Here is a 288,358-nt window from a genome sequence, read left to right as displayed (position 1 = left end):
CTAAGCCACTTGTTAACTATAGCTGCCGACCTGTTTTTTATGGTATTCCCTCCTGCAACTAAGGGTATTGATGAAAAAATTATTTGTGCACCTGACCCCTCAACCAGGTCTCCCAGGGCCCTGAAGTGAACTGTATTTCTGCAGCAGAGGAAAAATAAAATCATTACACATTCTGTTGTGTCTCATCCAAGAAGAAGTTTCTCCTCAGGTGATGATCACTTGAACTTTGGTATATAACCAAGCCTTATCAATAAACTACCAAAGAAGGACTTTCTGTACCCTCTGACTCACTGGACTGTCCCTGACTGTCCCCAGATGTAGCTTATCTCTGATGCTTCTGAAGAAGTAATGAAAAGATCGAGAATACCTTCAGCTTTTTGTACCAAGCTGGTCATGTTTCTGACTGGTGGTTGCAGCTGGTACCAGCTGAAGTATGGAATTCAATAGTACTCAGGGTCTTGAGGTGAAGTATAGATCTTATAATTAACTTGAGGGCAATGGTTATAGTCTAGTCGTCCTCAGAGCACATGAAGAAAGGGACTAAGCAGAAGTCACAGGGATCTGGAGCTTTGGAGACAGACAGGACCAACATGACCATAGAGTGCAACCCCTACACACATTGGCAGCTGTAGAGCTCTGCCTGACATGACATTTGTTACTGTGCTGTAGTTATGGACAGTAAAGACATGCTGCTTCTTCCTGACACTTGTTTATTATCTTCATAAGTGATCTGGATGATGGGATCAAGTGTACCCTAATGAAGTTTGGTAATGACACCAAACTGAATGGGCGAGTGGTCACTTCAAAAGGCAGAGCCACCTTGCAGGAAGACCTGGATAGATTGGAAGAATGAGCTAACAAGAGCCTTATGAAGTTCAACAAGGATAAGTATAGGGTCTTTCACCTTGGAAAACATAATCCAGGAGTGCAATACAGACTGGAATCTACCTGGATAGAAAGCAGTTCTGTAGAAAGGGATGCAGGGGTGCTGGGTCCTGGTGGACAGCAAGCTCAATATGAGTGACCAGTACTCTTGCAGCAAGGAAAGGCAACAGGATGCTGGGTTACATTAACAAAGGTGTCACCATCAGAGATAAAGACATCATTATCTCAGTCTGCTCAGCACTTGTGAGGACACAGCTGGAATATTATGTCCAGTTTTGGTCTCTGCCATATAAAAAAAAGATGTGGACAGGCTGGAAAGGGTCCATAGAAGGGCCATAAGGATGATCTAAGGGCTGGGTAGCTGCTATATGAGGAAAGACTCAGAGAACTGGATTTGTTCAGTCTTGAGAAAAGAAGGCTTAGGGGAGACCTTATTACCATGTTCCAGTATGTAAAGAATGTCAATAAAGAAAATGGATCCTCCCTTTTAATAAGGAGTGACATGGAAAAGATGAGAGGTAAGGGGTACAAGTTACTCCTAGGGAGATTCTTGTGGATACTGGAGGAAAAGTCTTAGCAATGAGAATAATGAGTCATTGGAATAATCTCCCCAGAGAAATGGTGAGGTTCCCAACACCGGATGCTTTTTTTCCCCTCTCTATTGGGAAAGAGGAAGGGGGATTGGGGGAGAGATTCTCAGTCTTGCCCCTGATCTGAGTTCTTAAATCCTAGTTAAGGCTCAAACCATCACAAAGATTCAGCTGGACAGGGTGCTAGACCAGCTAATCTTGTCTAGACTGTGCTTTTGTTAAGAAAGGTTGAACCAGATGATCCTTGAGATATCTTCCAACCTGGTATTGTACGATTTTATTGCAGCTGTCTGATGAAGGAAAGAGAGATTCTAATTTGCATCTGCTGGAGTTGAAATAGATAAGCGATCATTTTGAAAGATGAGTGTGCACACATGTAAGCATCCACGCATGTAGTTAAACCTTCCATCTAAGGAGAGATAAGCCTAATGGTGATTGTTTTTCTTCATGCAGTAAAATTTCTATTAAATTGTTTTTCTTGGATAAAAAACAGAAACAACCACATCAACTCACTTAATTTTAATATCCATTTTGTTGTAATTATCTTGCCATTCTCTAAGCTTTCAGCATCTTGTTTTGGCATTATAAACACCTCTGCTTGCAAACCCTAGGCAACACAAATAAAAATAACATCTTGTTACAATAATATCTATAGGAAATTAGATTGATACAGAGCCTTCAGCTGCCTTGTATGCATATACAAACCAGTAACATATAAAGGCTACTCAATCAAAGTGTTAAATTTTCTAATTTTCATTATTATTGTTCACATGTCACAGGTGCACAGACAGAAAAGATGGCCTGCATGATAAGGTGCTGACTGGACCTTGGCAGAAACAGTCACATTTTCCATGCATTTCCCATGTGACTTCTTCTTCTTCTCATCATGTATATTATACCACACCCATAATATCAAACTATCAATAACTCCTGTTCCTCAAGACTTGTGTGCAGAAAAAAACAACCTTGCTTGTACTCAGGTGTGCAAGGATAAAAACTACGTTTACGGCACCACGTTGGCCAGCTTCCAGTCCTCTGGGACCTCGCCAGTGAGCCAGGACTGCTGAAAAATGATGGAGAGCGGCTTGGCCAGCTCCTCTGACAGCTCCCTCAGCACCCTAGGATGGATCCCATCTGGTCCCATGGACATGTGGGGATCCAGGCGGCTGAGCAGATCACCAACTACCCCATTTTGGAACAGTGGAAAACTATGCTGCTCCCTGGCTCCTTCTGCCAGCTCTGGAGGCCAGCTGTCTGGAAGACATTCTGTCCTGCTAGTAAAAATTGAGGCAAAGAAGGTGTTAAGTATCTCTGCCTTTTCCTCATCCCTTATCACAACGTTCCCCTCCGTGTCCACCAAGGAGTGGAGGTTGTCTCTGCCCTTCCTCTTACTATTAATGTATTTATAGAAGGACTTTTTGTTGTCCTTCACAGTAGAGGCCAGACTAAGCTCCAAATGTGCTTTTGCCTCCCTAATTTTCTTCCTGCAAGACCTAGCAATATCCTTAAATTTTTCACGGGTTGCCTCCCCTCTCTTCCAAAGGTGATACACCCTCTTTTTTTCCCTTAGTTCCATTAAAAGTTCTTTAACCATCCAGGCTGGCCGTCTGCCCCGGCGGCTCATCTTCCGGCACATTGGCACAGCCTGTCCCTGAGCCTTCAACAGTTCTTCCTTGAAGTAGGACCAGCTCTCCTGGACCCCTTTGTTTTTAAGGGCTTTATCCCAAGGAACCCTCTGAATTATTAGAATAAAATAATAACCTTTATTAGAATAAACCAAACCAGGTTGGAAGAGACCTTCAAGATCATCGTGTCCAACCCATCAACCAATCCAACCCACCCAAACAGCTAACCCATGGCACCAAGCACCCCATCAAGTCTCCTTCTGAACACCTTCAATGACGGCGACTCCACCACCTCCCCGGGCAACCCATTCCATAGCGCAATCACTCTTTCTGTATAGAACTTCTTCCTAACATCCAACCTGAACCTCCCCTGGCGCAGCCTGAGACTGTGTCCTCTTGTTCTGGTACTGGGTGCCTGGGAGAAGAGACCATCATCAGCCTGTCTACAACCTCCCTTCAGGTAGTTGTAGAGAGTGATAAGGTCACCCCTGAGTCTCCTCTTCTCCAGGCTGAGCAGCCCCAGCTCCCTCAGCCTCTCCTCATAGGGCTTGTGTTCCAAACCCCTCACCAACTTTGTTGCTCTTCTCTGGACTTGTTCCAGCAAGTCAACATCCTTCCTAAACTGAGGGGCCCAGAACTGGACACAGTACTCGAGGTGTGGCCTAACCAGTGCAGTGTACAGGGGCAGAATGACCTCCCTGCTCCTGCTGGCCACACTGTTCTTGATGCAGGCCAGGATGCCATTGGCCCTCTTGGCTGCCTGGGCACACTGCAGGCTCATGTTAAGCCTACCATCAACCAGCACCCCCAGGTCCCTCTCTGCCTGGCTGCTCTCTAGCCACTCTGACCCCAGCCTGTAGCACTGCATGGGGTTGTTGTGGCCAATGTGCAGAACCCGGCATTTGGATGTGTTAAATCTCATGCCGTTGGACTCTGCCCATCTGTCCAGCCTGTCGAGATCTCTCTGCAGAGCCTCTCTACCCTCCAGCAGATCAACTCTTGCCCCCACCTTGGTGTCGTCAGCAAATTTACTGATGATGGACTCAATGCCCTCATCCAGATCATCAATAAAGATGTTAAAGAGCACAGGGCCCAGCACTGATCCCTGGGGCACACCACTGGTGACTAGCTGCCAGCTGGATGTGACGCCATTCACCACCACTCTCTGGGCTCGGCCCTCCAGCCAGTTCCTGACCCATCGCAGTGTGCTCCCGTCCAAGCCATGGGCTGACAGCTTGGCCAGCAGTTTGCTATGGTGGACGGTGTCAAAGGCCTTGCTGAGGTCCAGGTAAACTACATCAACAGGCCTCCCCACATCCACCAGGCGGGTCACCTGATCATAGAAGGAGATCAGGTTAGTCAGGCAGGACCTGCCCTTCCTAAATCCATGCTGGCTAGGCCTGATCCCTTGGCCATCCTCTAAGTGTTGTGTTATTGAACTCAGGATGACCTGTTCCATGATCTTGCCTGGCACTGAGGTCAGGCTGACAGGCCTGTAATTCCCTGGCTCATCCAACCGGCCCTTCTTATGGATGGGCACCACATTGGCCAGCTTCCAGTCCTCTGGGACCTCGCCACTGAGCCAGGACTGCTGGAAAATGATGGAGAGTGGCTTGGCCAGCTCATCTGCCAGCTCTCTCAGCACCCTAGGATGAATCCCATCTGGTCCCATGGACTTGTGGGGATCCAAGCTGCTAAGGAGAGTTCCAACCACCGCCTCATGGAACATAGGGAAACTGTGCAACTCCCTGGCTCCTTCTGCTAGCTCTGCAGGCCAGCTGTCAGGAAGACGTTCTGCCCTTCTAGTAAAAATTGAGGCAAAGAAGGTGTTAAGTATCTCTGCCTTTTCCTTATCCTTGGTTACAATGTTCCCCTCCGTATCCACCAAGGAGTGGAGGTTTTCCTTCCCCTTCCTCTTCCTATTAATGTATTTATAGAAGGACTTTTTGTTGTCCTTCACAGTAGAGGCCAGTTTAAGCTCCAAGTGTGCTTTTGCCTCCCTAATCCTCTTCCTACAAGACCTAGCAACATCCTTAAACATTCTGTGGGTTGCCTCCCCTCTCTTCCAAAGGTGATACACCCTCTTTTTTTCCCTCAGTTCCATTAAAAGTTCATGAACCATCCAGGCTGGCCGTCTGCCCTGGCGGCTCATCTTCTGGCACATTGGCACAGCCTGTCCCTGAGCCTTCAACAATTCTTCATTGAAGTAGGTCTAGCTCTCCTGGACCCCTTTGTTTTTAAGGGCTTTATCCCAAGGAACCCTCTGAATTAGTTCCTTGAGTAACCCAAAGTCTGCCCTCCGGAAGTCCAGAGTGGAGGTCTTCTTGCCGCCCCTCTTGGCTTGACCAAAAACCGAGAATTCAATTATCTCGTGGTCACTGGACCCCAAACACCCTCCAACCACCACATCGCCCACCAGTCCTTCCCTGTTGGTGAAGAGGAGGTCAAGCATAGCCTTGCCCCTGGTAGGCTCTCGCAGCACCTGGGATAAGAAGCTGTCCTCCATGCATCCTAAAAACCTTCTAGACTGTCTCCTCTCTGCCGTGTTGAGTTCCCAGCAGATGTCAGGCAGGTTGAAGTCGCCCATGAGAACAAGGTCCGGAGATCTTGAGACAGCCTTAAGCTGCCTATAGAATGCTTCGTCAACATCTTCCTCCTGGTTGGGTGGTCTATAACAGACTCCAACCAGGGTGTCTGCCCTGCTGGTCTTCCCTCTAATTCTTATCCACAAGCATTCAACCCGATCGTCCCTAGTCTCCATCTCAATGGCATCTAGTGCCTTCCTGATGTAAAGGGCCACCCCTCCACCCCTTCTTCCTCGCCTGTCTCTCCTGAAGAGCTTGTAACCGTCAATTGCAGCGCTCCAGTCATGTGAGTCGTCCCACCACGTCTCTGTGATGGCAACTATATCATAATTTTCCTGCTGCATCAAGGCTTCCAGCTCCTCCTGTTTGTTACCCATGCTTCGTGCATTAGTGTACATGCACTTCAGCTGGGCTGCTGGTGTCACCTCCGACTCTAGCTTGTCACCCCGAGACTCTTGTCTGAGAGGACTCTTTTCAGCCCCTTCCCCCTTCGAAACTAGTTTAAAGCCCTGTCGATGAGACCCGCCAATTCCCTACCCAGGATCTTTTTATCTTTGGGGGACAGTCCGTTCTCATATACAGTGATCTTTCCCCTTCTCTGGGACAGATGTACTCTCTCTGTTGCCAGCTGGCCTGGTGCAGTGGAAAGTTTCCCAATATCAAAAAACCCAAAATTCTTTTGCCTGCACCAGCCTCTAAGCCACTTGTTGACTTCAGCTGCTGACCTGTTCCTTATGGTATTCCCACCTGCCACTAAGGGTATAGACGAAAAAATTATTTGTGCCCCTGATCCCTCAACCAGATCTCCCAGGGCCCTGAAGTCATCTTTGATAGCCCTGGGAGTTCTGGTTGCAACATCATCATTCCCTAACTGCATAACTATCAAGGGATAATAGTCAGAGGGCTGCACCATACCAGGCAGTCTTCTGGTAACATCTCCAACCATGGCTCCTGGAAGGCAACAAACCTCCCTGAGAGTAGGGTCTGCCCGACATATGGGGCCCTCTGTTCCCCTCAGGAGGGAATCGCCAATAACAATTACCCTCCTCTTTTTTTTAAGGGAGCAAGTCCTGATGCCAGGGGAAGGCTGTTTAAGCTTAGGCTGTTTCACCTTAGGTCGTTTCACCTTAGGCTGTTTTGCCACAGGGAAAACCTCAGATGGCGTGCCCTCCGATATCAGAATCACCTCACCCTCAACCTCCAATGCCCCGTACTTGTTTTCCAAGGGCAGTGGGGGGGGTGAGGGGGGGCAAGGAGGTTTAACCTTGCATCTTTTGATAGGAACCTGCATCCATTCCCCTCTTCTTTTTGGATAACTGGCCTCTGCTGGGGGGGCCTGCAGAGCCTGGTTTCTCAGGTTCGTCACCCTTCTGCAATTGCATACATCTCTAAATCTAGCAACCTTATCCTTCAGTCCAGCCACCAGGCTAAGCAGACAGTCAATCTGCTCACACCTAAAGCAGGTGCCGTCCCCACTACCCTGCATCTCAAGTGCCAGGTTCCAGCACTGTCTGCAGCTAGATACCTGGACACCTACCTCTTGCTTATGACACCTACCTATCTGCTTATATTCCCCCTCAGTCTGAGTCGAGACTGACTTTTTAAAGGAGTTATTGCGGCGAGTTACCACCATGGCTAGCCCTGCCCACCGGACCTACTGGAGAATGTTTTTTTTTTTAAAAAAAGCGTGGCGGCGCGCGCGTCCAAGCGAGAAGTCGGGCTGAAATGGAAGCTGCCGCGAGCTGCCGCGGGCTTTGAAACTGCCGCGGCACGCAGGGACCTGAACGATCCCGAACACGTGGAGAATTGGTGAAAGCCGATTCCTGCCGAGCGCAGAGGCTGTGTGCGGGTCCTTCAGGTCAAAAACAGCAGCAGTCCGTGCCTTTCCGAGGCTTCTGGTCTCGATGTGTGTCCCCGATGGAGCTCACCGCTGAAATGGAAGCTGCCGCGAGCTGCCGCGGGCTTTGAAACTGCCGCGGCACGCAGGGACCTGAACGATCCCGAACACGTGGAGAATCGGTGAAAGCCGATTCCTGCCGAGCGCAGAGGCTGTGTGCGGGTCCTTCAGGTCAAAACCAGCAGCAGTCCGTGCCTTTCCGAGGCTTCTGGTCTCGATGTGTGTCCCCGATGGAGCTCACCGCTGAAATGGAAGCTGCCGCGAGCTGCCGCGGGCTTTGAAACTGCCGCGGCACACAGGGACCCGAACGATCCCGAACACGTGGAGAATCGGTGAAAGCCGATTCCTGCCGAGCGCAGAGGCTGTGTGCGGGTCCTTCAGGTCAAAAACAGCAGCAGTCCGTGCTTTTCCGAGGCTTCTGGTCTCGATGTGTGTCCCCGATGGAGCTCACCGCTGAAATGGAAGCTGCCGCGAGCTGCCGCGGGCTTTGAAACTGCCGCGGCACACAGGGACCCGAACGATCCCGAACACGTGGAGAATCGGTGAAAGCCGATTCCTGCCGAGCGCAGAGGCTGTGTGCGGGTCCTTCAGGTCAAAAACAGCAGCAGTCCATGCCTTTCCAAGGCTTCTGGTCTCGATGTGTGTCCCCGATGGAGCTCACCGCTGAAATGGAAGCTGCCGCGAGCTGCCGCGGGCTTTGAAACTGCCGCGGCACGCAGGGACCTGAACGATCCCGAACACGTGGAGAATCGGTGAAAGCCGATTCCTGCCGAGCGCAGAGGCTGTGTGCGGGTCCTTCAGGTAAAAAACAGCAGCAGTCCGTGCCTTTCCGAGGCTTCTGGTCTCGATGTGTGTCCCCGATGGAGCTCACCGCTGAAATGGAAGCTGCCGCGAGCTGCCGCGGGCTTTGAAACTGCCGCGGCACGCAGGGACCCGAACGCACCCGAACACGTGGAGAATCGGTGAAAGCCGATTCCTGCCGAGCGCAGAGGCTGTGTGCGGGTCCTTCAGGTCAAAACCAGCAGCAGTCCGTGCTTTTCCGAGGCTTCTGGTCTCGATGTGTGTCCCCGATGGAGCTCACCGCTGAAATGGAAGCTGCCGCGAGCTGCCGCGGGCTTTGAAACTGCCGCGGCACACAGGGACCCGAACGATCCCGAACACGTGGAGAATCGGTGAAAGCCGATTCCTGCCGAGCGCAGAGGCTGTGTGCGGGTCCTTCAGGTCAAAAACAGCAGCAGTCCATGCCTTTCCAAGGCTTCTGGTCTCGATGTGTGTCCCCGATGGAGCTCACCGCTGAAATGGAAGCTGCCGCGAGCTGCCGCGGGCTTTGAAACTGCCGCGGCACGCAGGGACCCGAACGATCCCGAACATGTGGAGAATCGGTGAAAGCCGATTCCTGCCGAGCGCAGAGGCTGTGTGCGGGTCCTTCAGGTCAAAAACAGCAGCAGTCCGTGCCTTTCCGAGGCTTCTGGTCTCGATGTGTGTCCCCGATGGAGCTCACCGCTGAAATGGAAGCTGCCGCGAGCTGCCGCGGGCTTTGAAACTGCCGCGGCACGCAGGGACCCGAACGATCCCGAACACGTGGAGAATCGGTGAAAGCCGATTCCTGCCGAGCGCAGAGGCTGTGTGCGGGTCCTTCAGGTCAAAAACAGCAGCAGTCCGTGCCTTTCCGAGGCTTCTGGTCTCGATGTGTGTCCACGATGGAGCTCACCGCTGAAATGGAAGCTGCCGCGAGCTGCCGCGGGCTTTGAAACTGCCGCGGCATGCAGGGACCCGAACGATCCCGAACACGTGGAGAATCGGTGAAAGTAACAATGCTCAAGTACCATCTGACAAGTAAATTCTCAGCTGAGTAAACCAACAGCGCTTTGAAGTATTTCTCGTCTTATATCAGACGTTTTCCTACGGGCAATATAGGATGATTCCTGAGACAATGGGCTTGTGACTCTGTATCTGGGACTGGAAGGAGCAATGGAAAATTATGGTCCCAGGGTGAATACCTCAGTAGAAAAGGGTTTGGTTTTTTATTGTGACCATGGCATGCCCATGATTTATTTACTTGAGAAGCTCGGTGGCCATAGCGGGTGGAATTGGGTGCAAATAATTAAAGGCATTGACAGGAATGGCTTAGGGTCATAGCCTGCTATAGGAGTAATATTTCATTTTCAGGCTTTTGTTGCCTATGGCCTTGAAATATAAGACCTAAAGTTTTTGCAAACAGCTCTTCTTGGGATGGAAAATGCAAAAGCACATACTCCTTTGGAATCTGTATGTAATCTGCCAAGGCAGAGCTGAAAATGAGGAAAACGTCCTCAGAACATTAAGAAAACATGAGGAGTCATGGGCTCTAGTCCCTTTCAGCTAGGCATTTTAGTGATAGTTTCATTCTACTCATTCTCCCTTGCAGAAAAATATTTTCTGAGCCTTGAAAACCAAGGTATTGGCATAAACTATGAGAGGCAGGCAGCTGTAGGCCAGGAGGATGTTATCTCAATTTGCTTCCCTGGTGGTCAGAGCAACTTCCAGGAACAGCTGAAGATGTAAAGTTAGTCTCTGTAGAAAGTGAGGATGCCACTTGAAGCGAACCAGTGGGAAATAAAGAATGACACCACTGAAAATGAACAGGACAATGTAGAGGATCTCCATTTGTGGTTGATCAATGATGGGAGCAAACACCAGGTACACAGCTGCCATCAGCACAATTATTGGGATGATAATTGGGACCTGTGAAAACAAAATATCAGTGTAAAGACTCACATAATCCTGGGCAACTATGGGCTTGGACAACCCTAAAACTTCTGCAGAAGGCTTTTTAGATGAAAACCTGCTGCAACCTGGCATATTATCTAAAAATCCCAATTAATCTAGACATCCTGTTTCCCAACCCACTCCCACTACAAGGCTGAACATCCATGCAAGAGCTACACTACTGTCACATATACCCCTGGTCTCCCCTATCCTCCTAGACCTGAAGACACAAACTACTACTTTTAGTGCCAAGTATGTTCTTGCTATCCTTGTTGCCTTTGGTCTAAAAGCTGAGCTCTAGGTAAAACACACAGCAATGAATGAGTTGACATAACTGAACCTTAGCACCCTTGGGCCAAAACCTTCATTCATGTGTTGACAGGCAATCTTGGAGTCTATTCCTGTAAGCTCGGTCAGCCAGCATTTTATTTTAAATTTGAAGCCATTCTCCCTCAAAGGCTAGTGATTGCACAAGACAAAAGATTTCACAACAAGGTGAAAGTCACTGTCATGCGTTCTCATAGGTCTGCTGTTCCCAGAATCTTTTCCATAAAAATAGTTCCCTCACACATTGAGGAAATGCTGCAGCTCATCTGGTTCATGGCACTGGGAGAAGAACAGGTAATTCCCGGTTTTCTTCCATTCATCTGTTTTGTGGGGAACAAAGCGTTCCCTTAGTGATCTCAAAGGACATGGCATATCCTGGCTGTGCTTTTTGTCCTCTGAAAGGCTCTTCACGGTATCACAGTATCACACTATTACTTAGGTTGGAAAGGACCTTGAGGATCATTGAGTCCAACCTATCAACACAGACCCCATGACTAGACCATGGCACCAAGTGCCACGTCCAATCTCCTCTTGAATGCCTCCAGGGACGATGACTCAACCACCTCCCTGGGCAACCCGTTCCAATGATGAATAACTCGCTCGGTGAAGAACTTCTTCCTCACCTTGAGTCTAAACCTCCCCTGGCACAGCTTGAGACTGTGTCCCCTTGTTCTGGTGCTGGTTGCCTGGGAGAAGAGACCAACCCCTTCCCGGCCACAACCACCCCTCAGGTAGTTGTAGAGGGCAAGGAGGTCACCCCTGAGCCTCCTCTTCTCCAGGCTAAACAATCCCAGCTCCCTCAGCCTCTCCTCATAGGGCTTGTGTTCAAGGCCTCTCACCAGCCTTGCTGCCCCTCTCTGCACACGTTCAAGTGTTTCAATGTCCTTCTCACTTCATTCAGGGCTCGGTAGTCGACCGTCAGACGCCAGTCTCCATTCTGCTTTCGCACAGGCCACACTGGACTGTTGAAAGGTGAATGAGTTTTGCTGACGACTTTCTGACTCTCCAACTGACGAATCAGATTCTGAATGGGCAACAAAGAGTCACGGTTGGTTCTGTATTGTCTGTGATGCACAGTCTGAGAAGCAACCGGCAATTTAATGTCCTGAATTTTATGTTGTCCCATAACTGCAGATTCATCAGAAAGCTCAGGTCTAGCAGACAGCTTCAATTTTTGTCCATCAATTTCTACAGAAGCTACTCCAAAAGCCCATTTGTAACCTCTAGGGTCTTTGAAACGCCCTTCTCTCAGAAAATCGATTCCCAAAATACAAGGTGCATCAGGTCCGGTCACAACTGTACGCTTCCTCCACTGTTTACCAGTTAGACTTATATTAACCTCCACCTTACTTAACTCTTGAGATCCACCAGTGACTCCCAGAATAGTTATAGACTCTGATCCCTGATAATTTGATGGCATTATGGTGCACTGAGCTCCTGTGTCAACCAAGGCCCTGTACTTCCGAAAGTTGTGAAGTGCCAGGCCACTGGATGTACACATCCCAATAGATTCTATTATCTCTGTTATCCCTCTCCTCCCCCTGGCGGGAGGCAGGGCACCCCTAGTTATGGGGAACATGCCCACATGTGCATTGTGCACAGTGTGCAGTGTTATAACTTTGCATGTTACAACTGGAGCCACTGTTGGAGCTACTAGAGTTGTTCTGGGGAACTGTGGAAGTAACAGCTACCCTTCTGGTATTGCTACCTCGGGTTCTGCCACTTTGCAGTTCTCTCAGTCTCCTCAAAAGATTAGAAGTTGGTTGGCCATCCCAGCGGTTCATGTTCTCACCAAACTGATCACGCAGAGTTATCCAAATAGTTCTACGTGATTGCCCTGGTGGTCTGTTTTGATTTGATCTGTTTTGGAATGACCTCCTTGGAGGACGTGCATTCCTCACAGATGAAACTTGTATCCACCTGGAGGAAGAATTGAAATTATCCCTTTGTGCCAATTGGGATATGGAATTTTTAAATTCATCCTTTAACTCTCTCATGCAATTCTGTATATCACCAGACATAGTTTTAATGGCCGAAACCAAAGAACCACGTGTCATGCTATCCTCCAATTGTCTCATTTGATCACTGAATTGGCCAACCGTGGGAGAAGCTCCACCATAATTTCTTGACACAATTCTGCTTGCCAGAATGTTTGCATAATTAGAAGGAGCAAGTTTGATGATCTTTTTAGCGAGACAAATACCCACAGGAATGTCATCAGGATTCAGAGTTTCATGTTCACCATAGAGTAGCTCTCTAACAGCAAATTCTCTCAAGCGCTTAATTCCCTCATCTATGGTAGTCCAGGGTTTAGGATTCCATGGAAGATCATCTCGGGAAGGGTATCTCAGGGCAACCGCTATTAAAAGGCGTATCCACAGATTAACCTTACCGAGAGCCCTGCCTAGATGTCTATCTATTCCATTATCCCTCGAGAGAGTTCCTAACTGAGCTGCTGACTTGTCTCCAACTGTTAGAGCTGGAGCACCTGTATCATAACACCTACTAAGCCAAGCTAGAACTGGCTCCTTATCTGCCCTGGTGTAGTCTTTACGGACATTTCTTATCTCTTCCCTCAGAGAAGAACAGTCAGTTATGTCATCTTGTAGCCCCCCCCCCCCCCTCAACTGGTTTCCCTAATAATCCTCCTGCCATTCTCTCAAGGATCTCTTTAAGCTGAGAACCACCTTTGCCAGCTCCTTTCCTACCTTCATCTCTATCCTGCTTTGATCTCACTAGGTTAGCTAGATCTTTAAAACAAATCTTCTCTTCCTCCTCAGCAGGATTTCTTAGAGTAGAGGGCCCCTCACCAGGATCAGTCTCCAGCTCTTCTTCTCCATCATCTTTGGTCTTTCCACTTCTAGTCTTTAAAACAGCCACCTTAACTGGAGCTGTGTTTGAATTTACAGTCACCTTAATAGAAGCTGACAGGTCCTGAGATAAATCAGCTGCTGGGGCAGTGACTTCTGGTCCCACCGAGAGAGTGGGCGGAAATGACGTTGCTCCATTCATGGCTGATGGAGAAGAAGGAGGAGGAGAAGGAGTAGGCGCCATGTTGATACCAGCCGCCGCCCTTGGCAGCTTGCCAGAATCAGCAGCAAAGTCATTTAGAGCAGCCTTTCCAATTAACTTCTTAGCTTTCTTTTTAACTGACACAGATTCTCCACACTCCTTATCACTAGATGTCTCTGGGACTGACCCAGAACCATGGCGTTTTCTCTTTGATCTAGTTATAATAACAAAACACGGTCTGGAAACATTCTTCTCCCGATGCCAGGAATACAGAGAATACACATTAGTTATCACCAGCAGCAGAATTATACACATGAAATAAATCACCTTTGGATCCCAGGCATCACCTAAAGTTACTCTCTCCTCCGGCGGAATCTTAAAACCCTTTATCTCAATTGGGAGAGTGGTGGAGGTAACATTTCTGTTTCTTGCTGGCCATAATAAATCAATACATTTTCCATACCATAATCTAACTTTATACATAACCCACATATAAATTGTACGCACCAAATATTTACCTAGGTAATTCAAAATCAAACCCAAACAATATCTGTAAACCAGAGCCCCAAAAATTGAAAAGAATAATCGCTCTACAAACCACAACACCCTCATGCTTACTAATTCAGCTAGAAAACACTAAATCAATCAAGTAATAAATTAAGCTAATTATCTGCCGCACGTTGGGTAAGCCAAGAAAGAATGTCGTAGGGTTGGGGGAAAGGCCGGGCCTTTCCCCCCCACACTGTGAGTAGAGGGAAGAAAATTGAAGGGAAAGAAGAAAAAACTCACAGCTGAATTAGCAAAGCAATGGGAGCTGTATATTTACAAATTTACAATATTTACAAAGCAATATAGGATATACAGGGGAATATATATACAGAATTTACAGTATTTACAATATATACAGAAATATACAACAAAGTAGCACAGAAATAAGAGTTCCCCCCTCTGCTGAGGGGGTTCCCCACCTCTGCTCTCCCTTCTCTCCCCCTTTCCCCAGAGAGGGTTAGAAAGAGAGAAAAGAGAGAAAAAAATTAGAAGCAGTTATGTGTTAATTGGAAAGCAGTTAATACAGGCCTTGCAGTTTATCAGTTTCAAGGTCAAGCCTTGGCCGAAAGCCCAGAACGCTGTGAGCTGCAAAGCCACCGAAGGAGGGAAGACAGATTGACCAGAAAAGTGCAGGAATGCCCAGGATACCCTGCTGCACTCCCAGTTCAGAAGGTGCTTCCTCCCAATCTACCAATTAAATTAGTTTAGATCCGTCTTTTCGTGTACAAACATCCGACTACAATATTCCCTTTCTTAAAAGGACAGCCTCAAACGGTCACACCTTCTTAAACTGAGGGGCCCAGAACTGGACACAGTACTCAAGGTGCAGCCTAACCAATGCAGAGTACAGGAGCACAATGACTTCCCTGCTCCTGCTGGCCACACTCTTCCTAATGCAGGCCAGGAGGCCATTGGCCCTCTTGGCCACCTGGGCACACTGCTGGCTCATATTCAGGCGGCTGTCGATCAGCACCCCCAGGTCCCTCTCTGTTTGGGAGCTCTCCAGCCACTCCGACCCCAGCCTGTAGCTCTGCATGGGATTGCCGTAGCCAAAGTGCAGCACTCGGCACTTGGACTTGTTGAATGCCATCCCATTGGACTCTGCCCATCTGTCCAGTCTGTCGAGGTCCCTCTGCAGAGCCTTTCTACCCTCTAACTGACTAACATCTGCCCCTAACTTGGTGTCATCTGCAAACTTGCTGATGACTGACTCAACCCCCTCATCCAGATCATCAATGAAGATGTTGAAGAGGACGGGGCCCAGCACTGATCCCTGGGGGACTCCGCTACTGACTGGCCGCCAGCTGGATGTGCCACCATTCACTACCACTCTCTGGGCCCGGCCCTCCAGCCAATTCCTAACCCAGCACAAAGTGTTGCAGCCCAAGCCACGAGCTGACAGCTTAGCCAGCAGTTTGCTGTGGGGGACGGTGTCAAAGGCCTTGCTGAAGTCCAGGTAGACCACATCCACAGGCCTCCCCACATCCACCAGACGGGTCACCTGATCATAGAAGGAGATCAGGTTGGAGAGGCAGGACCTGCCCTTCCTAAATCCATGCTGGCTGGACCTGAGCCCTTGGCCATCCTTCAGGTGCGCAGTTATTGCTGCAGGGATAATCTGCTCCATCACTTTCCCTGGCACTGAGGTCAGGCTGACTGGCCTGTAGTTTCCAGGTTACTCCATCTGACCTTTCTTATGGATGGGCACCACATTGGCCAGTTTCCAGTCATCTGGGACCTCACCGGTGAGCCAGGACTGGAGGAAAATGATGGAGAGCGGCCTGGCCAGCACATCTGCCAGCTCTCTCAGCACCCTAGGATGGATCCCATCCGGTCCCATGGACTTGTGAGTGTCCAAGTGGCTCAGCAGGTCCCGAACTAATTCCTCATGGATTACCGGGGCACCACACTGCTCCCCAACCCCATCGCCCAGCTCTGGAGGCCACTCGTCCTGAACTCCTGCCTTGCTGTTAAACATTGAGGCAAAGAAGGCATTCAGGACCTCAGCCTTTTCCTCATCTTCGGTCACCATGTTCCCCTCCAGGTCCAATAGGGAGTGCAGGTTCTTCCTGCCCTTCTTCTTATTGTTAATATATTCATAAAAATGCTTTTTATTATCTTTGACTGAGGTGGCCAGCTTCAGTTCCAGCTGGGCCTATGCCTCCCTAATTTTATTCCTACATAATCTAACAGCTTCCTTGAACATACCTCGAGAAGCCTTCCCCTCCTTCCAAAGATGATACAGCCTCTTCTTCCCCCTTAAATCCTCCAGGAGCTGCTTGCTCATCCAGGCCGGTCGCCTTCCCCGCCGGCTTGCCTTTCGGCACGTGGGAACCGCCAGATCCTGTGCCTTCATGAGCTCCTGTTTGAAGTAGGTCCAACTCTCCTGAACCCCTTGGTTCATGAGGGCTGGTACCCAGGGGACTTTGCAGACAAGTTTCTTAAATAGGCTGAAGTTCGCCCTTCGGAAGTCCAAGGTGAAGGTTCTGTTGGTGCTCCTCCCTATCTCCCTGCATATTGAAAACTTCACTATCTCATGGTCACTACACCCTGGGCAGCCTCCCACGATCACGTCTCCCACCAGCCCTTCCCTATTGGAGAACAGCAGGTCAAGCAGAGCCTGTCCCCTGGTAGGCTCGCTTAACAGCTGTGTCAGGAAGCAGTCCTCCATTCACTCCAGGAATCTTCTGGACTGCCTCCTCCCTGCTGAATTAAGTTCCCAGCAGATATCTGGCAGGTTGAAGTCGCCAACAGGGACAAGATCTGATGATCTTGAGATGGCCTCCAGCTGTTTGTAGCACAATTCATCAGCCTCCTCATTCTGGTTGGGTGGTCTGTAACAGATTCCAATCAGGATGTCAGATGTGTTAGGCTGCCCTCTGATTTTAACCCACAGGCTCTCAACTACCTCATCTTCCACCTCAAGTTCTGTGGCAGAGAGCGACTCCCTAATATACAGAGCCACCCCTCCTCCTCTTCTCCCTCGCCTGTCTCTCCTAAAGAGCCTATAGCTCCCAAGTGTAGCATTCCAATCGTGGGTGCTGTCCCACCAAGTTTCTGAGGTGGCGACTACATCATAGTCGCCCTGATGGATCAGGACCTCCAGCTCCTCTTGCTTATTGCCCAGGCTGCGTGCATTGGTATACATGCATCGCAGCTGGGATCCTGACTTCTCAATTAACCCTACCATGTGCCCTACTCTTTCCTCTGCAGAGGGACCGATTGCCTCACCCACCCCCTTCAGACCTAGTTTAAAGCCCTCCTAATGAGCCCTGCCAACTCCAGTGACAGGACTCTCTTACCCCTTCTAGATAGATGCACCCCATCAGGACCCAGCAGGTCAGGTGCAGTGAAAGTTGCCCCATGGTCAAAGAACCCAACGTTCTGCCTCTGGCACCATCCCCTGAGCCAATTGTTGATGGTGTGGGTTCTCCCATTCCTCTCAGTGTACATACCTGCCACTGAGGGAACTGAGCAGAACACCACTTGAGCTCCTGCCCCATCAATCAATTGTCCAAGGGCCCTGAATTCCTTCTTAATTGCCCTGGTGCCCCTCCTGTCAATCTCATCACTCCCAGCCTGTATCACCAGCAGAGGGTAATAGTCAGTGGGCTGGATTAATTTAGGGAGTCTCTTTGCAATGTGCCTAAGCCGTGCCCCTGGTAGGGAGCAGACCTCCCTGTGGGATGGGTCAGGACGACATATGGGTCCCTCTGTACCCCCCAGGAGAGAGTCCCCAACAACTATAACCCTTCTCCTTTTCTTTGTGGAGCTGGTCGTTATAGTTGGTGGGGACCGCTTGGCCTTAGCCTCCCCTCTGGATGCCTGCTCCTCAGCCTCAGCCCTCCCATCCTTACTGCCCTCAGCTTGCAGGGCCTCATACTTATTATGCAAGGGCAGCGGAGGAGGAGGAGAGGGTCGGGGTGGATTTCTCTTGCCACCCCTGGCAGGGACCTGGATCCATCCCTCTCCGTTTCCAGGGACCCTTCCCTCAGCAGGGGAGATCTGCAGAGCCTTCTCCCACAAAGCTGAAGTGCTTCTATGCGAATGCGCGCAGCTTGGGCAACAAACAGGATGAGTTAAGGGCCACTGTGCTGCTGGGATGCCACAACATAGTGGCTGTTACTGAAACTTGGTGGGATGAATCCCATGACTGGAATGTAGGCATAGATGGGTATAAACTCTTTAGGAAGGATAGGCAGGGAAGGAGAGGAGGAGGTGTTGCCCTCTATGTCAATAGCCAGTTGGAATCAGTGGAGCTCCAACTGGGGAGGGATGATGAGCTAGTTGAGACCATATGGATTAAAATTAAAGGCAGGACAGGGGAAGGAGATATTACTGTGGGGGTCTCCTACAGGCCACCTGACCAGCAGATCCAAGCAGATGAGGCCCTCCACAGGCAAATAGAAGCAGCTTCCAGGTCACAAGCCCTGGTCCTCATGGGTGATTTCAACCACCCGGACATCTGCTGGAGGGACAACACAGCAAGGCACCAGCAATCCAGGATGTTGCTGGACTGCATAGAAGACAACTTCCTCCTCCAAATGGTAGAGGAACCAACAAGAAAAGGTGCTATGCTGGACCTTGTTCTGACCAACAGGGAAGGGCTGGTAAGCAATGTGAGGCTCAGAGACGGCCTTGGCTGCAGTGACCATGAAGCAGTTGAATTTAATATCCTCAGGGCAATCAGGAGGAAGTATTCCAAGCTCATGACCCTAGACTTTAGGCGTGCAGATTTTGATCACTTCAGGGATCTGCTAGCCAAAGTGTCGTGGGACAAAGCCCTGGAGGGAAGAGGGACCCAGGACAGCTGGTCAGTATTCAAGGACCACCTCCTCTGTGTCCAGGAGCTCTGTATACCAACAAAGAGAAAAGCAGGTAAGAATGCTAGGAGGCCTGCCTGGATGGGCAAGGAGCTACTGGACACATTATTACTTAAAAGGAAACTCTACAGGAAGTGGAGAGAAGGACAGGTAGAACAGGGGGAATATAAGGAAGCTGCCCGAGCAGCAAGAGTCCTGGTTAGGAAAGCCAAAGCAGAGTTTGAATTGAATCTAGCCAGGGAGATTAAAGGAAACACTACGAATTTTTACAGGTATATTAATGGGAAGAAGACGACTAGGGAAGGTGTGGGCCCCCTCAGAAAGGAAAATGGTGACATGGTCACAAGTGATGAGGAAAAGGCTGAGGTACTCAATAACTTCTTTACCTCAGTCTTCACTGCAAGGGCCTCTAGCCACACTCCAGGGACGGGGAGGAAGAACTGCCCATTGTAAGTGCAGATCAGGTTCGTGATCATCTGAAGAACCTGAAAGTGTTCAAGTCCATGGGACCCGACGGGATACACCCACGGGTACTGAGAGAACTGGCAGATGAGGTTGCTAAACCCCTCTCTATTATATTTCAAAAGTCATGGCAGTCTGGGGAAGTCCCCACAGACTGGAAAAGGGGAAACATTGCCCCCATCTTCAAAAAGGGTAAGAAGGAGGAACCAGGGAACTACAGGCCAGTCAGTCTCACCTCTGTGCCTGGAAAGATCATGGAGCAGATCCTCCTGGAGTCACTACTCGCTCAAAAAAATAGTGAAGAGGTGATTGGGAGCAGTCAGCATGGCTTTGCCAAGGGCAAATCCTGCCTGACCAACCTGGTGGCCTTCTATGAGCAGGTGACAAAATTAATAGATGAGGGGCAAGCAACTGATGTCGTTTACCTGGACCTGAGCAAAGCCTTCGACACTGTCCCGCACCACATCCTGGTCTCCAAACTGGTGACACATGGGTTTGATGGGTGGACCACTAGATGGATAAGGAACTGGCTTGATGGCCGCACCCAAAGAGTGGCTGTCAATGGCTCCATGTCCCAGTGGAGGCCAGTGACAAGCGGAGTCCCTCAGGGATCAGTCCTGGGACCTGTCTTATTCAACATCTTTGTGGGGGACATGGACAGTGGCATTGAGTGCACCCTCAGCAAGTTTGCTGATGACACCAAGCTGTGTGGTGCAGCAGACACGCTGGAGGGAAGGGAGGCCATCCAGAGGGACCTGGACAGGCTGGAGAGGTGGGCACAAGCCAACCTCATGAAGTTCAATAAGAGCAAGTGCAGGGTCCTGCATCTGGGTCGAGGCAATCCCAGGCACAAATACAGGCTGGGCAGTGACTGGCTGGAAAGTAGCCCTGAGGAGAGAGACTTGGGGGTGCTGGTGGACAAAAAGCTCAACATGAGCTCTCAGTGTGCACTTGCAGCCCGCAAAGCCAATCAGATCCTGGGCTGCATCAGGAGAAGTGTGGCTAGCAGGTCGAGGGAGGTGATCCTCCCCCTCTACTCAGCCCTGGTGAGACCCCACCTGGAGTACTGTGTCCAGTTCTGGAGCCCCTATTACAAGAGGGATGTGGAGGTGCTGGAACGTGTCCAGAGAAGGGCCACAAGGATGATTAGAGGGCTGGAGCACCTCTCCTATGAGGACAGACTGAAGGAGTTGGGACTGTTCAGTCTGCAGAAGAGAACGCTCCGAGGTGACCTAATTGTGGCCTACCAGTATCTGAAGGGGGCCTACAGGAAGGCTGGGGAAGGACTTCTCAAGATCTCAGGTAGTGATAGGACTAGGGGGAATGGAATGAAGCTGGAGGTGGGGAGATTCAGGCTGGATGTGAGGAGGAGGTTCTTCACCATGAGAGTGGTGAAACCCTGGAATGTGTTGTCCAGGGAGGTGGTCGAGGCCCCGTCCCTGGGGGTGTTTAAGGGCAGGCTGGATGAGGCTCTGTCCAGCCTGATCTAGTGTGGGGTGTCCCTGCCCGTGGCAGGGGGGTTGGAACTAGATGATCCTTGTGGTCCCTTCCAACCCTGAATTAAACTATGAAACTATGTAATCTAACTCCCTTTCACTTTCCCTTATTGTCCTTAGCCTAGCTACCTCCTCCTTCAGCTCGGCCACTTCGTCCTTTGGCTCTGCCACCAGGCTGAGGAGAAAATTCACCTGGTCACACCTGACACAGGTGTCCTCTCCCTCCCCGTGTATTCCAAGTGCCAGGCTGAAGCACTCTCTGCAGCTGGCAGCCTGGACTCCAGCATGCTGGTAAAACAGCTCTGTCTGGGCAGATGCTGCTTTTCTACCCTTCATCCGAGTGACGACCATGGTGAAACGTTTGAGGTTTTTTTGTTTGTTTTTTTTTTGTCAACCAGCTGATAGGCTAGCTATTGAACCAAAATGGCACCGCACGCACAGCCCGGGCGGTATTTAAAAGTGTCGTGGCTGACGTCAGGCTCCCGTACCCGTGCAGGCTCGCGTGAGCCCGATCCTGCCGGCTCCTCCCCTTACCAGGAGTCCTCCCTACCCGCGAAACCCCGTAAGGAAGGCAAAAACACCCCGATAGAAACTCACAGTTCAAGCAGAGCGGTTCCGAACGAGTGGTCCCGATCGGCTAGCTAACCAGGGCTACCCTCTGAGGAGTGTGACCAAGCTCTGAGAGCGTAAACATGTGATTGTATTGTTGATCAGAATCATTTTCCTCTTAGATCTCTCTGAAAGAATGAAGGTGTGGTAGATATATTTTCCACAGTGAGGGGGCAGTGCATTATTAGCTTATGAAGACGGAGAATTCAGCCTTGACTTATGCCTATATATTCACACTATCTTGCCTCTTGTTGACTTTGCCGAAACACAACATGAAATTAAAAAAGGATGGACAACCACACTAAATCTGTCAGCAGCCAGCCCCAGTGCTCTCTTTCCTCATAATAGTCTCTTGGTCATTTAGGCAATACAGAAAATTTATTTAAGGGATTAATGATATTACTTCACCTTGTAAGATCTTGGAAGTTCTGGTTTCTTGATTTTTAAATACAGGAGACCAGAAATAGTCATGCCATAGAAAAGCCATGCTGTAAAACTGGAAGAAAACAACAGGAAGGTGTGGTGGGGTGGAAGGGTAAGGCCAAGAAGCCTCCTCCCTTCCCCCTTGTAAGGTAAAGGGAAAGAAAATTGAAGGGAAAGGGAAAAAAAACTCACAAGCTGAATTAGCAAAGTAGTGGAGCTTTATATTTCCAAAGCAATGTAGGGTATGCAGGGGAATATTTACAAATTTACAATATCTACAATATATACAAAGATATACAATAAAGTAACACAGAAATGAGAGTAACCCCCCTTGCCGAGGGGTTCCCCACCTCCGCTCTCCCCTCTTTCCCCCCCCTTTCCCCAGAGTAGGTCAGAAAAGGGAGAAAGAAAGAAGTTAAAAGCAGTTTTGTGTTAATTGGAAGCAGTTAATACAGGCCTTATCAGGTTTGTCAGTTTGAAGGCCGGAGCCTTGGCAGAAAGCCCAGCACAGAAAGCTGCTGCCTGAAGAAGAGGCGGAAGCAAGACTGACAGAGAAATGCTGGAATGCCCAGTTCACTCCCAGTTCAGAAGGTGCTTCCTCCCACTTCACCAATGAAATAGTTTAGATTATTCTTTCCGTTTACCAACTTGCGTCCACCATATTCACTTTCTTAAGGGGACAACGTCAACGGGTCACATTCCACCCCTTCTAAACAATTTCATTGGCTATTCACACTGTCCATCCAATCCACAACGACATTTACAGTTCGTGAGTAAAGTTCATAGTCCATTCCGGCTATGCTCAGATGTAGATGATTCAAAAGTCCAAGAAAATCAGAAAATGAGAAAAATGGAAAAGAGTTCATTTCTTCGCCGATGAAGCAAAAAACAAAAAGGAAACAGGGATTCTCAGGGTGTCTTAGTTGACTCAGGGCTCTCAGGGATCTCAGGGTTCGTGCACCGTAGATTCCTCGTTGATTCTTCCTTTGGACGCGATGTAGCTGTACAACAGTTTGAAATTAACCTCTTTCAGCTAAAGTTAAATTTCTTTGTGGTATACACTGAATTTCACCATTCTCTTGCATTACCCAATAAGCGTGACCTGGACCTTCAGCTGAAACCACCCCTCGGACAGGCTTAGCCTCCCCTGAGGGGGAAAATACCCAAACAGTTTTACCTAAAAGATTCTTTTCTCTAACAACAGGAACTCTTATCACCTTCTACTTTCCGTAGCAAATCTGAATGTGCAGGTCCAGCTCGGTTCACTGAACCTCTACTATTTACCAGCCAGGTTGCTTGTGCTAAACGTTTTTCCCAGTTTTTCAAAGATCCACCTCCCATGGCTTTAAGAGTGGTCTTCAACAAACCGTTGTAGCGTTCAATCTTCCCTGAAGCTGGTGCATAGTAGGGAATGTGGAATATCCACTCAATACCGTGCACTTTTGCCCAGTTCTTTACAAGGTTGTTCTTGAAATGAGTTCCGTTGTCTGACTCAATCCTCTCTGGAGTTCCATGTCTCCACAGGATCTGTCTCTCCAGACCGAGAATGGTGTTGCGTGCAGTTGCATGTGGAACTGGATAAGTTTCCAACCATCCAGTGTTTGCCTCTACCATAGTAAGCACGTATTGCTTACCAGAACGAGAACGTGGTAGAGTGATGTAGTCAATCTGCCAAGCTTCACCATACTTGTACTTGGACCATCTGTCACCATACCACAAGGGCTTAAGTCGTTTTGCCTGCTTAATAGCAGCACAAATGTCACAGTCATGGATGACTTGTGTGATAGCATCCATGGAAATGTCTATGGATCTGTCACGAGCCCATTGGTATGTTGCATCTCTGCCTTGATGTCCTGACGAATCATGAGCCCACCGAGCTAAGAATATCTCACCTCAGTGTTTCCAGTCGAGATCAAGATTAGAGTCCATGTCTACTTGAGAAACTCTTGCAGCTAGATCTGCCTGATGGTTGTGTTGCTGTTCCTCAGTAGCTTTGCTCTTAGGAATGTGAGCATCGATGTGTCTCACTCTCACTGGAATTCTCTCGATTCGATCAGCAATGTCCTGCCATAGGTTGGCTGCCCAAATGGGTTTTCCTTTCCTCTGCCAACCACTCTTCTTCCAGTTCTTTAGCCAACCCCATAGAGCATTGGCTACCATCCATGAGTTGGTGTAGAGATAAAGCTTTGGCCATCTCTCACGTTCAGCCACGTCGAGAGCTAGCTGGACAGCTTTTACCTCTGCGAACTGACTGGATTCCCCTTCTCCATCTTTCGCCTCTGCAACTCGGCGTGTTGGACTCCACACTGCAGACTTCCACCTTCGCTTGTTCCCAACAAGACGACAGGAAGCGTCTGTGAACAAAGCATATTTCTTTTCATCATCAGAAAGGTCATTGCAAGGAGGAGCTTCCTCAGCACGAGTTACTTTCTCCTCTGGAGGTTTAGCACAGTTGATACCTTCAGGCCAACTTGAGATTACCTCCACTAGACCAGGTCTTTCAAGATTTCCCATTCGAGCTCTCTGTGTTATCAGAGCCATCCACTTAGACCATGTTCAGTCTGTAGCATGATGTGGTGTGGAGCCTTTGCCTTTGAACATCCAATTCAAAACTGGTAATCTGGGAGCTAAGAGAAGTTGTGATTCAGTTCCAATCACTTCAGAAGATGCTTTTACTCCTTCATAGGCAGCTAAAATTTCTTTCTCTGTTGGAGTATAATTAGCCTCTGAACCTCAGTAACCTCGACTCCAGAAACCAAGAGGTCGTCCACGTGTCTCACCTGGAGCTTTTTGCCACAAGCACCAGGTTGGACCATTGTCACTTGCAGCCGTGTACAAAATGTTCTTAATGTCTGGACCATCTCGGACAGGTCCCAGACCCATTGCTTGAACTACCTCTTGCTTTATCTGGTCAAAGGCTGCTTGTTGCTCAGGTCCCCAGTGGAAACTGTTTCTCTTTCGAGTCACATCATACAGAGGTTTCACAATCTGACTGTATCCAGGAATGTGCAGTCTCCAAAATCCCACTATCCCCAAGAAATAGAGGAGACTCTATTTACCACATCCACTGGAATGTGTCGGCGTCCATCCTGCCACCGCAGTCTCAGAAACTGAATCTCTGTGGTAGGTCCTTTCACTTTGTCTCGCTTGATGGCAAAACCTGCATTCAGAAGAATGTCAATGATTTTGTTACCTTTCTCGAAGACTTCCTCAGCAGTTTTACCCCAGACGATGATATCATCGATGAACTGGATGTGTTCTGGAGCACCGCCTTTCTCCAGAGCATCGTGGATCACTGCATGACAGATGCTTGAGCTGTGGATCCAGACATTGGCAGTCTGTTGAAAGTGTACTGGATTCCTCTCCAGGTGAAAGCAAACTGAGGCCTGCATTCCTCTGCTATGGGAATAGAGAAAAATGCATTAGCAATGTCTATGGTAGCATATCATTTGGCCTCTTTGGATTCCAGCTCATACTGTAGCTCCATCATGTCTGGTACTGCTGCACTCATAGGTGGTGTCACTTCGTTCAGGGCTCGGTAGTCTACTGTCAGACGCCAGTCTCCATTCTGCTTTCGCACAGGCCACACTGGACTGTTGAAAGGTGAATGAGTTTTGCTGACGACTTTCTGACTCTCCAACTGACGAATCAGATTCTGAATGGGCAACAAAGAGTCACGGTTGGTTCTGTATTGTCTGTGATGCACAGTCTGAGAAGCAACCGGCAATTTAATGTCCTGTATCTTATGTTGTCCCACAACTGCAGATTCATCAGAAAGCTCAGGTCTAGCAGACAGCTTCAATTTTTGTCCATCAATTTCTATTGAAGCTACTCCAAAAGCCCATTTGTAACCTCTAGGGTCCTTGAAACGCCCTTCTCTCAGAAAATCAATTCCCAAAATACAAGGTGCCTCAGATCCGGTCACAACGGTATGCTTCCTCCATTGTTTACCAGTCAAACTTATATTAACCTCTACCTTACTTAACTCTTGAGATCCACCAGTGACTCCCAGAATAGTTATAGACTCTGATCCCTGATAATTTGATGGCATTATGGTGCACTGAGCTCCTGTGTCAACCAAGGCCCTGTACTTCCGAAATTGTGAAGTGCCAGGCCACTGGATGTACACATCCCAATAGATTCTATTATCTCTGTTATCCCTCTCCACCCCCTGGCGGGAGGCAGGGCCCACCTAGTTATGGGGAACATGCGCACATGTGCATTGCACATAGTTTGCAGGGTTATAACTTTGCATGTTATAACTGGAGCCACTGTTGTAGCCATAAGAGTCGTTCTGGGGAACTGTGGAAGTAACAGCTACCCTTCTGGTATTGCTACCTCGGGTTCTGCCACTTTGCAATTCCCTCAGTCTCCTGAAAAGATTAGCAGTTGGTTGGCCATCCCAGCGGTTCATGTTCTCACCAAACTGATCACGCAGAGTTATCCAAATAGTTCTACGTGATTGCCTTGGTGGTCTGTTTTGGAATGACCTGTTTTGGAATGTCCTGTTTTGGAATGACCTCCTTGGAGGACGTGTATTCCTCACAGATGAAACTTGTATCCACCTGGAGGAAGAATTGAAATTATCCCTTTGTGCCAATTGGGATATGGAATCTTTTAACTCTCTTATGCAATTCTGAATATCACCAGACATAGTTTTAATGGCCGAAACCAAAGAACCACGTGTCATGCTATCCTCCAATTGTCTCATTTGATCACTGAATTGGCCAACCGTAGGAGAAGCTCCACCATAATTTCTTGACGCAATTCTGCTTGCCAGAATGTTTGCATAATTAGAAGGAGCAAGTTTGATGATCTTTTTAGCAAGACCAATACCCACAGGAATGTCATCAGGATTCAGAGTTTCATGTTCACCATAGAGTAGCTCTCTAACAGCAAATCCTCTCAAGAGCTTAATTCCCTCATCTATGGTAGCCCAGGGTTTAGGGTTCCATGGAAGATCATCTCGGGAAGGGTATCTCAGGGCAACCGCCATTAAAAGGCGTATCCACAGATTAACCTTACCGAGAGCCCTGCCTAGATGTCTATCTATTCCATTGTCCCTTGAGAGAGTTCCTAACTGAGCTGCTGACTTGTCTCCAACTGTTAGAGCCAGAGCACCTGTATCATAACACCTACTAAGCCAAGCTAGAACTGGCTCCTTATCTGCCCTGGTGAAATCTTTACGGACATTTCACAATTCCTCGCCGGGAGGAGAACACTCTGAAATATCATCTTCGTCTTCTTCTCCATGAATTCTTTGCCCATATAATCCTGCTGTCATTCTCCTAAGGATCTCTTTAAGCTGAGAACCACCTTTGCCAGCTGCTTTCCTAACTTCATCTCTATCCTGCTTTGATCTCACTAGGTTAGCTAGATCTTTAAAACAAACCTTCTCTTCCTCCTCAGCAGGATCTTTTAGAGCAGAGGACCCCTCACCAGGATCAGCCTCCAGCTCTTCTTCTCCATCTTTGGCCTTTCCACTTGTAGTCTTTAAAGGAGCCACCTTAACTGGAGCTGTGTTTGAATTTACAGCCACCTTAATGGAAGCTGACAGGTCCTGAGATAAATCAGCTGCTGGGGCAGTGACTTCCGGTCCCACCGAGGGAGTGGGTGGAAGTGACGTTGCTCCGTTAATGGCCGATGGAGAAGAAGAAAGAGGAGAAGGAGTAGGAGAAGGAGTAGGCGCCATGTTGCTACCAGCCGACGCCCTTGGCAGCTTGCCAGAACCAGCAGAGTCATTTAGAGCTGCTTTACCAATTAACTTTTTAGCCTTCTTTTTAGCTGACACAGATTCTGCACATTCCTCATCACTTGATGACTCTGGGACTGATCCAGAACCATGGCGTTTTCTTTTTGATCTAGTTTTAATAACAAAACAAGCTCTGGACACCTTTCTCTCTCGTGGCAAAGAAATCAGGAGATACACATTAATTACCACCGAGAGCAGGATTATACACACCAAATAAATCACCTTTGGATCCCAGGCATCACCTAAAGTTACTCTCTCCTCAGGCAGAATCTTAAAACCCTTTATCTCAATTGGGAGAGTGGTGGAGGTAACATTCCTGTATCTCACTGGCCATAAGAAATTAATACATTTTCCATACCATAGTCTAACTCTATACATAACCCACATATAAATTGTCAGCTCCAAATATTTACCCAGGTAATCCAAAATCAAACCCAAACAATATCTGTAAACCAGAGCCCCAAAAGTTGAAAAGAATAATCGCTCCACAAACCACAATACCTTCATATTTGCTAATTCAGCTAGAAAACACTAAATCAATCAAGTAATAAATTAAACTAATTATCTGCTGCACGTTGGGTACGCCAAGAAAAAAAAATGTGGTGGGGTGGAAGGGTAAGGCCAAGAAGCCTCCTCCCTTCCCCCTTGTAAGGTAAAGGGAAAGAAAATTGAAGGGAAAGGGAAAAAAAACTCACAAGCTGAATTAGCAAAGTAGTGGAGCTTTATATTTACAAAGCAATGTAGGGTATGCAGGGGAATATTTACAAATTTACAATATCTACAATATATACAAAGATATACAATAAAGTAACACAGAAATGAGAGTAACCCCCCTTGCCGAGGGGTTCCCCACCTCCGCTCTCCCCTCTCTCCCCCCCCTTTCCGCAGAGTAAGTCAGAAAAGGGAGAAAGAAGAAAGAAAGAAGTTAAAAGCAGTTTTGTGTTAATTGGAAGCAGTTAATACAGGTCTTATCAGGTTTGTCAGTTTGAAGGCCGGAGCCTTGGCAGAAAGCCCAGCACAGAAAGCTGCTGCCTGAAGAAGAGGTGGAAGCAAGACTGACAGAGAAGTGCTGGAATGCCCAGTTCACTCCCAGTTCAGAAGGTGCTTCCTCCCACTTCACCAATGAAATAGTTTAGATTATTCTTTCCGTTTTCCAACTTCCATCCACCATATTCCCTTTCTTAAGGGGACAACGTCAACCGGTCACAGAAGGGAAAAAAAAAAAGACAGCATTACATTTGCATTACATTTGGGGTGAGATCACCAAAGAATGTCAGGCCTGCCTTCAAGATCCCAGATGTTCAAATCTCCAATTAAAAAGGAGAGTATTGATACAAATTTAGTATTTCTTCTATTTGTTTCCTTTACAGCACAAACAATGAGAACTTCACAATCATCTGAATATTATAGATTCCCCTCAATACGAGGATTAAGTATATAGTGACAGAAGCATTCATACATTGCAAAGATGATGGTTTTCTGAGCTCTTTCTTTCCCCCACCTTCTCCCCTCCACAATATTGGTTAGAAAGCAATGGCCCAGGCTCAAAAAAAAAAAAAAAATTAGATGAAAATACTTTTAAAAGAATATACTTCTAAAACAATGTCAAAAGCCAGGAGCACAGGGGATGCAAACAGAAACACTATACAGAAATGCTGTGCATATGTACCTGAAAAAGTTCACGATACTGGTGAAGGTTCCTGATATTATCATAATTAAAGACATAGCAGATGTAAACAGCAGTGTAGGGGAGGGCATGAGACATCGCACATGAGCCATAGACAGAATGTCTGGCTGAAAGCCAAAGCAAAACAACATACTGTCATATCATGTACTCAGACATCCTTACTCGGCAGGGGGGTTGGAACTAGATGATCCTTGTGGTCCCTTCCAACCCTGAATGATACTATGATACTATGATACTCGTCCACCTTAGCTGCTGGTGGTATCTCTGCCTGCAGCCAGAGACACATTTTTAATCATCAAACAAGTATAGAATAAAAGCGGTTCAGCTCTGAGGATTGTAAACCTCCCTCAAGGATATTTTTATTTTGTCTCACTGATTTCCTATCAAATATGCTCAGTTTAGGCAGGCAAGATGAGATTTTCAAAGCACTAGTGCAACAGTCTAAGGAAGTCTGAGGCAAATTAGCATTCCTGATCATCATCAGGACCTTGTGCCCTCTGTCATGTCTCTCTGGGACTTGACTTCTCTTGGGCTCTCTGGAAAATGAGACAAGGACTAGTCCTGAAACATTTATGCAACTAACCACAAAGCAAACCAGAAGACAGAAAGAACTATTATCTTCTTTATTGCTTGGTTCATTGGGAAAATTTAATGAGAAAGGTTTCTTTTTTTTTTTTCCCTTTTGTTCTTTCTTTTTCTTTTCTCTCCCAACCGAAATATGATACAAAGATTTCTGCAACAACTGAGTGTTTGAGAAGTGTCATAAACGTTCAGCTTTTAGTCTGGTATGGTCAAATTCAGACCATCTGTGAACTGCTTAGAGCTTGCCACAATACAGCAGATACTGTCATCAGCAAGAGGAGATGTGGAGCCAGTAACCATCAAAACCAGTAACCACCAACCCAGTCATCTCCACCAGCCTGATCATTCATACACATAAAAGATTCCCTCCTATGTACAAGGAGTTGAGCTGGTGCAGAATGTAGTCCTTCACACCTGAGATCAGAAATACCAGATGGCATGGGGAGGAAGGACCAAGAAGTAACAAAGGTCCAGAAGGAATACAACCTGCCTGCTCAAAACAAAGGAGGGCAAATGCAGCTCAGCCCAATCACTAACAGGGAGAACAAGTGTGGGTAGATGTGGAGGTATGTGCCTTTGAGTGAGGAGGTCTGCACCAGCACTTGGAGTGGAGCAGTGACCTCGGGAACTTGTATGCCCAGATACCAGCAACTGGGATGACTGTCTGAGCTCAGCTGCTGGAGGGACCCACACCACACATATCTTTATATACATTTCCCACTAACAGCCCCCTGATCAGCCAGAGAGGGAACAAGATGAGGCCCTCAGTGGTCTTTGTGTGAGCACTGAGTGTGTCTGTATGTGCAGATCTGTGTAGCCTACTGCCTGTATCTGTACATATAAATATGTATGTGTCTGTGCGCATACATACATGTGTTTGTATTTTGGGAATACATGATGAACTTCGCAGCTGGCCCAGGGAGCACAGGGCTACAGCAGCCTGACCTCTGCGTGTCTACCAGTTTTGGCCCCATCTAACAAAACCAGCTGGGGAAGGTGTAAAGCTTGGTGTCAACTTGCAATTGCTATGAATCTTGAAGAGCAGAGATATCCTATGCTATATTTGAACTGGACTACCCCACAGGAAGGCTGGAACACCTCTGAGACCAGCTTGCATAGGCAGAATTGCAAGCAAAGGCAGCACACCAGTGCTGGGGTAACTTCCCTGTGTGAGCAAGGTGCCTTATAGTATGCAAGCATGGCCAGGTTTACCCCCTCTGGCAGGTTTATTGGCTAGGTCACCCCAGACCCTGTGTCAGGTGCTCTGACACAGCAGTATTTCAGTTGTTCATTTCAAAGCTGGTCTTAAAATTTGAGCTAAATGTAATTCTGTGTCTTCCCAAAATTACACAACAGAAGAAGAAATTAATGAGACAAGATAGACACTCCATTTAAAAAAGATGGGGACAAAAGTCTTTGGGCACGAAACAAAGTGGCACTTAAGAGCTGTCACTGTACTAGTGGTTGAACAAACAGAGTGTTTTCCTCTCTGTTTTAGTGTCACAAGAAGATAAAGTTGCTCAAGACACCTTTTTTTATGTCCTTACCATATGGCCTTCCCTTGCAGCAATGTAGCACACGCGACCTCCGCTAAAGAATGTGCCGTTTGATGAACCAAACGTAGACAGTGCCACCGACAGGGAGATGAGCCATGCCCAACTGCCCAGGACTTTGTCTCTGAGGTAGGAAAGAGTTCACAGTATAACATCCAAGCATGGCTGAACAAAGGAGATTTGCTTTAGGAAGGAATTCTTTTATTTATTTTTTTTAATGACAGAATGCTATCTTGGAACACCACAGATCACATCAAGGCTCAGACAAATCAACAAATACTACTAGCTGAAAGATGGGGAAAAAACAACTGGCACAGTAATCATAGAATCATAGAATTGTTTAGGCTGGAAAAGACCTTTAATATCATTGAGGTCAACCATTATCCTAACACTACTAAGTCTGCTGCTAAACCATGTCCCTAAGCACCATGACTACAAGTCTTTTAAACAGTTCCAGGGATGATGGTTCAACCACTTCCCTGAGCAGCCTGTTCCAGTTCTTGACAACCCATTCAGTGAAGAAATTTTTCCAGAAGTCTGAATAAATTTTTCCTAATATCCAAAATAGAAAGACTGCATATATCTACAGGTCTGAAATATGAGTCTTTATATTCCCCATTCCCACCACAGGACAAGATACAGCAATTCATTTATGCTGTGGCCATTCAGGTTAATATTTAACTGTGTGTTTTCATTTTATCTGTAAAATCTTGTGTGCTGTACTGGTAGAAATCATACTCTATAGACTCTGCACTTGCACATCTCTGACAAGGGATGTTTGCTGCTGTAGCATCTGATCTGTGAAAAGAAGCAATAGGACACAGAGAGGGCTGATGTGAGATGCAAGTGAGATACTTTGGTGCATATAGAACAATGCCTAAAAAGTAGACATTTAAAGATAAGGGTCATTCAGAGAGTTAGATTCCTTCCCCAGTGTGGTTTGGTTTGCTCTGAAGTTCTCCCTTCATGCAGTGAGGGAAGGTTAGTGGGGTTTTGATGCATGCATGGTTCAAGTCTTTTAGGGAATATATGGTGTTAAGAAACATTTATGGATTATAGAAGTGAGGTTTTTTCTGCATAAATGTAGGTGGCTACAGTGAGATCCTCTAAACACTAAGACAAAACTTAATCCCAAAATAAACCAAGTGCTGCCTAATAGCTTTTTTTCCTAGTCAATGGGGTACTTCAGTGCTTTCTTGTAGATTGGCTGTTATTTTGCTTCAGCATTCATTTTTATGCTCTCTGGTCACATCCACAGGTTGTCTTGCCCCAGAAGACAGAAAAAAATCAGAAGGATATCTCAGTAGTCATTCCTGAATGCTCCAGTTCTTTGATTACCCATCTTAACTGTCACAGATAGAATCAAACATATTAGCAGCAGAATTAAGTAAGTAAAACCTAGCTCACTCACCTCAGGCTTCTTCAGTTCCTCAGTTACATAGTTCAGATTGTTCCACCCATTGTAGGACCAGAGCCTCTGGTAAAATGTCACTCTAACTGCCCCAATACCTGGAGTCGTGTTTTGAAAAGCATTTTGAAAATTCTGAGTTTGTCCTTTGGCAAGTAGCACCAATCCACCCACCACAATCACCAACAAAGCCAAGAGTTTGGCAGCTGTAAAAATGTTCATAATAGACGTTGTCAGCCTCACGTTGAGACAGTTGATGATAGTTAAAAGCAAGATGCAGGCAGCAGCCGTACATTTAATGACAACCTGTGGAGATGAGCATCCTGGGTAGAACGGTGCAACAGCATATTCGGCAAAGCTCAGACAGCTGCCAAACTAGTTGGTCTCACCAGGATATCAGAAGTGTAGGCAAAAAAGAAAGCAGGAAAAGAACCAAAAATCCTCAAGATGTAAATATATTCTCCTCCAGACTCTTTGATTATGGTTCCAAGCTCAGCATATGACAAAGCTCCAAACATGGCCAGGACACCACAAGCTGCCCAGATAAGCAGGCTGCTGGCAGGGCTCCCCATATGATATAGTACGCACTCAGGGGACATAAAGATCCCTGAGCCTATCATGGTGCCTGCAATTAATGACACTCCACTAATCAGGCCAACCTCTTGCTTCAGTCTTAATTTCTCCTTTCCTTCACTCAGATCTGTGGATGAATGAGGTGAATTTGTTGTCTGTCTTCTCTTCATTGTGGAAATGTTTGGAGATGATGTTGTTAGGAGATCATGTGGAACAGGACTGAGGCATTTGAATAAGGACTCTCTCAGGCTTTTAGGGTTGAGTTAATAATTACAATAGTCACACTGAACACTGTCAAGAAATATAAACCTACCCCCAGCGTTTTATATTTTCATTACCTGTCTTATCTTGAGAATTTATTGTGTTTCACATTCTCCCAAGGCTGACATCTTTGAGCCTCCCTTCAAGCAACTGTAATGGAAAACATGCATCCCCACCTCAGAATTACTCAGCACCTTACTGGAATGTGTCCCCACTTACCTGACATTTAAATTGTTCTTCAAATGGCACCTGAAATAAGGATCAGGGAAGCAAAATTCCCATGCAAATCCATACTTTATTTATTGATTAAAAAGCAATGTTCAAACACGTGCTTTAGCACTCAATCATTTTTGTCATTCCCCACTATAAAGTGAACAAACAAACCTGTCACCCAGTATGTTATGGCTTTGCTTGACAAGAAACTTTTCCAGTGTCTTAAACAAAGAAACTGTTTTTTCTGTACAATAGTAAGGGACAATTCTGGCTTTTTCAAATTTCAGAAAATGGAGGAGGAGAATAATAAAAAGGCTATACTTGCTTTTTTTACAGCTCCTTTTTCACAATGTACATGAGGCATACACATTTTCACCAGGCTGTGATCTTCAGAGGACTTTGTCACTGCTCATCCTGTACATATCATGCAAAGGCAAGATATCACAAGCTTTTGGAATGGCAATGACCACTACATAGATATCTAACACCTAAAATTTCAGATTTTGGGGAGGGTTCTGCTATAAATCTGAGCAAAAGGGAATTTCCATATGGATTCCTTTGAACTTTAAATAAACTTTACTGTCTGCAGCTGTAAAGAAGGAGACTTACTGCAGTCATTTGTAGACTGCTGTTGTGATAGCTACCCAGAAATATGAGTAATACTTTCTTCGGCTCTTTATGGAAACAGCAGACCTTGAATCTTCAAAACTATCTCTCCTCCTCAACTGAAAAAAAGCATGAGTACAAACAGAGAAGTATTTTTATTGTTTGTCCAAAAATTCATTCTCTTCTCAATAATTTTTATTTATCTTTACTTCTAAAAACAAAACAGAACAAAACAAAACAAAATCTCACCAGTTTTGCAGGTCACTGTAGCAGACCAAGAGTTATCTTTGCAAAACCCATGGACCCATAAAAATAAACAAACCCATCTTTAATAGTAACATAATCTCTTATGCTAAAGCAAATGAGGCTTTGCACATTTTAGCATATGGTTGGAAGTCTTTAATTTCTTCAAAGAAACAAAAAATAAATAAACAATTCAAATCTCACTAAAGAGGAAGTTTTTTACAGTATAAATCTTATTATAAGATGAATGATGAGTTGGACTAGACGGCCTCTAAACATCCCTTCCACCAATGTTTTCTATAATTCTATGGAAGAAATAATAAAAAGGGTTTGGGTTTTGCTGTTTTGGTGAGGTGTGTTGTTCTCCGGGGGGGGGGGGGGGTGTAAGAGATCTTAGAAGCTGTCCCTAATACCAACTCCTAATACTCCCTAGGAAATTGATCCCAGCCGGATTTCTCCTACTTTCAAAGTAATTTATAAACATTCAGAATTGATCAAGCTGTAGCTTTAACATAAGCAAAAGGTTACTTTATCTGTATCAGGTAGGTTCTTAAGCCTTCCTAGCAGAGACGTGAGTTTTGAGATTAAACGTGCACCTTGTACTGCAAGGGCACAAGTTAATGCATTTCAAGTTAATGGTTTGCAAAGTACTTGAGAACTTGCAGGGAGGCATCCCAGTAATGCAGAGTATTTCTTTTCACTTGTGCTAAGTGATAGTCCTCTCCTTGTTAGCTGGTTTAGCTATTCGTAGCAAATTGTCTTTAAAATTCCTAATCACAGTGTTAGGTATCACAGTATCACAGTATCGCTTAGGTTGGAAAGGACCTCGAGGATCATCGAGTCCAACCTATCAACACAGACCCCATGACTAGACCACGGCACCAAGTGCCACGTCCAATCTCCCCTTGAACGCCTCCAGGGTCGATGACTCAACCACCTCCCAGGGCAACCCCTTCCAATGACTAACAACTCGCTCGGTGAAGAGCTTCCTCCTCACCTCGAGTCTAAACCTCCCCTGGCGCAGCTTGAGACTGTGTCCCCTTGTTCTGGTGCTGGTTGCTTGGGAGAAGAGGCCAACCCCTTCCTGGCTACAACCACCCCTCAGGTAGTTGTAGAGGGCAATGAGGTCACCCCTGAGCCTCCTCTTCTCCAGGCTAAACAATCCCAGCTCCCTCAGCCTCTCCTCATAGGGCTTGTGTTCAAGGCCTCTCACCAGCCTTGTTGCCCTTCTCTGGACACGTTCAAGTGTTTTGATGTCTTTCTTAAACTGAGGGGCCCAGACCTGGACACAGTACTCAAGGTGCGGCCTAACCAAAGCAGAGTACAGGGGCGCTATGACCTCCCTGCTCCTGCTGGCCACACTATTCCTAATGCAGGCCAGGATGCTATTGGCCCTCCTGGCCACCTGGGCACACTGCTGGCTCATATTCAGGCGGCTGTCGATCAGCACACCCAGGTCCCTCTCTGTTTGGGAGCTCTCCAGCCACTCCGACCCCAGCCTATAGCTCTGCATGGGATTGCTGTAGCCAAAGTGCAGCACTCGGCACTTGGACTTGTTGAATGCCATCCCATTGGACTCTGCCCATCTGTCCAGTCGGTCGAGGTCCCTCTGCAGAGCCTTTCTACCCTCTAACTGACTAACATCTGCCCCCAACTTTGTGTCATCTGCAAACTTGCTGATGACTGACTCTACCCCTTCATCCAGATCATCAATGAATATGTTGAAGAGGACAGGACCCAGCACTGATCCCTGGGGGACACCACTAGTGACTGGCCGCCACCTGGGTGTGGCACCGTTCACTACCACTCTCTGGGCCCGGCCCTCCAGCCAGTTCCTGACCCAGCACAGAGTGTAATGGTCCAATCCACGGGCTGACAGCTTAGCCAGCAGTTTGCTGTGGGGGACGGTGTCAAAGGCCTTGCTGAAGTCCAGGTAGACTACATCCACAGGCCTCCCCACATCCACCAGGCGGGTCACCTGATCATAGAAAGAGATCAGGTTGGAGAGGCAGGATCTGCCCTTCCTACATCCATGCTGGCTGGACCTGAGCCCTTGGCCATCCTTCAGGTGCGCAGTGATTGCCTCCAGGATAATCTGCTCCATCACTTTCCCTGGCACTGAGGTCAGGCTGACCGGCCTGTAGTTTCCAGGTTCCTCCATCCGACCCTTCTTGTGGATGGGGACTACGTTGGCCAGTTTCCAGTCATCTGGGTGATGCTGGAATCCTTCAGAAGCCTAAAGGTCTGACTTCTTGTGGCCGGTTGACGCTGTCCCCTTCCACCCCACCACGCTTCTTCTGCACTGTAGACACTCTACTACTGTGTGCATCCATGCATGTATTATGTATACCAAAACCAATTGGCAATGCATTCTCTTGATATGGTTAATCTTAAAGAAAACTTAATCTGACTGCAGGCGTTAATTATCCTTCCAGTACGGTTGCAAATATACATCCATAAGTGCCCTCCATTAGGAGGAGCTTCTTTTCTAAAGTGCAAATGCAAAGTTCGTGGAGGGATTGAGAGGATCTTTTAAAACCTTTACAGTTCTTACTCGTAGAAATGAGGAACTTTTAATGTAATGTTGTAGAAACAATCAGAACTTCTTTAAATTTGATCATGTAAAAAAAAATATTCTGTAGGACAGCTCAGATCACCAGGATTAATTAACTGGTGAAACAGTAGTCTCAGTTAGTTCCTAAAGGGAGATTTATTTGCCAATCCAGGATCATTGTTACTCAGTTCTATCTGCTTCTACATAAAATAATAATGACTAATTAGTCATGATAAGAACTTGAGGCAATTCGTGTGGAAGCTAAGACAGTCTGATTGCTTTGGATTTTCTTGACTTGTTCTGTTTTTTTGGTGTTTGGTGTTTGGTTTTGGTTTTGGTTTTGGTTGGTTGGTTGGTGTGGGGGTGTGGTGGTTTTGGAGAGAAGGGCCTAGCCTTCTCTCCCCCACAAAGAGGAAGAAAAAAACACAGCTAGCCAGTTGGAAAAGCAAAGGGAAAATGCTATATTTTACAAGCAATTTTGGAAAATGCAGGATATGTACACAATTTACACTATTTACTACATATACATAGAAATATACAGCAAAGTAAAAAACCCCAATAATACAGGAATGAAATCCCCTCCTCCAGAGGAGGGTTCCCCCCCTGTACCCCCTTCTCTCTGCTTTTTCCCCAAAGAGGGTTAGAAAGAGAGAAAAAGAGCAGTTATTAATTAAAGCAGAGTGTTAGTAGGCCTTATCTGTTCAGAGTCAGTCTGGCAGGGAGCCCAGAAGCAGACGAGCTGGAAAGGGAGAAGGAAAGTGTGGTGGGGTGGAAGGGTAAGGCCAAGAAGCCTCCTCCCTTCCCCCTTGTAAAGTAAAGGGAAAGAAAAATTGAAGGGAAAGGAAAAAAAACTCACAAGCTGAATTAGCAAGGCAGTGGAGCTATATTTACAAAGCAGTGTAGGATTTGCAGGGGAATAGTTGCAAATTTACAATATCTACAATATATACAAAGATATACAACAGAGTAACACAGAAATGAGAGTAACCCCCCTCTGCCGAGGGGGTTCCCCACCTCCGCTCTCCCCTCTTTCCCCCCCTTTCCCCAGAATGGGATAGAAAGAGAAAGAAAAGAGAGGAAAAAAAAATGTTAGAAGCAGTTTGTGTTAATTGGAAAGGAGTTAATACAGGCCTTTATCGGTTCTCAAGGCCAAAGCCTTGGCAGAAAGCCCCGCACAGAGATAGCTGCTGCACTGTGGAGAGGCGGAAGCAAGACTAAAGATAGAGTGCCAGAGTGCCCAGTTCACTCCCAGCTCACTCCCAGTTCAGAAGGTGCTTCCTCCCACTCTTCCAATGATATTAGTTTAGATTATTCTTTCCGTTTACCAACTTCCATCCACCATATTCCCTTTCTTAAGGGGGCAACGTCAACCGGTCACAGAAAGGAGCGAACTGAGGAAAGTTCCAACTGCACCTAAACTTAAAACTGCATCCTACCAATCCACCAATGAAATTAGTTTAGCATATCTGATTGTTTTCGTTAATATTCCAAACCATTCAGCCAGAGTGTCCCAGCACTGTCTCTTTCTTAAAGGCACAGCCTCAAACGGTCACAGGGGGTTTGGTTGATTGGTGTTTTTTTGACTGATATTAGCATTAAGGAGCAGCCATAAGATATTTTAGTTAAACAGGATGTCACCATTTATAACTTGTCAAAACTGGGTATGTAAAAGGGAATCTCACTGATTCAATTCAAAGGATGAGTATAAGCAGGTGTAAAAATTAGAGTACTGTTTTCTCCTTATAGGAGTAGCAGAGCTTTATTCTTCAGGCTGTCACATAATAAATCCACTAAACAGCTCTCACTTTTCATTTACCTTTGCAATTGGTGGTTGCCATCTGCTGGTGTCTGAAGAATAAGGCAGCCTTGTCCAGTGAAATGCAGCTCAGCCTGCGTTTGGCTTTGATATTTTGCATTGCTGATTAAAAAGAAACCCTACAATAATCATTACTTCTTTAATAAGGCAACACAAATAGATTATACTCGAGTCACAAATGCCAATTCTCCTTCATGTCCTTAGGACTATTTTTATCTCAGCGGTAGCTCCAAAGGACTAAAGAAAACTAATTAAAGGTAAAGGTCAATGTCAGAGGTAAGAACTCAAGATCGCCTGACCTTGTTCTCATGGGTGACTTCAACTTGCCTGATATCTGCTGGGATCTTAACATAGCAGAGAAGTAGCAATCTAGGAGGTTCTTAGAATGCATGGAGGACAGCTTCTTATCCCAGGTGCTGCGAGAGCCTACCAGGGGCAAGGCTATGCTTGACCTCCTCTTCACCCATAGGGAAGGGTTGGTGGGTGATGTGGTGGTCGGAGGGTGCTTAGGGGCCAGTGACCACGAGATAATTGAATTCTCATTATTTGGTCAAGCTAAGAAGGGTAGCAAGAAGACCTCCACTCTGGATTTCCGGAGGGCGGACTTCAGGCTACTCAAGGAACTAATTCAGAGGGTTCCTTGGGATAAAGCCCTTAAAAACAAAGGGGTCCAGGAGAGCTGGTCCTACTTCAAGGAAGAACTGTTGAAGGCTCAGGGACAGGCTGTGCCAATGTGCCGGAAGATGAGCCGCCGGGGCAGACGGCCAGCCTGGATGGTTAAAGAACTTTTAATGGAACTAAGGGAAAAAAAGAGGGTGTATCACCTTAGGAAGAGAGGGGAGGCAACCCATGAAAAATTTAAGGATGTTGCTAGGTCTTGCAGGAAGAAAATTAGGGAGGCAAAAGCGCATTTGGAGCTTAGTTTAGCCTCTGCTGTGAAGGACAACAAAAAGTCCTTCTATAAATACATTAATAGCAAGAGGAAGGGCAGAGACAACCTCCATTCCTTGGTGGACACGGAGGGGAACGTTGTGATAAGGGATGAGGAAAAGGCAGAGATACTTAACACCTTCTTTGCCTCAATTTTTAGTAGCAGGACAGAATGTCTTCCAGACAGGTGGCCTCCAGAGCTGGCAGAAGGAACCAGGGAGCAGCATAGTTTTCCACTGTTCCAAAATGGGGTAGTTGGTGATCTGCTCAGCCGCCTGGATCCCCACAAGTCCATGGGACCAGATGGGATCCATCCTAGGGTGCTGAGGGAGCTGTCAGAAGAGCTGGCCAAGCCGCTCTCCATCATTTTTCAGCAGTCCTGGCTCACTGCAGAGGTCCCAGAGGACTGGAAGCTGGCCAACGTGGTGCCCATCCACAAGAAGGGCCGGTTGGATGAGCCAGGGAATTATAGGCCTGTCAGCCTGACCTCAGTGCCAGGCAAGATCATGGAACAGGTCATCCTGAGTGCAATAACACAATACTTACAGGATGGCCAAGGGATCAGGCTCAGCCAACATGGATTTAGGAAGGGCAGGTCCTGCCTGACCAACCTGATCTCCTTCTATGATCATGTGACCTGCCTGGTGGATGTGGGGAGGCCTGTGGATGTAGTTTACCTGGACCTCAGCAAGGCCTTTGACACCGTCCCCCATAGCAAACTGCTGGCCAAGCTGTCAGCCCATGGCTTGGACAGCAGCACTCTGAGCTGGGTTAGGAACTGGCTGGATGGCCGAACCCAGAGAGTGGTGGTGAATGGTGTCACATCCAGCTGGCAGCCAGTCAGTAGTGGAGTCCCCCAGGGATCAGTGCTGGGCCCCATGCTCTTTAACATCTTTATTGATGATCTGGATGAGGGCATTGAGTCTATCATCAGTAAATTTGCTGATGACACCAAGCTGGGGACAGGAGTTGATCTGCTAGAGGGTAGAGAGGCTCTGCAGAGAGACCTCGACAGGCTGGGCAGATGGGCAGAGTCCAACGGCATGAGATTTAACGCATCCAAGTGCCGGGTTCTGCACATTGGCCACAACAACCCCATGCAGTGCTACAGGCTGGGGTCAGAGTGGCTGGAGAGCAGCCAGGCAGAGAGGGACCTGGGGGTGCTGGTTGATGGTAGGCTGAACATGAGCCTGCAGTGTGCCCAGGCGGCCAGGAGGGCCAATGGCATCCTGGCCTGCATTAAGAACAGTGTGGCCAGCAGGAGCAGGGAGGTCATTCTGCCCCTGTACACTGCACTGGTTAGGCCACACCTCGAGTACTGTGTCCAGTTCTGGGCCCCTCAGTTTAGGAAGGATGTTGACTTGCTGGAACGAGTCCAGAGAAGGGCAACGAAGTTAGTGAGGGGCTTGGAACACAAGCCCTATGGGGAGAGGCTGAGGGAGCTGGGGCTGCTTAGCCTGGAGAGGAGGAGACTCAGGGGTGACCTTATTGCTCTCTACAACTACCTGAAGGGGGGTTGTAAACAGGCAGAGGTTGGTCTCTTCTCCCAGGCAGCCAGCACCAGAACAAGAGGACACAGTCTGAGGCTGCGCCAGGGGAAGTTCAGGCTGGAGGTCAGGAGGCAGTTTTACACAGAGAGAGTGATTGCCCATTGGAATGGGCTGCCTGGGGAGGTGGTGGAGTCGCCGTCACTGGAGGTGTTCAGGAGGAGACTTGACAGGGTGCTTGGTTACATGGGTTAGTTGATTGGGTGGTGTTGGGTGATAGGTTGGACGTGATGATCTTGAAGGTCTCTTCCAACCTGGTTTATTCTATTCTATTCTAACTAGACAAAACATGTGGGCAAATATTTTGCAATATTTATTTTGGGTCCTAGGAGTTGTCTTTGGAAGACAGTTGTGGGCCTGGCTTCCCTACCTCGTGTTTGGGAAGGAGTTACAAATCGCAGAATGAGGATTAAAAATAACACACAATTTGAGGACGGGGTGACCAAAGCTGACCGGATTGGCCATAACTTTCTTTGAAGGTAGACATCAACATGATACTTACAAAATTGTGCAGGGATCAAGACTTTTTATTATTAAAAACAAACAAGCAAGCAGAACTACAAACAAACAAAAATGAAACAAAACAAAACAAGCAAACAAAAAAACTTACCAAACAAAACAACATCAAGAAGTTGTATGAGATGTTCTAATGGTTAGAGAACTAATCCAGGACATAAGATATGGATTTGATAGCCTTCTCTACTTGAGGACAGGGAAAAGAACAATTTCAAGTTGAATACCCTCACCTCCAAAAATGCAGGACTTGAACTGCAATTGTCGGCAGATTTGGAGCCTACACTCGTGATATAAGTAGAGATGCCTGCCTGAAAACCGGGAGGAAATAAAGGCTAGGAAAGTGGAGCTCTGGAATAAGTCTTGAACCCAGAAGAAAAACTGAGGCAGAGAGAAAACTCACCTCAGGTGCCCTGTGTGAAAACAGGAAGAAAAGAGGACTCATTAGAGGTATGTGTTGGTTTTGGCTGCATAGTAGCTGCTATGGGGCTATGTTTTGGATTTGTGTTGAAAAGTGTTGATAACACATGAATGTTTTTGTTACTGCTAAGCAGTGCCTACACAGAGTCAAGACGGCTTCTCCCAAGGGATAAACAGAGTACAGGCAAAGCTGGGAGGGGACACAGCTGAGACAGCTGACTTCAACTGACCAAAGGGACATTCTGTTTCATACGACATCATGATCAGCATATAAAGCTGGGGGAAGAAGCACATGATGAAGCCCTGCTATCCTGGAGACGGATGAACACCTGCGTGCTGATGAGAAGTTGTGAATTAATTCCTTGGTTTGCTTTGGGTTTTGTGTATGGCTTTTGCTGCACCTATAAATTGCCTTTATTTCAGTCCATGTGTGGTGGGTTTGGAAGGGTAAGGCCGAGAAGCCTCCTCCCTTCCCCCTTGTAAGGTAAAAGGGAAAAATAATTGAAGGGAAAGGAAAAAAAACTCACAAGCTGAATTAGCAAAGCAGTGGAGCTATATTTACAAAGCAATGTAGGGAATGCAGGGGAATATGTACAAATTTACAATATCTACAATATATACAAAGATATACAACAGAGCAACACAGAAATGAGAGTAACCCCCCTCGGCAGAGAGGGGGTTCCCCACCTCCGCTCTCCCCTCTCTCCCCCCCCTTTTCCCAGAGTGGGATAGAAAGAGAGAGAAAAGAGAGAAAAAAAAAATTGTTAGAAGCAGTTTGTGTTAATTGGAAAGGAGTTAATATACCGGCCTTTATCTGTCTTCAAGGCCGAGGCCTTGGCAGAAAGCCCAGCACAGACAGAGCTGCTGCACGAAGAAAAGGCGGAAGCAAGACTGACAGAGAAGTGCTGGAAATGTCCAGTTCACTCCCAGTTCCGAAGGTGCTTCCTCCCACTTCACCAATGAAATAGTTTAGATTATTCTTTCCGTTTACCAACTTGCGTCCACCATATTCACTTTCTTAAGGGGACAACGTCAACGGGTCACATTCCACCCCTTCTAAACAATTTCATTGGCTGTTCACACTGTCCATCCAATCCACAACGACATTTACAGTTCGTGAGTAAAGTTCATAGTCCATTCCGGCTATGCTCAGATGTAGATGATTCAAAAGTCCAAGAAAATCAGAAAATGAGAAAAATGGAAAAGAGTTCATTTCTTCGCCGGCGAAGCAAAGAAAAGGGAAACAGGGATTCTCAGGGTGTCTTAGTTGACTCAGGGCTCTCAGGGATCTCAGGGTTCGTGCACCGTAGATTCCTCGTTGATTCTTCCTTTGGACACGATGTAGCTGTACAACAGTTTGAAACTAACCTCTTTCAGCTAAAGTTAAATTTCTTTGTGGAATACACTGAATTTCACCATTCTCTTGCATTACCCAATAAGTGTGACCCGGACCTTCAGCTGAAACCACCCCTCGGACAGGTTTAGCCTCTCCTGAGGGCGAAAATATCCAAATAGTTTTACCTAACAGATTTTTTTCTTTAACAACAGGAACTCTATCACCTTCTACTCTCCGTAGCAAATCTGAATGTGCAGGTCCAGCTCGGTTCACTGAACCTCTACTATTTACCAGCCAGGTTGCTTGTGCTAAATGTTTTTCCCAGTTTTTCAAAGATCCACCTCCCATGGCTTTAAGAGTGGTCTTCAACAAACCGTTGTAGCGTTCAATCTTCCCTGAAGCTGGTGCATAGTAGGGAATGTGGAATATCCACTCAATACTGTGCTCTTTTGCCCAGTTCTTTACAAGGTTGTTCTTGAAATGAGTTCCATTGTCTGACTCAATCCTCTCTGGAGTTCCGTGTCTCCACAGGATCTGTCTCTCCAGACCGAGAATGGTGTTGCGTGCAGTTGCATGTGGAACTGGATAAGTTTCCAACCATCCAGTGTTTGCCTCTACCATAGTAAGCACGTATTGCTTACCAGAACGAGAACGCGGTAGAGTGATGTAGTCAATCTGCCAAGCTTCACCATACTTGTACTTGCACCATCTGTCACCATACCACAAGGGCTTAAGTCGTTTTGCCTGCTTAATAGCAGCACAAATGTCACAGTCATGGATGACTTGAGCGATAGCATCCATGGAAATGTCTATGGATCTGTCACGAGCCCATTGGTATGTTGCATCTCTGCCTTGATGTCCTGACGAATCGTGAGCCCACCGAGCTAAGAATATCTCACCTCGGTGTTTCCAGTCGAGATCAAGATTAGAGTCCATGTCTACTTGAGAAACTCTTGCAGCTAGATCTGCCTGATGGTTGTGTTGCTGTTCCTCAGTAGCTTTGCTCTTAGGAATGTGAGCATCGATGTGTCTCACTCTCACTGGAATTCTCTCGATTCGATCAGCAATGTCCTGCCATAGGTTGGCTGCCCAAATGGGTTTTCCTTTCCTCTGCCAACCACTCTTCTTCCAGTTCTTTAGCCAACCCCATAGAGCATTGGCTACCATCCACGAGTCGGTGTAGAGATAAAGCTTTGGCCATCTCTCACGTTCAGCCACGTCGAGAGCTAGCTGGACAGCTTTTACCTCTGCGAACTGACTGGATTCACCTTCTCCATCTTTTGCTTCTGCAACTCGGCGTGTTGGACTCCACACTGCAGACTTCCACCTTCGCTTGTTTCCAACAAGACGACAGGAACCGTCTGTGAACAAAGCATATTTCTTTCCATCATCAGAAAGGTCATTGTAAGGAGGAGCTTCCTCAGCACGAGTTACTTTCTCCTCTGGAGGTTTGGCACAGTTGATACCTTCAGGCCAACTTGAGATCACCTCCACTAGACCAGGTCTTTCAAGATTTCCCATTCGAGCTCTCTGTGTTATCAGAGCCATCCACTTCGACCATGTTGAGTCTGTGGCATGATGTGGTGTGGATCCTTTGCCTTTGAACATCCAATTCAAAACTGGTAATCTGGGAGCTAAGAGAAGTTGTGATTCAGTTCCAATCACTTCAGAAGATGCTTTTACTCCTTCATAGGCAGCTAGAATTTCTTTCTCTGTTGGAGTATAATTAGCCTCTGAACCTCAGTAACCTCGACTCCAGAAACCAGAGGTCGTCCACGTGTCTCACCTGGAGCTTTTTGCCACAAGCACCAGGTTGGACCATTGTCACTTGCAGCCGTGTACAAAATGTTCTTAATGTCTGGACCATCTCGGACAGGTCCCAGACCCATTGCTTGAACTACCTCTTGCTTTATCTGGTCAAAGGCTGCTTGTTGTTCAGGTCCCCAGTGGAAATGGTTTCTCTTTCGAGTCACATCATACAGAGGTTTCACAATCTGACTGTATCCAGGAATGTGCAGTCTCCAAAATCCCACTATCCCTAAGAAACGTAGGGTCTCTTGCTTGTTTGTGGGATTTGCCATGGTAGAGACTCTATTTACCACATCCACTGGAATGTGTCGGCGTCCATCCTGCCACCGCCCTCCCAGAAACTGAATCTCTGTGGTAGGTCCTTTCACCTTGTCTCGTTTGATGGCAAAACCTGCATTCAGAAGAATGTCAATGATTTTGTTACCTTTCTTGAAGACTTCCTCAGCAGTTTTACCCCAGATGATGATATTATCGATGAACTGGATGTGTTCTGGAGCACCGCCTTTCTCCAGAGCATCGTGGGTCACCGCATGACAGATGCTTGAGCTGTGGATCCAGCCCACTGGCAGCCTGTTGAAAGTGTACTGGATTCCTCTCCAGGTGAAAGCAAACTGAGGCCTGCATTCCTCTGCTATGGGAATAGAGAAAAATGCATTAGCAATGTCTATGGTAGCATACCATTTGGCCTCTTTGGATTCCAGCTCATACTGTAGCTCCATCAAGTCTGGCACTGCTGCACTCATAGGTGGTGTCACTTCATTCAGGGCTCGGTAGTCTACCGTCAGACGCCAGTCTCCATTCTGCTTTCGCACAGGCCACACTGGACTGTTGAAAGGTGAATGAGTTTTGCTGACGACTTTCTGACTCTCCAACTGACGAATCAGATTCTGAATGGGCAACAAAGAGTCACGGTTGGTTCTGTATTGTCTGTGATGCACAGTCTGAGAAGCAACCGGCAATTTAATGTCCTGTATCTGATGTTGTCCCACAACTGCAGATTCATCAGAAAGCTCAGGTCTAGCAGACAGCTTCAATTTTTGTCCATCAATTTCTATTGAAGCTACTCCAAAAGCCCATTTGTAACCTCTAGGGTCCTGGAAACACCCTTCTCTCAGAAAATCAATTCCCAAAATACAAGGTGCGTCAGGTCCGGTCACAACTGTATGCTTCCTCCATTGTTTACCAGTTAAACTTATATTAACCTCTACCTTACTTAACTCTTGAGATCCACCAGTGACTCCCAGAATAGTTATAGACTCTGATCCCTGATAATTTGATGGCATTATGGTGCACTGAGCTCCTGTGTCAACCAAGGCCCTGTACTTCCGAAATTGTGAAGTGCCAGGCCACTGGATGTACGCATCCCAATAGATTCTATTATCTCTGTTATCCCTTTCCTCCCCCTGGCGGGAGGCAGGGCACCCCTAGTTATGGGGAACATGCGCACATGTGCATTGCACATAGTTTGCAGGGTTATAACTTTGCATGTTATAACTGGAGCCACTGTTGTAGCCATAAGAGTCGTTCTGGGGAACTGTGGAAGTAACAGCTACCCTTCTGGTATTGCTACCTCGGGTTCTGCCACTTTGCAATTCCCTCAGTCTCCTGAAAAGATTAGAAGTTGGTTGGCCATCCCAGCGGTTCATGTTCTCACCTAACTGATCACGCAGAGTTATCCAAATAGTTCTACGTGATTGCCTTGGCGGTCTGTTTTGGAATGACCTGTTTTGGAATGACCTGTTTTGGAATGACCTCCTTGGAGGACGTGTATTCCTCACAGATGAAACTTGTACCCACCTGGAGGAAGAATTGAAACTATCCCTTTGTGCCAATTGGGATATGGAATTTCTAAATTCATCTTTTAACTCTCTTATGCAATTTTGTGTATCACCAGACATAGTTTTAATGGCCGAAACCAAAGAACCACGTGTCATGCTATCCTCCAATTGTCTCATTTGATCACTGAATTGGCCAACCGTAGGAGAAGCTCCACCATAATTTCTTGACACAATTCTGCTTGCCAGAATGTTTGCATAATTAGAAGGAGCAAGTTTGATGATCTTTTTAGCAAGACCAATACCCACAGGAATGTCATCAGGATTCAGAGTTTCATGTTCACCATAGAGTAGCTCTCTAACAGCAAATTCTCTCAAGCGCCTAATTCCCTCATCTATGGTAGTCCAGGGTTTAGGGTTCCATGGAAGATCATCTCGGGAAGGGTATCTCAGGGCAACCGCCATCAAAAGGCGTATCCACAGATTAACCTTACCGAGAGCTTCGCCTAGATGTCTATCTATTCCATTGTCCCTTGAAAGAGTTCCTAACTGAGCTGCTGACTTGTCTCCAACTGTTAGAGCTGGAGCACCTGTATCATAACACCTACTAAGCCAAGCTAGAACTGACTCCTTATCTGCCCTGGTGAAATCTTTACGGACAGTTCGCAATTCCTCGCGGGGCGAAGAACAGTCTGAAATATCATCTTGTTCCTCGTCTCCCTGAATTCTTTGTCCATATAATCCTGCTGTCATTCGCCTAAGGATCTCTTTAAGCTGAGAACCACCTTTGCCAGCTGCTTTCCTAACTTCATCTCTATCCTGCTTTGATCTCACTAGGTTAGCTAGATCTTTAAAACAAACCTTCTCTTCCTCCTGAGCAGGATCTTTTAGAGCAGAGGGCCCCTCACCAGGATCAGTCTCCTCCTCTTCTTCTCCATCTTTGGCCTTTCCACCTCTAGTCTTTAAAGGAGCCACCTTAACTGGAGCTGTGTTTGAATTTACAGCCACCTTAATGGAAGCTGACAGGTCCTGAGATAAATCAGCTGCTGGGGCAGTGACTTCCGGTCCCACCGAGGGAGTGGGTGGAAGTGACGTTGCTCCGTTAATGGCCGATGGAGAAGAAGAAGGAGGAGAAGGAGTGGGAGAAGGAGTAGGCGCCATGTTGATACCAGCCGATGCCCTTGGCTGCTTGCCAGAATCAGCAAAGTCATTTAGAGCTGCCTTACCAATTAACTTTTTAGCCTTCTTTTTAACTGACACGGGCTCTCCACAGTCCTCGTCACTAGATGACTCTGGGACTGATCGAGAGCCACGGCGTTTTCTTTTTGATCTAGTTTTAATAACAAAACACGCCCTGGACACCTTTTTCTCTCGTCGTAAAGAGAACAGTAAATATGCGATTACCATCACCAGCAACAGATTTATACACATCACATAAATCACCTTTGGATCCCAGGCATCACCTAAAGTTACTGTCTCCTCAGGCGGAATCTTAAAACCCTTTATCTCAATTGGGAGAGTGGTGGAGGTAACATTCCTGTATCTCACTGGCCATAAGATATTAATACATTTTCCATACCATAATTTAACTCTATACATAACCCACATATAAATTGTCCGCACCAAATATTTACCCAGGTAATCCAAAATCAAACCCAAACAATATCTGTAAATCAGAGCCCCAAAAATTGAAAAGAATAATCGTTCCACAAACCACAATACCTTCATGTTTGCTAATTCAGCTATAAAACACTAAATCAATCAAATAATAAATTAAACTAATTATCTGCCCCACGTTGGGCGCCAATAAAAAAAAATGTGGTGGGTTTGGAAGGGTAAGGCCGAGAAGCGTCCTCCCTTCCCCCTTGTAAGGTAAAAGGGAAAAATAATTGAAGGGAAAGGAAAAAAAACTCACAAGCTGAATTAGCAAAGCAGTGGAGCTATATTTACAAAGCAATGTAGGGAATGCAGGGGAATATGTACAAATTTACAATATCTACAATATATACAAAGATATACAACAGAGCAACACAGAAATGAGAGTAACCCCCCTCGGCAGAGAGGGGGTTGCCCACCTCCGCTCTCCCCTCTCTCCCCCCCCTTTTCCCAGAGTGGGATAGAAAGAGAGAGAAAAGAGAGAAAAAAAAATTGTTAGAAGCAGTTTGTGTTAATTGGAAAGGAGTTAATATACCGGCCTTTATCTGTCTTCAAGGCCGAGGCCTTGGCAGAAAGCCCAGCACAGACAGAGCTGCTGCACGAAGAAAAGGCGGAAGCAAGACTGACAGAGAAGTGCTGGAAATGTCCAGTTCACTCCCAGTTCCGAAGGTGCTTCCTCCCACTCTCCCAATGAAATTAGTTTAGATTATTCCTTCCGTTTACCAACTTACGTCCACCATATTCCCTTTCTTAAGGGTACAGCCTCAAACGGTCACACCATGTTTTTTTCTCACTTCCACTCTCACTCTTCTGATTCTCACCCCCAGCCCACTGCAGAGGAATGAGCAAAGAGATGCATGAGGCTGACCTGCAGGCCAAGATTATGTCATGACAAAGAATCTGCCTGGGAAGTGGGTGCCCTACAGTGTCTGACTCTAAGCTTCTAACTTTCCAGTGCATTCTGGCTCTTCTCACATCTGAGCCCTGAATCCATGCAGCTTTGGGCCTTCATCCCATTGGAGATGACCTAAATCCAGAGGTCCCTTCCGACCCCTATCATTCCCTGATTCTGTGACCCACCAGTTCCACTTGTGGTGCTGTCAGTTCCTGTGCACCCAGGGGCCAGCAGTACTTGGTTGCCTGCAAGGGACCAGTGCCTCCAGCATTCCTTGCAGCACAGAGCTCTGGCTGGGATTGTGAAATTGCAAACGGGAGCTGCAGCTAGCAAAAAACCCAGCTTGGGCTACTGGGATTAGTTTAAACAGAGCTTGTTTAAGTTTGGACAGTAACTGCCTTTCCCTACCATGTTACAATCTGAACCCAGGGGATTAAGAGGGAATTTCAAAGCCAAGAATTTACCATCAACTGGATTAGTGCTTCCTGCCTGTGGATAACCTGCAGCAGAGTTGCAGAGGTGAGCTTGAGAATTCAAGGCTTGCTCAGTAAGGACTCAGCATGTTCTGGTTCTGCAACTATTAAACTTTGAAAGATTTGCTTTTGGTTTACAGATGTTCTGCATGAAAATGTATTTGGTATCCACAAGTTGCCAATCAGATACTGAAGATATTGTTTAGTTATCTTACTGTATTGTGACCGTTTGAGGCTGTCCCTTTAAGAAAGGGAATATTGTGATCGGATGTTTGTAAATGAAAGACGGATCTAAACTAATTTCATTGGTATATTGGGGGGAAGCACCTTTTGAACTGGGAGTACAGCAGTTTTCTGGTCAGTCTGTCTTCCCCTCTTTCGGTGGCTTGCAGCTCATAGCTTTCTGGGCTTTCAGCCAGGCTTGACCTTGAAACTGATAAACTGCAAGGCCTGTATTAACTGCTTTCCAATTAACAATTGCTTTTTCTTTTCCTCTCTTTCTAACCCTCTCTGGGGAAAAGGGGAGAGAAGGGGGAGCAGGGGTGGGGAACCCCCCTCAGCAGAGGAGGGAACCCTCATTTCTGTGTGACTTTGTTGTATATTTCTGTATATATTGTAAATACTGTAAATTCTGTACATAGACCTGCATTTTTCCCTAAACTGCTTTGTAAATATACAGCACCCACTCCTTTGCTAATCCGGCTGTGATTTGGTTTTTTTTTCCTTCACTTTACGGGGGGAGGAGAAGGCCCGGCCTTTCCCTTCCAACCCTCGACATGTATTCAGGAAGAAGGTACTGGTATTGTACTACATGTCCTCTGGGCTGCTCTACTGAGCTGGACATAGGGCAGTAATAGTCCCATTCATATATTGCATAGGTGGGTGCACACTTAAAATAAAAGTACTGTTACAGAAAATAGTGATGGAATAGTACAAAATAAGAACCACAGCTGAGAAGAAAATGACAGGTTTCATGAGTATTGATCCCACTGCTGCTTGCAAAGGTTCAGAGCTGTGACAAAGTTCAGTTTACAAAAATTTTATTTTTATTGGAAATTTAAAAAATAATTATTAGAAATGTTTATAATAAAACTAGAAAAGAAAATGTTGCTTCTGATATGATCAGAATAGCATCTTGAAGCTAAAGTAGCAAATGATTGCATTTTTACCACTAGACACTGAAAATGCCAGAAACTAATACAATCACAGATTGTGCCACCCATTGAGAGCCACAGGAGAGTATCTGTATGAGGGTTCATTCTCAAGGCTGTAGGAGCAGTGACTTTTGTTTCTGTAAAAACAAACCAAACAAAAAACTACAAAAATCTCTCAGATGGATCCTAGCTCCAGGATTCCTCAATTTGGTACGCCAGGCAATTATTGTATCAAGTGCCATTCCTATATTTTATTTCACCCACTGGGTGAATATTACACAAATTTCTTCCTTTGTTCATCCTTGTATCCACATTTCCTGGTTTTATTGAGATAGAAATATATACACATATATATGAACACTATATGGTCGAGGCCCCGTGGTCGAGGCCCCGTCCCTGGGGGTGTTTAAGAGCAGGCTGGATGAGGCTCTGGCCAGCCTGATCTAGTGTGGGGTGTCCCTGCCCATGGCAGGGGGGTTGGAACTAGATGATCCTTGTGGTCCCTTCCAACCCTGAATGAAACTATGAAACTATGAAACTATATATATAGAGAGAGAGTGTGTATGTATGTTTGTATATATATCACAGTATCGCAGTATCACAGTATAACTAAGGTTGGAAGAGACCTCGAGGATCATCGAGTCCAACCTATCAACACAGACCTCATGATTAGACCATGGCACCACGTGCCACGTCCAGTCTCCTCTTGAATGCCTCCAGGGACGGCGACTCCGCCACCTCCCTGGGCAGCCCATTCCAATGACGAACAACTCGCTCGGTGAAGAATTTTCTCCTCACCTCGAGTCTAAACCTCCCCTGGCGCAGCTTGAGACTGTGTCCCCTTGTTCTGGTGCTGGTTGCCTGGGAGAAGAGACCAACCCCTTCCTGGCTAAAACCACCTTTCAGGTAGTTGTAGAGGGCAATGAGGTCACTCCTGAGCCTCCTCTTCTCCAGGCTAAACAATCCCAGCTCCCTCAGCCACACTATTCTTAAAGCAGGCCAGGATGCCATTGGCCTTCTTGGCCACCTGGGCACACTGCTGGCTCGTGTTCAGGTGGCTGTCGATCAGCACCCCCAGGTCCCTCTCTGTTTGGGAGCTCTCCAGCCACTCCGACCCCAGCCTGTAGCTCTGCATGGGATTGCCATAGCCAAAGTGCAGCAGCCGGCACTTGGACTTGTTAAATGCTATTCCATTGGATTCTGCCCATCTGTCCAGTCGGTCGAGGTCCCTCTGCAGTGCCTTTCTACCCTCTAACTGACTAACATCTGCTCCTAACTTTGTGTCATATGCAAACTTGCTGATGACTGACTCAACCCCCTCATCCAGATCATCAATGAAGATGTTGAAGAGGACGGGGCCCAGCACTGATCCCTGGGGGACGCCACTGGTGACTGGCCGCCAGCTGGATGTGGCACCATTCACCACCACTCTCTGGGCTCGGCCATCTAGCCAGTTCCTAACCCAGCACAGAGTGTAGTGGTCCAAGCCACGAGCTGACAGCTTAGCCAGCAGTTTGCTGTGGGGGATGGTGTCAAAGGCCTTGCTGAAGTCCAGGTAGACCACATCCACAGGCCTCCCCACATCCACCAGACGGGTCACCTGATCATAAAAGGAGATCAGGTTGGAGAGGCAGGACCTGCCCTTCCTGAATCCATGCTGGCTGGACCTGAGCCCTTGGCCATCCTTCAGGTGCGCAGTTATTGCCGCCAGGATAATCTGCTCCATCACTTTCCCTGGCACTGAGGTCAGGCTGACTGGCCTGCAGTTTCCAGGTTCCTCCATCCGACCCTTCTTGTGGATGGGGACCACATTGGCCAGTTTCCAGTCATCTGGGACCTCTCCAGTGAGCCAGGACTGGAGGAAAATGATGGAGAGCAGCTTGGCCAGCTCATCTGCCAGCTCTCTCAGCACACTAGGATGGATCCCATCCAGTCCCATGGACTTGTGAGTGTCCAAGTGGCTCAGCAGGTCCCGAACTAATTCCTCATGGATTACCGGGGCATTACACTGCTCCCCGACCCCATCGCCCAGCTCAGGAAACCACTCGTCCTGAACTCCTCCTGCCTTGCTGTTAAACATTGAGGCAAAGAAGGTGTTCAGGACCTCAGCCTTTTCCTCATCTTCAGTCACTTTGTTCCCCTCCAGGTCCAATAAGGAGTGCAGGTTCTTCCTGCCCTTCTTTTTAGTGTTAATATATTTGTAAAAATGCTTTTTATTGTCTTTGACAGAGGTGGCCAGCTTCAGTTCCAGCTGGGCCTTTGCCTCCCAAATTTTATTTCTACATAATCTAACAACTTCCTTGAACACACCTCAAGAAGCTTTCCCCTTCTTCCAAAGGTGATACAGCCTCTTTTTTCCCCTTAAATCCTCCAGGAGCTGCTTGCTCATGCAGCCCGGTCACCTTCCCTGCTGGCTCATCTTTCGGCACATGGGAACTGCCAGTTCCTGTGCCTTCAAGAACTCCTGTTTGAAGTAGGTCCAACCCTCCTGGACCCCTTGGTTCATGAGGGCTGGTACCCAGGGAACTTTACAAATAAGTTTCTTAAACAGGCTGAAGTTTGCCCTCCGGAAGTCCAAGATGACAGTTCTGTTGGTGGTCCTCCCTATCTCCCTGCATACTGAAAACTTCACTATCTCGTGGTCACTGCACCCTAGGCAGCCTCCCACAACCACATCTCCCACCAGCCCTTCCCTATTGGAAAATGTAAGAGACTAAAAGTTTGTCTCTCTTGGTGTGACTCAACAAAGATAAAATCACTTGCTGCTTGCCCAGACAATTGCTGATATGTGTTGGGCAGAGCCACTGGAAGGAAGGTGCAAAGATCATGTAGGACCAATCCTGGATGCAAATCACCTTGTGATTGCATCGTGATAACACTGGACTGCAGCTGGCCTACAACAATGACCCAGCCATGCACGCCTTCAGGACAAGATAATCTCCACCCATCAAGTACCCTGGAAAGGGTAGACAATGGGTTCACCACCTGTTTCCTGATGTGTAATGAGTGTGGGGGCTTGTTTGGATGAGGATGGAGGAGGCGGAGCCCCCACCCCCCCCCATCCAAACACACAGAATTGCACAGAAAGATTTCCGGGGGAACGATACCTCGACATTTACCTAAGGATGATTTCCTGGCTCCTGAATTCCTGAGGGACAATACTTGGACACATACCTAAGGACTAAAAACTGTATAAAAGACTGGAGCCACTACTGGCTACTTTAGAAGAAAAACGCAGAAGGAAAATGTGGGGGACTGTGTCTCCCGGACTGGATGATTAAAGGAAGGAAAACCCAGGAGAAAAATGGAGATGAAGGAAAACACAGGAGAAGGACCATGCCGCTGAGAAGGAACAGCCCGGGACAATGCTGCTCCGGAGAAAAGACCTCATCTCTTCTCCAGCCAAAGCCTCAGCACCCTTTCTCTACAGACCCAGGCTGCCCAGAGGACCACAGCTCTTCTCCAGTCAGAGCCTCAGCACTGTTCCTGTACCAACCCAACATCTCCTGCAGCACCTTTCCTCCACATACTCAAACTGTCTTGGGGGGGTGAGGGGTGTGGTAATATAATTCCTTTCCTCTTCTATCTCTCTTCTCTCTCTCCCTCTCTATTTTCTCCCTCTCCCCTACTTATGTCCACTTTATTTATGTAATAAATAGTCTAGCTGTTGATATTTTGGCCTCGTTTGTGCCTCTAATTTCACAACACGGGAATATTCATAAGAACTGAGTCTCTTTCCCTCTCTGGACCGAGACAGAGAACAGCAGGTCAAGCAGAGCCTGTCCCCTGGTAGGCTCACTTAACAGCTGCATCAGGAAGCAGTCCTCCATTTGCTCCAGGAATCTTCTGGACTGCCTCCTCTCTGCTGAATTAACTTCCCAGCAGATATCTGGCAGGTTGAAGTCACCGACAAGGACAAGATCTGATGATCTTGAGACAGCCTCCAGTTGTTTGTAGAACAATTCATCAGCCTCCTCATCCTGGTTGGGTGGTCTGTAACAGACTCCAACCAGGATGTCAGATTTGTTAGGCTGCCCTCTGATTTTAACCCACAGGCTCTCAACTACCTCATCTTCCACCTCAAGTTCTGTGGCAGAAAGTGACTCCCTAATATACAGAGCCACCCCTCCTCCTCTTCTCCCTCACCTATCTCTCCTAAAGAGCCTGTAACCCCCCAGTGTAGCACTCCAATTGTGGGTGTTGTCCCACCAAGTTTCTGAGATGGTGACTATATCATAGCTGCCCTGATGGATCAGGACCTCCAGCTCCTCTTGCTTATTGCCCAGGCTGCGTGCATTGGTATACATGCATCGCAGCTGGGTTCCTGACTTCTCAATTAACCCTACCTTGTGCCCTACTCTTTCCTCTGCAGAGGGACCGATTGCCTCACCCACCCCCTTCAGACCTAGTTTAAAGCCCTCCTAATGAGCCTTTCCAACTCTAGTGCTAGGACTCTCTTACCCCTTCTAGATAAATGCACCCCATCAGGACCCAGCAGGTCGGGTGCAGTAAAAGTTGTCCCATGATCGAAGAAACCAAAGTTCCGCTGTTGCCACCATCCCCTGAGCCAATTGTTGATGGTGTGGGTTCTCCCATTCCTCTCAGTGTACACCCCTGACACTGAGGGAACTGATCAGAACACCACTTGAGCTCCTGCCCCATCAATCAATTGTCCAAGGGCCCTGAACTCCTCCTTAATCGCCCTGGTGCCCTCCTTGACAATCTCATCACTCCCAGCCCGTATTACCATCAGAGGGTAATAGTCAGTGGGCTGGATTAATTTAGGGAGTCTCCTTGCGATGTCCCTAACCCGTGCCCCTGGTAGGGAGCAGACCTCCCTGTGGGATGGGTCAGGACAACATATGGGTCCCTCAGTACCCCCCAGGAGAGAGTCCCCAACAACTATAACCCTTCTCCTTTTCTTTGTGGAGCTGGTCGTTACAGCTGGTGGGGACCGCTTGGCCTTAGGCTCCCCTCTGGATGGCTGCTCCTCAGCCTCAGCCCTCTCATCCCCACTGCCCTCAGCCTGCAGGGCCTCATACTTATTATGCAAGGGCAGCGGAGGAGGAGGAGAGGGCCAAGGTGGATTCCTCTTGCCACCCCTGGCAGGGACCTGGATCCATCCCTCTCTGTTTCCAGGGACCCTTCCCTCAGCAGGGGAGATCTGCAGAGCCTTCTCCCACAAATCTAACTCCCTTTCACTTTCCCTTATTGTCCTTAGCCTAGCTACCTCCTCCTTCAGCTCGGCCACTTCGTCCTTCAGCTCTGCCACCAGGCTGAGGAGAAAATTCACCTGGTCACACCTGACACAGGTGTCCTCTCCCTCCCTGTCTATTCCAAGTGCCAGGCTGAAGCACTCTCTGCAGCTGGCAGCCTGGACTCCAGCATGCTGGTGAAACAACTCTGTCTGGGTAGATGCTGCTTTTCTACCCTTCATCCGAGTGACAACCATGGTGTAACGTTTGAGTGAAAACAAACCAAAAAACCAAACCAAAACAAACCGAAACAAAATATTTTTTTTTTTTTTTTTTGCAACCAGCCGATAGGCTAGCTATTGAACCAAAATGGCACCGCGCGCAGAGCCCGGGCGGGATTTAAACCTGCCGCGGCTGACGTCTGGCTCCTGTTCCCGCGCATGCTTGTGAGAGCACAATCCTGCTGGCTCCCCCCTACCAGGAGTCCCCCCGACCCAAAAAACCCCGAAAGGAAGGCAAAAAAAAACCAAGCAGAAACTCACAGTTCAAGCATATATATATGTATGTATGTATGTATACACACAGAGTTCCCAACCCATCCTGTGTTCTTTTTCTTTTCCCAGCAGCACTTGAAATTAACTTCAACAAGTTCTTTCCATTTTTTTGGTGCTCCTAAGAACTACTTTTAAATTTTGGAATTAATTTTTCCTTTATTTATTAAGTTTAATTCAAGATTAGATTATCTTGTCCCCTGTATGAAGTCTGTTTTGCAGGGCTATTATCAAATGAATGCTGCCATTTAAAATACCAGAATATGAATAAATGTTTTCATTAAAACTTTCTACCAAGCAAGATTAAAAACAGAATTAAAACATGGCTATATCTTCAACTCCAAAACTGTTCAATAAGTGAAAGGCCTTCCTATACTTATGAGTATAGTAACACTTTCAGTAACACCAAATTATTTTATTGTTTTTAAACAAACGTTACAACACATGCTTAGAGCTTATTATACAACTTTACATTCACTGTTAAGTATTTTTCTGTAATAAAAATATCTTCTGTATGATTCTTGTCATAGACATCACATAGCAATACTGGCACAAATCGTTCCAGTTTTCCTTTGGCGAAGAGGGGCTGTAGTAACTGAAAATACGAAACTCAATGTCTTGAAGGATTTCACCAAAAATGATGCCTACTGTTTAATGAAACCCTGGACCAGAAGTGACATTTAAGGCCCACAGAAGGCAACTCCATTCCCCCACTTGTCCCACTGCTGCTGCAAAAGCACTTTCATCCTGAAACCCAAAAGACCAAAGGGCCGTTTGCATGCCTGCCTCTTTTCTTAATTGCTGGGGCAAAAAAGAGGGAACATCCAGCTTTGATAGGACAGCAGAGCTCTACAACAAGAACACTAGAAGAAGCATTCAGAGGACATTCACAGACTGGAAAAGGGGAAACATTGCCCCCATCTTCAAAAAGGGCAAGAAGGAGGAACCAGGGAACTACAGGCCAGTCAGTCTCACCTCTGTGCCTGGAAAGATCATGGAGCAGATCCTCCTGGAGTCACTACTTGCTCAAAAGAATAGTGAAGAGGTGATTTGGAACAGTCAGCATGGCTTTGCCAAGGGCAAATCCTGCCTGACCAACCTGGTGGCCTTCTATGAGCAGGTGACAAAATTAATAGATGAGGGGCGAGCAACTGATGTCGTTTACCTGGACCTGAGCAAAGCCTTCGACACTGTCCCGCACCACATCCTGGTCTCCAAACTGGTGACACATGGGTTTGATGGGTGGACCACTAGATGGATAAGGAACTGGCTTGATGGCCACACCCAAAGAGTGGCTGTCAATGGCTCCATGTCCCAGTGGAGGCCAGTGACAAGCGGAGTCCCTCAGGGATCAGTCCTGGGACCTGTCTTATTCAACATCTTTGTGGGGGACATGGACAGTGGCATTGAGTGCACCCTCAGCAAGTTTGCTGATGACACCAAGCTGTGTGGTGCAGCAGACACGCTGGAGGGAAGGGAGGCCATCCAGAGGGACCTTGACAGGCTGGAGAGGTGGGCACGAGCCAACCTCATGAAGTTCAATAAGAGCAAGTGCAGGGTCCTGCATCTGGGTCGAGGCAATCCCAGGCACAAATACAGGCTGGGCAGTGACTGACTGGAAAGTAGCCCTGAAGAGAGAGACTTGGGGGTGCTGGTGGACAAAAAGCTCAACATGAGCTCTCAGTGTGCACTTGCAGCCCGCAAAGCCAATCAGATCCTGGGCTGCATCAGGAGAAGCGTGGCTAGCAGGTCGAGGGAGGTGATCCTCCCCCTCTACTCAGCTCCGGTGAGACCCCACCTGGAGTACTGTGTCCAGTTCTGGAGCCCCTATTACAAGAGGGATGTGGAGGTGCTGGAACGTGTCCAGAGAAGGGCCACAAGGATGATCAGAGGGCTGGAGCACCTCTCCTATGAGGACAGACTGAAGGAGTTGGGGCTGTTCAGTCTGCAGAAGAGAAGACTCCGAGGTGACCTAATTGTGGCCTTCCAGTATCTGAAAGGGGCCTACAGGAAGGCTGGGGAGGGACTTCTCAGGATCTCAGGTAGTGATAGGACTAGGGGGAATGGAATGAAGCTGGACGTGGGGAGATTCAGGCTAGATGTGAGGAGGAGGTTCTTCACCATGAGAGTGGTGAAACCCTGGAATGTGTTGTCCAGGGAGGTGGTCGAGGCCCCGTCCCTGGGGGTGTTTAAGAGCAGGCTGGATGAGGCTCTGTCCAGCCTGCTCTAGTGTGGGGTGTCCCTGCCCATGGCAGGGGGGTTGGAACTAGATGATCCTTGTGGTCCCTTCCAACCCTGAATGAAACTATGATACTATGACAACATCCAGAAAGATGCATGCAGCACTGCATGAAAGTTTTGTAAGCTGCCTCTGCCTGCTTGCTTTGTCTGGGTTACAGTGTGGTGTGCAGGGTGGGGCTGGGTAAGCTTATCCTGCATTGAACTGACTGTTGTCAACATGCATATGGCAGATCACTCTTCCACTGCTCTTCCCCCACACTGAGGTAGGATGTGCTTCAGCAGGCAGACAGGTCCAGTAGGAGATCAGGCTTTGTCCCTACATGTCCAAAACATTTAATTTGTGGTGTAGGTATAGGGTGTACAATTGACTCTGGGACATACTTAGAGCACTGTTAAGTGGGTGTCCTGGGATAAGCTTAGCCAAGGTCAAGGGGGCTCAGCCTGTCCCTGTGCCAGTTACTGTCTAGCTTCTCAAGAAGGTAGGACAAGGGATTAATTTTAACAGTGTTTAATTGTAACCTCACTTTGAATCTGCCAAATATCAAGGAAAAAAAATCCTGGAAAAGTCACATATGTTATGACAGTCTTTCATATCTCTGGTTGGTGCTTTATGAAGTTGTAACAAATAAGTATTTTGAGGTTAATGCTTCATCTTGTACAATGTTAACAATGGGAAAACTAATCATCTTGGGAAGATAGTGATGTCTTGAGATTGTAACTACTCCCATCTGTATGCTTTGGTTAAAGTAATAAATAGGTAAGAATAAAAGGAAGGATGAAAGGGATTACACATCTTCTCTTTGCCTTACAGGGGAAGTATGTGTGGGGGCTGGGGACCAGGTTTTAATTCCATTTGGTAAATTTTGATTTGAGATTATTTGAATAAAAGAATTGTGCTTAAAGGCTTGGAGGGCTCTTTCTGGTCCCAAATCATAGTTTCTTAATTGGTCTTGTCAGTGCTGTAGTCAGCTGATAAATTCATGGCATAATGAGGATGCCCAAGAATCACTCTGAAGTAGTACTGTTCTCTCAAATGCAAATTGGATGAATCTACAGATGTTGCCTTCTAATTCTTAGCCTTTAGCCGAAATGAGTGGAAAGACTCTTATGTACACACACATACTTCCTGTTTTGCAGTCCACTAACAGGATGCATTATGAGGGAAGTTTCCAGATTAACTGGATTTCCATCTGGAGCCAGCCTAAGCCAGTAGGCAAAGCAAAGCCCCAGGCTGTGGGGTGTGGTCTGGTGTCTACTTTTCCTGTGCCGGGGTAATGGGAATTAATTATTCCCATTGGAGTTAATATGGCTGAGCTGCATTTTGCTATTCAGATTATGTGTCCACTCATGGACATATCTTGTTGCTTGTGGTTGGTCCCCTTGATACTGTGTAAGCAATTGATCATTCCTATTTGAACAGCTAATCTCTGCTTCCCACTTGCAAAGCTCTTTGTCCTAGTGTTACAAGAACAGGAAAGGTATAGCTAAGGGAGTAGTGGGTTCCTCCCCAATAGCTCCTGCAGAAAAATGAAGTGTTGCTCTTTATTCTCACCCTGCCTTTTTCATTTTCTACTACAGGCTTACCCTTGGGACCCCACCCAGCACTGGGGTGTGTGGATGCACAAACGGCTGTTTGGCCCTGATAGGAGATTAGCTGAAGACAGGGGTTCTGTATGGCAAAAAAGGGAGAATAGACTTAGAAAGACAACATTTAAAAACCATTACCTCAGCTCAATTAATTTGTCTGTTTGTTTGTTTTGCTGTGAGTTTGACTAACTGCCTAGCAAGAAGGATGCATTGGAAACTGAAGAGGTATTTCAGAAGTCTGTAAACCCTGCAGATATAATTAAAGGTAAGCCCACATATGTATCATTACACTGTCACTATTTATGTAATACTTTATGCAATACATGACACACTGAATTTAGGGAGTAGAACCTCAAGCAATGCTCAGCTGATAGAAGGAAATGTTTTAGCCCTTGTAGGCCACAGACCTTGGGAAGAACTGCAACTGTGCAGAGAGAAAAAAGCCTTTAGCTGATACCAATGCCATTGTGACTCAGGAAGCCACACAACGACCTGAGAATAAGAGCTGGTAAACATTGCAAGAGAGTCTTTTGTCTTCTCTCTGAACTTAGATAAGAGATGCTTGATCGTTTGCCTTTGGTCTAACACCTGTCTGAAGCCTTGCCCGGCGATGTGTGTTCCCTGGTATTTTCTCTGCAGCCAATCACGAATCTGTAACTGTCGGACGGACACATTTAATTACCAATCACGAGTTGCTTTTGATTATGTTAGCCTATATAAAGAAAAGACTTTGTACAATAAAGTAGACACTTTGCTTGCATCAAGCTTTGTCTCCATCTCTCAATCGTGGTAATACATGCATAACATTGACACCTATTTTTCAGTATGATGGTTCTCAACCATTTTGTTTATGCTCAGAAAGCAAGCTAGGATTTCCTTTCCCAAATATATCTCTGGCACTGTACATTCACTGTGCTATGCCTTGTTGCTCTGATGGGATGACTGCCACAGAATACAGCTTGGGTTCTCTATGTGGAAGCGGGGGTAGCAGGTATGTCTCCATGCTGTAATGAGGGTCTTAATCAGCTCTGAGCTAGAATAGAATAGAATAAACCAGGTTGGAAGAGACCTTCAAGATCATCACGTCCAACCTATCACCCAACACCACCTAATCAACTAACCCATGTAACCAAGCACCCTGTCAAGTCTCCTCCTGAACACCTCCAGTGACGGCGACTCCACCACCTCCCCGGGCAGTCCATTCCAATGGGCAATCACTCTCTCTGTGTAAAACTTCCTCCTGACCTCCAGCCTGAACTTCCCCTGGCGCAGCCTCAGACTGTGTCCTCTTGTTCTGGTGCTGGCTGCCTGGGAGAAGAGACCAACCTCTGCCTGTTTACAACCCCCCTTCAGGTAGTTGTAGAGAGCAATAAGGTCACCCCTGAGTCTCCTCCTCTCCAGGCTAAGCAGCCCCAGCTCCCTCAGCCTCTCCTCATAGGGCTTGTGTTCCAAGCCCCTCACTAACTTCGTTGCCCTTCTCTGGACTCGTTCCAGCAAGTCAACATCCTTCCTAAACTGAGGGGCCCAGAACTGGACACAGTACTCGAGGTGTGGCCTAACCAGTGCAGTGTACAGGGGCAGAATGACCTCCCTGCTCCTGCTGGCCACACTGTTCTTAATGCAGGCCAGGATGCCATTGGCCCTCTTGGCTGCCTGGGCACACTGCAGGCTCATGTTCATCCTACCATCAACCAGCAAATACAGCTAATACAGCTAATACAGCTGTGCTGCATTATGGTATTCAAATGATGTGTCTACTCATGTAGACATATCTTGTTGCTTGAGGTTGGTCTCCTTGATACTGTGTAAGAAATTCTGGGGAGCTTCAGGTATGGTTAAGACAAAAGAAAAACATGTAATCTAGTGATTACACTACAAGAGCAAAGATTACTTCAGATGATCAGCATTACCCTACATAAAGGCCACTTGGCACTGGGCTGCCTGTTCAGAGCTCTATGAGAAGAACCTACTGCAGCTGGATGGATTCTTTTTAGGAACAAGTTCTTTACTATGAGGGTAGTGGGACACTGGAACAGGTTGCCCAGGCAGTTGGTTGGGGTCCCATCCCTGGAGATATTCAAAGTGAGGCTTGACAAGGCTCTGGGCAACCTGATCTAAGTTGAGGATGCCCCTGCTTACTGCAGAGTGGTTTTGACTAGATGACCTTTGGAGGTCCCTTCCATCACAGACCATTCTATGATTCTATGATATGGCAATAGGTGGCAGGGCGTTGATGAAACAGAGCAAGACAAATTACATAAGCCAAAGTACTGTTGCAGATCTTTTTTATACTCCATAACTGTGTTAATGTAGTTTATCTGAAATGGCTGGAGTGTAAGCAGAGCCCATTCAGATGTTAGCACCTCCTTAAAAATAGGAGTAGCTAAGAAAAGCATTTTATAATGGAGTGCCACCAAGTTAAACTATCAGAAGTATTGTGTACTCTTAAACTTTCCACTCAGGACAAAGGTAAGAGAGAAAGACTTTTCTTGCACTATTTTAGCCTGAGCCAAAAACTGTAATACCATTATTAAATTGTGAGGCATGTGGTGGTAGATTTTTGTTTTTCTTGTTTTAGAAAAATACTTTAGAAAATAATTGTATTTCTCAGCTCAAATCCCAAACTGATTGCATTTCTCTTTCATAATGAGGGTGGTTTTTTTCAATACTGAGGAATAGGTTGATGTAGATGTCATTCAAGCTTATACTTATCAAATGCATGTTAAGCTCTTTCTGGACATGTAATGCTTCATACAGACACCAAGGAAAAACAGGGATCCCAAAAAGGTCTGAGCTGGAGAACTGGTCTAATGCAGACCAGCTGCTTGAAGTGTTCAGGATGCCAAGAGCATACCAGGGTTTTCTTCAATCCCAGACAGTTTTTGTGAAGGGAAGGGCTGACTTGGAGGTTGTGACATAAGACAGTCTCTGAAGGCCTTCTCTCCTCAAGTGAGCAAAGGAATTGGCTTTTCATCTGTGCAGCCTCCCTGGAGACAGCCCAAAGCTGGTAGTGGGGCAGGACACGGGATCACAGGGATTAGCCATGAGAGCAGCAGCAGACTGCAGACATCTGGGTACTTAGATGACTAGTATTAAACCAAAGAAATAATTTTCATTTCTTGAGAAAATGTTTCTATCTTTATCAAGAGCTGGGAACTTTCATGTTTTTAATCATGTCTATAAATACTGAAAACAGTGAGGGGTTTTTGCTTTGAGACATCTCTATTTTTAAGAACGCAGTTGGTAGTCACAGACATTTCACCCCCACAACTGCAGCCACCAGCAAGCAGTAGCACCAGCACACATGGTATTCCTGCACCCTAACTTGCCTGCTTTCACCCTGCTTTTATCCAGAATGAGTCACTGGCAGAGCCTCCTTTCTGCCTCCAGAAACATGGCCAGTAGCAGCATTCTGAACAGCCACTGCAGGACTGATAACCAGATTTCATTTGGAAGGTTTCATCTGTGGATGGCATCTGCATGCTGTTTCCTGAAATTGAGTATTCCCCAGCCAGACTTAAGAACTGGAAAAAAAGGAAAAATAGCAGATTTTCTTGTGAAACCCTTGTTTTAAAATGTCACTGACAGGCAGAGGTGTTTCTCTTTCTCAGGGGATACTAAGTAAGCAGAATTTCCACTCACACTGAGCCATCACTAGCAGTGTTTACTAGCATCCAATACAGTATTTACCAACAGCAGTCACACAGCTACATGGGATATCTTGCACTGAACTCTCTCCCCCTCTTTTTCTCTCTCAGGAAATCTCTTTCCCAAGATCACCACCCAGCAACTACCAGCACAGTAATTAATCAATAACCACGGCGATGTGTCCGTTTATTGTAAAAACACGGTATCCTGCCCTGAGGGCGGTGCTTGGAGCAAGGTCCTCAGGAGGCATCGGGCGCCCCTCAAAAAGGGCCTCGCCTTCTTTGTCTCCTAACCTCAGGCACTAGGGGCGGGCGCCGCCTCCAGCCGCCCACCTCTCCCCAAAAGCGAAAAATGAAAGTGAGAAAAAAAAACAAACAAACAACAAAACACCAACCAAAAAAACAGCACCCCACAAACGCCGTGTTTTGCCCGGGTTGTTTGATGGAATGGAAGGGGACGGTCCATTCTCGGCGCGCCCGGCCAGCACGGTAGCATTGAGGGACAGCGGGAGGAACGGAGGGGAGGGGACGCGGCGGCCGGCTGGTAGCGCATGCGCGGCGGAAGGAGCCGGGGGCCGCCGTTTCGCTCGTGCTCTCTGCCTCTCTCCCGTGCTAGGACGCGCATGCGCTGTGGCGGCGGCAGGGGCGAGCGGCAGCGGCGGCGGGAGGTTTGCCGCGCTCTCGCTGTCTTCCCTCCGTGCGCGCCGGGCTCGCCCTCCCGCCATGTTGTTGTGAGCCCCTCGCGGCCCAAGGGGGGGAGGGGAGGCAGGAAGGAGAGGCGCCGAGAGGGAGGAGGAGGAAAGAGAGGGGCGGCGGGCCAGCGGGTAGGCAGGGGTGTCCCAGGGCCCATTCCGGCTCCATCGCTGTGAGCAGCGCCGCCAGCCAGCCTGTGAGTATTCTGTGGGGCCGGGGCCATGCTGACTAGGCCGCGGGCGGGCCCCCCCCTTTCCTCCAGCCCCCCCCTTTTGTCTCAGGCCTCGGCTGCGCGCCGAGGGAGGGGAGGGAAGAGGGAGGGGAGAAGAAGGGCGGGAGGGGGCCATGTTGTGGCAGGTCACCGGGCGGCGCGGGGCCTGCTCGGCGGCTGCCCGCGCGTCGCTGCCTTTGTGTCCTCCCGGCTCACCGGGGAGCGGCGCCGAGGTGGGGAGGGAGCGCCGTGAGGGAAGGCGGCAGTTGTGTGAAGGAGGCGGGCGGTGGCAGTGCTGCGGGTGGGGGGCAGCATTGTGTTCTAGGCGAGCCGAGGAGAACGGGGGCATGGGGAGCAGTTTGCATCCCAGGGGGTTTAGGGGGCCAAGTTATTGCCTAAGAGAAGTCCGAGGTGGGTATGGGGACTTGAACCCTCGGACGCGGTCGAGGGTTCAAGTGGGAAGAGGATACTGGGGCGCGTACACGCGTGAGGGTGACGGGAGTTTGGGGCAGGCCCTGGGAGGCGGACACAGGGCGCCGGCTGTTACGATAGGTTTCGGTACGAAGTGTTGAGGCGCTGAAGGAGCCGTGAGACATGGGGCCGTCGTTTTGGCTGCGCCACCGACAATTGCGTGCGTACGGAATTTGGATTAAATGGTCTTTGTTTAAATGTACCGAAAACGTGAAAAAACTATACAAATATATACATATATATAATTTTTTTGGGGTGGTCTTAAGGATAATGACTGCTTTCTGAGGGTGGAGCAAGAAGGCTAAATGCTTTTGGTAGTTAATACCAAACAATGAAGTGTTAGGTTTTAATTTTTCTTTAAACGTGTCTGCACAGACTACAATAACAAGTTCAGAAGAATGCCAGCTGCCCTGCGTGGATCGTGCTTACAACTAACAGTTTGGGTTTTAGTCTCCTTGACAGTCATTGTGCAAAGATATAATTTTTTAATTGTTATTATTATTTTTATTATTATTTTATTGGCAGCGTTCTTTTGTATTTCATAACCTCATACTTTCATTCCTCGAGAGAAAAAATAATATACTCGAGAAACTCTTTAATTCTGATTTGCTGTTTTAAGCAAGCTTACTTAACACTAAAATGTATAGCAAGTTTCATATGTAATGTGATAAGGAGGTTATATCAGCTGATTTTTCTGAGTGATGTAGGCGTGTATGAGCTATATAGGTCATTGCAAATGAGAATCAGTTAAACTTACATCGCTTAATTGTTTGCCACATATATGCTACATGTTAACACGATACTTTCAGATTTATTTTAATTTCTCTTTTACTGGAATCTTTGTTGCATCTCAACTGAGAGTTCAGACCTTTTTAGTTACCTTGAAGTTGATGGTATAGCTCTTCAGGTATGTGGGATATGAATGAATTTGAAATAAAATTACTATTCCATGTTACCATTTTTTACATATGAAACATAGTCTTTTGTTATATTTAGTCATGTCTGGCTTTAAACCCAAATGTTAATAGCAGTTGCAGTTCTGTTGAGAAGCTGAGAGAATTACTGTCTACCTTTCTCAGGTCTACAATTCAGTTTGTGTCAGTGTGACTATAAATACGTTAGGTAGGTGGGAGAAGGAAACTGGAATAAAAAGGGAAATTATACAATTATCATAAAATTCTCAGTGTAGTTTGGGTTATATGCATAGAAATGACACTAAATCACCTAACAAGTTTTCTGAAGTGTTCAAAGTTAAAATCTGGATTTTTTTTTTTCCCATCAGAATGATTAATAGGCAAATGTCTGTGTGAAACTGCTTGGTAGTGAAGATTCTTCACTTTAACAAATATTGCATGTAGGAGAAGTCATTATTAATTGGTTTTTTGCATTCATAGAGAGTGGTTCTTTTCTTCTATAGCATCATTATATAGTACTTAATGTTTTTCTTTGATGTTGGGGATATTGGTACAGTGCTGAGGCATTTATAATCTTGTCTGGTGATTGAGCTAATAGTTCAAGAAGCAGTTGGCTGAAAAAGTCAGACTCGCTTGTCTTTTGATGAGAAGATCCCTATTATTATGACAGTATATATTAAGTCTTGTGTAGTAGTGCATGTTAAAAGTTTTATGTACGTGTTTTCCTCAAGATTTATGTTCCTAGGTGGTTCTTTGCAATATTCTCATTTGGCCAGGTATTGCAGATGTTTAGGTCAAGTATGTTAACAAGACATCATCTTGTTCAGTGTCTGTGAACTAGATCTGATTTTCAACAGCATTTTCTAGTTAATTTTTAGATATTTGCCCCACCACCTTCATTTAATGTGTGTGCATTTGAATAATCACACTTTTTTCTAAAAGTATTCACCTTGATAGCTTCCCCCCCCCCTTTGTACAGTGTTTTCTATAATCCCCAAATGATTAGACCAAGTTTTGATACACAGACAACTAATCTGGTAGATGGTTTGAGTTCCTCTTTCTGTGTCTTCATGCTTCTTTTTCAATGTGAAATTATTAAAGCATTCAGTCCATTTGCAGTAAAAGCAAACCAAAATTCTCTTGAATGTTAAATTCTTTGAAATTCATCTCCCTTGAAACAAGTGTTAGCACATTGTACTTTCCAAAATTTCTAATAGAAATCCTACAAAGGAAACAATGTAAAATTGTAGAGTAGCCATGCTTTGTAAGTACTTTTCATTGTGTGTATTGTATGTATAGATGAGAGAGTTATCAATCTTCCTTCTCTCCAGTAAATGTAGTTGAGAATGCTTACCTCATTTAATATGAGTTTTCCCCACCCATAACATAGCTCTTGTCTTGATTATCCCACACAATGAAGCCTTTCCAGTGTTGTTGCAAAGCCAGTGCCTGGGCTCTTGTCTCAGAAATGGGACTAGAAACCTTTCCTTTAAGCTTGCTTTCTGCCTTTAAAATGAAAAATGGCCTGTTATGTTGTGCTTCCAGTAATGAAGTTGGAGTCATACAGCGGAAAAGAGTTTTAAATTACATCAGAACATGTAAACTTACTCACTCAGTTGTAGTTACTTGGGTATAGTTTCAAACAAGTTGCATGAAATTTATTTTATAGTAACAGCTTGCATACCAAAACTTTATAGCAAGATGTAGTTTGAATCCCACTCAGAATACCAGCTGTGGCTTTTAGAATAGTAGGCAAGAGCTTTTCAAGATGGTATGTGAAATGTTTAGCATACAGATAAGGACCAGATGTCATCTCTAGTAATATCTTCAAAGATTATATTTCATTATTGGGCAACAGTTGTTTTTTTTTTTTTACTTTTTTTTTCCTAAACATGGCTTTTTAAGAACAGTTGTAGGAATGTAGAAGAAATATGTCTGAAGGGATTATGACTACCATCTTGGAAATTGAGAAAGAGATGTCGAATTCTGATATGTAGCAAATGTATCACATTAATTATATACACTTGACTTTTTTCCTAGCTACTCTGTATATGTATGTATTTCCAGTAAACTTCAGAGCGGTGATATGATCCTCTGCCCTCCACTGGCTGTGCCAAACATCCCATCTCAAGCCTTTCCAACAGGGAGGTGTTTACGTCATATATTTGTGTGCATTGTGCTAAGTAATCTGGTGTACATTTTGTCATTTAGATTCCTTTCAGTTTTAATTTTTCATACAGTTCTAAGATTATCTCTTGCTTCATCCATGCTACTGAGGTGTTGGCAAAACTCTCAGTTACAGATCATAGGTCTAGTGGCATACTTTTTTTTTTTTTACCTCTTTGTGTGGCTGAAGTTTCATACAGAATTTGTTCACAAATCATTTAAATGTTAATTTTTAAAATCTGGGCTGGTGTGTTTAGTTCCCTGAGTTCTTATGTGTTTACTGCTACACACTAGCTGAAGCTAGACTTCCTGGAGGCGACTTGGGGTTGTTGAGCTAAAAGTAGCAAGTCTGTTGGACACATTTTTCAAGTATCTTCCTGTTACCTCCAGTATGTTACATGTTGTTTAAACTTGAGTTTTGGGCATGCTACAATGTCAGTCACCTAATCTGAAGAAGTTGCAGAACTGATCCTAGTAGGATGTTTTGACAAAAAGTAAATATCTACTGTAACACTACTACTAAGACAAAGTAACTTTTAGAATGTTAGTCATAAACACAAGACTGTTCAAGGTTATAAAAAAATCCTCCTACCATATAGCTATCTATATATTGCATATCTCCCTAAGGATTGGACATTCAATAATTGGTAATACTAGATGGAGAAGGTGAAATTGTGTAGAGGGATTAGATGACTGTGGGTTTTGGTTTTTTTCTACATCTTCAGACCTAAGTGTTCTATTCTGATTGAATATCTTTCTATATCTGTTTTTATTGTTTGGACCTAACACTTTTGTTTAGAGTGAAGAGACATTTCTTGACTTAAAAATACTGGTTTTTTTTCTTCAGTACTTAGTTAAGATTGCAGGTAGTATTTGGGGGTTTATATATGTATGTTTGCATAACAATCTGATAATAAATTTACATAATATAACTGATAGTACATCAGTTAAAGTAGATTAAGAGTGTGTGGAGATAAAGTGTGTGTTGAGGGACAGGTATTTTTTTTCCTGCAAAGGATTTTGTCAGTATGAGAGAGAGGATTTTGCTGTTGTTGCTTCTACTTATTTCAAGCCAAGACTTGAATGTTTCAAGAATGAGTTGGCAAACTTCATTTTAATCTGGTCCTGAAGTCTTTGTTTTGTGAAAACCCCAAAATGTACTATCATGTGGGTTAGACAAGTTTGATGTTGGTTGCTATGTTGGAAATTTACATAGTTTAACACATTTGAAAGTAAAACTGAAGCTGTTGTGTAAGATGAGATGTATTTCAGACAGAGGACTTAGTTTTCTGTGCTACTTTCTATGATTGTATGAAATGTATAAAATCTGATGTAGAGTGTAACAGAATTAGTGGGTTTACACATCATGCTTAGTGATGATGTAAAAGAAATTAATCCTGTTACATTTAAAATTACCTTTTTTTTTTTCCTTCCCTCAAGTAAATATGTGGGCAAACATTTAAAATCTATGAGACTCTACCATATATTGCCTTGTTAAAAAAAAAAATAAATCTGCAGTATGTTATTTGTTTGTCTTAAAGGCCTAGTTTGGTAATGATGTTTAAATTTTAAAGTCGAAATCAATAAATATTTTGTGTAGAAGAATGGGCAAAGGAAAAAGGCCTGCAGGACTGTTTGGTCTTTTCTGATAAGGATATGGAACGCCACAGAACACAGTGGATTTAGCTGAATCATCAAGAAGTAACGCAAGGGCACTGTAACCTTGAGGGTCGTAAACAAGTAGGGGACTGCAAAAACAGGATGTTTGTGGCTAGCTGAAGCAGGATGTTAAAACCGCAAGAGGTGGGGTTGACATGTAACCTGTAACCAATAATATGTTGCCAAGTGGGCATAATTATAGTAAACTGTATATAAGATGTGTCTGATGCTCAATAAAGTTGGATTTCGCTGATCACATTGATCATATGTCGACCCCTTCTTGTGGCAAGTGGCGCCCGAACAGGGACCCCACAGAGTGGGTCCTGAACCCAAAAAGAGGGTTCTGCAAATCTCCGAAAGGAGTCACGGCGAAGAAGGAAGCCGTGCCGTTCCGAAGAGGACTATCAGGGTTCGAGAGCGCGAAAAGCAAGAAGTATCCCGCTCCAGGATAGCAGTACTGGTGCTGTGTTTACCGATCCACGAGAGGAGCGGAGGAAACAGCAGAGACCGAAGACGCCGTAAGCCAATACTGCTCTGAGTCTGTGTGCACAGGTACTAATGCATAATAGGCAATAATGGATAGGCAGGCAGCGTATGATTTATTTAAGTGCTTTTTAGAAAAGCGGCGTGTTAATTATATAGACCTTAGTAAGGAATTACCAGGATTGTTTACTTATGGTACTGCTAAAGGGTGTTTTCAGGACCCTAATAGTGTCTTTGAAGAAGGAGAATGGTGTAAGTTAGGAGATAAGTTTTTTGACAAACTGTGGGACTGGGTTACCATCAAGCTGCAAAAGCCGTGGCGAGAATGCATGAACTGTGTTAAAACCTATGAACTGGAACAGCGAATGGCTGCTGCAGCTAGAGCAACTTTGTCAGGACAAGATGCAGCGCCAGGTGTATCTGAGTTGCAGCTGAAAGATGTGTTTGAGAACTATCAACCGATCGACCGGGGCCGCCCCCAATACATCTTGCGGCGACCACACCGCGTTTACCAGCCGTCACCACTGCCGTTTGCACACAGCGGGGAAAAAGCCAAAAAAAGGCAGCTCAGTGTGTTCGACCCCTTTTATCAACACCTTCCTCTGACATCGCCAGCGAGGGCTCGGATTCGGAAGACAACACTGGCAGCGAGGAATTCAAACAGCGCCGACTTTGCTTTATGGCCCCTCTTAGAAAAAATGGAGCACTTGGAGGCTCGCAATTACAGCGTTCTTATGACCGCATCCCTCTCGCGAGCCCTGCCGTCCCCCGTGGATACCGACGGCTCCGACCAAGGTGGTACCGGCTGACGCAGCACCGACAGTAGCAGCGACCCAGCAGCGGCCATGGCAGCAGTCCCCACCCCTTTCCCCCGCAGCGGCTTCAGCTGCACTACTCTGCTCTGATTTAATGGAACAGTACTCATTTTGTCATTTCTGATTGTAATGTCTTTCACAGATTTGTTATTTATAGTTTTGTTAAGTTTTTCTAATAAGCATAATGAATAAGTAAGCATTTGGTACTTATAAGTATTTGGTACATAGTAATTGCAGTAAGGTGTAAGTACTTTGTAATGAGTTTACATTGTATGATTTTCTTTTGGTTCGAACCTTTTTAATTGTGTGCCTATAGGCATTTCAAAGGAGCTCCATGTAATATAGTTAAGGAATGTATAAACAGGTTTTAATTTTGGAAAGTGTTTTTTAGTTAATGTAACAATTTTATTTCTTTTTAGACACTGATTTGATGAATTAATTTTAACATAGTTCTTTAAGGTTTTAAGGATTTTTGGTATTAGCATAAGTTAAGGGTTTGTTATAGGTATATTATGGAATGAGTTTTTTGGTCTTATTCTGTGTTTGTAATAGCTTTAAGGATTATATATATATATGTATAAAAAAAAAAAAAAAAGAGGAAGGGAGAATACCCCATAGCAAAAAGAAAAAGAAGTTTTAATGGTATCAATAAGAGATTAGTATTACTAGGATGAGCAAGAATGCTATTGGGCAAAGCAATGAAGTTCTTTTGCTCTTGCTGTTTGCCTGCAAGTTTTCTGTCTGTGAAGCTAGAGCCTGGCCAGATCTACCTTTACAGATTAAAGAAATCTTGCTATTATTAAACAATTTATGATTTTTGACCATCCTAGAGAAAATAAAAATGCAACATACCCCTAAAGCAGATTGTAAAACAGTGTTAAGGATTGTATTTATGTTTTAATCTTTGCAATGTGTTCAGGCATAATCAAGTATTTTTTGTTAATAAGAGGAGTGAAATACAAAGATCGAAACTATAAAGATCTAAATTCCTTTTTTACAATGTCTGTTATCTTTGACCATGTATTATGCCAGCTCTGTTAAAACATTGTTACTAGTTCAACTTAAGCTTTGTACCTTGTTGGACAACAAACCACAGAAGATTTTAACTGATGTAAAAGGTTCCCATTCAGATTAATGGACAAATGGTTGGAGCACTTCTGATTGGATGTTCATCTGCCAGCATGTCAGGATTACAGATTCTCACAGGACTGATAGATGCAGATTATCATGGGGAAGTATTTGTAATGGTGCAAACTATGTTACCACCTATGATCATCTCTAAAGGACAGCGGCTAGCGCAGCTGATTCCCTTGCCACACTTGGCAGCAGGACTGCAACCATTTAACAGACAAGATAGAGGTGATGGGGGCTTCGGTTCCTCCATGGCACCTCTGACCTTGTTGACTGTGGGTATGAAGTCCCGCCCCCAGCAGTCTGTAACGATAACTTGGCAAGGCCAGCAGCAGTACCTTTGTGGGCTGTTGGACACCGGAGCCGATGTTACTGTCATTTCATCTTCATATTGGCCATCTGCATGGCCGCAAGTGACATCATCAGCTGCAATAGCTGGAGGAGGAGGCTTAAAGATCGCTCAGTCTACGCCACCGATAACTGTGTCACTGGATGGAAAAACAGTTTCTGCAGTCTTTTATCAATATCGGGTTGTTGATTTTACTGATTGCTTTTGCTATATTGTTAATTTTACCTTGCTTGTTTTCATGTGTGCAAAGGATGTTAGGTTAGAATGATATAGTTTTGTTGCCTTTTGATTTTACTTGTTATAGAGTTAAACTTTGTAGAAAAAGATAAACTTTATTATAACGTGCGTCAACAATTAACAATAACCAGTAGTTAACAAGAACTGTGGAAACAACTTACTTACAACAATTATTGAGATAACACAGAATGGCAGTAACAAAAACAAGGATAACAGCACAGATTGAGACACCGAACAGTGAATAAACTAACACTCTAAGCCGCCTTCGACCAACCACCTCCACATCTGGATGCAGCGTGGTGCGATGGGCGGTGCCAGCTCTCCTCCTGAGAAAAGAAGATATCAATCATAAAAAAGGGAATATCCTTGATTTCTTTTGAATCACCCAAAGCCTTAACAGAACTAACCTTTTTGGTTGTTGTGGAGGGCTAACAATTGCTACTCTAGGCCTCTCCTCCCTGGTGGGTGACAGTGGCCTAAACAGCCTAAGAGTGAGAAAACATTTCAGTGTTACATCCAAGTTAGGAAATATTGTCTGGGTTTTTATTAAAATACTGTAGAGAAACATTACCATTGGTGGGCTGTCATCTCAGAAAGCTCTGGAAACAGATCTGGGGTGGTCTCGTTCTCTCTGGCGGTGGCCATCGTTTCCACCTTGAGTGGCGACACCTCGTGATTCGGGTGTGGGAATGCGCAAGTCCAGCCCTGCGCATGCGCCATAACCCTCTATGGTTCAGCCATGATGCTGTGACGCATGTTGAAATCAAGGCCATAACTAGCAAAAGGGTTTATGTCCTATATGATTGTTTTAATTGTGTTGTATGAATCTGTTAGATCACTTAGTCTCAATGCATAAGCATGTTCAAGAACTGGAATAGAGAGTAACACAATTGCAGATTGATAATAATGGTTAGTTTAAAGAATTGTTTAACACTTAGGGCTGTATATCATAATTGCTTAATGATTGTATGTTTAGAGAAAATGTTTATATGGATTTAAATGTTAACTCACCAGTTTGTTGTAGTTTTAAATAGTTATAGGAAAAGTCAAAATCAATTATAGCACAAAATACATTTTAATGTTAGGTTATAAAAACAAAAGAGGGGAATTCAGGTATTATGTTATAAGAAAGAATAGTTAAAGCATACTACGTTCTCAAATTTTCATTTTATGTGTGATTTTAAATGTGATTTAACAAAATTTAGAGAGGATGTAAGAATTATGGAAGTTTTAGCTAGGAGAAATTTGAAATAAAAAGAAACAGCATTAGGCCAACGTTGAGCATCAATAGGACCCAGTATCTTTCCTTAGCAGAAACAAAACACCTTACGGGGGCCTTGACTCAAGCTTTAAAGAAAACGGGGGAAAGGGGTCAGGAGACTGTACAGACCCGAGTATTGGAATGGGTCTTTTTATCCTTACAACCACAACATACCATTTTTCAAATTTTTGCACTTGCTGATTTAATTAAGCGTTGCCGCTTATGGTTGTATCAGCTTACAGGTCTGCCTCCAGCAATAATATATCTCCCCATGCAGCAATCGGACCTGCAGTGGTATTTAGGCAACAGCATGGAATTTGCCGCTGCATTGTTAGAGGAAGGTGCTCTCATTAAGACTGCACCTTTGCAAGATAAGATCCTAGGCTGGATGTCGCAGCAATTGTGGATTGGTATACCAAATATAAGGAGCAACCAATTGTGGGTGCTCTGACAGTATTTACAGACGCAGGGAAGCGTTCCCGAAAAGCTGCAGTGACTTGGCAAGATAAGAGTATTAGCCAGTGGAGACATGTGATGTTAGAGGCAGAACCACAGGACTCACTTCAAACTTTGGAACTGTTGGCAGTGTTGTGGGAATTACAGCATTGGATGAGCCAAGCTCTTAATATAGTGTCAGATTCCATGTATGTTACAGGGCTTGTACAACGGATAGAGGATGCCCTGATTAAAGATGTAACAAATAAGAGATTATACGAGTTGATGTTGAGGTTACAACAAGCCATAAGATGTAGGTCAGCATCATATTGTATTTTGCATATTAGAAGTCATAAGTTTGATGTTGGCCTGGGAGAAGGAAACGCTCGAGCAGATAAGTTGGTATCCTTATCTGTACCAGTCTCAGCCTCAGTAAAGGCCCGAGAAGCACATATGACCTTTCATCAAAATGCGAAAGGATTGGCCAAGGAAGTTGGTTTAGTTGGTTAGCGCCATTGGCCAAGGAAGCATTGCGCCTTTTGTTTATTGTTATCATTATTATTATAGCTGCACGAATAATATTTAGATGTGTAATGAAACAGTTTGATCGTTTTACTGAATCTTTTGTAGTTGTTAAAGAAAACGGGGGAATTGTAGAAGAATGGGCAAAGGAAAAAGGCCTGCAGGACTGTTTGGTCTTTTCTGATAAGGATATGGAACGCCACAGAACACAGTGGATTTAGCTGAATCATCAAGAAGTAACGCAAGGGCACTGTAACCTTGAGGGTCGTAAACAAGTAGGGGACTGCAAAAACAGGATGTTTGTGGCTAGCTGAAGCAGGATGTTAAAACCGCAAGAGGTGGGGTTGACATGTAACCTGTAACCAATAATATGTTGCCAAGTGGGCATAATTATAGTAAACTGTATATAAGATGTGTCTGATGCTCAATAAAGTTGGATTTCGCTGATCACATTGATCATACGTCGACCCCTTCTTGCGGCAATTTTGACAATGAACGTTGTTCTTATATAGCTTGGACATATAGGAGCTGCAGATTTAAGAGATGCGGGAAAGCCTTTTATGTTATCAAGACTTAATTTTTTTAGGTTGCTAGGTGGAATGAACATTCCATGTGTGCTAGTTGTTAATGAAGTGGTGTTGCAGAAGACCAGAGGAATGATGTATGTTAACATTGGTCAGGAAGCCAGTGGTGTTGGAATAGGAATTACCCTAGCTGGAACAGTACCTTGATCAATATCAGGGCCAAGTTCATCTGGAAACACTCTTCTCACCATCTTTGCAACTTCAGTGTCAAGTCCTTCCAAAGTCCAAGTACACCTCAGTTTGCTCACAGTTGGGTATTCCTTCCAGAGGCAGGCCAGAGGGCAGTCGAGTGGCTACTCCAGCAAAAATTGCTGGCTAACACAATTAGATTCATATAGATCATTTGGTAGGTAGTTTATTTCTTTTTCATTGAGATGATTCTTGTCTTGTGTTGAATTCACATCTTTATGAAAGAGATGTATGATTTAAGCTATTTTTTCATAATCTGTGGTAACCTAAACTATAAAACTTCCACTTAATTTTCTTAAATCAGTTAAAAATATAAAATAATTTTGACTGTTCAGTTTGAACCATTCCTTTAACTTAGATAAATGGTTCAGATTTCAGTGAATACCTATTGGTTTTTTTTAACCAGGATTCCATCAAATCATTAGATTTGAATTTATGCAAAATAGTTTATTTAGTTTGAGAAAAGACTAGCTTCTGGTAGGCTTTATGTGAAAGTGGTATAGTTTAACACATTTTGTTATTCTTACAGGTAAAAAAAAATTGTTCAAGTAAAATAGGAGTAGTAGAGTTAAGCACAGAAAAAACTTTCTCCTTTTGCAGATAATACCCTAGGAGGGGAAAAAAAAATCCTATTTTAAGCTTTTCTAAAGTGTTTAATTGAAATAGCTTCCTAATTTTTCTCTTTAAAACTTTATTATGAATTTCAGAGGAATGGATTTTTTTTTTTTTTTTTGCCAGGACTCTTGCAGTGTGCCACACTTTAATCCACGAGGAACTTTTTCGACCTTCTCAAGGAATAAGGAATGTGTTCAAAAAATGTAGTAAATGCAGAATCAAATGTGAGTAAATGAAATTTGCTGACCTGAAACATGGGAATATTTGTTGTGTCTTTTGGGATTTTTTTAGGCATCTGCTTTTTCTCATTTCTTAGTCTTCTCCCCCACTGTTTTTACTGTTTTGTGGGGCTATTCTTCCTATTACATTGATCTGTATAGCAGGAAAAAAACATTGTTTTCCATGGCATTCTGCATTGTGCTGCATCACATTTTGCATTACACTTAGACAATGTAAAGAAGTTCTGTAAATATAAAATTATGTAATACTTGTCCACTTGAATACACTTTCTGAATATGAAAATGTTGAGTTTTTCCTTGCCGGTGCTCAGTCTGTTAAACAAGCACTGGTGCAAATTTTCACTAGCATATCCCAAGGCTGATGCATTGTATAGGTAGAATTATTCACAGATAAGTAAATGCTAAGTCACAGTTGTATCTCTCTTTTGCCACATGCTTTCCATCCCCAGTGGGAATCAGAGCCACATCTTAATTAGCAGCTTTTTAAAATTCAGTTAAGTCAGTCAAAATATTTATGCATTCCTCCAGCAGGTCAACATCATGAACGTCATATATGTTTTCTGGTAACTTCAATGGAGGGTGCAGGCAAAGTACTCCTGATTTTTTTTTTTTTTTTTTTTTTTAAGTGCTTTAATGTTATTACACATTACGAAGAGTTATTAAAGGGGAGGGTGCTCTGTGCTGTGCTTTGTTACCCATGTGAAAACAGTGTTTTCCAACTTATTGTAATCAGTACTGCCTTTATGTTCTGCCATTTTTCACTGTCCCATTTTTCCTTAGCAATGTGAACTAATGGAAATCAAGTACAGATCAGGAGACTTCTCCATTTCATTTATGTGATTTGAGTTTTGTGTACCTCTCTCTATTTTTGTCATTTTTATTAAGACAGAAATTGCTGTTCTGGTCTTTAAAGAGCAGGCAACTTTTGAGTTAGAGGTACTAAAGAAATGGGTTTTCTAAAAAATAAATTTATGCCAACTGTGGAAGGAGTTGTGACTCTGTTTTCTGTAGATTAATATATGAAAGAAATTTTGTATGCATTTAGAGGAAAGTTGAAAAATAATAGAAGCAGATATAGTAGATATGGTTGAGGTTGGAAGGATTCTCTGGAGGTTATCTAGTCCAACACCTCTGCTCAAGCAGTACGATATAAAGCCAATTGTCCAGATTGTTGTATACATAGATATAAGAAGACATGAAGGTGCTGAAAGCTTTGATGCACTGTATGTATGTACTTTTCATATATCCAAACTGGATTTTACATAAATTTTATCATCTCAAGATACAGTCAAAGAATGTTAAAACAGTACCAAAGCGCGCAAAAAAAAAAAAAGCGACATTTTTTTTATAACTATGGCAAGACAACCTTTTTGTGAAGACAATGAAGTGGGAATTTTCCATGCAAATATAATAGTAAAAAGAAGGTAATTTTCATGTATTGAAAATAAGGATGGCTTAAATTGCCTCAGGCAAACACTATTAATTTTCTGGCGATAAACTTGTTTAAGCCTGAGACCTTAACAGGTGGATTCAAGTAGAAATCTGAAACATGGAAAAAACTTTGTATTCACTTCCTTACCAGAAGATACCTGATACTTTTGGATGACTTTCCACTGTTCTGTGGAAGTGAGTTGGAAGAAGAGTTACTGTGAACTACTTTATTACACAATGAACAAATCAACTTGCCTGGTATCACTGATGGATTTTTTAAGAATTTTCAGATTAGTTGAAGTGCTAAAGAAGTTGAGTAACAGAATAAGTTAATAAATAATAATTTACTTGATTAATTCCAAGAAACGAATCCCTGGGAAGGTTGAGGAAGAGAGGGGAGGCAACCCGTGAATAATTTAAGGATGTTGCTAGGTCTTGCAGGAAGAAAATTAGGGAGGCAAAAGCGCATTTGGAGCTTAGTCTGGCCTCTGCTGTGAAGGACAACAAAAAGTCCTTCTATAAATACATTAATAGCAAGAGGAAGGGCAGAGACAACCTCCACTCCTTGGTGGACACGGAGGGGAACGTTGTGATAAGGGATGAGGAAAAGGCAGAGATACTTAACACCTTCTTTGCCTCAATTTTTAGTAGCAGGACAGAATGTCTTCCAGACAGGTGGCCTCCAGAGCTGGCAGAAGGAACCAGGGAGCAGCATAGTTTTCCACTGTTCCAAAATGGGGTAGTTGGTGATCTGCTCAGCCGCCTGGATCCCCACAAGTCCATGGGACCAGATGGGATCCATCCTAGGGTGCTGAGGGAGCTGTCAGAGGAGCTGGCCAAGCCGCTCTCCATCATTTTTCAGCAGTCCTGGCTCACTGGAGATGTCCCAGAGGACTGGAAGCTGGCCAACGTGGTGCCCATCCACAAGAAGGGCTGGTTGGATGAGCCAGGGAATTACAGGCCTGTCAGCCTGACCTCAGTGCCAGGCAAGATCATGGAACAGGTCATCCTGAGTGCATTAACACAGCACTTACAGGATGGCCAAGGGATCAGGCTCAGCCAACATGGATTTAGGAAGGGCAGGTCCTGCCTGACCAACCTGATCTCCTTCTATGATCAGGTGACCCGCCTGGTGGATGTGGGGAGGCCTGTGGATGTAGTTTACCTGAACCTCAGCAAGGCCTTTGACACTGTCCCCCATAGCAAACTCCTGACCAAGCTGTCAGCCCATGGCTTGGACAGCAGCACTCTGAGCTGGGTTAGGAACTGGCTGGATGGCCGAGCCCAGAGAGTGGTGGTGAATGGTGTCACATCCAGCTGGCGGCCAGTGAGTAGTGGAGTCCCCCAGGGATCAGTGCTGGGCCCCATCCTCTTTAACATCTTTATTGATGATCTGGATGAGGGCATTGAGTCTATCATCAGTAAATTTGCTGATGACACCAAGCTGGGGACAGGAGTTGATCTGCTAGAGGGTAGAGAGGCTTTGCAGAGAGACCTCGACAGGCTGGGCAGATGGGCAGAGTCCAACGGCATGAGATTTAACGCATCCAAGTGCCGGGTTCTGCACATTGGCCACAACAACCCCATGCAGTGCTACAGGCTGGGGTCAGAGTGGCTGGAGAGCAGCCAGGCAGAGAGGGACCTGGGGGTGCTGGTTGATGGTAGGCTGAACATGAGCCTGCAGTGTGCCCAGGCGGCCAGGAGGGCCAATGGCATCCTGGCCTGCATTAAGAACAGTGTGGCCAGCAGGAGCAGGGAGGTCATTCTGCCCCTGTACACTGCACTGGTTAGGCCACACCTCGAGTACTGTGTCCAGTTCTGGGCCCCTCAGTTTAGGAAGGATGTTGACTTGCTGGAACGAGTCCAGAGAAGGGCAACGAAGTTAGTGAGGGGCTTGGAACACAAGCCCTATGGGGAGAGGCTGAGGGAGCTGGGGCTGCTTAGCCTGGAGAGGAGGAGACTCAGGGGTGACCTTATTGCTCTCTACAACTACCTGAAGGGGGGTTGTAAACAGGCAGAGGTTGGTCTCTTCTCCCAGGCAGCCAGCACCAGAACAAGAGGACACAGTCTGAGGCTGCGCCAGGGGAAGTTCAGGCTGGAGGTCAGGAGGCAGTTTTACACAGAGAGAGTGATTGCCCATTGGAATGGGCTGCCTGGGGAGGTGGTGGAGTCGCCGTCACTGGAGGTGTTCAGGAGGAGACTTGACAGGGTGCTTGGTGCCATGGGTTAGTTGATTGGGTGGTGTTGGGTGATAGGTTGGACGTGATGATCTTGAAGGTCTCTTCCAACCTGGTTTATTCTATTCTAATATTACTACCTCTTCTGAAAGCCATCTGAAATGTCTTCAACATCTTACTAGGCATATGGCAAGGCAAGGTCTTCAGTAAAGATAATTTTTTTGTCTAGTAGGATATTTAATTTTTACTCTGTTGCTTAAAGGACTGAAGAATTGCCTGTGTGCCTCATAAGGGGTTATTGAGAAATGAACTATGGGAATTATCAGTGAAGTGTCAATATTTGGAAGGCAGTTCATGCTGTTAATAGCTTGGATTAACTTCTGTTCAGTCATGGAGTGCTCAGGCAGCTGGACTAGAAGGTCGCTTCAAACTGGAATATTCTATTCTACATTTATACACAGTGGCATTAGAGACCATTGAGAACACATTGAAAATCAAGTGGGTTATTCTGGAGTTTCATGGTGGCACTGATTTGGAAATTACTGAGACTTCAATGGAAAAACTTAAGATACCACACACATTTGAGGGAAGAATGGGAAGCTCAAACAGCATAGTTAAATGTGATTGAACACAATTGAGATGGAAAAACTTTTTTGGTAAGTGTACACGTGATGCTGGTGTCTAAATGAACTAGCCACTCTGACTCATGAGTAGTGTAATTGACCATTTCAGAGTGCAAGGCACAGAAATGTGTGATGTTGCTAAGTCACATTCTGTGGTGTTCTGTGGTTGCTTCAGCTGTAGTGACAAATTTCAAGTGATGGACAGCAGTTCATTATCTGGCAATAACTTTGGAAAGTTGAACTTCTTTCCTGGCAAAGACACTACAGAATAGGCACCATAAGGGAGGGCAGAGGCTACAGGAATACTCATTTGCATGGGAGATGATATTAAAAAAAAAAAATATCTTTGGACACTCCGCTCTAAGAAATGTGTGCACAGCTCCTCAGTATAAGACAGGAAATCCATAAGTCCAGAGACAGCCATTGTCGCCTTTCATGTTAAAATAGCAGCAAACCTCTAGTCACCGACTTTACAGGATTATGTGTAAACTTCTTCATCTAGAAGTAACTGTCCCTGAGTCTCATTCATCTTCTTTTAAAATATTTTATATTGGAAAGAGTTATAAAGGATAATGAACATAAGAATTATCTCACTTGCAGTTCTGACTTTTTTCAGGTTCTTTGGTAGCACAGTATCTGAGGAAGACCACTGTCTATTGTGGCATCATCCTTTTGTTAACATCCCCATGGGGCTGCAGATAGGCTAGTGATCTGTTTGTCGTTAATTCTCATTGGTTCTGTAATTAAGAATTGTCTAGAATACAAAGGCCTAGTGATCAGAAGTAACTCCATAATATGAGGCATTACAGAGATGAGGTTTTGGGGAAGCTCAGGATATATTTTCTTGAATGTCAGAATATTTGCAAATGTTCATCCCATGTGCTGAAGCAAAGAGCCCAAGCTATTTGTCCTCCTTTCTTCCCCTGTCTGCCCTATCTACTTCCCTTCCTTGTGACAAAGGTACTTAAGCACTTCAGCAGTTTAAGCTGAATACATCATGTTATTAATTTAAACATCTTTGCTGCTTCTGCTTTTTCTACCTGCAATAGAAGGGAAAAAGGTAGGAACTGACTGTAAAAACGTTGGAGTCCTGCAGCTAGGTCTACCAGAGCATTTGTCAGACTCTGAAGAAGCAAGAATTTTTAAGCAAAATAATGCCAGATTGTAGCAGTCTTGTCAAAGCATCCCAAGAATAGTTATGCTATAAACAAAAGAATATAGATTGTGACTTCGTGCAAAGCTTTGGTTGAGCTGCAGTGACTATAACTCATTTGTGTTAGAATGTACGAACTTCTGGAGAAGTTTTGTAGAATAGCTGTAACAAAGGAATTTTTTTTTTTTCTTGGGGTGGGATGTGTATGGAGAGAACAAAAAGAAAGGCTCTAACTGAGTTCAGGAGCTTTAGCACTTCTGTGATATGGTATGGAGAAGCTCAGCATGACTTCCATGGGGATTTATTAGAATATTAATCAGCCACAAGAAAATATGTAGATGTTCTTAAGGTATTAAAATGGGCAAATGTTTAACATTGTTACCTCCAAAATAAAATGTATAATTTATAGCAGAAATTTTGCCTTGATTTCAAACAATGAGATTTGGGTTGTTTGTTCAAATAAGATATGCTAATATGTTTGTGCATGGAAATTGGGAAGTTTCCCATATGAGATCTCACAGTCATGTAGCCATGCCTTGGAGCAATGAATATCATCTCAGCATTCAAACTGAGAACAGAGTAATCTCTCTCCTGACCATACAGTGGGAGATGCATTTCCTGAATCATTAATTCTTTCTTTTGTAGAGTCTCCTTTAAACAATCCCTAGAAGCTTGCAGTCCTTATTTTTCTAATTTGCTAACTTTGTTTTCAACTTTTACTTAAAGTTCACAATTTTTATTTTTAACCACTTCAACTTTCATATTCAGATACCTTTTTTCAAGTGCTAAGCAACTATGCAGCATGTAAATACTTCCCTTTTATTGTTAGTCTATCATAGTAAAGCCTCAAGTTTTGTCTTAGGTGATGGATGGCTCCTCCTCCCTGTAAAGTTAAATTCTATCTGAAGCTGTTCTGAAGATCATTTGTTTCTGCAATCAACAGGTTCTATAATTACTTTGTGTTGTCTTTCTGTGTTTCCTTGAAATGGTTTTATTTTTTTTTATTTTGTTATTTTCTTCAATTACATCAGCATTTAGCTTTGCCTAACTAAACCCCCAGATTATGAATGTCAAGTGTATGATTTAAGCAGCTTTTCAAACATACACTTTTCAAGCCTCACAAAGCAGGAAAAGAACTGTTAGACTGCAAAGATTTTTCCATTGTGTTTAGGGGAGGCATTTGATTACTGCTGGAAAATGTATGCCCTGTTAAAACAACCTTGTTTAATAAGTTGCTGGTGAGATTTTTCCATTATACTAGTATTGTGTGTTTTGGAGGAAGTATCATAAGATTTTTCAGGTGAATTTTAAGTTTGTGGCTTTCTGTGTGTTTAAAAAAATCTATCTTACAACCTGCATACTTTAGAGATCACCTTGTTACCTGCTTGTGACTATCACAATTCTGGCAGCAGGTGTAGCTGCCAGAGGTAACTTAACTTCCCTTTGTCCTTTCTCTGATATGAAATAGCTAAAAAGGAATATTTTGTGACATATTGCAAGGTGGTTTTGTGTAATTCAACTGAAAGAAAAGCATTGATAAATTTTCTGTGATGTACTTAAATCACTTCCCTGGCTGGAGAGAAGAAAATTACAGTATTAAGCTTTGCAGGGACTTGATTTGTGTATTTAGTAATTTCAAGCACGTGGTGTATGGAGTAAACATCTTAAAGTAAGTGTTGTTAGGACAAAGAGTAATTGTAGTCACCTGACTTGTGCAAACAATTTTATTCTATGTAACTTCTGTTCTTCAGAGAACCTAATCACCCCTTCCAGTCACATTAGCTGGTTTGATGCATCTGCATACTTTCTGACCTTTTCATCAGCATTTCGTAACTGCAGCTGAGAGTTCAGACTGGTGAGCTAATTGACTAGCTCCCATCCACTACATAGTATCATAGTATCATTCAGGGTTGGAAGGGACCACAAGGATCATCTAGTTCCAACCCCCCTGCCATAGGCAGGGACACCCCACACTAGATCAGGCTGGCCAGAGCCTCATCCAGCCTGGTCTTAAACACCTCCAGGGACGGGGCCTCGACCACCTCCCTGGACAACCCATTCCAGGGTTTCACCACTCTCATGGTGAAGAACCTCCTCCTCACATCTAGCCTGAATCTCCCCACCTCCAGCTTCATTCCATTCCCCCTAGTCCTGTCACTACCTGAGATCCTGAGAAGTCCCTCCCCAGCCTTCCTGTAGGTCCCCTTCAGATACTGGAAGGCCACAATTAGGTCACCTTGGAGCCTTCTCTTCTGCAGACTGAACAGCCCCAACTCCTTCAGTCTGTCCTCGTAGGAGAGGTGCTCCAGCCCTCTGATCATCCTTGTGGCCCTTCTCTGGACACGTTCCAGCACCTCCACATCCCTCTTGTAATAGGGGCTCCAGACCTGGACAAAGTACTCCAGTACATAGTGTTTATTGAGCTATCAATCTGTGAGCTGCTACCCCTTTGTGGATTGTAGCATTAGTTGTGTCTTTATTAAATGTGTACCCAAGTGGTTTTGCTTTCTTCAGCTTTTTTGTATTTTTGACACATTCCTTGAAATCTTTACATTTTCACATGCCTTAATGTCTCCAGATACCTGGTACTTGTGCATTGGTGAGTGTATTAATGTGAATGACTACTTTGTTCTTACTTTTCTGGTTCAGTTTCTCATTGTGTTAGTCTTTGTAATTTGTCTAACACTTAAAGTGAGAGCTCTTTGAAGTAGTCCTTCTGTAATGGGTTGGGGCAGACCCCCTCCCCACCACGCGCAAAAAAAATAATGACTCAGACAAACAGATTGCAAAAGTGATGGAAAGTTTAAATAGAACAGTGAGTGCGTGCAGAGAACTAGAGATACAGTGACGAGAGAAAAGAACCCAAAACAGACCCAGAGAAACCCATCCCTACCTGGGGGTACACCCGAGACCCCCAGGGCTCCCTCTTCCCCCTCCCATTGCTAGGCTAGTCTCAGCTGGCCAGATCTGAGACTGCCCATCCCCCCGTGGCCTTGGGCCTAGCAAGGCCCAAGGCCAGGAGATCTCTCCCCCATGTTACCAACTGACGGAGGAGGAAGAAAAGAGGAAGTGCCAGACCCCGCCACAAAACTTATAGTGGTGCAAGGGATCATGGTAGGAAATAACCTAATTTCCTGTGTCCACCCACTGGGCTGGACTTCTGGACACAGGAAGCACCCCGTAGCAGAGGGCACCCAGCCCAAACTACGACACCTTCATACTTAAGTGCTTATTCAGTAATTAGCATAAAGAGACTCTGGTGTGATACTACAGCAAAAGAAATAGCATGTGGTCTGCAGTGCATTATCTTTGATTTACATATAGAGAAATTATACCATATACTTGTGCAGCAGTAGCTCTGTGCTGAATCAGTTCAGATCTGTGAGGAATTATTTGCAGTAGTGTGGATGTGAATGGTAGCACTGCTTCTGAAAGTAACCTGGGCTGCAAGCAGCGAGTGCATATTTATGCACTTTAGAACCTGACATAATGGGAACCAGAGACCTGAGCTAGCTGTTTGTGGAGGCAGTTGAAGTTTCTTCACATTTTAGTCCCATAGGCTCCAGGTGAGATGGTGAGCATTCCAAACATGATTATTACGTAGTTCTGGAATTTTGTCCCAAAGCAAAAACTTGTTTTGGGATTCTAGGAGAGTTTTGTATAAACACAGGGTAAGGTGATGAGAGCCAGTAAACTTGGGGGAAAAATGACTCTGTATAGTAATTTTCTTCTATTATTCAAGGTGTCAAGAAAATCTGTAAAATTGGGTCAGTGTTATTTATTTTATTTAATCTAAATTCTAATTTGCAGATGTAGAATGTAGTTTGCTTTCTTTTTTCATGTGATTAAAATTTAGGCTTATGAAAATGGTGTCCACTGATTTCTTGCATGGGGGAGCTACATGTAGTTTTCTGAGCTACCTTGGTTTGGTACAGTTTACATTAAAGTCAGGGTGACAAGGTCCCTTATATATCTTTGTGAAGAGTTATGTGAAATCTTTTTAGTGAAAAGAATGGAGAGTAGAATTCACAGGGAGCAAAGTGAAGTGAGTGTTAAATATATGAAGATAAGCAGCTTGGGGCAGCACATAGTTGGATAAATAATTTGAGGGAATCCTTTATATTGGGTGTTCTGAAATTCATATATCTAATCAGAAATTTTGCTTGTAAGATGATATTTTTATATTTTGTTAGATGGTTATTCAAACGTGGGGTGGGGTGAGAGAGAGTGGGGGTGGGGTGTCCACAGTTACTCTCTCTGCCTATCCTGTGTTCTGGTGTTTATGTGCTGATAACTACTTTTACATATAAGTGCTGTTAAGTTTTTGGCTTTTTAAGTGAAAAGGTTGAAAAATTTGGCTTTAAATGCATCATTGTATTAATGCTAGTCTTTGAACTAATTTTTGTTACAAAGCTTTAATTCAATTTCATAGTTTCATAGTTTCATTCAGGGTTGGAAGGGACCACAAGGATCATCTAGTTCCAACCCCCCTGCCATGGGCAGGGACACCCCACACTAGACCAGGCTGGACAGAGCCTCATCCAGCCTGCTCTTAAACACCCCCAGGGACGGGGCCTCGACCACCTCCCTGGACAACACATTCCAGGGTTTCACCACTCTCATGGTGAAGAACCTCCTCCTCACATCTAGCCTGAATCTCCCTGTGGCCGGTTGACGTTGCCCCCTTAAGAAAGGGAATATGGTGGACGGAAGCTGGTAAACGGAAGGAATAGTCTAAACTAATTTCATTGGACGAGTGGGAGGAAGCACCTTCTGAGCTGGGACTATACTGGGCACTCCGGCACCTTATCTTCAGTCTTGCTTCCGCCTTTCCACGGTGCGGCCGCTCTCTGTCTCTGTGCTGGGCTTTCTGCCAAGGCCTCGGCCTTGAAGATAGATAAAGGCCGGTATATTAACTCCCTTCCAATTAACACGAACTGCTTCTAACTTTTTTTTCCTCTCTTTTCTTTCTCTTTCTATCCCACTCTGAGGAAAGGGGGGGGAGAGAGGGGAGAGCGGAGGTGGGGAACCCCTCTCTGCCGAGGGGGTCACTCTCATTTCTGTGTTACTCTGTTGTATATCTTTGTATATATTGTAGATATTGTAAATTTGTAAATAATCCCCTGCATTCCCTACGTTGCTTTGTAAATATAGCTCCACTGCTTTGCTAATTCAGCTTGTGAGGTTTTTTTTTCTTTCCCTTCAATTTTTTTTTCCCTTTTACTTTACAAGGGGGAAGGGAGGAGGCTTCTTGGTCTTACCCCTTCCAAACCCACCACATTTTTTTTATTGGCGTACCCAACGTGCGGCAGATAATTAGTTTAATTTATTACTTGATTAATTTAGTGTTTTCTAGCTGAATTAGCAAACATGAAGGTATTGTGGTTTGTGGAGCGATTATTCTTTTCAATTTTTGGGGCTCTGATTTACAGGTATTGTTTGGGTTTGATTTTGGATTACCTGGGTAAATATTTGGTGCGGACAATTTATATGTGGGTTATGTATAAAGTTAAATTATGGTATGGAAAATGTATTAATTTATTATGGCCAGTGAGATACAGGAATGTTACCTCCACCACTCTCCCAATTGAGATAAAGGGTTTTAAGATTCCGCCTGAGGAGAGAGTAACTTTAGGTGATGCCTGGGATCCAAAGGTGATTTATTTCATGTCTATAATTCTGCTGCTGGTGATAATTATCGTGTATCTCCTGATTTCTTTACGGCGAGAGAGAAAGGTGTCCAGAGCTTGTTTTGTTATTAAAACTAGATCAAAAAGAAAACGCCGTGGCTCTCGATCAGTCCCAGAGTCATCTAGTGATGAGGACTGTGGAGAACCCGTGTCAGTCAAAAAGAAGGCTAAAAAGTTAATTGGTAAGGCAGCTCTAAATGACTTTTCTGCTGATTCTAGCAAGCAGCCAAGGGCATCGGCTGGTATCAACATGGCACCTACTCTTTCTCCTACTCCTTCTCCTTCTTCTCCATCGGCCATTAACGGAGCAACGTCACTTCCACCCAATCCCTCAGTGGGACCGGAAGTCACTGCCCCAGCAGCTGATTTATCTCAGGACTTGTCAGCTTCTATTAAGGTGGCTGTAAATTCAAACACAGCTCCAGTTAAGGTGGCTCCTTTAAAGACTAGAGCTGGAAAGGCCAAAGATGGAGAAGAAGAGGAGGAGACTGATCCTGGTGAGGGGCCCTCTACTCTAAAAGATCCTGCTCAGGAGGAAGAGGTTTGTTTTAAAGATCTAGCTAACCTAGTGAGATCAAAGCAGGATAGAGATGAAGTTAGGAAGGCAGCTGGCAAAGGTGGTTCTCAGCTTAAAGAGATCCTTAGGAGAATGACAGCAGGATTTTACGGGCAAAGAATTCAGGGAGATGAAGATCAAGATGATATTACAGACTGTTCGTCACCACGGGAGGAATTGAGAAATGTCCATAAAGATTTCACCAGGGCAGATAAGGAGTCAGTTCTAGCTTGGCTTAGTAGGTGTTATGATACAGGTGCTCCAGCTCTAACAGTTGGAGACAAGTCAGCAGCTCAGTTAGGAACTCTCTCAAGGGACAATGGAATAGATAGACATCTAGGCGAAGCTCTCGGTAAGGTTAATCTGTGGATACGCCTTTTAATGGCGGTTGCCCTGAGATACCCTTCCTGAGATGATCTTCCCTGGAATCCTAAACCCTGGACTACCATAGATGAGGGAATTAAGCGCTTGAGAGAATTTGCTGTTAGAGAGCTACTCTATGGTGGACATGAAATTCTGAATCCTGATGACGTTCCTGTGGGTATTGGTCTTGCTAAAAAGATCATCAAACTTGCTCCTTCTAATTATGCAAACATTCTGGCAAGCAGAATTGTGTCAAGAAGTTATGGTGGAGCTTCTCCTACGGTTGGCCAATTCAGTGATCAAATGAGACAATTGGAGGATAGCATGACACGTGGTTCTTTGGTTTCAGCCATTAAAACTATGTCTGGTCATATTCAGAATTGCATAAGAGAGTTAAAAGATTCCATATACCAATTGGCACAAAGGGATAATTTCAATTCTTCCTCCAGGTGGGTACAAGTTTCATCTGTGAGGAATACACGTCCTCCACGGAGGTCATTCCAAAACAGGTCATTCCAAAACAGGTCATTCCAAAACAGACCACCAAGGCAATCACGTAGAACTATTTGGGTAACTGCGTGATCAGTTTGGTGAGAACATGAACCGCTGGGATGGCCAACCAACTTCTAATCTTTTCAGGAGACTGAGAGAACTGCAAAGTGGCAGAACCCGAGGTAGCAATACCAGAAGGGTAGCTGTTACTTCCACAGTTCCCCAGAACGACTCTTATGGCTACAACAGTGGCTCCAGTTATAACATGCAAAGTTATAACCCTGCAAACTATGTGCAATGCACATGTGCGCATGTTCCCCATAACTAGGGGTGCCCTGCCTCCCGCCAGGGGGAGGAGAGGGATAACAGAGATAATAGAATCTATTGGGATGTGTACATCCAGTGGCCTGGCACTTCACAATTTCAGAAGTACAGGGCCTTGGTTGACACAGGAGCTCAGTGCACCATAATACCATCAAATTATCAGGGATCAGAGTCTATAACTATTCTGGGAGTTACTGGTGGATCTCAAGAGTTAAGTAAGGTAGAGGTTAATATAAGTTTAACTGGTAAACAATGGAGGAAGCATACAGTTGTGACCGGACCTGATGCACCTTGTATTTTGGGAATTGATTTTCTGAGAGAAGGGCGTTTCAAAGACCCTAGAGGTTACAAATGGGCTTTTGGAGTGGCTTCAATAGAAATTGATGGACAAAAATTGAAGCTATCTGCCAGACCTGAGCTTTCTGATGAATCTGCAGTTGTGGGACAACATAAGATACAGGACATTAAATTGCCGGTTGCTTCTCAGACTGTGCATCACAGACAATACAGAACCAACCGTGACTCTTTGTTGCCCATTCAGAATCTGATTCGTCAGTTGGAGAGTCAGAAAGTCGTCAGCAAAACTCATTCACCTTTCAACAGTCCAGTGTGGCCTGTGCGGAAGCAGAATGGAGACTGGCGTCTGACGGTTGACTACCGAGCCCTGAATGAAGTGACACCACCTATGAGTGCAGCAGTGCCAGACATGATGGAGCTACAGTATGAGCTGGAATCCAAAGAGGCCAAATGGTATGCTACCATAGACATTGCTAATGCATTTTTCTCTATTCCCATAGCAGAGGAATGCAGGCCTCAGTTCGCTTTCACCTGGAGAGGAATCCAGTACACTTTCAACAGACTGCCAATGGGCTGGATCCACAGCTCAAGCATCTGTCATGCAGTGATCCACGATGCTCTGGAGAAAGGCGGTGCTCCAGAACACATCCAGTTCATCGATGATATCATCGTCTGGGGTAAAACTGCTGAGGAAGTCTTCAAGAAAGGTAACAAAATCATTGACATTCTTCTGAATGCAGGTTTTGCCATCAAACGAGACAAAGTGAAAGGACCTACCACAGAAATTCAGTTTCTGGGAGTGCGGTGGCAGGATGGACGCCGACACATTCCAGTGGATGTGGTAAATAGAGTCTCTACCATGGCAAGTCCCACAAACAAGCAAGAGACCCTACGTTTCTTGGGGACAGTGGGATTTTGGAGACTGCACATTCCTGGATACAGTCAGATTGTGAAACCTCTGTATGATGTGACTCGAAAGAGAAACCATTTCCACTGGGGACCTGAACAACAAGCAGCCTTTGACCAGATAAAGCAAGAGGTAGTTCAAGCAATGGGTCTGGGACCTGTCCGAGATGGTCCAGACATTAAGAACATTTTGTACACGGCTGCAAGTGACAATGGTCCAACCTGGTGCTTGTGGCAAAAAGCTCCAGGTGAGACACGTGGACGACCTCTTGGTTTCTGGAGTCGAGGTTACAGAGGTTCAGAGGCTAATTATACTCCAACAGAGAAAGAAATCTTAGCTGCCTATGAAGGAGTAAAAGCATCTTCTGAAGTGATTGGAACTGAATCACAACTTCTCTTAGCTCCCAGATTACCAGTTTTGAATTGGATGTTCAAAGGCAAAGGATCCACACCACATCATGCCACAGACTCAACCTGGTCTAAGTGGATGGCTCTGATAACACAGAGAGCTCGAATGGGAAATCTTGAAAGACCTGGTCTAGTGGAGGTGATCTCAAGTTGGCCTGAAGGTATCAACTGTGCCAAACCTCCAGAGGAGAAAGTAACTCGTGCTGAGGAAGCTCCTCCTTACAATGACCTCTCTGATGATGAAAAGAAATATGCTTTGTTCACAGACGGTTCCTGTCATCTTGTTGGAAAGAAGCGAAGGTGGAAGTCTGCAGTGTGGAGTCCAACACGCCGAGTTGCAGAGGCGAAAGATGGAGAAGGAGAATCCAGTCAGTTCGCAGAGGTAAAAGCTGTCCAGCTAGCTCTCGACGTGGCTGAACGTGAGAGATGGCCAAAGCTTTATCTCTACACCGACTCATGGATGGTAGCCAATGCTCTATGGGGTTGGCTAAAGAACTGGAAGAAAAGTGGTTGGCAGAGGAAAGGAAAACCCATTTGGGCAGCCAACCTGTGGCAGGACATTGCTGATCGAATCGAGAGAATTCCAGTGAAAGTGAGACACATCGATGCTCACATTCCTAAGAGCCAAGCTACTGAGGAACAGCAACACAACCATCAGGCAGATCTAGCTGCAAGAGTTTCTCAAGTAGACATGGACTCTAATCTTGATCTCGACTGGAAACACCGAGGTGAGATATTCTTAGCTCGGTGGGCTCATGATTCGTCAGGACATCAAGGCAGAGATGCAACATACCAATGGGCTCGTGACAGATCCATAGACATTTCCATGGATGCTATCACACAAGTCATCCATGACTGTGACATTTGTGCTGCTATTAAGCAGGCAAAACGACTTAAGCCCTTGTGGTATGGTGACAGATGGTCCAAGTACAAGTATGGTGAAGCTTGGCAGATTGACTACATCACTCTACCACGTTCTCGTTTTGGTAAGCAATACGTGCTTACTATGGTAGAGGCAAACACTGGATGGTTGGAAACTTATCCAGTTCCACATGCAACTGCACGCAACACCATTCTCGGTCTGGAGAGACAAATCCTGTGGAGACACGGAACTCCAGAGAGGATTGAGTCAGACAACGGGACTCATTTCAAGAACAACCTTGTAAAGAACTGGGCAAAAGAGCACGGTATTGAGTGGATATTCCACATTCCCTACTATGCACCAGCTTCAGGGAAGATTGAACGCTACAACGGTTTGTTGAAGACCACTCTCAAAGCCATGGGAGGTGGATCTCTAAAAAAATGGGAAAAACATTTAGCACAAGCAACCTGGCTGGTAAATAGTAGAGGTTCAGTGAACCGAGCTGGACCTGCACTTTCAGATTTGTTACGGAAAGTAGAAGGTGATAGAGTTCCTGTTGTTAGAGAAAAGAATCTGTTAGGTAAAACTGTTTGGGTATTTTCGCCCTCAGGAGAGGCTAAACCTGTCCGAGGGGTGGTTTCAGCTGAAGGTCCGGGTCACACTTATTGGGTAATGCAAGAGAATGGTGAAATTCAGTGTGTTCCACAAAGAAATTTAACTTTAGCTGAAAGAGGTTAATTTCAAACTGCTGTACAGCTACATCGCGTCCAAAGGAAGAATCAACGAGGAATCTACGGTGCACGAACCCTGAGAGCCCTGAGTCAACTAAGAGACCCTGAGATTCCCTGTTTCCCTTTTCTTCGCTTCGTCGGTGAAGAAATGAACTGTTTTCCATTTTTCTCATTTTCTGATTTTCTTGGACTTTTGAATCATCTACATCTGAGCATAGCCGGAATGGACTATGAACTTTACTCACGAACTGTAAATATCGTTTTGGATTGGATGGACAGTATGAACAGCCAATGAAATTGTTTAGTAGGGGTGGACTGTGGCCGGTTGACATTGCCCCCTTAAGAAAGGGAATATGGTGGACGGAAGCTGGTAAACGGAAGGAATAGTCTAAACTAATTTCATTGGACGAGTGGGAGGAAGCACCTTCTGAGCTGGGACTATACTGGGCACTCCGGCACCTTATCTTCAGTCTTGCTTCCGCCTTTCCACGGTGCGGCCGCTCTCTGTCTCTGTGCTGGGCTTTCTGCCAAGGCCTCGGCCTTGAAGATAGATAAAGGCCGGTATATTAACTCCCTTCCAATTAACACGAACTGCTTCTAACTTTTTTTTCCTCTCTTTTCTTTCTCTTTCTATCCCACTCTGGGGAAAGGGGGGGGAGAGAGGGGAGAGCGGAGGTGGGGAACCCCTCTCTGCCGAGGGGGTCACTCTCATTTCTGTGTTACTCTGTTGTATATCTTTGTATATATTGTAGATATTGTAAATTTGTAAATAATCCCCTGCATTCCCTACGTTGCTTTGTAAATATAGCTCCACTGCTTTGCTAATTCAGCTTGTGAGGTTTTTTTTTTCTTTCCCTTCAATTTTTTTTCCCTTTTACTTTACAAGGGGGAAGGGAGGAGGCTTCTTGGTCTTACCCCTTCCAAACCCACCACACTCCCCACCTCCAGCTTCATTCCATTCCCCCTAGTCCTATCACTACCTGAGATCCTGAGAAGTCCTTCCCCAGCCTTCCTGTAGGCCCCCTTCAGATACTGGAAGGCCACAATTAGGTCACCTCGGAGTCTTCTCTTCTGCAGACTGAACAGCCCCAACTCTTTCAGTCTGTCCTCATAGGAGAGGTGCTCCAGCCTCCTGATCATCCTTGTGGCCCTTCTCTGGACACGCTCCAGCACCTCCACATCCCTCTTGTAATAGGGGCTCCAGAACTGGACACAGTACTCCAGGTGGGGTCTCACCAGGGCTGAGTAGAGGGGGAGGATCACCTCCCTCGACCTGCTAGCCTCACTTCTCCTGATGCAGCCCAGGATCTGATTGGCTTTGCGGGCTGCAAGTGCACACTGAGAGCTCATGTTGAGCTTTTTGTCCACCAGCACCCCCAAGTCTCTCTCTTCAGGGCTACTTTCCAGCCAGTCACTGCCCAGCCTGTATTTGTGCCTGGGATTGCCTCGACCCAGATGCAGGACCCTGCACTTGCTCTTATTGAACTTCATGAGGTTGGCTCGTGCCCACCTCTCCAGCCTGTCAAGGTCCCTCTGGATGGCCTCCCTTCCCTCCAGCGTGTCTGCTGCACCACACAGCTTGGTGTCATCAGCAAACTTGCTGAGGGTGCACTCAATGCCACTGTCCATGTCCCCCACAAAGATGTTGAATAAGACAGGTCCCAGGACTGATCCCTGAGGGACTCCGCTTGTCACTGGCCTCCACTGGGACATGGAGCCATTGACAGCCACTCTTTGGGTGTGGCCATCAAGCCAGTTCCTTATCCATCTAGTGGTCCACCCATCAAACCCATGTGTCACCAGTTTGGAGACCAGGATGTGGTGCGGGACAGTGTCGAAGGCTTTGCTCAGGTCCAGGTAAACGACATCAGTTGCTCGCCCCTCATCTATTAATTTTGTCACCTTCTCATAGAAGGCCACCAGGTTGGTCAGGCAGGATTTGCCCTTGGCAAAGCCATGCTGACTGCTCCCAATCACCTCTTCACTATTCTTTTGAGCGAGTAGTGACTCCAGGAGGATCTGCTCCATGATCTTTCCAGGCACAGAGGTGAGACTGACTGGCCTGTAGTTCCCTGGTTCCTCCTTCTTGCCCTTTTTGAAGATGGGGGCAATGTTTCCCCTTTTCCAGTCTGTGGGGACTTCACCAGATTGCCATGACTTTTGAAATATAATAGTGAGGGGTTTAGCAACCTCATCTGCCAGTTCTCTGAGTACCCGTGGGTGTAACCCGTCGGGTCCCATGGACTTGAACACTTTCAGGTTCTTCAGATGATCACGAACCTGATCTGCACTTACAATGGGCAGTTCTTCCTCCCCGTCCCTGGCTTTGACTTCCATAACATCAGGAGTGTGGCTAGAGGCCCTTGCAGTGATGACTGAGGTAAAGAAGTTATTAAGAACCTCATCCTTTTCCTCATCACTTGTGGCCATGTCACCATTTTCCTTTCTGAGGGGGCCCACACCTTCCCTAGTCGTCTTCTTCCCATTAATATACCTGTAGAAGTTCTTAGTATTCCCTTTAATCTCCCTGGCTAGATTCAATTCAAACTCTGCTTTGGCTTTCCTAACCAGGACTCTAGCTGCTCGGGCAGCTTCCTTATATACCCCCTGTTCTACCTGTCCTTCCCTCCACTTCCTGTAGAGTTTCCTTTTAAGTAATAGTGTGTCCAGTAGCTCCTTGCCCATCCAGGCAGGCCTCCTAGCATTCTTACCTGCTTTTCTCTTTGTTGGTACACAGAGCTCCTGGACACAGAGGAGGTGGTCCTTGAATACTGACCAGCTGTCAGGCTGGATGTGAGGAGGAGGTTCTTCACCATGAGAGTGGTGAAACCCTGGAATGGGTTGTCCAGGGAGGTGGTCGAGGCCCCGTCCCTGGGGGTGTTTAAGAGCAGGCTGGATGAGGCTCTGTCCAGCCTGCTCTAGTGTGGGGTGTCCCTGCCCATGGCAGGGGGGTTGGAACTAGATGATCCTTGTGGTCCCTTCCAACCCTGAATGAAACTATGAAACTATGTCCTGGGTCCCTCTTCCCTCCAGGGCTTTGTCCCACGACACTTTGGCTATCAGATCCCTGAAGCGATCAAAATCTGCACGCCTGAAGTCTAGGGTCGTGAGCTTGGAATACTTCCTCCTGATTGCCCTGAGGATGTTAAATTCAACTGTTTCATGGTCACTGCAGCCAAGGCCGTCTAGGAGCCTCACATTGCTTACCAGCCCTTCCCTGTTGGTGAGAACAAGGTCCAGCATAGCACCATTTCTTGTTGGTTCCTCTACCATTTGGAGGAGGAAGTTGTCTTCTATGCGGTCCAGCAACATCCTGGATTGCTGGTGCCTTGCTGTGTTGTCCCTCCAGCAGATGTCCGGGTGGTTGAAATCACCCATGAGGACCAGGGCTTGTGACCTGGAAGCTGCTTCTATTTGCCTATGGAGGGCCTCATCTGCTTGGATCTGCTGGTCAGGTGGCCTGTAGGAGACCCCCACAGTAATATCTCCTTCCCCTGTCCTGCCTTTAATTTTGACCCATACGCTCTCAACTAGCTTATCATCCCTCCCCAGTTGGAGCTCCACTGATTCCAACTGGCTATTGACATAGAGGGCAACACCTCCTCCTCTCCTTCTTTGCCTATCCTTCCTAAAGAGTTTATACCCATCTATCCCTACATCCCAGTCATGGGATTCATCCCACCAAGTTTCAGTAACAGCCACTATGTCGTGGCATCCCAGCAGCACAGTGGCCCTTAACTCATCCTGTTTGTTGCCCAAGCTGCGCGCATTCGCATAGAAGCACTTCAGCTGGGCTGGCCCTGTCCTGCTCTTGTGCCAAATCCCCTCGGTTTCCACAGAATGTCCTGGTGGATCATTTGTGGCTTGCCTCAGGGTAGCAAGTTGAGAGCCCTTACCAGCTCTCCTTCTCTCTACTGCTGGTGAGCTGCCCCTCTGTTTGTCACCAGCCAGCAGGAGACTATTAACCGCTTCCCCCTTCAAATCTAGTTTAAAGCCCTATCAATGAGCCCTGCCAATTCCTGCCCCAGGATTCTTTTCCCCCTCTGGGACAAGTGTGTCCCATGAGTTGTTTTCAGCTCTGGTGCCTTGAAAACCAGTCCATGATTGTGGAACCCAAAGCCCTGTTGATGGCACCAGCCCCTGAGCCATGAATTGATCTGTCGGCGCATCCTCAGTGTGTCCTCATCCATTGCTGACGTTAGAGGGATGGCAGAGAACATGACTTGAGCCCCTGATCCCTTTAGCATTTGCCCTAAGGTTCTGAAGTCTTTTTTAATAGATTGTGAGCCTCTCATTGTTACATCGTCACTGCCCACCTGAAAGACCAGCAGTGGGTAGTAGTCTGAAGGACTCACGAGGTTGGGAATTCTATCTACAACGTCTTTTACTTGGGCACCAGGGAGGCAGCAGACCTCTCTATGAAATGGGTCTGGCCTGCATATTGGGCCCTCTGTTCCCTTCAGTAGGGAGTCTCCTATGACGATGACCCTGACTTGAATTTGAATTGTAAACAGCCAACTTTATTTCCAGTAGCTTAATTATCATCAGTATAAAGTCTTTAGTGTCATTTTAAACTTTTTTCAGTTCCTTTGAAGAATTGTGCTGGCCAACATTTAATGATATACTAATGTCCATGGCTAAGCTGCTGCTCTTACTGAATTAGAAATGAGCTTTATTGAATTAGAAGTAGTCTCTCTAGCTTGTTTTATAGTTTTCAGGGTTTTTTTTTCATCTTTTAGGCAATTGTGGAAATCTATGGTTAGTTTAAATACACATTATTCAAGGAGAATGTTTTTGGAAGACATTTGAAAAAATTGATAGCAGCAGTTTCTTTAAGTGTGCATTCCCCTGCTGTAGACAAAGTAGAAAACATACATGCTTCCCTATAGTAATTCTTCTAAAATATATTAAAAGAAGCACTCTCTACAGTTTTCTGGTTGTCCTTGAGGTTTTTCACTGTTTAAAGGTTCAAAGAATCAAGGCAGCTTTTGAGACAGACTGGCATATATTTGAAACTTTTTTTTGACTGGCATTTTGTGCTGGTGATACAGAGAAGTGGTGCCCTTTATCAGCAGCTTTCTTGGAACTACTAGTTATTTGTAGTGGAGTGAGACATCTAAAACTTCTGAATTTCTTTTTTGTACTTCTTGTGATTGAGTTCATTGCCTTAAGACTAGGTGGTTCCATGGCTTCATCTCTGATTTTAGCAACCAGTTCAATAAGGTCACACTGTTGGAGTTCCCTGGTTTTGCCTTGCCTGCTGGAGGAGAATTTTAAAAAGAAACCACAGCTAAACAACAGAGCTTGTTAGAAGTGTACTGGACTAGTAAGGGAGAAGTCATGATGCTAGAAACTTCTAGGCAGGAGAATGACTGGTGGAACTTCAGTTTTTGCATCTAGCATGCTTGGAAAATGAATGGCATGGTAAACACATCTACTACATTCAGGAATAAAGAAAAAGAAAGTAAATTGTCTGAGGAAGGGGTTTTCTATATATTTAGAATTGCTGGGGGTGGGAGGAACTTTAGTGATACCAGTTCTGTAATAACACAAAATAGTTTCCTAGAAATTGAGTGATTTTTGTAATTTCCTTTTAATGAGGGGGAGGTGTGGATGTACATATACATATGTGCAAAATGCCTTTCTTGGTATAACTTACATTGCTTAGAAATCAATTATGTTCCATGGGATTGCTTAAAGTTACATTCTTTTAAAGTAGTATAAACATACATAATTTTTGAAACAAAAAATAAAAGCTTGTTTTTTCACTTTTCAAGTGTGAAGGGGGAAAAGAAAAGTAAAAACAATTTAAGTATCTAGAGAAAACGCATCAGTAAAAACAGTCTTGATTGCAATGTGGAAAGTTAATTTATGGTGATTTTTACTTGATTCTAGGCCTGTACATTCCTATTGTTCAAAATTTTTTTATACACATTTAAGAAAGGCTTGTTGACTATTAGAATGAAAGTTAAATGTTGCATTAATCATTGCAGTATGCGTTGAGATAAATTGTTCCTAGTTCCTGTTTGTGAGTAGATAAATTTGGGGATTTTACAGACTTTCATATTCAGAAAAAGGCAAAGTTTTAAGCCTTTTTAAAAAATAGCATATTGCCTAGAAAGCACTCAAGTTTTCAAAGTTTTTAAACCTAGTAAGTAAAGGGGTTTGTTTTGGTTTTTTTTAATGAGAGGTAATGAAGTAGTGAAGGCTGGTGTCTCAAAACAGCTATGCAGCAAATTAGTGTCAAACTTCATTATAGAAGTAGCTGTGTGGTGTTACTGCTGACAAACCCTTTCACTACAGTGTGGAACAATGATGGTTAGAAATTTGTCTCATGAATTCCTTTTAACTTCTGTTATGTCACCAGTAGCACTGTTATAGGGAGGTGATGCTGACTGACAGGCTTAACTAGAAAAGTGCAGATACTTGAAATTAGAAGAGATTAGTTATGTGTATATATTAAGTAATTGACAGCAATTTTTAAAAAAGCGTGTTCAGACAAGAACTGCAATTCAGAGTTTTTCATAACTTTGTTTTCAAGCTTCTGAATATGTTAGCATCTTCTTTATTGTTTGTGATATATTTATGCAGGAATGTTGAGGTGAGAGATGCAGAATAATATACATACATGAGTAGAGTAGTGGGAAGATTAAGAGTCTCAACAGACTAGATGGGATTTACACCTAAACTATTTCACGTTGAAGATTAAACCTATAGATTTTCTTTTATGAAAGACTGTTCTTCAGCTTGATTTACAAACAGTAAATGAGCAGTCAACCCTTTTATAGAAAGGATTGCTCATTTAAATAATAAGCTAAATAGTGTGTGGGTAAATAGTCTTTTAATCAACTGTTTTAATTATTTTATTTTTTTTATAATTTCCTGTTTAAATAAACCTCTAATGGGGCAAGTTTTTAATGGGATTTTTCTTCTGTTTTGTATAATTATGTAGTCAGCTGTCTCTTCTAGACTTTTACTTTACTTCTGCAACATGTCACCCTGATTTCCTCTGTATTTCTTAGAAACTCTTGAGTGGATAATTTCTTACATTTGAATTTGAGAAGCCTGCTAAGTTTAAACTACATGCCCTACTTAGGTTGGAATATGTCAGTTGAGCTCTTGAAGTGGAGCAAACACAATACAGACACATTATTAGTAACTTATGTGAGGCTGATAGTTCTGCCAGTGTTGGATTTTAGGGATTAAAATCCTGAGCTTGAGGACACCTGACAGTAAGTATAGAAACACCTGCACTAACAGTTCTGGCCAGTCTTTAGGTAATGCTTGAACTTGTGGGAAGACATAAATTTCTAATGTGGTGTAAGAATTTGTGTTCTAGAGGAGTGAGTGCAATTACCTGTTTCCTAAAGCATGTTTTGTTCCATTATGGGAAACAGTATCCAAAATTTTGTTAGTCCATTGAACCATCATGTAGCTCTCAAATAAGCAGCAAGATGTGGCAAAGTTAATGCCGGGGGAAAACGTCAACACACCACAATTTTCCAGTGCTTTTCTTCGTGGGGAGGTTATGCCCTGTTGTGCTTGCTTTCTGTGGTCTGTTGCAAGTAGATCTGTAATTTCCAAACTTGGCAGTATTTGTGGGATGCTGTAATTTTTATATATTTATGTGTGTGTGTATATGTGTATATATAGATTTATTGTTTTTTCCCTTTCTCCTAAGTGCATGCTTCCAGATTACTGATACTCCATCTGGAAAGGCAGCAAGGAAAACATTGTGTTGTGTCAGCTTTTCTGATCACCTTGCTTCTTTTCAGCAGGTGTTTTTGCTGAGCATAGTTAGTAGTTGGGTTTTTTTTCCCTTAATAAATGCTGCAGAAACCTTACCTTGAAATCTTCTGTTTCTTTTTTTTCATTGTTGCACTGGTAGAATTCCTTCTCAAAAGTACAAAGTTCACAAGGAAATGGAACTAAATCATAAAGAGCCAGAGTGACTGGACAACTGAATTGACAAACTAAATTTGTGTTTTTTGTAGAACATTTGAATGTATTATGGGTCATATAGTGCAAAAGTGTAGCTTGATCTCAGAGTATGAGTTAAGAAGCCTAAAATACAGATTGAACTGCCCTTGCTTGCAGTTCAAGTTGGAAAAAACTTGAGTTGATTTTAAAACACTGTATTTTAATGCAATAAAAATTGCTATTTATTGAGGGGAAATTGTTATGCTTTTGAGACTATAGCCATGTAAATGTGTATTAAGACTTAAAGTTGGTTGCTTAACTGTTTTGTCAGAAATGCCTAACATCTTATTTGAATTGCCTAAGGAGCTTGGAATGCTCCAGTTTGGAATCCTTGGTTAAGTCTACAGTTGTGTTATTATCTGCTATGCTCAAAAAAAGTTACGTCTTTTAAAGAAAACTTCTGAATTACAAAAGTTGTAGAAGCCTTTGTGGGAAAGATGTATGGACTGTCCTGTTCATTCATTGGTAGCTGGTTAGATGTGCTTAACTGTCATGAACTCAGTTTATGGGTTAAACATTGCAGCATTCATGATTGACAATTGTCTTGTGGACATACTGTGCAGTAGTAGTGAAAGTACAGTAGAAGTGAGATTACTCTTACTAGGAGTATTGAGAAACAAAGGCTTTTGCATAGGCCTTTAGATTTAAAATTATTTTGTAAATTTTAGGGGGAGGAGAGGAAAAGAGTATAAAATCTAGGATGAAATAGTCTACTAAAAAAATACAATTTTTTTTTTCCTGAGTGTTAAAATGTCTTTCCTAATGCTTTGATGAAAAGCGGACTAACAAATGCTGGCATGTTGCATCCAGTTTCTGAATTATCTGTCATTATTTCTAAGAGGAAAAGTTCATGGGTACAATTAAGCTGTCCTATCTATTTAACGGTAGTGTGTGAGGAAACCATTGCCAGGCTTATTGGGGTTCAATGCCTGAAAACTAAGATTAACTCGAGCAACTAATCCCCAAAGCAGGTAGGTGGTAAATGGAGAAATAGGAGTCTTCAGAGTGATTCTGAGAAAACAAAATGAAAACCCAACCAAACAGAACAACAAGGAACTTCTTTAACCAGGAAAAAAGTGTAAATGTTGAGCACTGTATTTCATAGGCCTCTTTTTTATTTATGAGTTAGTCCCGATGACCGAATGACTAAAAATAGATTATTTTTTTTTTTTTTTTAAATGTAATGAATAATGTGGTATAAGAAAGGGGTAGATTGTTTATTTCTGGAGCTTATGAATTAGATGAATATTGGCATTGGGTTGGAGAAAATAAAACTTCCCAGAGATGCAGATGATCCTTACCAAAGGTTTTCCTTTTGGGAGGCCACTTTGTATGTAGGGCATGTAGTGTGATTGTTGCTCTGGATGTTTCCTTCTGTTGTAGCGATAGGGCTAGCACTGCAGAAAGCAGATCATCTGAAAACTTTAGTGCTGCTTGTATTTTCTCCAGTCCATAAAATGATCTATGAAAAATGTATTCATAGAATCAATAAGGTTGGAAAAGACCTCAAAGGTCATCGAGTCCAACCTGTCACCCAAGACCTCACGACTACTAAACCATGGCACCAAGTGCCATATCCTGTCTCCTCTTGAACATCTCCAGGGATGGTGACTCCACCACCTCCCTGGGCAGCCCATTCCAATGGCTAACAACTCCCTCTGTGAAGAACTTTCTCCTCACCTCAAGCCTAAACTTCCCCTGGTGCAGGTTGAGACTGTGTCCTCTCCCCAGCCTCATTGCCCTTCTCTTGACACGTTCAAGAGTCTCAATGTCCTTCTTAAATTGAGAGGCCCAGAACTGGACACATGATATATGGGACAGGATTTTGTGGGCTGCTGTTTGGGATGGGAACAGAAAAACAGGAGTAAGCTGTGCTGTTACTCTGATTCTTGGATTGTCTTTTCTTAGAATCTTGGAAGTGTGCATAGCCGTGGTTTTGAACTTTACTGGACTGGCGGGGGGGAGGGGGTGGCATGTGTGAAGCATTTGGAATTGGCACCAAAAAAAGCCAAACCACAAAACCACCACCAATACAAAACAATCCAAAAAACCCAAATTCCTCCAAACAAACACCACCCACCCACCCCTTCCAACCAACAGCCCCCACCCCCAAAAAGCAAAAATGACTAAACCCACAAAAGACATGGTGGATTCTTGCCACTGATTTGGGTAGTATTTATAATAAATATAGTTTGGTGTGCTTTATCTACAAGCTTTGTTTTAGAGAGTATCTAACTTATTATTTGGTTGTAATTGAAATAAAACTGCATGATTTCAGCATGGGCATTGCGTTAGGGTAAGGTAATAAACTCTCCGCCATCTCTAGAAGAAATTCTGTCTCCAGGAACTTCAATATCCACTTTCAGAAGTCTTCAATACTTAAATTTCTGATTTTTTTCCCCCCTAAATAATTCCTCTTCCGCAGTTGAATTTTAGTATGTGCATGCACAAAGGTATTAACCCTTGGAGCTGATAAAAAAAAACCCCTCGTATAAATTATAAATGTATTTTTTCATTAATTTGAAAGTTACTTTATCTTCTTTCAAGAATACATGAAAACTGCTTTCAGTTTTTAAAAGAATAAAATCAACCTAATTGACTTAAATGTCAGCATCACTAGAAAAAAAAAGGTCAGGGTTCTAATTTGCACACACAATCACCCCCCACCCCCATCGTTCACTGTAAAACAATTTATTTTTCAGTAGCTCACTGAAATTGTTTGGAATTGCTTTCAGAAGCCATCTAAATTAAAATATTCTTCTTTTTGAGGGACTATTTCATTGAGCTGTGAAATACCTTCCTTGAAAGTACAGTTACTCAACCTCAGAAGTTAATGTCTTAAAATGGCAGTAACAGTATTTTGAGAATAAAGCATCTCTTGACAGGTTATTAACACTTTTACAATGCTAAGAAAGAATTGGAAAAGTTGTTTGTGCCAGAATATTAAAAGCACAAGATTGTTTCTTTGCCAAGCATTTGAGTATTTCTTTATTCAGATGTGATCTTAATGTGTTGTCAGTTGCATGGTGTCACTTGGTTTTGTTTTATTTGTAATGTAAATGGAATGATTTACTAGATGAAATTAACTTCTCTGGCAGACTGGTATTGGGAGGGAAACTTTAACTTTGAACTGGAATGACTTAACCATTTTATCCTGCTGCACATCACTCTGAAGAGCAGGGAAGAATGCACCTGGTGCATTGGATCTGCATGCTGTAAAAAAGGAGGTGGTTTGTGACAGCAGCAACTTTCTTTAGTGATGCACTTTTTGTGTTTGTACCAAACAAAAAAAAGAGAACACAGAGAAGGAAGAGTGCTGTTTCCTGGGAGAAAGCATGGGAAATTATGATAATTCAGTCAGTTACTAGTTTTTAAAAGCAATGCATTGCTTGTAGCTATTGCAACATGTCTTCTGAGCTTTTATTTGCTGCTAAGTGTACTCAGCTATCTCGTGGGCAACAGCTCCTTTCCAAAGGACAACCTATGTTGATATCTTTAATTTGACTTTCCTTTACATTTGTTGAAAATGTTATATTGCTCAGTGTTTGCATTTCAAGTGATATCCATAAAGAGATGAAAAATTTTTAGTCTCTTTCCTTGCATGTTGTTATATTGGCATGGGTCATTACATTGGTTTATAACAAACTCAGCTTTTGAAAATACATTTGACCAATGAATCACTCTTTTTCCCCCCCTACAGGTTCGATCTGTGGATGAGATGAATCATGAGTTTCAAGCTCTTGCCCTAGAATCTCAGGGAATGGGAGAGGTAATTATACAGAGATATTTTGATACAATTTCAGGAGTCTTAAATTATATGATATAAAACAAAGAGCTTCTCTTAAAACCAAATTGATTTTTCTGACAGCTGAAGATTTTCTTGTAGGTGAAGATAAGCTAAGTACTTTGCAAGAACACTGGGATGGTTGTTGACTGGATCTGCTATGTTACTATGTCAGTCATTAGATGACTGCTAATCTTAGGGAAGTGATGGGATAATTTATTTGAAAGCTTGTGTAGCTGTATGAAATGAGATGTTTTCAGTGTTATTGTATCTGAGATAGTTAAACAATTGCTTACTACCTTTGAGAAGCAAGAGAAGACTGGGATCTGAAAATTATTTGGCTCCAGAAAAAATGAAATTGGCATACCCTAGCAGAAATGTGTGCTATTTTGCTGGTAATTACTCCTTAGAAGATTTTAAACAGGGTGAAGAGTTCTATTATATAATTCAGCTAAAGTGGGGGGAAAGGACTTCTTGGTTTGCTTTGTTTGGGATTTTTTTTTTAAGTCACAGTACTGTGGAGTTGGGGAAGTAAGATCTTGGAAGGTGACAGCTCCTTCAAGGCAGTTCCATGACCTGCATAGGGAGTTTAGAGAGTGCTGCCTAATGAGACACTCAGGATGACCTAGCAATAGAATAGAGTTGAATAGAATTAACCAGGTTGGAAAAGACCTTCGAGATCATCAAGTCCAACCTATCACCCAACACCATCTAATCAACTAAACTATGGCACCAAGTGCCTCATCCAGTCTCTTCCTAAACATCTCCAGTGATGGTGACTCCACCACCTCTTGGGCAGCACAATCCAATAGCAAATCACTCTTTCTGTGAAGAATTTCTTCCTGACATCCAGCCTAAACCTCCCCTGGCACAGCTTGAGACTGTGTCCTCTTGTTCTGGTGCTGGTTGCCTGGGAGAAGAGACCAACCCCCACCTGGCTACAACCTCCCTTCAGGTAGTTGCAGACAGCAATAAGGTCTCCCCTGAACCTTCTCTTCTCCAGGCTAAACAATCCCAGCTCCCTCAGCTTCTCCTCATAGGGCTTATGCTTCAAACCCCTCCCCAGCTTTGTTGCCCTTCTCTGGACACAGTCCAGCAAGTCAACATCCTTCCTAAACTGAGGGGCCCAGAACTGGACACAGGACTCGAGGTGTGGCCTAACCAGTGCAGTGTACAGGGGCAGAATGACCTCCCTGCTCCTGCTGGCCACACTGTTCTTAATGCAGGCCAGGATGCCATTGGCCTTCTTGGCCACCTGGGCACACTGCAGGCTCATGTTCATGTGGTGAAGAGGTTATAAAATTTATTAATAGGAAATATTAATTATGAAAATATTTTTATTAATTATAAAACTATTAATAACCGATGAATCACCAACTTATATACATGTTCTAGTGCACGTTCGTGAAATAGATTCCACAAGTGGCTTAGTGTTGTGATTATAACTTAATTGAACTAGTTACAGACTATCTCTATATTTATATAATGAAGGGTGCAGTTCTGCCGCTTGGCCACTAGATGGCGGGACGTGGGCGGCTTCTGGCTGTACACAGCAATATTACAATCTTTCTATGCATCAGCGCTTACTCTGCTAGACGCGGATACTTTGAACTGAGTGCTAGTGGATGGAAAGCACGTGGAAGATATTCGATTCCCTTCAGACAACAGGGATCGCTCCTGCTCGGGGTCGACCCGTGGGATTGGCCCTCAGAAGTCGGCAGGGTGGGACGACAGTGGCCGGTAGGTGGGCTCGGACGACGCGGCAGCAGGCAAAGCTATGGGGGTCGGCCCAACCACAGCGGTCCTCAGGGCTGATGCAAACAGCTTCGGGGAGAGAATGCGGCTGCGTTAGGCGGCGGATTCTCATTTACTGAGCTTAAAGGAGCAGCAGGACTCTCGTAGTGGTCCCGGGTTCGGTGCAGTATAGGCACGAACAATGCTTTAGTCTTCCCTGAGTTTCACAGGGCTCAGAGCGGCACTCGGCGGCTTCTCTCCCGCTACGGCGGGGCTAGGCATACGTGGACACGGTATCGATCAAGTCCCTTCTCCCCGGCAACTGGGCAAATCTTACCCTCGGGGGTCAGTCCAGTCCTCCGGTGGCACGGTGGGCTCTCCCGGTCGGTACGACTGGCTGTGGTGACGCTGGATTCCTCAGAAACAGCGAAGGTCCTCCCTCTGGGTGGCTTCACTATGCAGACGCTTCCAGTATGCGTGCATGTATAACAGAAGCTAATAACAATAAGCTCAATGGCAAAGGCTGCAGCTCGAGAGTTACTCTCTCGAGCAGGCACAGAGACAAAGTGAATGAGGGGGCAACTTGTTTACCAACTGGGGTGATACTTATAGGTTCTTCGAGGCTCGGCTTGACCAATGGGCATTCTCATAAACAACTGGCTTCAGCCTATAGAAAGTGTGAAGCAAGAGTTATGCCCATACTTGGTGTCAGCACGAGCACTGCATGCGCTGGGTGCGTGCAAGCCTGGCTAATGCCTTGGCTTTTGTCTTCCTCCTGGAGGAGGGGGAACTTGCCCATATGCTGGGACAAGATTCAGTATCTGGGCATAATGTGCCTTCACCACAGTTCAGCCAGCCGTCAACCAGTACCCCCAGGTCCCTCTGCCTGGCTGCTCTCCAGCCACTCTGACCCCAGCCTGTAGTGCCACATGGGGTTGTTGTGGCCAATGTGTAGAACCCGGCACCTGGATGTGTTAAATCTCATACCGTTGGACTCTGCCCATCTGTCCAGCCTGTCATGGTCCCTCTTCAGAGCTCTCCTACCCTCTTAACAGATCAACACCTGCTCCCAGCTTGGTGTCATCTGCCAATTCACTGATGATCAACTCAGTGCCCTCATCCAGATCATCAATAAAGATATTGAACAGGATGGGGCCCAGCACTGATCCCTGGGGGACACCACTAGTGACTGGCTGCCAGCTGGATGTGGCACCATTCACCACCACTCTCTGGGCTCAGCCCTCCAGCCAATTCCTAACCCAGTGCAGAGTGCACCTGTCCAAGCCACAGGCTGACAGCTTGGTCAGGAGTTTGCACTTGCAGCCCAGAATGCCAACTGTATCCAGGGCTGCATCAAAGCAGTATAGCCAGTGGATTGAGGGAGGGGATTCTCCCCCTTTGCTCTGGTGAATACCCCACCTAAAGTGCTGTGTCCAGATCTAGAGCCCTCAACACAAGAAGGACATGGGAGTGTTAGACTAGGTCCAGAGGAGCTCTATGAAGATCATCAGAGGACTGGAGCACCTCTCCTGTGAAGAGAGGCTGAGAGACTTGGGGGTTCTTCAGCCTGGAGAAGAGAAGGCTCCAGAGAGATCTTACAGCAGCCTTCCAGTATTTGAAGGGCACCTAGAACATAGATGGAGAGGGACTTTTTAAAAGATGAGGAGTAATGGCTTCAAACTGGAAGAATCTAAATTTAGACTAGATGTTAGGAAGAAACCATGAGTGTGGTGAGGCACTGGAACAGGTTACCCAAAGAAGCTGTGGAAGCTCCTGCCCTGGAAGTGTTCAAAGCCAAGCTGGATGGGGCCTTGGGCACCCAGGTCTAGTAGAAGTTGTTCCTGATCGTGGCAAGGGGATTGGAACTAGATGATCTTTATGTCCCTTCCAACTCAAATTATTCTATGATAATCAGTATGCATTTAGAGTTAATTGCTCTGACAGGACATAGTAATGAAATAAATTCATGTTGAAGAAAGATTTCAAATACTGATCCTTTTGTCTTGCTGTGTACTTAATTCAGTTACTAATTGAGCCAGTGACAGTATTTTGGTTTAACTTTCTTAAAATGATGATAGAACTGTGATCTTTACAGAAACCATGACTTAATGCTGAAAAAGAAATGCCATCTTCCAGTTGCTAAATGTTTCTGGGATGAGACATGGCTGTTATTACTTGCTTTTATTCTTTAATGAAGCATTTAACCAATCTGTTGGCTTGTCACAATTTTTGCTTTAGCCAGCGCTCCACGTTGACTTTCTTGAAGTGCATGAATAGATGAAGCTGTGTTCTCTAGAAAGCTGAGCAACTACATTGGTTATACTTGCTTCCTGCCACTATCCCCACCCTCCCCTAGGTCTTAAAATCCCTTTTGAAAAGTGTTAGTATGGTATCTGTGATTGTACCAATAGTCTTGATAGAGTAGACGGGTTTCAAATTATTTTGCTACCCATTAAGTACTCTGAAAGACTGAAATAGGTGAATTTGAAGGATGACAAAAGTGCTTGGAAATAAATTGAAAGATATGACTGCTCATACAGATCTTTGGTTTAGGTTATCTCAGATTGAGGGAGATATTTATGCATTGTTTTTTGTTTGTTTTCATGGTATTCTGTGGGCCTGTGAAAATCTTTTAAAAACCCAACCCAAAACAAAAAAAACCACACACAGACAAAAAATAAACCAACCAAACAACAAACCCCAAACACAACACCCCACACAAAGTCAAGAGTCCTGGGTCAGCAATATAGCATCAGAAATCAATACTGTATTGTGACCCTGTGTCTTCCAGTTTTCTTGAGGTAATGCTGGCTGGGTTGACTTATTCAGTAATTGTCTTAATGTATTGTATAAAAAGAAAGTAGTTTTGGAATAGATTCCATGGCTGTTGTGACCTTTTTGGTTATAACATTTGATAATATCAAAGGAAATGTTCTTATAAATAGCCTTGTAAGCTAGTAGTTGTGTCTTTTTCCATGCCATACTCATCCTAGTGTGAAAGGAAGGCTGTGTCAAGTGATCTTCTTCTAGCTGTTGGAAAGTTGCTTTATCCAGACAGAGAAAATGAAAAATATATTTTTCTCTGATCTGCAATTACTTTCCTTCTCATGATTCTGATCCATCTTGGTCTTCCCCCCTGCCCCATCTCTGAATCAATATTTGGCATTAGGAGGCTGTTCAGGTCTTACTTTTCACATCATTATTAAAATCAAGACTGCCTAAATCCTCAGGCAAGTCTTTCTTCCATGTGCTAATGTAAAGGAATATAGAATGAAATCTGTTTTCATTGTACCTGTGGTGGGGTGGAAGGGTAAGGCCAAGAAGCCTCCTCCCTTCCCCCTTGTAAGGGAAAGGGAAAGAAAATTGAAGGGAAAGGGAAAAAAAAACTCACAAGCTGAATTAGCAAAGCAGTGGAGCTTTATATTTACAAAGCAATGTAGGGTATGCAGGGGAATATATACAAATTTACAATATTTACAATATATACAAAGATATACAATAAAGTAACACAGAAATGAGAGTTCCCCCCTCTGCCGAGGGGGTTCCCCACCTCCTCTCTCCCCTCTCTCCCCCCTTTCCCCAGAGTAGGTCAGAAAAGGGAGAGAGAAAGAGAAAGAAAGAAGTTAAAAGCAGTTTTGTGTTAATTGGAAAGCAGTTAATACAGGCCTTCTATCTTATCGGTTTCAAGGCCGAAGTCTTGGCAGAAAGCCCAGCACAGAAAGCTGCTGCCCAAAGAAGAGGCGGAAGCAAGACTGAAGATAAAAGTGCTGGAGTGCCCAGTTCACTCCCAGTTCAGAAGGTGCTTCCTCCCACTTCACCAATGAAATTAGTTTAGATTATTCTTTCCGTTTACCAACTTCCGTCCACCATATTCCCTTTCTTAAGGGGACAACGTCAACCAGTCCCAGTACCATAGCACATTTTGGAATTATATATACTGCACATCCTTCTGTTAAGTCACCTGTCTGAGCTGCCTTCAGATGGAATGTGCTATCAATCAGTATTTGGAACAGGACAGCATAACATAAGCCAGATGTACAGACCTGTTGCTCTGTTTCTCCCTTGCAGTTCTTTGTTGTGTAAAAGAAACAGACCAAAGTTTTATTATCAAGAGATCTGCTGTATTCCAGGTGTCTTTGTCTAAAATTTTATCTGTCTCCTAAAGTTTTAGCTGTTAGATTGGTTAAACACAAATGATGCTTCTGGTTCCAGCTTCCAAAAGCTCTTATCAAGACTCTTAAGGTCGTGTTAATATTCTGAAGAACTGCTGACACATGGTGCTGTTTCTCTGCTCTAGGCATATGTTGTTCACTATTTCAGGGACAGCATAGTGGGTTTCAGGACTCTTTAGTATGACCTAATGTTGCAAGAAGGGGCCGCTATACGACCAATGTGATCAGCGGAATCCAACTTTATTGAGCATCAGACACATCTTATATACAGTTTGCTATAATTATACCCACTTGGCAACATACTGTTGGTTTCTCTCTAAAAGGTTACATCATTGTTTTCACGACTCTGTGGAATTCTTCTATCCGGCCTAATTGCTCTCTTTCCCAGATCTCGCCTCCTCCTTATCTTGCTTGCCTCCCTTCTCAGGGGCAGCTGGACTTCAGCATACCAAGCAATCAGCACTTTCTCACAGCTCCTACTCCACCACTATATTATCAACAGAGAATTTTTCAAGGCCTGAATTGCACAGGTGTTCCTGGGACCCAAGTCCCCTCTTGCTCAAAACAAACCCCAACAAATCCCCCGTTTTTCTTTTGTGCAAGTAAGGCCTTGGAGGTTGTCCTTTGAACGCTTTGCATAATACAATTATAAACAAGTTTAACAATAATCAAAATTAGTACAATAATACCTAAAAACCTTAAAACTTACTACTATAATTAACAAACATATTTGCATCAAATCTGGGTATCCCTATCAGACACATCTGAAAAGGTTCACTCACAGTCTGAAGGCTCAATCAAAATTCATTATTGCCTGTTATGTTGGGCTATGTTACCTATACAAGGCACAAAGCTTAAGTTGAATCTAGATAGAATGCTCTAACAGAGCTGGCATAATACATGGTCAAAGATAACAGACATTGTAAAGAAGAACTTAGATCTTAATAGTTCTGATCTTTACATTTCACTCCTCTTATTAACAAAAAATACGTGATTATGCCTGAACACGTTACAAAGATTAAAACATAAATGCAATCCTTAACACTGTTTTACAATCTACTTTAGGGATATGTTACATTTTTATTTTCTCTAGGATGGTCAAAAATCATAAATTGTTTAATAGTAACAAGATTTCTTTAATCTGTAAAGGTAGATCTGGCCAGGCTCTAGCTTCACAGACAGAAAACTTGCAGGCAATCAGCAAGAGCAAAAGAGCTTCATTGCTTTGCCCAATGTAAAATTACACATAATAATGTGTTTTTGCTCATCCTAGTAACACTGATCTCTTATTGGTACCATTAAAAAACCTTTTTATTTTTGCTATGGGGTATTCTGTCTTCCCCCCCCCCCCCCTTTTTTTTTTTTTTTTTGTTGATGTTTTCAACCGAAAATGCGTGTTGTGTTGTTATGAATTTTGATTTTCCCTCTAGGTGTGCAAAATTATAGCAAACTGGTGAGATAACATATAAGTCCCTATGAACATTTTCTCTAATCACACAACAATCAACCAACCATAATATTCAGTCCTAATTCACATGATGCTGTGTTACATTCTTCTGATTGATGCTTTTGACCCCACATTATCATAACAGTTATTGTGATCGATGTTCGACTTCATGGGAAATGCTGTTTCCTCTTAGTCTTGATTCTTCTGCACATTAGTGAAGAAATAGTTGTTAAAATTAATACCTATTTACTACAAACCTTAACTTATGCTAATACTAAAAATCCTTAAAACCTTAAAAGACTATGTTAAAATTAATCCATCAAATCAGTGTCTAAAAATAAATAAAATTGTTACATTAACTAAAAAACACTTTCCAAAATTAAAACCTGTTTATACATTCCTTAACTATATTACATGGAGCTCCTTTGAAATGCCTAGGCAGACAACTAAGAAGGTTCGAACCAAAAGAAAATCTTACAATTTGAACTCTTTACTAAGTACATACACCTTACTGCAATTACTATGTACTAAATACCTGTAAATAGCAAATGTTTACCATTCATTATGCTTACCAGGAAAACTTAGCAAAACTCTAAATAACAAATCTCTGAAAGCCATTACAATCAGAAATGACAAAATGAGTACTGTTGCTTTAAATCAGAACAGAGCCATGGTCGACAGTAGCCGTACCAGAAACCACTGGGGGGGGGGTGGTGTGGTGGTGGTGCTGAGGTTAAGACCACACCCAATTGCTGCATCACATCCCGGCCCACCAAAGCATTGATTCCATTAGGCAATGGCATAACTGTAACTGTAATTAAGGCCTGTTTTCCTTCAATTTTCACTACAATTTTGTGACTACTCTGCATTACTACTTGAGCTCCCCCAACACCTTCTACTTCTCCTATTGCTGGCTCTAAAGGCCAGTGTCTCGGCCAGTGTGCATTACTCATGATTGTGATGTCAGCACCAGTATCTAGCAGGCAAATTAATTTCACGTGCTGAGACCCATACCAAAATTCAACACCAGCGACTGGTCGTCTTCCCATTGGTATAGTTAAGAGAGCCAGTCCCCCTGTGGATCCAAAGCCTTTGTCACCTCGTACAGGCTGATCGCATGCCATTTCCACATCACAACACAAATAACACCACTGTAATCCGCATCAATTACCCCTGGCAATACCATTACCCCTTTAACACCCATAGCTGATCGACCCGTTAACAATGCTCCTACAGGCTGACCATTGATGTATATGCACCCCTTTACATTTGTTTCCACTTTAATGGGCCGATTATCTATTAAGGTAACATCTACTGCTGTTGCCACGTCCAAGCTGATGCTCCCTCTGGTTGCTGGTTGTAAGGCTGAGGTGTCGTTTTCATTTCTGCGTCCTGCTGGTAATAGACTGGAGCTGCCACTTGTGTCCCGGCGCGGCGGCTCTTCGCGCTGCTCTGGCCGTTTCCCGAACTTTGACATGCATTGGTGGAATGAGAATTACTTTTACAATTATCACACCATACAAATTTCACTCTACATTGTGATCGGATATGCCCTTCTTTACCACACATAACATCGTATCTTCCTTTGAAAAACATCCCCTTGTTGCCCACTTGTATTAGCCTTTAAAGGAGCTAAGGCTGCCAATATTTGGGTTTGTGACTCCGCAGCCTCTTCCAATTTCAGTGGTCGTTCAGCCAATTTGTGCATAGTATCTATGAGAAAAGCCTGTGGACCAGAAGGTATGTTAGCTGCTCTTTCCAGCATCTCCTCAATTGTAGTCCCCTGTGGTAAATTTACCAATATTGATTTTGGTTTTGTATTAGCTCCTTCAAAAGCTACATTTTTTAACATATAACCCTTTAAATAGTCAGGAATATCCAAATTACTCATTGCCTCACATACACGATCTACAAATTCTGCAAACGACTCTTCTGGCTTTTGTCTTAAAGACATATAGTGAGGCCTTTTAGGGTCTGCTTGTACTCTTTTTAATGCCTTTTGGGCACATTCCATTGATTCCTGAAAGACCGCAGGATCACTTCGAACTTGTCGTTCAACACCAAACCATTGTCCTGTTCCCATTAATTGTTGTGCTGTGACTCCAGCCAGGGGATCCCCCTGCTGCCGTTGTGTATTCTCTGAGAGCTGACAAAACTGACCCCAAAACTCATCAAACATGATCATTTGAGAAGGAGTCAAAATCATTCTCATCAGTGTCTTAATGTCCTCTGTCCAGTCCGAAACCTGATAGTGTCCTTGATTATGACCAATATCATGCGTTACAGGAAAACACAGTACCTTAGACAACTCAGCAGCCACATCGTAACATCCATTTTTCATAGCCTCCTGAGCAATCGCTTTCCAGTTAATTCGCACAACCGCTCCCGAGCTAGGTTTCTTCTCCGTTTTATTTTCTAAGAGCATTTCTTTTCCCTGGGAACTTTCTAAAATCAGTTTTTGACACATGTGCTCCACCAACTTTTCTAACTGAGCCGGAGAAATAGATAACGGTGTCTCCCTCTGATTTACTGTCTCAGTTTGTAATTCTATGCTGTCGTTCAGTTCAGCCGAAGCCCCCACTCCCTTAGCCAGGCAGGCTGCGCCTGGGGCTAGGTCATTAGGCGCCTCGCTGAATTCCGTCGGTGGGGGTGGAGGTGGAAATTCAGGTCTTGCAGGGCACGATAGTGGTATTGTGCTCTGTGCCGGAGGCGGCCCCGGGCGATATTTTTCAAACACCTCCTTCGGTCGCAATTCAGATACAACTGGCGCTGCATCCCGTTCTGACAAATTCGCAGAAACTGCAGCAGCCATTCGCTGTTCCAGTTCATAGGTTTTAACACGATTCATGCATACTCGCCATGACTTTTGCAGCTTTATAGCAGTTTTATCACCATCTATAACCAAGTCCCACAACTTGTTCCTGTATTCTCTCCAACAAGCTTCATCAAAATAACTGTCTCCGCTAGGGAAATGCCCTAAAGCGGATCCATGGGCCAAAAGTCCAGGCATTACTTTAGACGATATCTCCACCTTACGCTTTTCTAAAAAGCACTTAAATAAATCATACGCTGCCTGCCTATCCATTACTATCCATTATGCGTTAATACCTGTGCGCACAGTCTCAGAGCAGTATCGGCTTACGGCGTCTTCGGTCTTCTGCTGTTTCCTCCGCTTCTCTGTGAGTCGGTAACCACAGCACCAGTACTGCTATCCTGGACCGGAATACTTCTTGCTTTCCACGCTCTCGAACCCTGAATAGTCCTTTTCGGAACGGCACGGCTCCCTTCTTCGCCGTGACTCCTTTCAGAGATTTGCAGAACCCTCCTTTTTGGGTTCAGGACCCACTCTGTGGGGTCCCTGTTCAAGGCGCCGTTGCCCGCATTCTCCACCACTGTTGCAAGAAGGGGCCGCTATACGACCAATGTGATCAGCGGAATCCAACTTTATTGAGCATCAGACACATCTTATATACAGTTTGCTATAATTATGCCCACTTGGCAACATACTATTGGTTTCTCTCTAAAAGGTTACATCATTGTTTTCACGACTCTGTGGAATTCTTCTATCCGGCCTAATTGCTCTCCCAGATCTCGCCTCCTCCTTATCTTGCTTGCCTCCCTTCTCAGGGGCAGCTGGACTTCAGCATACCAAGCAATCAGCACTTTCTCACAGCTCCTACTCCACCACTATATTATCAACAGAGAATTCTTCAAGGCCTGAATTGCACAGGTGTTCCTGGGACCCAAGTCCCCTCTTGCTCAAAACAAACCCCAACAACCTAATACAGGCATACATAAAATTAATTGCCAAACACTAGAAAACTGAAACTTATTTTGATAATGACTATTCTTACAGGAAGTTACAAGATCGAAGCACACACAAATTGCATTGTAGAGACAATGTAATCATTTTTCTGGTCAACACTTCAGACAAATTGTAGAAGGCTCTCTAGTGAATAACTTCTGACATAAAAAAACCAGAAGAATCCTTAATTTAAGGGACAGTAATGGAGATGGTGCAGTTACTTATCAGAGCTGTTTAAGAGGCACCTTTAGCATGATTAGTTACCTATGCATAGAAAGTACTTTGTTCATCTGGGACAGACACACCGGAGATCAGTGCTGACACTGAAAAAAACACTTTTTAGCATACTGTTGTTATTAAGAAATATGACCATCTCCATTACTTTGAATTAAGATTGTATGAATTTTCAAAGTATCTTTTTTATTGGATTAAATGCAAGAAATACTGGGCAAAATGAATGTTACCAAAGGGTAAAGTATGATGAATTTAGCTACTTTAGCTGTTCAGCGGGAAGCCCTCTCGGGACAGCACCGGGACCAGCAGCTGGCGGGGACCAGCCGCTGCTCTCCTTTTTGGGCTACGGATATCGCCGGCACCGTGGAGATTCCTGCACACGCCGCGAGGCAAGAGGAGCCGTCTTTTCACGTAGTCAGACTCGTGATCCCAGCGGCGGGAGCGGCTTATTTTAAAACGGTTTGCCGCAGCTCGTGGGGGCTATGTTCAGCGGGCAGCCCGTATTCTCTTGTACTCTCTCGTGCCCTCACGCACCGCCGCACTTTTTCTGGTTTTGTGGGTTTTTTGGGTTTGTTTTTTTTTTTTTTTGTGGTGTGCAGTAGGTGCTATGGCCAGGGACAGGCATGGTTGTAACTTGCAGCAAAAACTCCCTAAAAAATTCAGTGTCGACCCAGACTGAGGTAGAACACAAGCAGGTAGCTGTCCAGGTATCTGGCTGTAGAGAGTGCTGGAGCCTGGCTCTTGAGATGCAGGGTAGTGGGGGCAACTCTTGCATAAGGTGTGAGCAGATTGACTATCTGCTTAATCTGGTGGCCAGACTGAAGGATGAGGTTGCTAGCCTTAGAAATGTAAGGGAATGTAGGAAAGCGATGAACCAGAGGAGGAAAGAGATGAATCTGGATAACCAGCCTCTGCTGGGTGAGCCTGTAGAGCCTGCTTACTCTAAAAGCAAAGGGCAATGGATGCAGGTTCCTCTCAAAAGACACAAACTAAAACCTCCTTGCCTCCCCTCACCTTCCCCGCTGCTCTTGGAAAACAGGTATGGGGCACTGGAGATCGAGGGTGAGGTGATCCTGATGCAGGAGGACACACCATCTGGGGTTTTCCCTGAGGCTAAACAGCCTAAGGTTAAACAGCCTTTCCCTGGCATCGGGACCTGCTCCCTCAAAAAAAAGAGGATGGTAATTGTTATTGGTGATTCCCTTCTGAGGGGAACGGAGGGCCCTATATGTCGGCCAGACCCATCTCATAGGGAACTCTGTTGTCTGCCAGGAGCCCAAGTTAATGATGTTACCAGAAGGCTGCCTAGCCTAGTGCAGCCGTCTGACTACTATCCCTTGTTAGTTATGCAGTTAGGGAATGATGATGTTGCAACCGGAACTCCCAGGGCTATCAAAAATTACTTCAGGGCCCTGGGAGACCTGGTTGTGGGGTCAGGTGCACAAATAATTTTTTCATCAATACTCTTAGTTGCAGGAGGGAATACTGTAAGAAACAGGTCAGCAGCTATAGTCAACAAGTGGCTTAGAGGCTGGTGCAGTCAAAAGAATTTTGGGTTTTTTGATCTTGGGAAACTTTCTACTGCACCAGGCCAGCTGGCAACAGATGGAGTACATCTGTCCCAGAGAAAGGGAAAGGTCACAGTATATGAGAATGGCCTGTGCCCCAAAGGTAAGAAGATCCTGGGAAGGGAATTGGCAGGTCTCATCGACAGGGCTTTAAACTAGTTTCGAAGGGGGAAGGGGCTGAAACTAGTCCCCTCAGACAAGAGTCTGGGGGCGAAAAGCTAGAGGCAGAGGTGAAACCAGCAGCCCAGCTGCAGTGTATGTACACTAATGCACAAAGCATGGGTAACAAACAAGAGGAGCTGGAAGCCTTGTTGCAGCAGGAAAGTTATGATGTAGTTGCCATCACAGAGACGTGGTGGGACGACTCACATGACTGGAGCACTGCAATTGATGGCTACAGGCTCTTCAGGAGAGACAGGCAAGGAAGAAGGGGTGGAGGGGTGGCCCTGTACATCAGGGAGGCACTAGATGCCATTGAGATGGAGATTAGGGACGATCGGGTAGAATGCTTGTGGATAAGAATTAGAGGGAAGACCAGCAGGGCAGACATCCTGGTTGGAGTTTGTTATAGACCACTCAACCAGAAAGAAGATCTTGATGAAACATTCTACAGGCAGCTTAAGGCTGTCTCAAGATCTCCTGACCTTGTTCTCATGGGTGACTTCAACCTGCCTGACATCTGCTGGGATCTCAGCATAGCAGAGAGGAGACAGTCCACGAGGTTCTTAGAGTGCATGGAGGACAGCTTCTTATCCCAGGTGCTGCGAGAGCCTACCAGGGGCAAGGCTATGCTTGACCTCCTCTTTACCAACAGGGAAGGGCTGGTGGGCGATGTAGTGGTCAGAGGGTGTTTAGGGGCCAGTGACCACGAGATAATTGAATTTACGGTATTTGGTCCAGCTAAGAGGGGCAGCAAGAAGACCTCCATTATGGACTTCCGGAGGGAGGACTTCAGGTTACTCAAGGAACTAATTCAGAGAGTTCCTTGGGATAAAGCCCTTAAAAATAAAGGCCTCCAGGAGAGCTGGACCTGCTTCAAGGAAGACTTGTTGAAGGCGCCGGAACAGGCTGTGCCAATGTGCCTGAAGATGAGCTGCTGGGGCAAAGAGCCAGCCTGGATGGTTAACGAACTTTTAATGGAACTAAGGGGAAAAAAAGAGGGTGTATCATCTTTGGAAGAAAGGTGAGGCAACCCGTGGAATGTTTAAGGATGTTGCCAAATCATGCAGGAAGAAAATTAGGGAGGCAAAAGCACATTTGGAGCTTAACCTGGCCTCTGCTGTGAAGGACCACAAAAAGTCCTTCTATAAATATATTAATAGCAAGAGGAAGGGCAAGGACAACCTCCACCCATTGGTGGATATGGAGGGAAATGTTGTATCAAAGGATGAGGAAGAGGCAGAGGTTTAGAATAAAATAAACCAGGTTGGAAGAGACCTTGAAGATCATCGCGTCCAACCTATCATCCAACACCACCTAATCAACTAACCCGTGCAACCCAGCACCCTGTCAAGTCTCCTCTTGAACACCTCCAGCGATGGCGACTCCACCACCTCCCCAGGCAGCCCATTCCAATGGGCAATCACTCTCTCTGTGTAAAACTGCCTCCTGACCTCCAGCCTGAACTTCCCCTGGCGCAGCCTGAGACTGTGTCCTCTTGTTCTGGTGCTGGCTGCCTGGGAAAAGAGACCAACCTCTGCCTGTCTACAATCCCCCTTCAGGTAGTTGCAGAGAGTGATAAGGTCACCCCTGAGCCTCCTCTTCTCCAGGCTAAGCAATCCCATCTCCCTCAGCCTCTCCTCATAGGGCTTGTGTTCCAAGCCCCTCACCAACTTCGTTGCCCTTCTCTGGACTCGTTCCAGCAAGTCGACACCCTTCCTAAACTGAGGGGCCCAGAACTGGACACAGGACTCGAGGTGTGGCCTAACCAGTTCTGTGTAGAGGGGCAGAATGACCTCCCTGCTCCTGCTGGCCACACTGTTCTTAATGCAGGCCAGGATGCCATTGGCCCTCCTGGCCGCCTGGGCACACTGCAGGCTCATGTTCAGCCTACCATCAACCAGCACCCCCAGGTCCCTCTCTGCCTGGCTGCTCTCCAGCCACTCTGACCCCAGCCTATAGCTCTGCATGGGGTTGTTGTGGCCGATGTGCAGAACCCGGCACTTGGATGTGTTAAATCTCATGCCGTTGGACTCTGCCCATCTGTCCAGCCTGTCGAGGTCTCTCTGCAGAGCCTCTCTACCCTCCAGCAGATCAACTCCTGCCCCCAGCTTGGTGTCGTCAGCAAATTAACTGATGATTGACTCAATGCCCTCATCCAGACCATCAATAAAGATGTTGAAGAGGATGGGGCCCAGCACTGATCCCTGGGGGACTCCACTACTGACTGGCTGCCAGCTGGATGTGGCACCATTCAACACCACTCGCTGGACACCTTCTTTGCTGTCATTGTAGGTTTTCAGTAGGTGACTTGATGGGGTGCTTGGTGCCATGGGTTAGTTGTTTAGGTGGGTTGGATTGTTTGATGGGTTGGACGCGATGATCTTGAAGGTCTCTTCCAACCTGGTTTATTCTATGTAATTCTATGTATTAATTTATGACTTTTTGATTAAGGCTTTCTCAGTAGAACGAATCAAGTCGGGTTAGTTTTCTTGTCTGTTAAAAAGGAAGACAGGTGTTTTATTTGTCTGAAGAATATGCTTATTTTTTTTAATTTCCGTAATGAAATAGGCCTCAGCTGCTAGGGCTACTCATTTATATGATAATCCAATAGCTAAAATATCTTTTTCAAAGAGCTTAGTGTATGTCATATCCATCATATGTCAAAAATAAATAATAATTCTAAATCATTTATCCTCGTGGAGGTGCAAAATTGTAACCTTTAATTGTATTTAAATATTTGAGAGATTACTTTGTGTAGAAGTTCTAATGATTTTTTTTTTTCTGTATATCTGTTTGATCTTGTCGAGGGTTGGAAGGGTAAGGCCCAAAAGCCTCCTCCCTCCCCCCTGTAAAGTAAAGGGAAAGAAAATTGAAGGGAAAGGGAAAAAAAACCTTACAGCTGAATTAGCAAAGCAGTGGAGCTGTATATTTACAAAGCAATATAGGCTATGCAGGGAAATATATACAAATTTACAATATATACAAAGATATACAATAAAGTAGCACAGAAATGAGAGTTCCCCCCTCTGCTGAGGGGGTTCCCCACCTCCGCTCTCCCCTCTCTCCCCCATCTGCCCAGAGCGGGTTAGAAAGAGAGAGAAAAGAGAAAAAAAAATTAGAAACAGTTATGTGTTAATTGGAAAGCAGTTAATACAGGCCTTATCAGTTTTCAAGGCCAAAGCCTTGGCCGAAAGCCCAGCACAGAGAGCTGCTGCCCTGCGGAGGAGCGGAAGAAGGACTGAAGATAAAGTGCCGGAATGCCCAGGATACCCTTCTGCACTCCCAGTTCAGAAGGTGCTTCCTCCCACTCTACCAATGAAATTAGTTTAGATCCTTCTTTTTGTTTATCAACTTCCGTCCACCATATTCCCTTTCTTAAGGGGACAACGTCAAACGGTCACAGTCCACCCCTTCTAAACAATTTCATTGGCCGTTCATACTGTCCATCCAATCCAAAACGATATTTACAGTTCATGAGCAAAGTTCATATTCCATTCCGGCTATGCTCAGATGTAGATGATTCAAAAGTCCAAGAAAATCGGAAAATGAGAAACATGGAAAACAGTTCATTTCTTCGCCGGTGAAGCAAAGAAAAGGGAAACAGGGATTCTCAGGGTCTCTTAGTTGATTCAGGGCTCTCGGGGATCTCAGGGTTCGTGCACCGTACATTCTTCGTTGATTCTTCCTTTGCACGCGAGGTAGCTGTACAGCAGTTTGACATTAACCTCTTTCAGCTAAGGTTAAATTTCTTTGTGGAATACACTGAATTTCACCATTCTCTTGCATTACCCTATAAGTGTGACCCGGACCTTCAGCTGAAACCACCCCTCGGACAGGTTTAGCCTCTCCTGAGGGTGAAAATACCCAAACAGTTTTACCTAACAGATTCTTTTCTCTAACAACAGGAACTCTTATCACCTTCTACTTTCCGTAGCAAATCTGAATGTGCAGGTCCAGCTCGGTTCACTGAACCTCTACTATTTACCAGCCAGGTTGCTTGTGCTAAATGTTTTTCCCAGTTTTTCAAAGATCCACCCCCCATGGATTTAAGAGTGGTCTTCAACAAACCGTTGTAGCGTTCAATCTTCCCTGAAGCTGGTGCATAGTAGGGAATATGGAATATCCACTCAATACCGTGCTCTTTTGCCCAGTTCTTCACACGGTTGTTCTTGAAATGAGTTCCGTTGTCTGACTCAATCCTCTCTGGAGTTCTGTGTCTTCACAGGATTTGTCTCTCCAGACCGAGAATGGTGTTGCGTGCAGTTGCATGTGGAACTGGATAAGTTTCCAACCATCCAGTGTTTGCCTCTACCATAGTAAGCACGTATTGCTTACCAGAACGAGAACGTGGTAGAGTGATGTAATCAATCTGCTAAGCTTCACTATACTTGTACTTGGACCATCTGTCACCATACCACAAGGCCTTAAGTTGTTTTGCCTGCTTAATAGCAGCACAAATGTCACAGTCATGGATGACTTGTGTGATAGCATCCATGGAAATGTCTATGGATCTGTCACGAGCCCACTGGTATGTTGCATCTCTGCCTTGATGTCCTCATGAATCTTGAGCCCACCGAGCTAAGAATATCTCACCTCGGTGTTTCCAGTCGAGATCAAGATTAGAGTCCATGTCTACTTGAGAAACTCTTGCAGCTAGATCTGCCTGATGGTTGTGTTGCGGTTCCTCAGTAGCTTTGCTCTTAGGAATGTGAGCATCGATGTGTCTCACTTTCACTGGAATTCTCTCGATTCGATCAGCAATGTCCTGCCACAGGTCGGCTGCCCAAATGGGTTTTCCTTTTCTCTGCCAACCACTCTTCTTCCAGTTCTTTAGCCAACCCCATAGAGCATTGGCTACCATCCATGAGTCGGTGTAGAGATAAAGCTTTGGCCATCTCTCACGTTCAGCTACGTCGAGAGCTAGCTGGACAGCTTTTACCTCTGCGAACTGACTGGATTCCCCTTCTCCATCCTTCGCTTCTGCAACTCGGCGTGTTGGACTCCACACTGCAGACTTCCACCTTCGCTTGTTTCCAACAAGACGACAGGAACAGTCTGTGAACAAAGTATATTTCTTTTCATCATCAGAAAGGTCATTGTAAGGAGGAGCTTCCTCAGCACGAGTTACTTTCTCCTCTGGAGGTTTAGCACAGTTGATACCTTCAGGCCAACTTGAGATCACCTCCACTAGACCAGGTCTTTCAAGATTTCCCATTCGAGCTCTCTGTGTTATCAGAGCCATTCACTTGGACCATGTGGCATCTGTGGCATGATGTGGTGTGGAGCCTTTACCTTTGAACATCCAATTCAAAACTGGTAATCTGGGAGCTAAGAGAAGTTGTGATTCAGTTCCAATCACTTCAGAAGATGCTTTTACTCCTTCATAGGCAGCTAAAATTTCTTTCTCTGTTGGAGTATAATTAGCCTCTGAACCTCTGTAACCTCGACTCCAGAAACCAAGAGGTCGTCCACGTGTCTCACCTGGAGCTTTTTGCCACAAGCACCAGGTTGGACCATTGTCACTTGCAGCCGTGTACAAAATGTTCTTAATGTCTGGACCATCTCAGACAGGTCCCAGACCCATTGCTTGAACTACCTCTTGTTTTATCTGGTCAAAGGCTGCTTGTTGTTCAGGTCCCCAGTGGAAATGGATTCTCTTTCGAGTCACATCATACAGAGGTTTCACAATCTGACTGTATCCAGGAATGTGCAGTCTCCAAAATCCCACTATCCCCAAGAAACGTAGTGTCTCTTGCTTGTTTGTGGGATTTGCCATGGTAGAGACTCTATTTACCACATCCACTGGAATGTGTTGGCGTCCATCCTGCCACCGCACTCCCAGAAACTGAATTTCTGTGCTAGGTCCTTTCACTTTGTCTCGTTTGATGGCAAAACCTGCATTCAGAAGAATGTCAATGATTTTGTTACCTTTCTTGAAGACTTCCTCAGCAGTTTTACCCCAGACGATGATATCATCGATGAACTGGATGTGTTCTGGAGCACTGCCTTTCTCCAGAGCATCGTGGATCACTGCATGACAGAATAAACCTTTATTAGAATAAACCAAACCAGGTTGGAAGAGCCCTTCAAGATCATCGTGTCCAACCCATCAACCAATCCAACCCACCGAAACAGCTAACCCATGGCACCAAGCACCCCATCAAGTCTCCTTCTGAACACCTTCAATGACGGCGACTCCACCACCTCCCCGGGCAACCCATTCCATAGCGCAATCACTCTTTCTGTATAGAACTTCTTCCTAACATCCAACCTGAACCTCCCCTGGCGCAGCCTGAGACTGTGTCCTCTTGTTCTGGTACTGGCTGCCTGGGAGAAGAGACCATCATCCGCCTGTCTATAACCTCCCTTCAGGTAGTTGTAGAGAGTGATAAGGTCACCCCTGAGTCTCCTCTTCTCCAGGCTGAGCAACCCCAGCTCCCTCAGCCTCTCCTTATAGGGCTTGTGTTCCAAACCCCTCACGAACTTTGTTGCTCTTCTCTGGACTCGTTCCAGCAAGTCAACATCCTTCCTAAACTGAGGGGCCCAGAACTGGACACAGTACTCGAGGTGTGGCCTAACCAGTGCAGTGTACAGGGGCAGAATGACCTCCCTGCTCCTGCTGGCCGCACTGTTCTTGATGCAGGCCAGGATGCCATTGGCCCTCTTGGCTGCCTGGGCACACTGCAGGCTCATGTTCAGCCTGCCATCGACCAGTACCCCCAGGTCCGTCTCTGCCTCACTGCTATCCAGCCACTCTGACCCCAGCCTGTAGCACTGCATGGGGTTGTTGTGGCCGATGTGCAGAACCCGGCACTTGGATGTGTTAAATCTCATGCCGTTGGACTCTGCCCATCTGTCCAGCCTGTCGAGGTCCCTCTGCAGAGCCTCTCTACCCTCCAGCAGATCAACTCTTGCCCCCAGCTTGGTGTCGTCAACAAATTTACTGATGATGGACTCAATGCCCTCATCCAGATCATCAATAAAGATGTTAAAGAGCACAGGGCCCAGCACTGATCCTTGGGGCACACCACTAGTGACTGGCTGCCAGCTGGATGTGATACCATTCACCACCACTCTCTGGGCTCGGCCATCCAGCCAGTTCCTAACCCATCGCAGTGTGCCCCCATCGAAGCCATGGGCTAACAGCTTGGCCAGCAGTTTGCTATGGGGGACGGTGTCAAAGGCCTTGCTGAGGTCCAGGTAGACTACATCCACAGGCCTCCCCACATCCACCAGGCGGGTCACCTGATCATAGAAGGAGATCAGGTTGGTCAGGCAGGACCTGCCCTTCCTAAATCCATGCTGGCTCGGCCAGATGCTTGAGCTGTGGATCCAGCCCATTGGCAGTCTGTTGAAAGTGTACTGGATTCCTCTCCAGGTGAAAGCAAACTGAGGCCTGCATTCCTCTGCTATGGGAATAGAGAAAAATGCATTAGCAATGTCTATGGTAGCATACCATTTGGCCTCCTTAGATTCCAGCTCATACTGTAGCTCCATCATGTGTGGTACTGCTGAACTCATAGGTGGCGTTACTTCATTTAGGGCTCGGTAGTCTACTGTCAGACGACAGTCTCCATTCTGCTTCCGCACAGGCCACACTGGAGTGTTGAAAGGTGAATAAGTTTTGCTGACGACTTTCTGACTCTCCAACTGACGAATCAGATTCTGAATGGGCAACAAAGAGTCACGGTTGGTTCTGTATTGTCTGTGATGCACAGTCTGAGAAGCAACCGGCAATTTAATGTCCTGTATCTTATGTTGTCCCACAACTGCAGATTCATCAGATAGCTCAGGTCTAGCAGACAGCTTCAACTTTTGTCCATCAATTTCTATAGAAGCTACTCCAAAAGCCCATTTGTAACCTCTAGGGTCTTTGAAACGCCCTTCTCTCAGAAAATCAATTCCCAAAATACAAGGTGCATCAGGTCTGGTCATAACTGTATGTTTCCTCCACTGTTTACCAGTTAAACTTATATTAACCTCTACCTTACTTAACTCTTGAGATCTACCAGTGACTCCCAGAATAGTTATAGACTCTGATCCCTGATAATTTGATGGCATTATGGTGCACTGAGCTCCTGTGTCAGCCAAGGCCCTGTACTTCCGAAATTGTGAAGTGCCAGGCCACTGTATGTACACATCCCAATAGATTCTGTTATCTCTGTTATCCCTTTCCTCTTCCTGGTGGGAGGCAGGGCACCCCTAGTTATGGGGAACATGCGCACATGTGCATTGCACATAGTGTGCAGGTTTATAACTTTGCATGTTATAACTGGAGCCACTGTTGGAGCTACTAGAGTTGTTCTGGGGAACTGTGGAAGTATAGCTACCCTTCTGGTTTTGCTACCTCGGGTTCTGCCACTTTGCAGTTCTCTCAGTCTCCTGAAAAGATTAGAAGTTGGTTGGCCATCCCAGCGGTTCATGTTCTCACCAAACTGATCACGCAGAGTTATCCAAATAGTTCTACGTGATTGCCTTGGTGGTCTGTTTTGGAATGACCTGTTTTGGAATGACCTCCTTGGATGACGTGTATTCCTCTCAGATGAAACTTGTATCCACCTGGAGGGAGAATTGAAATTATCCTTCTGTGCCAATTGGTATGTGGAATCTTTCAGATCCTTCATGCAACTCTCAATTTTCCCAGACAGTTTCAATGGCTGAAACCAAAGAACCACGTGTCATGCTATCCTCCAGTTGTCTCATTTGATCACTGAGTTGGCCAACCATAGGAGGAGCTCCACCATAATTTCTTGACACAATTCTGCTTGCCAGAATGTTTGTATAATTAGAAGGAGCAAGTTTGATGATCTTTTTAGGAAGACTAATACCCACAGGAATGTCATCAGGATTCAGAGTTTCATGTTCACCATAGAGTAGCTCTCTAACAGCAAATTCTCTCAGGCGCTTAATTCCCTCATCTATGGTAGTCCAGGGTTTAGGGTTCCATGGAAGATCATCTCGGGAAGGGTATCTCAGGGCAACCGCCATTAAAAGGCGTATCCACAGATTAACTTTACCGAGAGCTCTGCCTAGATGTCTATCTATTCCATTATCCCTCGAGAGAGTTCCTAACTGAGCTGCTGACTTGTCTCCAACTGTTAGAGCTGAAGCACCTGTATCATAACACCTACTAAGCCAAGCTAGAACTGGCTCCTTATCTGCCCTGGTGAAATCTTTACAGACATTTCGCTATTCCTCACGTGGTGACGAACAGTCTAAAATATCATCTTCTTCTTCCTCTCCCTGTACTTTTTGTCCAAATAATCCTGCTGTCATTTTCTCAAGGATCTCTTTAAGCTGAGAACCACCTTTGGCAGCTGCTTTCCTATCTTCATCTCTATCCTGCTTTGATCTCACTAGGTTAGCTAGATCTTTAAAACAAACCTTCTCTTCCTCCTCAGCAGGATTTCTTAGAGTAGAGGGCCCCTCACGAGGATCAGTCTCCAGCTCTTCTTCTCCATTTGTTATAGATGACTCCAGGTAAAAGTTTTTGGTAGCAGATTTATTGGCACTAAAAGATCGTAAAAAGGCAATAAAAGCAATCAAAGCAAGCAAAGCAACCGGTTGGGCATGTGAGGGTACAAAACTTCACCCAAAAAGCAACCTTACAATAGTTTTCTTCATCTTATATAGTTACATCATCTACATAATCAAACTTATGCTAAATAGAAGGCAGGCATATGATAATTAGTCTTAGAATAGATGGTCAAATCCCTTCTCCCTACATTCAGTGTGGTAAGGGTCAAAGTATCCACTTGCACGCATGCTCAATTGTGCAGGCTTCTTATCTGAAGAAAACAAATTCCCAGTTCTGAATGTTTATCTTTAAGACAGCTCCTTCTCAGCCGTGATGTCTCCAATTAACCAGACAGTGTCCTTGCAAGTCTGCAAGATAGGTTTTTTTCCCTTTACCCTCTAAAGAGGCCTCACAAGATCCTGACCCTTAATCCCAGTGCACTCTAAGTCTTACAATTTTAACACAAATCACCAGTATATTCATCACAATCCCCCATTTTCTTTTTGTCACCATTGATTTGTGTTAAAATTTCCAGATATTTCAGAACCTTCTTAATTGGATCATAATTAAGTTCCTCTATTTTGATCATCTTCAGATCATAACCATTTGCTTGTAACTTATTGGCATAAACAATTTTACCTAAAGGTCTTACCATTTTAAACCAACAATTACAATGAATTACACAGATCAGTATTACAATTATTCCAACAGGTATTACAAACAATTGTTTAAAGCAACTTATATTCGATAAGCAAGAAGTTAACTTATCCCATATCCACAAGAAGTATCATCCAAAGAAATCTGATGTAATATTTGATTGTGATGTACAATCACTTAACAAAACTACAGATTAACATAACTACAACAGCTTACATTTGTGACTACACATACAACATGTAAGAAATCCAAAGCTAACCTGTTTTGAGAGACTATTGACTTCAAGCTATTGAGCTTTTATTGCATCTATGCTTGCATTCATCATAATTTCAGCTGTAGCAGAAAAATTTACCATCGCTTTTTAAGGTTCACTAACCCCAAGCCAAGGTAGAAACCTCCTAGCAAAACTATGAAACTTGTTATGCCTGGTTGGTAGTGGATTTGCTCCTCTCTTGGTGGTTCTTGCAAAGCTCCTGAGTAATTCCTGTGGCTGATTTACTATAAAGATATGAGGATAGGCCAGTCCTATAGCACATCTTCCTTACCAGCTTAAGGGTAATACCTTATAAGCATTTTTATCACATATCCAATACCATCCTGACCCAATAGGTATCAGCCATCCTTTAGGTATGTGTCCTTTCTTTCTGGTCTGATCATGGCTCCCCATATTTCCTTCTTCCTAACTAATAAATTGTGAACACTTTGATTACTGTCCTATAAAAATTACATTCCCACATCCAGGGTCAGTCCTATTTCTCCTTTATTCCTGCCTATAGTTGTCTCCCAACATCGCTGAATACAAGGTACAGGCATATCTACAGCCAAGGGTTCTTCAAATTGTAATCTCCCCCTTAACTGAGATTGTGGAATGTCGGTACAATCCTCAAGTTGCTGGGCTTTTGGAATGCTTTTTGTATTTCTGTTACATCAGGAAAGACTGTCCCTGTGGTAGGGTTGGAAGGGTAAGGCCCAAAAGCCTCCTCCCTCCCCCCTGTTAAGTAAAGGGAAAAAAAAAATTGAAGGGAAAGGGAAAAACTCACAGCTGAATTAGCAAAGCAGTGGAGCTGTATATTTACAAAGCAATGTAGGATATGCAGGGGAATATATACAAATTTACAATATTTACAATATATACAAAGATATACAACAGAGTAGCACAGAAATGAGAGTTCCCCCCTCTGCTGAGGGGGTTCCCCACCTCCGCTGAGGGGGGTCCCCACCTCCGCTTCCCCCTCTCCCCCCTTTTCCCCAGAGCGGGTTAGAAAGAGAGAGAAAAGAGAAAAAAAGTTAGAAGCAGTTTTGTGTTAATTGTAAAGCAGTTAATACAGGCCTGGTAGCTTATCAGTTTCAAGGCCAAAGCCTTGGCTGAAAGCCCAGGAGCTGCAAGCTGCTGCCCGAAGGAGAAGCAGAAGAAAGACTAAAGATAAAAGTGCCGGAGTGCCCAGTATACCCTCCTGCACTCCCAGTTCAGAAGGTGCTTCCTCCCACTCTACCAATGAAATTAGTTTAGATCGTTCTTTTCATTTACCAACTTCCGTCCACCATATTCCCTTTCTTAAAGGCACAGCCTCAAATGGTGACAGTCCCTATCAAAGGAAACCTGTGTGCTGAATTCTCAGGTAGCTGGGAACATATCCAACAGTAAAAGGACACTACTGCCTGTCTGCTGCAGGCTTGAACCCATGACCCTGAGATTAAGAGTCTCATGCTCCACTGACTGAGCTGACTGTGCTCCGTTTCAACAAGTGCAGATAAGTGTTCTGTTCTCATACCTTTACTTCAGATGATGTTATAATCTTAGCTCCATAATGGCCTTTCAACCTACCTATCATTACTAGTATTAGAAGAGAATTTATCCACACATGGGAACATGGTCTTTGGTTTTGATTGCACTCCTTATACAAAAATAGGTTTAGGATCAAGATTAGGCTCCACCAGTATATGTTAACTCTGCCTCCTTAGCCTACTGGGTGCAACCAGCAGCCAGGTGTCATGTCTTCTTGGCAGTAGTTACATTCTTCAGGAGCCCCACAGATTCCTTAACCCACTTTAAGATTTCATTCGGAGTCTCTACTCTACTTCCTTGGTTAGCTTGTTTACCATTTCCCATTGTGCTTTTGTTATTTCAATTCATCTTCCCTCAAACTCCTCTACAATAATTTTTCTTATGTCTTCCTTACTTTTTTCCTTCTACTAACCCTTTCAATTTCAAAAACCTGATCTCCTTCTATGATCAGGTGACTGCCTGGTGGATGTGGGGAAGCCTGTGGATGTAGTCTACCTGGACCTCAGCAAGGCTTTTGACACTGTCCCCCACAGCAAACTCCTGGCCAAGCTGTCAGCCCCTGGCTTGGACAGCAGCACTCTGAGCTGGGTTAGGAACTGGCTGGAGGCAGAGCCCAGAGAGTGGTGGTGAATGGTGCCACATCCAGATGGTGGCCAGTCACTAGTGGTGTGCCCCAAGGATCAGTGCTGGGCCCCATGCTCTTTAACATCTTTATTGATGATCTGGATGAGGGCATTGAGTCCATCATCAGTAAATTTGCAAATGACACCAAGCTGGGGCAGAAGTTGATCTGCTGGAGGGTAGAGAGGCTTTGCAGAGGGACCTGGACAGATGGGCAGAATCCAACGGCATGAGATTTAACACACCCAAGTGCTGGGTTCTGCACATTGGTCACAGTAACCCCATGCAGTGCTACAGGCTGGGTTCAGAGTGGATGAAGAGTGGCCAGGCAGAGAGGGACCTGGGGGTGCTGGTTGATGGTAGGATGAACATGAGCCTGCAGTGTGCCCAGGCAGCCAAGAGGGCCAATGGCATCCTGGCCTGCATCAGGAATAGTGTAGCCAGCAGGAGCAGGAAGGTCATTCTGCCCCTGTACGCTGCACTGGTTGGACCACACCTCGAGTCCTGTGTCCAGTTCTGGGCCCCTCAGTTTAGGAAGGATGTTGACTTGCTGGAGCGTGTCCAGAGAAGGGCAACGAAGTTGGTGAGGGGTTTGGAACACAAGCCTTGTGAGGAGAGGCTGAGGGAGCTGGGGTTGCTTAGCTGGAGAAGGGGAGACTCAGGGAAGACCTCCTTGCTCTCTACAACTACCTAAAGGAAGGTTGTAGACAGGCAGAGGTTGGTCTCTTCTCCCAGGCAGCCAGCACCAGAACAAGAGGACACAGTCCCAGGCTGCACCAGGGGAGGTTCAGGCTGGATGCCAGGAAGAAGTTCTATACAGAGAGAGTGATTGCCCACTGGAATGGGCCGCCCAGGGAGGTGGTGGAGTCACCACCACTGGAGGTGCCCAGGAGGAGACCCGATAGGGTGCTTGGTGCTATGGCCCAGTTGATCAGGTGGGCTGGATTGGTCGATAGGCCGGACACGACGATCCCAAAGGTCTCCTCCAACCTGGCCTACTCCATTCCATTCTATTCTATTCTAATTGTTCTTGGTATCCCTAACTAAAAATTTCTCTAGCCTTCATTTCCCACTTATGTCAATCCCTTTCAAGAATTTTCCATGAGGATTTAAATCCTTTTTCATTTCCACAAAATAAGATCTCTATATTTATCAATCCAAACTGCCTATTTTTGGGCCTACTTTTACAGTTTTACAGTTACAGCATTCAGGACAAAATACTCCTCAATTATAAGAGATACAAGACCATTTCTTACAACATTTAAAACATTTACAAGTTACCCATCCCCCATGAGTTCTATGATGTTTTATACATAGAATGAAATGGGGATATTCCTCAATGTTCTCTTGCAACGCAGATTCAATATCACACGCTATTGCATATATTTCAGGAGGTGGGTCTGTCTTGTAAGTTCCGGAGCTTTCAGACTGAGATGTTACAGTATTGCATCGAGTACTTATCTGTCAGCACTAACTGCAGTCTCGGAGATGCTTCCAATCATCTGTATAAGTGGCGTGGAATTCATGCTGATGTCAGTTTTGCTTTGTCTGTAGAGTCACTCTAATCTCTCCAGGCTCAGAGGTTACTGTCCTTTTACTTGCGACACATGCGTCCACCCTTTTTCTGCAGTCCGGACAGCTGTAATCTGTTGTTGACAAAACAAAAAGAGATCTCTCCCAAGAGAGTGTATTCAGTCTCTGAAACAACTTACAAATCATTTAAACAAATCCTTTTCCAGATTCTATTTCTATATTTTCAAGCAGGGGCACCTTAAAAGGTTCCCCTTTAGCTTCAATTACTGTTGCTGGGGTTTTTCCTTCTCAACCCTCTTAGGAGTCTTAGGAGTCTTTTGTATAATCAATTTTCTGCTCCCATATCTACCAAAAAAATTACCTCCTCCTTCTGGGGACTCATTAGATATTCTTGTCCCCAGAAGATACAGCCCCTGACACCTTTATCCATGATCGATAGTACCCCAAAGGTCCGAGCAGCTGCCTGATTTCTGACTTTCCCTTACAGCAGTTACAAGCAGTTTAGCCTCTGCTTTTTGTTTCTCTTCATCCTTCCTTACATATACTTTCTGAGCTTCCCGTAGTAACTCCTCTAATCCCCTGTCTTGCCAATCCTCGATCTTTTCCAGTTTCTTTCTAATATCTCCCCATGATTTCACCACAAACTGTGTCCTGAGAAGTATCACTCCAACTGCAGGATTGGGGTCTATTCCAGAGTACATGTGCAAATCTTTCTTTAATTTTCCCATCCACTCTGCAGGAGATTCATCTTTCCTCTGTTGATCACTAAAAGCTTTATCAAAATTCTGTCCTCTAGGAACAGCTTCCCTAATTCCTTGTATTATTATAGTTCTCAGGTCACTCATATTCTGTCTCCCTTGGGGCTGCTGATGGTCCCACCCAGGGTCTTGATTAGGCCACTTTTGATCTCCTGGTGGCCCCCCCTGATTCTGCCTTTCCCATATTCTCATACCAGCCTGTCTAATCATGTTTCTTTCCTCTGCAGTGAATAGAATACTCAAAATAGACTGCATCTCTTTCCAAGTATATGTATTGGGACCCAAAAATTGGTCCAGTCTCTCAGCTACACCTAAGGGATCATCCAGCAAGGTACCCATCTCTTTCTTAAAACTGCGGACATCTGATGTACTGAGAGGTACAGTCACAAACCCTATTCCTCCTTGCTGCCCCCCCATAGGCACTTCCCTGAGTGGATGTAATCCTACACTGTCTCCTTCTTGTTCATTCCTGTTATTCCTCACTCTGCTTCTTGTTTGGGTGGGTGAAGGAGAAGTTGGTTGCAGGGCTATTTGATTTAGGGGACCTTGACCCCTGTTCTGGTAAAAAGGTGGTGGTAGGTTATCCAGGGGTTCCCATTTCTCCTTTTCCTTGTCTTTGTCCTTATCCTCAGCTCTTAATATTGGAACAGGAGAGGGACGTGAGACCCTAATCCAAATAGCAACATATTCAGCTTCTTCCTTACTAAAACACTTTTTAGAATTCACATGATGGTTCAAAGCTTGGCAAATCCAATCCTCAAAAGATCCAAAAATAGGCCAAAACACATGTGGTCTTAATGATTCTTTTGGCCATACCTCCATACAGTAGTGAATCATTCTTTCTTTTGATTTCCCTTTTCTCTGTCCATCATCCTCCCAGTATTGAATGAGCATTCCTAACGGACTCTCTGGAGGAATAGAAGGTAAAGCCTTCTCTCCACCCTGCTTTGATGACTTACTCTTCTTTTGTCCCATTTTCTCCTGACTACCACAAATATTACAAATAATAAACAAATAAAATAAAACTAAAATAAAAAACTAAAAAAAATCCAAAGAATTCCAAATACTCATGCGAGTGGAACAGTCTAAACAATTCCTACTCACGAATACAATTCCTGGCTACTACAAAAACTCATGCGAGTGGAACAGCCTAAACTATTCCTACTCACGAATACAATTCCTGGCTACCACAAATACTTAGGCAAGTGGAATAAACCACAAATACTCATTCAAGTGGAACAATACCACAAATAATCATGCAAGCGGAATAATCAAAATAATTCCTACTCACGAATACCCCTCTTCTTTACCAGCCAGAGCCACCGCGCCAGATCCACCGTACCTCCCCCCTTGCAGAACCTGAAACAGCGGACTCAAACACTCAAACTATGGTAGCCGAATACAAATGTAGCCGAATCCTTCCCCCCCCAAGCGGTATTCTCACCACCATGGTCGTCGTCGCTTGGATCTCGTATACGAAGTTTTACGGGGTCCACGTCCTCCAATTGGACGTCAAACAACAAAACAACACCAAAAAAAAGAAAAAAAAAAGGAAAATAAAATAAAAGAAAAAAAATTAAAAGAAAAAAAATTTAAAATTTCTTTGCTTGCCTTTATTGAGTTCTGATCATGCTGACCATTCTGTCTTTTGACTACAATGAAGCCACAGAAAATGCTGTGGGGCGCCCCTTCATTTGCAGTTCAAAAGATGTGAAGGTTCAGACGATTCCCGGCCAATGCACCATTTGTTATAGATGACTCCAGGTAAAAGTTTTTGGTAACAGATTTATTGGCACTAAAAGATCGTAAAAAGGCAATAAAAGCAAGCAAAGCAACCGGTTGGGCATGTGAGGGTACAAAACTTCACCCAAAAAGCAACCTCGCAATAGTTTTCTTCATCTTATATAGTTACATCATCTACATAATCAAACTTATGCTAAATAGAAGGCAGGCATATGATAATTAGTCTTAGAATAGATGGTCAAATCCCTTCTCCCTACATTCAGTGTGGTAAGGGTCAAAGTATCCACTTGCACGCATGCTCAATTGTGCAGGCTTCTTATCTGAAGAAAACAAATTCCCAGTTCTGAATGTTTATCTTTAAGACAGCTCCTTCTCAGCCGTGATGTCTCCAATTAACCAGACAGTGTCCTTGCAAGTCTGCAAGATAGGTTTCTTTCCCTTTACCCTCTAAAGAGGCCTCACAAGATCCTGACCCTTAATCCCAGTGCACTCTAAGTCTTACAATTTTAACACAAATCACCAGTATATTCATCACATCCATCATCTTTGGTCTTTGTACTTCTAGTCTTTAAAACAGCCACCTTAACTGGAGCTGTGTTTGAATTTACAGCCACCTTAATGGAAGCTGACAGGTCCTGAGATAAATCAGCTGCTGGGGCAGTGACCTCCGGTCCCACCGAGGGAGTGGGCGGAAATGACGTTGCTCCATTAATGGCCGACGGAGAAGAAGGAGTAGGAGCCATGTTGATACCAGCCATCGCCCTTGGCAGCTTGCCAGAATCAGCAGCAAAGTCATTTAGAGCTGCTTTACCAATTAACTTTTTAGCCCTCTTTTTAACTGACAAAGATTCTGCACATTCCTCATCACTAGATGACTCTGGGACTGATCCAGAGCCACGGCGTTTTCTTTTTGATCTAGTTTTAATAACAAAGCATGCCCTGGACACCTTCTTCTCTCGCCGCCAGGAATACAGAGAATACACATTAGTTATCACCAGCAGCAGAATTATACACATGAAATAAATCACCTTTGGATCCCAGGCATCACCTAAAGTTACTCTCTCCTCCCGTGGAATCTTAAAACCCTTTATCTCAATTCGGAGAGGGGTGGAGGTAACATTTCTGTATCTCGCTGGCCATAAGAAATCCACGCATTTTCCATACCATAATCTAACTCTTTACATAACCCACACATAAATTGTCCGCACCAAATATTTACCCAGGTAATCCAAAATCAAACCCAAACAATATCTGTAAACCAGAGCCCCAATAATTGAAAAGAATAATCGCTCCACAAACACAACACCTTCATGTTTGCTAATTCAGCTAGAAAACACTAAATCAATCAAGTAATAAATTAAACTAATTATCTGCCCCACGTTGGGCGCCAAGAAAAAAAAAATGTCGAGGGTTGGAAGGGTAAGGCCCCAAAGCCTCCTCCCTCCCCCCTGTAAAGTAAAGGGAAAGAAAATTGAAGGGAAAGGGAAAAAAAACAAACTCACAGCTGAATTAGCAAAGCAGTGGAGCTGTATATTTACAAACCAATATAGGATATGCAGGGGAATATATACAAATTTACAATATTTACAATATATACAAAGATATACAATAAAGTAGCACAGAAATGAGAGTTCCCCCCTCTGCTGAGGGGGTTCCCCACCTCCGCTCTCCCCTCTCTCCCCCCTTTGCCCAGAGCGGGTTAGAAAGAGAGAGAAAAGAGAAAAAAAAATTAGAAGCAGTTATGTGTTAATTGGAAAGCAGTTAATACAGGCCTTATCAGTTTTCAAGGCCAAAGCCTTGGCCGAAAGCCCAGCACAGAGAGCTGCTGCCCTGCGGAGGAGCGGAAGAAGGACTGAAGATAAAGTGCTGGAATGCCCAGGATACCCTTCTGCACTCCCAGTTCAGAAGGTGCTTCCTCCCACTCTACCAGTGAAATTAGTTTAGATCCTTCTTTTCGTTTATCAACTTCCGTCCACCATATTCCCTTTCTTAAGGGGACAACGTCAATCGGTCACAGATCTTTAATAGGATATAGTTTGAATTTAACCTGCTGAGGTGTAGATGATGCTTTATGTTCTGTGGTAAAAATATTCTCTGTTATTAGAATCATACAGCGCTTCAGGTTGGAAGGGACATTTAAAGGTCATATATTCCAACCCCAATTCTGTGTACCAGAGTACATGAAGACCATGAGTAAGTGAATATATCTTTGGAATTTGAGAGTATGAAGTTAAACAACAACAATCAAACATCTAAGCAAAGAAAACACCAAACAAAGCAAACCTACAGCCCTCCTCTGAACAACATCAGAAAACCTCACAAACAAGAATTGTAAAATCACGCCCAAACAACCTACACTTTTGCAGTGAGGATTATTGCTATTCTCTCCACTTGTGGGTATAGACGATGGAGATTGGAGTCAATACAACTGACCAATATGATCGAGTATTGTCCCTTTATTGTTCCAGTATTGCAGGCCTATGGTGCGAGTATAGCACAGTAAAGTAAAGCATAGAAGAATGAGGGAAAGGAAAGGCAGAAGTGCGTAGCAAGGGAACATCTACAACTTATATAAACTCGGAGTGCCTTGTTGGCATGGCTTCATTGGCTCCCTATGAGTGACCACACATCGCACTGTTACAGATTATTGGTCCAACTACTAATGACATGCAAGATTTGTTGATGCAGGTGCATGTCCTGTTGTCCCAAGATAACTTTCTGTGTTTATAGATACCAGTGCCTTGTTTTATTTACATGCTGCAGGCACAGCACTGTTTTTCTACACTGCTAGATGGCTCTGCACTTATGCTGAGCATGGCCTACCACCATGTCAGGCTCTAGGCCTACACTGCCAGATTGCTCACACTGCTCGTTGCTGGCATTGCCACAGGTGGGCAGTTGTTTTTTTATCTTGTGATGAAATCCTGAGAATGAGTTTTGAAATCAATCAGTATTACAGTGTCTTATGCTCTAAATTTGCATATCATTCTTAGCACTGTGTTGTCTGAAAACCTGTGCAGTAGCGGAATTTACTAAATTTTAGGATAAGCACCCTTTAAAGTGATGCTCATTTTATGACAGCCAAGGTATTACTTGCTCTTATTCTGATACAGCTGTGTTAGGTTGTGACACCTTCACTTTTCTGTTTCTCATAGCTCTCATTTAAGCTGGACATGTTTAAAGCTGTAATAAAATGTAAGTCTCTTTGCAAAACCAGGGTTTCACAGATACCACAAAATGATTGCTTTCTGTTCTACACTATCCTACAAAAGGAAAAGTAGTTAGTATTGCAAACTTGTTATAATATAAAGTTGGAAGGAGGCTGATCTGAAATCATAGAATCAACCAGGTTGGAAAAGATCTCAGAGATCATCAAGTCCGACGTATAACCTAACACCTCATGACTAACTAAACCATGGCTTCAAGTGCCATGTCCAATCCTTTTTTGAACACCTCGAGGGATGGTGACTCCACCACCTCCCTGGGCAGCACATTCAAATGGCCAATCACTCTTTCTGTGAAGAACTTCTTCCTAACATCCAGACTAAACCTCCCCTGGTGCAGCTTGAGACTGTGTCCTCTTCTGTTGGTGGTTGCCTGGGAGAAGAGACCAACCCCCACCTGACTACAACCTCCCTTCAGGTAGCTGTAGAGAGCAATAAGGTCTGCCCTGAGCCTTTGCTTCTCCAGATTAAACAACCCTTTAGTCTCTCCTTATAGGGCTTGTGCTCAAGACCTCTCCCCAGCCTTGTTGCCCTTCTTTGGACATGAAATATCTCAATATCCTTCTTCAACTGAGGGGCCCAGAACTGGACACAGTACTCAAGGTGTGGCCGAACCAGTACTGAGTACAGGGGCACAATGACTTCCCTGCTTCTGCTGGCCACACTATTCCTAACGCAGGCCAGGATGGCATTTGCCCTTCTGACCACCTGGGCACACTGCTGGCTCATGTTCAGCCAGCTGTCAACCAGTACTCCCAGCTCCCTTTCTGCCTGGTCACTCTCCAGCCACTCTGACCCCAGCCTGTAGCTCTGCATGGGGTTGTTGTGACCAAAGCGCAGCACCTGGCACTTGGACTTGTTAAATGCCATCATGTTGGACTCCACACATCTGTCCAGCCTGTCGAGGTCCCTCTGCAGAGTCCTTCTACCCTCTAAGAGATCGACTCCTGCCCTTAACTTGGTGTCATCTGCAACCTTACTAATGGTGGATTCAATCCCCTCATCCATATTATCAGTAAAGATATTGAATAGGATTGGGTCCAACACTGATCCCTGGGGGACACCACTAGTGACTGGCCTCCAGCTGGATGTGGCACCATTCACCACCACTCTCTGGGCTTGGCCTTCCAGCCAGTTCCTAACCCAGTGCAGAGTGCACCTGTCCAAGCCAGAGGCTGACAGCTTGGTCAGGAGTTTGCTGTGGGGGACAGTGTCAAAGGCCTTGCTGACGTCCATGTAGAGTACATCTATACTGTTTTAGGTGAATCACGGTTGTAAGATTCCATTAATTCTCCATCCTCTGATGGCTGACTTTATCCCTTAAATTCAGGGTAAAAGTAGTATCTTGGTGCACCCAAACTATGTTTGGGTGACATCTGGTAATGATTCTCCTATGCATTGAGAAAATGGGCTTCTCTGGAGGAGCAGGTCACAACAGTCTAAACACTCCTGCCAGCACAATACTCTCCTATAGTATCAACAATTCTTAAGTTACTTCTGAGGAGCTGTTGTCACCTCTACTTCAGTGGTCTGTGAATGGCAATCTTATCCTCTTTAAGCTATTTTCACAAGTTGTCTCAGTGTTACATTAAGAAATATCTAAGAATAGAATAGAATAAACTAGGTTGGAAGAGACCTTCAAAATCATCATGTCCAACCTATCATCCACCACCACCCAACCAACTAAACCATGCAACCAAGCACCCTGTCAGGTCTCCTCCTGAACATCTCCAGCGATGGCGACTCCACCACCTCCCCAAAACTCCCTCGTTGGTTTCATCAGGGCTCATACTAAGCAGCTGTGAAGTTCAGAAGGAATTTTTTAAGCCACTTATGAAAGAGGAGAATCAAACCCCCAAAACGTATTTGTTTATTTGAAGCAAAGCTTTATCAGATGACTTTTTTCCCTAATTCCCAGAATTTTAACTTGAATGTTACATGTTGCAATATGAGATGGACTGTGATCCTACTATTGGATCTTTTCAATGGCATTTGTTGCATGTTTTTTTCTTTGTGGTTTTCAGTTGATGGACATTGTAAAGTATGCAATATATAGTCTGGCAATACAGGGTTTTAATTATATGTTCAAGAGAGAATGTGATATGCAGAGTTTGGTGGAGTTTGGCCCAGCAGTTGTACTGCTACCAATGGGGAGAGTTAGGAATTAATTAAAAGTAGTAAAATAAAGATAGTAAGAATGCTGAAGGGGTATTCTTGTTTGTGCAGTATTTCTGTCATGTTGTGCTAAGTCTTCTGTCTTTGAAGTCAGTGAAAGTAATTATACTAAATGTACTGCTTTAGAAGTAGCAGTGAAAAAAATGAACTCATTGATGTGTGGAACTCAGATGTCAATGTCATGGATATGTAACTAACATGTATTTGCCACCATGTGTGTTAGTCCCTTTCTAAAGTTTGGAGCATGATCCAGTTCCAAGTGAATAGAACTTTACAGTGTGCTGTTGCTGCTGTTGATTATCGTGATCACAGAATGGTTCAGATTGGAAAGGACCTTAAAAATCATCTTGTTCCAAACCCCTGTTGGGGGCAAGGACACATCCTACTAGACCAGATTGCTCAAGGCCCCACCCATCCTGTCTTTGATAGTTAAAGGCTAAGCTTTTGAGCAAACGTGGGAAGAAGGCAGTGTTAAAGTTTATAAGAGGACTGACTTGTTTTGACACAGCTATTAATTTGATTAGCTGCTTTTACAGCTGGTTCTACTTTCTGTATCTCTTATAAATTCAGAATGTCAGTCTTGTCTGGGCAAGGAAGGGCAAGGACAACCTCCACTCCTTGGTGGACATGGAGGGGAACGTTGTAACAAAGGATGAGGAAAAGGTAGAGATACTTAACACCTTCTTTGCCTCAATTTTTACTAGCAGGACAGAATGTCTTCCAGACAGCTGGCCTGCAGAGCTGGCAGAAGGAGCCAGGGAGCAGCATAGTATTCCTCTGTTCCAGAATGGGGTAGTTGGTGATCTGCTCAGCCGCTTGGATGTCCGCAAGTCCATGGGACCAGATGGGATCCATCCTAGGGTGCTGAGAGAGCTGGCATAGGAGCTGGCCAAGCCGCTCTCCATCATTTTTCAGCAGTCCTGGCTCACTGCAGAGGTCCCAGAGGACTGGAAGCTGGCCAACATTGTGCTCATGCACAAGAAGGGCCGGTTGGAGGAGCCAGGGAATTATAGGCCTGTCAGCCTGACCTCAGTGCCAGGCAAGATTATGGAACAGGTCATCCTGAGTGCAAACACACAGCACTTAGACGATGGCCAAGGGATCAGGCCTAGCCAGCATGGATTTAGGAAGGGCAGGTGCTGCCTGACCAACCTGATCTCCTTCTATGATCAGGTGACCCGCCTGGTGGATGTGGGGAGGCCTGTGGATGTAGTCTACCTGGACTCCAGCAAGGCCTTTGACACTGTCCCTGTGCTGGGTTGAGGCAGCCCCCTTCCCCACCACTGGCAACAATAAACACTCAGACAAACGGATTGCAAAAGTGATGGAAAGTTTAAATCGAAAGCAGTGAACATTTACAGAAAGCCAAAAGCACAGTGACAAGAAATTCCCAAAACAGACCCAGAGAGATCCCATCCCCACCTGAGGGTACATCCAAGACCCCCAGGGCACCTTCTTCCCCCTCACACTGCTAGGCTAGTCTCAGCTGGCCAGATCTGAGACTGCCCATCCCCCCATGGCCTTGGGCCTAGCTTAAAGCCAGGAGACATCTCCCCCAGTTACCGGCTGACGGAGGAGGAAGAAAAGAGGAGGTGCTACACTGCACTGGATCTTATATTAGAGCAAAGAATTGTGGTAGGAAATACTACATAATTTCCTGTGTCCACCCCTCTGGGCTGGAATTCTGGACACAGGAAGTAAACATTGCAGAGGGGCACCCAGATCAAACTGCAACAGTCCCCCATAGCAAACTCCTGGCCAAGCTGTCAGCCCATGGCTTGGATGGGAGCACACTGCGATGGGTTAGGAACTGGCTGGAGGGCCGGGCCCAGAGAGTGGTGGTGAATGGTGCCACATCCAGCTGGCGGCCAGTCACTAGTGGCCCCCCCAAGGATAAGTGCTGGGCCCCATCCTCTTTAACATCTTTATTGATGATCTGGATGAGGGCATTGAGTCAATCATCAGTTAATTTGCGGACGACACCAAGCTGGGGGCAGGAGTTGATCTGCTGGAGGGTAGAGGGGCTCTGCAGAGGGACCTCGACAGGCTGGACAGATGGTCAGAGTCCAACAGCATGAGATTTAACACATCCAAGTGCCGGGTTATGCACATCGGCCACAACAACCCCATGCAGAGCTACAGGCTGGGGTCAGAGTGGCTGGAGAGCGGCCAGGCAGAGAGGGACCTGGGGGTGCTGGTTGATGGTAGGATGAACATGAGCCTGCAGTGTGCCCAGGCGGCCAGGAGGGCCAATGGCATCCTGGCCTGCATTAAGAACAGTGTGTCCAGCAGGAGCAGGGAGGTCATTCTGCCCCTCTACACAGAACTGGTTAGGCCACACCTCGAGTACTGTGTCCAGTTCTGGGCCCCTCAGTTTAGGAAGTATGTTGACTTGCTGGAACGAGTCCAGAGAAGGGCAACGAAGTTGGTGAGGGGCTTGGAACACAAGCCCTATGAGGAGAGGCTGAGGGAGATGGGATTGCTTAGCCTGGAGAAGAGGAGGCTCAGGGGTGACCTTATCACTCTCTGCAACTACCTGAAGGGGGATTGTAGACAGGCAGAGGTTGGTCTCTTCTCCCAGGCAGCCAGCACCAGGACAAGAGGACACAGTCTCAGGCTGCGCCAAGGGAGGTTCAGGATGGAGGTCAGGAGGAAGTTTTACACAGAGAAAGTGATTGCCCATTGGAATGGGCTGCCCGGGGAGGTGGTGGAGTCGCCATCGCTGGAGGTGTTCAAGAGGAGACTTGACAGGGTGCTGGGTTGCATGGGTTAGTTGATTAGGTGGTGTTGGATGATAGGTTGGACGCGATGATCTTGAAGGTCTCTTCCAACCTGGTTTGGTCTATTCTATTCTATTCTATTCTATTCTATTCTATTCTATTCTATTCTGTTCTGTTCTATTCTATTCTATTTATGCAGCATCATTTTCAGAAACAGAACATAACTTCTGAGTGTTTATAATTATTCCTTGGCAATGTGTGCTTCCTTGTGTAAAGCTGGCTTTAGACTCTAAAATTAATTACTTGCATATCATCTTAATACTATTGCTAATTTTTTCCCCAATTATAAGTATATTTTAAATAAAGCTGTTTTCTATTTTGAACAGCTTTTACCTGCCAAAAAGTTTTGGGAACCTGATGATTCCGCAAAAGATGGACAAAAAGGGATATTCCTTGGTGATGAGTGGAGAGAGACTGCATGGGGAACTCCTCGTAAGTGATTGATGTATATACATTGACAGATCAGTCATGTTTACTAAATGGTATTTCAAATTAAATTAATATAAACTGTGTATTAAATTACACTTTGCCTTAATGGTGGGAATGTATCTTGCACTGGTGGTTGTGCTAATAACCATACTTTTGAAAGCAGGACTTGGTATTTTTTTATTTAATATTGATCCTGTTTAATATTGCCTCTATAATGAAATGCAAAAATGCTACAAGTTGTATTTTTAAAAACCACAGTAGTTTCATTTATTTGTTTGTTTTTAACAGACCATTCTATGTCTCAACCTATTATGGTACAGAGAAAGCCTGGACAGGGTTTTCATGGAAACAGTGAAGTAAATGCTGTATTGTCTCCACGATCAGAAAGTGGTGGCCTTGGAGTGAGCATGGTAGAATATGTGTTAAGTTCCTCTCCAGCTGATAAATTGGATTCCCGGTTTAGGAAAGGAGCTTTTGTAAGTAATGCAGTGTGCTAAGCTTGCCTGGTTACCTGCTATGGTCATTCTGTCTTCCATGGTTGTGTTTTTTACTGTATTTGTCCATTATCCTTTTTTAATTCTTTGCTTTAGAAGGGAGTGTGTAGCTGCTATCACAGTATCACACACAGTATCACAGTATCACTTAGGTTGGAAAGGACCTCGGGGATCATCGAGTCCAACCTATCAACACAGACCCCATGACTAGACCATGGCAACAAGTGCCACGTCCAATCTCCCCTTGAACGCCTCCAGGGTCGATGACTCAACCACCTCCCTGGGCAACCGGTTCCAATGCCGAATGACTCGCTCGGTGAAGAACTTCCTCCTCACCTCAAGTCTGAACCTCCCCTGGCGCAGCTTGAGACTGTGTCCCCTTGTTCTGGTGCTGGTTGCCTGGGAGAAGAGACCAACCCCCTCCTGGCTACAACCACCCTTCAGGTAGTTGTAGAGGGCAATGAGGTCACCCCTGAGCCTCCTCTTCTCCAGGCTAAATAATCCCAGCTCCCTCAGCCTCTCCTCATAGGGCTTGTGTTCAAGGCCTCTCACCAGCCTTGTTGCCCTTCTCTGGACACGCTCAAGTGTTTCGATGTCCTTCTTAAACTGAGGGGCCCAGAACTGGACACAGTACTCAAGGTGCGGCCTAACCAGAGCAGAGTACAGGGGCACTATGACCTCCCTGCTCCTGCTGGCCACACTATTCCTAATGCAGGCCAGGATGCTATTGGCCCTCCTGGCCACCTGGGCACACTGCTGGCTCATATTCAGGTGGCTGTCGATCAGCACACCCAGGTCCCTCTCTGTTTGGGAGCTCTCCAGCCACTCCGACCCCAGCCTATAGCTCTGCATGGGATTGCCGTAGCCAAAGTGCAGCATTCGGCACTTGGACTTGTTGAAAGCCATCCCATTGGACTCTGCCCATCTGTCCAGTCAGTCGAGGTCCCTCTGCAGAGCCTTTCTACCCTCTAACTGACTAACATCTGCCCCTAACTTTGTGTCATCTGCAAACTTGCTGATGACTGACTCTACCCCTTCATCCAGATCATCAACGAATATGTTGAAGAGGACAGGGCCCAGCACTGATCCCTGGGGGACACCACTGGTGACTGGCCTCCAGCTGGATGTGGCACCGTTCACTACCACTCTCTGGGCCCGGCCCTCCAGCCAGTTCCTAACCCAGCACATAGTGTAATGGTCCAAGCCACGGGCTGACAGCTTAGTCAGCAGTTTTCTGTGGGGGACGGTGTCAAAGGCCTTGCTGAAGTCTAGGTAGACCACATCCACAGGCCTCCCCACATCCACCAGGCGGGTCACCTGATCATAGAAAGAGATCAGGTTGGAGAGGCAGGATCTGCCCTTCCTGAATCCATGTTGGCTGGATCTGAGCCCTTGGCCATCCTTCAGGTGCGCAGTTATTGCCTCCAGGATAATCTGCTCCATCACTTTCCTTGGCACTGAGGTCAGGCTGACCGGCCTGTAGTTTCCAGGTTCCTCCATCCGACCCTTCTTGTGGATGGTGACCACATTGGCCAGTTTCCAGTCATCTGGGACCTCACCTGTGAGCCAGGACTGGAGGAAAATGATGGAGAGTGGCCTAGCTAGCACATCTGCCAACTCTCTCAGCACCCTAGGATGGATCCCATCTGGTCCCATGGACTTGTGAGTATCCAAGTGGCTCAGCAGGTCCCGAACTAACTCCTCATGGATTTCCGGGGCATTACACTGCTCCCCGACCCCATCGCCCAGCTCAGGAGGCCACTCGTCCTGAACTCCTCCTGCCTTGCTGTTAAAAATTGAGGCAAAGAAGGTGTTCAGGACCTCAGCTTTCTCCTCATCCTCAGTCACCGCATTCCCCTCCAGGTCCACTAGGGAGTGCAGGTTCTTCCTGCCCCTCTTCTTATTGTTAATATATTTATAAAAATGCTTTTTATTGTCTTTGACTGAGGTGGCCAGCTTCAGTTCCAGCTGGGCCTTTGCCTCCCAAATTTTATTCCTACATAATCTAACAGCTTCCTTGAACATACCTCGAGAAGCCTTCCCCTCCTTCCAAAGGTGATACAGCCTCCTCTTCCCCCTTAAATCCTCCAGGAGCTGCTTGCTCATCCAGGCCGGTCGCCTTCCCCGCCGGCTTGCCTTCCGGCACGTGGGAACCGCCAATTCCTGTGCCTTCATGAGCTCCTGTTTGAAGTAGGTCCAACCCTCCTGAACCCCTTGGTTCATGAGGGCTGGTACCCAGGGGACTTTGCAGACAAGTTTTTTAAATAGGCTGAAGTTCGCCCTTCGGAAGTCCAAGGTGAAGGTTCTGTCTGTCTTCCTTGGGTGGAGGGGGCAGAAGGGGAAAGTGGTTTGGGAATCTTGACTAAATGGTTTTTAAAGTATCTAATACCTTTAAGTGAAGATAGGAAAAAGGTTGCAAATAGCTCAATATAAAATGTGATGGGCTTTATTCTAGTTCTTCCTATTCTGTCTTTCCATTTGGGTTTGTGTTGTGCTAGATGTATTTAAGTGTGAAAAATAAACTTACCTAATTCAGTGTTACTACTTTAACAGCACGGCTATAGTTAAGGTTGAGTTTGCTCTTCCATTATAAATCTTGGCATTCCTTTTCACATTTTGGCAGTTACTAATTGCATGTGGTTGAAACTGGATGACCAAGTTACCCACCAAATGCAATTTCATTGAAAGCAAACTGTTTGTATTGTTTACGTGCACTGTAGTGTAGAATTAGGTCACCTTGTTGTGCTCCTATTGTGTTCTGTTCAATATTCAGAATCAAACAGATTCTTTTTCCTCAGGGCACTAGAGATGCTGAAACAGATGGACCTGAGAAAGGAGATCAGAAAGGCAAGGCTTCTCCATTTGAGGAGGACAAAACCAGAGATCTTAAACAAGGAGATGATGAGGATGCTACTAAAATAAATGGCAGAGGTTTGCCAAATGGAATGGATGCCGATTGCAAAGATTTTAAGTAAGCTTTTAACTGTTTCTCAAGAAGACAAGCATGTCTCTTAAGGGCATTTTTTTTACAGTTCTGGTTTGTGTGTCAGCTTTAAACATTACCCAGCTGCAGACTGATTCTTCCTACCTCACGTCCTCCCTTTCTCACTGTGCCACGTCTTTCTTAGGATGTCATTAATGTGTCACTTTTCATGAGACAAATTCATCTTAATATAATAATTATTCAAAGTAAACGGGTACCTTCAAAATGTGGGGAATTAAGAGAGGGGTGAAAACTAACCCTTTGAATTTCAAACTAAATTGCTTTTTCTCTCTGCTTCTTTTTAATACTCTATGACTTTTGCATCTAATTGTAGAGAGTAAGTCCTACAGAATTTTTATTTTTTCCTTCTGATTTTGCCAGTGGACACCACAGCGTAACACAGCTATTTCCCCACAAAACTCTCTATAGAAATTATGTAAGGAGAAACAATGTATTTCCCAGTTCACACAGTTAAATGTCACCTCTTCACAGTTTAAAATGGTGTTATGGTTTGTTTGGTTTCTTAGGGGAAAATCTGACCAAGCTTGAGCTCTTGAAACATACATTCCTATGTGACAGCTCGACCAGCCTGTTTTTCCTAAACTGCATTTCAAATTGGGTATTTTTAAATTACTAATCTTTGTTTTTAAATGACTGTGGGGCATTTGTAACTGTCATTCAGAAGAATTAAAAGGATTAGAAAACTAGAGTGCTACTCATAATTTTGTATTAACATGATGAACATGACCTGATAGTTGTGGTTTCATTAGTTCATAATTGAACACATATATTAAAATGCATGTTTGAATCTATATGTAAGTAATTCATACCCTTAAAAAGAAATATATTTACATGAGGCCAAAGAGGGATTCTGTTTTTCAAGACATATTATAGAAAAGAATACCAAGCATGTTAGAGAGCTTCAACAAGTTCTTTTTGGATGCATGCTGCAATACCTACAATATTTAAAGATACCTTCAATATTGCATGTAGAAAATGCAGAATTAATTTTGTCCAGCTTTTCTTTACTAGTATCTATTTCAAATTTGAAAGTAGTCATTTGCAAAGTACATTTTGTATTATTTAAACAGAGAAGTTACTGAAAAAAACACAAATGCAAAAAAGCATCCAAACCCAGTAAACCTCAAAACAAAAAAAAGGAAAAAAACCAACCAAAAAAACTATCTAATTTAAATGGGCCATATAAAGTGGTGGTATAAACCTCCAGAGGTTTATAATTGAAGTTTTGACACAACTTTAACTATAGCAACAGAACAGCACCAATGTAAGGAGCAACCTATATTAGATAAACATAAGTATTAGTTAAAAAAATTTTGTCCTGTCCTTCTCCTTGTATTTTTATTGTAATTTTAAAAACCTGAAATATGTACAGAAATAACTGCCTTTTTTTCCTTTTGTTCTTCACTTTGTTGATACTGTATGTTACTTGGGAAGAATAAGGGATATTAAGTGGCTTCAAACTCATTTTGTATGTTGAGGGAAGTTGATTGCTACGTTAAAAAAAAAAGTCTAGTGTAAACTGCTTTATTTGAAGTATTTTGTCCAAAGTAGTGGACCATACAGTATTGTTGAGTCAACTCACTAAAAGAGTGCTTTCCAGCTGTACAGTCTTTAGACTGGATATCAGCAAACGTGTAAGTACTAGCATATTTCTTTGCATTAATCACAAGATCAGTGCTTCAGTAAGGAATATATAGTTCAGCTTTGGAGTCCTGAAGGAGGAGGAGAAAAAGTAGTACTAAGGCTGTGTCTCTATCCTAGAATTAGCAGTATACCATACTAGGCTGGCAGGGTACTGTTGGAATAAATGTAGGTTAATCCTTCAAGACAGCATTTGGTATTTGAGCCTAGTTTTAACAAATAAAGCAAATTTAACAGACATTGGAATGTTTCCTGTGAAACAGTATATAATTATTGAGTTCTGCAGGCACAATAATGCTGCTAAGGGATCATAGATTCTCTCACAAAACTCCTTTCTAGTGGTTGACTTAGATTTTTGTCTGTAAAAATTGGTGATCTAAAAAATGTGGCCTGACACAAAAGATAGCGTACCACTCCAAGTTAAGGTACCCTAGATCTAACCATATAGGCATCTGTTTAGGATGCGAATCTGGTGGCATCTCACTTCAGGTGTTTACCTGTGGGTCTTTATAGGTGTGCAGAAATTCCCCTGTAGTTAGTGGGGATGTAGTCAATGCATCTGGAGAAAATGAGAAAACAATTCAGCTTTTATCCTAAAGTAAATACTAGTGGCCAGCTGAGTTGCTTTCTAGGCTCTGTCAGTTGTATTGATTGGGGTTTTGTCCCCTCTGATGGGAATTTACTAGTGCACATAGTGATGTGTAAGTGTAGCTCTGTCTACATCTCAGTTGCCACTAGCCCTTCATATTTGCAAAACAAACTGTCAGATGTCTGGCATAATTAACAATTTCCAGCTCTATGATAGCTTTCTTGCTATCACCAGAAATCAAACACCTACATTTGGCTTCATCCTAAAGATTATCTTCTGGAACAACAGGCTATATTTATTATTAGGTAAACTGAAATGAAAGCAATGCAGTTGTATTATTAACATTTATTCCCTTGACCAATCATCTGAAGTAGTGTAGTCTATTAAATGAGTTGTGTAGGATAAGGTAGTTATTAGTCCATTATACTGAAGGTAAAAAAGAAATTGTTTACTTTCAAAATGTGAAATATACTTGCAATATTTTATGTTTGTCTTTTCCAGTTGAAGTTTTATTCTCTCCCCTTTGGCATGAGATGCACATACCTATTTCCTTTCCCCCCCCTAAGTTTCTCTTCAATATGTGTTCTAATAATTCCTGTTGCATTAAAGAGCTCTCCCAGAAGTTACAGGTGACCGCTGATCAGTCCATTCCAAACAGCCTGAAAGATGAGTTTGATTTTCCTCACAAGTGATTTGAAGAGCTGTATAGTGTTGACATTTTCATTTTAAAATAAAATAAAATTATGCTTTGAAATAAAATGCACCCTTTATGTTGAGCTATCAATGCATGCTGGTTAAAATTCTTAAGATCAGTCTGTCACTTCCCTTTGTAATGTCTAAGAATTCAGAGATCCTTTTGAAACAAAAATGCTGTGCTCTGTCCAGGGACAACTGTTTTTAGGCCTGAAGAGTCTGTCTTGAATTATTTCTGAACAGTCGTACCCCTGGAAGTCGACAAGCCTCCCCAACAGAAGTAGCTGAACGCTTGGGCCCCAATCCCAGCACCACAGAAGGATTAGGTCCACTTCCTAATCCTACATCCCACAAGCCTCTGGTAGAAGAATTTTCAAATCCAGAAAATCAGAATCTAGATGCCATGGAACAAGTTGGTCTTGATTCTCTACAGTTTGACTACCCTGGCAATCAGGTACAAATGGACTCTTCGGGAGCTACTGTAGGACTTTTTGACTACAATTCTCAGCAGCAGGTTAGTACTGGGCTTGAAAACACCAGATTGGTCCTTTAAATTGTGCATTATACTCTTTGATAGTCAGTCTATTAAGCATATAATGCATTTAATTTTGTTCCATTTATGACATAGTTGAGCAAATATTTAATCTTGAAGAATATTGGTGCAAAATTTCCTTCTTTAACTTCTGAGGATACGAGTTTGGTTTAAAATGTTTTTTTTATAAGCAAATCCCAATATATTATAGCCCTGACTATTAAAATGCATCCTTTTTTTCTTTCCCAACAGCTTTTCCAGAGGACTAATGCTCTAACTGTTCAGCAGTTAACTGCAGCCCAGCAGCAGCAATATGCACTGGCTGCAGCTCAGCAGCCACACATAGGTGAGGTTTTTGTGAAGTACAGCAGGTGCCCCTGGCAAAAGTCAATGTGTTGCTTTGCTATAATACTTCCAGTTTTCCCTAGAGTATTCTAAATTAAATAGATACTGATCAGTTGGCCCATTTTAGCAGTTCTGTAAACTGCTCAGAATGACTGTATAAAACTGTCCTGCCCTTAAGGTTTTCTTTGTAAATTTTCACCTACTTTAAACTGTTGTATACAAAGAAATAAAAGGTACTTGTGTAGTCATTGAATTTTTATGGGAGAAAAAGTTAAAACCCCCAACTTTTCTGCTTTTAAGTTGTGGTGGGTTGGAAGGGTAAGGCCAAGAAGCCTCCTCCCTTCCCCCTTGTAAGGTAAAGGGAAAGAAAATTGAAGGGAAAGGAAAAAAAACTCACAAGCTGAATTAGCAAAGCAGTGGAGCTTTATATTTACAAAGCAATGTAGGGTATGCAGGGGAATATTTACAAATTTACAATATCTACAATATATACAAAGATATACAACAGAGTAACACAGAAATGAGAGTAACCCCCCTCGGCAGAGGGGGTTCCCTACCTCCGCTCTCCCCTCTCTCCCCCCCCTTTCCCCAGAATGGGATAGAAAGAGAAAGAAAAGAGAGGAAAAAAAAGTTAGAAGCAGTTTGTGTTAATTGGAAAGGAGTTAATACAGGCCTTATCAGTTTTTCAAGGCCGGAGCCTTGGCAGAAAGCCCAGCACAGAAAGAGCTGCAGCACGAAGAAGAGGCGGAAGTAAGACTGACAGAGAAGTGCTGGAAATGCCCAGTTCACTCCCAGTTCAGAAGGTGCTTCCTCCCACTTCACCAATGAAATTAGTTTAGATTATTCTTTCCGTTTACCAACTTCCGTCCACCATATTCCCTTTCTTAAGGGGACAACGTCAACCGGCCACATAAGTAATGATAGAAACACTAGCTTTCTTTACTAAAATAACAGGCTATTCTGTTATTCTGTTGCTGTTTAGCATTCTTGACAATCCAGTCAAGCTATTGTGCAGTAGGATTTAGAAATGAAACTTTTGTGTTAATTCATTAGTTTTTGTTAACAACACCTTTTAAACACCTCTTTGTTCTTGTAGGTATCTTTCTTTATGCTGGAATTAATTCTTTGGCAGGTTATTTTGTTTGTTTTCTGTCTCTTAAATTCAGTAAATTAATTAAAAGCATAAAGTTCTTAGTGTGCTGGAAACTCAACAAGGAGGCTCTATTTCAGTGAGAAGGCTTATCTTCACAGTATCACAGTATCACTTAGGTTGGAAAGGACCTCGAGGATCATCGAGTCCAACCTGACACCGCAGACCCCATGACTAGACCATGGCACCAAGTGCCACGTCCAATCTCCCCTTGAACGCCTCCAGGGTCGATGACTCAACCACCTCCCTGGGCAACCCATTCCAATGCCGAATGACTCGCTCGGTGAAGAACTTCCTCCTCACCTCGAGTCTGAACCTCCCCTGGCGCAGCTTGAGACTGTGTCCCCTTGTTCTGGTGCTGGTTGCCTGGGAGAAGAGGCCAACTCCCTCCTGGCTACAACCACCCTTCAGGTAGTTGTAGAGGGCAATGAGGTCACCCCTGAGCCTCCTCTTCTCCAGGCTAAACAATCCCAGCTCCCTCAGCCTCTCCTCATAGGGCTTGTGTTCAAGGCCTCTCACCAGCCTTGTTGCCCTTCTCTGGACACGCTCAAGTGTCTCAATGTCCTTCTTAAACTGAGGAGCCCAGAACTGGACACAGTACTCAAGGTGCGGCCTAACCAGAGCAGAGTACAGGGGCACTATGACCTCCCTGCTCCTGCTGACCACACTATTCCTAATGCAGGCCAGAATGCTATTGGCCCTCCTGGCCACCTGAGCACACTGCTGGCTCATATTCAGGTGGCTGTCGATCAGCACACCCAGGTCCCTCTCTGTTTGGGAGCTCTCCAGCCACTCCGACCCCAGCCTATAGCTCTGCATGGGATTGCCATAGCCAAAGTGCAGCACTCGGCACTTGGACTTGTTGAAAGCCATCCCATTGGACTCTGCCCATCTTTCCAGTCGGTCGAGGTCCCTCTGCAGAGCCTTTCTGCCCTCTAATTGACTAACATCTGCCCCTAACTTTGTGTCATCTGCAAACTTGCTGATGACTGACTCTACCCCTTCATCCAGATCATCAACGAATATGTTGAAGAGGACAGGGCCCAGCACTGATCCCTGGGGGACACCACTGGTGACTGGCCTCCAGCTGGATGTGGCACCGTTCACGACCACTCTCTGGGCCCGGCCCTCCAGCCAGTTCCTAACCCAGCACAGAGTGTAGTGGTCCAATCCACAGGCTGACAGCTTAGTCAGCAGTTTGCTGTGGGGGACGGTGTCAAAGGCCTTGCTGAAGTCTAGGTAGACCACATCCACAGGCCTCCCCACATCCACCAGACGGGTCACCTGATCATAGAAAGAGATCAGGTTGGAGAGGCAGGATCTGCCCTTCCTGAATCCATGTTGGCTGGACCTGAGCCCTTGGCCATCCTTCAGGTGCGCAGTTATTGCTGCCAGGATAATCTGCTCCATCACTTTCCCTGGCACTGAGGTCAGGCTGACTGGCCTGTAGTTTCCAGGTTCCTCCATCCGACCCTTCTTGTGGATGGGGACCACGTTGGCCAGTTTCCAGTCATCTGGGACCTCACCAGTGAGCCAGGACTGGAGGAAAATGATGGAGAGTGGCCTAGCTAGCACATCCGCCAGCTCTCTTAGCACCCTAGGATGGATCCCATCTGGTCCCATGGACTTGTGGATATCCAAGTGGCTCAGCAGGTCCCGAACTAACTCCTCATGGATTTCCAGGGTATTACTCTGCTCCCCGACCCCAACGCCCAGCTCCGGAGACCACTCGTCCTGAACTCCTGCCTTGCTGTTAAACATTGAGGTAAAGAAGGTGTTCAGGACCTCAGCTTTATCCTCATCCTCAGTAACTGTGTTCCCCTCCAGGTCCACTAGGGAGTTCAGGTTCTTCCTGCCCTTCTTCTTATTGTTAATATATTTATAAAAATGCTTTTTATTATCTTTGACTGAGGTGGCCAGCTTCAGTTCCAGCTGGGCCTTAGCCTCCCTAATTTTATTCCTACATAATCTAACAGCTTCCTTGAACATACCTCGAGAAGCCTTCCCCTCCTTCCAAAGGTGATACAGCCTCCTCTTCCCCCTTAAATCCTCCAGGAGCTGCTTGCTCATCCAGGCTGGTCGCCTTCCCCGCCGGCTTGCCTTCCGGCACATGGGAACCGCCAATTCCTGTGCCTTCAAGAGCTCCTGTTTGAAGTAGGTCCAACCCTCCTGAACCCCTTGGTTCATGAGGGCTGGTACCCAGGGGACTTTGCAGACAAGTTTTTTAAATAGGCTGAAGTTCGCCCTTCGGAAGTCCAAGGTGGAGGTTCTGTTGGTGCTCCTCCCAATCTCCCTGCATATTGAAAACTTCACTATCTCGTGGTCACTGCACCCTAGGCAGCCTCCCACGATCACATCTCCCACCAGCCCTTCCCTATTGCAGAACAGCAGGTCAAGCAGAGCCTGTCCCCTGGTAGGCTTGCTTAACAGCTGTGTCAGGAAGCAGTCCTCCATTCGCTCCAGGAATCTTCTGGACAAAAAAATATGGAACGCTTCACGAATTTGCGTGTCATCCTTGCGCAGGGGCCATGCTAATCTTCTCTGTATCGTTCCAATTTTAGTATATGTGCTGCCGAAGCGAGCAGCTTCTGGCTTGTTCAGCTAGACTGTGATGGTCTATTTGGACTGGGATCAGCAGCCTAGAGCTAGGGTTTAAAAATAATTTTCTTTGTTTTGCGTAGCTGACTAACATAGTTGTAGAACTGAGAATATGGCAGATTGGGATGTTTGGACAAGTTTACTTCTGCCTGTCCTTGACTTGTAAAGTGCTGAGAAGCCCCTACTTTGTATGAAGTGCTGACTGAACAGTCAGCTGTATCTTTCCGCTTTGAAATGCAACCTTTTCTGATTTGCATATTAATAGAAATTTGTCAAAAAGCCTCCTGTTTGGAAGGAGGAACATACTTTGATGCACTGGACTAGTTGCTGCCATGGTATTGAAGAAAGTGTGTGAACCTGACTGAGAGGGGATATTCTTTTGTTTCATGACTGAGTTTCTTCAGTTGTCTCCTTCCATTACGATTCTTACATGAAATTTGAATTCTCACAAGTAAGATTAGCATATCATAACTGGCTGTTTAAAATCTATGTATCTGGTTGAAAATATCTGGTTAGGTATTTTTATTTTTTCCCCCTAATGTCAGGGAAAAGAGATTTGTAACACTAGCAGATGATTCTTTGGCTGGCTGATTCACTTCAGACACCAGATGATTTGTCCGATAAAGATTTAGTTATAAGACTAGTGTAACTTTTAGATAAAGTTGTTCAAGCTAAATTCCACTTTGAATAGTCCTTTCCATGTATATGAACTAAATTTCCTTAGAGTCTGTAGATCCAGCAAAACAAAGCTGTTAGGCCTTGGGATTAGTAAGAGAGCTGGTGAGAAGACACAGAAGTGTTTATTTCTCTAATGGTGTACCTGCTCTTCAAAATTCTAAAGTACAAGCAGTTCTGATTTTAGCAGATATGCCTTGCAATTTGATTGGTTTGAATGTGATGATGCTTGCTAAGTATGTTAGCTATAATTAAACTCTGTTTATTGCTGTAGCAGGCGTATTCTCAGCAGGCTTGGCTCCAGCTGCTTTTGTGCCAAACCCATACATTATCAGTGCTGCTCCTCCAGGTACTGACCCATACACTGCAGCTGGATTAGCTGCCGCAGCTACTCTAGCAGGTAACTAAACACTTTCTACTGTGTCTGACTTGATAATTTTACTGAATGAAATTAGAAAAAAGCTGACATCTATCATGCTTTGTCTCTGTAAATGTATTCCTAGGAAGGAAGGACTTGTAGGAAAATTAATATTGCTCTTTTGAAAGTGTTTACTAAAATCTAAAGGGATGCAGTTTCTGTGATATATGTACCTTAAGTGTTTATTTACACTGGATTTTTATATGAACAGTTAGGTATCTTCCATTCTGAGAATGCTTGTCTTTAAAGTTTCATCTGACATTAGTAGTAGTATTATTTTCAAAAGACAAGACAGCTAGACAGACCTTCCTTGTATGTTTTCACTTGGTGCATTAATTTTCTAATTTCAGATTTTCTCATTCCCAAGGGGCATGAGAATAAAGATGGTCTCCAGAGAAATAGATATCACTGTGAAGCAGCACTGCTGAGGATTCAAGTCTCAGCTAGTGTTCAGACCTGAGCATAACATTTGGAAAAAAAAACCCTCTATTTCCTCTTGATGGTTTCACAGGAAAGGCAGTAGAAAGAACTAAAGTATATGTATACATAATGCATTATGTGCACAGTAACAGTGGTTTAGAAAGCTCATTCTTCCTTTGGTTCATTACCAACAGACTGGAAAAGGTAAGTGTGCCCTCTCTAAAGGGTGTGATGTAGTAGGTGGGGGAGGCAGAGAAGCCAAAGAAGCAAACATAAAGGAAGAATAATACTGATATACTGAGACTTTGATCATCTATCAGGAGAATTAATTTGGTTCATTCTGTCATTTTCTGAAGTGATCTCTTTTTTTCCAAACATTGAAATGGATTTTGATGTTCTTTGGTATACAAGCTTTGATTACTTTAAGGCTTTTCTTTGTCACTGAATGTCACAAGGGTATTTGTGTTTTCATAGAGAAAGTCTGGTTTGATGTGAATCCTTTAATGCGTTTGTATTCATGTATCACTTTGGCTCATGTGGGAATTAATTTCTTTTTAATACTAATTTTTGTTTTGACATGTAGAAGATAGATCAATGAGAGATGCTACAAACAGTATGAACAGTTATTTTAACTATGAATTGAGTAATCATGTTTTCTGGTTTTAGGTCCTGCTGTGGTTCCACCTCAATATTATGGTGTTCCATGGGGAGTGTATCCAGCCAATTTATTTCAGCAGCAAGCTGCAGCAGCAAATACTACAGCAAATCAGCAAGCAGCTTCACAGGCACAACAGGGACAGCAACCGGTACGTTCTACACAAAAAGGAGTTGTGCATTCGAAGCCTTACTTTAACATTCCCGGTAGAATCAGCTTCTAAAAAACTTTTCCTGATTTAGATGTTGTGTTGTACCAAACAATGAATGAATAATAAAAATTCTCAACTTCCTCACAGTACTGATTATCATTATATTTAAAAATTCACTACATACTATGTATTCCACAGTCCAGATTTTTTAAAAGACAAACAAAAAAACCCAGCATTAAAAATAAGTGCTTTAATCCAGGTCACTGTGTTGTGGTGTTTTTCTAGATAATGCTGCCTGTATAACCTAATTAATCACACTTAATCACAAATTAATGTCTAGTTAAAAACTAATCTAGAAAGCTAACATAAGGATGTGAAAAGGGATGTTTTAGTAATTTTAGGAGGATCTTTTTTCTTTTATGTTTGGAAAAAGTTGATCTGTGTGTTTATGAATTAGCTGAGAAATGGAAGGAGGGAAACATTTTTGTTGGTTCATGAAGGAGGATTGCCAAGCGTATTTTTCTCTAACAATACTTGTATTGCATCATCAACATGTGCCATATGTTATTTTTGCCTTGATATATCAAAAATAATCAATTGCTACAAGAACTTGTTGACATTTCCATTTATTTGTAACTTCAAAAGAAGTGCTGATTTTCTGTTGTGGATCCAGATGCATTTATAAAACCATTACATGATCATTCATTATAAACAAATGGCATTTTTCCACAAAGGAAGAACTCAAATCTTACAGTGTATTGGGTTGAACTGAGGTGGAGTTAATTCTCCTCACAGCATCGTTTTAGTGCTGTGGTTTTTTGCAGCAGCAGTTGATAACACAGCAGTGTTTTGGCTACGGCTGAATTCGGTATCCGAGCTGTGTCCTTTCAACATTTCCCTGCCCCAGAAGTACATTGAGGGGTGGGCAGGATCTTGGGAGGGGACACAACTGAGCCAGCTGACTCAGACTGGCCAAAGAGGTATTCCATACCATATGACGTCAGCTCAGGTATAAGAAGGACGTGAAAGAAGGAAGTGTTGGGGATTCGTCCATGGCGTTCATCCTCCCAAGGAACCACCAAGCTTAGAGAGCTTAGTGGCGTGTTGCAGTTTGAGCTGGGTGCCCCCTGCAATGTTTACTTCCTGTGTCCAGAGGTCCAGCCCAGAGGGGTGGACACAGGAAATTATGTAGTATTTCATACCACAATCCTTTGCACCACTATAAGATCCAGTGCGGAGTCTAGCACTATCTCCTTTCTTCCTCCTCCGTCAGCCGGTAACTGGGGGAGATGTCTCCTGGCTTTGGACCTGGCTAGGCCCAAGGCCACGGGGGAATGGGCAGTCTCAGATCTGGCCAGCTGAGACTAGCCTAGCAGTGGGAGGGGGAAGAAGGAGCCCTGGGGGTCTTGGGTGTACCCTCAGGTGGGGATGGGATCTCTCTGGGTCTGCTTTGGGATTTTTCTTTATCACTGTGCTTTTGCTTTTCTGTAAAAGTTCACTGCTTTCTATTTAAACTTTCCATCACTTTTGCAATCCGTTTGTCTGAGTGTTTATTGTTGCCAGGGGTGGGGAAGGGGGCTGCCTCAACCCAGCACATACAGTAATCTTCTGCTTGAATGCTTGTAAATACTTTTTGTTTTTTTAATTAGTGGTGTGGTTAATTTCAATACCATTCTAATAAATGTAATATGAGAAGTGACTTTCAATTACCATGAAGTTCCAGAGTAGCTTTATCACTGCTTGGATATTCGGATGGCTCTTTCTTCCTACTGATTGTTAATTATTAGTGAACTGAGCATTTATCATATCTCCAGTGTATTGTCTATAAAATTTATATCCAATGTATGCAGATCACGTGTAAAATATGTTATGGGAATATATTGTAAATTGCTTCTCTCTTATTTTAGACCTGCTTTTCAATCAGATTCCTAGAGAAATACTGTCATAATGTGATAAAATAAGCCTGTGTGGCATGGTGATGCAGTGTTACATGAATTTTTAAACCTTAGTTGGGTGCATTTTTTACAGCAGTGTTGACAATGTGTTGTTAATTGTCTAGATTAGTTCCTACAGGCTCTGAAGTATTTAGACTTGCATCATTTGATTGCCTGAAAATGTAAACAAATACTTTTATCAGGGAAGGACAGTTGTTCAGTTAATAACTAATGCAGATCATAGATGTGTCACTCTTACTCATTTTCTTCCTTACTTTCTATTCATTGTCATTGATGGAATATACATAAGTTCTGCTGTCCAGAGCAGGGCAGATACTTTAATATCACATTTGTCAGTAAAATAGTTTATACCTTTTATTTGTTTTTCAATATCCTTGATAACCAATAGGTTGAGTACGCCCAAAGTAAAATTCAAAGTGGCTTCAGATATGCAAAACAACTGCTCTACACCTTTTTTAGCATATAATGGCTTGCTTTTTTACCCTTTAAGGAAAGGCTGTTGTATTGGTCATTTTCAGGTTCTGCGTGCTGGAGCAACTCAGCGCCCACTTACTCCCAATCAGGGTCAGCAAGGGCAGCAGGCAGAGTCACTTGCAGCAGCTGCAGCAGCAAATCCTGCTTTGGCTTTTGGTCAGGGCCTTGCTACAGGCATGCCAGGTATGTGTGTTATCAGTGGATTAACAAAATCATAGAAAGTAAAATCCTGTTAAGTTTATAATAAGCTGCTTTGAATTGAGTTGGGTTTTGTTGTTGTTGTTCTGTTGGATTGAAATACTGGCACGGGATTCTCAGGGCACAAGAAATTCCTCCTGCATTTTTCAACTTGGAGCATTTTCTCTATTGTTACAAATGTGTGCAAAAGGACTATCATAGATTTTTGCAGGATAATTTATCATATAATGAAGCACTAGTTGTATTAATTTGTCTTTCTGAAGCATTTTTTTTTTGCTTGTAGCGTATAATGAAGTCTAACATTCAGAATCCAGAATTAAGAAATCTAAAAGAAAATTTCTTCTTAATCATCTCTGAGGATCACAACATGCTTGGAAGCACTCCAAAGCTTGGAGCCTCAAATCTTTGTAGCATTCATAGCTTCTGACTTAGCCAGGGAGTTGTTATTCTGAGTCTCAGTACATGGCATAAACACAGTGTGTTAGCTTGAAGGTCAACATCACTTCTAAGTGGTACAATTGAAGAATTCTTGGCCATTCTTCAGCATGAAAGTTAAGATTTTACATAGTTAAATTAGATATTGTTGATGGTAGCTGTAAATGCATTTGTCTTGTACAGGCTCTCTGTGTCAGTGCTACTGTGAAATGCCTCACAGCCTGTAGAAGTCAAGGTAGAGCAGCCAGAATCAGTGGCTGGATGCTCCAGGACTGCAGTGTGTGCTTTGCCGCACATGATCAGATTTTACACCTCTAGCTGCAGAACAGACTGGCTCTTGTGTTTTCCTTGTGTGTTTTGGTTTATAAGGGCCATTTTTCTATTTCTCCTCATGCAGTAGTATCTTCATGTTTTAGCATCTTTCGACTAAAATGAGGAATCAGCAGTGTGCTGTCACAGCACCTGTCAAATGGTGTCTGCACCTCACCAGAGCAGTGGAGAAATGCCTCACTGTTTGCAGGCTATCAGAGGTGCTATAACTAACTATATTTGCAAGAGCCTCAGAGGCTTAGCTATATCTGGTTTTGTATGTTTTGAGGTGAATGGGTGTGTTTATTTATAGTTACTTATTAATTCTTGCTTTGGATATGGAGATCTTGAGACTGTGGAGTGGTCCATGCCTTTTAAAAAGCTTGTGACATTTATCTTGAATCAGATCAACATCTGAGTCCTTGACCCAGCCTAAATTTCCCACTTATGTCTTCCAGTTTGAAGGCATTACCCCTTGTCTTGTCACTGCATGCCTTTTTACAAAGTCCCTCTCCAGATATTCTGTATAGCACCTTTGAATATGGGAAGGCTGCTGTAAGGTCTTCCTGGAGACTTCTCCAGGCTGAACAACTCCAGCTCTCAGCCTATTTTCATGGAAGAGGTCCTCTGAGCGTTTGAGAGAGTGTTTCCCAGCTCATCCATACAGCTGTCTTTAAGGTGTTTCAGCTGCTTTTGTCTTGCAACAGCCTTCCTGTTGGATTAAATTAATGAGCTATCCCAATTAGGGGTTGCTTTACTTTTCAAATTTGATATTTCAAGTATTTCTGCATTAATTGTTTAGGGAGGTATATTCATGTAGCTCTTAAGGCTTCAGATCTAATTCTAAGTGCAAAGAGAAAGTCTCTGAAATCCAGGTTACTTTTCATGAAATGTTTGTTTTAAGTCTCTTTTTCAGAAAAATTCAGGTTCTTTTTTAAAAGCACCAGAAATGAAATATATTTTGCACTGTAGTTGTATAATTACTCTTCAAATTCTTCCTTTCCATAACAAAGATTCTTAAAACACTGACTATTTCTGATTGAATAAATGTGCAAGAGAAAGTCAGAGGGTACTCCCAGTTTCATCATAATATGATCAATATACATTCTTTTTTGAAGATAGAATCAGTTGTTCTCACAGACTACAGCGGGACCTGGCTTAGTCAGCCCAATTCAGGAATCTGCCCATGACCTCACTTGTCTCAAAGAGCTGTTGTGCTCAGTGGATGTCTCCCTGGTGCAGTGGCTGTAGAGAGGCTGCAGAGCTGCTCAGCTTGCTCTAAAATAAACATCCAGAAGTGGGTGAGCTAAGTCCCTCTGGAGGCCTCATTCACTGCACTGGCTAAACATGCAACTTACTTTTATTAAATTTATACAAGTGAAGCTGCTAGCACTGACTGTAATAGTGTCTAGTGTGCAGGTGGGTGTGTAAATTGAGTTTTCTGAAAAACATGTACAAAATATTAAAATCAACAATTTCCATCTTATTTGCATTGCCTTTTTTATTACCTAGAGGAATTAGAATTGTTATGTTGCAATGGGTTGTGCATTCTCTGCCTCCAGGTAGTACGAAATGAAAATCGAGTTTGTGGCATGCATACAGGGAGTTACAGCATTGCCACAGTTACAGTGCTTATAGAAAATATTAATGATTTAGTGATAGGATAACATGGAATATGATTTGTGGGAGAAGAACAATGATGCAGCTGTGCGTATCTTCATCAGAACAAACAAAAGGTTATAGTGGTTCAGGTTTTGGTGAGCTTGGGAGACAAGTGAATACAGCATCGTTAAAGGAAAGATGGAAGGTTAAGAGCTGAATAAATTTTCCAATCTGTATGCAGAGGAAAATAGTTGGATCTTGAGAATGTTGAAAAGGGAGAAGCTGTACACTTTCTACATAGGGAGAGAGTGCTCTACAGTGATTTGTAGGTTCTGCTCCTGAATGAGAGCTGTCAGTGTTAGTGTTAAAAGGGGCAGATAATTAAGTTGGCATCAATAAGTGTCACATCTGTTAACTTGAGTAGAGGGAAGTGACAAACTTTGACATCCGTTTAGGTGTCATCAGGAAGGGAACTTGCATAGAGGGAATGGAGTAGGAGATCTGGGCAGAGCTTTGTGCTGTTATATACAAAAATGAGAGAAGAGAGTGTGAAGTATCCAGTGAAAGACACTGAAGAAATTACTGGATTGATTAGAGCAACACTAAGAATAGGCTGCATGAGCCAAGAGAACAGATTTCCTTTCCTTCTTTATGAACATTTAAGGTTTGTGTGAAAAGAATCCAGAAAGTTTCCAGAACCTGTGATTTTGGAAACATTTAGAAAAATAATTTCAACAAAGCACAGTAGGGGCTCCCCACTGATCTGGACACACTAAATGTAGATAGAACAGTTCAATTCTACAATAAAAGGAATTGTTAGGAACTGATTAGGAAGCAGAAATTACAGTTTGGTTGGGTTTTTTAGGTTATAGTGAAAGACCAGAGTATCACAGTATCACTAAGGTTGGAAGAGACCTCGAGGATCATTGAGTCCAACCTATCCACACGGACCTCATGACTAGACTATGGCACCAAGTGCCATGTCCAATCTTCTCTTGAACGCTTCCAGGGACAGTGACTCCACCACCTCCCTGGGCAGCCCATTCCAATGACGAAAAACTTGCTCGGTTCTTCACCATGAGAGTGGTGAAACCCTGGAATGGGTTGTCCACGGAGGTGGTTGAGGCCCTGTCCCTGGAGGTGTTTAAGACCAGGCTGGATGAGGCTCTGGCCAGCCTGATCTAGTGTGGGGTGCCCCTGCCCATGGCAGGGGGGTTGGAAGTAGATGATCCTTGTGGTCCCTTCCAACACTGACAGATACTATGATACTATGAAGAACTTTCTCCTCACCTCGAGTCTAAACCTCCCCTGGCGCAGCTTGAGACTGTGTCCCCTTGTTCTGGTGCTGGTTGCCTGGGAGAAGAGACCAACCCCTTCCTGGCTGCAACCACATTTCAGGTAGTTGTAGAGGGCAATGAGATCACCCCTGAGCCTCCTCTTCTCCAGACTAAACAATCCCAGCTCCCTCAGCCTCTCCTCATAGGGCTTGTGTTCAAGGCCTCTCACCAGCCTTGTTGCCCTTCTCTGGACACGCTCAAGTGTCTCAATGTCCTTCTTAAACTGAGGGGCCCAGAACTGGACACAGTACTCAAGGTGCGGCCTAACCAAAGCAGAGTACAGGGGCACTATGACCTCCCTGCTCCTGCTGGCCACACTATTCTTAATGCAGGCCAGGATGCCATTGCCCTTCTTGGCCACCTGGGCACACTGCTGGCTCGTGTTTAGGCGGCTGTCAATCAGTACCTCCAGGTCCCTCTCTGTTTGGGAGCCCTCCAGCCACTCCGACCCCAGCCTGTAGCTCTGCATGGGATTGTCGTGGCCAAAGTGCAGCACTCGGCACTTGGACTTGTTAAATGCCATTCCATTGGATTCTGCCCATCTGTCTAGTTGGTCGAGGTCCCTCTGCAGAGCCTTTCTACCCTCTAACTGACTAACAGTATCACAGTATCACTTAGGTTGGAAAGGACCTTGAGGATCATGGAGTCCAACCTATCAACACAGACCCCATGCCTAGACCATGGCAACAAGTGCCACATCCAATCTCCTCTTGAACGCCTCCAGGGACGATGACTCAACCACCTCCCTGGGCAGCACATTCCAATGACGAATGACTCGCTCGGTGAAGAATTTCCTCCTCACCTCGATTCTAAACCTCCCCTGGCGCAGCTTGAGACTGTGTCCCCTTGTTCTGGTGCTGGTTGCCTGGGAGAAGAGGCCAACCCCTTCCTGGCTACAACCACCTTTCAGGTAGTTGTAGAGGGCAATGAGATCACCCCTGAGCCTCCTCTTCTCCAGGCTAAACAATCCCAGCTCCCTCAGCCTCTCCTCATAGGGCTTGTGTTCAAGGCCTCTCACCAGCCTTGTTGCCCTTCTCTGGACACATTGAAGTGTTTCGATGTCTTTCTTAAACTGAGGGGCCCAGAACTGGACACAGTACTCAAGGTGCGGCCTAACCAAAGCAGAGTACAGGGGCACTATGACCTCCCTGCTCCTGCTGGCCACACTATTCCTAATGCAGGCCAGGATGCTATTGGCCCTCCTGGCCACCTGGGCACACTGCTGGCTCATATTCAGGTGGCTGTCGATCAGCACACCCAGGTCCCTCTCTGTTTGGGAGCTCTCCAGCCACTCCGACCCCAGCCTGTAGCTCTGCATGGGATTGCCGTAGCCAAAGTGCAGCACTCGCACTTGGACTTGTTGAATGCCATCCCATTGGACTCTGCCCATCTGTCCAGTCGGTCGAGGTCCCTCTGCAGAGCCTTTCTACCTTCTAACTGACTAACATCTGCCCCTAACTTGGTGTCATCTGCAAATTTGCTGATGACTGACTCTACCCCCTCATCCAGATCATCGATGAATATGTTGAAGAGGATGGGGCCCAGCACTGAACCCTGGAGGACACCACTGGTGACTGGCCGCCAGCTGGATGTGGCACCGTTCACTACCACTCTCTGGGCCTGGCCCTCCAGCCAGTTCCTAACCCAGCACATAGTGTAATGGTCCAAGCCACGAGTTGACAGCTTAGCCAGCAGTTTTCTGTGGGGGACGGTGTCAAAGGCTTTGCTGAAGTCCAGGTAGACCACATCCACAGGCCTCCCCACGTCCACCAGACGGGTCACCTGATCATAGAAGGAGATCAGGTTGGAGAGGCAGGACCTGCCCTTCCTGAATCCATGTTGGCTGGACCTGAGCCCTTGGCCGTCCTTCAGGTGCGCAGTTATTGCCGCCAGGATAATCTGCTCCATCACTTTCCCTGGCACTGAGGTCAGGCTGACTGGCCTGTAGTTTCCAGGTTCCTCCATCCGACCCTTCTTGTGGATGGGGACCACATTGGCCAGTTTCCAGTCACCTGGGACCTCACCTGTGAGCCAGGACTGGAGGAAAATGATGGAGAGCAGCTTGGCCAGCTCATCTGCCAGCTCTCTCAGCACCCTAGGATGGATCCCATCCGGTCCCATGGACTTGTGAGTGTCCAAATGGCTCAGCAGGTCCCGAACTAATTCCTCATGGATTACCGGGGCATTACACTGCTCCCCGACCCCATCGCCCAGCTCAGGAGGCCACTCGTCCTGAACTCCTCCTGCCTTGCTGTTAAAAATTGAGGCAAAGAAGGTGTTCAGGACCTCAGCCTTTTCCTCGTCTTCAGTCACCGCATTCCCCTCCAGGTCCAATAAGGAGTGGAGGTTCTTCTTGCCCTTCTTTTTATTGTTAATATATTTGTAAAAATGCTTTTTATTGTCTTTGACAGAGGTATCCAGCTTCAGTTCCAACTAGGCCTTTGCCTCCCAAATTTTATTTCTACATAATCTAACAACTTCCTTGAATATACCTCGAGAAGCCTTCCCCTCCTTCCAAAGGTCATACAGCCTCTTTTTCCTCCTTAAATCCTCCAGGAGCTGCTTGCTCATCCAGGACGGTCGCCTTCCCCACTGGCTCGCCTTTCGGCACATGGGAACCGCCAGTTCCTGCGCCTTCAAGAGCTCCTGTTCGAGTAGGTCCAACCCTCCTGAACCCCTTGGTTCATGAGGGCTGGTACCCAGGGGACTTTACAAATAAGTTTTTTAAACAGGCTGAAGTTTGCCCTCCGGAAGTCCAAGGTGACAGTTCTGTTGGTGGTCCTCCCTATCTCCCTGCATATTGAAAACTTTACTATCTTGTGGTCACTGAACCCTAGGCAGCCTCCCAGGACTACATCTCCCACCAGCCCTTCCCTATTGGAGAACAGCAGGTCAAGCAGAGCCTGTCCCCTGGTAGGCTTGCTTAACAGCTGTGTCAGGAAGCAGTCCTCCATTCGCTCCAGGAATCTTCTGGACTGCCTCCTCCCTGCTGAATTAAGTTCCCAGCAGATATCTGGGAGGTTGAAGTCGCCAACAAGGACAAGATCTGATGATCTTGAGACAGCCTCCAGTTGTTTGTAGAACAATTCATCAGCCTCCTCATCCTGGTTGGGTGGTCTGTAACAAATTCCAACCAGGATGTCAGATTTGTTAGGCTGCCCTCTGATTTTAACCCACAGGCTCTCAACTACCTCATCTTCCACCTCAAGTTCTGTGGCAGAAAGTGACTCTCTAATATACAGAGCCACCCCTCCTCTTCTTCTCCCTCGCCTGTCTCTCCTAAATAGCCTGTAGCCCCCCAGCGTAGCACTCCAATCATGCGTGTTGTCCCACCAAGTTTCTGAGATGGCGACTATATTATAGTCGCCCTGATGGATCAGGACCTCCAGTTCCTCTTGCTTATTGCCCAGGCTGCGTGCATTGGTGTACATGCACTGCAGCTGGGCTCCCAACTTCTCAATTGACCCTACCTTGTGCCCTACTCTTTCCTCTGCAGAGGGACCGATATCCTCACCCACCCCCTTCAGACATAGTGTGGTGGTTTGGCGAGAAGGGCCTAGCCTTCTCTCCCCACGAATGGGAAGAAAAACCACAGCTAGCCAGCCGGAGAAGCAAAAGGAAAAATGCTATATTTTACAAGCAATTTGGAGAATGCAGGATATGTACACAATTTACAGTATTTACAACATATATACAGAAATATACAGCAAAGTAAAAAAAGAATAATACAGGAACAAAATTCCCTCCTCTGGAGGAGGGTTCCCCCCCGTACTCCCTTCTCTCCCCCTTTTCCCCAAAGAGGGTTAGAAAGAGAGAAAATGGCAGGAGATTAATAAAGCAGAGTGTTAGTAGGCCTTTTCTGTTCAGGGTCAGTCTGGCAGGGAGCCCAGAAGCAGACGAGCTGGAAAGGGAGAAGGCAAGGAGTGAACTGAGGAAAGTTCCAACTGAACTCAAAACTTAAAGTTGCATTCTACCAATCTAGCAATGAAATTCGTTTAGAATATCTAATTGTTTTTGTTAATATTCCAAAACATTCAGCCAGAGTGTCCCAGCACTGTCTCTTTCTCAAAGGCACAGCCTCAAACGGTCACACCTAGTTTAAAGCCCTCCTAATGAGCCCTGCCAACTCTAGTGCTAGGACTCTCTTACCCCTTCTAGATAAATGCACCCCATCAGGACCCGGCAGGTCGGGTGTAGTAAAAGTTGTCCCATGATTGAAGAAACCAAAGTTCTGCCGCTGGCACCATCCCCTGAGCCAATTGTTGATGTTATGGGTACTTCCATTCCTCTCAGTGTACACCCCTGCCACTGAGGGAACTGAGCAGGACACCACTTGAGCTCCTGCCCCATCAATCAATTGTCCAAGGGCCCTGAACTCCTCCTTAATCGCCCTGGTGCCCTTCTTGTCAATCTCATCACTCCCAGCCTGTATTACCAGCAGAGGGTAAGAGTGGGCTGGATTAATTTAGGGAGTCTCCTTGCAATGTCCCTTACCTGTGTCCCGGGTAGGGAGCAGACCTCCCTACATGATTTTTTACAATCTTGAGGTTTTTTTCCCCCATCATAACATTAGTATATAGAAACTCAATTAAACTTGAAAATAATAACTATTATAATAACAATAGTGTTCCTTAATAAGATTTTGTCACACTTGTTAAAATATTCACTGTTTTTTCTGTTGATGTCCTGTTGCTGTTTTAAGGCAATGTTTCAGAAATGCTGTTTTCACTCTTGTAGTTTGTTTTCAGATTATTTCAAGGAGAGAAGAAATGCTGACTGTGTGAAACTCTCTGTATTACTAATTTTTTTATTCTGTTTTGTGCAGGCTATCAAGTACTAGCTCCTACTGCCTATTACGATCAGACAGGTGCCTTAGTAGTAGGCCCTGGAGCAAGAACTGGCCTTGGAGCACCAGTCAGATTGGTGGCCTCAACTCCTGTTATAATCAGTTCTGCAGCAGCACAAGCAGGTAAGTACTTGATGCTGTACTGAATCTTAACAGTAATGATGCTTGATTAGTATTTGATGTTGTTGATGTGGGGTTTTTGTGCACTTGTGAAGTTTTCAAGTTGTGAAGGATATACCATACATGGTCTCTTTCATATTGTCACCCTCCTTCCTCTGAGAGAGACTGTTTCTCAGAGATGTAGTTTCCCTTTTTGAATTCAGATGTGCAGTCCTATCCCATACATATGCAGGCATGTTTCTGCAATTGTTTTTTGTCAGACAGGAACATTTTCCCATTTCCTTTCCCCATGCATATGACATGCACTTCTCATCAGTCCCCTAAACAGTGTCCTCTAGGAAGCATCATTTCACTGCTTCAGCCTGGCAGAAGATGATGGAGTGCTCTGGGGCCTTGCTATGCTTTTCTCCTGAAAGTATTTTTTCCTAAAAAGTGTGGAAAGGTAAAAAAAAGTATAAAATGGACAGCAGAGGAGGAGTATTAGTTAAACATTTATAGTTTTTCCCTATTTAGCAGGGGTCTGGTACTTCTTTGCTGAACCATTGTATTTATTGCATTTGTGAAATTTAAAACTCAGATTACTAACACCAGATTAATGAAGTTTATCTGCTCGTAAAATCAGATTTTAGCTTAATCTGTAGGATTCTTTCTCTATGCATAACTTCATTGACATTAGTAGCTATGGGTAGACTCATAGCTGCAACTTTGCTGTTGCAACTTTGGGTATAAAAGTACAGTTCAGTAAATAGTAATGTCTTACTGAACTCACACTGGAAATTCCCTCAGTTACATGAACAGTTCTACAGTCTCAATTAGCCTACAACATGTGCTGTCATCTTTTTTTTTTTCTCTTCAGGTAATTAAGAATGTGTAATGCTATAAAGAATCTTACAGTCTATATTATGTGAATTTCTGCTTGAAGAAAATACAATCTAGATCTGAATAGTCCATTTTCAGTCAGAAATGTTTGAGAGAGTAATTATGATTGAAAACGTGTGTTTTACAGCTGCAGTTGCTTCAGCTGGAGGAACAGCAAACAATCTCGCGGGAGCCACGAACAGTCTATTTCGGCCACTTGGTGCCCAGCCACAGCAACAGCAAACAAATAGTAGTCTACAATCCAATTCATTTTATGGCAGTAACTCTTTGACCAATAACTCCCAGAGCAGTTCCCTTTTTTCACATGGTCCTGGCCAACCAGGAAGCACATCTCTTGGCTTTGGAAGTAGCAGCTCTTTAGGAGCAGCTATCGGCTCTGCACTTGGTGGATTTGGCTCATCAGGTAGGTTGTTAATATAGTGAGGAAATTGTGAGACATCTGTGTTAATCCAAAAAATGTACCTGTATCCAGACATATTTTATATACATGCATTTCTAAAAAGAATGCAAAAATAGGTTACTCAAGTTTAAAACATGTTGTAGGGGGGAAAAAAGAAATGTTTAAAATTCACTTGGGCTATGTATACAAGATGCATTATTTTTTTTAAAGAATACCCTGTAGCCATAAACACTTTTCCATATTGAGCATTGTACTCTGCCCCAGAAATTTATTCAGTTTTCAGTAAGCTCTCTTTAAAATTTATTTTCAAGGCAGACTTCATTCACTGTTTAAAATAATAATTGATATTTGACACAATGCAATTCTTTTGTTGTGATTTGTGTCAGGAAAATTCCTGATTTAAATAAAAGTAAATAGCTTATGACTTTCTAAATTCAAGTTATTGAATTGAATTGCTATATATATATAACATTTTTAATAGGATTTGTAAAACATTAAAGCTTAATACCAAAGTTAAGACTGAATACTTCTGTGCCAGTTTGGGGCCTTAAATTGGTTGAACAGGTGCTCCTAAATATTATCAACCTAGTTGTATTAAAATAATGAAAAAATAAAATTGCCTTCATGTTTCTGCTCCACAGAATTCACACTGTTTTTAAACATGGAAGATAGGTTTTCTTATATTTCAGAGCTAGTATTAGAAAAACAAATAATATTTCCTTTAGCTGTGAACACCTATATTATTATTATATCTGAGCATATTTATAATCTCATGTATCTGCAGATAGGTAGAAATTGCAAAATTAAATTCTCAAGGGAAATTAAAAAAAAAACCAAAAAAAACCCAATCAACCAAACAAAAACCCCAAAAAAAGAGAAATGTAAAAAGGGAATATTATTACAAGACAGCTTAATACATGGGAAAACAGAAGGAAAAGTCATGCCCTTCAGTGTTAATATTTGTTCTTTGGTAACTAAGTGGAGGTGAATAGCGACATCAAATATAGTGCATATGAATGCAGTTGTTTTTCATAAAATCTGGGAAATTATTTACATTAACAGAACTAATGCTAGGAATTTTTATGCTGATCCACTCTTATTATCTGATTTTTAAAGAGTGTAGTAGGAAACTTTAAAAAGACCATCTTTAATTTGGGGGTGGAGGGGGAAAAGTAAAATTGAATGCTACTCAGTTGTGTAGGAGTTGTCAATTTTTAATAATATCACAACAGATAAATCTTAACAAAGTAACTGTGTTATCCAGGTGCTGTATTTTGTAATTTAATTTGTCCTGAGCTACTTGTAGGATTTCAGTGAATTATTAGCAGCTGTATTTCTCTCTAACATTTCATTGACAGCTAGTGAGGATAAGTCTATCTGCATATTTAATGCAGTGCACCCATTTTAAGTGTCTAGTTAGAGTGGTTTTAAGTCATAAAAGTCTTTATCCAGCATTATCACAAGGACCTCCATACAATAAAAATCTTAGCTGTGTATCTACTTACGAAGATTCAGTGTAGTTCCTTCAGGCACAGGAGATTAAGCCCTTTTTTTGTAGCAAAGGTCAGTTCCAGAGCTTTGTATAAAGCCTTCAGCATAGACAGCATATGCTGAAATCTTGCAGCTGTATCCTAGGTGATTTAATTAGCATGGTAGTTTCCACAGAGGAGCAGGAAGCCTGTGCTTTTGCGGTTTGAGAAGTGCTGATGAAAGGTGCCTATTGGAATAAAAGTATATTGAAAGTGCCCTTCTGCCAAGTATAAGTTGTACTTGCCATAATAGCCACTTAAAAAAATGCTTCCTGATTATTTTTTTTTTCAAAAGAGTTCCTGAGCTGTATGTGTATATATATATATGAATTGATTTACGCAGAGGTGTACTTCTACAAATGGTGTTGATACATGTTGAGGCAAATAGAAGGCAAGTTCAATTTTTTTTATCTGCCAAAGTTTTGGCTTTTTTATAACTCCCCACAGTGTGTTGTGAAGGTTGAATTTCAATTAAAACATAGCCAGACTGACAGATGACAATATAAATCTTGCCCTTAATGTGTTCAGTTGTTGCAGAGGGAAAAAAATAGCTCTACAAAAAATGCAAAGGTGAACATATTCTAGCTGAATGACTGAGCAGCAAAGTAAGGGCAGATATAGACAAGTGTACCATATAAATGGCTTTATATACTTTATAATCAGGGCTTTTGTTTGTTAAAGTTATTTATAGTCCATTTTAAAGGTTTAGGTAAATTATAAGTTACTGCAGCTTAATAAGTAGCTAAGAATAAGATCAACTACAGAGGCTTTCCAAATGCCTACTTGTGGCTTGCAACAAGTGTAATTGCGTCAGCTTAGTGACGGAGAGGGACAGTAAGCAAATTCAAATTATCTTCTTGCTTTTGTGAGCTTTGCTTGTGTGCGAGTGAAAATGCAGCTCAGCTGGGTCATCGTAACTTGTTAAGCTGCAGTAATTTATCTAATAAACCCTGAGAGAAAGCTATATTTCCTTAGCTTTTTTTCATAGTTGGAAAAATAACAATCTGTCCTGTATTAACATTCACATGATTCTCTAGATCAGCCAGAACTTGTAGAGCTAGTCTCAAATTTTGAGGTTTCTTTCAACTGTTGACTTGATTTGCTTTTTTTGATTTCTTATTCTCAATCTCCTTGCCCAGATAGTCCAGAATCTTTCCCTTCTAGCTTCTCCTCTAGTATGTCTTCCTTCCCAGTTTCCAGGCAACATTTATCTCCTTTTCCTTCCCCTCCCAAACATGTTTCTGTTTCTGCTTGTACTTACGTGATGTTCCCATCATCAGCATTCCAGTCTTTTTGCTCCACAGTCACATACTCCTTCTACAGCCTAATATTTCTTCAGATCTGTTTTCCTTTCATCCTCAGTCCCACTGGTTTTGAAATGCTTTTTCTTGCAGTCTCCTTGTTGGCTCCTTTGTCTGGCCTTTTTCTCCTGGTTCTGGTTTGGTTTGTTTCATTTTTTCCTTTTTCCTTGGTCTATTTCTTGTGTTTGGATTTTGTCTCCTCTGCATTCAAAGTAGAAAACTTCCTTCCCACACTGCCTCATGGGCCTTCTGAACACAAGGTGGGATCTTGGACAACAGTTTTGGAGCCTGTTTTTGGTGTGGCCATATCTGATGTTCTGTGTGTGGACAGGAGCTTAAGTTTTCAGCTATGAGTCTGTAACAGATCGGTGCTGAACTTGTATAAACTGTGATTTTGCTAAAAATTCTAGCTCAGTGAAAGAGCATGAAAATAAAGGTTTCCTCTTGATATCATATTGGTCTGAGTATATGAAAGCATTAAGTTCTCAAATAATAGGTAGCTGGATTACTTTGTTAAGGATAAAACATCTTTCCATGCCTATTTTTCTGAAATGGCAGTGTTGTTTGGGCAGAACACCTGTGAAAAAAATGGTCCAAGCAGGTATCTGCCATGAAAATTATTAGCCAAGTTGCTAATGTTGTAAGAAAACAAATCCACATCTTAAAATTTTTGGGAAATATCTCGTGACCTTTCTGTTGGGCCATGCTGCCAGCTTTAGCAAGAAAGTGCCTGACAAGGGTAAAGATTATGGAAGTATAAATTCTGGCCTTTTCCCTGTTAAGTTGAAGTAGATCTCAGTTTCCCAAATTCACCTTAAGGTGCTGAATTTGTATAAAAATATCCATAATCTTGGTTTTATTCATGAGTATAATAATTTTCCAGTATTGAAAATAGGTATTCTAGCTTAATGTTCCACTAATGTGCAACAGATGCTAGAATTTAACATTTATAAATGTTTTTTATTGTTCCCCTAATTTATGCTGGACTGCTCATCACCCTGCTGAATGATGCTGTGCAGGATAACCAATCCTTCACTAATATACTGTTATCCTTATCCAAAGCTTCTAGTCTAAACTGACTTTCAGAAATACTGCAAGCAGTAAAATTCCATTTTCAGTTCCTCACCTTAATTTTCCTCTCTCTGCTCTGCTTCTCCTCTTCTTAGCCTATTCCATCTTTATAATATCCCTTCAAAACACTTCTTTGAGAAACATAATTCTCATAGGGAACTTTAAGTAGTCATTTTTCTTTTCTACAGGTGAGGGGTCCACAAACAAGGAAGTTCAGAAACTGCTGAACAACAACATAAATTCTTTTCTGACCCCTTAAATGACAACAGCCAATTGTAACTAGCCATTTTTCTGATGTACCACTGTCTGAAAAATAATTTATGGTGGAACAAATTTTATCAAAGACTTTAGTGGAAATATTTTTAGAATCCTTCTATGAAGTGACAGTGTAATCTAATCTCATAAATTCCATAGTTATCCAAAGCCTGAAGGCAGGCGGTTAAAATGGAGTACTGCAATATTACTTTGAGAAGTCTAGAATGAAATGTTGAAAGACACGGGCATTGGTGAAATTTCTTATCAGTGGTATGTTTATACCCACTTAGATTTACTGAAAAGCATGTGTGGTTATCACAGTAATTGTCTTTGTCATAACGATTGCTGTAATTGTTGTGATCGCATCTGTTATTGCCCAGCTGTAGTTGGGGATAGGTTTTATTCAGTTGACACTGTGTAATTAGGGTCTTTTTATTTCTTCTTCAGTTGGCAGTTCTGCAAGTAGTAGTGCCACAAGGAGAGATTCTCTATCTACTAGCTCTGACTTGTACAAAAGATCTAGTAGCAGCCTAGCACCCATAGGGCAGCCATTTTACAATAGTCTGGGATTTTCCTCCTCTCCAAGTCCAATAGGCATGCCTCTGCCAAGCCAAACTCCAGGACATTCACTTACGCCACCGCCATCACTTTCATCACATGGATCCTCATCCAGTTTGCATTTAGGTAAAAACAAAAAACAAAAACAAAAAACCAAATAAACACTTTTTGTTTGTATATGTGTATGTATTTCTATGTGTAAAATATATGTTGCATATGAGATGTCACATTACCTTTGCTGTTAAACAATTTCATAATGAAGAGGGGCCATTCCTGAAAATTAAAGAGCATGTTCAAATGCTCATTGATTTGACAGTGGAGGGCACTCAGCTGTTTGCGGCATTGGGCCAACAACTGTTTTTTCTTCCCTTGCAGAAGCCCAGTAGAGCCCAGTAAGTCTTACTGGTCCTTTTTTTATTATGCTTCAATAGTATGACAAGCAAAGGTGCATTGTTTTGGTTTCTTCTTCTGTGTATTATCGCCTTAAGGACATGTTAAGATAGTAATGTGTTTAACAGTGAAGTGATTTTTACTACTGCCCCTTACCATGATAAAATAGAAAAATGAGTAAAGCACTCAATGCAAAATGTATTGAAAGGTTATTTTTTTTTTTAATCAGTGAGCCAACTGCTTCGTGGCCCAGACACTTTGTCAGGAAGACAACAGTTTATCACCAGGCTGGTGGATAAAAAGAAGCACATTTGTGACAGTAGCAAAGGCTTTGTCCGTCTTGGCTCTCTGTTATCAGATTTTTATTAGGAATGATGATGGTAATCTGTTAGCAAATTTTTTTTGCTAGTTAAGTGTCATGGGAGCTCAACCTTAAAAAACAAAAAAAAAAAAAGTAAAATAAAATGTAAAAATATAGAGAAACCCACCACAGCCTACAGTATGTTTAAAAAAGAATGCCTCTAACCTGCAGCTACTTGATAATTTTTCCCTTTTTTCACTGCAAATATTTGTGGTAATTTAATTTAGGTGCAAAAATCATTAAATGAAACTGGATGGTATTTCAAGATTAAGTTGCCTGTTGCTTCAGTAACTATTCAGAGAACAGTTTTGTTCATGAAACAGGCAACATAATCCCCTGTACATCAGTTAGTACGAGCAAAACAGGGAAAAAAAAAGTAAAAGTGCTTACCAAAATAACGCTTGAAGTGAAAAATGTGTGAGTGATTTGTTTAACAAGGTTTAAAGTATATAAATATATTATATTTACAGTTCAGTATCCCCTTCACGGTTAAGTGCTGAATACCCAAAGTAAAACTGGGCATGGGGATATTTCAGCACATCTTATTTTTTTTTACTTACCTTTTTTCCTTTTTCAGGTCTACAAAGTGCACCTTTGGGCTGAGACCAAGCATGGAAAGTTTCAGCCCAAATGGAGGCTTTTGAGAAAGTTCTGAACATCTGACAATGGGGTTATCATGGAAATCTTTGTCTGTCTTTCTTACCAAAGTACTCTCACAGTAGTTTTCGTATCACTGAAAACTATAAATCAAATTTTGGAAGGCATTATCTAAAATTCAAAACATTTAAAATTTTATGTTGTTTTACATTTGATAAAAGACTTTTTTTTCAGTTCTGAGAAAATAAACTGTGAGCAATATAGAGAGTTATCTCTGTCAGCAGACATTTTAAATAATGATATAATCCATTTTGGACTGTTTGGCATTGTGAACTAAACATAATAGTTTGTTAAAGTTGTGTACTAGATCAGTGTGTAAAGGCCAGAATGTTCCGTTGTACTCTGAAAATTGACTCAACCTTGTTGGCTTCCATATGTACTACCTCTTCATCTTCCAGATGAAGTGAACCTTGACTATGGGTAAACTTCTTGCTACCTTACCAAATCAATCTGAAATTTGGAAATGGAAGTCTTAGATTTTTGTGGGTTTTTTTAGTTGTTTGGGTTTTATTTTAACATATATATCTGTGCTCTACCTTGTGTCATATCTTTGTGCAGTTACAGCCAAAGTGCACCACTGCAAAAATTTCAAGACTTTCTGCAGTTAATTGTCCTTTAAAATTTATTCCACTGTGTTGTTCAACCACTCTTGGAAACATTTGTGGGTTTTTTTTCCCCCATAGCAAATAAAAAGGCAAAACCTTCTCACCAAATGAGAAGTTAAACCTGAAATTTTGTCAGAGTGGGTATCTTAAGAAGGCTATGATTATCATGTAGTCACTTTTCAGAGTAGAACATTGTAAGTTCATGTCTGCATGCAGTTTCCATTGGTATTCTGATAATGCCTGTGAAATGCAGCTCTCCCTCCACCTTCAAAACTTCTTGTCCTTCCTGCTTATATCAACAGGTTCAGCTAAGCGTAACTACTATTTTATATGGACATCAAACTGGGTTGCTTCTGTTTCATCCACCAGAATACTAGAGCACAATGCTGGGAAAGGGTGCATGATTTATAATCCCTTTGTCAGACACCACTGTAATTTGTAGCTTAAAAGACCAATTTCCCTTTTACAAGAAATTCATGGTATTTTACTGTTTTTATCTCTTCTTACCACTGCTTTTCCAACATCCTAAAACAGGAATGTGCTAATTACTTCATTCTAGTGTCAGTTTTCCTGTATCTGAAGGGATTTGTCAGTTGTCTATAACCGCTTCTGTACCGTAATCGGTTGAAGCAGTAAGGTCATGAATTTGAACTACCCTTTCACTCCCAGGGACAAAAAACTGCAAGAGAAAGTATTTTTCTTATGTTACCAAAAGTCCTTTTAAATTGGTAGTGTTTGCATTGTTTGGTACCTTGAAGCATTTTAAAGGTTTGATGTAGGGTAGGATTTTTTAAATCTGGGCTTTTGGAGGTAATTTCTGTGCATTGCAAGCCAGGCTTCTTGTTAGTTTAGATAGATGTTGGTTTATCTTTAGAAGTGGTCATTCTTGGTAAGCATTAAAGCCTCTTGTCAAGGCAGTATGGGGAACTTTGCATTGCCTTTGCTGTGTACCTGCTCTGTAGGGCTTAAGTAAACCAGGCATAATAAGCACTTGCATTAATATGTAAAATATACATACATAATATGCATATGTGTGTCATTCTTTTTCCCATATGAAGATTGGGTTTTTTTAGCTGAGGATGAGATGGATCTACTTTTTTACAGATAAGCAAATACTTTGTAGAAAGCAAATTTAAAGTGTTCATATGCTCCTGCATATTTTACTAGAAAATAGTAATGCTCAGTGATTTAAACAGTAGTCACTGTGCAGTAAGTCTGTTTATGTCCTGGTCAGAAACAATTGGAGAAATACTTTGGTAATAAGTACTAACAGACTAATGATATCAACATAAGTATGTCTAGATCAGTTTTTAATATTTTTTTCATGTTTTCCTTTCCATGAAGTATGCTATCAGTGTTGAAGAGTTGGTAATATAACATGCTTTCTGTCCTTGAAGCTTAGTAAGGCTCTGCTGTAGATGGTCTATATACACTTAATACCTCTGTGCCTCTTCTTCCCTGTGGAGTAGCCACAGGGATTTAGGTTCAATTAAACTGTAAAACAGTTTAATATTATCCATTGCATCAGAGATCTTTGTTTTACAAGATCAGAACAATAGCTGAGTGATTATTTGAAGAATGAGCTGCACACTTTATTCCCCAATGGTTTGAAACTATGTGGCTACACTATGCTGATGCCTGGTAACAATCTTTTAAAACTTCAGTGTTGCACTGTAACTTCAATTTAGGTTAGCTACTTCACTCAGTAGGGTATGTTACCCAAGTAATTTTTAAGACCTAGGCTTACCTTTCTAGGTTGTAATCTGAATCTGTAAAATAGGTGTCCTTAGCTCTTGAAGAGCATGTGGATATTGTAGGCTCTCCAGGAGGATTTGGGTAACTAGATGTAATTCAGATTTCAGTATTTCATTTTAAAAGTTTGCATGAATGGGATCAGGTATCCTTAGTGTCCATACTAATCCACTGATAGTTTTGGACTGAGAAAGTAATGAGTACAGCATTTAAGAAAATAGTCAATTGTATGCAAAAGTAAGTCAGCATCTGTAACAATGTGCATTTATTTTGGGCACCTCACTGTTTTTCAAATCTTCACAGTTGCCACTGAGCTGTAACACTGCTGCTGTAATAAAAGATGGCATGAGAAGAAAAGCTAATTACCTATTAAAATAGTTTTTTAAAATATATAATAGTGTCCAGGGTTTTATAAGGTTAAGCTTGCTGTGTACTTTTGAAGCATGACAGGTTCTTCTAGGCACAATGGATATGTTTTCAGCCTTGCTGTGTCATGATCCTGCTTAACATGATTGTCTAAAGTAGTTTCACAGGCTAGACAGGAGTCTCCCAGTTGCAGCACATTCATCTTAAGGGATGGTTCCTGAATTAAAATTCAGAAAGGCTTGATAATCCCGAGCGTGAAATGTGAATAGAATAGAATAGGAATAGAATAGGAATAGAATAAGAATAGAATAGAATGTGCAGTTCTACTACTACACATACATAACATATTTGTTAAAAGCTACCAAGTTTCCATTTTAATTGCTGAAGAAATTGTCACATTTAATTTACACTTGCACGAAGACTTAATTACCAACAAAACCAACAACAAAAAACTCCACCAAAAAAAAGGGCAAACAAACACACACCTGAAGTAATTCCTGATTCACATGTTCAATTCCATTGCTGTGCTTGCTAATTAGAGCCGTGCAGTTTGCGAGCATACAATCGATGTTATCCTATTAATTTCTGGCACAGAATTGTGCCTGTGGTCAGTGCAGCCATAGAGGTGCTAAAACAGAGGAAAGAAACCTGCAAGACTTCCCTTGGGACAGGCTTTGCTGCCCTCTCGCGGCAGCAGTGTTACAGGAGAGCCAGGATTTCAGTCTTGTGTGTAAACAATCTAGGATGAGAAGTACCATCATTTCTGGTACATAACTTGTTCTTTAGAAGGCCATTTCTAGAAGAGGAATGCTTGTAGAGCATCACTCTGCATACTGCTTCACCTGCAGAATGTTTGAGTTCTTTTTTTCTTTTTGTATTAATATTGTGGCTCTGTCAGCTTTTTTCAAGAAATATCAATTATCTATAGAAACTAAAAGTGATACTTTAAAAACCCTTACTTTTCCTGGCTGTAAAGAATTAAGAGGCTTTAACTTAAAAGGAAACCTAGTGATTTTTAAAGGCTATTGCAGGGCATAAAGTATTTTCTTATCCTTCTACCGATTCTTGCCACTGAATTTTGAAACCCAATTGTAAAATAAATGCTAATTATTTCTATTTTAGGACATAGTCCTATACAGTGCAATAAATGTGATGCTTGGTATGTCTTGCAGAGCACTAATGTCTGATTCTGGTATTGCAATTTGACCTTTCCAACCATTAATACATTACCAGCCCACTGTAATACTGTTGTTGTTGCCTGGCCTTTTCAATACTTGGAACCAAAATAAGGCTTGGCTGGGGCACTTGCAGATTTTTTTTTTTTTTAATTAATTAATTTTGTAAGAGAGCACCATTCAAACAGCACATACTGCAACTTTTTTCCCCCTTAATTCAGATGTAGGTATTCTGTTGACTTTGTAGGGGCTTTCAGTTACTGTGTCACTTTCTAGACAGGGAAACTGAAAAGACTTTCCTTTTCTAATTCAGACTCAATCATTTTAGGGGGTTGGGTGTTTTTTTAAGTAGAGCAAGTGTTGAGTTTTCTGGGTTAGAATTGTCTTAACTGTAGTTTGGAAAGATGCGTTGCACGCTTCTCGTGATAATTGCTGTCTATTGTAAAGTGGAGGGGAGAGAAGCCTACTAAAGGAGTTCAGAATGACAATGTATGAGGAGAAATTCATGGGACTGTGAGACAATGGAAGCTGTTGAATCACTGGCAAAAAAAAGGAGTAGGGCCTAAACATAGGAAGGCAATTCTGTTTTTAAAAAGTAAAGAAAGACCAAGTGTAGTGAGTGATGAATGTTTACACAGCAAGGAGAGACCTTTATGTTTCTGAAAGAAACTTTAGTTTGCTATATCTCTGGTTGTTTTAGAACTAAGTAGAACATTCTTAGTTACCTTGTTTTGAAATCTGACATATTTAGTGCTTACAAGGGGTGTACCAGATTGAAAGCATTCAATGCTGAAGTCATCAAGTATCCTGCAGAACAGGTGCAGCATGACAAGAGACACTATGTGTGCCTCCACAAAAATGCCCTTTCACACTGTAAATTGGAAAGGTATCTCAGTAGGGACTGAAGGGTAGTTCAGATTTCATGGACTATTTTGAAGCAATTGGCTAACTTCAAGCCTACTAACAAGAGCTTGTCAGTATTACTTCTGAAGTGGAAATCTGCCCACTAAGCTAAGGCCCACCCAGTTCTAAAGTTTCTGTAAGTCTGAGTGGGTCCTCACTTTACCTGCTTTGCTATGTTCTTCTAATGACATTTCTTTTCCTGGTGCCCTTCACATAAAAATAAAAATGAGGGAAATGGTTTTATTTACAGGAAGATAAAGCTATCTAGCTCCTCCAACTGTAATGAGGTAAATATAAATAACAAGACAACGCTGTTGTTTTCTTTGGCTCCAAGGTGTATCTGTAATTCTAGTACACTTAATGTTTTACTGTTGCCTTATTTCCCTTATGGCTTTTACTGACAGAACTGCTTCCTTGTAGGAGGACTGACAAACGGTAGTGGTCGCTATATTTCTGCAGCACCTGGAGCTGAAGCAAAGTATCGCAGTGCAGCAAACACCTCCAGTCTTTTTAGCTCCACCAGCCAGCTCTTCCCTCCTTCACGCCTCCGTTACAGTAGGTCTGACATTATGCCTTCTGGACGTAGTCGATTGCTGGAAGATTTCAGAAACAATCGTTTCCCTAATCTTCAACTAAGAGACCTTGTTGGACACATTGTTGAATTTTCCCAGGACCAGCATGGTTCTAGGTAATTATTACAGTAAAGTTAATAATATTTTACTGCTTTAATATTGATAGATTGACATCAAACATTTGAATGAGCTGCTAGTCTTCTTAATATAAAGCATGCCATTAATTGGAGTCTGTGCTCTTACATTGACCTTTTTCTGCTGTAGTAAATTGCATTATAAAAGTAGTATAAATTCAGTTGCTGGTAGAAGTTCTCGGTGTAGAAATAGCCTAATATCTAGACTTGTAAACTCTAGCTTAGGTATCAAAAAAGGTGTTGATAAACAAAACAAAATATCTGGCATCTGGAAAGTAAAACCATTTTTCATTAATACATCATCAGGTACTTACTGTTATTTACATCTTTAATCCTTTTGAAAGTTCTTTAATTAAATTTTACTAAAATGTATCCTTTTATATGCAAAGGCACTAGTTTCATTTTAATACCTTTTATAAATGTTGAATATTTGCTTTAAATTTTTGAGGTGTGTCATTGAAACAGTAGTTGAAAGGTTTTCCTGTCATTTATGTAAAGCATAACTTGCCCTTTTTTCACTTAGATTTATACAGCAAAAGCTGGAGCGAGCTACTCCAGCTGAGCGCCAGATGGTATTTAATGAGATCCTGCAAGCAGCATATCAATTGATGACTGATGTGTTTGGAAATTATGTAATACAGAAGTTCTTTGAGGTAAGCATAACACTAAGAGTATGAACAGAAATGCAAATGAAATGCAGTAAAATCTGATTAAATTAAATTGGGTTTTGTTTTTTTTTTCTCAAGAACATAGCACAATTCTACTGGGCTTTTACCACAGAACCCAAGCTGATAACACTGTGCATATGTTTGGTGCTGTGTATCCCTGGTGAACTTTGGTGAATGCACAGGCTGCACGCTCAGGCTTTGCAGGTCTAATAGTATAATTTGAAGAGACTTTCAGTAGATGATAGTGATAGGACAAGGGGTAATGGTTTCAAAATGAAAGAACCTAGATTTAGATTAGATATTAGGAAGAAATCTTGCACCACAAGGGTAGTGAGACACTGGAGCAGGTTGCCCAGAGAAGTGTGGAGACTCCAACCCTGTGAGCTTTTAGGTGGCTACAGCTGTGGGGTTTGACAGTTCTCTGTGATGCTGTGTAGTTACTGGCTCCACCCAGCTGATTGTCTGGGTGATCATTTCTGTGTGGTTTCTTGTACTGTGCCATCTCAGGAACTTGCGTGGGCATCTGGAAACAGGGTTACGTGTATTGTTATCAAGCTTGTCTAGTTTCTACTCTGCTCAGTATGGAGGAGCACAGAAAGTTGTAGTGACACTGTGGAGGGAATAACATGGGCAGGACTTGGCTACTGCTCAAAACCATTGGTGGAATTATACTCTAATACAGCCAGTGTGAAAAACTATTTTGATTTTACTCTGCAAAGCCTGAGTATTTCTAGATTTCCAAAAGTGCTTATGATAAGAACAATCCTTTAAGCCACATGAAGTTAAGAAGAATCCACTTCAGCTCTTGAAAATTCCTCCCCCAGCCCCTCCTGTTACCAGTTTGTTTATTGTATGTATACAAGATGTAAGACACACTGACCCGTACAAATTTGAGATCTCAGAAAAAAATCTGATTTGAATGAATAAATTACAGTAATTTCTAATTACTTCATGTTAACATAATTTGTTTAAATAAGTGGGATATTGCACTTGCATATTCTCACAGTCAGTCAAGTATAAACTACTTAGATCTTCTCTTTTGTCTTTCAAGGTCATGCATTTGATAGCAATTATGTGACTAGAATGTGGAATATTACAGAGTGATGTATTTAGAATACCAAAAATACAAAGGGAGAAACCATCCAAGGCACACAGTGAACATTATGGAATTACTTTGGAAATTTCATGCTATAACATGTCTTCATCTGTTAACAGCATATTTATTTTCTTTTAGTTTGGAAGCCTAGATCAAAAGTTAGCCCTAGCAACACGCATTCGTGGTCATGTTCTGCCGTTAGCCCTGCAGATGTACGGTTGTCGTGTTATTCAGAAAGCACTTGAGTCAATCGCACCTGACCAGCAGGTAATTGTAAGTTAGAAGAACACTTTTTTTTTGTTATTTCTTTTTATTGCATTCATCTTTTTACTTGCTTAAAATTTTGATTGTACTTTCCATCATGGAATGCTCTAAGGACTAAAAAATTCAATTGGTGAGGTACACAAGTAAATCACTAGTGAATGTGAATATTGGGCAGGATGAAATGGATTATTGCTTTGATGGGGAAGAAAAAGAAATTGTAGTAAAAGACAAGGATAATATTTTTTTTTCCAGAATGAAATGGTGAAAGAGTTGGATGGTCATGTTCTGAAATGTGTGAAAGATCAAAACGGAAACCACGTTGTACAAAAATGCATTGAGTGTGTTCAACCCCAGTCACTCCAGTTCATCATCGACGCGTTCAAAGGACAGGTAGTGTCAGTTCATTTCCTCTTCTGTGGGGCTGCTTTGATTTGCAGGTCATTTTCCATCATTTGCATAGACAGGGTAGTTTTTGACAGCCCGTTTTTAAGTAGGAAAAAGAAGGCATGATAAAATGGAAAAGCCATTGAAAAGATAGTTCACATGCTGTAGAAAGATTAATCTGTTGCAGGTGAGATTCTAGAAGAACTTGTTTGGATGTATTATAAATACCAGTAGAGGTGTTTGACTTGAGACCAGGCTTTCCGTTTCAATTTTGTGATAGGTTGTTTGGGGTTTTGTTTTGTTTTCAGATTTCCTTTATAATTTTGCCATCATTGATACAGTAATATAAAATACCTGTTCTCTAGCATATATTTTTCATTAAAATTGCTGTTTTCTTTTGTTGCTTGTGTTGCAAGTCTTTTTTTTCAGCGTTTCCCAATTTATGTCCATCATTGTCGTAGGGTTGGGGGAAGTATCAAACGGTCACAATCATTAAGGAAATACTTTGAAGAAATGCGCTAATCTGTTCCTTACATACGGACTAGTGTTAAGTGAAGGGGGGAAGTATTTGTTCGTTTAAGGTTGGGGGGGTTGTTTTGTTTCCAGAAAAGCTGCTAATATAGGATTGATATTGTGCTGCAGGCTTGAGAATATGCTGCAGCTAAATAAAATTTTAATACCCTAAGACAAACGGATACTTTTATAGTCTTGAGAAGAATTGTAAAAGTCTTAGTGACTTGGCTGTGTTACTAAATTTTACTTTAATGGCTGGCTAAATGTATTTCTTAACAAAATCTACAATATCTTTCTCTCACATTTTACACAACAGTAATACCTGAATTATTGTACGTAATAGTAAATGGCATACCAACGGTTCTAGAGTCAAGTCCTTTTACTTCAGAAAGTGTGTTTGGGTAGATGAGATTTAGTTTCTAAACTGTAAATAGAGCCCCTTGGCTAAAACATGACTGCTTATTTATTAGACATCCATACTCAGCTCCAAGTAATTATATATGAAACGTATCAGCTAATCTGAAATGGCATATGAAAAATGCCACACTTCAGTCTTGTCATGTAACAGCATGTATATTTTCCACTTGCCTGCATGGTTTGGGTCAGTATCTAGTCAGACATGGTTCTGACCAACACTGACTCTTAAATTTTTCTGAACCGATCCCCAAAATACAAACCTGGCTTCTGGAGAAGCAAGCAGAAGAAATAAGCAAGATCTTGAATAATTACTTGCAGACTTTTTATCTGTAACAGGGAGCCTGTTGTATACACCACTGTGTGAAATCAGTGAAAAAACAGCCATAATAATTGAATTCCTTTGTCATAATATCAAAATCTCAATAGTTGAAAACTAAGTGCAAAGTTTAAAGGTTGAAGGGTGAACAAAGTGTCATACTGGCAGGCTTCCCTTTACAGCTAAGTAGGCTAAAAATACTGTGATGAAAACTTGGGTTCTTAGTTGTATAATAACTGGAGTCCTTGACACACAAGCTCTGCATTTTCATCTTTTCCTGACAACCTCTGGAGAGGGAATTCTGACACTAGCAGGCAACATTTTTTATAAAAGTAGTTGGCATGTTCAGTTCCATTTTGAACGTGATAATATTCCTGTATCTGTAAACTTCAGTTGGTTTAACTTCAGTTTGCAATCTTCTTTTAAGGTATTTGTACTTTCAACTCATCCATATGGTTGTAGAGTAATTCAGCGTATTCTGGAACATTGCACTGCTGAGCAGACTTTGCCAATCTTAGAAGAACTGCATCAGCACACAGAGCAGCTAGTGCAGGTGAGCATGTATTCCCATTGTTTTAAAAACAGTTTACATTTATTTTTTTTTCTCATAATTGATTCCTATTTCTTACTTGAAGAAATAGTTTGAATGCATTTGCCTCTTTTTAGTTTTGTAGACATTGATTGTTTTGTTTTATTTTCCTTCTATAGTTTTAATGAAAATGAATTTCGAAGTTGGGAGGCAAAGAAGATGTAAAAAGCCATTTTCTTACACTTTTGATTGCAGCTTGACTGTAGTTATAAATGCACAGATTTAGTATTTTTTTATTTATTACAAAGATTACCTTTTTGCAATTTATCTTGATTCACTCAGATGTCCTTCAGATGACTTCTGATAATGTCTAAACACAAATATATTGTTGAAATTATAGATGTTGCATACTCTTACACCAAAAGGGCATATTTTCTAAAAGAAGGCAAAAGACCTTATGCAACATAATTTTCCTGTTGTGGTCTCAGAGGAGCAAAAGAAGTGCTACAAATGGCTTTAACATTGAATCAGTTAAAATGCTGGAAGGGACTTAGTGTTCAATAGGAATTTCCACACACTAAAAGGCAAGAACTGCCTTTTGCTGCATACTCACAGTCTAGTTTTCCTCGGTGATTTCTTGCATATCCAGGTCTCTAATTAAAACATGACTGTCTTGGGGAACCAAAGATTAGGGAGATGTTACAGCTGTTAAAGAACAATAATACTAAATTTTGAGCACTTCTTTCTTAAAGAGAATAGAAGGTACTCTAGCAAAATGATGGTTTTGCAGATTGTTTACATTTGGCATGTAAATTTTGTGGTCCATGAAGTAATTCTGTATGCAATTTCTTGCATCACTTCATTTTGATAATGTTGACATTATAGTATGTTTCCTTATGTGCACAAATAGTAATTTGAAAGTGTACACCAATATACAAAAAGCTGTGTGGATTACCTGATATGAACAAAAAAGAAATTTGAAGTCATCTTATTTTCAGGATCAGTATGGAAATTACGTTATTCAACATGTACTGGAGCATGGTCGTCCTGAAGACAAGAGTAAAATAGTTTCAGAAATACGAGGAAAAGTTCTAGCTCTGAGCCAGCACAAATTTGCAAGGTATTGCACAGCCCTCATTTATTTTAAAGTTGTGGTATTGGATTGATTTATTATGTTACAATACTGTGCTGTGTGATTTGCCTTCTGAAATGCTGTATTTTTATAGCGGTGAATGGTAGTAGTATTTTTGTACTATATTGGGGAAAGGAAAGGGGAAATGCAGTTCTGTAGCAAAAGAAAGAAGATTCCAACAGTTTACTGGGTGTTTTTTGTTCATCGTGTACAAAGGCAGGGAATGGGCTCTTTAAGTTTCCATGTCAATGTCCCCAGAGTCAGGTGAAAAGCTGTCCTAGAACTTGCTTGATACACTGTTAATGATGAGCTGAGATTCCTGACTGTCTTATCTGTCCAGCCAAGCAACTGACAAGTATAAAAAGGCTTAGCTTTACAAAGTAGTAGTTCATCCTGATGAGGATTTTGTGCATTAAGAAGTCTCAAAGACTATTGTAGGAGTCCATGACTACTCTAAAATTAGAACCTTTAACTCATCCTTCGGTGCTTTTTGCTGAAGTACATATTATGTGCCTTTTGCTAAGAAAAACATGTCTTAGAATTATTCTTGGATGATTTAGTGGGACTAATCTTGTCATGAAGTACAAATTACACTATGACATCATGGGGGCATTTATTTTGAAAATTGATTGCATGCAAACTAGCAAGGTTTTATCTTTCATTGCCTAAACAGAACTCTTCATAATCCTCTCAATAGAACTTGCATAATTTCTAAAGGACAAATTTAGGATCAGTATGACTGTTGTCTTACAGTCACTGATTGCCTTTTCAGCCTCTGAGATATCTGGAGGGTCAGAGATTGCCTCTACAGAAAAATATACTTGATGCCATCTCTGATCTAGGCCTGCTTCTGAAAAGCACCTTTATTCAACAAGCAGGAAGCCTTAGATCTAGCTTTCTCTGTGTTGTGTCTTAAAAGGGCCCACAACCAAAATAGATGTGCCTGAATGCATCTACAGGGTATTTACTCTGGGCCCAGCAGAAAATCTCTCCTGCAGGAGAAAAAGTATCAGAAAATTAGTTTTGCAATCCTTTAATTCCCTCAATCATTACAGACTTGATTTGGAAATCAGGATTTGATGTGTTTACAGTGTGCTCTCTGTTTTAAGGCTCGAACTGTTCAGATAAAGTTAAAATTGCTGCTTAGTAGAATGTTACATCTGAAGTCCCAGGATGCATTTGGTTTGGTTTATTTTTCAGCAATGTGGTAGAAAAATGTGTAACTCACGCTTCTCGTGCTGAAAGAGCTTTACTTATTGATGAGGTCTGTTGCCAGAATGATGGTCCTCACAGTGCCTTATACACCATGATGAAGGACCAGTATGCCAACTATGTTGTTCAGAAGATGATTGATATGGCTGAACCTGCTCAGAGGAAGATAATAATGCACAAGGTATACTTCTATATTTTTTTGTTGGTCCAGAATATACTGTAGTAATTTTTCTGCTAGGATACATTCCTTCTAGAGTAAAACTCACCACTTCTATAGCCTGGAACATGACTTATAAACACTAAATTCAGGAGCACCTAATAAAGCAGAATATATTCAGGTTCAGAAGTTGTGTTTCATCCTCTTTGTGCCAGCTTGTCAGTGAAAATGTAGTATCTGCCATCTTTATAATTGAAGAAATTTGGGTTTCTCTTTTTACTTGCTGGTTGCTGGTGTAAATCCATTCTGGTTTTTCTTACAGATTCGACCCCACATCACAACTCTGCGTAAATACACCTATGGCAAACACATTCTGGCCAAGCTGGAAAAGTATTACCTGAAGAACACTGCTGATCTGGGGCCAATTGGTGGACCACCCAATGGGATGCTGTAAAAGAGGAAAAGAAATTGAAGACAAACATTGCATTGTGAATGATCAAAACGTACAACTTAACTATAAATGTTCTGATTTTTTTTAATCTATTTATTGACTTTGTTTATCCATTTGTAAAATTTTTATTCTTGTGTATATTTTTGGGGAGTGAATTGTTAAAAAAAAAAAAGCATAAAAAAGTATCTCCAGCCCTGATCCGGAGACCTATCAGATTGGATGGCTGGCAAAGCACAGAATGCCTGTATATGATGTAATTGTATCAAAATAGCTGTCACATATTTTTTAAATTTTTACCTTGTAAAGTCACTGAAATAGTTTTTAAGGGGAAAAAAGTACAGTATTCTTTTAATACACTGGCTTGCAATATGGTAGGTCTGCCCAGCATCACAGCACAACAGGTTTATAGAGTTGTATATAGAATTAATCTTCCCCCCCCTTTTGTGTGAAGTCTTTTATACCAGATTACAATTGATCAGCTGCATAAACCTTATTTAACATGTTGAAAAGTTAAGTTGTGCTTTGGTGGTTCACAACATACTATCCAAATAACAAACGGCATGGCAGAGTTTGACGCAGGGAGCGACGCGAGGATGGAAACTTGGAAAGCCTCGCATCCACCCCTTGCCGTGGAGACAGGTTCTTTGAAACGGTGCCCTAAGGTTTTCTCTAGCAATGTATTAAAAAAAATATGTATATACTTATATATTTAATTGTTGTACAAGGCAGAGGGAATAAAATGACAGTGGTATTTCCACTGAGGTACAGTACACTGTTGGAAAAGGAGTGAAACCTGTATTAACTTCAGTCAGTTTTACAATGCAGGAAGAGTAGAGATTTGTATTTTTTTATTTTGCATATAGAATCGTAAGGATTTGAAAGTGTTGAGCCTTTCTTTTGCTTTCTGTAGATGCAAAAAAAATAGGTATTGGTGAAGAGAAAAGGGGCCACTGAAAAGTAAACTTGATAGCTCAACATTTAAGCATGATTGACTAAGTATTCAGATAGCCTTTTTTTTTGCTTCCTATAAATATATGCATTGTATACGTGTAGTTACTAGGTGTAAGTTTACAGTTTGAAAACAAATCTCTTGTTTCGATGTTTATTACAAGCCTTGCTAATTTAGTAGTGATGCTTACCTTGGTTGTACAGATGTACATTTGTAAACCTTCATGCTGTAAATGTAATTTGTTTTACCCCTTTTTGGGACAGAAATTTACATTTTAGTGTATATTCATATCCCCAGTTCCCTCTTCTCCCCCTGGCATATAGTGTTGTATAATGTAAATTTATTCCAGCAAATCAGGAGTGATTTTTTTAAATTCTATCTTTATATGGTTTCACAGATATGAACTGTCTTTCTTTTTATCTATTGTCAGAAAGGTTATGTTTTGTTTATAACATAGCTGTCAATTCTGTTAATATGGACACTTTGGGAAATCAGTCTGTTCAAATTTTAAGTTGGGATAATGAGCATAGTAAGAAATGGACTGAAATATTTGGTTATCACAGAAACCAATGCTTCTTCCATCTTAATAAATGTGGCATGATTTTTTTTTGTACAGAAGAGTACTGTATTTTTGAATAGCCTTCTCCCAGCGTAAAGCAAATATGTATGATACTGTCAATTCTTTTCTCTGGACATATGACATTGTAACAGTAACATAAAGATGATGTACATTTACAAGCGGCCTTATGTACATTTCCCAATGATCTTTTTAAGGCAGAATTGTGACCATATGTGTATAATTAAAATCCTTTTTAATCCTTTGCCTATGGAAATATTTTGGAAAAAGCTTACTTTGTATATTCAGTTTCTGAAAGATAAAGAAAGTGCTTTGTATGTTGTTGAAGCAAGTATTTTGTGTAAAGCATTCATTTAGATGGCTTAAACCTGAAGTTTTGATCAGCAAGATGGTTTGAAAAGAACATCTTGAGCATTGATCAAATAGAAGGCTGTTATGGTAGGGCTCTGATCAAGAGGAAAGAAACCAGTAGTGGTGTAAACGTGTGTAAGGAGTTCTGTCTGTTGCTCTTTATGCCAGGTATGCATAAATCATGTTAAAGCATACATCTGAGGGCTGCTTGTTTTTGTGGCAGCGTGAGCTCATCAACAGGCAAATGGGAAAGCTTCTTGTGTCCTTGCAGTTTCTGAATCTCATTTAGTGCCTGCACTAAGTGGTGTAGTAGGCCTAATTATTTTTAGTAAGCACAATTCTAATTGACAAATAGTTTTTGTATGGCAGTTTACAAAATTTCTCTTGGAGGTATAAGTTCTGTCACTGGAGCTACAGTTCTCCCAAAAGGAGGATTTTTGGCCCACTTCCTGGGATGCATGAATTCTCCTCTTTGCCCTGTGTACAGATGCCCTGTGTTGTAACCACAGAGGTGACATTCCCTTCAATGTAAGACAGTAAGTGATGCTTTGGGGGATGTCCAGACAGAAACTAGTAATGTCCCGGTATTTTGTCCCTGTAGCACTCATGCCACGGTTGAATTTCAACAGTCCTGTAGCTATCATCCTTAGTGCTTTCAGTATCTTGAACATGATCTTCCACTTGCTCTCCTAAAATAATTTTGCACATATTTTATTGAGGAACATGAAAATCACTGGTTTTCCTTTCAACTATTTCAGGCTTTGGGTAGAACCACTAAAGCTTTTGCTCAAGTATTGCTTTTTGATATAGATTGTTTATGGACCAGTTTGATTAGGTTTGACTCCAGGTGGCTCATATTGAATAATGTAACGTTCACATGTCTATACTGTAAAAATCAAAATGAAAATGTGTGAATAACACTGTGAAATACATCTGGTCTTGTGTTTTTCCTGCAGGAAACCAGCCATTCCTTCACATTCTCAGTTCCATGACTTGTCTGCTCCCTGTGGAGCTCAGCTCTCAAAAATGTAACTCATTTCTAGAGATCTGATGGGCATCAGTCTATTATTGAAGAATCCTGTATTGGATCCTTAAGTTTCCAGAGGCTGATTTTTGAGCAGCTAAACTTTTATCTGGTCTTACAAAAAAACCCCAACATCTTTACCAGTGTATAGTTAGGGCCTACAGCCTGATGAGAGTTTCTTTATACACCACTGGATCCAGGATGAGCCTTTGAGCATTTAAACCAAACCAAACCAAACCAGGTTGGAAGAGACCTTCAAGATCATCGCGCCCAACCCATCAACCAATCCAACCCACCCAAACACCTAACCCATGGCACCAAGTACCCCATCAAGTCTCCTCCTGAACACCTCCAATGACGGCGACTCCACCACCTCCTTGGGCAGCCCATTCCAATGGGCAATCACTCTCTCTGTGTAGAACTTCTTCCTAACATCCAACCTGAACCTCCCCTGGCACAGCCTGAGACTGTGTCCTCTTGTTCTGGTACTGGCTGCCTGGGAGAAGAGACCATCATCAGCCTGTCTACAACCTCCCTTCAGGTAGTTGTAGAGAGTGATAAGGTCACCCCTGAGTCTCCTCTTTTCCAGGCTGAGCAGCCCCAGCTCCCTCAGTCTTTCCTCATAAGGCTTGTGTTCCAAACCCCTCACCAACTTGGTTGCCCTTCTCTGGACTCGTTCCAGCAAGTCAACATCCTTCCTAAACTGAGGGGCCCAGAACTGGACACAGTACTCGAGGTGTGGCCTAACCAGTGCAGTGTACAGGGGCAAAATGACCTCCCTGCTCCTGCTGGCCACACTGTTCCTGATGCAAGCCAGGATGCCAGTGGCCCTCTTGGCTGCCTGGGCACACTGCAGGCTCATGTTCAGCCTACCATCAGCCAGTACCCCCAGGTCCCTCTCTGCCTGGCCGCTCTCCAGCCACTCTGACCCCAGCCTGTAGCTCTGCATGGGGTTGTTGTGGCCAATGTGCAGAACCCGGCACTTGGATGTGTTAAATCTCATGCTGTTGGACTCTGCCCATCTGTCCAGCCTATCGAGGTCCCTCTGCAGAGCCTCTCTACCCTCCAGCAGATCAACTCCTGCCCCCAGCTTGGTGTCGTCAACAAATTTACTGATGATGGACTCAATGCCCTCATCCAGATCATCAATAAAGATGTTAAAGAGCACAGGGCCCAGCACTGATCCTTGGGGCACACCACTAGTGACTGGCCGCCAGCTGGATGTGGCACCATTCACCACCACTCTCTGGGCTTGGCCCTCCAGCCAGTTCCTAACCCAGCTCAGAGTGCTGCTGTCCAAGCCATGGGCTGACAGCTTGGTCAGGAGTTTGCTATGGGGGATGGTGTCAAAGGCCTTGCTGAGGTCCAGGTAGACTACATCCACAGGCCTCCCCACATCCACCAGGCGGGTCACCTGATCATAGAAGGAGATCAGGTTGGTCAGGCAGGACCTGCCCTTCCTAAATCCGTGCTGGCTGGGCCTGATCCCTTGGCCATCCTTTAAGTGCTGTGTGATTGCACTCAGGATGACCTGTTCCATGATCTTGCCTGGCACTGAGGTCAGGCTGACAGGCCTATAATTCCCTGGCTCATCCAACCGGCCCTTCTTGTGGATGGGCACCACGTTGGCCAGCTTCCAGTCCTCTGGGACCTCTGCAGTGAGCCAGGACTGCTGGAAAATTATGGGTAGTGGCTTGGCCAGCTCATCTGCCAGCTCTCTCAGCACCCTAGCATGAATCCCATTAGGTCCCATGGACATGTGGGGATCCAAGCTGCTGAGGAGAATTCCAACCACCTCCTCATGGAACATAGGGAAACTGTGCAGCTCCCTGGCTCCTTCTGCCAGCTCTGCAGGCCAGCTGTCTGGAAGACATTCTGTCCTTTTAGTAAAAATTGAGGCAAAGAAGGTGTTAAGTATCTCTGCCTTTTCCTCATCCCTTGATACAACATTTCCCTCCATGTCAACCAAGGAGTGGAGGCTGTCCTTTCCCTTCCCCTTGCTATTAATATATTTATAGAAGGACTTTTTGTTGTCCTTCACAGTAGAGGCCAGTTTAAGCTCCAAATGTGCTTTTGCCTCCCTAATTCTCTTCCTACAAGACCTAGCAACATCCTTAAACATTCCGTGGGTTGCCTTCCCTCTCTTCCAAAGGTGATACACCCTCTTTTTTTCCCTTAGTTCTATTAAAAGTTCATTAACCATCCAGGCTGGCCGTCTGCCCCGGCTGCTCATCTTCCGGCACATTGGCACAGCCTGTCCCTGAGCCTTCAACAATTCTTTCTTGAAGTAGGTCCAGCTCTCCTGGACCCCTTTATTATTAAGGGCTTTATCCCAAGGAACCCTCTGAATTAGTTCCTTGAGTAACCTGAAGTCTGCCCTCCAGAAGTCCAGAGTGGAGGTCTTCTTGCTACTCTTGAGAGGGCTGAGATGTCAGCTGTCTGCAGCATCCTTGGATCCACACTCATTTCTGTAACTGCCTGGGATTTTTTTTCAAAAATGCTTTTTAGCCGAAGGTGTGAAGCAAAGCGGTTTGTCTGTCTGCAGAGGAAGTGAGTCTGCTTTAGGGTATTAAAATAACTCACCTAAGTGGCCCCTTATGGACAGAACAATGTTAACACTATTGCCTCCATTGCTGCCTGCTAGATCCACTGATAGATTTTCATCAGTGTGGGGAAGATTGGGGTTTCTGAGATCATTATGAGTAGATGCTTTAGAGTGCTGGTGGAGATCCAGAAACCAGCTTAGTCGCTTTTCCTCCTGCTCTAAGGAACAAGCATCTGAGGTGATGCTTGTGACTTTGCTGGGTAGTGGCATGGTAGTTAGGTTGATCTGTCAATCGGTTTTGTTCCATGAGAATGATGTTCAGCATATCAGTAAACAGTGGGGTGACAACAACTCTCACCATGCTCTTCAGGGAAGTAAAGCTGAGAGAACAATTTCAAAAGCATTTTGTGATCTAGTGACTGGTTGTTAAAATTGCAGATTGTGTAAGTCATGCATCTGGGGAAAAAAACCAGTGCCAGCTCTACAGAACAGTGACCTGCTCCTGAATGATTATGCTCAGGTGCTGCCATACTCTGGTGCTTAATTTTGTACAGAGAATGGTGGCTGGTGATGCTGTATCCCAAGAGTTGCAGATGGTTCCAAAGCTTTGTTCAGTGATGAGGTAGTTCTGCGTTGCTCCTTAAGGAAGGAAAGGAAAGGAACCATGTGCTGTAAATTATCTCAGCTGTCCCAGCCCTGGTCCACAGCCCATGAGAGAGTGGCAGGAGCATCTATCAGTTAAAACCACATGCACTGTGGTAGCACTTGATGTGATCCCAAGATCTCATCAGTCTACAGGCAACAGTGATGTTTTGGTGAATGTATGCTACAGGCAATGCTTGGCTCTGCCTGAAGAGCTTCAATTTGAAGTACTTTCCATGGTTGTAAATGTCAGAAACGCTCACAGGCACTGTCTGTGCCCAAAGATTGCCAATTCAAGCATCTCTTGGCTTGGGGATGAGGAAACTTGGTTCCTGTCAGGGCTCTGCTTTGTTCCCCAAGGGGCAGAATGCAAAATTGGGATAGAAATATTTTGAAGAACTTAGCAAATATAAATCCTGCCACCCAGGAAGAGGCAATTTGAGTGATGCTGCAGGATAACCCTGGGGTATCAGTGCTTCTGTGTGGCAGGGCAGAGCAGACCAGACCTCCCTCACTCCATCAAAAGAAGGGGTTAGAAACCAGCAGTGTTGTTGCAGAAAGACCAGATCACCTCCTCCCACGTGGAAAAGGTGGATATCAAGTGTTGATGGCACTCCAGAGTCAGTACAGAACATGGGTGTCGTAGGGTTGGTTATAGGTTGGACTCGATGATCCTCGAGGTCCTTTCCAACCTAAGTGATACTGTGTGATACTGTGGGTTGGAAGGGAAAGGCCGTGCCTTCTCCTCCCCCCGGAAAGTGAAGAAAAAAAAACTCACAGCTGAATTAGCAAAGCAGTGGGTGCTGTATATTTACAAAGCAATATAGGATATGCAGGGGAATATACAGAATTTACAATATTTACAATATATACAAAAATATACAATAAAGTAGCACAGAAATAAGAGTTCCCCCCTCTGCTGAGGGGGTTCCCCACCTCTGCTCCCCCTTCTCTCCCCCTTTCCCCAGAGAGGGTTAGAAAGAGAGAAAGAGAGAAAAAAAATTAAAAGCAGTTATGTGTTAATTGGAAAGCGGTTAATACAGGCCTTGCAGTTTATCAGTTTCAAGGTCAAGCCTGGCCGAAAGCCCAGAAGCTGTGGGCCGCAAGCCACCGAAGGAGGGGGAAGACAGACTGACCAGAAAAGTGCAGGAATGCCCAGGATACTCTGCTGCTCTCCCAGTTCAGAAGGTGCTTCCTCCCAATCTACCAATGAAATTAGTTTAGATCCGTCTTTCGTTTACAAACATCTGACCGCAATATTCTCTTTCTTAAGGGGACAGCCTCAAACGGTCACAATGGGCTTTTCCCTGCTAGCACAGTGCCCAGATTAAGGAGAGGAGGTGACTGCTTTATCCAGTAGAGTGAACCAAAGCCCAATGTTTCAGATCAAGTTTCAGATTAAGTTTCAGATCATGGAGGCTATCAGGAAGCTACTGCCCTCCAGCAGGGAAGACCAAGCTTAACCAAACTGCTGGTATTCCTCAGTGAGGTGGTGCAGGAGTGTTTCCTCTGTCAGCCCTTCAGAAAGAGCTTGCCCCTTTTGTGTGCTGGCTCTGTGGTTAGGGAACTCCGCCAGCAAACTGGATGCTTGAATTAGTTTCCTTTATCAGCCTCGGGGTTTTGAACCCACTTCCCTCACTTCACAGGAGTATGTCCTAACCACAAGGAGCTAGGTGGGTTAACTTTCTGCTCCTGAATTTGGGCTGGGCTTTTAGCACAGCTTGAGCCATTCCTTCCATCACAAACAGCACAAGATGGAACATGACTCCTAAAGCACGCAGGTGGGAGTGGATAGTTCTGCTTTCAAGATCCTCATCTCCACCTCAATTCTTCCCAGACTCAATGCAAAATACATCTTGGGAGCAGCATTCCCCCATCATTAAAAAATTGGAAATGCTCCAGAGGCTTTTTATATAGCAGCTGCAATGTAGAAAAACCTATTCTAAAGCCTTTCATCATTCCTTTAGAATGAACACAAGAATAAAATGGTCACCCTTTCACTAGCATTAGTACTCTGGGCACAAGAGGCCTTTTGCCTCTTTTTCTTGCACAATATGCCCTTCCACCCCCCCCCCCCCCAAGTCCTTAAGCATATATCTGCAAACAAGAGTCAGGGGTAGGTGACACATCTGATGTACTAGATCATAGGGACAAACCCCTTACTAAGCTGAGCAGTCCTAGCAAACCTAGTTCAAGCTTAAGACCTGCCTGGAGGGTTCAGATTTCCTGGCAGCTGCACAGGACCACAACCCTTCCCCAGCTCAGCTGTGGATCTTCTCCCAGCCAAGCCTAAGAGGGACAGAGCAGGAGACAAACCTTCCCCAGCACAAGAGTGTTAGAGTGGTGGAGGCTGCTCAGGGAACCTACCCTGCTTATGACAAGGCAGGTTCATATGGACAATGAGTCTCTTCACCCAGAAAGTACCAGAAACCCATAAGCAACTTCTCATAAATCAGTGGTTAAAAGGAGCAGGGAGGGAAGAGAAGGGTTTGTTGGGGGTGGGACTGAGAATGGCTTTGTATTGCAGTATAGATGCAAGATGGGATGAGAGATGGAGAAACAAAACAGACAGACACACACACCTGCTCAAAGCTACTGTAACTACCATGTAATAAACAACTGTAATAACTCTTTGAATTTTAAATACTGGAGAAGGGGAGTGGGGAAGGGAGGAGGAGCACCTTGGGAACCAAATGCTATCTTTAAAAAAATAATAATAGTAGTAGTAAGACATCATTATGCACAGCAAACTTTCGCTCCAGGCCTCCCATTATGGTATAGCTTATTTCACAATCACCTAAAAAAAAAAAAAATATCAAACTTCAAAAAGGATACAAAAAAGCAGGGGAAAAAAGCAATTAAAATGTCTCTGTTCACCATGGCAGAGTTAGTGCTGTTCAGAGTGGGGCAGACAGCATGCACATATGTCACACAGAGCTTAAATGCAAGGTAAAACCCCAGTTCTCTTTCTTCCCCATAGTCATGGAGGTCAGCACTGAAGAAACCTATTCCACTGCCCAACCTGAGTTACAGACCTGGCTACCCTACTTAATATGCCACACCCTCCTTTCTTCCAGTTCCTTATCCATGTGTGTCCCTTCCTGTGGACCCTGCTCTCCTCCCTCTGGCCATGCACCTTGTCTCACACCTGGGCAGATATTCCCATGGTGGTGGTTAATCAGTAGTAATGTGTGCTGATGGGCAGACAGCTCAAGCAAAGCTTGGTATCTGCTCCAGCCTTGAACCAGCTCCATCCTTGTGGCACAGAAGCATAAACCTGCCTGAAGTAGGGGTTACACCAACCCCACTCCCAGGTGGGAAACAACAGGAGCTGGGTAAAGGTGTTCTCCTAATGAATGCATGAGAAGGTCCAGAATGCAGGATAAGGCAGGATGGGTGGAGAATCAATAGATGAATCAACACTATGACAACAAGGGCTGAGAAACACTTGTTCTGCCTGGAGGGACGTAGCAGTGGAGTGAGACAGCTCTGAGACAGACAATATCTGCAGAAATGGGTAAGTGGCCTCAAAATGCTAAATGAAGGATGATAATTAAAGAAAGATGCATCCTTTTGGTTAATCAGGAAGAAAGCCTGTATGTTATATCATATCAAATTCACACCACAGTCATGGCTGATAGCAAGAGTAAATGATAAAACCTGAAGGTAACCTGAGAGCAGGACTCCTCAGACCTGCAGTGAGTCTGGACTCCAGATCACATCAGCTTGATTTAAAAAAAAAAAAAATTTAAAAAATTTTAAAATCAGTATTTTTCACAACACTGCAAATATTCCTTCTAACCATCAGCTACTGAAATTGAACTAAAACCTCTGATGCAGCCTAGCCCTGCTCTCACGACTGATCTGCCACAGCATCTGCTTCTCCCAAGACCACAGCTCTTTTGCATCTGTAGGCGTATGAAACCTGCTTTGGCAGAATTCCTGGAGCTGTACGTGCTTACTCAGATTCTCCATCCAGCAGAAACGCCTAACCCAAGTGTGACCGTTTGAGGCGGTGCCTTTAACAAAGGGACACCATGGCTGAATGTTTTGTGAACAAGACAGGTCTAAACTAAATTCATTGGTGGAGAAGCAGAGCACTGCCTTAAGTTTTGATTCCCAGTGAGACCGGTCTCACTCAGTCTTGCACTTTCTCCCCCTCCTTCTGCAGCTCACAACTTCTGGGCTTTCAGCCAGACTGACCTTGGAACTGATAACTGCAAGGCCTGTACTAACTGCTTTTAATTAACAATTATCCCTTTTCTCTCTTTCTAACCCCCTCTGGGGAAAAAGGGGAGAGAAGGAGGTACGGGGGGGGGGGGGGGGGGGAAACCCTTCCTCCTGACGGGGGAAGGGAATCTCATTCTGTGTCACTTTGTTGTATATTTCTGTGTATATATTGTAAATATTGTAAATTCTGTATATTCCCCTGCATTTCCTAAACTGCTTTGTAAATACAGCACACAATCCTTTGCTAATCCGGCTGTGGGGTTTTTTTTCCTTTCAATTTTCTTCCCTTTACTTGCGGGGGGGGGGGAAAGAAGGTTTGAGGCCTTCCCCTCAACCCTTGACACCAAGTCACCAGGCTGCTTAAAAGTGACATTGTTGAAGCACAGAGTTAACATATTTTATGTGGACTGAATCCTTAGATGAGCTAAAACTCTTTTCTCCTTCATTTGGAACTTTTTAACCAGGTGTACAGCTTTGGTTCATGCAAAAACTGATAGCTAACTTCAAGAGCACATTGTTTGTATGGTCAGAGAGAAACAGGCATCCCACAAGGAGAGATTTTACTAAAGTTTTATGTGACTTATTTGAGCATCCAGGAGCCTCTATCACAAACCAGGAGAGTAAAGGACTACACAGAGAAAATACAGGAGTCCTTTGATAAGAGATTATATCTCATTTAACCCAGAGTCCTCACCTCTCCAAGGGTCTCGGTGGCACTGCCAGAGCCAGCTGTGGGATTAAAACTATAAATATTTTTATTCTCACAGCAGTCACCAAAGCACTAAAAAAGGCACTGAGTATTATGGCTTCTGTTTTGCAGGACAGCAGGCAGCTATAAACAGTCCAACATCTCACCCACAGTCAGAGGGTTTGCAGCTTAAGCATCCAACCTGCAAGTCTTGGTGTCAGCGTTCCCTGGTGAATGCACTGAAGAAAGCTCCCATCCTTTGTAGGATCACAGGACTTGATGGAACCCCCCTCAGAAGAGCCAAACTGGCTGCCAGACAGGTCAGTACATACCAAGTAGGGGTTGCTGTGGAGATAGAGAGACTCTGTCATCCCTGTGTTTCTTCCCTTTTCTCCAAAGCTCCCAGCAGCAGCAGCAGCATCCTGTCTGTGTGTTCCTGGGAATTGTGATACCCTTCTCTCCACACTCATTTTCATTCCAGGGCAAACCCCATTCTGTGCTCAAATTATTTAGGGTCACAAAGGTTGAAGGATCCCACACTGCAAACCAGTGTTAGTCACTGCAAGGGAGTTGTCCTGAGTTAACCACATGGGTAAGTGAATCACAGAAATGCAGGAGAGTCTCTGCCTGGGCAAGGAAAAAAAAAACAAACAAACCAATAAAAGTGGTTATTCAGATAAGTGCTTTCAGAAATACTTGCCTACTCCATAAATCCTGAGACTAGTGGGCTAGAATTGTTGAATAGTGAAAGCACCAGCAGAATAACTCATTAAGAGAGAGCAACTCCCTTTTTCCCTTGTGGGCAACATTCACATAACTTCAGCCAAACCCCGCAGGGGCTAATGGGAAACCCCTCTGTAGATTTTGATGCACCATCCAGGCTAGATGTGAGGAGGAGGTTCTTCACCATGAGAGTGGTGAGGCACTGGAATGGGTTGTCCAGGGAGGTGGCTGAGGCCCCGTCCCTGGAGGTGTTTAAGAGCAGGCTGGATGAGGCTCTGTCCAGCCTGGTCTAGTGTGGGGTGTCCCTGCCCATGGCAGGGGGGTTGGAACTAGATGATCCGTGTGGTCCCTTCCAACCCTGAATGAAACTATGAAACTATGAAACTATCCCCTGAAATCCTGTTCAGAGGCTCTCTGTAATAAGTGTGCGGGATCTTACAAGGCCCTCACATGTAGCACCAAAGAAACACAGCTGGCTTTATTACAGCCATATATGAAGACTAGAAGTGGCATGTCGCTGCCAGCTGGGCTTTTCCAAAGGAAGCTCTGCTAAATTAGGTTGAGAAATACTTGGTTAGTGGCACAGACACATTTATATATAGTTTTCAATGTCTCAGTAATGAGAACCAGAAGTTCTCGTTAGGAGGACACAAGGAAATGGGATGGAAGAGAAGAAATAAAGCTACCAAACTCTTGGGAGAGGCAGCCAAGGTGATTGGGTTGGTAACCATAAAGCCAACACTGCAGCTGACACTTGTGCCGTTAAATGTTGCATTGGTGAAGCTGACAAAAACCTCGGCATTTTTGAGAGAAGGCTTAATTCGTGTTCAAATAAGCAAGATCATCCCTTCCATCAGAGCTTTACATGGGACAGAAGGAGGGAGATCAGAGCAGACACCCCCTCAGGGTTTGGGGTGGGGGGACTGGGGGGGTGGGAGCCTTCCTCAGTCTCTCACTTCCTGGGAGTGAAAGCCAGGAGGCAGATGAAGTTGCTCATAGATGTCTGACTCATTGCAAAGGCAGCTGGACAAAACAAGCAAAATCAGGTATCACTGTGCAAGCCGTACTGGGTGGATCCAGGTGATCCTGATGTCATTTGAAAAGATCAGAATCAATTATTTCTACATCAGTGCAAAAGGACTTCCAAAGCAAACTCCTCAGGATTTGCCAAGGCAAGGGAAGAGGAGGGAAGAATGAAGAGTGACAGTCTTGGGAAACAGGGACCACAGTGTCTAGGTTCCCAGATGATGAGCTAACATGACTGGATGCCAAATGTTGCACACTGGCAGACAAACTTTGGTAATGTAAGGCTGAAGGTCCAGGCTGCTTCCTGTGCAGCCTGTATTGATTTAAGGAATGAATGGATTGCTCTTTTGTTGTTGCGTGGAGTTAGAAAAAGGAGAACAGGGTGTGAGCCATGGGTAACAGAGGCACTGGACAGAGGGACTTTAAATGGAAAGGACAACCTCCAAGATAGCAAGGAATGAAACTTTGAAAACTTTCCTGCAGTCTCCAAAGAGACCACCTCCTAACCTCCTCCTGGCCCTCTCAGGAAAAACAGCTCTTCCTCTTCCATCTCCAGTTTTTATGCTGGAGTTCTCATTGCCAGCTCACTGTCCTGAGGCACCATCCATGGGAAAAAACAGATGCCAAAGTGAATGTCAGTAACAGTACTTCAAGCCCTTACCAGACAACACCAGTTGTTTTAGGTGCATTTCCCACCACACTCTGGGGCAGACTCAATCTGTATGTATTTAACTAAATTTATTTAACATCCTTCCATGTGTCTGAAGGCACCATCTTTCATCTATGTCCCGTGCAGGAACTCCCACACAGATTCAGGACTTCCACTCACAGCCTTGTCTGCACATTATAGCTGAGGCATGAAATGTATGAGGTGCTGTGAGTTTCCCACTTTTATAAGCCCCCTTTAATTATCTGAGTTAATAAACAGGAGGAGAAAAATCAAATTAAAAAAAAAAAAAGAGTTAAGAGTTTTATCTTTGGCACAAAAGCAACAACTGAGAAAACAGCAATCATCATCAGGGAAGCCAACTATCTGAAGTCAGCCACAGATAGCACCCATTGCGAGTGAGCTGTTGATTCCATGACCAGAAAGTGGGTGTCTATACACTTAAAATAATCTCAATATTTGCATATACTCTAACCCCCCACTGTGTATTAGGGAATACACTCCCCCTTCTTCATCCCAAAGTGTCAAACTATAACATCTTCAAACAAGTTTGTCAGCATATGATGTCACTGAGATGTGGTGTATGAACCTATCCTGTGTGATGCCACAGGTACAATCCAGTCCATGTTAAGGAACTCAGAACAGAACTAGCTTTTTCTAACCCCACTCTATCTGGTCACAGTCCATTATTAAACCATTTAAGGACACAAGGCATCAAGCTTGAGGAGAAGAGGCAGTCATCTACTCTGAAAGCTCCACTGCTGCTGGTGGGCAAATGCGAAGTCAGGACACAGTGACAGTGTCCACATCATCACACACTGCTATGGGTAGATCCAACACCTGGAAAGCCAGGCAGGCAGTTCCTGCTGATGTGTGATGCTCACATTCACTAGGAGTAAGGAATGATGGCTTCTGCTGCAGAGCACTAAAGAATGGGGGCAGTTGCTCAAAAGCAACGGTTGCCATTCTTGCTCCCCCCTTGTTTGTGGTGGCGGAAGCAGCACACTGGATTCCTCCACCAGCTGTGTTTCCCCTCTTCCCATGACAGGACACAGTTCAAACCAGCCCCTTATCCTCAGGGAGGCTGAGTTCAATTGGGCTACACTGCTGGAAGCCCTTGATCCAGTTCTGGGAAATCCCCACAGCTCCACTGTACTGGGCAGAGGCAACCAACTCCTATCATCCCCTGAGCTCAGGGTTGCCAAGAAACTCCTTTCCATACAAGACTCATCTGGCTTTTCAGCATGAAGCTCTTTTTACTGAAACCACAATTCTTAGCATGCTTCAATGATCAAGCAGAGGGCACGAGAATGTCACTGAAAACACTCGGCTTCCACAAGCAGCATTGTTCTTCCCTTACCCCATTCACAGATCCCAACTAGAACATCCTGATTGAGCTCTAAATAGAATAGAATAAACCAGGTTGGAAGAGACCTTCAAGATCATCGCGTCCAACCTATCACCCAACACCACCCAATCAACTAACCCATGTAACCAAGCACCCTGTCAAGTCTCCTCCTGAACACCTCCAGTGACGGCGACTCCACCACCTCCCCAGGCAGCCCATTCCAATGGGCAATCACTCTCTCCGTGTAAAACTTCCTCCTGACCTCCAGCCTGAACTTCCCCTGGCGCAGCCTCAGACTGTGTCCTCTTGTTCTGGTGCTGGCTGCCTGGGAGAAGAGACCAACCTCTGCCTGTTTACAACCTCCCTTCAGGTAGTTGTAGAGAGCAATAAGGTCACCCCTGAGTCTCCTCCTCTCCAGGCTAAGCAGCCCCAGCTCCCTCAGCCTCTCCTCATAGGGCTTGTGTTCCAAGCCCCTCACTAACTTCGTTGCCCTTCTCTGGACTCGTTCCAGCAAGTCAACATCCTTCCTAAACTGAGGGGCCCAGAACTGGACACAGTACTCGAGGTGTGGCCTAACCAGTGCTGTGTACAGGGGCAGAATGACCTCCCTGCTCCTGCTGGCCACACTGTTCTTAATGCAGGCCAGGATGCCATTGGCCCTCTTGGCTGCCTGGGCACACTGCAGGCTCATGTTCATCCTACCATCAACCAGCACCCCCAGGTCCCTCTCTGCCTGGCTGCTCTCCAGCCACTCTGACCCCAGCCTGTAGCACTGCATGGGGTTGTTGTGGCCAATGTGCAGAACCCGGCACTTGGATGCGTTAAATCTCATGCCGTTGGACTCTGCCCATCTGCCCAGCCTGTCGAGGTCTCTCTGCAGAGCCTCTCTACCCTCTAGCAGATCAACTCCTGTCCCCAGCTTGGTGTCATCAGCAAATTTACTGATGATAGACTCAATGCCCTCATCCAGATCATCAATAAAGATGTTAAAGAGCATGGGGCCCAGCACTGATCCCTGGGGGACTCCACTACTGACTGGCTGCCAGCTGGATGTGACACCATTCACCACCACTCTCTGGGTTCGGCCCTCCAGCCAGTTCCTAACCCAGCTCAGAGTGCTGCTGTCCAAGCCATGGGCTGACAGCTTGGCCAGGAGTTTGCTATGGGGGACGGTGTCAAAGGCCTTGCTGAGGTCCAGGTAAACTACATCCACAGGCCTCCCCACATCCACCAGGCGGGTCACCTGATCATAGAAGGAGATCAGGTTGGTCAGGCAGGACCTGCCCTTCCTAAATCCATGTTGGCTGAGCCTGATCCCTTGGCCATCCTGTAAGTGTTGTGTTATTGCACTCAGGATGACCTGTTCCATGATCTTGCCTGGCACTGAGGTCAGGCTGACAGGCCTGTAATTCCCTGGCTCATCCAACCGGCCCTTCAAATGTTTTCTAGCAAATCCAGTAAGAAATACCACAGCACTATTTGATCTGCTATCTCCCCCAAGCACACATGCACCCATACTTGCATAAAACCCATACACCACACAACTTCACCAGTGCTCACCACTGCTCCTAGGAGCAGCCCTCATGGAAGTGTTTCCTCCCTCTTCCGTGGCTGCAAGGGTCCATCACATGCAGCCTTGGCCAAACTTGCCTCTGCTACACCACAGTCATGTCCTAATTCCCAGTGATACCATCACAGCTGAATGTCACAACCTGCCCACCAAGCCTGGGTGACATTTTCAGCCTCACATTCTGCAGGCCCCAGTATCAAATGTTTCTGTCACAAGCCACATCCCCAAAGCCTCATCTCCAGCATTTTGGTTGTGTCACGTTCAAGATGTGGCTCAAAAATGCTGCTCCTGCACCATCCCTCAGTACGATGCTCTCCTGTTCAGGGGCTGCTGCTCTGGCACAACCACCCAGCAGGCACCTGCAGGCCACCATGAATTGTACTGTGCATCTTTTCCTCACCTCACATGCCAGCAGCCATCTTGGCTATGGGACCTCATGGATGTCCACCTTCCCCATATCAGCCTAACTGTGGGGAGAAGACCATGGTGGTCATGGCTCATCTGAGGGAAAGGCATCATGGTAGAAGTCATTTGTAGGAAAGATGCATGAGTAATTTAAGAGAGGGAAGGAAAGCAAGCTAATTAAAGACATGATAAAATCACAGTATCACAGTATCGCCAAGGTTGGAAGAGACCTCAAGGATCATCGAGTCGAACCTGTCACCACAGACCCATGACTAGACCATGGCACCAAGTGCCATGTCCAATCTCCTCCTGAACACCTCGAGGGATGGTGACTCCACCACCTCCCTGGGCAGCCCATTCCAATGACTATCAACTCTCTCAGTGAAGAACTTACTCCTCACCTCGAGCCTAAACTTCCTCTGGTGCAGCTTGAGACTGTATCCCTTTGTTCTGGTGCTGGTTGCCTGGGAGAAGAGACCAACCCCTTCCAGGCTACAACCACCTTTCAGGTAGTTGTAGAGGGCAATGAGGTCACCCCTGAGCCTCCTCTTCTCCAGGCTAAACAATCCCAGCTCCCTCAGCCTCTCCTCATAGGGCTTGTGTTCAAGGTCTCTCACCAGCCTTGTTGCCCTTCTCTGGACACGTTCAAGTGTCTCGATGTCCTTCTTAAACTGAGGGGCCCAGAACTGGACACAATACTCAAGGTGCAGCCTAACCAATGCAGAGTACAGGGGCAGAATGACCTCCCTGCTCCTGCTGGCCACCCTATTCCTAAAGCAGGCCAGGATCATAGTATCAGTCAGGGTTGGAAGGGACCATAAGGATCATCTAGTTCCAACCCCCCTGCCATGGGCAGGGACACCCCACACTAGATCAGGCTGCCCAGAGTCTCGTCCAGCCTGGTCTTAAACACCTCCAGGGACGGGGCCTCAACCACCTCCCTGGACAACCCATTGCAGTGCATCGCCACTCTCATGGTGAAGAACTTCCTCCTCGCATCCAGCCTGAATCTCCCCACCTCCAGCTTCATTCCATTCCCCCTAGTCCTATCACTACCTGAGATCCTGAGAAGTCCCTCCCCAGCCTTCCTGTAGGCCCCCTTCAGATACTGGAAGGCCACAATTAGGTCACCTCGGAGCCTTCTCTTCTGCAGACTGAACAGCCCCAACTCCTTCAGTCTGTCCTTGTAGGAGAGGTGCTCCAGCCCTCTGATCATCCTCGTGGCCCTTCTCTGGACACGTTCCAGCACGTCCATATCCCTCTTGTAATAGGGGCTCCAGAACTGGACACAATACTCCAGGTGGGGTCTCACCAGAGCTGAGAAGAGGGGGAGAATCACCTCCCTTGACCTGCTGGCCACACTTCTCCTGATGCAGCCCAGGATCTGATTGGCTTTGCGGGCTGCAAGTGCACACTGAGAGCTCATGTTGAGCTTCTTGTCCACCAGCACCCCCAAGTCTCTCTCCTCAGGGCTCCTTTCCAGCCAGTCACTGCCCAGCCTGTATTTGTGCCTGGGATTGCCTCGACCCAGATGCAGGACCCTGCACTTGCTCTTATTGAACTTCATGAGGTTGGCTTGTGCCCACCTCTCCAGCCTGTCAAGGTCCCTCTGGATGGCCTCCCTTCCCTCCAGCGTGTCTGCTGCACCACACAGCTTGGTGTCATCAGCAAACTTGCTGAGGGTGCACTCAATGCCACTGTCCATGTCCCCCACAAAGATGTTGAACAAGACAGGTCCCAGGACTGATCCCTGAGGGACTCCGCTTGTCACTGGCCTCCACTGGGACATGGAGCCATTGACAGCCACTCTTTGGGTGCGGCCATCAAGCCAGTTCCTTATCCATCTAGTGGTCCACCCATCAAACCCATGTGTCACCAGTTTGGAGACCAGGATGTGGTGTGGGACAGTCGAAGGTTTTGCTCAGGTCCAGGTAAATTACATCAGTTGCTCGCCCCTCATCTATTAATTTCATCACCTGCTCATAGAAGGCCACCAGGTTGGTCAGGCAGGATTTGCCCTTGGCAAAGCCATGCTGACTGTTCCCAATCACCTCTTCACTATTCTTCTGAGCCAGTAGTGCCTCCAGGAGGAGGAGCAGTTTTAGCCACATTGAATATCCAATTAGATCTATTAAGCCTTTGGGTCACAGCTATGGGAAGTGATCCTTGGTCTGGTAGAAACGGGCCAAGACCCACCGAGAGCCTCCCAAGTGACCAGGAAGAACAAGTTATGGCTCTTTTTTGGATCCCCTCCACAAGCAGTGTGGGGGCAGCATGGCTGCATGCCTGCAGGCTTGACCACATCCCTCATCCATGCAGCTGCAATGTGGGCATGTGGTGCCCATCGGCCATGCATGTGCTCCTGGAGCTCCCCACAGCAGGGTAATTCTTAAAAACTGCCTTAAAAAAATTACTAACGTTTGTGCACACATCCAGTTGCATCGTTTATAGCAAACACTTCAACATGCTCTGGCACAGACACGAGAGAAAAAAAAAAACCCACAGCTGAATGGACTGGAAGTGAACAGGAACACAGGAACTCCAGCCCCGACCCTGTGAGCAGGGCCATTAAATTCAGCCCCTGGTATGTTTTGTGGGGGATTTTTGACTGATCCAGTTTTGCTCTCTACAGGGAGCTGTGCAAAGACCAACCTGCACCAGCACCAAGGAGTGCTGAAGTTGCTTTTAACTCAAGAAAGGGTGATTGGCAAGAGGGAGCACCTTTCAAAGCAGTGCTTTTTTGCTACACACCTCTGGCAGCATTTTTATGCTACCAGAAAACTTCTTCCGAGCAGCAGAAACCGGGTGTAATTGAACCACGGGTAGAGGGTGTGGGGCTAACCCTGAGTATCCTCGAGCAGGAGGGAGGATACCCCCTCCTTCAAATCCTTATTTTTACGGGGAAAAAGCACCGCTGGAGGTGATGGGGAGCCTCGGCGCAGTCGGGGTGTCCCGAGAACACTGTCCGCCCGGCCGAAACGCTCCCTCCACGGTGCTCGGAGCGGCGTCGGGGCACGGGGAGAAGACAACACACCCCCATGATTTTCCCACACTGGAAAGGGAAGGGAGGACTTTTAACATTATGACTATTATTATTAATTATTATTATTTTTAGCGAAAAGGAAGGAAGCTCGGCGGGAGCAATGCCGGAGCCGCAGAGGAAATCTGGGAATGCAGAGGGGAGCGGCGACTGCCGCCAACCGTGGAAGGGAGCCCGCGCTCAGCGCAGGTAGCGCGGCGGCAGGAAGCGGGGGCGGGCAGCGGGGCGGGGCGGGCCGACCGGGCCAGGGCCTGGGAGCCGAAGAGTGGAATCGAGGGGAGCGGAGCGGAGGTGGAGCCGGCCGGGGGGTGGCCGTAAAGTGAAGGTTGTTGCAGTGGCTTCATTAAAAGACGGAGTTGAAGTCCTAGCTGCTGCAGAGAGCTCCTGGGAGGGTGTTTGGGGGGGCTGGCCTAAGGGGGAAGGAAAAAAAAAAAAGTACAAAAAAAAAAAGGAAAAAGAAGAAGTCCCGGAGCTACTTAAAAGAAAGCGAAGAGGAGAAGGGCAGGAGGAGACAGAAAAGACAGGCTGCGCGCTTCCGAGGCCTGGCGAGGAGGAAGGATGAAGACCGTGGTAGCCGTGTGGCTGATGGCTCTTTGCTTCCAGGCTGCTGTCCTGGTGAGCACGCTGCGGGCGGGGCGCGACGCACGTGGGGCGGCGGGCCCCGGGCGGCGGTATAGGGCCGGGGCGCTAGCGGGGTCCGGTGAGCTGGGCTGGGGGCCGGCGCGCCCCGTAAGCCGCCCGACTCCCCCGACAGGTTTTGGCAGGGGAGCGGAACTGTGCTCTGCCTTGCAGGGATCGCTGCGGTGGCCTTTTGTGCTGTCGGCGGGCTCTATCCCCGGATACCCCGGCAGCCTTAATTCAAACCAGAATGTGGCTGTTCCCGACCTGCCGGCGGCTTCGTCCCGGTGCGCTGTGGGGCGGGCGGTGCTACCCGGTAGCCCCCCGCCGAGGCGCGGGAGTCCGTCGGTGCGCCCGGAAAAGGATCTGGGGGGGGGGGGGGCGGGGATGCTCCCGCCCTCCCTCCGGTGTGGTGTGCCCTGAAGGAGGGCGACCGGTAAGTTTGGGTTAGCGCTCGCATGTGGTCCTTTGTAGTTCAGCTGTGGCAGGGGAGCCTTCCCCCGTGGTCACGGGTTACTTCCGAAACGGGGGTACTTCTGCGTGCCCGGCACAACCCGGCGCCGAAGAGAGCTCGAGGTCGGCTGCTCCCCGTCTGCCTTTGTGCCCATAGAGCCTGACGAGCAGAGGGTACGCTCCGGTGCCTTTTATTTCTGACCACGAAAACAAAAATCGCAGTGGTCGACTCGGCGCACAACCCCTCCCTCGAAGCTCGTCCCCGACAGCAGCCCCGCAACCCCTCCCGGGCGGCGGTTGGCGGCCACCCCGGCGCCCCATCGCTGTCTCCAGCCACTCCGGGGCAGCCTCCCCGCTTTCCCCCTCGTTATCACCTTCCTCCGCTCCGCGTTCATTCTCTTGAGCACGGTGGCACCGCGGTAGGAAGGCTCGCATTTTCTCAAAGCCCCAATGTTTCGGGAGTAACTTTCCGGGGACCGTGAGGGGAGCGGCCCGGGCGCTGCGGCAGCCTCTCGGACTTGGGAAGCGTCGGTAGCAGCCACCAGATGTCATTCACGGACAGCGGATGGTCCCGCTGCTCCCCGCCGCCGCTCTCCCCGTGCAGGCCCTTGTCGCAGGAATTCGGCACCACGGCCTTGCAAAAGCGCAGTGCTGGTGCTCCTGGGCTCGGCATCGGCCCCCAGCCTCTGTTTGGGGTTAGCGAGTTTGGGCTAGGAGGCCTTGCGGCCACTTCCCGAGGGACACAAAGCTGAGTCGCCATCCCTTTCTACAGTGGTGAGGAAGCTTGTTCACTGCTTCCCATGTGCATGTGCCAGACCTTTGGAGCCTTTTTGTTTGGATAAGTTAGAAGGAAAAAGTTGAGTGTGAGGCTCTGCATGAGCAGGCAGGATCATCAAAGCCAAAACTGGTGTGAAGGGGAATAATTGATTTGAAACTTGTCTGGAGATGAACTGCAGCAGCAGTTGGATAAGGAGTGGCAGAACAAAGTGCATGGCAGGATCTAAGCTGCTCAAAATACCTTGAGTTTTGCTGTACCATTCTGTCTCTGAACTCTAGCTGTAGATCTGGACACTCACCCTTCTAGCCTGCGTGGTAATAAGTAGTTATGAGGTGGCTAAAAATGACAAGCATGTGAATATAATCGGCCCTGTTCCATGGGGAGAGGGCTCTGCTCATAACTTCTGAATAAGATTTCCACTGAATAAAGTGGAAGAACTGCAGTTAATGTCCAGCTTCTGTAGTGCATCTCCTTACCAGAAATTATAAGGACATGAAGTAAATGCTTGCCTGGTGTTTTCCTGTATGTAAGAAATATGTGGGATGTAGGATGATACTTCACATGGAGGGGTTTCCTGGGTGAACACATGGAGGAACAGAAGTCCTTGGGGCTCTCTCTCCTGACTCAGCACTGAGGCTGTTTCCTTTCTGGTGATCATGTGTCTTTTCTCCCCATGTTGAAACATCAGTGTCATGGACTAAGCTGCCTTTCCCACCCGTCTGGAAGAATTATGCTTTTGCATCAAGTTGCAGCATACCTCTTGTATTGGGCACAGAAAGTAGAGTTTGGGCATAGATTTGCAGATGCCAAATCACAGTGCTATAAACACTGGTGTAGCCTCGTTGGGTTCTTGGTGGTTGTTTATTGGAAAGTGTGCCACTGCTGTTGGTACAATACTTGACCCTTGTCCGTTGCTGGGTGACCTGACTCGTCCATGCATATTGTCATAGAAGTAATAACCAGGAACAAGAAAGTGGCCAAATGATAACTGGTTCCTTTCTGAGTATGCTTGTCCACAGGAATGGTTGGAGGAGGTGCATATTCTTCAAGGTGACACTTTATTGCTCAAAATACCTCATATAAGAGTAATTGCTCTCTGCTCTTACAATAGAGAAATTGACTTCATTGAAATAATAATGCATCTTGATGGATTAACTTAGTTATTCTCTGAAATGGAAATTTTTACAGGGTATAACCCTTTCATGAAGCCAGCTGAACCAAGATGCATAGCCTGTTGCAGGAGGTCACTGGACATTCCTGCTCGTATCATGAGGGAAAACAGGGGTGTGTTTGTTTCATCCGGTGTAGGTCCATGCTGGCATTTAACACAAGCTTAGCAGAGCAGACAGAACCTTCCAAGGGTGATGTCATTCCTATCTGAATGTAAACTAATTAGAAGAAATTAGGCAGTCCATCTTGCTCACTAAACATGTAGGCAGTGGATAAGGAGGAAACACTTTCTTCTATAGAATGTGCAGAGCAGTGTCACATTATTTATCAAGCACTACAAACAGTGCTGCTCCATCTGAACAGCCGCTTGCTGGTGGCTACCTTCCAGTAAAATGGTGTCTCTGTTGTGTCTGGTTGACTCTGATTTGAGCAGAAACAAATAAATTGTGGCTTGTGTCATGTAAGGGGGCTCTGGTGCAAGTTGGTAGTCTTGTGTTCCATGTCTCTTTTAGTTTCAAGTGTCTAGAAGAGCTAACATTTTTAATAGATGTACTCTGAAACTTCTAGAAATCAAACAATCCTCTGTAACAACCCAAGACAAGTTACAGCAAGTGTGAGAAATCAAACCTGTAAGCCTTCTAAAATTGAGCTAGTGCGCTAACCTGAAATGTAGGCTGCTGTTTTAGCAGCAAAATTGGTCCATTTTAAATATGTTTTGCATTGCTAGAGCTCGGATGTCTCTGGGTGGCCTATGTGGTAGCACTTTGTCCTAACTTTGTTTGAAGTGGCTCCTGTGTCCAGGAACCATACTAATTCCTCTGAGAGGGACATTCCACACTCGTTTGTGTCATCTGTGTCAGCTGGGATTTTAATAGGGCCTGCTACAGGGACAAGGGAGCTTCTTGGGAGAGAGAAGATGGGACCCTTTTTCTGGGGAGGTGCTGTCAATGATAAAATTGCAGTGCTTCAGTATTGCAGCATTAGTATTCTCATCTTAGATGTTTCCTACTCTTTATTCACAGATACAGCACTCCAGAACAGTTGCAGATTGATGCACTCACTGAGACATAGGGTATTTCAAATGGCACTAGTCACAACATTTCAGTTGATGTTCACCTAAATGTAGGGGGGAGTGTGTGTGCTGGGTGCCTAAGCTCTCATTATAGTCCTGGTGATGTAATCGGTGGAGCCAAAGACAGTGATTATCTGACCAGCCTCTGTACATCTACTTCAAGGTGAGTTGCTTTATCGGGGCTGCTTTGATGAGATCCTGTTTTGCCTATAAGGGGAGCATAGATAACTTCAGTGTCTTTTTCTGAAAGCAGTTTAGCTCAAAGTGATAGTCTCTTTATTTGTGAAAGCTTTATTGTAACAGTCTCCACAAACAAACAGACTGGACAGGTGCTGTTTCTGTGCCAAGAGAACTAGAAAAGCAGTAGGAAAACATCAGCTTTCAGGTAGAACAGAAGCTTACTTCTGTTCTAGTGCAGCTGGATCAATGCCTTCAGATACTGTAGTTCTGCTCAACTAAAGGCTGTGGGAGAAATTAGGATGTATAGTTGGGTCCTGTATCATCATTCTGAAGCTCGGAATATGAACAGAAACAAGTGGATGTGTTAGGGGAGGATTGTAAGATACTGATATCTAAGAGCATTTTAGTGTGTAAAGGCACTGGTTATTTGTGTATTAGAAATGAAGCACCTTTGGCATTCTCTAGAGTTTGATACTGGCAGTAGATTCACAAAGTGGAAGATGCTTTGATCACCAGTGCAAGGACTTTTGGTTTCTCTTACAGGCTCATTTGTCTTCTGAGCTGAGAAGATACTCTAAAATGCAGAGAGCATGTTGTGTATCATTAGGAATGCTGAGTGTCAATTTGGTTAACAGGTCTCTGAAGTTAGAGTTGACAAGCTTACTCCATTGGAACACTGCTCTTCTGGGCTACTGGTGTACTACCGAAATGAGCTTTATCTGGCTTGGCTGGAAACATGGGCTAGTGTACTTTCTGCTGTGGAGATGCTAGTGGAAAAGTTACTGCACAATGAAGCCTTACCTCAAGGTGAGATAATATTTGGACCTCCTACGAGCAACTCTTGTGGAGCAACATCTGCTAATGTGGTGGTTTCCCAACCTCTCAGTTTCTCAAGCAGTGCTTGACTGCAGCTGACATTCTGGGTCTTGTGGAACCGGCATGGGTCCAACAGAGTCTGTTAGCTTGGGCTTCTTGCCATGCTTGACTGTAATGTTTGTATCTCACCACTGAGACCAGTCTCACCAGTGAGGCTTGCTTTGCTGGATGGGAACCAGTGCATTAGTGGGATTTGGATGGAGTTGGTAATAGAACTTCCCATTGAGTCACTGAAGCTGCAGTTACAACTGAGTCATGGAGGTGTTGGAAGTCATGGCTTTTTCTCCTAGGCTTCCAGTCTGAAACTCCTTTGGGTATTGGTCAATTGAATTGCTCTTGCTGGTGCACTCTCTGGCAGAACCATCTTCTCCTTAGCCCTTGTTTTTGCAGTATGGTTCTCTTTAATATCTACTCATTTTGACTCTTGGCATTCAGAGCTTTTCTGATAACTGAAGGCTCTTCAGGATTACTATTGCAGAATGACTCCTGGCTAAATCAAAGGCAGTGATAAAAGATAGGAACTGTCTGCCAACCAGCTTAAAATACTCATGGGTATCTTGCCTTTCATGGAAGTTCTGTGTCCTTGTCATACTCCACCTTGTAACACTTCTGCACTTCCTGTGCAGTGATGACACCGTCTTGTATGCCAGTCATGAGAACAAGAGCTGAAAGTCTTGATTTTTATTTTTGTTTGTAGGCAGGCACAGGCACACACTTCTGTCGACCAGCCTTCTGCAAAGTACAGCCAGTTCATGCAGCAACTTCTCTGTGAGTGCCCCAGCTTCATCACCTGCTCATACACAAGCCATAGCTAGAGAACAGGAGCCACTCTTTGTCTGCTTGTGCCATATGAAGAGGAGCTTACTGCCTTTTAAATGGCAGGAAGTTTGAACCTCATTCCAGTTGTAAGGGGAATGCTTTCTGGGCAGTGTTGCAGACCATGACTGTCTTGTGCCTTGCACAGGAAAGCTCTTCTAATTAGTTTCTAATGCTGGTTGCAGTACACATCCTGGTCAGAGCCAGTCAGCAGTTTCTGCCCAGACCCTTGCTAGGGATTACTAGATGAGCAGACCATATATTGAAGCCAGAGGTGATCAGGGGAGAGTGGAGCCAGTCCCTCATCTGGAGTGCAACCAATGATTAACATAACAGTTTCCAGATGAGAGCTCTTATGAAGCGCCATCTCATAGCAGTGGTACTGTTGTGGCTGTGTTGGTAGGGAGCCTTTGTATGTTCCCTGGGGATTAGTGCTGTAGGAAGAGGCTACCTGGCTCTTTCCTCTCCCAGAACAAGACCCTATTGCTGCCTTATTGTATGCCTTGAGACCAGCAGAGTAGAAAAATACAAAAATAGATAGGTCATTGCTATTAATTGACCAGCTCAGAGCAGAGTTTGGAGGCTGTATGCCCTGACCCTGATGATCTGAGAGATTGGATGCCTGTGCTCTGCACAACCAGAGGAGCTCAGCACAGTCTATCTACCAAAACATCAGTCTTGGGTGAAAGCGTCTCTGCAGAGGATAGAGCCTGTTACCCACTGACCAGCTAATAGGTATCTTCTTTAGGGACCAAGCCCAGGCTTTCTTTGGTCAAAAAGTTGAAGGGTAGGAGGAGCAAAACCACAAAGCTTATTTGAATTTGTGTCTAACAAAACCACTAATAGATGCAGTATTTTTCATTCTCCTGCTGTGCTTTTGCTTATGAATCTGTGATAGTCTCACACTGGCAGATTTGATGGGCAGTTGAGATTTGTCCACCTCACTGGCTCTGACAGGGTGTAAGTGGCACCTACTTACAGTCGAGAAGTGATGGTGAGGCTTGCATCGAAACCTGCCTAACAGCCTGCAGCTAGACAGCTTTGACTTCTAAATATCTTTCTGTCCTAACGGAGGAATCATCTAGGTCGTGACTACTTTCCCATCAGTGAACAAAACACCAAACAAGAGAGGCTGATTCTGGCATGTCTGGGCAGTGGCAAAGGAGTGCTCTGCTATCAGGTGCTTACATCAACTGACTCATGGCCTCGAAAAAGAAAGCTGCTAGCTTAATCCTCCAGCAGCATTGGCTCTGCTCTTTAGCACGTTTAACTTGCAGAAAGTTCCTCAGTCTGCATCTGTATTCTCACTGAGCTGTGAAATGGTGGTGAGCTTCTTGCTACAGAAACTGGAAGATGCAATTATGAGTAATTAGAAGTTATTACTGTAGTGGCTGAAAAGTGCTAAATGCTCACTATGTCCCCACCTCCCCAGCCAAACAGAATTTAAAAGATCCACCAAACCTCCTTACACTGTTTCCAGCAAGTAAAACAGACTGGGCACTGATTGTGCTGTGGGCAACTTAAATGCTGGAGTCCCAGTTGTACGGCAAATCTTGTTATCTGACCTATCCTTTAACACTCCCCCCCACAGCAGCCTGCCTGCAGGAAACCTTCACATGCATTATTTGGGGACATAGCACTTAGGAAGGCTCAAAACTCTGCCAGAGATCATTCTAATAGCTTGATGGTATAGATTGTGTTCCAGTGCCTGGGGATGTTCCCTGATGTTGTTTAATTTACTGGTATTGATGTAGCCAGTGGGTCTCTGGCAGCAAGCCCACAATATTATGGAATTGTGAAAACTGTAGTATCCAGTAAAAGAAAGTGAAAGTTTGTAGTGGGAGATCATGACTCATTGAAAACTGAACCTTTTTGTATGCTTCAGAAGGATAAGCAACTGCAGTTGCATGAGAAATCCTGTGTGAACAATCAGCTGAGGTTTGTGAGGTGAACACTACAAACCTGGAGCAGCAAAACATTCAGTGTTGTAGTTGGGGTGCTGCTATGTGCTTTCAGAATTGGCCCATAAGGTGGTTCTGCAGTATTTTATACTCCTCTAATCTTTAGAGGTAGATTGTGCTGTCTAGAGTTGGTAGTCAGTGAATAGATCCAGAAGTTTATTTGCATATGAAATATCTTTGAACTTAGTGATGTTTGAACAGTGTCTTACAAGTTTGATCTTGTTACATAGCATTGAGGTATCACAATGGTACTCCTTGCCAGAAGCTTGTCTGAACTAAGTGACATGGTGACAGGAGTAACTTGGTACTGAAGCACTTAACCTTGCCTTACAATTTTCAGTACCATTTTATTGATTATCTTAATGTTTGACAATCCATCTGAGGTGGCATTAGTGATGTCTCTTGTGTCTTCACAGTACAGATGTTCAAAACACGACAATGTCCAAATCACAACGTATGTCTTAGTTGCCCGCATGAGAGCGTCTAGACTCCACAAATGTGGTAGCATCTCCCCTAAACTAACATCTTCAATTGATTCAGTCACTGCTCTGAAACAAGGCCATGCGGAAGACAGGTGAACAGGTGCTAAACATAAAAGAGGAGGCATGAGGTAGCTGAAGTTAGTTACAGTGAGACTTGGCTCAAAGGGAAGCTCTGCTGATTTATCCTGCCTTTGTAACAGTCCCTTTTCCAGGGCTCTGCTGTACAGACGTGATACTAAACGGTGCAACGGAGTGACTCTGGGTCAATCAGTCTAGCCCTCTAGATGCTTGGTCAAGAAATGCCTAATCCTAATTTCTGAAATGAGTAGCACTGTAGGTGACTAGAGCATGATTGCAGCAGCAGGGTTTTAAAAAATACTTTATTTGATGCTTCATCTTTGAAATGATACTTCAACACCCTCATGACTCAGCCTGGAAGTACACCAGCCAGTTTCCATAATCTCATTGGGGTGTTACATTATTTAACTGTAAACGGGGCAGTAGTAAACAACTGCTGTCAAAACTTCCTCTTGCATGCAGGATTATGAGCTCTTTTGCAAACCTGGATGCAGAGATCCTTAATGTCCTAGGAAGAGGCACTGAGAGCTTCATCTCTGCACCATTGTATAAGGGCAGATCACTTGCTGGTTATGAGCATACATATTTCTCAAAGGGAGTTTATTCAGTCTGAACTGTGCTACGTTCAAGTAATACCATGAAATGTGGTGCAGCCTGTGCCCAAGACCATCTGGCCTGCTGATGATTCTAAGGAGACTTAGAAGTACCTGAAACACATGCTGCTTTTCTTAGGCTCCTGCAGTCAGGTACTGCTAAGACTATGTGGCCTGAAGGGGTTAGGTTGCAAGTGCCACTTTGAGGAGACCCCTGAGATGGGGGAACACTGTATTCCTCATCCAAGATGTGGTTCCTTCATCTTGTGGTGATGTTTTGGTCCTTTCACATGTAGCTTAGTCATGCTGATCTAACTTCATCTGTTTGGCCTGGATGGCTTCTGCATTATAAACATTCTAGACCTAGTCAACATTGTAGGATCATGTGGATAAAAGAGATGTGATAGCATGCCTCAATGTAAAGATAGACTTGATTTCTTCATATCCATGCTTGAAATCTGCATGAAATTTGAAATGGTGAGGCATAGAAGCAAATGTAAAAAGTGCATTTAACCTTGTGTTAGTGTAAGACCCACCAAGGCAGAGAAGCTGCCCTTGCATGTGATCAAACCCAAAATCTAAAGCTGCTTGCAGGTTCTGTATGAGTTCAGCAAGTGGCTGCTGCTGAAGACTCGCAAGTTCCTTATTAACAGACTGGTGGCTGACTGGTGTGAGTCATAGTGTGCAAGAATGCAGTTTCATAGGACTGGTTTGAGTTTAGCTATAGGGAACATGACCAAATCAGAAGTGAGCTGCTGAATGCTATTGACTCATTTTGCATCCCGAGTCTAGCTTGCTTCTGAAGCTCCCTTGCAAATAGTCAAGGGCTTCTGTAGCAGACTGACAAATAACAGCACTGAGCGATCACATTGTGGGGTGTGGCTGGTTCTGCCATCTGCTGTGCACATGTGAGATGGAGACTAGGACAATGTCTCTTCAAGCCAGGCAGCTCTTTCTGGATGCTTCCATTTCCCTGATCAATCAGCTCATCAATGTGGAGTGTGCCTGAAAAGGGTTGATGCTGCTGCTGCAACTAAGATGGATATGAAACTTATAATGAAATGCAACATTCATAGGTCACAAATATCTGGGGTTGTGTACAGAAAATAGATCTTATTAGCAAAAAAAAAAAAACCACAAAACACCAAACATTTCACAAGCATTGCAGGAAATGTATGTGGAGTTTACAAAAGTGATCAAGAAGGCTGTGTCTTGGACTGCTGAGTCTCAGGCTGGTTGTCATGATATGAAGGACTTAATGTATGTCCTGTAGGGTCAGCTATGAGCAGATCAGCTGGGAAGCTAAAGCAGAGTTTGATAGCAGCAGCAGTACAGTTGACAGATGTTTCTGCCACTGAAATGTCAGCAAATAGAAACTAATTTTTGTTGTCTTGTGCTTAGGCAGTTGCTATAGAATATATCCAGTTGCTATAGGACATATCCTTCTATAAAACTTTTAAGTCTGGGTGGTTCCACTGTAACTTTAACTGATCAGAATTCCTTGTTCTGTACTTTTGTTGTTGTAAAGCTAATTATTTGTAGGATTAAGTAGTCTCATTAAGTTTTACCAACTAATCTGCTTTAGTTGAGACCTTTAGTACTCCAGGGTTGTGAGTTCGTTTTTCTGTTGAAGTTGAAATAACTTCCTAGCTGCTAGGAACCAGAAGTACTGCCAGTAAACCCTTAGTTAGATGGTATACTAGGGAGTTTTATCTGAAACCTGGATTTCATTGGCCTACTGTAGCACTGCAAGCAGTTTGCTCAAATGAGAAACATATATGCGTGTCACTAATAGAGTGAAAATGCTTCCGTGATCCTTCAAGAAGATCTTACAGCTTTATATTCTGGCTCCTAGGCATATCTTGCACTAGGTAATTACTAGGCTTCAAGGAGAAGCAGCAAGCTCCAGGAATTGAGATAAGCATTTGGGTCTTCTCCTAGGCATGTGTCTGGATACTGAAGACTGTTGCACTTACTCTTGCCTGATAATTCATGGGGGCAGGAAGTGCAGGAAGCATTCGTGACTGTATGTTGGCTCCCTTCCTCAGGTGAAGCAGAACAGCTTCCCCCTTTCCCTTCCCCCTTGGCTCTGAAGACTGTGCAGCGTGGTGATGAGGTCACTTCTGACTTCTGGGAACACATTTGCTCATGTCAGAACACTCTTGCAGCTGTAGTGTTGCTTGTGGTAGTTTGGTGATCACACAAAAGCTGGCATGAACCTTGTTTGAAATGGGTAGTAGTTCCACCAGCCAAGTTGTATGGCGTTAATCTCCAGGAAACATGCTTCCCTAGGACAGAAGCATAGCTCTGTTTTCCTGGGGCTGCCGGGAGGCATCAGTTGTGGCAATGCCAGCGACGAGCAGTGTGAGCAATCTGGCAGTGCAGGCCTAGAGCCTGACATGATGGTAGTCCATGCTCAGCATAAATGCAGAGCCAGCTAGCAGTGGAGCAAAACAGTGCTGTGCCTGCAGCATGTAACTAAAACAAGACACTGGTAGCTATAAACATGGACAGTTATCTTGGGACAACAGGACATGCACCTGCATCAACAACCTCGTTGTGTCATTAGTAGTTGGACCAATAATCTGTAATAGTCCAATGTGTGGTCACTCATAGGGAACCAATGGAGCCATGCCAACAGGGCACTCCGAGTTTATATAAGTTGTAGCAGTTGCCTTGCTGCGCACTTCTGCCTTTCCTGTCTCCTGTTTCTTCTACACTTTACAGTGCTATACTTGCACTATAGGCCTGCTCCATAGGCCTGCACCTCAGGCCTGCACCATCGGCCTGCAACACTGGAACAATAAAGGAACAATACTCGATCACATTGGTCAGCCGTATTGATTCCCATCTCCATCGTCCGATATCTGGCGCCCGAACAGGGACACTTGGTTCCTTTGTCAATACCATCCCTTACATACAGCATTCAATACTAATTCAGACCTGACTCACTATATGAAGGTAGAAATGCTGGATATTTTGGCATTTGACAATGCTAATGAAGAAACTAAACAGGTTCTCAGCATTTCATCAACAGGTGCCACTGCCTCATGACTGCAGGACTACAACGAATGAAGGCATCGACAAGCAGCAATGTATCTAGCTACGGCCATAGAAGCAGTCCTGAAATCATCGTGCCTCTGAGAAACCTAGGTACCTTAAAGTGTCTGACTGTTGGACAGACTCGAAAGGGTCACAGATCTAATCATTTTACTCGAGATCAATAAACCTTTATTAGAATAAACCAAACCAGGTTGGAAGAGACCTTCAAGATCATCGTGTCCAACCCATCAACCAATCCAACCCATCCAAACAGCTAACCCATGGCACCAAGCACCCCGTCAAGTCTCCTTCTGAACACCTTCAATGACGGCGACTCCACCACCTCCCCGGGCAACCCATTCCATAGCGCAATCACTCTTTCTGTATAGAACTTCTTCCTAACATCCAACCTGAACCTTCCCTGGCGCAGCCTGAGACTGTGTCCTCTTGTTCTGGTACTGGGTGCCTGGGAGAAGAGACCATCATCAGCCTGTCTACAACCTCCCTTCAGGTAGTTGTAGAGAGTGATAAGGTCACCCCTGAGTCTCCTCTTCTCCAGGCTAAGCAGCCCCAGCTCCCTCAGCCTCTCCTCATAGGGCTTGTGTTCCAAACCCCTCACCAACTTTGTTGCTCTTCTCTGGACTCGTTCCAGCAAGTCAACATCCTTCCTAAACTGAGGGGCCCAGAACTGGACACAGTACTCGAGGTGTGGCCTAACCAGTGCAGTGTACAGGGGCAGAATGACCTCCCTGCTCCTGCTGGCCACAGTGTTCTTGATGCAGGCCAGGATGCCATTGGCCCTCTTGGCTGCCTGGGCACACTGCAGGCTCATGTTCATCCTACCATCAACCAGCACCCCCAGGTCCCTCTCTGCCTGGCTGCTCTCTAGCCACTCTGACCCCAGCCTGTAGCACTGCATGGGGTTGTTGTGGCCAATGTGCAGAACCCGGCATCGTCGCAGAAGCTGCTCCTGCAGCGTGAATATACCCCGCACGACGATACCAAACCAGGGTCCTTGGACCGCGCCCCCCCCCCCTTCCTCTCCCCCTCCCCCCCCGGCAGTGCACAGCGGACCTGACAACAGCTGCATATCACCTTTTGAATCCACAAAGCGTTGTCGAGTTTAACCGGCATGGTCCTTTGGGTCACAGACCCTTTGCTCTGTTAATTGGCAGATTGTCTACCCGTAGACAGGGCATTCTTATAATTCCTGGTTCAATATATTCTGATTATGACTGGGCTATGAAAATTATGCTCGATACCATTGCCTCTCCTGCTAGCACTCTTGTTGGGACAGAAATCGCTCAGCTAATACCATCTGAGTCCCGAGTGCCTAAAACTTCTAACAGGATCCAAGGGCAAGAAGGCTCGGGTTCCACCGATATGCCTAATACCTTATTAGCCCTAGAAATCCAAAAGGGAAAACTGGAACAGATTGTATCTGTCAGACACCCTTGTGGACAAATTATACAATTTTCAATTATTGTGGATACTGGAGACAATGTCATCATTATACCTAGTCATAAATGGAATGGTCATTAGCCATTGCTCATGGCAAATGTTGAAGTCATGTGTTTCAAAGGTATCCAAACAACCTGGGTTAGCAAAGAGCCAGTGCAATTAGCTTTTAACTACAGCAAATCAATCACTGTAAGACCGTACGTGTTAACCCTTCCAGTTGCTCTGTTGGGCTGAGATGCCTTAAGTCAACTAGGAGCAAAACTTGTTACCATTCCTTCTTTGTAGTGGCTACAAATCAGCAACCAACCCTCAAATTAAAATGGAAAACACATAATCCAGTATGGGTGGAACAATGGTCGTTCAGACACGATAGGCTGCAAGTCGTTAACACCCCAATACAGAAACAATAGCAACTAGGTCACACCTTGCTAGCCACCCACCCCTATCCCCACCCCCAGAAAAGGGAGGATTTTCTGGTACAACTCTTGCCAACCAAAGCTCTGCTCTGATTTAAAGTTACAGTGCTAATTTCTTCATTTCTGATTGCAATGTCCTTAAGAGATTTGTTATTTAGAGTTTTGCTAAGTTTTCCTGGTAAGCATAATGAATGGTAAGCATTTGATATTTATAGATACCTAGTGCATAGTAATTGTAGTAAGGTGTAAGTACTTAGTAATGAGTTCACATTGTAAGATTTTCTTTTGGTTCGAACCTTCTTAGTTGTGTGCCATGGCATTTCAAAGGAGCTCCATGTAATATAGTTAAGACTTGTAGTAAATAGGTATTAATTTTAAAAATTATTCCTTAGCTAAGGTAATGTCTTTATATTTCCTTCTTAGACATAGACTAAAAAAAAAATACAAAAAAATGCAAAAAAAAAAAGGTAAACAAAAAGGTAACATGTGCAAAGAAAAAATGTAAACATAGAAATATATAACAAAAGCACAAAAACTCTGGATACAAAACATCGAGTACTAAATAACAGAATAATAATAATAAAAAAGAAGAGCAACAATAAAAACAAAATATTAAAAACAAAATATGACACACTGAAAAATCATAAGGATTACTAACACATAATAGCTATTAACAGAAAAAACATAAGAATTGTTAGCAAAAAATAAAAATAAGGATTATCAAGACTACTAGATTAAAACAAACAAAAAAATATAAAAAAAATAAAGAAAATTAGAATGAAAAATGATGATAAAAAATAATTAATAGAAAAGAAGGTTAAAAAATATAATAAAAAAGTAAAAATTAAAATTAAAATAGAAAATAGATTAAATAAAACAAACATGCAAAATAAAAAATAATTACAATAAAGAATATAAGATAAAAAATAAAAGATTAAACACTAGATAAAAAGAAAAAATTGAAATTACAAAAAATAAAAGAAATTGAAAAAGAAAAAATTGATTAGAATAACAAATTAAAATACAGATTAAAAAATTACAATAAGAAAATAAAAATTATACTAAAGAAGGTAAAAAAGAAATAAATTCAAAATGACAAAGTTAAGAAAAAAATTAAAGGACAAAGAAAAATTAAAATACAAAATAACAAAAATTAATTGAATAAAATATAAATAAAAATTAGATTAAAATTAACAAACAAAAAAGTTAACAAAAAATAATTAAAAAGTGCAGACAAAAAAATATATAATAAAATGCAATGAAGAAAAAAACACATTAAAACAGTATAAAATAATTTAAAAACAAAAATTAAAATAAAATATTAAACATATCAAAATAATAAATTCACAATAGAAAACAATAACTAAAAATGAAATAAAATAACAAAATTAAAAAAAAAATAATAAAAGAGATACTGGATGGCCATGATCAGGTCACCTTGAGCCTTCTTTTCTGCTAACTGCAATCACCGCAACAAATAACAGCGGAAGAATCAAGACCACGAGGACACAGCATTTCCCATGCAGTCGAACACCGATCACAACAACTGCTGTGATGATCTGGGATCAAACAGCATCACTCAGAAGAATGTACCACAGCATCATGTGAATTAGGACTGAATATTGTGGTTGCTTGATAACTTTGTATTCTCTCTTGTTAACTAAGTGTGCCTCAGAATGTAGACATCCTAGAGGATACAGTTTCATCTTTACATTTTGCTTAGTAGAGATTATTAACAACAAAAAAAAAGGGGGAAAAGAGAGAATACCCCATAGCGAAAAATTAGCTCATGGCAACCCTAGAAATGCGGTAACCCTAGAAACATCAACCCTAGAAATGCTGTAACCCTAGAAATATTAACCCTAGAAAATGTTGTAACCCTAGAAAATGTTGTAACCCTAGAAACATCAACTTTGCAATGTGCTGTAACCCTCTCACCACAAGACAGCACGAACACGGCACAACTGTCATGAAAATGACAATCAGCAAACCTGCTTAGCACTGACCAGAATGACGGTCACGATAAACCAAGATGTCAACAGAAAGCATCTAACTTATAGCTGAGTGTGGTGACTGCTTAACTGTTATGTGAACATTAACAGATCAGCATTACTAGGATGAGCAAAAACACATTATTCTGTGTAATTTTATATTGGGCAATGCAATGAAGCTCTTTTTGCTCTTGCTGTTTGCCTGCAAGTTTTCTGTCTGTGAAGCTAGAGCCCGGCCAGATCTACCTTTACAGATTAAAGAAATCTTGCTACCATTAAACAATTCATGATTTTTGACCATCCTAGAGAAAATAAAGATACAACATAATCCTAAAGCAGATCGCAAAAGACAGTGCTAAGGATTGCATTTGTGCCTCGATCTCTGTGTGCAATGCATTCAGGCATAATCAAGTCTTCTCTGTCAATAAGAGGAGTGAAATGTAAAGATCGGAACTGTTAAGATCTAAGTTCTTCTTTACAATGTTTGTTATCTTTGACCATGTATTATGCCAGCTCTGTAGAGCATTGTAAGTAGTTCAACTTAAGCTTTGTGCCTTGTATGGGTTACACCAGTCTGTTAGACATGCTGCACTACAGAACTCTTGCTTTTGCTACACAGCTTAGCTTTACCTTGCTTGCTTTTGTGTTTGCAGTAGCATCTTGTATGGGATGAGAACAACTCCTATGACCAGATTGCTCACAAAAACAAAAAGGGGGATTCGTGGCAATGCCAGCGACGAGCAGTGTGAGCAATCTGGCAGTGCAGGCCTAGAGCCTGACATGGTGGTAGGCCATGCTCAGCATAAATGCAGAGTCAGCTAGCTGTGGAGCAAAACAGTGCTGTGCCTGCAGCATGTAACTAAAACAAGACACTAGTAGCTATAAACATGGAAAGTTATCTTGGGACAACAGGACATGCACCTGCATCAACAACCTCATTGTGTCATTAGTAGTTGGACCAATAATCTGTAATAGTCCAATGTGTGGTCACTCATAGGGAACCAATGGAGCCATGCCAACAGGGCACTCCGAGTTTATATAAGTTGTAGCAGTTGCCTTGCTGCGCACTTCTGCCTTTCCTGTCTCCTGTTTCTTCTACACTTTACAGTGCTATACTTGCACTACAGGCCTGCTCCATAGGCCTGCACCTCAGGCCTGCACCATTGGCCTGCAACACTGGAACAATAAAGGAACAATACTCGATCACATTGGTCAGCCGTATTGATTCCCATCTCCGTCGTCCGATAATCAGTGATTCTTAGTGTGCATGAGATGCATGTCATGCATTCCTACGGACATGTCTCTGATTTCTGAGCTGGGACTTCCTGACCTGAGTGGCTGAAGATGAAAAGAGAAAGTTGTGGTCCTGTGGGACCAAATTCATTAAACTGCTTCTCTTGTGTCCTGACATTGGTGTGCTGCACCAACTGTTCTGCAGTGATGGCCTTAGCAGGAGAACGGTACAGGGTTAAGCCTTTTGGCACATGGCCTACATCTGAGTGCTGACCAGTTTGAGCTGCCAGGCCTACTAGAAGATAATCTCATGGGATTAAGGGAGACACCATCCCCTTTGCTGCTCTTCCCTCAAACCTGATTTTAGACTACATTCTTCAGTCTCAGGGTTGTAATGCTAACTGGTCTGCTTTACTGGGAGCTGGGTTATTTCTTAGCTTTATGGGGAGAATAGGCTGGCTTCTTCAACCCATGCATGCTGTCAAGGAGCAATCAGGTGATCTGAAACATACTATTGCACTTGCCAGGAAGTCTGGTTTTGTAGCGAGTTTCACTCCAGTGACAGTCCTCAGTGCTGATTCCATAAGACAGGGTGAGTGGTGGCAAGCGATGAGCAAAGGAAAAGATTTTGCACCCAGATGCAGGCGAGACTGTTTGTTTGTTCATGGCAAGAGCTCAACACATGCATGGGAATAACTGGCTAAGGACTGGTTTTGCTGGGACTGCTGTTGAAGGCATAGGGTCAGTGTGTTGACAGATGTTGGCTTTCTTGTGCTATCTGAAGAAATGAATGCTTGAACCATCAAGTATGTTAAAGAGCTGCAGGGAGTCTCTTTAAGTAAAAGTAGTTGCAGCGTAAAACTGAACTGGCTGTTTCTTGTGAGATTAGCTGCAGGGGAAAGGGCTTTCTCATTAATCTGCATCTTCAGAATATAGGCTGCCTTGAACATGGGGAACAAAAGGCACTCTGCTTTTGGCTATGTTGTGACAACCTTCACCTGCCACCAATACAGAGTCGAGTGCTTGTGTGCCACATCTATGTATGTGTTTACCTATCACTGAGATTCATAGAATTGTGGAGTCATAGAATCATTAAGGCTGGAAAAGACCAAGTCCAACAGTAACACAGCTACCAGGACCACTGAACTATATTCTGAAGCACCACATCTATAAGCTTCTTGAACATCTCCAGGGATGGTGACTCCATCACCTCTCTGGGCAGCCTGTTCTAGCACCTCACCACTTCAAAGAAACCTTTCCTAATATCCAATCTAAACATCCCTTGGCACAAGTTAAGCCCATTTCCTCCCATCCAATCACTAGTTAAACCTTGATATTCTGCAGTCAATAGCACACACAAGATTAATCCCAGTCCCAGATGTCCACAGTCATCAGACATCTTAGAGTAAGGGAACATGTCGAGGGTTGGAAGGGTAAGGCCAAGAAGCCTCCTCCCTCCCCCCTGTAAAGTAAAGGGAAAGAAAATTGAAGGGAAAGGAAAAAAAACTCACAGCTGAATTAGCAAAGCAGTGGAGCTGTATATTTACAAAGCAATGTAGGATATGCAGGGGAATGTATACAAATTTACAATATGTACAATATATACAAAGATATACAATAGAGTAGCACAGAAATGAGAGTTCCCCCCTCTGCTGAGGGGGGTTTCCCACCTCTGCTCTCCCCTCTTTCCCCCTTTTCCCAGAGTGGGTTACAAAGAGAAAGAAAAGAGAGAAAAAAGTTAGAAGCAGTTTGTGTTAATTGGAAGGGAGTTAATACAGGCCTTTATCAGTTTTTCAAGGCCGAAGCCTTGGCAGAAAGCCCAGGAGCTGCAAGCTGCTGCCCGAAGGAGAAGCGGAAGCAAGACTAAAGATAAAAGTGCCGGAGTGCCCAGGATACCCTCCTGCACTCCCAGTTCAGAAGGCGCTTCATAGTTTCATAGTTTCATAGTTTCCTCCCACTTTACCAATGAAATTAGTTTAGATCCTTCTTTTCGTTTATCAACTTCCGTCCACCATATTCCCTTTCTTAAGGGGACAGCGTCAACAGGTCACAGAACAGAAACCCAGTAAACAACAGGCTCTCCACTTATCTCCCTCCTTTTGCAGGCATACAGACTGTTAGCATTAAGCTGACTACACACACCTTCAGTTTTAAGTCAGCCAGGAATTCTGGAGTTGCTGAAACAGAACTGACAGTGGCAAGTCAGAAGTGAAGCTTGTATGCTTGTATATATCAGAAATCAACAGCAGTGTGGCATCACCACAGCTAATGTCTCTTCTAGTTGTTTCTCTTGTTACTCCATTGCTTAAGGTTTGCTGTTTGGTGACCCCATAGGTTAAGGAAGTAGTTATCTTCCTAGAACATCCAAAGACATCTGGGCAACTTTATCCTGGAATAGTGGAGTTCTCTTAGTTTAGACTGGGATGCACTGGACTTTCCTTCTCTGAGGAGGACCTGGATGTCTCTGTCTAAGATACAGAAATCAAACTAGGTTTCAAAGAAACACATGACAAAGGCTATGGAGAAGCAGAACATGCAGCAGCCTGGAAAGAGGCTGAAAGCTCAGGTGTGAGGAGAAATATGAGGGTAGGCTGGCTGAACATGCTGGATAATAAGAAAGGAAGCATGGCATGACTGAACAATCCTTGTTCATTAACACCACAGGGGAAGGAGTGCTGGCTGGGTAGTCAAGATCAAGAGTTGCTATTTTGTTTCCTCACTGTGATCCTTTCAGGAATGTTGCTAAGGTTTGCAGACCATCAAATCAGTCCAGGTGTTCTTGGAAATCCTGGAAGAGCTACCCTTGAAGATTAGGATTAGAAGGGAAGTTAATCTCAATTCTTATAATGGTGTGTGGTGACATCTTAAACAGTCTCCTCCTTCAATAAAAAGATGGAGAGGTAACTTTCTAACTGCTTCAAGGTTGAGTCTTCCTACTGGGAGGAGAATGTACCCATTTTTTAATGTATCCTCCTTTTGTGTTCAAGCTAAGTAGGAGAACCAAGGACTCTATTGCCACTGCTAGTGCAAGAAAGGAGGGAGAAAGTCCCCAGCACCCCCTCATCCTCATGCAATTTTGGAATTCTGACTTCACTTCTGAATGTACTGGAAAGGACACTCAAGGCAGCAGAGTTTGGGAGTTCTGGCAGTTCTTCCTGAATTCTTTATGCACCAACAGTTTGTACTCTTTAATATTCAAAATTGGTGTGAGTCACTGAACTTTGACACGAGAAAGAAAATATACAGGAAGTACTCATCCAACCTCTTTTCCATGGATGAGTGCAAAAGAACAATGCAAACAAGCAGGGGCAAATCTGAAAATCCAAATTACCTCATGACATGAAGCTAAAGAAGAAACTGAAGGTTGGTTTCTTCTTAGAAACTTCTCTAGAAATATACTTGCTGAATCCTGAGGGAAAAGTGGTTTAGCTGGAATTTTTCTTCCAGTTGAGAAGGATAATGCTAAAAAGTTTAATGTCTATTCTTACTTTCTTGTTGTTACTTAAAAAAAATGTAAAAAAAAATAATCACCTACCTAGAATAGAACAGAATAAACCAGGTTGGAAGAGACCTTTGAGATCATCATGTCCAACCCATCATCCAACACCATCTCATCAACTAAACCATGGCACCAAGCACCCCATCCAGTCTCTTCCTAAACACCTCCAGTGATGGTGACTCTACCACCTCCCCGGGCAGCCCATTCCAATGGGCAATCACTCTCTCTATGAAGAATTTCTTCCTAACATCCAGTCTGAACCTCCTCTGGCACAGCTTGAGACTGTGTCCTCTTGTTCTGGTGCTGGTTGCCTGGGAGAAGAGACCAACCTCCACCTGGCTACAACCACCCTTCAGGTAGTTGTAGAGAGCAATAAGGTCTCACCTGAGCCTCCTTTTCTCCAGGCTAAGCAACCCCAGCTCCCTCAGCCTCTCCTCATAGGGCTTGTGCTCCAAACCCCTCACCAACTTTGTTGCCCTTCTCTGGACTCGTTCCAGCAACTCAACATCTTTCCTGAACTGAGGGGCCCAGAACTGGACACAGGACTCAAGGTGTGGCCCTACCAGTGCTGAGTACAGGGGCAGAATGACCTTCCTGCTCCTGCTGGTGACACTGTTCCTGATACAGGCCAGGATGCCATTGGCCCTCTTGGCTACCTGGGCACACTGCAGGCTCATGTTCAGCCTACCATCAACCAGTACCCCCAGTTCCTTTTCTACCTGTCTGCTCTCCAGCCACTCTGACCCCAGCCTGTAGCGCTGCATGGGGTTGTTGTACCTACAATGATTGTCTAGGAGGGGTAGGATCTTGGGCCTGATTAGAATGCTGGCAGATTGCATACTTGGTCTTCAAAGAAATTGAATCTAGTGGGTTAGTTGTTCACCTTTGAAACTAGTTGTTTTATGGAAATGTGGGGAATAGATGAAGGTGAAAGAGAACTGCATACACCTGATATCTTAAAGGAATGAAATGGAGAGGGCAAACAAATACAGCGATGTAGGTAATACAATGACAATGGGAGAGCTCAATTGCACTGTTTGACAGATCATGCTAGTACTGGCTAGCTTCTTCCTGGGGTGAAAATAAGTAGTTTTTAGATGAAACTGTGTTAATGCAAGCTGGAGAAATGCAGTGGGCTTGGTTGCAAAGCTGGCAAGAATGCATATTCTTCTTTTGGTTGGACTGGATGATCTTGGAGGTCAGATATATTCTTTGATCACATCACACTCCTCATAAAACCATGATCAGCTTGGATGATTAGGTAGTGCTGGACAGGGGTGATGGGGTCATCCTGAGGATGTGATAGAAGTCTAAATTATGGAAAACCGGGAATGTAGTTGGATGGGGTACGATCCTCCCTGAAAAGGAAGGGTCGCTGGTTAAGTAATGGTAGAAATAAACCCAAGGCTAGTCATGATCTGACAGTTAAGAATATTGTACTGATAGGAAGAGTAAATATAGAGGCTAAAAAGATGCAAGAAGTAATCACTCTACTCTTTTCAGAGTAATTATTCTGCTGTTGTCTTTGGATATCCTGAACAGCTTTGAACATAGTGTGTTGTGACAAAAAGGTGCAACAGAACAGGGGTCTGGCCTCTTGTTTCAGCAAGTGAATTTCGATGCTGTTCAGCGTACTCCTCGACACCTAAATAGATAGATGTAGACCTGTATTCTCCTACTTGGAAGACTGGCTTCTATCTCAGGACTTAGTCTGAGTGCCCACACTTAGAAAAAGGAAATCTCATTTTACTTCCAGTTAAATGCTTTGGTTACAAATATGTGAACAGTGCTGGAAGGGCTGAAAAAGGCAGCGAAGCCAAACTGCTTTGTCTCACCTTCTTTCCTGCTCCTAAGAAATAATGCAGTAATTCACAGGTCATAGATAGAATCACTTTGGTTGGAAAAGGCCTTCAAGATCATCAAATCCAACCATTATCTAACCCTAGCAAGTCTGGTAGAGACTAAGTGGTTGGTAATTAGCAAAGACCTAAGCTGTCAGCTCCTGAATCAGAATGGTAATGTTGTGCAAAGACTGAGCATCAGCTGCTACCAGGATGCAGCTCTGAACAGATTACTTCCTTTCTTTCCCAAAGCAAGTGCAACCTGGAAGCAGTACACAGAAGGGAGACAGCAAGACTGATCTTCTCATCTTTGAAGAAAGATGAGAAAATACAAACTGAACAAAGAAAGCTTGTGTAACCTTCAGGAGCCTTTAGAAGACTTCATGCAAGCAACACAATAGCTTTAATCTCATCACTAACACACCTTTTCCCCTTCTCTTTAAAGCAAACTACAAATCTGAACGTGCCTCCTGAAGATCTTGATTCTTCTGGTGATGATGATGATGCATTCTCAGGTTCAGGTGCAGGTGAGTTACTAGCACTTGTACTTTTAGTGCTTGATCCTTCCAGAATGTGACAATTGAAATCCTGATAAGCATCCAAGTTAAAAGAGGCCGAAAGAAGAATCACTCACACACACACCTGCCCCAGAATATAAGAGTTTGGAACAGTGCACCTAATCTATTCATCCTGTATTTCTTCAGATGCTAGCAGGAAGTGAGATGTAGGAGATTTAAAACTGAGCAGAAGCAGGTATAATCCATGTGACTGCTAATGTGAGATATTGCATGAAGAATGTTATGAAACCGCAGTAATTCTTTGCTCATGGGGAAGAGAGACCATAAGAAGGACCCTTAACCTCCCTTACAAGCTGGTAGGAGATACCATTTGAGGGTGTGAAAAACCCAACCTGCCAACATGAATCAAGTGCAAATTTTATCTGTCATCAGATGTGCAATTTCACATGGGCCATAATTTTTCTTGGAAAGCAGAATAAAGGCCTTTTAGGGTGTGGAAAAGGTCTGTTGGGAAGATTACTAAATTGTATGAGATGAAACCTTTGGTGTTCAGTGCTGAATTTTAGGAGATGCTACTGAGGAATGAGCAAGCTTCTGCTTCTTTTCAGCCATATGCATGTATTGTAGCTAAAATTCTGCAGGAATAAGACCCTGAAATCAGCACCAAATGTACACTGACTAAAGGTGCAAATATAGGGGTGACTCCTCTGAACTGAACAAAAATATTTCCAGACAGCTGGCCTGCAGAGCTGGCAGAAGGAGCCAGGGAGCTGCACAGTTTCCCTGTGTTCCATGAGGAGGTGGTTGGAACTCTCCTCAGCAGCTTGGATCCCCACAAGTCCATGGGACCAGATGGGATCCATCCTAGGGTGCTGAGAGAGCTGGCAGATGAGCTGGCCAAGCCACTATCCATCATGTTTCAGCAGTCCTGGCTCACTGGAGAGGTCCCAGAAGACTGGAAGCTGGTCAATGTTGTGCCCATCCACAAGAAGGGCCAGTTGGATGAGCCAGGGAATTATAGGCCTGTCAGCCTGACCTCAGTGCCAGGCAAGATTATGGAACAGGTCATCCTGAGTGCAATCACACAGCACTTAGAGGATGGCCAAGGGATCAGGCCTAGCCAGCATGGATTTAGGAAGGGCAGGTGCTGCCTGACCAACCTGATCTCCTTCTATGATCAGGTGACCCGCCTGGTGGATGTGGGGAGGCCTGTTGATGTAGTCTACCTGGACCTCAGCAAAGCCTTTGACACCGTCCCCCATAGCAAACTCCTGACCAAGCTGTCAGCCCATGGCTTGGACGGGAGCACACTGCATTGGGTTAGGAACTGGCTGGAGGGCCGAGCCCAGAGAGTGGTGGTGAATGGTGCCACATCCAGCTGGCAGCCAGTCACTAGTGGTGTGCCCCAAGGATCAGTGCTGGGCCCCATGCTCTTTAACATCTTTATTGATGATCTGGATGAGGGCATTGAGTCGATCATCAGTAAATTTGCGGACGGCACCAAGCTGGGGGCAGGAGTTGATCTGCTGGAGGGTAGAGAGGCTCTGCAGAGGGACCTCGACAGGCTGGAGAGATGGGCAGAGTCCAAGGGCATGAGATTTAACACATCCAAGTGTCGGGTTCTGCACATTGGCCACAACAACCCCATGCAGAGCTACAGGCTGGGGTCAGAGTGGCTGGAGAGCGGCCAGGTAGAGAGGGACCTGTGGGTACTGGCTGATGGTAGGCTGAACATGAGCCTGCAGTGTGCCCAGGCAGCCAAGAGGGCCAATGGCATCCTGGCCTGCATCAGGAACAGTGTGGCCAGCAGGAGCAGGGAGGTCATTTTGCCCCTGTACACTGCACTGGTTAGGCCACACCTCGAGTCCTGTGTCCAGTTCTGGGCCCCTCAGTTTAGGAAGGGTGTTGACTTGCTGGAACGAGTCCAGAGAAGGGCAATGAAGTTGGTGAGAGGTTTGGAACACAAGCCCTATGAGGAAAGACTGAGGGAGCTGGGATTGCTCAGCCTGGAGAAGAGGAGACTCAGGGGTGACCTTATCACTCTCTACAACTACCTGAAGGGAGGTTGTAGACAGGCAGATGATGGTCTCTTCTCCCAGGCAGCCAGTACCAGAACAAGAGGACACAGTCTCAGGCTGCGCCAGGGGAGGTTTAGGTTGGATGTTAGGAAGAAGTTCTATACAGAGAGAGTGATTGCCCATTGGAATCGGCTGCCTGGGGAGGTGGTGGAGTCGCTGTCATTGGAGGTTTTCAGGAGGAGACTTGATGGGGTGCTTGGTGCCATGGGTTAGTTGTTTAGGTGGGTAGGATTGGTTGATGGGTTGGATGTGATGATCTTGAAGGTCTCTTCCAACCTGGTTTTGTTTATTCTAAATAAATGGTTTATTTATGGGAAAAGTGTTGGATACCCATCCTGAGCAACCAGGATACTGAAAACACCCTTTCCCCCTTGTTGACCTGTCCACAAGCAGACTATCACTCATCCCTTGAGGAGAAGCAGATGACTAAGAAAGTACTGCTGAACAGCACATCTGTCCCTTCCCTATTCCACAGAAAAGTATAAGGAATTACAAACTGGACTGCTGTTATGAATGTTGGCTATGCAGTTTAGGCATCCTCCTTAGCCCAGCATCCTGTAGATACTGGTAATAGGTCCCTGAACTATAAGGATAATATATTTTTGGTTTTGCAGGTCCCCTGACTGACCAGTCTCACACCTGGAGAATCCCAGGAGATCCAACTAATTCCTCACTAGTGGCAACACCAACAGATTTCAATGAAAAGCCATTTCCTGGGATTGAGAGCCGAACTGAAAAGGAATTAGTATCTCCTTTTGCAACTAGTAACGTAGTGACAGAGGAGCCAGTTGTAGCTGTGAAGGATGAAGGAACCGTCCTGGGTTCACCCGATGAAAAACCAAGTGATGTGGTTACAACAGTGAGAAGCCCCACTACTCACTTCCCTTCAGTGGTTCATGTAGATCCTTCAGAAGTCTCAGGCACAGTCCATGATCTTGAACCTAAAATCCCAAGCTCTGAAGTGCCAGACACTAAAGATGTGCCTGAGCCCCACCCTACCATCCATCGTGAGGGAGATGTTGCTGCCATCCCCACGACAGCAGCTCCCAAGGAAGTTGTTCCGATGCATGCAGAGGTTTCTGAAGATGGTTCTGGAGACCCGGTGAGGACTAATAGCTTTTGACACCCTTTCCAGGGAGATGAATTTATTAGTTGATTTTGCAGGAAAGGGTGAGAATTGGTAAAAAAAAAATCAAATAAATTATTTAATAGGTTACATTGGTGGAGCGTTTTAGATGACAAGAAACAAAGCTGTGGAAAGTATCCAGTAACAGACATGATGAGAAATGTGAGTAACCTGCCTTTTGTGTCCCAACAGGGAGACTTCATATTGATTAAAGATGAGGATTTGGTCCCCACCCAGAACTCAGAAGTTCTACCTGACTCTGGGAGGAATGCCAAAGCAGCAGGAGCCTCAGGAATTATGGACAGAAAAGAGGTTCTTGGAGGTACCTGATATTCTGGATTTGTAGCTGGTAAAAGCAGACTCTTGTAGCAGTCTTCCAGGCAGGAGAAGCTGGAGTTCTGCAAGTACATCTTGGAATGTGAAAGCTGACCTTTTATGTTAGATCTCTGAGGGTGGGGATTCATGATTCTGCATTGTCAAAACCCTTGTAGGGGCAATTCTTAGTCTGCTAAGAGCAAAGTAGCCACTGGTAGTTATTTGGAATTTTTCTTTTTAAATTCCTCTTAAATTAAGTAAAACTGTTCTAGTGCTGCCTGGATCAACTTGCTAGAGTTGAACAACAGAACCTTGCATGTTTTGCAGCATTGCCCAGTGGGAGATCTGCTTCTGTTGGTTTTCCTTATGTAGATGAACAGGCTCTTGGTCATTGGAGGCTGATTAGTTTGGGAGGGGACAAAGGTACAAATTGATTTCTGGAAGTCATTAGGTGGTCCCTGACTTTATAAGAAGCAGTCTGGAACCTAGAGTCATACTGTGGTGTCTAGGGTAATTTGTGTCTTTTTTTCCCCTTCCAGGTGTTATTGCTGGAGGACTGGTAGGTTTGGTGTTTGCAGTGTTCCTAGTTGCATTTATGCTGTATAGAATGAAGAAAAAAGACGAAGGCAGCTATTCACTGGATGAACCAAAACAGTCTAATGGAGGATACAAAAAACCACACAAACAAGAAGAATTCTATGCATAAGCATTTCTCTTCAGGACACTTCTTCTTCCATCTTTCTTGGACTCTTCTCTCCCTGCACGTGGACCTCATAGTGTGCTTTGCATTAAACTTAAGCCATATGATCACTGGGTTATTTGCCCTTACCACTTTGCCATTGGAAAGTTTATAACTACAAAGTAGATCTGGATTCGTTGAACATTCCCTGCTTTCTTGCACAACTTTTTATTTTTTTCTTTTTTAACAGAAGTAGGACTGCAAGTTCCTAAACTCACTTTGATTTATCTAAAGACTGCTGGGCTGGCAGTGGGGAGAAGATAAGGGAGCACTGTATATATAAACTTCTTGATATTTAGGGAAAGGACTAGTAAGAATAAACAACTACCAGTGCTCAAAATTCTGTACAGAAGGAATCCTTCATATTTAACTCATAAGTATGTTTTAAGTGTAACTAATGGCTGCACTGGGCAGACATTTGGTACATTGCAATCCCCTAGCTCTTTTTAACTGCCGTAATTGGAGCACTTAATGCCTATGAAACATCAAGCTGAACATGATTTCTGGTGAAAGGAGGTGTGAAGGGCAGGAGGTAAGCAAATGACATTCACATGATTTAAAATAACTTAGATTTTGCAAGTGTTATCCCATACTGAGAGCCAGCTCCTAAGCAGTAAGGTGCATATGCTGATACAAAACAAACCCCAAAGACCCCAAAATGAGGAGTTCATTTTACCAGTAGCATTGAACTCTCCCACTGCCCTCTTGCTCTTTCTAGGCTTAGGTAAGAAATAGATTTGATTTTTTAAAAAAATTTTTTTCCAAGTGGTTTCATCTCAGACATTCCCTTCTCTGGTGCCAAATCTAGATTGGGCTGTCCTGCACATACTCTTATCCCACACTACTGTGTAGTGGCCAGGTGGCTGCTGGCGTGTTGTAGCACCTACCTCTCTGTGCCCTGTTTACAGTGGTTGTCTTGGAACATGGTCTGCCGTCTATGCCACAGGATACCTTGGCGCACAGGAGTGGAAAGTAGAAAGCAGCATATCATGGCTTTGCAGCAAGGAGTAGAGAAGTGTATGTAGCTCCTGAAACAAGCCTGATGAAGGCTAAGTGTAAGATGGCCTTAAATATATGCAACAGTTTGTGTGCTTGACTCTCACGACTGGAATGGCTCTTCAGAAGCTGTTCCTGCACTTTGGAAAGAAGCGACTCTAGGGATGTCAGACTAGTAAGGGCTGAAAACACCTGAGGAAAGTCCAGATGCCTGAAGCTGGTGGTGGTCAGTGTGCTGTTAGTGTCATAGGGTTGGGGGAAAGGCCAGGCCCTTCCCCCCCACTGTGAGTAGAGGGAAGAAAATTGAAGGGAAAGAAAAAAAACCTCACAGCTGAATTAGCAAAGCAGTGGGTGCTGTATATTTACAAAGCAGTTTAGGGAAACGCAGGGAAATATATACAGAATTTACAGTATTTACAATATATACAGAAATATACAACAAAGTAGCACAGAAATGAGAGTTCCCCCCTCTGCTGAGGGGGTTCCCCACCTCTGCTCCCCCTTCTCTCCCCCTTTCCCCTGAGAGGGTTAGAAAGAGAGGAAAACAGAAACTGTTAATTAAAAAGCAGTTACGTGTTAGAATGTTAGAAGAGGCCTCACGCTTTATCTGCTTCAAGGTCAAGCCTGGCCGAGAGCCCAGAACGCTGTGAGCTGCAAAGGGGGAAAAGCAAGACTGAGGAAAAGTGCAGGAATGCCCAGGATTCTCTGCTGTACTCCCAGTTCAAAGTTCAAAAGGTGCTTCCCCCCAATCTACCAATGAAATTAGTTTAGATCCGTCTTTTGTTTACAAACATCCGACCACAATATTCCCTTTCTTAAGGGGACAGCCTCAAACGGTCACAGTTAGATATAAGGGCTCATTGAGGGTCTGGAGTTCTCCACAGTATCTCAAACCAAGTGAGAGGAAAAGTGTGGTCTTCTGCACAAGCCTTACTTCTGCTTTGCCTTTGGTTAGCTTCTTGGAGTTCAATTCCTCATAACTCAGTGCAGAAAGTATGAGGTAGATGGAGGAGTGTTTACAATTGATGTAAATATTTATGCTGTTGAGCCAGAGGGAATGATTGGAGAACATGGCAACAGTTGGTATAAATGTTGCAAGCTAACAGTAGAACTTAAACCTGTGTAGTTTAAATGAAGTATGAAACACTCCTGAGCTGCTATGCAGCTAAAATTGGTGCCTTCTCTGCAAACCCAAGGGGGAAAAAACCAACCAACCAAAAAAAAATCAAAAACCAAACACAACACTTCTTGATTCTAAACTCTTTTTTTATGCACAAGGAAAATCTGTGCATACGTGTAGCTGGCTGCTTTTAAGTAAAGCTGCAAAGTCCATTATGTCTTTTTTTTTTTTTTTAAACAATTAATTTTTATAGGTTAATGAAATGACCAGATGGTGTTAATTTCATCTGTAATTATTTGCTTTGTATAGGAATGTAGAAATGTTGTTTGATAGGTTTATCTATAAAAAAAAGTTCTCGTAAAGCACAGGAAAATAAGGCGGTAAACTTCAGTTGTACCTCACAACCTTGCTAGGGGGAAAGGGAAAAAAAAAAAAAACCTGTATATTTTAGTAGTCTAAACTGACAGTTTGTGAAACAAACATGATAGTCTGTTATTTAAGTGGTACAAATGAATATGAATAAGAGGAGATCCAGAATTTGGTTATCTGTATGCCATGTAAAGGTATACTGCAATAAATGGCGTTTTGGCAAGAATGTGTCTGATATGTGAGCGCTGCTCTAGGTAATACTTCACAAAGTAGATGTGGTTTCTAAGACTGCCCAGCTCTTTAAAGACTTTGGATTCCAAGCAAGAAATGTGAATTTTGGTGCCACACATACAGAGATTCAGCTCAGGATTTGACGGGTATGAGCATGGTCTATTTCCCTCGTACCCTGCCCTGAGGCAGTGGTGTGGGATGTGAACAGGGTGTAATGGAGATGAACAAAATCTCTTTGTTGGAACCCTGTAGCATTTCATGCTGGCTCTGATTTTTTGGGAGCTCTCCTTACTTGTGCATCCCAAAAAAGGTGACAAAAAGTTGCAAGTCTTCCACAAGGATTCCTCTTGGACTCATTTTCTGCCTCCAGGAGTGCTGCTGGGATGCCACGACATAGTGGCTGTTACTGAAACTTGGTGGGATGAATCCCATGACTGGGATGTAGGCATAGATGGGTATAAACTCTTTAGGAAGGATAGGCAGGGAAGGAGAGGAGGAGGTGTTGCCCTCTATGTCAATAGCCAGTTGGAATCAGTGGAGCTCCAACTGGGGAGGGATGATAAGCTAGTTGAGAGTGTATGGGTCAAAATTAAAGGCAGGACAGGGGAAGAAGATATTACTGTGGGGGTCTCCTACAGGCCACCTGACCAGCAGATCCAAGCAGATGAGGCCCTCCATAGGCAAATAGAAGCAGCTTCCAGGTCACAAGCCCTGGTCCTCATGGGTGATTTCAACCACCCGGACATCTGCTGGAGGGACAACACAGCAAGGCACCAGCAATCCAGGATGTTCCTGGACTGCATAGAAGACAACTTCCTCCTCCAAATGGTGGAGGAACCAACAAGAAATGGTGCTATGCTGGACCTTGTTCTCACCAACAGGGAAGGGCTGGTAAGCAATGTGAGGCTCATAGACGGCCTTGGCTGCAGTGACCATGAAGCAGTTGAATTTAACATCCTCAGGGCAATCAGGAGGAAGTATTCCAAGCTCATGACCCTAGACTTTAGGCATGCAGATTTTGATCGCTTCAGGGATCTGCTAGCCAAAGTGTCATGGGACAAAGCCCTGGAGGGAAGAGGGACCCAGGACAGCTGGTCAGTATTCAAGGACCACCTCCTCTGTGTCCAGGAGCTCTGTGTACCAACAAAGAGAAAAGCAGGTAAGAATGCTAGGAGGCCTGCCTGGATGGGCAAGGAGCTACTGGACACACTATTACTTAAAAGGAAACTCTACAGGAAGTGGAGGGAAGGACAGGTAGAACAGGGGGAATACAAGGAAGCTGCCCGAGCAGCAAGAGTCCTGGTCAGGAAAGCCAAAGCAGAGTTTGAGTTGAATCTAGCCAGGGAGATTAAAGGGAATACTAAGAACTTTTACAGGTATATTACTGGGAAGAAGAAGACTAGGGAAGGTGTGGGCCCCCTCAGAAAAGAAAATGGTGACATGGTCACCTGTGATGAGGAAAAGGCTGAGGTACTTAATAACTTCTTTACCTCAGTCTTCACTGCAAGGGCCTCTAGCCACACTCCTGATGTTATGGAAGTCAAAGCCAGGGACAGGGAGGAAGAACTGCCCATTGTAAGTGCAGATCAGGTTCGTGATCATCTGAAGAACCTGAAAGTGTTCAAGTCCATGGGACCCGACGGGTTACACCCACGGGTGCTGAGAGAACTGGCAGATGAGGTTGCTAAACCCCTCTCTATTATATTTCAAAAGTCCTGGCAGTCTGGTGAAGTCCCCACAGACTGGAAAAGGGGAAACATTGCCCCCATCTTCAAAAAGGGCAAGAAGGAGGAACCAGGGAACTACAGGCCAGTCAGTCTCACCTCTGTGCCTGGAAAGATCATGGAACAGATCCTCCTGGAGTCACTACTCGCTCAAAAGAATAGTGAAGAGGTGATTGGGAACAGTCAGCATGGCTTTGCCAAGGGCAAATCCTGCCTGACCAACCTGGTGGCCTTCTATGAGCAGGTGACAAAATTAATAGATGAGGGGCGAGCAACTGATGTCGTTTACCTGGACCTGAGCAAAGCCTTCGACACTGTCCCGCACCACATCCTGGTCTCCAAACTGGTGACACATGGGTTTGATTGGTGGACCACTAGATGGATAAGGAACTGGCTTGATGGCCGCACCCAAAGAGTGGCTGTCAATGGCTCCATGTCCCAGTGGAGGCCAGTGACAAGTGGAGTCCCTCAGGGATCAGTCCTGGGGCCTATCTTATTCAACATCTTTGTGGGGGACATGGACAGTGGCATTGAGTGCACCCTCAGCAAGTTTGCTGATGACACCAAGCTGTGTGGTGCAGCAGACACGCTGGAGGGAAGGGAGGCCATCCAGAGGGACCTTGACAGGCTAGAGAGGTGGGCACAGGCCAACCTCATGAAGTTCAATAAGAGCAAGTGCAGGGTCCTGCATCTGGGTCGAGGCAATCCCAGGCACAAATACAGGCTGGGCAGTGACTGGCTGGAGGATAGCCCTGAGGAGAGAGACTTGGGGGTGCTGGTGGACAAAAAGCTCAACATGAGCTCTCAGTGTGCACTTGCAGCCCGCAAAGCCAATCAGATCCTGGGCTGCATCAGGAGAAGTGTGGCTAGCAGGTCGAGGGAGGTGATCCTCCCCCTCTACTCAGCCCTGGTGAGACCCCACCTGGAGTACTGTGTCCAGTTCTGGAGCCCCTATTACAAGAGGGATGTGGAGGTGCTGGAACGTGTCCAGAGAAGGGCCACGAGGATGATCAGAGGGCTGGAGCACCTCTCCTATGAGGACAGACTGAAGGAGTTGGGGCTGTACAGTCTGCAGAAGAGAAGGCTCCGAGGTGACCTAATTGTCGCCTTCCAGTATCTGAAGGGGGCCTACAGGAAGGCAGGGGAAGGACTTCTCAGGATATCAGGTAGTGATAGGACTAGGGGGAATGGAATGAAGCTGGAGGTGGGGAGATTCAGGCTGGATGTGAGGAGGAGGTTCTTCACCATGAGAGTGGTGAAACCCTGGAATGGGTTGTCCAGGGAGGTGGTCGAGGCCCCGTCCCTGGGGGTGTTTAAGAGCAGGCTGGATGAGGCTCTGTCCAGCCTGATCTAGTGTGGGGTGTCCCTGCCCATGGCAGGGGGGTTGGAACTAGATGATCCTTGTGGTCCCTTCCAACCCTGAATGAAACTATGAAACTATGAAACTATGAAAATCAGGGAGGGCTGTAGCAGGGACAGGCCCAAGTTCTCTTAAAATGTCCTTCCCAAGACACATTTGGGGATTGCCTCCAAGGAGGGAGACCATTGTGGGCCTGTCCTAAGTATTTTTTCTAAATAAAAAATTCTAAATAAATTCTTTTGTACAGCATGAGTTTCTCTGTGGTGCTATGGCTGGAAGAGAAGCTGGAGCAAAACAGAAATAGAGGAAAAGGCCATTCACAAAATAGGGATGTCAAAAGCTGCTGCCTGTCTGGGTGGGTCTTGCTGCAACTTATACAGTTACTATCTTTTACAAGGTTTTGAGCTGTAAGAAACTTCTTTTTTATGTTCTGTAAACTAGCCATCACATTTGTAGTTTATAATCTCCTCTTGCTTACACTGGAACCATATGGGCTATGTGTATCCCATTAGAAAATATTTGCAGGAAGCTTGCTAATCAGAATGTTTTGAGATGGGGAAAAAGGAGTGAAGGGTTGAGTTCAGAAGATTTTGCTTCCATATCTGAGATAAAGCTGGAAAGTGCTTTCTAACTCCATGCCAACTTTGCCACTCCCTTAAACTGGGTAAAAGAGATCAGAGTTGACTGTTTTGCATAGCAGTGTCTTGCCTCCTATGAACTGTCTTCCTTGGGGGGTTCCCAAGACTTTTGCTTCCACTTTTCTAGTCAGTGGTAGAGTGGGAAGTTAAGGTAGCAGCTAGAGAAAAAAAACGTAATTGCTGAGGGGAGTGGGAAGTGTGTCGTAGTTTGGGCTGGCTGCCCTCTGCTACAGGGGTGTTTCCTGTGTCCAGAAGTCCAGCCCAGTGGGTGGACACAGGAAATTAGGTTATTTCCTACCATGATCCCTTGCACCACTATAAGTTTCACGGCGGGGTCTGGCACTTCCTCTTTTCTTCCTCCTCTGTCAGCCGGTAACATGGGGGAGAGATCTCCTGGCTTTGGGCCTTGCTAGGCCCAAGGCCACGGGGGGATGGGCAGTCTCAGATCTGGCCAGCTGAGACTAGCCTAGCAATGGGAGGGGGAAGAAGGAGCCCTGGGGGTCTCGGGTGTACCCTCAGGTAGGGATGGGATTTCTCTGGGTCTGTTTTGGGTTCTTTTCTCTTGTCACTGTATTTCTAGTTCTCTGCACGCACTCACTGTTCTATTTAAACTTTCCATCACTTTTGCAATCTGTTTGTCTGAGTCGTTATTTCTGCGCGTGGTGGGGAGGGGGTCTGCCCCAACCCATTACAGAAGTGTCTCTGTGAAAACTCTTAGAAGTGAAACACTGTCTCAGTCTGCACTTCAGAGAAACTTCATTGTACTAAGAATCTATAGAAGGGACAGTCTGACTCTGGTGTGGCACAGGTTAGTATGGGTTTCCCTGAGTCACATTTGTTTGCTGTGCTTCCTGATTTTCTTCATCCATGCTGGAGCAATTATCACATTTGCTCTTGTTCACAAGTGAGATGCAAAGAATGTGGCTGGCAGAAAATCTGACCTCTTCTTTGTTCTGGAAAAATGAGCTGGAGAGTGTAAATGCACTGAATGTCAAGGAAGGCAAACTACTAGAGGAGGAGAAGGGCTTTTCACAATTCTCATTTTGTCAGGTTGCATTAAACCCTGTAAAAGAAGCTAAAGCAAGTCTAAAAGGCTGTATAATCTTCTAATTGAAGTAGAGAACAGGGGGGAAAAAAGAGAGCTACTCTACAGGGGGGGCTAAGAAGAAAAGCTATTTCAGACACTTCATCAATGCCTTGACTGAATCCTCATCAGGACTAGTGATGAAAATAACTAGGGCTGTAAAGTTACAGGGTGAAATTTGCTCCATTTGAGGTAAAACTAAACAAACAAACAAAACCAAACACACTTTAAATATGCAGGAGATGAGATAGAAGTTCAAAACCAAATGATTGGCATTCATGGGTAGTGTTCAGCTCATGAAGCTGGAAGCCTGAGAGATAGTGTTTTAAATGCGCTTGTCACATTAAAGGGTGGCCATTCTAGTGCTCTACAGAAAGAGGGGAGAAAATGTTTGGCCTTAGCAATATGCAGGATCTTATAAAAGGACCTGAAGGATAAAAAAGTTTAAAAGGTAGGATGCTGATATGGCAATAAAATATAAAATAGGTTCACCAAAGGTAGATTGTGGCAGTCTAATCAGATCTCTTGCTTTTTAATAGCAGGGGTATTTTTCAGTCAATGCCAATCTAATCTATTTGAACCTCAGTGAAGCAATTTATCAGTGCCGCACAGAAAATGAATAATCAGAAGGAGGAAGCTGGGGATTGGTGGAAGAATTATAAAGTGATGAGGAAAGGGTTAAAGAGGAGCCTGCAGCAAGCTCTGCAAGATAGGAAGTTAGTATGAATAGACAACCTCATTTTGGGGACATATTGCTAAATATTGTCTGAATTTGAAGGAAATACATGGAATGACACTTGCTGTTGGGAATTTGGGCAGCCTCAACAGTGTGGAGTAGCAAGAGTATAATATTTTAATGTTCTGAACAGTAACAATTAGGATCAACTAGCATGGGATCAACTACCCAGGGTAGCAAGAAGACCTCCACTCTGGACTTCTGGAGGGCAGACTTCAGGTTACTCAAGGAACTAATTCAGAGGGTTCCTTGGGATAAAGCCCTTGAAAATAAAGGTGTCCAGGAGGGCTGGACCTGCTTCAAGGAAGAATTGTTGAAGGCGCAGGAACAGGCTGTGTCAATGTGCCGGAAGATGAGCTGCTGGGGCAGACGGCCAGCCTGGATGGTTAATGAACTTTTAATAGAACTAAGGAAAAAAAAAGGGTGTATCATCTTTGGAAGAAAGGTGAGGCAACCCATGGAATGTTTAAGGATGTTGCCAAATCATGCAGGAAGAAAATTAGGGAGGCAAAAGCACATTTGGAGCTTAAACTGGCCTCTACTGTGAAGGACAACAAAAAGTCCTTCTATAAATATATTAATAGGAAGAGGAAGGGCAAGGACAACCTCCACTCCTTGGTTGATATGGAGGGAAATGTTGTATCAAAGGATGAGGATGTGCTGGGTTGAGGCAGCCCCCTTCCCCACCACTGGCAACAATAAAGACTCAGACAAACGGATTGCAAAAGTGATGGAAAGTTTAAATAGAAATCAGTGAACATTTACAAATACCCAAAAGCGCAGTGACAAAGAAAGATCCCAAAACAGACCCAGAGAGATCCCATCTCCACCTGAGGGTACACCCAAGACCCCCAGGGCTCCTTCTTCCCCCTCCCACTGCTAGGCTAGTCTCAGCTGGCCAGATCTGAGACTGCCCATCCCCCCATGGCCTTGGACCTAGCCAGGCCCAAAGCCAGGAGACACCTCCCCCAGTTACCGGCTGATGGAGGAGGAAGAAAAGAGTAAGTGCCAGACTCCGCACTAGATCTTAGAGTGGTGCAAAGAATTGTGGTAGGAAATACTACATAATTGCCTGCGTCCAACCCTCTGGGCTGGACTTCTGGACACAGGAAGTAAACATTGCAGGGGGGCACCCAGCTCAAACTGCAACAGAGGAAAAGGCAGAGGTACTTAACACCTTCTTTGCCTCAATTTTTACTAGCAGGACAGAATGTCTTCCAGACAGCTGGCCTGCAGAGCTGGCAGAAGGAGCCAGGGAACTGCATAGTTTCCCTATGTTCCATGAGCAGGGGGTTGGAGCTCTCCTCAGCAGCTTGGATCCCCACAAGTCCATGGGACCAGATGGGATTCATCCTAGGGTGTTGAGAGAGCTGGCAGATGAGCTGGCCAAGCCACTATCCATAATTTTCCAGCAGTCCTGGCTCACTGGAGAGATCCCAGAGGACTGGAAGCTGGGAAGTTGTGCCCATCCACAAGAAGGGCCAGTTGGATGAGCCAGGGAATTATAGGCCTGTCAGCCTGACCTCAGTGCCAGGCAAGATTATGGAACAGGTCATCCTGAGTGCAATCACACAACACTTAGAGGATGGCCAAGGGATCAGGCCTAGCCAGCATGGATTTAGAAAGGGCAGGTCCTGCCTGACTAACCTGATCTCCTTCTATGATCAGGTGACCTGCCTGGTGGATGTGGGGAGGCCTGTGGATGTGGTCTACCTGGACCTCAGCAAGGCCTTTGACACCGTCCCCCATAGCAAACTCCTGACCAAGCTGTCAGCCCATGGCTTAGACGGGAGCACACTGCATTGGGTTAGGATCTGGCTGGAGGGCCGAGCCCAGAGAGTGGTGGTGAATGGTGCCACATCCAGCTGGCAGCCAGTCACTAGTGGTGTGCCCCAGGGATCAGTGCTGGGCCCCCTGCTCTTTGACATCTTTATTGATGATCTGGATGAGGGCATTGAGTCGATCATCAGTAAATTAGTGGACAACACTAAGCTGGGGGCAGGAGTTGATCTGCTGGAGGGTAGAGAGGGACCTCGACAGGCTGGAGAGATGGGCAGAGTCCAAGGGCATGAGATTTAACACATCCAAGTGCCGGGTTCTGCACATTGGCCACAACAACCCCATGCAGAGCTACAGGCTGGGGTCAGAGTGGCTGGAGAGCAGCCAGGTGGAGAGGGACCTGGGGGTACTGGCTGATGGTAGGCTGAACATGAGCCTGCAGTGTGCCCAGGCAGCCAAGAGGGCCAATGGCATCCTGGCCTGCATCAGGAACAGTGTGGCCAGCAGGAGCAGGGAGGTCATTCTGCCCCTGTACTCAGCACTGGTTAGGCCGCACCTCGAGTACTGTGTCCAGTTCTGGGCCCCTCAGTTTAGGAAGGATATTGACTTGCTGGAACGAGTCCAGAGAAGGGCAGTGAAGTTGGTGAAGGGTTTGGAACACAAGCCCTATGAGGAAAGACTGTGGGAGCTGGGATTGCTTAGCCTGGAGAAGAGGAGACTCAGGGGTGACCTTATCACTCTCTACAACTACCTGAAGGGAGGTTGTAGACAGGCAGATGATGGTCTCTTCTCCCAGGCAGCCAGTACCAGAACAAGAGGACACAGTCTCAGGCTGCACCAGGGGAGGTTTAGGTTGGATGTTAGGAAGAAGTTCTATACAGAGAGAGTGATTGCCCATTGGAATGGGCTGGCTGGGGAGGTGGTGGAGTCGCCGTCATTGGAGGTTTTCAGGAGGAGACTTGATGGGGTGCTTGGTGCCATGGGTTAGTTGTTTAGGTGGGTTGGATTGGTTGATGGGTTGGACACGATGATCTTGAAGGTCTCTTCCAACGTGGTTTATTCTATGTAATTCTATGTAACTTCAACAGGACGAGGTCAGGCATTGGAGTGAGTAACAACAGGTATTTCTGCTCTGACCTGGGAATTGGAGAAGAGGAGAAAGGGCAGCTATAAAAAATGGAGGACAAAAACCCACAACAACACAACAAACAACAGCCCAAGATGTAAAGGCCAAGGCATTAGCAGCAAGTAGAAGGACCTTTCAGCATCATGGGTATCATACAAAGAGCTAGTGAACCCTTGACTTAACATCACCTACATGCTCTAGGATTAATTCATGCTGGGAACGAATGGACGAAAAACATTTAAATTATATTGCTGTAGCATCTCTTCGCACAATAAACTAATGTTTGTTTTGTTCAGCTTGGAAAAGCACAGACTGACAGATTCTACAGTTGCTCTGTGCATGCCTGATAAAGTGCAGGACAATACCAAATGCAGAGATGAGCAAGAAAAAGAAAATAAGCTGGCAAGTATAAACACCAAAGTAATAAAAAATAATCTTGAGAATCCTTCTATTAATGATGAGGGCAAAAAATAAAATTTGATTGAATGCTAGGTTTGATGTTCAAGAAGATTATGGTATGAAAGGATCAGCTAGCAGGGTGTCTTTTAGCCAAGAGTCTAGGCAAAGAATACAAAACCTAGTCAGAAATACTTCCTCCTATCATGTTTTTCCTCCTAAAGTCTCTGGATCAAGATTTGAGTGTTTTTGGGCTACTTCACTATGAGTTCCGGAGAATTTTTTTTAATGCAAGATGAGCTGATCCATTTTTCCAGGTAAAGCTTTTCTGAAAGCCACTTATTTTAAGAGACTAGACTTATCAGGCAAGTCAGTGTCACTTCAGGTAGGCAAAAATGTGTCCTGGGTTTTGCACCAGGAGCTGGGAAGGTGTAATAGTTTTGATTCAGCCAGCAGCTGAGTTTTCAACACAGTTACTCACACAATTCCCCTTCCCACAGAAGGGTAGGCTGGGGAGTAGTTTGTGTTGTGCATTACTCACGTTTCATTAGTATTATTGTTACTACTTTGTGTTGGTTTTTTTTACACCTTCCATTATCTTTACCCATGGGGTTTTACCTTTTTCTCTCATTCTCTCCCCAGTCCTGCTGGGGGTTGTGGTAAGCAATCAGTCATGTGGGGCTTAGTTGCTGGCTGGGTCTAAGCCAGAACAAAATATGAAATAGGTCTTCTTCAACCTGTTTCTTCACACTGTCTATCATTATACTTTCTAAATTACACCTCTGCAAACACTGCTGCCAAAAATATTACACATCAAACTTTAACCCATCAGGTTTCTACGCTTGCCATTGCCTATAGCATAGTGCCGGTGAGCTAGGCTGGGATTCTAATAAGATTTAGCCCCACTAGCATAAGAACAGCAAATACAAGAGGAAAGTGTGGGGACAGAGAGGATAACGCAAGGTGTAGCCATCTGGAATTGCTTCAGATATCAATACTGCTGGGTTAACGAATCACCCTTTAGTCTTCTCTGTTGTTACATACATTGACTGTCTCATTTTGCCCTAATGTCAATGGTCTGCTCTTATTTATCACTTATTTTATTTAATGTGGTTTAGTACTCTCCTTCCCCTAGCTTGCTTTAGCATAGGAAAGGAGATGGGCAGCCTTCTGGACTACTCTTCCCAAAGCATAACTGGGACTATTAGTACATGTATGTACATGTGCTTACATGGAGGCACGTACATGCACAGATAGGTATATGCTAACTAGAAATCAAACCAACAACTATGTGATGGAAATCACTGCATTTTAGTAAGTCAGAAAACCTTATTTCAGAATAGATGCTGTTTAAAAGCAAAGATTAGCATTTGTACAGATAGTGGATCCAGTTGAACTAAAGCCATGAGACTTTGTTGTATAGGAAGGTCCTCAGCAAGAGCTCCTATTTGGCTGAGCCAGCCATCAAAGCATTCCTGACCCTCAAGAGTCTGGGTGGGGAAAGAACTGTATGTTCAAGCTGTCCCACCAATCTAGGGGCCCCCAAACTGTGGTACATGTACCAGTGTGGTATGCAATATATTTCCAAATGTTATACAGAAAAAAATCAATCAATCAAACAAACAAACCACCAAAAACAAAACTGAAAAGTAACACCTTCCCAAATCTGCCTTGAAACCTCTAACACCTGCCTTATCTCTGGAAGTGATAGACAGGAGCCAGCTAGATCCTGCCTTCTGTACAGAGAGCTGCTGCAGGTGATTAAAGTGTGGGGTGACACTGAGGAAAAGACTAGGACAACATGAAAGAAACTCCTACTGATGCCACCAGTGTATTCCTCCCTCTAAACAAGGCCTGAAAACTGATGTCCCCAGTGACTGGGTAACCATTTTTCTAGGATGGTAGAAGAAGTTGCATTTCTTTCTGAAAGAAGAGGGTTTAAGTGCCAGCAGAAACTCAGCAATAGCTGAGAAATGCAGCTTCTGAACAAGATATATTGCTTCTCTGCAGGGCAGTGGCTCTTGACTTCCATCAGATTTGGAATTAATAGGTGCTGAGAGCAAAGGGCTGTTTTGGAAGATGCTCAAGGTTGTTGTGGCTCCCTAAACAGGAATACATGCTGTTCATAAACCTGCTGCTGTCCTGCTGGGGCTGTATGCTGGACGTTGTTCCCTGCTGCAATGTGTGACCTAAAGGAATCATACAGGGTTTTGGTTATTCCAACTGATACACCCAGACATTCTCACACAAAGCCTCGAGGAGAAAAGTTTAATAGTGTTAAAAGATATTCTCTGTGCAGAACAAAATCAATTTGACTGTAATTAAGGCTGAAATTATTTCAAAAGGCCATAAAAGCACAGTATTATCTTAAAACCCAAACCAAACTTAACACCCCAAAACCAAGCAGATTAGAAGTCCTTAAAATAAAGGAGAGATTGCATTAAAAAAAAAAAAGGAGAAATTTTTCATGTATCACAATCAAGCAAGTGGATGGCTCCTATAATTGCTTATCTGTGTATACCTGAAGGATAGCTGAAAAACTACCTTTGCTGGCTATCAGGAATAGAATAGAATAGAATAGAATAGAATAGAATAGAATAGAATAGAATAGAATAGAATAGAATCATTGTGGTAGGTTGAGAGAAGGCCCAGCTCTCCCTCCCCCAGAAAGAAAAGAAACCACAGCTAGCCCAGTCGGAAAAGCAAAGGGTAATGCTGTATTCACAAGCAATATGGAATGCAGGTTATATATACACAATATGTACAGTATTTACAATATATACAGAAATATACAACAAAGAAAAATAATACAGGAACAAAACTCCCTCCTCCAGACAGAGGAGGGTTCCCCCCCCTGTACCCCCCTCTCTCCCCCTACCTCCCTTTTTTCCCAAAAAGGGTTAGAGAGAGAAAAGGCAGTTATTAAGGAAGAGAATTCTTATTAGGCCTCCAAGCGCATGCAGGATTAGTGCTTATCTGGTATTCAAGGTCAAAACTCTGGCTAGTGCTCAGAAACAGACAGGCTGGAAAGGGAGAACAGAGGAATTGACTAAAATTCCAACTGAACTAAAACTTAAAGTTGCATTCTACCAATCTACCAATGAAATTCGTTTAGACCTATCTTTGTTTTTAAAAACATTCAGCCAGAGTTTTCCACCACTGTCCCTTTCTTAAAGGCACAGCCTAAAATGGTCACAATCATCTTAATCATCCATCCTCTATGGTAGTCCTTTGCAGTCCAGATCAGAATGGACACCAGGGATTAGCCACCCCTTCAGGGACTGGCACATGAAGTGAGTGGGACTGTACATGCAGCTACATGTAGCAAACAGCCCTGCAGATGGAGGAATCGGGCTCTTCTCATCCAGTACATTCACACCTGATGTTGACTTCATGAATAACTTAAAACAGCAGTTCAATCTTCATGGCCCAGAGCAATGACTCAAGAAGGTCTTCTTGGAATTTGATTGTTCCCAGGGAGACATAGGGGAAAATACAATTGTTTTGCAGCTACATCACCTGCCTTTTATGTAGACTGCAAATGAGGCTTTCTTATTATTCCTGTTAATATACTACTGGTGGAAAAGACAGTTTGCATACGTTCTTGAAAATGTTGAGTCTCCTCTTCCTGCTGAAATAGTTAATGTTTGATAGCAGCTGACTGAAAACAGAAGCCTTTGAACTGTTGTTCTTGGGAGGTGGTTTGTCTTTTTGTTATATATATAAACTGGAGCCTTGCTGCAGGTTACTTGTGCGTGGCATAAATGATCTGAGTCTTGTTCAGAAGTGTCATTGGTTTCAAGTATTCTTTTCAGATGTTACCTTTTCTGTTTTGAAACAAAGCGCCCCTGCTGCAGGAGCACAGCTCTGTGAGCTCACACAGCTCTAAGGAGTGGTTGTGTGGTTACTCCACAGTAAGGATTAGTCACACATTAACCACAGCTGTAAAAACATGTCTATGGGAAAGTCACATCCAAACACTGAGGGCCTTTGAGCCTGATGCTTATTACTGAAGAGGTGGGTTTCTGTTCTATTTTTCTTCAGTATTGCGCAACATACCTGTGACCTGTTTACTTTGCTATCGTGATGTATCACAGCTTTTGCTCCATCAGCTTTCTACCTCCCCCACTTCCATGGGTGATGGTCTCCTGAGATCTTACAGATAGAACTGAGTCAGCCAATGTTTCTAAACCATCAGTTCTTGGCAGGGGGTGGCAACTAACACTGTTGCAGTATTTAGCCACACTATTTCATTGATACCTGAGGCAAAGCAGGTGGTGCCAAATGATGATTTAGGGCTCTGTGATTATAATGCTTTATGTCATAAGGAGCAAGGACACTCTTGCTCATTGTCAAGATGACAGCTAAAGGCTGTATCAAGTTCCTTTGCTTTTTACTTGGTAGAAAACAGCATCCATTACTGTTGTCCTTCTCTCTACATGTCCCTACACCTCATTCTGCATAAACCTTCAGCTAAATATGGATCACACACTCAATTTTCAAGTACTGCTCTCCATATCATCTCAGAGGTGATAAATCTAAAGAGCTTAGAGGTGAAGGAGAAAGAGGACAGCATGCCTCTGACAACTGCTGGTGCACGCAGGCTGGGCAATAAACAAGAGGAGCTGGAGGTCCTGATCCATCAGGGCGACTATGATATAGTCGCCATCTCAGAAACTTGGTGGGACAACACACGATTGTAATGCTACACTGGGGCTCTTTAGGAGAGACAGGCAAGGGAGAAAAGGAGGAGGGGAGGGGTGGCTCTGTATATTAGGCAGTCACTCTCTGCTACAGAACTTGAGGTGGAAGATGAGGGAATTGAGAGCCTGTGGGTTAAAATCAGAGGGCAGCCTAACAAATCTGACATCCTGGTTGGAATTTGTTACAGACCACCCAACCAGGATGAGGAGGCTGATGAATTGTTCAACAAACAACTGGAGGCTGTCTCAAGATCATCAGACCCTGTCCTTGTTGGCGACTTCAACCTGCCAGATATCTGCTGGGAACTTAATTCAGCAGGGAGGAGGCAGTCCAGAAGATTCCTGGAGCTAATGGAGGACTGCTTCCTGACACAGCTGTTAAGCGAGCCTACCAGGAGACAGGCTCTGCTTGACCTGCTGTTCTCCAATAGGGATGGGCTGGTGGGAGACATGATCATGGGAGGCTGCCTAGGGTGCAGTGACCACGAGATAGTGAAGTTTTCAATATGCAGGGAGATAGGGAGGACTACCAACAGAACCTTCACCTTGGACGTCCGAAGGGCGAACTTCAGCCTGTTTAAGAAACTTATTTGTAAAGTCCCCTGGGTACCAGCCCTCATGAACCAAGGGGTCCAGGAGGGTTGGACCTACTTCAAAGAGGAGCTCATGAAGGCACAGGAACTGGCGGTTCCCACGTGCCGAAAGACGAGCTAGCGGGGAAGGCGACCGGCCTGGATGAGCAAGCAGCTCCTGGAGGATTTAAGGGGGAAGAAGAGGCTGTATCACCTTTGGAAGGAGGGGAAGGCTTCTCGAGGTATGTTCAAGGAAGTTGTTAGATTATTAGAATAAACCTTTATTAGAATAAACCAAACCAGGTTGGAAGAGACCTTCAAGATCATCGTGTCCAACCCATCAACCAATCCAACCCACCCAAACAGCTAACCCATGGCACCAAGCACCCTGTCAAGTCTCCTCCTGAACACCTCCAGTGACGGTGACTCCACCACCTCCCCAGGCAGCCCATTCCAATGGGCAATCACTCTCTCTTTGTAAAACTTCCTCCTGACCTCCAGCCTGAACTTCCCCTGGCACAGCCTGAGACTGTGTCCTCTTGTTCTGGTGCTGGCTGCCTGGGAGAAGAGACCAACCTCTGCCTGTTTACAACCCCCCTTCAGGTAGTTGTAGAGAGCAATAAGGTCACCCCTGAGTCTCCTCTTCTCCAGGCTGAGCAACCCCAGCTCCCTCAGCCTCTCCTCATAGGGCTTGTGTTCCAAACCTCTCACCAACTTTGTTGCTATTCTCTGGACTCGTTCCAGCAAGTCAACATCCTTCCTAAACTGAGGGGCCCAGAACTGGACACAGTACTCGAGGTGTGGCCTAACCAGTGCAGTGTACAGGGGCAGAATGACCTCCCTGCTCCTGCTGGCCACACTGTTCTTGATGCAGGCCAGGATGCCATTGGCCCTCTTGGCTGCCTGGGCACACTGCAGGCTCATGTTCATCCTACCATCAACCAGCACCCCCAGGTCCCTCTCTGCCTGGCTGGTCTCCAGCCACTCTGACCCCAGCCTGTAGCTCTGCATGGGGTTGTTGTGGCCAATGTGCAGAACCCGACACTTGGATGTGTTAAATCTCATCCCGTTGGATTCTGCCCATCTGTCCAGCCTGTCGAGGTCCCTCTGCAGAGCCTCTCTACCCTCCAGCAGATCAACTCTTGCCCCCAGATGGTGTCGTCAGCAAATTTACTGATGATGGACTCAATGCCCTCATCCAGATCATCAATAAAGATGTTAAAGAGCACAGGGCCCAGCACTGATCCTTGGGGCACACCACTAGTGACTGGCTGCCAGCTGGATGTGGCACCATTCACCACCACTCTCTGGGCTCGGCCCTCCAGCCAGATCCTAACCCATTGCAGTGTGCTCCCGTCCAAGCCATGGGCTGACAGCTTGGTCAGGAGTTTGCTATGGGGGACGGTGTCAAAGGCCTTGCTGAGGTCCAGGTAGACTACATCAACAGGCCTCCCCACATCCACCAGGCAGGTCACCTGATCATAGAAGGAGATCAGGTTAGTCAGGCAGGACCTGCCCTTTCTAAATCCATGCTGGCTAGGCCTGATCCCTTGGCCATCCTCTAAGTGTTGTGTTATTGCACTCAGGATGACCTGTTCCATGATCTTGCCTGGCACTGAGGTCAGGCTGACAGGCCTGTAATTCCCTGGCTCATCCAACCGGCCCTTCTTATGGATGGGCACCACGTTGGCCAGCTTCCAGTCTTCTGGGACCTCGCCAGTGAGCCAGGACTGCTGGAAAATTATGGAGAGTGGCTTGGCCAGTTCATCTGCCAGCTCTCTCAGCACCCTAGGATGAATCCCATCTGGTCCCATGGACTTGTGGGGATCCAAGCTGCTGAGGAGAATTCCAACCACCTCCTCATGGAACATAGGGAAACTGTGCAGCTCCCTGGATCCTTCTGCCAGCTCTGCAGGCCAGCTGTCAGGAAGGCGTTCTGCCCTTCTAGTAAAAATTGAGGCAAAGAAGGTGTTAAGTATCTCTGCCTTTTCCTCATCCTTTGTTACAATGTTCCTCTCTGTGTCCACCAAGGAGTGGAGGTTGTCCTTTCCCTTCCTCTTACTATTAATGTATTTATAGAAGGACTTTTTGTTGTCCTTCACAGTTGTGGTGGGTTAACACCTTTTTCTGAAAACAAAAGAAGAAAGCAGGGTGGAGGGCTTGCGGGTACTTTACACTCCCTGAAGGGCGTCTCCCCCCTGGGAAAGCTGAGTCTGTTCCACTCCCCCCTCCCTGCCCAGCAAGGGTATAAAAAGCAGGACCTCATAGCTGTTGGATCTCCTTTTTGGCTCCTGCCTCTGCTGGATGAGAGCTACTGCAGCTGCTCCCCTGATCCTCAGCCACGTGGCTGGACCTGATCCTTCTCCCTGTCTGCCTCTGCGCCTCTTCAGAGACAGACTGGTTTTCTATTATTTTTTTTCTATTCCCCTCCCATCCATTCTTGTTCCTTGCCCTTGTGAACCTTATTCCCTGTTATTGCCATATATATATATATATATTTGAAGAAAAAAAAAAATTATTTGCCTCTCTACTTCCAAGCTGACTCCAGATTGTTGATTAGTGGATTTGCTCCTTACCTTTTTTTTCCCTCCTCTCCCTGTTTGGAGGGAGGAGGTGGGGGGGAAGTGGGGAAGAGATTCTCAGCCTTTTCCCCATTTGAGCTTTTAACTCTCAGTTAAGGCTCAAACCACTACAACAGTAGAGGCCAGTTTAAGCTCCAAGTGTGCTTTTGCCTCCCTAATTGACTTCCTACAAGACCTAGCAACATCCTTAAACATTCTGTGGGTTGCCTCCCCTCTCTTCCAAAGGTGATACACCCTCTTTTTTTCCCTCAGTTCCATTAAAAGTTCATGAACCATCCAGGCTGGCCATCTGCCCCGGCGGCTCATCTTCCGGCACATTGGCACAGCCTGTCCCTGAGCCTTCAACAATTCTTCATTGAAGTAGGTCCAGCTCTCCTGGACCCCTTTGTTTTTAAGGGCTTTATCCCAAGGAACCCTCTGAATTAGTTCCTTGAGTAACCCGAAGTCTGCCCTTCGGAAGTCCAGAGTGGAGGTCTTCTTGCTGCCCCTCTTGGCTTGACCAAAAACCGAGAATTCAATTATCTCATGGTCACTGGACCCCAAACACCCTCCAACCACCACATTGCCCACCAGTCCTTCCCTGTTGGTGAAGAGGAGGTCAAGCATAGCCTTGCCCCTGGTAGGCTCTCGCAGCACCTGGGATAAGAAGCTGTCCTCCATGCATTCTAAGAACCTTCTGGACTGTCTCCTCTCTGCCGTGTTGAGTTCCCAGCAGATGTCAGGCAGGTTGAAGTCGCCCATGAGAACAAGGTCCGGAGATCTTGAGACAGCCCTAAGCTGCCTATAGAATACTTCGTCAACATCTTCCCCCTGGTTGGGTGGTCTATAACAGACTCCAACCAGGGTGTCTGCCCTGCTGGTCTTCCCTCTAATTCTTATCCACAAGCACTCAACCTGATCGTCCCTAATCTCCATCTCAATGGCATCTAGTGCCTTCCTGATGTAAAGGGCCACCCCTCCACCCCTTCTTCCTCACCTGTCTCTCCTGAAGAGCTTGTAACCGTCAATTGCAGCGCTCCAGTCATGTGAGTCGTCCCACCACGTCTCTGTGATGGCAACTACATCATAATTTTCCTGCTGCATCAAGGCTTCCAGCTCCTCCTGTTTGTTACCCATGCTTCGTGCATTAGTGTACATGCGCTTCAGCTGGGCTGCTGGTTTCACCTCTGACTCTAGCTTGTCGCCCCCAGACTCTTGTCTGAGAGGACTATTTTCAGCCCCTTCCCCCTTCGAAACTAGTTTAAAGCCCTGTCGATGAGACCCGCCAATTCCCTACCCAGGATCTTTTTATCTTTGGGGGACAGTCCGTTCTCATATACAGTGATCTTTCCCCTTCTCTGGGACAGATGTACTCTATCTGTTGCCAGCTGGCCTGCTGCAGTAGAAAGCTCCCCAATATCAAAAAAACCAAAATTCTTTTGACTGCACCAGCCTCTAAGCCACTTGTTAACTATAGCTGCTGACCTGTTCCTTACTGTATTCCCTCCTGCAGTTAAGGGTATTGATGAAAAAATTATTTGTGCCCCTGACCCCCCAACCAGGTCTCCCAGGGCCCTGAAGTCATCTTTGATAGCCCTGGGAGTTCTGGTTGCAACATCATCATTCCCTAACTGCATAACTAGTAAAGGGTAGTAGTCAGAGGGCTGCACCAGTTTAGGCAGCCTACTGGTAACATCATTAACTTGGGCTCCTGGCAGACAACAGAGTTCCCTATGAGATGGGTCAGGCCCACATATAGGGCCCTCCATTCCCCTCAGAAGGGAATCACCAATAACAATTACCCTCCTCTTTTTTTTGAGGGAACAGGTCCTGATGCCAGCAGCAGACTGTTTGACCTTAGGCTGCTTTGCCTTAGGCTGTTTAACCTTAGGCTGCTTAGCCTTAGGGAGAACCCCAGATGGTGTGTCCTCCGGCATCAGGACCACCTCACCCTCAATTTCCAGTGCTCCATATCTGTTTTCTAAGAGCAGCGGGGAAGGTGAGGGGAGGCAAGGAGGTTTAACTTTGCGTCTTTTGAGAGTAACCTGCGTCCATTCACCTCTGCTTTTTGAATAACCAGCCTCTGCTGGGGGAGCCTGCAGAGCCTGCTTACTCCGATTCAACTCTTTCCTCTTCTGATTCACCTCTTTCCTCCTTTGGTCCATCTCCTTCCTCCTCTAGTTCATCTCTTTCCTACATTTCCTTACACTTCTAAGGCTAGCAAACTTATCCCTCAGTCTGGCCACCATATTAAGCAGATAGTCAACCTGCTCACACCTTATACAAGAGTTGCCCCCACTACCCTGCGTCTCAAGTGCCAGGCTCCAGCATTCTCTACAGCCAGATACCTGGACAGCTACCTGCTTCTGTTCTACCTCGGTCTGGGTCGACACTGATTTTTTTAGGGAGATTTTGCTGCGAGTTACAACCATGGCTGTCCCTGGCCACAGCACCTACTACCAATTAAAAAAAAAAAAAAAAAAAAAAAAAAGCGGCGCGTGAGAGTACAAGAGAATACGGGCCCCCCGAGCTGCAGCAGAGCCTTTTAAATTCAGCCGCTCCCGCCGCTGGGATCACGAGTCTGACCACGTGAAAGAGCGGCTGCTCCTTCCTCGCGGCAAAACTCGGCAGCGATGGCGATTCCCGCAGCCCGAAAAGGAGAGCAGTGGCTGGTCCCCGGCGGTTGATGGTCTGGGTGCTGTCCCGAGGAAGCTGCCTGACGAAGTGAACCCCCCGAGCCGCAGCAGAGCCTTTTAAATTCAGCCGCTCCCGCCGCTGGGATCACGAGTCTGACCACGTGAAAGAGCGGCTGCTCCTTCCCCGCGGCAAAACTCGGCAGCAATGGTGATTCCCGCAGCCCGAAAAGGAGAGCAGCGGCTGGTCCCCGGCGGTTGCTGGTCTGGGTACTGTCCCGAGGAAGCTGCCCAACGAAGTGAACCCCCCGAGCCGCAGCAGAGCCTTTTAAATTCAGCCGCTCCCGCCGCTGGGATCATGAGTCTGACCACGTGAAAGGGCGGCTGCTCCTTCCCCGCGGCAAAACTCGGCAGCGATGGCGATTCCCACAGCCCGAAAAGGAGAGCAGCGGCTGGTCCCCGGCGGTTGCTGGTCTGGGTGCTGTCCCGAGGAAGCTGCCCGACGATTATGTAGGAATAAAATTAGGGAGGCAAAGGCCCAGCTGGAACTGAAGCTGACCACCACAGTCAAAGACAATAAAAAGCATTTTTATAAATATATTAACAATAAGAAGAAGGGCAGGAAGAACCTCCACTCCTTATTGGACCTGGAGGGGAACACGGTGACTGAAGACAAGGAAAAGGCTGAGGTCCTGAACACCTTCTTTGCCTGTGACCGGTTGACGTTGCCCCCTTAAGAAAGGGAATATGGTGGACGGAAGTTGGTAAACGGAAAGAATAATCTAAACTAATTTCATTGGAAGAGTGGGAGGAAGCACCTTCTGAACTGGGACAGCAGGAGGGTATACTGGGTTTTTCCAGCACTTTATCTCAGTCTTGCTTCCGCCTCTTCTTCGTGCAGCAGCTCTGTCTTGTGCTGGGCTTTCTGCCAAGACTTCGGCCTTGAAACCGATAAGATAGAAGGCCTGTATTGACTCCTTTCCAATTAACACAAAACTGCTTTTAACTTCTTTCTTTCTTCTTTCTCCCTTTTTCTGACCTACTCTGGGGAAAGGGGGGGGAAAGAGGGGAGAGCGGAGGTGGGGGACCCAACGTGCGGCAGATAATTAGTTTAATTTATTATTTGATTGATTTAGTGTTTTCTAGCTGAATTAGCAAACATGAAGGTATTGTGGTTTGTGGAGCGATTATTCTTTTCAATTTTTGGGGCTCTGGTTTACAGATATTGTTTGGGTTTGATTTTGGATTACCTGGGTAAATATTTGGTGCGGACAATTTATATGTGGGTTATGTATAGAGTTAAATTATGGTATGGAAAATGTATTAATTTATTGTGGCCAGTGAGATACAGGAATGTTACCTCCACCACTCTCCCAATTGAGATAAAGGGTTTTAAGATTCCGCCTGAGGAGACAGTAACTTTAGGTGATGCCTGGGATCCAAAGGTGATTTATCTCATGTCTATAATTCTGCTGCTGGTGATAATTATCGTGTATCTCCTGATTTCTTTGCGGCGAGAGAGAAAGGTGTCCAGAGCTTGTTTTGTTATTAAAACTAGATCAAAAAGAAAACGCCGTGGCTCTCGATCAGTCCCAGAGTCATCTAGTGACGAGGACTGTGGAGAACCCGTGTCAGTTAAAAAGAAGGCTAAAAAGTTAATTGGTAAAGCATCTCTAAATGACTTTTCTGCTGACTCTAGCAAGCAGCCAAGGGCATCGGCTGGTATCAACATGGCGCCTACTCCTTCTCCCACTTCTCCTTCTTCTTCTTCTTCTTCTCCGTCGGCCAGTAATGGAGCAACGTCACTTCCACCCACTCCCTCGGTGGGACCGGAAGTCACTGCCCCAGAAGCTGATTTATCTCAGGACCTGTCAGCTTCCATTAAGGTGGCTGTAAATTCAAACACAGCTCCAGTTAAGGTGGCTCCTTTAAAGACTAGAGGTGGAAAGGCCAAAGATGGAGAAGAAGAGGAGGAGACTGATCCTGGTGAGGGGCCCTCTGCTCTAAAAGATCCTGCTCAGGAGGAAGAGAAGGTTTGTTTTAAAGATCTAGCTAACCTAGTGAGATCAAAGCAGGATAGAGATGAAGTTAGGAAAGCAGCTGGCAAAGGTGGTTCTCAGCTTAAAGAGATCCTTGAGAAAATGACAACAGGATTATATGGGCAAAGAATTCAGGGAGATGAAGATGAAGATGATATTTCAGACTGTTCTTCTCCTCGGGAGGAATTGCGAAATGTCCGTAAAGATTTCACCAGGGCAGATAAGGAGCCAGTTCTAGCTTGGCTTAGTAGGTGTTATGATACAGGTGCTTCAGCTCTAACAGTTGGAGACAAGTCAGCAGCTCAGTTAGGAACTCTCTCAAGGGACAATGGAATAGATAGACATCTAGGCGAAGCTCTCGGTAAGGTTAATCTGTGGATACGCCTTTTAATGGCGGTTGCCCTGAGATACCCTTCCCGAGATGATCTTCCCTGGAATCCTAAACCCTGGACTACCATAGATGAGGGAATTAAGCGCTTGAGAGAATTTGCTGTTAGAGAGCTACTCTATGGTGAACATGAAACTCTGAATCCTGATGACATTCCTGTGGGTATTGGTCTTGCTAAAAAGATCATCAAACTTGCTCCTTCCAATTATGCAAACATTCTGGCAAGCAGAATTGTGTCAAGAAGTTATGGTGGAGCTTCTCCTACGGTTGGCCAATTCAGTGATCAAATGAGACAATTGGAGGATAGCATGACACGTGGTTCTTTGGTTTCAGCCATTGAAACTCTGTCTGGAAAAATTGAGAGTTGCATGAAGGATCTGAAAGATTCCATATACCAATTGGCACAGAAGGATAATTTCAATTCTTCCTCCAGGTGGGTACAAGTTTCATCTGTGAGGAATACACGTCCTCCAAGGAGGTCATTCCAAAACAGGACATTCCAAAACAGGTCATTCCAAAACAGACCACCAAGACAATCACGTAGAACTATTTGGATAACTCTGCGTGATCAGTTCGGTGAGAACATGAACCGGTGGGATGGCCAACCAACTTCTAATCTTTTCAGGAGACTGACGGAATTGCAAAGTGGCAGAACCCGAGGTAGCAATACCAGAAGGGTAGCTGTTACTTCCACAGTTCCCCAGAACGACTCTTATGGCTCCAACAGTGGCTCCAGTTATAACATGCAAAGTTATAACCCTGCAAACTATGTGCAATGCACATGTGCGCATGTTCCCCAGAACTAGGGGAGCCCTGCCTCCCGCCAGGGGGAGGAGAGGGATAACAGAGATAATAGAATCTATTGGGATGTGTACATCCAGTGGCCTGGCACTTCACAACTTCGGAAGTACAGGGCCTTGGTTGACACAGGAGCTCAGTGCACCATAATACCATCAAATTATCAGGGATCAGAGTCTATAACTATTCTGGGAGTCACTGGTGGATCTCAAGAGTTAAGTAAGGTAGAGGTTAATATAATTTTAACAGGTAAACAGTGGAGGAAGCATACAGTTGTGACGGGACCTGACGCACCTTGTATTTTGGGAATTGATTTTCTGAGAGAAGGGCGTTTCAAAGACCCTAGAGGTTACAAATGGGCTTTTGGAGTAGCTTCTATAGAAATTGATGGACAAAAATTGAAGCTGTCTGCTAGACCTGAGCTTTCTGATGAATCTGCAGTTGTGGGACAACATAAGATACAGGACATTAAATTGCCGGTTGCTTCTCAGACTGGGCATCACAGACAATACAGAACCAACCGTGACTCTTTGTTGCCCATTCAGAATCTGATTCATCAGTTGGAGAGTCAGAAAGTCGTCAGCAAAACTCATTCACCTTTCAACAGTCCAGTCTGGCCTGTGCGGAAGCAGAATGGAGATTGGCGTCTGACGGTAGACTACCAAGCCCTAAATGTAGTGACACCACCTATGAGTGCAGCAGTACCAGACATGATGGAACTCCAGTATGAGCTGGAATCCAAAGAGGAATGCAGGCCTCAGTTTGCTTTCACCTGGAGAGGAATCCAGTACACTTTCAACAGACTGCCAATGGGCTGGATCCACAGCTCAAGCATCTGTCATGCAGTAATCCACGATGCTCTGGAGAAAGGCGGTGCTCCAGAACACATCCAGTTCATCGATGATATCATCGTCTGGGGTAAAACTGCTGAGGAAGTCTTTGAGAAAGGTAACAAAATCATTGACATTCTTCTGAATGCAGGTTTTGCGATCAAACGAGACAAGGTGAAAGGACCTACCACAGAGATTCAGTTTCTGGGAGTGCGGTGGCAGGATGGACGCTGACACATTCCAGTGGATGTGGTAAATAGAGTCTCTACCATGGCAAGTCCCACAAACAAGCAAGAGACCCTACGTTTCTTAGGGATAGTGGGATTTTGGAGACTGCACATTCCTGGATATAGTCAGATTGTGAAACCTCTGTATGATGTGACTCGAAAGAGAAACCATTTCCACTGGGGACCTGAACAACAAGCAGCCTTTGACCAAATAAAACAAGAGGTAATTCAAGCAATGGGTCTGGGACCTGTCCGAGATGGTCCAGACATTAAGAACATTTTGTACACGGCTGCAAGTGACAATGGTCCAACCTGGTGCTTGTGGCAAAAAGCTCCAGGTGAGACACGTGGACGACCTCTTGGTTTCTGGAGTCGAGGTTACAGAGGTTCAGAGGCTAATTATACTCCAACAGAGAAAGAAATTTTAGCTGCCTATGAAGGAGTAAAAGCATCTTCTGAAGTGATTGGAACTGAATCACAACTTCTTCTAGCTCCTAGATTACCAGTTTTGAATTGGATGTTCAAAGGCAAAGGCTCCACACCACATCATGCCACAGACTCAACATGGTCTAGGTGGATGGCTCTGATAACACAGAGAGCTCGAATGGGAAATCTTGAAAGACCTGGTCTAGTGGAGGTGATCTCAAGTTGGCCTGAAGGCATCAACTGTGCCAAACCTCCAGAGGAGAAAGTGACTCGTGCTGAGGAAGCTCCTCCTTACAATGACCTTTCTGATGATGAAAAGAAATATGCTTTGTTTACAGACGGTTCCTGCCGTCTTGTTGGAAACAAGCGAAGGTGGAAGGCTGCAGTGTGGAGTCCAACGCGCCGAGTTGCAGAAGCGAAAGATGGAGAAGGAGAATCCAGTCAGTTCGCAGAGGTAAAAGCTGTCCAGCTAGCTCTCGACGTGGCTGAACGTGAGAGATGGCCAAAGCTTTATCTCTACACCGACTCATGGATGGTAGCCAATGCTCTATGGGGTTGGCTAAAGAACTGGAAGAAGAGTGGATGGCAGAGGAAAGGAAAACCCATTTGGGCAGCCAACCTATGGCAGGACATTGCTGATCGAATCGAGAGAATTCCAGTGAAAGTGAGACACATCGATGCTCACATTCCTAAGAGCAAAGCTACTGAGGAACAGCAACACAACCATCAGGCAGATCTAGCTGCAAGAGTTTCTCAAGTAGACATGGACTCTAATCTTGATCTCGACTGGAAACACCGAGGTGAGATATTCTTAGCTCGGTGGGCTCACGATTCGTCAGGACATCAAGGCAGAGATGCAACATACCAATGGGCTCGTGACAGATCCATAGACATTTCCATGGATGCTATCACACAAGTCATCCATGACTGTGACATTTGTGCTGCTATTAAGCAGGCAAAACGACTTAAGCCCTTGTGGTATGGTGACAGATGGTCCAAGTACAAGTATGGTGAAGCTTGGCAGATTGACTACATCACTCTACCGCGTTCTCGTTCTGGTAAGCAGTATGTGCTTACTATAGTAGAGGCAAACACTGGATGGTTAGAAACTTATCCAGTTCCACATGCAACTGCACGCAACACCATTCTCGGTCTGGAGAGACAGATCCTGTGGAGACACGGAACTCCGGAGAGGATTGAGTCAGACAACGGAACTCATTTCAAAAACAACCTTGTAAAGAACTGGGCAAAAGAGCACGGTATTGAGTGGATATTCCATATTCCCTACTATGCACCAGCTTCAGGGAAGATTGAACGCTACAATGGTTTGTTGAAGACCACTCTCAAAGCCATGGGAGGTGGATCTTTGAAAAACTGGGAAAAACATTTAGCACAAGCAACCTGGCTGGTAAATAGTAGAGGTTCAGTGAACCGAGCTGGACCTGCACATTCAGATTTGCTACGGAAAGTAGAAGGTGATAGAGTTCCTGTTGTTAGAGAAAAGAATCTGTTGGGTAAAACTCTTTGGGTATTTTCACCCTCAGGAGAGGCTAAGCCTGTCCGAGGGGTGGTTTCAGCTGAAGGTCCGGGTCACACTTATTGGGTAATGCAAGAGAATGGTGAAATTCAGTGTATTCCACAAAGAAACTTAACTTTAGCTGAAAGAGGTTAACTTTGAACTGTTGTACAGCTACATCGCGTCCAAAGGAAGAATCAACGAGGAATCTACGGTGCGCGAACCCTGAGATCCCTGAGAGCCCTGAGTCAACTAAGAGACCCTGAGATTTCCCTGTTTCCCTTTTCTTCGCTTCGTTGGTGAAGAAATGAACTGTTTTCCATTTTTCTCATTTTCTGATTTTCTTGGACTTTTGAATCATCTACATCTGTGCATAGCCGGAATGGACTATGAACTTTACTCACAAACTGTAAATATCGTTTTGGATTGGATGGACAGTATGAAGAGCCAATTAAATTGTTTAGAAGGGGTGGACTGTGACCGGTTGACGTTGCCCCCTTAAGAAAGGGAATATGGTGGACGGAAGTTGGTAAACGAAAAGAATAATCTAAACTAATTTCATTGGAAGAGTGGGAGGAAGCACCTTCTGAACTGGGACAGCAGGAGGGTATACTGGGTTTTTCCAGCACTTTATCTCAGTCTTGCTTCCGCCTCTTCTTCGTGCAGCAGCTCTGTCTTGTGCTGGGCTTTCTGCCAAGACTTCGGCCTTGAAACCGATAAGATAGAAGGCCTGTATTGACTCCTTTCCAATTAACACAAAACTGCTTTTAACTTCTTTCTTTCTTCTTTCTCCGTTTTTCTGACCTACTCTGGGGAAAGGGGGGGGAAAGAGGGGAGAGCGGAGGTGGGGGACCCCTCTGCCGAGGGGGGTCACTCTCATTTCTGTGTTACTCTGTTGTATATCTTTGTATATATTGTAGATATTGTAAATTTGTAAATATTCCCCTGCATACCCTACATTGCTTTGTAAATATAGCTCCACTGCTTTGCTAATTCAGCTTGTGAGTTTTTTTTTTTTCCTTTCCCTTCAAGTTTCTTTCCCTTTGCCTTACAAGGGGGAAGGGAGGAGGCTTCTTGACCTTACCCTTCCACCCCACCACATTGCCTCAATTTTTAACAGCAAGGCAGGAGTTCAGGATGAGTGGCCTCCTGAGCGGGGCGATGGGGTCGGGGAACAGTGTAGTGCCCTGGTTCGGATGGAGGAACCGGGTAACTACAGGCCAGTCAGCCTGACCTCAGTGCCAGGGAAAGTGATGGAGCAGATTATCCTGGAGGCAATTACTGTGCACCTGAAGGATGGCCAAGGGCTCAGGTCCAGCCAACATGGATTTAGGAAGGGCAGGTCCTGCCTCTCCAACCTGATCTCCTTCTATGATCAGGTGACCCGTCTGGTGGATGTGGGGAGGCCTGTGGATGTGGTCTACCTGGACTTCAGCAAGGCCTTTGACACCGTCCCCCACAGCAAACTGCTGACTAAGCTGTCAGCTCGTGGCTTGGACAACTACACTCTGTGCAGGGTTAGGAACTGGCTGGAGGGCCGAGCCCAGAGAATGGTGGTGAATGGTGCCACATCCAGCTGGCGGCCAGTCACCAGTGGCATCCCCCAGGGATCAGTGATGGGCCCCATGCTCTTTAACATCTTCATTGATGATCTGGATGAGGGGGTTGAGTCAGTCATCAGCAAGTTTGCAGATGACAACAAGTTAGGGGCAGATGTTAGTCAGTTAGAGGGTAGAAAGGCTCTGCAGAGGGACCTCGACCGACTGGACAGATGGGCAGAATCCAATGGGATGTCATTCAACAAGTCCAAGTGCCGAGTGCTGCACTTTGGCTACGGCAATCCCATGCAGAGCTACAGGCTGGGGTCAGAGTGGCTGGAGAGCAGCCAGGTGGAGAGGGACCTGGGGGTACTGATCGACAGCCGCCTGAATATGAGCCAGCAGTGTGCCCAGGTGGCCAAGAGGGCCAATGGCCTCCTGGCCTGCATTAGGAATAGTGTGGCCAGCAGGAGCAGGGAGGTCATAGTGCCCCTGTACTCTCCTTTCGTTAGGCCGCACCTTGAGTACTGTGTCCAGTTCTGGGCCCCTCAGTTTAAGAAGGACATCGAAACACTTGAACGTGTCCAGAGAAGGGCAACAAGGCTGGTGAGAGGCCTTGAACACAAGCCCTATGAGGAGAGGCTGAGGGAGCTGGGATTGGTTAGTCTGGAGAAGAGGAGGCTCAGGGGTGACCTCATTGCCCTCTACAACTACCTGAAAGGTGGTTGTAGCCAGGAAGGGGTTGGTCTCTTCTCCCAGGCAACCAGCACCAGAACAAGAGGACACAGTCTCAAGCTGCACCAGGGGAGGTTTAGAATCGAGGTGAGGAGAAAGTTCTTCACCGAGCGAGTTGTTCATCATTGGAATGTGCTGCCCATGGAGGTGGTGGAGTCACCGTCCCTGGAGGGGTTCAAGAGGAGATTGGACGTGGCACTTGGTGCCATGGTCTAGTCATGTGGGTCTGTGTTCATAGGTTGGACTCGATGATCCTTGAGGTCTCTTCCAACCTTAGTTATACTGTGATACTGTGATACTTCGGAGCTTCCAGGAGAGGATCACAGATCATCATCAACCATGGATTCTGTTTTCCCACCAGTACTGTTGAATTGTCTTGGAAGAATGATAGACCTTCTTAATGTATTTGTTGGAGGGGGGAAGGTAGTGCAAAGGAGAAACACATAAATAGTAATGCTTTCTCCAAAGCTGCTTTGGGCAAAGGAAGAAAAGCAGTACTCATGAAGTGCATGTAATTACTATGTCCTCTGCCCCATCCTTGCCTTCTCAAGAGAAAATTATCTCTTTATACTTTAGTCTGGCTTCTGAATGTACTGATTTGCTCTAGGCTTGTGTCACATGGGCCATTGCAAGTCAGCAACTGACAAAGTCTTCTTCATATAAATAAGCAAGACTCCTTTAGACTCAAGCTACCTGTTGAGAACATCAAGGAGATCTGAGCACTGGGAAGAAGGCAATGCAGCTTTCTGGTATTGCTGGAAGTGATGTCTCTGTATTTAGGGACTGAAGCAATTTTTGTGGTTCCATTCTGTTTTCTGAAGCCATCTTCTCACTCTGGCTCCTGCCTGGAGAAGGCAGTTTAGGCTGGAGTACAAACTTATGTATCGCCATGATGGGAGAAACTGAATTGCTCTGAGAAAATGCATGGTTTCTGCACACTGAGCTTATTTCCCTTCCTACAAAGCACTGTTGCCCTTAATGCTTGCTTCAGCTTGTTTTCCTGTTACCCCAGTGGTACATGTTTCAGACCATCCTTCCCTACCTGCAATGAGTAATAGAAGGTTGCCTAAGGCTCCTCACCTCTTCTTTGCATGGGGCAACATAAACTCCAACTTTCCTTTGAGCAAGGAGCCCTTACTATTTGTCTAGAAAACCCCTTAGAGAACAAGGAGATCTGGTTATCCTGTGCAGTGGATCCTACAATGATCCCCAGTTTTGTAAATGGGAAAACAAATGCAGCACAACAAAATTCCTCTGGACAGCTAGGACACTTTGCATGTTATTTGACAACTGCCTCTTGACAATTTTGCTTTTGTTTCCATTAATCCTCTAGCACCTTTCTGTTGCATTCATCCACATGAAATGAGGTAAGACAAATGAGAAGCACCATGGTATAATCTTTATATGGCACTGCTACCTCTTTCCCTCCAAAAGCCAGTTACACAGCCTTCTGTGCTGTGGTTAATGCCCAGCCCTTGCTGCATCTTCTTCAGGCACAGAGGGACTGTATCACATCTGGGAAGGCAGAATTGTATCATGAAGTTTTAGGATTGAGTGTTTAAACCTTTCTCCCCTCTCCACCCCAACCCCCTCCCCCCTCCCCCATTAGCATTAGTGACATTCCTGGAACTAAATATTCCCTTGTTTAGTCCAGAATGAAAAGATGTTTGCAGAAGTCCTTGTACTATATGTAGGTGGGGTCCCTGGCCCAGCTCAAGCAGGTAGTGTCACAGTCCCACACCAGGGCAGGCCTGGTCCTGAACCTGCCCACAGGTACTGTTTCAGGATGGCTTTGGCTTCGGGCACTGGGCCTTTCCCAGTTTGGGCCCAAGTTGGAGGGGTAGATATCCAACTAGGTGCTGATTGGGATGGACAATGCCCAGCTGGCTGCATGAAGGTCATAATGGATAAAGGCTTGGGACAAGGGCCAGTGGTTTTAAACTAGAGCAGGATAGATTTAGATTAGACATTAGGAAGTTCTTTACTATGCGGGTGTTGAGACACTGGAACAGGTTGCCTGTAGAAGTTGTGGATGTGTCATCCCTGGAAATGTTTAAAACCAGCCTGGATGAGGCTTTGAGCAAGCTGGTCTAGTGGGAAGTGTACCTGCCCATGGCAGGGGTGTTGGAACTAGACGGTCTTTATGGTCTCTTCCAACTCAAAACATTCTATGATTCTGTATCTATGACACCTCAGGCCACTCTTCTGGAATGAGCATTGCTACCCAGTTCCATTCCAGGCATGAGGGAACCCACAGGTCACAGTGGAAATGGTTTTCTGCTGCTGTCCCCAGTGTTCCCACCCAGCACAGGCTCCTTTCTAGGTTCTGTGGCAGTGCACCACACTTGTATTTCACTAGTAAATAGTATGAAGTTCCTTGCAGTTAAGTTGCATCTAAATGCATTCCCCGTTCTCAATAGAAAACTCCCTGTACAACTGTAAAAATAATGGCTCGATTGACCAGATTAAAAGAACCAAACAAGCTAATTTCAGTCTGACTTTACTGGATGAAAGTGTTTCATTCAATACACAGAACCTAAGCAACGTGATCCTGCAGTGTTAGAAATGCTAGTCAATAGCACGAGTCAGATAGTAAGTATGACCTGGTTCCTATAGGAAACAACCAGACATCTTGTTACCAGAGTGACTTTAGTTAGGCAAAGCAAAACAACCAAAGATATCTAACAGTTCTCCATTATCTGCAGAATACACCAGATGGTATAGGAGTGACTTATAGCTCCTGCTTTACTGTAAACAAGTTTAGATCTACAAACTCAGCCTGATGTAATGACAGCTGTGACAGAAAAGCTCTCATATTTGAACAGACAGGTAAATGACCTCTCTGTAACTTGGAGACCTTACACTGTGCCCACAAAGTGCATAAGTGGTACTAACACCTCAAGGACACCCTCTGCATATATCATCCTCTTAACTTACTGCACAAAGTAATTGAGGCTGGAAGAAGATCTCCACCCTCTCCTTTTGCCTTGGGCCATCTTACTCTGCTAAAACAAGGCTATTTTCACATTTTTTTTATTGGCAGCTGTTTTGAACAGTAAATACAAAAGATGGCATAATATTAACCAACTACTCTGTCTCTTTATTCCCAAAGGATAGTCGGATTGACAATCAACCATACACCCTACCTCACTGATGTTTGAAGCTTTAATCTTAAAACCTCCAGGTGGAGACTGGCCATGCTGTTGTGGACTGCAAGATCTCGATCCTTGACATTCAGTCACCCCAGTACTGTCAAATACAAATTCCTTCTCAGCATCTGTGTCCTGGTTTAGGCCCAACTGGCAGCTTGTGACCGGTTGAGGCTGTCCCCTTAAGAAAGGGAATATGGTGGTCGGATGTTTGTAAACGAAAAGATGGATCTAAACTAATTTCATTGGTAGATTGGGAGGAAGCACCTTCTGAACTGGGAGTGCAGCAGAGTTTCCTGGGAATTCCTGCACTTCTGCAGTTAGTCTTGCTTCTGCTCATCCTTAGGGCAGCAGCTCTCTGTTCTGGGCTTTCGGCCAAGGCTTGACCTTGAAAAACTGATAAACTGCAAGGCCTGTATTAACTGCTTTCCAATTAACACATAACTGCTTCTAACTTTTTTTTCTCTTTCTCTCTCTTTCTAACCCGCTCTGGGGAAAGGGGGAGAGAGGGGAGAGCGGAGGTGGGGAACCCCCTCAGCAGAGGGGGGAACTCTCATTCCTGTGCTACTTTATTGTATATCTTTGTATATATTGTAAATTCTGTAAATTCCCCTGCGTTTCCCTGCTTTGTAAATATACAGCACTCATTGCTTTGCTAATTCAGCTGTGAGTTTTTTTCCTTTCCCTTTTCAAATTTCTTTCCCTTTACTTTACAGGGGGGAGGGAGGAGGCTTTTTGGCCTTACCCTTCCAACCCTCGACATTTTTTTTTTTCTTGGCGCCCAGCGTGGGGCAGATAATTAGCTTAATTTATTACTTGAGTGATTTAGTGCTTTCTAGCTGAATTAGCAAACATGAAGGTGTTGTGGTTTGTGGAGCGATTATTCTTTTCAATTTTTGGGGCTCTGGTTTACAGATATTGTTTGGGTTTGATTTTGGATTCCCTGGGTAAATATTTGGTGCGGACAATTTATCTCTGGGTTATGTATAGAGTTAGATTATGGTATGGAAAATGTATTGATTTATTATGGCCAGCGAGATACATAAATGTTACCTCCACCACTCTCCCAATTGAGATAAAGGGTTTTAAGATTCCGCCGGAGGAGAGAGTAACTTTAGGTGATGCCTGGGATCCAAAGGTGATTTATTTCATGTGTATAATTCTGCTACTGGTGATAATTATCGTGTATCTCCTGATTTCTCTGCGGCGAAATAGAAAGGTGTCCAGGGCGTGTTTTGTTATTAAAACTAGATCAAAAAGAAAACGCCGTGGCTCTGGATCAGTCCCAGAGTCATCTAGTGATGAGGAGTGTGCAGAAACTCTGTCAGTTAAAAAGAGGGCAAAAAAGTTAATTGGAAAGTCTGCTCTAAATGACTTTGCTGCTGATTCTGGCAAGCTGCCAAAGGCGCCGGCCGGTATCAACATGGCACCTATTCCTTCTCCTCCTCCTTCTTCTCCGTCGGCCATTAACGGAGCAACGTCATTTCCGCCCACTCTTTCGGTGGGGCCGGAAGTCACTGCCCCACCAGCTGATTTATCTCAGGACCTGTCAGCTTCCATTAAGGTGGCTGTAAATTCAAACACAGCTCCAGTTAAGGTGGCTGTTTTAAAGACTAGAAGCGGAAAGGCCAAAGATGGAGAAGAGCTGGAGACTGATCCTGGTGAGGGGCCCTCTACTCTAAGAAATCCAGCTGAGGAGGAAGAGAAGATTTGTTTTAAACATCTAGCTGACCTAGTGAGGGCAAAGCAGGATAGAGATGAAGCTAGGAAAGGAGCTGGCAAAGGTGGTTCTCAGCTTAAAGAGATCCTTGAGAAAATTACAGGAGGATTATTAAGACAAAAAGTTCAGGGAGAGGAAGAGGAAGATGATATTTTAGAATGTTCCTCACCGCGTGAGGAATTGCGAAATGTCTGTAAAGATTTCACCAGGGCAGATAAGGAGCCAGTTCTAGCTTGGCTTAGTAGGTGTTATGATACAGGTGCTCCAGCTCTAACAGTTGGAGACAAGTCAGCAGCTCAGTTAGGAACTATCTCGAGGGAAAATGGAACAGATAGACATCTAGGCAGGGCTCTCGGTAAGGTTAATCTGTGGATACGCCTTTTAATGGCGGTTGCCCTGAGATACCCTTCCCGAGATGATCTTCCATGGAATCCTAAACCCTGGACTACCATAGATGAGGGAATTAAGCGCTTGAGAGAATTTGCTGTTAGAGAGCTACTCTATGGTGAACATGAAACTCTAAATCCTGATGACATTCCTGTGGGTATTGGTCTTGCTAAAAAGATCATCAAACTTGCTCCTTCTAATTATGCAAACATTCTGGCAAGCAGAATTGTGTCAAGAAATTATGGTGGAGCTTCTCCTACGGTTGGCCAATTCAGTGATCAAATGAGACAATTCGAGGATAGCATGACACATGTTTCTTTGGTTTCAGCCATTGAAACTCTGTCTGGAAAAATTGAGAGTTGCATGAAGGATCTCAAAGATTCCATATACCAATTGGCACAGAAAGATAATTTCAATTCTTCCTCCAGGTGGATACAAGTTTCATCTGTGAGGAACACACGTCCTCCAAGGAGGTCATTCCAAAACAGATCAAATCAAAACAGACCACCAAGGCAGCCACGTAGAACTATTTGGATAACTCTGCGTGATCAGTTTGGTAAGAACATGAACCGCTGGGATGGCCAACCAACTTCTAATCTTTTCAGGAGACTGAGGGAATTGCAAAGTGGCAGAACCCGAGGTAGCAATACCAGAAGGGTAGCTGTTACTTCCACAGTTCCCCAGAACAACTCTAGTAGCTCCAACAGTGGCTCCAGTTATAACATGCAAAGTTATAACACTGCACACTGTGCGCAATGCACATGTGCGCATGTTCCCCATAACTAGGGGTGCCCTGCCTCCCGCCAGGGGGAGGAGAGGGATAACAGAGATAACAGAATCTATTGGGATGTGTACATCCAGTGGCCTGGCACTTCACAATTTCGGAAGTACAGGGCCTTGGTTGACGCAGGAGCTCAGTGCACCATAATGCCATCAAATTATCAGGGATCAGAGTCTATAACTATTCTGGGAGTCACTGGTTACTTAACTCAAGAGTTAAGTAAAGTGGTGGTTAATATAAGTTTAACTGGTAAACAATGGAGGAAGCATATAGTTGTGACCGGACCTGACGCATCTTGTATTTTGGGAATTGATTTTCTGAGAGAAGGGCATTTCAAAGACCCTAGAGGTTAGAAATGGTCTTTTGGAGTAGCTTCTATAGAAACTGATGGACAAAAATTAAAGTTGTCTGTTAGACCTGAGCTTTCAGATGAATCTGCAGTTGTGGGACAACACAAGATACAGGACATTAAATTGCCGATTGCTTCTCAGACTGTGCACCACAGACAATACAGAACCAACCCTGACTCTTTGTTGCCCATTCAGAATCTGATTCGTCAGTTGGAGAGTCAGAAAGTCGTCAGCAAAACTCATTCACCTTTCAACAGTCCAGTGTGGCCTGTGCGGAAGCAGAATGGAGATTGGCGTCTGACGGTTGACTACCGAGCCCTGAATGAGGTGACACCACCTATGAATGCAGCAGTACCAGACATGATGGAACTCCAGTATGAGCTGGAATCCAAAGAGGCCAAATGGTATGCTACCATAGACATTGCTAATGCATTTTTCTCTATTCCCATAGCAGAGGAATGCAGGCCTCAGTTTGCTTTCACCTGGAGAGGAATCCAGTACACTTTCAACAGACTGCCAATGGGCTGGATCCACAGCTCAAGCATCTGTCATGCAGTGATCCACGATGCTCTGGAGAAAGGCGGTGCTCCAGAACACATCCAGTTCATCGATGATATCATCGTCTGGGGTAAAACTGCTGAGGAAGTCTTCGAGAAAGGTAACAAAATCATTGACATTCTTCTGAATGCAGGTTTTGCCATCAAACGAGACAAGGTGAAAGGACCCACCGCAGAGATTCAGTTTCTGGGAGTGCGGTGGCAGGATGGACGCTGACACATTCCAGTGGATGTGGTAAATAGAGCCTCCACCATGGGAAATCCCACAAACAAGCAAGAAACCCTATGTTTCTTGGGGATAGTGGGATTTTGGAGACTGCACATTCCTGGATACAGTCAGATTGTGAAGCCTCTGTATGATGTGACTCGAAAGAGAAACAATTTCCACTGGGGACCTGAACAACCTGAACACCTGGCAGATGAGCTGGCCAAGCCACTCTCCATAATTTTCCAGCAGTCCTGGCTCACTGGCAAGGTCCCAGAGGACTGGAAGCTGGCCAACGTGGTGCCCATCCATAAGAAGGGCCAGTTGGATGAGCCAGGGAATTACCGGCCTGTCAGCCTGACCTCAGTGCCAGGCAAGATCATGGAACAGGTCATCCTGAGTGCAATAACACAGCACTTAGAGGATGGCCAAGGGATCAGGCCTAGCCAGCATGGATTTAGGAAGGGCAGGTCCTGCCTGACCAACCTGATCTCCTTCTATGATCAGGTGACCTGCCTGGTGGATGTGGGGAGGCCTGTTGATGTAGTCTACCTGGACCTCAGCAAGGCCTTTGACACCATCCCCCATAGCAAACTGATGGCCAAGCTGTCAGCCCATGGCTTGGACGGGAGCACACTGCAATGGGTTAGGAACTGGCTGGAGGGCCGAGCCCAGAGAGTGGTGGTGAATGGTGCCACATCCAGCTGGCAGCCAGTCACTAGTGGTGTGCCCCAAGGATCAGTGCTGGGCCCTGTGCTCTTTAACATCTTTATTGATGATCTGGATGAGGGCATTGAGTCCATCATCAGTAAATTTGCTGACGACACCAAGCTGGGGGCAAGAGTTGATCTGCTGGAGGGTAGAGAGGCTCTGCAGAGAGACCTCGACAGGCTGGACAGATGGGCAGAATCCAACGGCATGAGATTTAACACATCCAAATGCCGGGTTCTGCACATTGGCCACAACAACCCCATGCAGTGCTACAGGCTGGGGTCAGAGTGGCTGGAGAGCAGCCAGGCAGAGAGGGACCTGGGGGTGCTGGTTGATGGTAGGATGAACATGAGCCTGCAGTGTGCCCAGGCAGCCAAGAGGGCCAATGGCATCCTGGCCTGCATCAAGAACAGTGTGGCCAGCAGGAGCAGGGAGGTCATTCTGCCCCTGCACACTGCACTGGTTAGGCCACACCTCGAGTACTGTGTCCAGTTCTGGGCCCCTCAGTTTAGGAAGGATGTTGACTTGCTGGAACGAGTCCAGAGAACAGCAACAAAGTTGGTGAGGGGTTTGGAACACAAGCCCTACGAGGAGAGGCTGAGGGAGCTGGGGCTGCTTAGCCTGGAGAAGAGGAGACTCAGGGGTGACCTTATCACTCTCTACAACTACCTGAAAGGAGGTTGCAGACAGGCTGATGATGGTCTCTTCTCCCAGGCACCCAGTACCAGAACAAGAGGACACAGTCTCAGGCTGCGCCAGGGGAGGTTCAGGTTAGATATTAGGAAGAAGTTCTATACAGAAAGAGTGATTGCGCTATGGAATGGGTTGCCCGGGGAGGTGGTGGAGTCGCCGTCATTGAAGGTGTTCAGAAGGAGACTTGATGGGGTGCTTGGTGCCATGGGTTAGCTGTTTGGGTGGGTTGGATTGGTTGATGGGTTGGACACGATGATCTTGAAGGTCTCTTCCAACCTGGTTTGGTTTATTCTAATAAAGGTTTATTCTAATTCTAACAAGCAGCCTTTGACCAAATAAAGCAAGAGGTATCACAGTATCACAGTATCACTTAGGTTGGAAAGGACCTCGAGGATCATCGAGTCCAACCTATCAACACAGACCCACATGACTAGACCATGGCACCAAGTGCCACGTCCAATCTCCCCTTGAACCCCTCCAGGGTCGATGACCCAACCACCTCGTGGGCAACCCGTTCCAATAACGAATGACTTGCTCGGTGAAGAACTTCCTCCTCACCTCGATTCTAAACCTCCCCTGGCGCAGCTTGAGACTGTGTCCCCTTGTTCTGGTGCTGGTTGCCTGGGAGAAGAGGCCAACCCCTTCCTGGTTACAACCACCTTTCAGGTAGTTGTAGAGGGCAATGAGGTCACCCCTGAGCCTCCTCTTCTCCAGACTAACCAATCCCAGCTCCCTCAGCCTCTCCTCATAGGGCTTGTGTTCAAGGCCTCTCACCAGCCTTGTTGCCCTTCTCTGGACACGTTCAAGTGTTTCAATGTCCTTCTTAAACTGAGGGGCCCAGAACTGGACACAGTACTCAAGGTGCGGCCTAACGAAAGGAGAGTACAGGGGCACTATGACCTCCCTGCTCCTGCTGGCCTCACAATTCCTAATGCAGGCCAGGATGCTATTGGCCCTCCTGGCCACCTGGGCACACTGCTGGCTCATATTCAGGTGGCTGTCGATCAGCACACCCAGGTCCCTCTCTGTTTGGGAGCTCTCCAGCCACTCCGACCCCAGCCTGTAGCTCTGCATGGGATTGCCGTAGCCAAAGTGCAGCACTCGGCACTTGGACTTGTTGAATGACATCCCATTGGACTCTGCCCATCTGTCCAGTCGGTCGAGGTCCCTCTGCAGAGCCTTTCTACCCTCTAACTGACTAACTTCTGCCCCTAACTTTGTGTCATCTGCAAACTTGCTGATGACTGACTCTACCCCTTCATCCAGATCATCGATGAATATGTTGAAGAGGACAGGGCCCAGCACTGATCCCTGGGGGACACCACTGGTGACTGGACGCCAGCTGGATGTGGCACCGTTCACTACCACTCTCTGGGCCTGGCCCTCCAGCCAGTTCCTAACCCAGCACAGAGTGTAATGGTCCAAGCCAGGGGCTGACAGCTTAGCCAGCAGTTTTCTGTGGGGGACGGTGTCAAAGGCCTTGCTGAAGTCCAGGTAGACCACATCCACAGGCCTCCCCACATCCACCAGACGGGTCACCTGATCATAGAAGGAGATCAGGTTGGAGAGGCAGGACCAGCCCTTCCTAAATCCATGTTGGCTGGACCTGAGCCCTTGGCCATCCTTCAGGTGTGCAGTTATTGCCTCCAGGATAATCTGCTCCATCACTTTCCCTGGCACTGAGGTCAGGCTGACTGGCCTGTAGTTTCCAGGTTCCTCCATCCGACCCTTCTTGTGGATGGGGACCACATTGGCCAGTTTCCCGTCATCTGGGACCTCACTTGTGATCCAGGACTGGAGGAAAATGATGGAGAGTGGCCTAGCTAGCACATCTGCCAACTCTCTCAGCACCCTAGGATGGATCCCATCCGGTCCCATGGACTTGTGAGTATCCAAGTGGCTCAGCAGGTCCCGAACTAACTCCTCATGGATTTCCGGGGCATTACACTGCTCCCCGACCCCATCGCCCAGCTCAGGAGGCCACTCGTCCTGAACTCCTCCTGCCTTGCTGTTAAAATTTGAAGCAAAGAAGGTGTTCAGGACCTCAGCCTTCTCCTCGTCTTCAGTCACCATGTTCCCCTCCAGGTCCAATAGGGAGTGCAGGTTCTTCCTGCCCTTCTTCTTATTGTTAATATGCTTTTTATTGTCTTTGACTGAGGTGGCCAGCTTCAGTTCCAGCTGGGCCTTAGCCTACCTAATTTTATTCCTACATAATCTAACAGCTTCCTTGAACATACCACGAGAAGCCTTCCCCTCCTTCCAAAGGTGATACAGCCTCTTCTTCCCCCTTAAATCCTCCAGGAGCTGCTTGCTCATCCAGGCCGGTCGCCTTCCCCGCCGGCTTGCCTTCCGGCACCTGGGAACCGCCAGTTCCTGTGCCTTCAAGAGCTCCTGTTTGAAGTAGGTCCAACCCTCCTGAACCCCTTGGTTCATGAGGGCTGGTACCCAGGGGACTTTGCAGACAAGTTTCTTAAATAGGCTGAAGTTCGCCCTTCGGAAGTCCAAGGTGAAGGTTCTGTTGGTGCTCCTCCCTATCTCCCTGCATATTGAAAACTTCACTATCTCGTGGTCACTGCACCCTAGGCAGCCTCCCATGATCATGTCTCCCACCAGCCCTTCCCTATTGGAGAACAGCAGGTCAAGCAGAGCCTGTCCCCTGGTAGGCTCGCTTAACAGCTGTGTCAGGAAGCAGTCCTCCATTCGCTCCAGGAATCTTCTGGACTGCCTCCTCCCTGCTGAATTAAGTTCCCAGCAGATATCTGGGAGGTTGAAGTCGCCAACAAGGACAAGATCTGATGATCTTGAGACAGCCTCCAGTTGCTTGAATGTGTCCAGAGAAGGGCAATGAGGCTGGTGAGAGGCCTGGAGCACAAGCCCTATGAGGAGAGGCTGAGGGAGCTGGGATTGTTTAGCCTGGAGAAGAGGGGGCTCAGGGGTGACCTTATTGCTGTCTACAACTACCTGAAGGGTGGTTGTAGCCAGGAGGGGATTGGTCTCTTCTCCTAGGCAACCAGCACCAGAACAAGAGGACAGTCTCAAGCTGCACCAGGGGAAGTTTAGGCTCGAGGTGAGGAGTAAGTTCTTCACTGAGAGAGTCGATAGCCATTGGAATGTGCTGCCCAGGGAGATGGTGGAGTCACCATCACTGGAGGTGTTCGAGAGGGGATTGGACGTGGCACTTGGTGCCATGGTTTAGTCATGAGGTCTGTGGTGACAGGTTGGACTTGATGATCTTTGAGGTCTCTTCCAACCTTGGTGATTCTGAGATTCTGTGATTTATTCTCACTTTCTGTTGCACTCAGCCTTCTGTAATACCTCTTGAATCCTGTGTGAAAGGTGAAGAACTTTAACTTGTCAGCATGGAAGAAGCTGGGAAATTTGTGCTCACCAGACATGATGCACATGAAAATAAAAAAGAAAAAAAAAACACAATGGGCAAATAATTACACTTGTTCCTCCGGTACAGTCTGTGGTGGGTTGAGAGAAGGCCTAGCTCTCCCTCCCCCACAAAGAGGGGAAAAAACCACAGCTGACTCAATCAGAAAAGCAAAAGGAATGCAATATTTACAAGCAAAAAATGAAATGCAGTTTATATATATACACAATTGTAATGGGTTGGGGCAAACCCCCTCCCCACCACAGGGCAGAAACAACGACTCAGACAAAGGGATTGCAAAAGTGATGGAAAGTTTAAATAGAAAAACAATTTAAAAACAAACACCAATGAAAGCTTTACAGAGAACCACAAGCATCGTGACAAAGAGAGAGATCCCAGAACATACCCAAGAACATCCCATCCCCACCTGGGGGTACACCCAACCCCCCCCAGGGCTCTTTCCTTCCCCCCCCAACCCAGCCTTGGGCCTGGGCAGGCCCAAGGGAGGTGGCTCACGCCATTTTACCTAGACTGCAGCTGGGGACAAAAGAGGAAGTGAAGACCCGCGCATGGACATTTTATAGGGGAGCAGGGCATTATGGGAAATGGAATACGTGCCTGTGACCACCCCCCTGGGCTGGGCCCACCCATAAGGACCTCCCAGGTGTGTTCTGTGCAGTGGCATCCGGGCCAGCACCCAGCCTAAACCACCACAACAATATACAGTATTTACAATATATACAGAAATATACAGCAAAGAAAAATACAGGAACAAAACTCCCTCCTCCAGACAGAGGAGGGTTCACCCTCTGTACCACCCTCTCTCCCCCTACCTCCCTTTTTTCCCAAAAAGGGCTAAAGAGAGAGAGAAGGTAATTTATAAGGATGAAATTTTGTTAGGCCTCAAAAGCGCATGCAGGATTAGTGCTTATCTGGTATCCAAGGTCAAACTCCGACTGCTCAGAAGCAGACAGGCTGGAAAAGCAGGACAGAGAGAAACTGACAAAAATTCCAACTGAACTAAAACTTAAAGTTGCATTCTACCAATCTACCAATGAAATTAGTTTAGAATATCTGATTGTTTTCATTATTATTCCAAAACATTCAGCCAGAGTGTTCCAGCACTGTCCCTTTCTTAAAGGTACAGAGAGCACTGTACATTGTAGCATGAACGTTGTCTTATATTGTGTATCAGATGTCAGTTTTGTAATCAGATTTTCAGGAAATTATAGAAAAAAAAATATTGGAAGAAAACTGTGGAAGTGTCTAGCCTTCTGCTCAGGGCAGGGCTAACAAGAGTTTGATGAGATTGCTCAGAGGGTTTGTGCAGGCATGTTTGGATGGCAGGCCACAATACCTTCCAGGCTGTGAGTTTTGTAGGAAAAATTATGATGATGAAATTATTCCAGAGAAATATTTAGAAAATATGTAATTAATTAACTCTCATTACTACTAAGTGTGCATTTCTGGTATAATGGGGGGGGTTACTTTAAATTATTGCTATTGTGCCTTTACCAAACCGTGTTGTATTGTTCTCTGTTGATGCATAAAGGTAAGTGCATGAAAAACATGAAGAGGTGTGATGAGTGATTGAAATAAACTAGGAGATTAGGAGGCACCTAAGAACTTCACCCCCACCCAGCAGATGGGTGATGTTTTGTAGGAGAGAGGTCTATTTCTTCTTCTTTTCCTCTGCTGAGCAAGATTAGATTTAGATCTTATCTGAATGTAGAATGTGCCTGTCATCACTTTAATGACAGGCACAATCCTGAGCTTTGAACACAGTTATAAAAATAATTTATTTATTTGTACATTAAAAATCAGCAGGAAAGGGAGTAAATTTTGATGCCACGTGGTATTTTAACACTGAGGGTAATAAAGGTATATCAATGAAACAGGATATATATATGTGGCATTATGACAGCAGATAAAAAGAAATGCTGAGTGAGAACACGGCTATATAATTATTCATTTGTTATTCTCTATTCAAGTAGAGATCTACACTTAATATTGAACAGATAAGAGCACAGTTTCAGCCAGAAGCATTGAGGGAGGGTCATTCCAACTGGATAGGCTGGTGGTGCACTTAGAAGATAACTGTGAAAGAAGTTTCCCTGTTCCTTGAAGAGGGACATTTCCCTCGTCACTGCAAAAGAGGCAGGCACAGAGCTGCTTGGAGAGCTGGGGGAAAGCAGTTGCCACCTCAGCATTCCCATGAAGAGTGCACCTCCAATCCATATATATATACACATATATGTAAATATGTATTTATATGTATATATATGCTCTCTAACCAGACTTTACATCCTCCCTTTCAGAGGAGTCCATCAAAGGTTACCTGAATAATCTTGATATCTTTTATGATAACAAAAAATTCCATTTGCTCCCAGATCCCAATCCACTGCAAACACTTCTCATAATCTTTGAGTACTCAAACCCTTTTAAGTACTGAAAGTACATACCAGACACTGTAAGTTATCCTTAAATATCACATGCAAATGCTTACATTTCTGGAAACTAAGTTTCTATTTCTTCCTTCCCATCTTGGTCTCACAACTGCCAAATTCTCATGCAGTATTGACAGCACACATTAACATCAACAGTTTCATTGTGAACCCATTATTAGAAAACCCAGGATAAGTACTATATATATCCCTACCTGTTTTCTGTGCTTTAACATGGGCAAGAAGTGTCAAGTTAAGCTCAGCCCACCTATCCAAGCTGGGCAGGACATCTGTGGTTTCATGTGGTTATTCATAGCATGGGGTGCAGCTTCAGTGGGCAGCTTTTTTAATAATGTATTCCAAAAGTGAAAGGGCAATGTTTACCAAACCTGTTTCAGAATGGCTGATTAATCAAATAAATGGGTGTTTATTGAGGCCGTTGCTAGGTACTCACTGTTATTGAGATAATTGTATGACTCAGCTAAGACAGACAAAGAGCTCTACTGTTGCTCTAAAGCACTGACTGGCAAAGTTTAGATCATGACACCAGAGTAAAGGGGAGAAATTTTGCTCCTTCTTCTCAGCTTTTTCACAAGGCTAATCACTTAGGTCATTTATTGACACGTGTGGTGGTTTTAGGCTATGCCTTCAAAATTTAGCTGCAGATTTTGAGCAGAAAAGTAGAAAAATATAAACAAATCACTATTGGGTGTAAAAAGGAAAACAAAGCATTATTCTAAACAAATTCATTGGGTAAATATCTGGAATAAGAGGAGCTGTTTCCCTATGTTCCATGAGGCGGTGGTTGGAACTCTCCTTAGCAGCCTGGATCCCCACAAGTCCATGGGACCAGATGGGATTCATCCTAGGGTGCTGAGAGAGCTGGCAGATGAGCTGGCCAAGCCACTCTCCATAATTTTCCAGCAGTCCTGGCTCACTGGCGAGGTCCCAGAGGACTGGAAGCTGGCCAACGTGGTGCCCATCCATAAGAAGGGCCGGTTGGATGAGCCAGGGAATTACAGGCCTGTCAGCCTGACCTCAGTGCCAGGCAAGATCATGGAACAGGTCATCCTGAGTTCAATAACACAACACTTACAGGATGGCCAAGGGATCAGGCCTAGCCAGCATGGATTTAGGAAGGGCAGGTCCTGCCTGACCAACCTGATCTCCTTCTATGATCAGGTGACCTGCCTGGTGGATGTGGGGAGGCCTGTTGATGTAGTCTACCTGGACCTCAGCAAGGCCTTTGACACCGTCCCCCATAGCAAACTCCTGGCCAAGCTGTCAGCCCATGGCTTGGACGGGAACACACTGCGATGGGTTAGGAACTGGCTGGAGGGCCGAGCCCAGAGAGTGGTGGTGAATGGTGCCACATCCAGCTGGCAGCCAGTCACTAGTGGTGTGCCCCAAGGATCAGTGCTGGGCCCTGTGCTCTTTAACATCTTTATTGATGATCTGGATGAGGGCATTGAGTCCATCATCAGTAAATTTGCTGACGACACCAAGCTGGGGGCAAGAGTTGATCTGCTGGAGGGTAGAGAGGCTCTGCAGAGAGACCTCGACAGGCTGGACAGATGGGCAGAATCCAACGGCATGAGATTTAACACATCCAAATGCCGGGTTCTGCACATTGGCCACAACAACCCCATGCAGTGCTACAGGCTGGGGTCAGAGTGGCTAGAGAGCAGCCAGGCAGAGAGGGACCTGGGGGTGCTGGTTGATGGTAGGCTGAACATGAGCCTGCAGTGTGCCCAGGCAGCCAAGAGGGCCAATGGCATCCTGGCCTGCATCAAGAACAGTGTGGCCAGCAGGAGCAGGGAGGTCATTCTGCCCCTGTACACTGCACTGGTTAGGCCACACCTCGAGTACTGTGTCCAGTTCTGGGCCCCTCAGTTTAGGAAGGATGTTGACTTGCTGGAACGAGTCCAGAGAACAGCAACAAAGTTGGTGAGGGGTTTGGAACACAAGCCCTACGAGGAGAGGCTGAGGGAGCTGGGGCTGCTTAGCCTGGAGAAGAGGAGACTCAGGGGTGACCTTATCACTCTCTACAACTACCTGAAGGGAGGTTGCAGACAGGCTGATGATGGTCTCTTCTCCCAGGCACCCAGTACCAGAACAAGAGGACACAGTCTCAGGCTGCGCCAGGGGAGGTTCAGGTTGGATGTTAGGAAGAAGTTCTATACAGAAAGAGTGATTGCGCTATGGAATGGGTTGCCCGGGGAGGTGGTGGAGTCGCCGTCATTGAAGGTGTTCAGAAGGAGACTTGATGGGGTGCTTGGTGCCATGGGTTAGCTGTTTGGGTGGGTTGGATTGGTTGATGGGTTGGACACGATGATCTTGAAGGTCTCTTCCAACCTGGTTTGGTTTATTCTATTCTAATAAAGGTTTATTCTGTACTGACTTAGAGAAAGATACACAAGAGACTCATTAAGTTTCTTGTATTATGCTTCTATTCAGGTGCCTGACACAGGTAGAATAATTTCAAAAGACCTGTGTACCTTCAGAGAGTTTTGGGCAAACTTTTATACAAAAAGTTATCTGTCTCTAATGACAGAGGTGTGTTAATATTTCACAGAAAAGTCCAGATGCTTCCTATCTATACAAAGGTTATCTATCTAAAAATAGCAGAAGTATACATAGCATCCAGGTGTCCTTTATCTTATACAAAAGATCATCTTGTCCAAGACTAACAGAAGTAAATCATTGAAAAATCCTGTTATTCCTTATCTATGCAAAGGCTGTCTGCCAACCCCTCTCCCCCTCCCTGCATTCCAGCATTTCAGCTAACAAGCAGAAAATTCTTATCAACTCTGTTATTCTGTTAATGAGAATTTTCTGTTCATCAGTACCATAACAATTCTTCCCTTTTATATTCATTTCTGATCTTTGGCTGTATCACTTTGCTTGGGAGAGATAATGTGCTTCCTCTGACCTTGGCTAAGTCTAACCCACTGCTTCTCTCTCTGCTCCTCTCTCTTTTGGGACAGGGGGTGGAGGGCAGTGGAACGGCTTTCCTGGTCTTTTTGACCAGGGGGGTGTGGGTTTCATGTTGTTTGCTAATTTTAAATATCTGTATAATATTGTAAATACTGTATATTTTGTACATATTCATTGCATTCCATTGTAGAGTGTAGATTTTGCTTGTAAATGCATCTTCATTTGCTTGTGAGTTAGTCTGCCAAAGCTAATGATGGGGGGAAACATCAACCCACCACAAATACCATCCACTTTTACAGCCAGCTTCAAATGCCTTCCTCTCATAAAACCAAGAAATAAACACTGACACTCCTGCAGAGCCTGTCCATCCTCAGCACAATGGTGATGGGTATTCATTAAGACACAAAATTTTGGGGACAAACCTTTCTTGTCCATCTTTCCTATATTATAATATAATTATATTACTATTATATTAATGCCTTTTCCTGTTAAGCATCTGCATAAACCATACAATTCTAGCCAATCAAAGCACTTGTTTAGTAAATAACTGGGGTAAGTTTTGTGGGGAGAGGTAATCTTTTATAAGACCCAGTGATAAAGATGGAAACAGCTGACAGGCTTTCAGGCACACAAGCTCCTCTTTAGGTCATACTTTTGTCTTGAAAACCTCTCTTCCAACAAGGTATGTGGGGGTTTTAATAAAAGCTACTGCCTCTCCCTGAAATTCTCTCTGCAGATACTCCTGATTCTTGTGGCTACAAAGATGCGACTGCTAATATACAACAAACAGTGCTTGATTAGGCAGGCTCTTAATGTAGATTTTATGATAGAAATGACATCATCCAGCTCATGCTTCATACATTGCATCTGTAAAATTGGAAGCATTTTAAAAAGTCAGCTACTAATGAGTATAATTATAGGAACCTCTCCTTGTTTCTCTGAGGAAAGCATGAAGTATGTGAAGTCTGATGTACAGAGATTTATATCTGTAGATTGGGTGAGGGGCACTGAGAATATATACCTGACCTCCAATTAATCTCCCTCTTATGTTTTATTATTTAGATATAATGTTGTTTTTTTTCAATCCAAATTAGCATGTCTGTGTTCTGCTGATGGTAGTTTGTATAGCTGAGTGCTAAATGTTTTTTGAAATCACTGGGATACATTTACTTCAAATGTTTCAAACCCATCAGTCTCAAGTTGTACCGGTCCAAATTTGGAATAACCCTATCAGCAAGTGTCATTGGATTTAAACCCATATATCTCAGAGCAGAATTTAACCCTGTCTTGTTGCATTCTAGAGAAGAGTGCCTGGTTGGTTTTCTTCTTAATCTTCAATGAAATAAATGATATATTGTAGTAAAGCAGTATTTCATGTGCTCAAGATTTTGATCAGAAAGTCTTCTGGTGTATGTCAGAGAGATCCCTGCTTTTTAGCAACAAACACATTTGCTACCTGAAAATGCTCAACATTTATTCAAAACACTCCACCAATACTTTTATTATAACATCCAGTCATAACTCTTTTAAGTGATTCTGGAGGCTTATAGATCAAGGTCTGAACTAGGCTTTGAACCAGGAAGCGGGCTTTGTTTGAACTGCCTAGCCCTTGCATTTAATTTCCTGAATTAATGTTTTACCTATAACTAGAAAGGTCTTCACTGAAGGAAGAGAGCAATCCTGCTGCTGATTTAACACCTGTTAAAGTCCCAAATGTGTTGCTGGGGTGAAAAAGAAACCAACCAACCAAACAGCGACAAAAAACCCCATAATGCCTAAGGAGTCTTTTTGCTTTTAGTGGTCATAAATCATGCTAAACATGTTTTGGAGTCTGGAGTCAGCCTTGCAGACATGATGCTTCATTCATGGGTCTTCATGAATACCCAGAGTGTGAAAGATGGGAGAAAGAATAGAATAGAATAGAATAGAATAGAATAGAATAGAATAGACCAGACCAGGTTGGAAGAGACCTTCAAGATCATCACATCCAACCCATCATCCAACACCATCTAATCAACAAAACCATGGCACCAAGAGCCCCATCCAGTCTCTTCCTAAACACCTCCAGTGATGGTGACTCCATGACCTCCCTGGGCAGCCCATTCCAATGGCCAATCACTCTTTCTGTGAAGAACTTCTTCCCAACATCCAGCTAAACCTTCTCTGGTGCAGCTTGACACTGTGTCCTCTTGTTCTGGTGCTGGTTGCCTGGGAGAAGAGACCAACCCCCACCTGCCTACAACCTCCCTTCAGGTAGTTGTAGAGAGCAATAAGGTCTCCCCCGAGCCTCCTCTTCTCCAGGCTAAGCAATCCCAGCTCCCTCAGCCTCTCCTCATAGGGCTTGTGCTCCAAACCCCTCCCCAGCTTTGTTGCCCTTCTCTGGAATCATTCCAGCAAGGAAACTTCTTTCCTAAACTGAGGGGCCCAGAACTGGACACAGGACTCAAGGTGTGGCCCTACCAGTGCTGAGTACAGGGGCAGAATGACCTCCCTGTTCCTGCTGGTGACACTGTTCCTGATACAGGCCAGGATGCCATTGGCTTTCTTGGCCACCTGGGCACACTGCTGGCTCATGTTCAGCCTACTATCAACCAGCACCCCCAAGTCCCTTTCTGCCTGGCCTCTCTCCAGCCACTCTGACCCCAGCCTGTAGCACTGCATGGGGTTGCTGTGGCCAATGTGTAGAACCCGGCACTTAGATGTGTTAAATCTCATGCCGTTGGACTGTGCCCATCTGTCCAGCTTGTCAAGGTCCCTCTGCAGAGCTCTCCTATCCTCTAACAGATCAACACCTGCCGCCAGCTTGGTGTCATCTGCACAGAATCATTTTGGTTGGCAAAGACCTTTAAGATCCAGACATTATCTGACTCTGCTAAATCTGATACTGAACCATGTCCCCATAGCATCAGAAAAAGCCACTCTAGGGAGTCAGGTTTAGGAGTGATTTGCAAGCATTAAAGTAAGTGAAGAATGGGGCAGAAACCTTCCCCCCCCCCCGATTCTGCAGATGGACCAGGGGGGAAATAAATTACCCCTACCTCCTCTGTCAAACCCCTCTAAAATCAAGGGTATAACCTCTGATTGTTACACTGGTGTAAACAAGAGCCAGTACCATCACTTTGTGAGGTTGAGGTGGTACTGCTCCACCCCTTGGGAAAGAGGAGGATTGTTTCTGTTGAGATTGTTGCTGACAGTGAGGCATGATACACGGTAAGGAAACGAGAAGTGGGTTAAGATCCAAGGTTTGATATTTATCTGATTTTCTCCAGAAGGCAGAAGGACTTTTTAAACTGTGATTCAAGAGACACTTCCGTGAGTATATGTAAAATGTCCACCACTGGAGGATGATAATGGTGTTAATTGGAAAAATATTTTTAATGTTGGAAAAAGTTAAGAGACAGCAGCTTTTCATCAGGATGTCCCTTAACACATCTCAGAATTGAGCCAGTTGACCTCCCTGTTAAGAGGCCAGCAAGAGCCTTTGCAAAGTCCCTTATCCCACGTTCCTGCTCTGAAGAGTAGCAATCACTAGCAATTTTGTTCCCTGTAGCTTTCAGCAGGAGAGAAGACTGTCAGCCTTTGTGCTACCAAATTATTTTCCAGGCTAGATTGTAAGTACATGTAACCTTCCCCTGTGTCTGCTAACAAGATTTTTTGACAATGTAATTTACTAGCAAATGCAGTAGCAACAACTTCCCTTCAAGCCACTTCTCCTCAGGTGAAAAATGTGATTAATATTTTTTTTCTTAGAAAAGTCTGGTTTTGATTATATCACATTTTCACTGAAAACAGTGTGAAACACATTTAGTGAAGGAGGTCTAGATACTGAACATAATCTTTCAGTCTCTTGAGGCTTAAGAAAAAAAGGTCATACTTCAATACATAGCTGAAGCTTGGTTTAAATTGCCAAGGTAAATATCTTTTTTCCTTTTCATATTTTTGGCCTTTGTTTTTCTGCTTGCAAGTAAATAGAATGAAATAAGCTTTTTCTTTCCTTTCTTTTCTTTTCTTTTCTTTTCTTTTCTTTTCTTTTCTTTTCTTTTCTTTTCTTTTCTTTTCTTTTCTTTTCTTTTCTTTTCTTTTCTTTTCTTTTCTTTTCTTTTCTTTTCTTTTCTTTTCTTTTCTTTTCTTTTCTTTTCTTTTCTTTTCTTTTCTCTTTTCTTTTCTTTTCTTTTCTTTTCTTTTCTTTTCTTTTCTTTTCTTTTCTTTTCTTTTCTTTTCTTTTCTTTTCTATTTAATTTCACAGAATTTCAGGGGCTGGAAGGGACCTCTAAAGATCATCTAGTCCAACTTCCCTGCCAGAGCAAAATCACCTACACCAGATTACACAGAAACACATCTAGGCAAGTTTTGAATATCTCCAGAGAGGGAGACTCTGCAACCTCCCTGGGCAGCCTGTTCCAGTGCTCTGTCACCCTCACAGTGAAAAAAATCTTCCTCATATTTACATGAAACATCCTGTGCCTCAGCTTCCACCCATTGCCCCTTGTCCTCTCACTGGGTACCACTGAGAAGAGCCTGGCTCCATCCTCTCGGGACTCACCCTTTACATATTTATAAACATTTTAAACAAAAAGTTTCATTCCTCGCAGCTAACCACTTGCATTCGC

The 288,358-nt window shown here is 44.6% G+C and overlaps 3 protein-coding genes and 1 non-coding gene across 11 annotated transcripts; 2 read left to right on the top strand and 2 right to left on the bottom strand.

Annotated features, from left to right (window-relative positions):
- Nucleotides 1-10,042: 10,042 nt before the first annotated feature.
- Nucleotides 10,043-33,779, bottom strand: LOC137452671 (b(0,+)-type amino acid transporter 1-like). The gene is given in 7 exon segments (XM_068161299.1): nucleotides 10,043-10,306; nucleotides 22,017-22,104; nucleotides 29,453-29,577; nucleotides 31,600-31,729; nucleotides 32,329-32,459; nucleotides 33,017-33,378; nucleotides 33,381-33,779. Coding segments are annotated over 7 exon segments (1,446 nt in total). The 5' UTR covers nucleotides 33,757-33,779; the 3' UTR covers nucleotides 10,043-10,072.
- A 32,034-nt stretch (nucleotides 33,780-65,813) lies between these two features.
- On the top strand, nucleotides 65,814-190,563 carry PUM2 (pumilio RNA binding family member 2). Of its 8 annotated transcripts, none has more exons than XM_068161322.1 (22): nucleotides 65,817-65,897; nucleotides 77,867-77,967; nucleotides 105,676-105,744; nucleotides 144,002-144,107; nucleotides 144,393-144,580; nucleotides 147,397-147,569; nucleotides 150,769-151,039; nucleotides 151,310-151,403; nucleotides 156,103-156,225; nucleotides 157,330-157,469; nucleotides 159,943-160,081; nucleotides 168,605-168,748; nucleotides 169,752-170,027; nucleotides 174,628-174,864; nucleotides 181,368-181,635; nucleotides 182,177-182,306; nucleotides 183,556-183,684; nucleotides 183,934-184,071; nucleotides 185,739-185,864; nucleotides 186,839-186,960; nucleotides 188,173-188,365; nucleotides 188,664-190,563. In XM_068161322.1, the coding sequence occupies exons 2-22, from the start codon at nucleotides 77,932-77,934 to the stop codon at nucleotides 188,793-188,795; spliced, it is 3,234 nt and encodes a 1,077-aa protein (XP_068017423.1). In that variant the 5' UTR covers nucleotides 65,817-65,897; nucleotides 77,867-77,931; the 3' UTR covers nucleotides 188,796-190,563. The 8 variants fall into 8 exon arrangements, with proteins under 8 accessions (XP_068017424.1, XP_068017423.1, XP_068017421.1 ...); XM_068161320.1 differs by having other exon boundaries at nucleotides 183,556-183,690; XM_068161321.1 differs by having other exon boundaries at nucleotides 156,100-156,225.
- On the bottom strand, nucleotides 155,031-155,137 carry LOC137452702 (U6 spliceosomal RNA). The gene has a single exon (XR_010990147.1). It is a non-coding gene; the product is annotated as a U6 spliceosomal RNA (small nuclear RNA).
- Nucleotides 190,564-208,858: 18,295 nt separating the features above from the next.
- On the top strand, nucleotides 208,859-238,624 carry SDC1 (syndecan 1). The gene is made up of 5 exons (XM_068161318.1): nucleotides 208,859-209,192; nucleotides 231,583-231,664; nucleotides 234,348-234,835; nucleotides 235,052-235,181; nucleotides 235,714-238,624. Exons 1-5 carry the CDS (start codon nucleotides 209,136-209,138, stop codon nucleotides 235,878-235,880), a joined length of 924 nt encoding a protein of 307 aa, XP_068017419.1. The 5' UTR covers nucleotides 208,859-209,135; the 3' UTR covers nucleotides 235,881-238,624.
- Nucleotides 238,625-288,358: the final 49,734 nt, after the last annotated feature.

The sequence above is a fragment of the Melanerpes formicivorus genome, unplaced genomic scaffold (genome assembly GCF_026170545.1).
Source record: "Melanerpes formicivorus ecotype bairdi unplaced genomic scaffold, bMelFor1.0.p_v2 SCAF_57, whole genome shotgun sequence".
In the NCBI taxonomy this organism is placed as follows: Eukaryota; Metazoa; Chordata; class Aves; order Piciformes; family Picidae; genus Melanerpes; species Melanerpes formicivorus.
Note: the sequence above shows the minus strand (reverse complement) of the source record. Positions and strands in the feature narration are given on the sequence as shown.

What these genes read in the sequence shown, in the direction of transcription:
- SDC1 (XM_068161318.1), top strand. Translation starts at nt 209,136, where the DNA reads ATGAAGACCGTGGTAGCCGTGTGGCTGATGGCTCTTTGCTTCCAGGCT. An exon ending in AAGATGGTTCTGGAGACCCG is followed by an intron (nt 234,836 to 235,051) that starts GTGAGGACTAAT and finishes GTGTCCCAACAG; the next exon opens with GGAGACTTCATATTGATTAA. An exon ending in CAGAAAAGAGGTTCTTGGAG is followed by an intron (nt 235,182 to 235,713) that starts GTACCTGATATT and finishes TTCCCCTTCCAG; the next exon opens with GTGTTATTGCTGGAGGACTG.
- PUM2 (XM_068161319.1), top strand. Translation starts at nt 77,932, where the DNA reads ATGTGTTCAAAAAATGTAGTAAATGCAGAATCAAAT. An exon ending in TAGTAAATGCAGAATCAAAT is followed by an intron (nt 77,968 to 105,675) that starts GTGAGTAAATGA and finishes CCCCCCCTACAG; the next exon opens with GTTCGATCTGTGGATGAGAT. An exon ending in GGAAGATAATAATGCACAAG is followed by an intron (nt 188,366 to 188,663) that starts GTATACTTCTAT and finishes TTTTTCTTACAG; the next exon opens with ATTCGACCCCACATCACAAC.